The sequence below is a fragment of the Sinohyriopsis cumingii genome, chromosome 2, assembly GCF_028554795.1.
Source record: "Sinohyriopsis cumingii isolate HCF-2022 chromosome 2, ASM2855479v2, whole genome shotgun sequence".
NCBI lineage: Eukaryota > Metazoa > Mollusca > Bivalvia > Unionida > Unionidae > Sinohyriopsis > Sinohyriopsis cumingii.
The window spans coordinates 143504987-143793344 of NC_142962.1; the positions used below are offsets into that span (position 1 = coordinate 143504987).

A 288358-nucleotide genomic window follows, 5' to 3' on the forward strand; every position below is an offset into this window, starting at 1 on the left:
GAAGATACTTGCTATATCTGTCAGAAGAAAGGGCATTGGTCTTCAGAGTGTCCAGACCGTCAAAAAAGAAAAAAAGGGGTTAGAAAAGACAAAAGTCAAGATACCTGTTATTATTGTCAAGAAAAAGGACATTGGTCAAGAGCAGTCAGAAGAAGAGAGGGATTCTTCAGAGGAATAAGAAGAGGAGGAAGAAAGCAGAGAGGTGAAGAAAAAGAAACAGGAGAAGAAAAGAAGAAGGGAAGAAAGTATGGAGGAAGAGGAGGAAAAGACTGTGACGGTGAAGAAATTAAAAAAACAGAGACTAAACAATGAGACAGAAGAAGTCTATGAACTTTTTAAAGTGCTTTGTTGTGAATTTTGAATTGGATTGTAAATATTTATAAAAGAATAAATTAGGTATGAAAAGGTAAGTGTCTTTGGGTTTTGATTTTAAAATAAGAACGTACACTCACATATTCATACACACGTACTATATGGGTAAAATGTTTTTTTTTTTTTTTAAGTTATTGGCAATTGAAAGTCTATCTCTTTTCGAGAGACGTGGGTGGCCCTGAAAAGGGCCTTTTTTGGTTTAGGGGTGAGTTTAAGCAATCAACTTTAACTGTCTTAAGCCTTTTCCACGGCCAAAACCTACTTCTGGACTGCGTACTGTTGATGATGATGATGATGATGATGATGATTTGGTTGAAATCACTAAGGGTGGCACGGTAGGCTTAGTCACAGGGTTGGACTGTTTAGCTCGGGAAGGTCGTATTCTCTTCGGTCGTAATAAAGAAGTCTGATACATTTGTTTCAGACTTCTTAACTCCGCTTAAATGTCTAACAGTACCGTCCGTGACCGTTTGATTTTCACACCCTTGTTTCTTTGCTGCTGCTTCTTCTCCTTCTTGTTTTTTTCTTACCTCTTCTTCTTGCTGTTGTTGCTGTAGGAGAAAAGCTTTTTCCGCTTCCTTTTGCTGTTGTATAAATTTCTCCAATTCTTCTTTCTGTCTCTGTCTAAAATTCTCCACGTGCGGTAATGAAGGTGACGAAGGTTCCGGAACAAATTCTTGCGAGGTAAGAAAATCCACAAAATCCCAATTCACCTCTTCTGAAAGTAAGTCCAGGTTCCCTTGGGTGGTCTCCACTGCTGGTGCACCCCAATTTATCGTTTTCTGAGTTTCCGTCATGTTGAATAACTGTCGCATGAATTGACTGCGCACAGGCGCTAGCGAATCTATATAGACCACGTGACGTCACAGACTGCTCTCTTCGGACTGGATGCGGGCTGACTGAATTTTGTAACGCGTGTTTGGATTGGTCAACAAACTCAATCGTTTCAATCCTTTCTCTCCCTATATATAAGTGCAGTTCACTGCATCCCTTCACTTGTTCTCGGCGCCTCAACATGTGGACCGATGTGCAATCTTCTACGCTTGTGTCAACGATGATGTTCAGGACGGACATACCGATGTATGTCCGATCCGAGTGGACAGTTGTCCATAGGACCGCCACAAGCCTCTGGATACGTAGGATTTACGTGGAGAGGCAAGGATGCCTCAAAAGAGTTTTAGTCTATGGACCTACCATTAGACGAAGCCTAAGACGAAGAAGATGTTGCAGATGCCCTTTATGTTAAGGGCATATTAACATAAACCCAAAGGCCCTTTTCAGGGCAACTCCAATCTCTCGAAAAGAGATAGACTTTCGATTGCCTACCCCATTTTTTTATTTTTTTATTTTTTTTAAAAAAAAATAGAGACCCCTCCCTGTTTCAATTTTTTCCCCTGTTCCATTTCCATAGACCCATCAGGTCGGAACCTTATTAAAATAGGGTACCGACCCCGTTCCATTTCCCCTTGACGCTCAACAGACCCACAATTTATTCCCATGTTAATTTCCCATTGACGCCAAAGTGACCCAGGGGTTTTCGTAATGTTAAATTTCCCTTGACGCCAAAGTGACCCAGGGGTTTTCGTAATGTTAAATTTCCCATTGACGCCAAAGTGACCCAGGGTGTTTTTTAATGCTAATTCCCCTTGACGCTAAGGTGACCCCATTCACTACTTATATATATATATATATATATATATATATATATATATATATATATATATATATATATATATATATATATATATATATATATATATATATATACACACTTTCTCCATATTTTTTTTATACAGACAGTTTGTAATGTACCTATCTCTTTCTCTATTTGCCCCCCTGTAATCACAAACATACCCTCTCTTTCTCTGTCGTAGATATAATATATTGAAACACATGTTCTCATTCTCAATCTTTAGGTCTTTCTCTGTCGTAGATATACTATATTGAAACACATGTTCTCATTTTCAATCTTTAGGTCTTTCTCTGTGTAGATATAATATATTGAAACACATGTTCTCACTCTCAATCTTTAGGTCTTTCTTCAGAGAATACATTTCACTAAGCATATTAAATGTGACGTAACCTAATTTAAGTAATTGTAGGGCTGATATAATTGTATCATTTGCTTCAGAACAAATTTGTAAACGCCGAAACAAATTCTGCCTGATGATGTAGCAAAATAGTATTTGTCTTCAGAAACCAGATAAATGAAAACAAGATATGCCTGACGATACTGACCCAAAGTACACGTGGCTACCATTACAGGGCGCATTTTTTGTGTAAAATTTATGAATTTAAGATAGTCAACGTTCTGATAACCTCCTCTTAAACTTCAGATAAGCTTTATGCAGGATAAATATATCGACATTTCGAATATATGATTTCCGATTGTCGACATAATCCCAGATATAAAACCAGGTTACACAAACCCCTTAGCAACCGGCTTTTGGCTATGCGTGTTTTTTTTTCTTTCTTTCTTTTTGTAAACGGACCCAGTCCGCTACCGAATTCTCTTTCATCCGTCGAACAGATGATCTACTTATGTTAAAAGTCTCGCGGGATTTCATCGACCCTCCGGCGATATAAGTTAGGAATAGTTAACTGATAGAAACACTTTGTGCGTTTTATTGCTCAGATTGATTTATAAACACCGCCTTTTCCTTCGCCACATTGATTAGGTTCATACGTATATAAAGAGGCTAACGGAACCGCAAGAAAATAGTGCCATCGAAATCACGTGATTTTAGTCGGAAGACGAGATTGTAGCTGTACAATCCTTATTGATGTATCAGGTGCGCTAGATGTTGGCAACGTTTTGTATCAAAAGTGTGATTACAGCATTGTGGACAACACGAAAAATTGAATAGAGGGGCTAGGAAAAGTGACCCTTTGTATATTGGGAATGGTCATTGTTAAGGACAGGAGAGAATCTGACGACCTTTGTGACAAAAATCGATGACCCGACATGAAGAAGTTATTTTCAAAAATAGAGACGTCAACTCAGCAGAATGCTTTCATTGGGAAGACATTCACAGTTGGGAAGTTTACAGTTACTGTTGAAGATGTGATTGCAGAAGGTACGCGCTAGGCCATTGTTGGCAGGTAGTTTTCATACTATGACAGGAAGTTCTTGTCTGTTGGAATATACAAGCAATGCAGGGGGCGTGATTCGTAATATGAATCATCGTCCAAATTAATATGACTTTTGCCCAGTTCAGCCACTTGAGTTGTACAAGATTTCAATCAATTAGCCGAAGGAGTTAGATTTAGTTACGTTACACTTGTCTAATACTCGACTTGTTTGGATTCCGTTTTCGTGTAATTCGGCAGTACTCGCATACCAAAGATATTTATAAAGAGCTCTTGATTTCATATTGCCAGTGAAAATATGTATGCCTTCAGTAGCTAATATTGCCAGCAGATGAATAGTTTAATTATGAAAGTAAACTCATCAATTAATCCCATTGATGATGTTTATACCTTCAAACATTTTGTTATAAACAAGTAAAATAGACTATCTCCATAATGATGTCACAGAATGTTAATGGGGTAGCTGATGGAGATGGTTGTTTATTGTTTAGTGTGTTAGCTGCAAAAGAGCTGCTATATTCAGTTGTTTTTTAAATTACTGCTTGATATACATAAATATTTAATATATTCCGTAGATCCTGAAAAGCTCAAAAAGTTGACTGGAAACTGCATAACTGATGGCAGTATTTGCCTCAACAGAGTTGGACACTAATTGGTATTATTGACAGTTCTTGATCATTCATCTTCATAAAACAAAATCAGTAAACCAGTGTTTTGATATGTCTTTGTTTAATTATTAAATGCATAACATATTTGCCTGAAGGAAAGAAAAATTTGATTCAAAGTATTATGGGTGACATGATACGCCTGTGTTTCATATCAGTTTGATTCTTGATACACAACCCCTGATGATACATTATTACTATTAGTGCATGTATCAGCTTGATTGTCTTTCCATCTTTAGAAGGTCTGTCTGTAATAGGTGGTACCCATTTGTGTGTGGTGACATTTGTTTTATTTCCAGTAGACTTAGACTAACAGTACAGCTCACGTGTATTTTCGGAATGCCACACAACACGGTGGTGATGGAGAGAGAATGCAGAGGATTAAGAAAAATAACATCCACCATCACTCCTGGTGGATTTGCTGTGTTGGCTTGCAGAGAATTACTCAGCACACCACACTTCCCCACTGAGTCAAACAAAATGACCACCATGGAGTGGACATGGTTGCTCTCAAATGGGCATGGCTTACTTTATATGATGCCTGCAAGTATGCTCTTGAAAAAGAGAGAGAGAGAAAAAGATGCCAATTTATCTACATCTTTATCAGATGATTATACACTTGCCTAGTTTTAATGAAGACTATAGATTTGATGCAAAATCAAAGTTTAGATAATATTAATGTAGTCATGATGCCTTGAAAACTGTACTAATACTGCTGTACTTTTTTCATTTTCAAAAGGCTGATTAACACCTTTTGCAACAAATTTATGCTTTACTTTAAAGAAATCTTAACAAAACCTATGCCCGGCCTGTATTAGACTTTGTTGATCCTTTCTTGAACAATGTAAAGTTATGCTACTAATTAAAAATGAAAAGTAATTATCAGACGACAGTCGCTTTATTTTTAAACAAAAAAACCAAAAAATATTTAAAAACCCACTGAATATAGAGTTAACTGCAAACCACATGTTAAGTCCTTGAAAAGTAATGACCCAGTCACGAGACTGAATATACATATACACAACTTGAACTTTAGTTCACTTCTGACTGGATTTTACTATATGGGACTGGTTAGTTAATTCATGGCTCTTTATGACTGGGGCATATTTATAATTCTTTCTTGCATCACAAGATAAATTTGTTTAAAACGATATGACCCTTTGGAAACTTAAATGGGCTCTCAAATAAAGGATTAGCTTGAGTGGATGTTCTGCAGATAGTAACCATTGTAAACAATTATGAACTAGCATCAAAAGATGATGTCAATTTCAGTGTGGGAAAGGTACATTTCTAACAAGAAGCCATTTGACTTTGCGCATTGTAGTTTGCAGCTCGAATAATGGGTCAGTCATTAACAGCGGAAGTTAAGTAATTGTTTCTAATTAATCTAACCTCAGCGTATTTTGAAAAGAATAATAATGTCGAAAATTGTAAAATCTCATATGTTCAACAAGTTTAAGGCATTCTACATGTTTTTATCCACGTGTCCAGTTATTTAATCAGTCTTGTAAGGAAAATATAAAAACACCATTTTTGTCATGAAGAAACAAACTAATTAGTAATATGGAAATGAGGCCTCGGTAACCTAATTGTAATATAGATCTAAGACGTTTAATTATTTCAATGCAGTTTCCTGTTTATGATTATTGGCACATTTGGCTATTGAGGTAACAAAAAGAAAAAAATAATAAGATATGCAAACCAGATTGTTTCAATAGTATTTAGCCAATTTCTGTATTTGGTATACTCCTTTGCAGCTGAAATGAATTCAGTGGAAGACATAGGATTGATTCCTAATCTCTCTCTCTCTCTCAAGCAATCAACTGATAAAAGGAGAGGTTTCAAATTTAAATTTTTCTGCCATGGCTTTATGGAAACAAAAGATCTATCAGTAGTACCATGTTTGGTTTCTACATGTATCTCATATTGGTTTAGTGCTTTGTACTGCTTATTACAGAATCTTCTACTTAACAGGAAATGACCACCCAGGAGGCCTGCTGTTTAAAAATGAAAAGTAATTATCAGACAACAGTTGCTTTTGTTTAAACAAAAAAGCAGGGGTCGGCAACCTATGACACACATTCCACAAGGTGGCACGTCAAGATGTTTTGTATGTCACATGAAGGGCAGCCAAAAATCTCGATTTTAACAATGTTACTCTTTGCTTATTCATTTTGTAATTAATCTGGACAAAAGTGGCATGCTATGTAAAATAGGTTGCTGACCCCTGGGTTAGAGCATCTGCCTTGGAAGTGGGAGGTTGCGGGTTCGAACCCCCATTCGAGTCATACCAAAGACTTATGAAAAGTGCCACTCGCAGTTGTCTCTATAGGTACTCATCATTAAGAGGTTTGTGTTAGGACTGCTCGGCCTGGTGTCAGGATAATGTGACTGGGTGGGACATGCTACTTGTCTGCGCCATGATGCACCAGTGCTGGACATCATTGTAAACAGTCATACTGCCAACATTGCAGCAATCTGACTGAAATTATTTTAAGGTTAGTTAAAAACCAAATCATACACACATACTTAACATTAAACAGAAAGTTCAGAAAGTGCTAATGGACCTGTTTAGAGTACATTTGGTGCAATGAATCTTATTTTTAATAAAAAAATCTCTCAATACTATGTTATCAGAATATACAGACATATTTATATCCTTATTTCCTTTGTAGTTCTTGCAATATGTTTTGCTAAGTATCATATGAAATTCAGTATTTTTGCACTCTGCAGTGAAAAGAACAATAAATGTCAGACAACTTAACAACAAAATTGCATTCATATTTGACTGATGTGAAACAATATAGCACAAGTTGCAATAGTTACCCAAATGACGTGTTGGGGAGGGGCAAATGTTAAAAAAGGCTCCGACTTTCCTCAGAATGGCACCAAACCAAATTTCAATCACTAAAACTTCCATATTGACTGGACCATACTTGAACTACATGTATTATGTGCAATGCGTCAAGTCAGTCGTTTGATATACATGTACCTTTTCCAAGCTGAAATTGACATCTTCTGGTGCTAACATTTTATAATGGTGTTTACAGTGGTCACTGTCTTGATATCTGCTGAACATCTGCTGAAGCCAAGTCTTTATTCGGGTGAGACCGTTTAAGTTTTTCTAAAGTGGGGGAGGATAAATGCTTGAAAACTTATGTCTTGTTTTATAAAAAAGAACACTATGCCATTCCTTGCTTTACTTGAAACAAACCTATCTTGTGATGAATGAAATAAAAAACAGTACCATGCCCGGAAATAATAATTTAGCTCCAAACAATTAAATTGCCAGTCCCATCCAGCACACGTGATTTCAGAATTGATCTAGTCGGTAGTTGTGTGTGTGTATATTCAATCTTGTGACAAGGCAATTACTGCTTAAGGACTAAGCATGTGGTTTGCATTTAAGTTTTAAATTCAGCATTTCTTTTTGTTGTTGTTTGTGTTGTGAAACAGAACTGGCTCTTTGCAGTTTAATTATCCATACCTCAGAGGATTTCTTTTCATATTTAAACAGTAGGACAAATTTACGCTGTTCAAGAGATGCTCAGCATGATGGGCCTCTTGTCAAGTCATCGCGCAAGTTTTCTAAATGTACAGGACTTTTCAAAATAATTTCTATTGTCCATATATATGATCAGAATAAAGATGACTGATTGGTGAAATAGCATTTGATTCTTAATCACACATCTGTCTTTCTGTGGGTGGTCTTCATTGATTGGTGAAATAGCATTCGATTTTTAATCACACATCTGTCTTTCTATGGGTGGTCTTCATTGATTGGCTGTTCAAATATCAATCAATCAATGCCAATCAGCTGCTCCATGGTGGACATGCCATCAGTGTGCCAGCCGAGATGTGGTGGTGATTAGTTAGTATTTTATTGCTCCATCGCAGAGTGAAAAGTGGAGGGATTAAGTACCCCACTGCATTGCATGTAATTCTGAAAATAGATTTAAGCTGTACTGTAGCATCTATATATGCCATTCTTACACATTTGCTTACTTTGATCTTATGCAGGATTCATGTTGGTAACTACACCCTTTGTTTTTCTTTGCATGATTGCTTTACACTTATTACCAATTTCATGTCTTCATTTGAACTTGGAAGGCATTAGGATATTATCTTCAAAACAGAAGAAATAGTGTGGTTTCTTTATGCAAGGAGAATCTCATCTAGAACAAATCCAGGTGTGGGAGTTGGGATAAATACCAACAAAATGATCACATTATACTTCCTGCAGATACATAACAACTGCCACCGCATCAGGCATGTGTTTTTTTTTCTTCAGTAAAGAAGGGACACTATTGAAAACACTCCCCTGTCATTCAAAAATAAATTTTGATTGTACAGAAAGCGGCAAACTCATGCAGTTTGAAATCTGCTCTCTCACTGATTCTGCACTAATTTTATTTATCCCATCTTCATGTCCATTCACAGATTAAATATCTCACCTTATAATGAGACATTCCAAACTTGTTCTTCGTGTACAATATAAGTATTTTGCAGATCATTTATTAACCATTTTTGTGTGAAGTTTCTCTGTTGCTTTGCCAACATCTCTTGTGTTAAATGCAGGGATTAAGATACATTAAGTTCTGGTTGGTTATTATTGAATGATGAGTAAAGTACTTCATAATGTGTAGGGAACACATTTGAAATGTCTCCTTTACACATAACATATGGTTGGGACAAGATAATTAGGATGGAATCGGCTATATGGGGTGGGGACAGATTTGAACCACTTTACCTTGAGTTAATTTGTAGAAGGCAGGCATGTGTTTTCAGTAGGTGTGTCTTTTGCTTTTACTGACAAAATTGAGTGCTTGTGGAATTTACAGAATACAAAGGGTAAGTGGTTATTAATTATTGATGACTGCTGAAATAGTCAAGTAACTTGTAGTTAAAGTATTGTTTTGTATTGATTCTCTACCACTTGGATCAGTATGTGTATTGGTATGACAGAAGTATTGATGCATCAATATATTGATGAATTGTTTCATGCCTTTTAAGTATGGGGTTTAAATTTATATGCTTATTGTCTGTTTTAACAAGTTTCTCTCTCCAGAAATACAAAAATATTTTTTAAACTTAATTTATCCCATGCAAACTTATGCTGAAAAGCATAAAAAATAAAACGAAAAATCAGACTCTGTTCAGTTTGCAAAAATCTGTTTCATCCATAATTGACTTGGCTGAATCGCTGTTGTGCATTCACAACCTCCCCTTGAAGCATAGAATGCAGTTCATGTATTGCATTTATAAGCTTTGAACATGAGAATATAGGGCATCAATCATTCATATTTTTATTTGTGAACTCATAAAATGACAACACATAATGGCAAAAATACTAGTTTAAATTGCCCATGTTAATAATTTTGAAACTCCATATTGGCAGCAATTTAATTCACCTGAGTAGGATAGTTCCTCATTGATATTAATAACAAAAGGTTCAGAAAAGATTTAATTTGAAACATTGATGGGTTATTTGTCCTATATATTTTGCAGTATCGTTGATACTATCCCTGTTTACATGTATATCACTGGACTATCATGATCTGCAGAATAGCTAATGACTAGACTTGGGCAAAGTGGCATAAAGTTAGTGTGACTCGGTAACAGTCTTTCTCTACTGTGTCGATTTCAAAGAAACTGATATTCTGTAGAATGTCTGCTTAAGCACCTGTAATTGTCTGGTCAATAAGGGATGCCCTTTCTTGTTTTAATGGTGTTTAAATTGATGACAACATTTATAAACCAAAAGGACAAATGGAAAAGAAGAATTTGACAGACTTTCAAGATGATGAGTCATAGACTTGTCACTCATGGAATGTAGTCCCCAGCTTGACAGTCCCTGGCATTGACTTGTGAGGCCATCACTTTCAAAGAATATAAAGGAAAATGGATTACTATTTCCATCTTGCAAGATCACATTTGAAGCTAATTTTTAGTAATTGTCACCCCCAAATAACCAATTTCATATTGCACTCGACCATCTGCAAAACTAATTTTTAAAATCAGTTAGTTTCTCTACTTCTTAGTTTTCTTTGACTTAATAATGTATGGCATTTGGAATCAACCATGTATTTCACCATGTTTTCTGGAGAAGAAATGTGATGTCAAACCCACTTGAATTTATGTAGGGGTGAACCAATTAATTGATATATTGCTGTATCAGTACTTTTTCCATATTACTATAAACAGTGAAGAATCTATATAAAATTATACTGACTTTTTACAAGTTTTTAAAATCTTCAGCCATGGTGAATAATTGTTGTTTGCCTTTTTATTCTTTAAATTAAGCATTCATATGAGTTCCATTGCAGGCACATGAACAAAAACAAGGCGACTAACTCGCATGGTTTGAAATCTGCCCCCTCCACAATTTCATTTTCAATCCCATGCTGATCATTTTATCCTTCCAGGATGCTTGGCCACAATAACACATATCAATGTAAAGAAGACATTTAAGATTTGTTCCCAGTGTATGGTTGAAGCGCTTTACTGATCATTTAATAACCATATTTGTAACGAGTTCTCTGTTGCTTCACATCTTATTTGCTTTATATAAGACTACATTTCCAATGTTTCATGCAGTGAAAGACGTATTCAATTCTGATTGGTGGTTATTATTTGTTCAGGTCATGAGTAAAACCATAACAGCCTAGCAGAACTAACTGTAGCTAAATAGTCTGCATAACACACCAATATTGGCACCCAAACATGATCCAAATGAATGCAAAGCAACAGAAGAACATTTTGTAAAAGTGGCTAACATACTTAAATTGTAGAAGGGGAACAAGTCTGCAATACCTTCTTTTACACTTTTACACTGATAAATGCAATCAGTGACTGAAGATGCCCACATCATAAAATATAGACTCAGCAGTGGGGCAGATTCCAAACTGCATGAGTTTTAGTAAGCTTGTTGAATTGTTTTGTATCAGCAGGAAAGTACACTGTGAACGATTTGGATGTTTATCATCTCCGCTCCCACATTCAGACTTGTTCTAGATAAGTTTTTCCATGTGCATGGAAAGTACATTATTTCTTTAATTTTGAAGATAACACCATAATGCCTTACAAACTGAACTGAAGACATAAAATTGGTAATATATTTTAAAAGCATTCATGCAGTGCAAAGCATATGGTGTGGTCATTAAGATGAATCAAACATAATCAAATGGAGCATCCTGAAGTGGCCTAAAAGGTTGAAAAAATCACATGTTGTCTGTACGTAGTATTTATTTCATCGTGGATGTTAACAGCATATAAATAAATGTAATCTGTGTGCTAGAAATACATCCGATTTGTCAACAAATGTAAACAGCACCTCCCTATCACTTTAACCTTAACAAGATGAAAGGTCATCAAGTTGAAATGTGTATCAATAATATATCATACTATAGGCTGTGATGAAACCAGCTCAGACACTCAAACTGTTTATGCATTAATATAATGCAAAATAGCCTGTCCATTGAACTAGCTTGCCAATTTATTAATTTTTAAAAACTATTTTCCATCTTTATGGAACAAAAATTCAGTATATAACTGGTTGTTTATTTAGAGGCAACCATGGCAAGAAGGTATGGACATTTTTCTTTTGTGTGTAGATTAAATGAAAATTGTGCTTTATAGGGCATCTAGCTATCGTAAATGAGTAACACAAAGATGTCATAAAGTAAGCACTGCTTGATGTAGAAACTGGCAGCTATTTTTACAGTTGATGCCAGTATTTAGTTAGAGTGTGTTTGATCTGGATTTATAACATAGCTTTAAAACAAATCCAGTCATATCGCTACGATGCCTGCAGTGTGACAGTTTATAGTGATGTCTAGCACTGGGGCATCATGCCGCAGACATGTAGCATGATGTTCCACCCAGTCACATTATCCTGACACCAGGCTGACCAGTCTTAACACTAACCTCATAATGCTGAGTGCCAAGCAAGGCAGCTTCTAGTTCCATTTTTATAAGTCTTTGATATAACTTGGACAGGGTTCAAACCCACATCCGAGGCGGATGCTCTAACCACTAGGCCACTGGATCAGTCTGTTTTATTAGAATTCAAGATGTAACATTTAGGCACCAAACCAGTTTATAAAATTCCAAAAGCTGGGTTGGAAAATATGTTGGTGCTATCTAGCTATGACTTTTATTAGGAATTAGATGAACACATTACTCTCATTGCAGGGTGAAATGTAATCAGAAGCTTGCGGGACTGGCATGAAAATTTTCTTAGTCTGGAATGTAACACATAGGACATAACTGACGTGTCAAAGCATGGTGAAGAATAATGACTGCATTCTTGCTGAACAAGTGGATATTGTGATGGCATTTAATCAAAACTGTTATTGCAGACACAGCAAAGTTTGGGCATATCTTTAGTGTTTGAATTTATTTGACCAATAATCATTTATTGTTGACTGCAAATGATAATTACCAGCATGAAGTTTTGTCAACTGTTTCATTAAATAATGACATTTTTTACAGATGTAACACATTTTATAACAGCAAATTCTGGACCAAATGTCTAAAAGGAATTTGTAGATGCTGCAGTTGCACCCTAATATAAAAATTATGATACATTGATCAGAAAATCAAACTTGTGTATTTTTTCTGCCAGGAAGTTCATTCTCTTATTTTTTACATAGCATATGTTGCATGTTTATGTTGACAGCCACCACAGGCAGTAGTGTACATTCATTGTTGGATTGTTGAAAGACTAGAGTTTTAAGAAACACTGGTAGAAATAAACAATTTAGCATTAATTCAGTGAATTATTAATTTGAAAAGAATTCATACAAAGATGAAAATATGAATTAAAATACTGGTCACTGATAGGAGAAGACTAAAGTTAAATGAGCAAAGACAAGCTATATTCATGTAAGATCTGGAATGGAAAGTGCTCAGCACTGCTCATTACAGGTAAACCCCAAGAAATCAAACATGCCAATAACTTTAATGTGAACAAATTTTGGTGAAACTTTTAAATTGTTAAAGACCTTGTTTGTTCCCTGTGTAATTTTAATATATCAGTGGCATCCCCCATGGTCCTCCTTCCATAACAGGCCATACAGAATCCTTAGTAATGTCATTTTGGTGTCACCCTCTCTGATGGTGTCACCCAGTGCAGTCCACACACCCCGCATCCCCCTAGCGACGCCACTGCTGTGCCTGCTAGTCATGTATTTAACTATGATCGGTTATCCGCTTATGAAATCCGACTAGACCGAGCAGTGTGTGCTCTGTAAAATTTGCAATTTTTCATTTTGGTGTCACCCCTCTGAGATGGTGTCACCCGGTGCGGTCCGCACCCCCCTAGTGATGCCACTGAATATATTACATTTAATTGTACTCAAAAAATTATTTACAAATGTGCAATATTAACTTGGGCTTAAATCAGTAAAGCTGTGCAGATATAGATAATGATACATGGTGAACAGGTTCATTATGGATACACATGTAAGCATGATATTCTTTCCATCTTTAGAAGGCCTGTCAGTGGTTAGTGGTGCCCCTTTATGTATGTTGACCTATTTCCAGTATGCTGATTATGTATAGGCATAGACTTAGCATCGATTTATTTATATGCTATTTTCATCCATGACAATATAACAAAAATGCTTTGAAACAGACTAATTGTTAGTTGTTAGTGATTTTAATTCAGCCTTTTAGGCCATTTCAGACTGATTAATATGATTGGATGTATGACTCATCCAGACCACTGTACCCTTTGTTTTGTTCTGCATGAATTATTTGAAACATTGTATAAAAATTTTAAGTTTTCACTTAAACTTTGAAAACATTATGGTGTTGTCTTCAAAATCAAAGAAATATTGCAGTTTCCAGAAAAATCTCGTCTAGAAAGTCCTGGTTTGGGAGTGGGGATGAATACCAGCAAAATCTATCAGATTGTACTTCCTACAAGTGCATTGTAACTGCTCTGGCCAGTCACTTGTTTTTGTCAATGAAGAAGGAAAATGATTTAAAACACTCATTCTTCATCTATAAAAAAATGTGAAAATTTACACTAGGTGACTAATTCGTAAGGTTTGAAATCTGCCTCCTCACTGATTCTGTGCTAATTTTATTTATCATGTTTAGTTAGTGATTCAGTATCTCAGCATTAAAAGAGACATTTCAGACTTGTTCTTCATAAGTGATTTAAGTACCTCACAGATCATTTAATAACCACTTTTGCATGAAGTTTCTCAGTTGATTTGCCAATACTTCCTGCGTATCATGCACATAGTATATTCCATTAAGCTGTTTGTTGGTTATTGTGTACTCTAGACTGGACAATAACTGCCAATCAGAATTCATTGTAATATATTTCACTGCATGATTTGCCAGAAGTATAGTCTTAAAGTTTGACTGAAGTAAACAACATACTTTTACCACTTTTTGGTCTTAAAATAAGAAATAGAGAAGATTGAGAACCAAGTTTTGTAAAATTCAATAAGATAATTAATTTACCAAGAATAAAAATGAACTTGTGGTATTGCAAAGTAAATTCCAGATAATCTTGAATTTCAAACACAAGTCCCAATGATTAAAGTTCTGAACAAATGTTTTAGTGGTGTTCTAAAATAAATCCATCACTGGAAGTGTTGATGTGCCTGTGATGTCCTGTGTCATAGTGATGTGCCAAACGTCTTTTGTTGAATCACAATAATACAATCCAAGAATATATCCATATTTAAAATTTCACTATAAATCCATGTTTCAATTTCCAAGAATATAATTTTAGATGATGAGCATTTTGTATTAACAGTAAATAAAGAATTTGAATAATCAAATTCCAGCCCTATTAAAATACTGGAGGCAACAATAATACAATTGTTTCTGCTCAGATCTTACAATACGAATGAATACTTTCTAGAACATTATGATTATGCAGTCCTCTTGATCTCAGGTCACAATATTTTCTAAATTAAAAATTAACTTACCTAATGGAAAGTTTCATTCTTGAAGGTTTCAAATGTTTGTTTACAAGATAAAATGTTAGTTATAATTAGAAAGTCTCTTACTAAAATTATAATAAAGAGCATGCTAAACACGATGTCCTTGACTCAAGTAGAGATAATTACCCTAATATAGTTAACCCATACTCACAGAGAAAAAGTTAGCTATGTATTATTTGTTTACAGAATTTTAAAAAAAATCAATGATTCAGGTCAGGTAGAAAATGAACTTGATTTTGGACAAGGTCAAGTCCAAAATGCAATTATCCATATCATATAATAAAAAAAAAAGAAATTTAAATTAAAAAAATCCCATCAAACAATACAAATTAAATATACATAACAATTTGAATCAGTAGACAAACTTTGTATATAAGTGGTTATCAAACGATGAGTGAAGTACTTCAGTATACATGGGGAGCAAATTGTGAATGTCTCTTTGATGCTTAAAAAGCTTATGGGATAAGATATTTATCATGGAATCAGTGAGGGATGAGGACAAGTTTTTATGAACCACATCACCTTGTGTTGATCTGTAGAAAGCAAGTGGGTTTTATCAATATTTTTTCATTTTTGCTGAAAAAGAATGAATTTCTATGCATGTGACATCTGTTTCACAAGAATTCACAATTTAGATAATAAAAAGGCATATGACTAATAATTATTCATGGCTGCTGAAGATTAAAGTAACTTGTATAGAGCAAGTATCATTTTGTACAGCTTCTCCACCTCGTTATTGATATGTATGGCATGGCAAATGTATTGATCCATCAGTATATTGGTGAATTGTTTTACCCCAGATATTAACTGCAGGTCACATTCAGAACACTTACGGCTTATGATTAAAATTGTTATATTATTGAATATTCATAATGAGGTTCAGATTATGTTCAGAGTTCATGTGATATCTCTTCTGTCATGTTGTGAAAAACAGAATATTTAAAAATAACTTTTTAATAATCAGTATTAAGCTACAAAGGTTCAGTGGTTTTTTTGGGGAAAGGCAGGTCAATTCTATTTGTAACTTTGATGGCACACATTTCAATGTTAGCTCTTTGTTTGAATGGTTACATCATCCAAAATTATGGTCTAATTTAATCTGATCCCATTTTACCATTTTTACATACTAAATACATGTAAGAATGCTTATAATGGGCTTGTCTATTTTTACTTGGTGCATGACAATTTATGCTTATACCATTGTAAAATTTCATAGGTGAATAACAATTCATTGTAGTCCTGATTTTAGTATTTTGTGACTCAGTTTTTGGTTTCACTGGTCATAGACAATGGGATGGCATGTCCATCATGTATTTGTTATGGCTACTCTTCCAAACTAGATTGCTATGAAGCTTTACACACACATTCACCCCAATGTCTAGGTGGTCCTGAATGAAAATCATTCTGCTCAGACATCCAATATTGACACCACAGAGTCTATTTTGAAAATCTTGTTACTGCTACTCCACTAAAATGGAAGGTCATATCAACATGATGTCTTCACTAAAAAAAACTTTGATGATATCTAGTTGGTCCTTAATGAAAACTCGGCCAATGTGACAGACACTTTAGCCACTGCAACAGCCATCTTGAAAATCTTGTTATTGCAACTCTTTCTAAAGGGAAAGCTGTATCAGCATGAGGTTTCCACAGAAAGAATTCTGATGGTGTCTAGTTACATGTAGTCTTAAATTTAAATTGGGTCAATCTGATATCAAGTATGGCCATCATAATGACCATACTTAAGATTTTATTGCTACTTCTCCATACATGTATCAGCACTGGGTTTTCACCAGAAGATTTCTTCATGGTACTGAATAATGATGCATGCAGTATGTCCACCATGGCAGCCGTCTGGAAATCTTGTAATTGCTACTCATCCTACTTGAGTGTCTGAGTGCTCACCATTATGGATCACTGCCATTTCACCTTTGTTTGCATGGGTTTCGAGTCTCAGGCTTGGCCAATGTTGGTACATGAGAAAGCTTGCCAATAGTTGGGTTGGTGGTTCTTTCCGGGGTTTTCCCGGGTTCTTCTTCCACCATTTATACTGGCTGCCATGTAATGCCTATCTTGTGCTGAAAAATGAACAATGCAACAACTACAAGTACAACTCATCCTGAGTGGAAGGTTATATCAGAATGGGGCTTTCACTAGAAGACTAATTTTGATATCTAGTTTTTCCTGAATGAAAATGGTAAGAATCTCATCATGGGGTCCTGAGTGACCGAGTGGTCTAAAGTGCTCTTCATTATGGATCACTGCCATCTCACCTCTGTATGCATGGGTTCGAGTGTTGGATTCGACAAGCTTGGATATGTGAGTAAGCTTGCCAGTAGCTTCTCGTGGGTCGGTGGTTATTTCTGGGGTTTTCCCGGGTTCTTCCTCCGCCATTAATATTGGTCACCATGTATAGCCAATCGTGTGCTGAAAAATGGCGTTAAACCCCACAACAACAACAATCTGATCATAAATATGGCTGCCACAATGAACATATTGAAAATCTTGTCACTAATTTTCCAGAATGGAAGGTTATGTCAATATGGAGTTTTCATCAAAAGTCTTATAATGATGTCCAGTTTGTCCTTAGAGAAATTGGTTCTAATCTTGCATCCATTATGGCTGCCACACTGACCTATTTGAAAATCATATTGCACAAAAATATCACAGATGGTTTGAACACTCACCAAACAAAATGAAGAAATGCTTTTATTTAGAATTCCTGGATTTCTTTTCAGACAGTAAAGCATCAGCCTCTTAGAGGGACTTGTATTTTATCTGAGACTTGTTCTAGGTTGCGAGCAATAGACTCCAACTTTTGAAATCTATCAGTGGGATTAAAAGACTATATAGTGGCTGGTAACAACACATACCCTGATTAGATATTAGACAGTGATGGAGTGAAACAGAAGCTATGATTTCTACCCATTTATGCATATATTCCGATTAGCCATATATTAGTGGTGAACTTAGGATTCCAGTTGTGTCTTCCAAATTTTGGGGACACACAATTTCAAAGTAACAAGGGAAAATACAAGATAGAACTTAATGCACTTATAAAAAGATAAAAGAAAAGAGATAATCTGTTTTTGCTTTTTTACAGTTTTACCACCTTAACTTTGTCATATGCAGTGCACTGTCATCTTTTTCTTGAATTCATGTATTATTTCCAATTTATTGTTTTCTTAAGTCACCCAAATAAACACATACAGTGTGACCCCACTATAGCATACTCTGTTATAACGTGAATTCAGATATGACACTGTTGCATCGTGGCTCCCGAAATTTTATATACATGTATTTTTCTCACACACAAAAAAAATCTTTTTGAAAAGTACACAAAAAAAACATAAAAAGTTTATTATCATTTTGGGGAAGAGATTGAACGTGAATAATACAAGACGATCGTGGAGTGGCTCCTGAAATTTTATATGTATATTTCTCGTACACGAAAAATAAAGTTGTTTTCTTCTTAAAAGGACAAAAAATAAAGTGTAAAATGATTATTCTAGGATCATGTAGGGCTTCGCCATGTCACAAACTGATTTTATTTTCCTAAATGGGGATTTTTTTTGTATTGGCGACATTTTTTGCTGTTTAAACTTGTATATGCAACCACTGGCTTGGAGTGGAGAAATTCAGATGCCCCATGAAAGGAAGCCGCAAACCTGATATAAAATGCACTGAAATGTATATATTGTTACATAAACAATTTCCTTATCCATATTGACAAAACAGCTTAACAGTACATCATTATATCATCATCCACTTATGTTGACATCGAGCATGAGTACTGCATGTTGTGAGATACCCGTTTTTATTGTTGTTGACATTTCTGGTAGCAGAGATCAACCGGACGAGGCATTATCTTGTAATCTATCTTTCATCAGTTTTTCAGCCACTCGCTAGTAATTAACATATTTACATAGACATTTGTGTGTGGATGGTATGTAAAAATCCTCTTCGTTCCACTCAGAATTAAATCCTTCAGAACACCCGCATGTTCTGTACTAATCCTTGTCATCAGTCCAGAACACCTGCGTCTCTATCGTCTGTTGACCCTTTGTTAAACTGAGTGGAAGGCAGCAACACTCCGCAACCACAAATGTAAAAAAATAAAATCTTACTTGACGGTTTATTCAGTAGGCAGGGAGGAACTGTAACTACGATCAACCAAACGATGGCCAATTCCTTTTTTACAAATGTACCAAGATAAAATAGTTCAGTGAAATTTCAAAGAAAACGTTACCTTTGAAGCACCGACTGTTGTGAAAACATACTCAGCAAATGGGACAAACAATCAGACTCAATCGTGCAATACAGTTATTTGATGTTGCTGCCACAATAAGAAACGGGCATTTTGTTTGGTTCTCTAAAGCTGGCCTTTAGCGGTGACTTCAATAATGCATGTACATTTCATCAAGGAAAGCCAACTACAATCTTCAGTAAAAACAAAGAACTGTTCTTCAAAGAAGTCAATACCAAACTTAAATAAAAGCAATGGAATCTGATGGATTTTTGCGTTTTCCAACATGACTGGAACACGTTTTACTGTGCCGTGGTAGATTCTTTTTTTTGCAGGGAAAAGTTTGTGCTTACGAATGCTACCAACGGCGGCTTTAGCCGCAAACTAACTTTTACAGACTTGGGACGTACTGAAAAGTAAATGTGTTTCATCATTCGTTACATAATTGTGCTGTTTATCCACTGAATTCAGACCTATATGACCTTTCACAAAATTTATGAATATTTTAAATCTGTGTGGATTTTTTCGATGGAATTACTTGTATTGTGGATTCAGTGTATGTGATGAGAATCGTGGGTGAGTACACAGTGTTGATACTCTATTCATACTTTACATTAGACATGTATATATAAACAGTAGCTTCTCGTGGGTCAGTGGTTATTTCCGGAGTTTTCCATAGTTCTTCCTCCACCATTAATACTGGCCGCCATGTATAGCCTATCGTGCTGAAAAATGGCATTAAACCCTACAGCAACAAAAATAAACATTATACATGTATATGTATATGTACCAATCCATGGTTCTCTAAATAAAGTAAAATATTATATATGCCTTATCTGTTTTCACTACCAGTGTATTTCCCATTTAATATGCATCAATTTAAGATAGTAACTGTGCCAATGAAGCACATATTTTACAGCCTGCATTTATTACTTACCCCCCCTGCAAATTTGTTGGGGTACATGCATCATTTTCTTCAGCAAACTGACCTGGTTGCTTTTAACATAGTCAGGTTCTGTGGCTCCCAACTACCGTGTTATTGTGGGGACACACTGTATAATCTGGTCCACTTGATAAGAGCTGCACTATGGAACTTTCTTGTTCCTGAATTTGGTCTCATTTATTGTTCACTCATTATCAATCAGCACTTATAATAATTCCCATAACAAGTTTTATTTTCAGACTCATAATTCATTAATTACATGTCAAACTCTTTATTTCTGTAGGATTTTCACCCCATAAGTTTAGTTCCTGTTGTCATTAATTAAACCTTGAAAATAAATTGCACTAACAGTCATCAGGGTCTTTGCATTGCAGCTTGGCAAAAATCTGCAAACCTTTAATGTTTTGATTGCCAAAAATGTTTTAAAATGGAAATATTATGCAATCCAAAGTTTTATCACCGTTAGTGACTGATGTTTACAGAAGAAAAATTGGTTGTCAAGATCTGGGGAACATTGGGTATAACAATTGCAAGAAACCTATGATCCCCCACTCCAGGAGCAAACCCTTTCGTGCATCTATTGGTCATCTTACTTTTGACTTAAACTTCATCTACATTGATGGAGAAATGGTGCTTATATTTGTACGGTGCTTCATGAGGACAAATAAAGTATCATAAATTTGATCCTAGATGCAGTTTTGAGAGTGGGTGGGAGTGGGGAATGGAAGAGTGTTAAAGGTAAAAGTAAAAGGTGTTGGTTTATTTATGTGACTCGTACAAATTCTAACAACTTGTGCAGTGTGTTCCTGACAGCTTAGTTTTGGTACAGTGTGATCTTTGTGTGGCCAGCTTTAGCAGACACCAAGCTTCATAAATGTAGATGAACTAATGCCTGTAGTTTCTCAGATGTTACTTCCTTCCAGAGAACAACTTACAGTTAATAAAAAGAGAATGTCCCTGTTAAAAGTTGATTAATCTTAAATCATTAATATGTTTTTATCCTCATATACTGGACATTTACATTAGCTGCTCACACATTTGAATGATATGCATGAATGTCCACATAATAGGACATGATATTAAACAGACATCCAAGTATGTTGCCTGTAGGCAGTAAATGCATAACATTATGTATATAAATGGAGGAAGCTTAAGTATTACAAATATATCATACAAGTTACAAATTAATCATATCATTTGGCGTGTTTTTAATATTTAGATGTATTATGTCCATGAGAAGTGACATGTTGCAGGCTGCTATTCTACGTAACATTTCACATGTACAGTATTAAGCTGTAGTACAAGTTGGAACAGGAATTATGTACAAGTGAGTGTTGTACACATATTTTGGGCAAGTACACTGAAGAACTGTGTTAATGTAGAACTGTAAATGTTGTGCAACTTTGTAAGAATGTTAAAAAGAAGCAAGTTCTTATCACATGTACATATGAATCTTATGAGAAAATTCTTAGCAGAGGATAAGGTGTTTCTTTCCTTCAATGGCATGTTATATTGTTTTAATTTGGAATACATTCTTGTGTTTTCAAATTGCTAATTTTCAGTTGGCACAGAGATGTGCACATTGATAAGGTAGAAATACATGCATATTTTCCAAGTTTAGTCTAGGCTGCATTTTTGTGCCAATGGCACAAAAATACTGTGGATTGCTCGCTTAAATATGGATGATGCGTCCAGCACAGCATAACAATAATCAGCTCAAATTTAAGGTGTATCTGCACCTGTAATGTTCCTGTTTGGTAATTAGACCCTTTTATATGGTGTATTTTATGTTGTTGAGTGTCTAACCAACAGACTGATAGTTTCGCTAGACTGGGTTACACTGCTTAATGCTTATGCCTTTCAATTTACAATGCAATAAACAGTAACCATTGGTAAAGAGAACATACAAATGAGCATCATCATGTTAATGTAATTTTCATGGAGAATGACCTAAATTAATAGAGGTGGTACTGTCCAGTTAATACAGGTGATTCTGTCTAATTAATAAAGGTGATTCTGTCCAATTAATAAAGGTGATACTGTCCAACTTAAATTGACTTAATAGGCTTGTCTCTAATGATCCTGTACACCTAAATTAACTTTTGGAAACAAATGAGAGTGGTAATAAGTCGGCAGTATAGGTATCGTGGCTTTCTTTTAACAGCAGTCAGTTATGAAGCCAATGTCAACTTTGTATCTTTATCTCTGTCAAGGTAATGACAGTGCAATGAAAAGTAGAAATGTTAAAATTATGTTACTGTTGGCAGATTTGTAAATTGATTTTCATTTACATGTCATTGAATGCTGTTTTGTTCAATGGATTCTATTGGCTTTTCAGAACACTTTGTTAGAACAGAACACAGCTTTGAGCAATGACTTTAGCATTAGAGTAAAGTGCCTAGGTAAAATTTGAATCTGCATAAAAGAATCATTTTACTTTCCTACATAAGGCCTAGGTGTTTGCACCGGTAATACATCATAAATAGGAGCCCCAGGTTGCCGAGTGGTCAGAAGTGCTGACCTTTACCAGTCCCTGCAATCTCATCTCTGCCAATGTAGGTTTGGGTCGTGGGCTTGGTCAATGTTGGTATGCAAGTTTGCAGATGCACATTTGGTCATTGTATAGCTTCACTCCATAATAATGTAGCTAGACAAAGTGAAGAATTATTATGAACAGAGCATATACAGTGTACTATACTTATTCAGTAATAAGCCCATGCTTGAAAATAAGCCTACCTCAACTTTTACAAAGTTTTATTTACTTCCGATATCTCTTTGCAATTATTATTAAGTGCCTCGGGATCCCATAAGATTTCAGAGTTTATGCATCCAAGCACAACAATGAAGACAAAATAAAGTATATTTGTGATACTAGATAAAATTATAAAGAACAATATATAAGCATCTGAGATTGAATCAAAATTTGTTATAGCTGGGACTTTCCAAGCGCAGCACTGTTGAAATCAAAGCTATCCGATAAAGGATGATGATAGAACATGAGAAAAGTACAATCATTACTGCATCCTACAGTCTTAATAATAGTATGCAAAGACAGTTTCATTTTAGCTGCAGCAGTGTTTGATGCAGCTCTAGTGATGTGGGCCCCAAAAATGGATGTATCAATCCCTGCCTCCTTCATAACAGTCTTGATCCATCTAGCTATGGTGCTTTTAGCAACAGGTCTAAATGGAGGTTGTGTGGTTCTCAATAATTTTTTTTCATTTCCCCAGAGGGAAGAAGTTCTGCTAATGTATTCTTGTAAGGTTTCAACTATACATAGTCTTTTATCATCATATGAGGAAAAAGTAATTTGTGATAGATGTTGACTAGGTTTACTTTGCTTCAAAAGGTCCCTAATTCTGACAACAACTCTATCAGAAAAATAGTAATATCATCAATATTTATGACATGCAGAGTTTGGCATCTCTGGCCACAAAGTAAGGATCACTAGTTTTTGAATCACTTGTTTCAATGAAAAATTTCCCAAGGGAAACAATTTTTCCAGATGCTGAAGCATAGTTCTCACATCCCAGGTTATGCCATATCTTGGCAAACATGGCCTATGTAGAAAAACTCCTCAAAAAAAAACCTTTTATGAGCACATTTTTACCTAGGTCAACATTACAACTCAATTTACTAAACTAGATATAGCAGATCTGGCAGTGTTGATGGAGCTGTAACCTAAACCAGAGTAAAACAGCTGTCAGGAAAGCCAGGACCAAATTTACAGGTGGATCAAGGGAATCAATATGTCTCCCAACTGAAAAGTGCAACCATTTATAGTATGTGTCTAGTTTTGTTTCCTTGTAGATTCTCTCCATGAGTCAAGTATGACACTGGCAGCTTGCCCTGATATGCCCTTTTGGAACAAGGCTTTCCTGATAAGCGAAACACAGCTAGCCAGGTTTTCTGCAGTTCATATTCCTTGAGTGGATGCTGAGGCAAGGTCAACAGGAAGCAAATCTGTGGAAGAATGTATGATTGCTGAACAGTTTGTTGCAAAAGGCAGGGAAACCAGGGCTGTGTTGTTCGCAATGGTGCTACAAGAACCACTTTTGCACAGGCATCTACTATTTTCTGAACAACACATCATAGAGAAAGCATCAATGGCCCATGTATGTGGGTCAGGTCTATATGACAATCTTTAATAAAATTCATGCAATATTTGTGAATTTGATGATTCAGTCTAGAGCCAAACATATCAGTATCAAACTTTCCAAATATTGCATGAATTTTATTAAAGATTGCTTTGTTTAACATCCACTCTGCATCATCACTGAAATTCCTAGATAGGTGATCTGCTTCTGCGTTATTCTTCCCAGGAAAATGGCAAGCACTCAACCAAATCTGTCGAAAATTTCTATACACCAAAACCAAATATCATGGGCCATTTGATCTAGTAATCTCTTCCTACCTCCCATTTTGTTAATGTAGGCAACAGCTACAGTATTATCCATGAAGATCCTAATGTGTAAGTTCTGTCTGTACCCACAGAAAGAGTTCAATGTCAGGAAGCAGACCTGCAGTTTTAAAACATTGATGTGGCTCATTTTCTCAGTGCTACTCCAGCAACCACCAGTTTTAACATCGTCTGTCTTATTTACCCCTCCTCATCCTATAAGAGAACTGTCACTTTTGATAATAATGTCTGAGTTACCTCTGGAAATAGGCTTAAAACTGATTTAACATTTTGGATCCATTATTTAATTGTATCTTTAGCATTGCTGGAAAGAGAAATTGATGCATCATAATTTCCCTTGTGCATTTTCAGTAATCTGTCTTTCTTCCTTTCCAAAGGTCTGTACTAGAGAGGGGCATATTCTAAGCCTGGCTCACTAGCAACCATTGTGCCTGTTAATTGTGCTAATTCACAAATAGTCAAATGTTTCCGCTTCAACACTGTTTCACAAACTCAATTAATGCCTGTGCCTGTTCCCTCAGTCAATCTAACCATCATATTTACTGAATTAATGAGAAATCCCACAAAGCTGATAGTTTGTGTAGGTTGCAAAATGGATTTAGTTGGGTGTATTGTAAATCCTAAATCGTCCAATAATACAGCAGTATGGTACACATTGTTTTGACACTCTGAGTATGTTGAACCTAGAAGAAGACTATCATCCAAATAGACAACATTGAGATAACCCATCTTACGCAGGGAAGAAAATACAGGATTCATTATTTTGGTGTATACTCGTGGTGCAGATGCCAGTCCATTTGGTAAAAAGGTGTACTGATAAAAATGTCCTTTCCAGTGAAAGCATAAATATTTGCGAAAAGCGGTGGCAACTGGTTGAGAGTAATATGCATCTTTCAGGTCCATAGAAGCAAAATAAGAATCTTTGCAACCCATGGTCAGTGCTGTTTTTAATGTTTCCACTTCAAAATGGTGTTGTACCACATGTGCATTGAGAGCATGCAGGTTAAGAATAACTCGGATGCTCCCATCATACTTCTCTCTAGTGAAAATTTTAGACAAGTACTTTACACAGGCAAAGTTTATTCTCTCCAATACTTCCTTTTTCAGCAGTTTATCAATTTCAGTTGTAATTACAGTGGATTCTTTGTCAGAGAATTTTCTCTGTTTTGGAATACAAGTTTGGACTGGGCTGCTATCAAGTTCGAGTTTATAACCTTTCAGATTAGATAAAATCCATGCATCAGAGGTTATCTTCTGCCATTGTTTAGCACACCGACTAACTTTACCAGCAACAAAATTTTCTGGCATATTATATAAGGCTGGGAAAGAAACTGTGCTGTCATGAATGGGAAAACAGCTACTTAACAGTTTCTGTGGAAGATGCAACACTGCCTCTGTTCACAAATCTTGATGGGGGTAGTAAGGTCTCCTCTGAGGTTCTGTGGTCCTCATTGATATGGTTGTCGTTGATAGGGATGGGCCCTGGCCCCCATTTTGAATAAAAAAGACTTGGGGTCCTGCTTGAGCACCTTTATAATATGAGTATCTTCCAGTGTTTGAAGCTGAAAGCTTTCCAGATACTTTGTTCCCCATCTGCTGAGCATCTGCAATATTTTTAACTTTTGTGGACAGATCATCTCCAAAAAAGAGGTCATTTACCTTATTTTGGGGTGCACAGAGATACTGCTAACTGAAATGGAGATCTGGCTTGATCAGTTCTTTCCTCTTATGAGACATGTCACAAAATACAGAAGAAAGCATCTGCTATACATCACCAGCATCTGCAAGCAGTTTATTTATATTTGCAAGTGTACCATCTTACTTATTATGTAGTAATTCATCCATGAGCCTGAGAAGGGAACACTAGCTTTAGCAACAGTTCCTAGGAACTTTTGGAGCTCGGCATCCATTTGTTTTGTAGCTTTGTTCATTTTTGTGGCCTTAAATGTTTTTCACTTAAGTCCTTAAATTTATCCTGTGCTATTTGGGCCCTGAATCCTGCATTCACAAATTTGGCCAAGCTCTCCTGAATGGGCGGCCCACAACGTTCGTGCACTTCATAAAAGTCGGAGAGTTCTTTAAGGATGTCATTTCCTTTAATATCTGAGGGTAAATTTGATGGTGATATACTAAGTTTTGAAGTTTATGCACAAAGTCATCGACATCTTCCTCACTTCCCGCAGTGGTGTTAGATCACTTACCTCTTTATGCTGAATTGTTTCCATCCATACACGTTTCCATGCAGGTCCATCAATTCCCAGCATCCTTGGGATTTTTGCTAAGACTGTCAACTTGTGACTTCAAAGTTGTTATTGTAGCTAACAAATTTGTCAATAATTCAATTCGGTCCCACATCACTTGATTGTGTGTTGCTTGTCATTCAGTAAGACTGTCATCTGGGTGCCGTCATTGTTGAGCAGATGTCACTTTTTCTATCACCAACTCTCTTGAGATTTCACAGTCAAGTGACAAACTCTTGACGGTAATGGCGTCCCCATATCTGTAGATGCAGGATTTCTTCTTGAAATGATGCCACTACAGGGCTATCATTTTGCATAGTTCTTTTTTGGGATTCATTGTGTTTTTTTTGCAACGATGATAGAGAAATCTTTGGCTTTATCATCTAAATGCTGCTTGGCTCTATTTTGCAAATATTTCTTGCAATAATCCGTGCCCCGTACTGACAGGAGACCTTTGGCTTTGTCCCGATTCTGCCATTGTGCAAAGCTGTGCAAGAGACGACACTCAAAAACGATGAAACAATGAAATATGGTACAGTTATGACTGTATAATGCCTTTAAAATGATAGAGGAAGTTTCTGCCCCATGCTAATTTCAGATTTGCATGAAAGTTCAGCTGTAAATTACTGGAATCATGAAAATTTAAAACGAAGTACTGACTCTTTGATGCTGGACCATTCACTGACTTATCACGTGACCAATTCCATCTCATGGGATCCGGAGGCACTTACAGAGGAAATAAAATGTGTACCAGTTTGTTGGAAAATAATGATGAATTATATGATGAGAATGATTAACAATTTTCTATGACAAATGCTTCAAATACTCTATAAAGTTATATCTTGTGTACCTGTATTTTTGTCCACCAGGAGGATATTTAATTTTTGCTTGTCCAGTTGCTCATTCTACACACAGGTGTATTATTAACTTGTATTTAACACAATCTTCTCATTTTCATTCTTGCCGTACTTTATGTATGTATATTATATATAATTTACTATTACAGGTGGTTTTGCAGTGGTTTTTCTGGTGAGGGCTGTAAATGGGAGCCGCTATGCCCTGAAGCGCATGTTTGTTAACAGTGAGCAGGACCTCAATGTCTGCAAGAAAGAAATCCATATTGCTGTAAGAAGCACACCATTTCTGGAATTATTTCATGTAGCAAGTTAACATGAATGTAACTTTACAATTCAGCTTGAAGTCTGGGTAATTCAGGTGCCTGCTTCCTGAATCCCATTTCTGGCCTTATGTTTCTAATTATTGAAAGTAGAAATCCTTTAAGTGACTTATTCTCAAAAACTGTTCAATAGAATTGGACAGCGGTTGACAAAAGTCAGGATGGCTTCTGTAAAGTGGTTTTTGAAAAGAAGTTGTTTGAAGATTTTTCTGTTTATGGTAATGGTGGCTATGCTTATCTGTCATCATATGTAGCCACTATTACCAAAACCAGAAAAATCTTCAATCATCTTTTCAAAAACCACTTTACAGAATTGTATTACTTGTCATGTATGATACGCTAAAGTGGGTTGTATTATAGAAAGGTAGACAGATGTAGCTCTACAATGATACCAAATAATCTGGAAGTTCTAGTTGCACTACAAAATACAGAGGGGTAAACCCTAAAAAAATTTTACCCATTTTTTTTCCACCCAAAACTTGCCCATGGTTGGAATCCAGTTTTGTGTCCGGAATTTTGACTTTTTGGTCTCAGATCTAAGGCAGACTGGTCTGAACTGCACACAGACAAAAAAAAAAGTTTCTTGTTAGAAATTGATCGAACTTGAAAACCTTGCACATTTATAGAAATTATATCAATCCACCATCTACATTGGAAGCCCTTACTAAAAGTAAAAACGCCCAAGACTTTCTCTTCTTTTTCTCAAAATACTCCTTGACGGAATTTGACCATCTCTGACAGGAAACATCTACACAGTCTCCAAATATTTGAAAAATGATGTTGATGCCATCAGCTGTGGATAAATGCATGAATGGATCCAATTACCTTATTATTCAAGAGTTTATTTTCATCATCTTGTTTGAAACTGGAATGCTATCCAGGGAAAGTACTGGGGTAGTATTTTGAATTCTATCAGTTTCATTATCCCTTTGGAAATGTACATAAATTTATACATATTTTTATGATTAGGGTTCAATTCTGATTTGGGATGGGGAGATGACATATTATTATTTCTAAATCGCTCAGAATAGTTTAAACTCCACAGCTTAAGTAGAGATATCTTTAATCTCACAGTTACTATTTTCTGCATAATGTCAGTTTGTAATACTTCTTTCAGAGAACTCTGAGTGGCCACAAGAACATCATCCACTTTGTTGAATCCAGCATAAGCATTGCACCTAATGGGGTATATGAGGTCCTCATCCTTATGCAATACTGCAAAGGTAACTTGGTATCATATGCATGAACACCTATATTACCTGTTCATATGTTTTACTTGGACATCAGAACAAATTAAGGATATTAAATCTGCATAGAGCTGGGTAGCATAGAAAATTTTGTACCATGGTATGTTGTGGTATTTCTGAATGTAACATATGTACATGGTACACTATTATTTTAGGGACCAACAATTCAATGTTCTGTGGCAGGGGCCCTACACTTTTTTGTTTAATTTCTACGAATGTTGCAAAAAATATTTTGCTCTGATTTATAGCAAAATGACACTGTATTTTATATATTTAGATATTTGAAAAAATATTAATAAACATAAGAGAAAATAAATTATTTCAGCTCAAAAGAATATCCCCCTCCCCTGAAAAGTAAATGGCCAACACTTTACCTTAGAGGAATTTACTATAAGTATGTTAATTGATGTATAAGTTGCAATCAGAAAGCTAAAGTGGGATAAGTAAGCTTACATTATAGCTGATACTATTAAAAACAGTTATGTTATTCTATAGCCTATTGATACAAATCAAATTGTTGATACTGAAGCCAAGAATTTACTAGTTACACTGTTGGTATATTAGTCGGGGAAACTTTGGGTGGGCAACATAGTTATCAGTTAGGGCCAGTAAACATTAAATTGTAAATCAGCAAATGAGAAAGTGTTGTGGACTTGACAGACTACTTCAGGTTCAGACAGAAAACGATTGCACTTATTAAAATCATAGGATTTGCAGCCTTACAGTTGAATGCATATACTTGACACATTCATAAACTAGAGTAAGTAACTAAAACATGACATTTTTTTTAATTCAAAAGTTTTCCAAATACATGTATTGGGTTTGGCCCGAATATGTTTTGCAACATTCTATTTGTCCACCACATTGACAGATGTGACACATGTCAAACGTCATTAGAGGATATATATTGTGCAGTTGTTTCATTGATCTGTTTGCATTACTGAGATGGTGATTTATGATTTAACTTTGCATTTTTCAATATTGTTCTGTAGAATATCGATTTGAACTGCAAAGTGGATTTTTCATTACAATAGTTTTTTGGGCCAGTAAGTGATCCTTTATTCATACACCATACTTACTGAATATACTGCCAGGTAAATTTCAGGCAGATTACATGGAATAACAGTGCATATTGTAGAAGTCACATGGCGTGGGTACATGAGAAAGCTTGCCAGTAGTTTCTCATGGATTGGTGGTTATTATCTGGGTTTTCCAGGGTTCTTCCTCCACCAGTTATACTGGCCACCATGTATAACCTATCTTGTGCTGAAAAGTGGCGTTAAACCATACAACAACAACAACAAAAAGTCACACAGGTCTTGTGGGCATTCAACACCGATTATTTCAGTAATGAGTGTCAATTTTTAGAATTTGATTCTGCATACCTTTAAGTGGCAAGTATTCACTTTTTTAAGATTCATATATATCCATATTCCTTTGGAAGGTCATTATTTAGATGCCCCATTAGGTGTGTACAGTAAAATCAGTATTAAAGTACGTAGACAATTTTGGATGAAATGAACCTAAAAGTGTGATCCAGTACAATCTGGATTGAATGTTGTGTGCTGTGATTTCACAAAGAAAGCTTTGCATATTGATAAACAAATTCATACTACCCTCAATTGTGATGATTCCACTTGATATGCTCTTATTTTGACCAAGTTTAGCACATGGCCACCATTTTAAAAGTCCATAGCGATGATTTTCATCTGAAAGTTTCTTGGTGCAGAGCATTCAATAAGAACAATTTATATTTAATTTAAAATGAGTAAATGCGCATACACAACCCATGTGACTTGTACTATAAATACATTCAATTTTATACAAAAAGCTCGTTAATTTACAATACATTCATTTTATGTTTTCATTGCAAGAAATTATTGATGCTATGAACCTAAAGGTGAAAATTTAAGCATATATTTTAACAAAACAAAGATTCAGTCTCAAACACAAGGGCTAGAGTTTTAAGAATCATTTGGATATTTTTTAGCAAAAGAATTCTAAACAATATTTTCTGTTTTCTTCTTTTTATTTTCCATTTGAAGAGTGGCAAGAATTTAAAATGTAAAGATACAAATTCCAGCATGTATCTCAGTAATGAAAAAATCTCAACAGCAACATTGTAACAGTAAGTGATTCTCACAACTTTGCATCATGTTCAAAATAGCTGCTGCTCTCCTTGATATGTCAACCTTTATGTTGCAAATGTTTGTCAGTTTTAATGTCTTATTTACGAAACAGTTTTAATGTCTTATTTACTGAACAAATGTGATTCGTTAGTAATATTAAGAGACAAATCGAATGTTCCTCCACTTTGCTCCTGCAAATGTTTTGAAACTCTGAAGCTGAAATGGCTTTTTGAGTCATTTTGGTGTCTAAATGATATCCATTGTGGAATATCTCTTCTCTATGTCATCAGTGCTGCAGCTAGGAACAGCATCATTTTTTTTCTTTTTCTTTGTTGATCCTTTTTATTTAAGGTTATTGTGCTCATAATTCAGCACTTTGTGGTAATTGGCAAGCTCATTTGAAGATCAAATGCTGTAGCCATATTTACTGTCCATTAATTATCTGCCAATAGATGTATTTGGTATCTGGCTCGTGGTACAAACCACCCAGTTTCATTAAAAAGTCAACAATTAGGAACGAACTTAAGTGTCTAATTAAACAGGGTGGAGTTTTCTTTGAACATGGCGTGATTTCTAATCACGCCTTGAATCTTGACATGACTAAAATTATTTTTAAACTTACACTAAAAAATTTCATGGATAAAATATTTGGCCTCTCCCTCTCTATCATGTGTGGTGTCCATCCATTAGAAGCAACTGCTTCACATAAAAGCTCATTGTCAAGCATTTTGCCCAAAATATTGTTGTCAACCTCAACTAACTTAATTTCTCTTTGGTAATATTTCAAGTTGTAAAAGTAGTTCCCAGCTCATTATGCAATATGGAAATTTTACTTCTGTGATGCAGAATCAGACAATATCTGTATAGAGTGCCAGATTAGGTGTGTGATATGGAATCACAGACTGAATATCTGTACAGAGTGCCAGATCAGGTGTGTGATATGGAATCACAGACTGAATATCTGTACAGAGTGCCAGATCAGGTATGTGATATGGAATCACAGACTGAATATCTGTACAGAGTGCCAGATCAGGTATGTGATATGGAATCACAGACTGAATATCTGTACAGAGTGCCAGATCAGGTATGTGATATGGAATCACAGACTGAATATCTGTACAGAGTGCCAGATCAGCCATGTAAGATTAAATGGGTATGTAATAAAACTATATTTGTAATATTGACCATTAGTTTGTGACAGATACAACCATTTTTTGAAAAGATGGGTACTTTCACCATTTTCCACATTCAGGTAATACTGTGCACCACTACTAGCAAATGTTATGACTGTTACGTGCTACTCTCTTCATTTTCCACAGTCAGGCATTTATCAGTCGTCTGTCAGTATGCATAATCTATGACTTTAACCAGTTTTACAAATATAGAAGGTTCAAGTGACAGTTGGTGCTTAGTTTGTCTCTTCAGTGTAAAAAAATGACAAATCAACTGACCTAAATTTGAGATTTATGCTATTTGTCAGGGTTTATCTTTTATTTCTTTTATTTCCCATGACACAGTTACTCTTAACCTCTTGTTTGTCACACCCTGGGTAAGTTTGGCATTTGTGCTGGTATGTTTCTTGTTACCATCTATGGAGTTGCCATGTAATGAAAAATTGCATTGGTAAACCTTGTTATGGCCAGGATCCACGAAAAGACATTCTATTACCCTAATCAGAGATAAAGAATTAATAACAGGATGATTGGGGAGAAGACAGATTTTGGTGAGAAAGATTTTGATGAGTTCAACCAGATTGGTACTGTATTTGAAGCACACTTTCTACAATGGCAATTTCAAGAAACAAATTTTACAAACAGCAGATGTCAGATCCGAAGAAAAACCTTTAGCAATCCAAATCAGTACAAGTATTTATGTGTGTATACCATATTGTATGCCTGAATTTAGATATTAAACAAGACACATTAAAACACAGTCATTTTATAAAATATTATTTAATTAAGACATTTGAAATAAATTGTCCCTAGACTCTTCACTCATTTAGTTTCAAGTCATCTGTCCATAGTATGTTTGAGATCCTCATGCAAAAAGCTTTAAATTCAGTATCATAATCCACATCTGGTGATTTTGTACAGTGTCTTCATGTCTTGCTTTCCTGCACCCTCCTTTGCTTTATTGTAAGCCTTTCAGAGAAATGTCTCTTATCATTTCTTGTTCTGTTTTTCACTTACTTACCCTTGTCTGTGTGTGTGTGATTTGGATTTTTGCTATACCTTTTAAAAAAAATCACTATGATGTCTGTAGTGTGGCAGTTTATAGTGATGTCTAGCACTAGGGCAGCATGCCACAGAGATGTAACATGATGTCCCACCTAGTCACATTATCCTGACACCAGGCCGACCAGTCTTAACACTAACCTGTTAATGCTGATTGCCAAGCAAGGCAACTGCTGGTACTTTATATTTTTGTTATGACTTGGCCAGGGTTTGAATCTGCAACCTACCACATCTGAGGTGGATGCTCTAACCACTTAGATCACCTGAGCGATTCTCCTTGTCTGTGTATTCATTGGATATCCTTTCTTTAAAATTAGAGAAACTTGGCAACCAGCAAAAATGTTTAGTTATTTGTTTCCTTCCTTCAGTTACCCTCCAGACTGACTGATATGTCCACTATTCTTTGTCTTTTTTATGATAGCCAAGGACAATTTCTCTCTGCATTGCTTGGTTGAAGGTATGTATTGTCAGGTTAGTCTCCTTGTACTTATTCTTGAGGGTTATATGGAAGTCTGTGTTTGCCAGTCTTGTAACATCAACAATTGATTTTGTCTTTTCTCCCCAAGTTTGACTTTCTTCAGCTTCAATTGAAGCACAGCTTCTACAAGGCTGGGATTTCTCTTCTCATCAGCATCTTTCATGGTTCTCACATTTTGCAAGAAATGTCTCCACTTGCCATTTAGGAGTATGTATCTGGCTGCCTTTCTGTCTTGCCATCTGATTTCCAAGTCAGCTTGTGTATTAGTTTGGCCTGAAAGAGGATTCCAACAAAGAACAATCTCCAATCAGAAGTTCAAACAATTTAATTGCAAAGTCCTTTCTGTACTCCAGCACACAACTCTGTAAGCAAACAAAGCTTATTGCAAGCTTTTACAAGTCACTCTACAGTCATACATTACTGCCTTTTTGCAATAACCTGGTTAGAAAAGAAAAACAATTATACATAGTGACAGAAAGTCATCAAACCACTGCTATGGCCTGCTCTAGCACTCAGTCCTATCTTTAAGGCTATTTGAGAGTTACTGACACTTCCTTGACTATCATACATGGGGGCAGTGTGAAGAGGCTAATGAAAAAAAAGTGATGCCACCTAAAATCAGATGTCAGTGGAATCCACTGATTTGAAGGGAGGAAAGTTTAATTATAGTGATGAAATGATCATAGTTGGGTTCTTATCAAGTGTAAATTTGACTTCATCACTCACACAAATAACATAAAGTCCTTCAGTCTTAATTTACTTTGTGAGTGATTAAGTAAAAATGGACACATAGATAATTACTTGTCTATGATCATTTAATCCTGTAATAACATTGCAACAGCTGACAGATCAGTTTCAAACAAAGAAATCTTTTTTGCCAGCTGGTGAATGAAAAGCTGAACAGTGTGTCAATGTATGAAAAAGATTGAGTCTTTATTGTCTTGCAGGCACTGTGATACAATTAATGAATGATCGGATCAATGTGGGGTTGTCAGAAAGAGAAATCCTCAGAATCTTCTGTGATGTGTGTGAAGCTGTATCCAGGTTACACCATTGCCAGACCCCAATCATCCACAGAGACTTGAAGGTAACTTTACACCACTGGAACATTAAACATTGATTCTCAGCATCCATCAGTTTTACTTGCAAGGTGACTTTCTCATGTACTCATACAAATTCAGACTTTTCAGTGGGACATTCACCATATGATCTTTTTTGTTCCTTTTAGAAAAGGAAATTCTTAGTTCTAGTCAAACCCACATTGGTAGGAAATGAGACATAGCTGTCACTTGAGTGGTGGTGTCTGTATTATCAAGAGTTTAAGGTTTTGGTTTTCATTTGCATACATTTCCTAAACACCTTGATAGATTTAAACCATACATGGCATGAACCATTATAAAACTGATAGAATGCATTTTATGACATTTTTGTTTGCCCTTTTACCATGGGGTCAAGCTTTTAGTCGCAGATGATTTTTATGTTACAATTTCGGTTGAAGCTTTTTTCATTTCGCTTTATTTACTTAACTCCTTGATGGAGTTTCTTCATACTTGTGATGAATAATTACAGAGTTAAGACAAATCTATCTGTGACATGCTAACTAACTCTTTTGATGTTGTGGTCAAGGGTGCTGTCATTGAAAATTGGCATTTAGGTTTTGGTTAAAGTTTTCTCAATGTCCTTAGTTTCTAAATCTTTTTTGTATAGGTAAACAACATTGTTAGAGTATAGATCCATCTTTCAGGGGTGATGGGAATGTAACTGGAAGGGGATGGAGAGTAACTGGTTAAAACAAAATGTTGAAACTTGGTGTTGTAACTGCAGAATCCAGTGTACCCTTTCATTAACAGCTTTACTTATGTTCTGTTTTCACAGTATAATCAGTACTTTTAATCAGGTTTTATGTACACATGAATTTAATATTTTAAAATAACTAAATTGCAGTGTGTTTGTGGATATTCTCAAATTTATTATGTTTAGGGTGTTATTCCCCCAAGTCCCAGTTAGGAAGCCCCAACAGTATACAGTTTTTGGGATCAGGCGGTTAGGAAGCTCAATATAGCATACAGGTTGTGGAATCAGGCAGTTAAGAAGACCCCTATAGAATACAGGTATAACAAGATAACCGGGTGGGATTTCAGATTTACAACAGAACACTTTTGATGGTGATATAAATACAATGTTTGATAACGAACGGCTTGAATGAGCAATTAATTTTGATTGATATGTACGTGTATATGATCGAAATATTGGATCAGTTAACATAAAATGCATGGACTTAATGAAAATACAAATAAATGACCTTACACAGTACATGGACAAGGGGCGAATGATCCACAGTGATTTCACAATGAAAAGATTGATGTGTTTTACTCAAATAGTAAAACAAATGTAGTATTTTTCTCATATAGTAAAATGTGCTCACTCAAATAGTGAAATTATGTAAACAAAAGGGACATATGTACAAATTATCTTTACAGTCCCAAAAACACACTGGGTTTTACAAACCCCAAAAATTAGCCCACTGATAAAAGATTATCTGTATGGAGTTACACACTCCATCACTAGCACATTTGGCTACCAGTCACACTGGCCAATAAAGCTGTTAGTATTCCAGGTTTGTCAATCAGTCAGTCAGCGCCCACCAATCTCGGTCAGCAATACCCGTTCACCTGCTACTTGACCAGCAACACTGTTTATTCAGCTCTACGGCTGCTATGGTCGTACCATGTCCACTCCGATAACTCGGATCGCTCCGGTCACTCGGGTCAGTACGACAACTCTTATCACTTTGGTTGTTTTGTGATTACTCAGGTCAGCTGAAAATACATCTAACACTGTGTACTATGCATGACACAGGCATATACGATAAAATGTAATGACGTCATATATGGTAAGTTATACAGATTACATTATCAGCGCAATAATTACAAAACAACAGATTCAGAAGTAAACCTAACTGTGCCTGACAAGAACCCTACAGGACTGTATATTGCTAAAATAAATCCCTTGCATAGTCACAAACCAGAATGGAAAACATTGGCATTACACTACATAAACCGAAGCTACATAGCAAACAGGGGGCCCCGAGTGGCTGAGTGGTCTAAAGCGCTCACTGTTACGGATCACTGCCATCTCACCTCTGTCTGCGTGAGTTCGAGTCTCAGGCTCGGCTAACGTGGATACGTGAGAAAGCCTGCCAGTAGCTTTTCGTGGGTCGGTGGTTCTTCCCGGGGTTTTCCAGGGTTCTTCCTCCACCAATTATACTGGCCGCCATGTATAGCCTATCTTGTGCTGAAAAATATCGTTAAACCATACAACAACAACAACAACATAGCAAACATACAAAAATAAACGTAGTAGTACAATAGTTATAACTTATACACAAGAAATTAATAATTCACATACCTCTACAGTTGAAGATGTGCACGTCCTTAAAGTAGACTGCACACTGACAAGACATTCTGTAAAGTGAAGATTTATTCTTACGGTGAGGCATTTATACACAGATGAAGTCATCATACATTGTCTGTGTGCTGGAAGCATTCGATTTTTCCCATTGAAAGCACTTTGCATGTGTGGCATAGGATGAACTGAACTCATAATTTTGAAATATTGTACAATATACATAAATCACACTCAGGTATCGCTGTACACAAAAAGTGAAAACCCGAGTACATGTATTTAATAAATAAAAGGATTTATACAATTCCGTGACAACAGGTTGTGGGATCAGACAGTTAGGAAGCCCCCTGAAGCATATAGGTTGTGGGAACAGGCAGCTAAGAGGTCTCTTATAGCATACAGGTTGTGGGAACATACATTTAGGAAGCCCCCATAGCATACAGGTTGTGGGAACATGCAGCATAGAGGTTGTGGGAACAGAGAGTTAGGAGGCTTTTATAGCATACAGGCTATGGTATCAGGCTGTTAGGAAGCCCCCATAGCATACAGGTTGTGGGATCTGGCAGTGAGAGCCTTGTCAGTACATGCATTCCTGAATAGATGTCAATAATTGATTGTTTTTTACAGAGGGGATTACTTGAAAGAATGTGGTTATTTTTTTTCCATTGTGTTCAATCATTTAAACTGAAAGTTAGCAAAGTTAATCAAATTAACTACCTAATGGCATACATATTTTTGCAACCAGAAAGGTAAAGAAGTGATTTGCTTTCATTTGGTCCTAATAAATACAGCTCCATCAATTCCATTGCAAATGTCCACAGAATAAAATACAAACACAATTGAATCGATCAAAACTACAGTGGCAAAACAATTACATATGGGTCATTATTGGTTCTGGTGCCAGTCTTGTAAACAGTAACTTAGGGATATGTATTCTATCATTATCAATCCAATGATTTGTCTTACATGTACTTTTTCTCCATCTGTTCTTGACTCATTCCTGCCACTCTTTTTTTCATCCTTGGGTATTTCAAGGTAACTGTCAATTCAGCCTGTGAAAATTATCCAGTAGTATGTGTTGTATTAACACTAATTTCTCTGCTAGTAAGTCCTTTAAGTCATTTCATCTGGTATACGTAAGAGGCAAATGCACCATTTTGTTGTCATGCATGGCATTCCAGGTAGGTAAAAATTGTATTTGGGTAAAAAATAAGTGCTTTTGAGCTCTTGTTAGATAATCTGGCATACATTTTATACCTGGCCACATTTATTTTGTCTTTATTTATTTAAAACTATTTACAGGTCGAAAATATACTACAAGCTGATGATGGAAGTTTTGTCCTGTGTGACTTTGGCAGCGCTACAGCTCGAGTGCTGGATCCAGAACAGCAAAATATTAAACAGATAGAGGAGGAGATTCAGAAGTAAGAAAGCTTTCTTTAAAATGATCAGCTGTAATGTAAATTTTCAATCTGTTGAATGTCACTCATAGATGGCCTAGAATTTTGGTTCTTGTTGCTGACAGGCACTTAAAAGGTGCTGACAGCTGCAAAATGGTCATGTTAGCTGCAGATTTAAGAATTCTGCTTAATAATTCATATTTACTTGAAAAGAATGTTGATAGATAAGAATGTTGACTGTTTAGGTGATTTTTTTTCAGTCACATTTGTACAGCATTTTTCTTTTTCAAGATGGCAAGGTGATGAATTTATTTTGTGTTGCAGATACACAACCCTGTCCTACAGGGCTCCAGAAATGATAGATCTCTACAGTGGGAAGCCCATCACCACAAAAGCTGATATCTGGGTATGTACAAAAATCATGCATGTGGGATGGATTTATTACTACTTTTGAAAAAGAGACAACACTCCAGACTTAATTCAAAACTTGGAGAGCCCAGTTTTCATATTATTATGTAGGACAATGGGTTGTTAACACTCAAGTATGATTTAGGGAATTCTAAGTGCTAATATAAAAAAAAATAATACCATATTCGACATAATACTTGCACAGGTCTTAATAATGCAAATTACCCATAATTTCTGCCTGTAGATAATATTATTGTTTGTGTCATTGTTGATGATAACCAGTTAGAAGTCTTTTTTTAGAGGATGATTTCTTTTAATATTGGTTTATTAAATTTAAATTTGTGCATTTTACTTGAGGAGAGATGTGTGCGCTAAAAAAGCCATGGCAACATCCCCTGATTTTCTGAGCTAAATTTCAAATAATTTATAAGTATTTAGTTAAAATGTTGAATCGCATATCAGCAATAAGGACTGTTTATACAAAATGTTTTCTTCAAACATATGTGTTTAAATTATGCATTGTGTTACAGGCCATGGGCTCTATGTTGTACAAGCTGTGTTTTTTCACCCTGCCTTTTGGAGAGAGCACCTTGGCCATTCAGAGTGGGAACTTCACAATACCAGATGACTCCAAGTACTCGCAAAATTTGCATCGCTTGATTGGTATGTCATACATGCAGCATTTCAGATACTTGCTTTGAAATCTAATCCAGTAAAAATATGAATTTGAAGACCTAAAATTGGAAACCAACATTTGATTAAACTCTTGATTCAAGCTTCTTTATAACAGTTTGTAATTGTCAACGCAAATGTGGTGGGGTATAAGTGTTACTCATGTCCATTCATTATTCCATTCATCTTGTTATGTTCTGCATGTTCCATGAGCATTTTTCTGGTTTATACCTTGGCAAAGAATTATTTTTTATCATGCAACTATTACAATTTGTTGGAAAGGCATTTGTAATGATTAGTACATCTCATCACCAAAATTAATTAATTTTTAAGTGTAAAATGAAAAAAAATATGTCTAAAATTCTTTTTTTTGGGTGCAGATAATTGTCGTTTAGGACTTCTGAAGCTATAAAGGACCCTTTTATTGAGCCCAAGTTTGTTTGTCTACATGCATCTTAATTTTGACAGAACGTGTTGTAATCTTAGGATAACTGTTTTTGTAAGTTCTGTCTGTTTTCCTGAAACGTGTAAAAATCTGTTTTCCTAAAATGTTGCCATAATTGGTACTTGTTTAAAGAGATGATTACTGATTGTATTTACAGCCTACATGATGGAGGTGGACCCAGATAAGCGACCAGATATTTTCCAAGTTAGTTATGTTGCCTTCAGACTAAGAGGGACAGATTGTCCAGTTCCAAATATGAATGTAAGCTTCGTTCCAAGTTTTCATATACCTGTCTATTTTACAGGACTAACATTAATGCACATTTGTACTTCCCTGACACAATAAAATGAAAATGGCCTTTTCAGACTCCATCCTAAGAGTTGGGGGTGGGGTGGGGGATGCATTAAAAATTGCTGGTTTGATTAACAGAGTTAAACTAAATCATAATTGACTGTAAATGAGCCAGCTGTCCATCTGTTAAGTAATTTGAGTAATTTTTGCTGGATTTTAATCATATTCATCCGTTAGTGTTTTAAAACACCTACAGACATTCATTTGCAACACTCTTTAGTTTGGATGGCATGCTGAACAGCCCAAAAGATCCACTGTAAGACTTTGTCCGGCAAATCCAAGCCCCTAGAGAGTTTCAAGTGACAACAGTTGCAGCAGCGGTCCAGAGGTGTTGTGATGATGAAAAGATCTAGCTGGCATACTTTTGACCCCATCCATTTGCCAGGACTACAAGATATAATCAGGCTGCATGGTTGTAATATCTTCAAAGAATTTGTGTTAGATATGACCAAACTGATGCTCCAGCTGCCAGGCAGTCCTTTCATTAATTCAAAGCCATACTGTCAAAACACAGGTACAAGCCTTGGCAAGAATTGAGAAAGCAAATTATAAAGTGTTGTTCCAGAGTTTTGCACTCTGCAGAAATCTTGACCACAATTTAACTCTGTGCCCTGAAAGAGGATGGTTTCCAGCCAGAATACAGTTCATATACTTCTCATTCGCTCCTTCAGAGTGCATTCTATTGAAAAAAAAAATGTTCATCTAGATCAAAATCAGGTGCCCTGACTTTGGTCAGGAGAAACTTATCAGAGATGCTTGCATGCATTTTAACACATGAAAAGAAAAGAGAAAGTGAACTGCAAGTAAGATGAAGGAGCTTGTGATTGCCAAGTGTCCATTGCTGCATGTATTTATTTTTAACACAACATGCAAACAAATGAGGAAATAAACTGAGCCAAACTACTAGTGTGTTCTGATTAATTTGTCACCTCTTTCTTGGATTATATTCATTTTTGACACTTGTATATGAGTTGAAGCAATTAAGGAAATTACATTTAAACTGTATAGTCTGTTGCTTTCGCTGCCACACAAACGTACACTCGGAACTTATTGTACGACCTTGGAAGTGGGACCCATTCACATATTGTAAGGACCCATTGAAACTCAGATGTGGGTGTTCAGATTGTAGCTAGATTGACAAAAGAAACCAAGAGATCATTAAGATAGACTAATTGATCTTGTGTCCATTACATTGGTACACATGCTGACAAGCATGCAAAAGCACACTTAATCACAGGTACAAATCATGTACACACACACACACACACACACACACACAGAGCAGTCTCCAGCCTATAAATGTCAGGTATGCAAAGTCTCTGTTCAGTGTAACTTTTATACATGTATTTTGCCACAGTAAAATGTGCAAGGGCAGAGAGTGGGTGGGTGGGCTCTCTCTCTCTCTCTCTCTCTCTCTCTCTCTATATATATAAATTTGTAAAAACATCCCACCATTTTAGTTTATACACTGGGTTCCAATTTTGTGGATGGCTTGAAGTTGGGATAGGGAAGAGTACTATTTACTTCTGGCTTGAATTCATAAATTGGTGTAGATTCATTGGCCAACTCCCAGATGAAAAATATACAAGACGTCCAATAAGTGTGACTGAAAGAGGAAAAATGATTTCTCAAGTTCTCCGCCATTCTCAGTTACCAAACTTTGTTGATAGTTTGCACACTGAGTAAGGATGAACCCCCATTAATTTTGGGGTCAGAAAGTCAAAGTTAAGGTCACTGACTATCAGAACAATGGCATCTGCACAATAACTTAACTTCTCCATCATTTATAGTTGCCAAATGGTAGATAGATTGCAGTTGGGGTAAGGAAGAATGCTATTGATTTCAAGGTCAAAAGGTGAATGGTCAATGTCACTGACTGAAGAAATACAAATTAATTCTTCATCATGACATTAGCTCTGCATTACATACCTGGGCCAAGCTTTGCTGATAGCTTGCACTTGCAGTAAGAAAGAAGCCTGTTGATATGGGGGTCAAAAGGTCAGTGGGCATGGTCACAAGTTTTATAAGTTATGCTGATCCACAATTAAATATTGTTGCGATTGATAAGAGTAGAAAGAAAACTTCAACTGTTTTGTCAAAAACAGCTGAACAGACATGGACCAATTTGACAGAATGATTATCATGTGGAGCCTTTCATATTTTTAGATATGATACTGATTTGCCATCATATATGACCACTATTGCACAAATAGAAAACCTTTTTAAGATTTCTACTCAAAGACATTTCAATTGAATTTCATAGCATGAAGGCCTTTCATATTGCAAATGATGCTGATATTCCATCAAATATGGTCCGCATATAGAAAAACCTTTAAACACCGCTCATCATACATAAAATTCTTTCACAAAGTATCCTGGTTTGCATGCCTTTATATTATATACAGATGAACCTGATATTTCAGATATTGCTTAAGATAGAGAAACTTCAGTCTACTTTATCAGTTAAAAAATGTAGACTGAGAGGACTTTAATAAACCAGATTTCTTTACAGGCTTAGTCATGTGTTTGAAGTTTAGGTAGATGTTAGTAAATGGAGTAATTTTTAACCCACTTGGCCCTCTTGTTTGTCAGATGAATTTACTTCCACATGTTTTCCAGCATTAATTCAGTTTCTGACTCCTCTTGTGATTTTTTTCTCTATCCTTTTTTATTACAGGCAGTGTCAGTACCAGATTTAAGCAAAATACAGGCACCCCTGACAGAAAGCGAGTCCAGACAAGTCAGGGCTACTTCTGTCAAGTACGATTCCATATATATATATATATATATTCTGATAGATCTATATATACCATTTATAGTTTCATCTCTTCAACTCCATTTTGGAGTGACATCAGCAGTTAATATTTTAGTTATAGTTTTTCATTTGCTTATGTTTTCAAAATTCCTTGGTGTATTTTCTTCAGACTTGGGATGGATCTCTATGAAGCCAAGGCAAATTCACTAAATTCAGTAAGCTCACTTGCCCCTTCATAGAAATAGATGCATTAAAGTTTTAGTTACATTTGATGTTTATTGATGAACCCCTTGCTGGATTTTCTTCACACTGTAGATGATGAAGCTAAAATAATTTATTCTCTGTCATGTGTACTCAGCCTTTTAACCATTTCACATATACATTTTCAGACAGAGTTTGTTTAAAAAATCCCATGAGATTCAGAAATCTTGCTGTTTTGCTAACCTTACTTTTCTTATCTCAGTCTGATTGTCACAGAAAGGTCGTCAGTCATGTGTCCTTGTGCAATAACAACTGTTGTTTTTTGCTGTGCCTGATGGAATTGTTAAAAAATCAAACAACAAAAAGAGATATATAACAATAAGAAATTTGCTCATAAAGCAGCTTAAAGTCTCTCTAACTTCTATAACACTCAATACAAAACATTTTGAGAGAGACCTACACATGCACAAGAAGTTGAGTTATTTGGTGTTATGCTAGAAAGTACACACAGCATGGCAAATTTTTATGATATCTGTAACTTAGTAAATTTTCAGGTTAGCATCATTAAATGTATCTAAAAGTATCTAATTCTTCAAACTTTGTCAAACACTTACAACCTGCCCTGGTTGAATCAAACATTGTAAACAAATAAAAATTCATGCAGAGTGGTTAACATGCTATTCCACAAGATTTCCATGTAGTGAATCATTTTGCCATTAAGAGCAACACTTCCATATTTCCAAGACAGAAAATATTCAAGAATATCATGCATTTTTAATCTTCTCACATTTATTACACACTTCTTTACACTGAGCTGTGTACTTTATCATACCATTGCCTACCATAGAACTGTTTCTAGATGTGAACTGATGAAAGTTAAAAGTTATCTGCATGAAAGATATTAATTTCTTACTGTTATTTTCACATGACATCCATTGATTATATGTAATAATATAGTAATGATATCAAATGATTTTATGTTTCTATTTTCTCATGCATAGAACTTGAGTACTTAGAGTCGACTGGGTACCCAATTGCCCTCATTAACTTAATCATATTAATTTTTGCTTTTTCATAATAAATGCACATGGCTCTGTTGTTGTGGGGTTTAACGCCATTTTTCAGCACGATAGGCTATACATGGCGGCCAGTATTAATGGTGGAGGAAGAACCCGGAAAAGCCTGGAAAGAACCACCGACCCACGAGAAGCTACTGGCAAGCTTTCTCACATGCCCACATTGGCTGAATCTTAGACTCGAACCGCCGCAGACAGAGGTGAGATGGCAGTGATCCGTAACGAAGAGCGCTTTAGACCACTCGGCCACTCGGGGCCCCCACATGGCTCTAGACACTAATGATACAATACTTGTCGTCCATAACAGTTATAAGTTTTTTTCTTTCTTGATTATTTGTTTCTCTTCTAAGAACAGTATATATAGCTAGATTCTACTTAGATAATTATTTGGATTTTCATAAAAGAGTGCAAAACCTGATGACCATTATCCAGAGTGAGAGGCAATAATAGTACCTGATGAATGCTGTGTTTTGAATCTTGAATCTGTTAACTATATTGCAGAGTGGAGGGTTATTTTAATTTAAATGGAAATAAATTGGGTAAGAAAACTAATTTGTGTCTGTTTTTGTACTGAGACAAAGAAATCCCAGTCATGGGGTTAAATTTTTTTGTCTCCCCTCCCCCTTGGCAGATCCTTGTGGGGTGACAAATAATGTAAACCCTTTACTGGGATTTTCTTGTCTTGTTCAAAACCTCAACATAGATTCTATTATTCTCTTAGACCTAGTTGTGCCTTTCATGTGTTTTATTTCATATAATCCATTTTGGATATAGTTGTGGGCCTTGGTCAATTAGCTTCATATCTTTACATGGGATGTTGCTTAATATTTAGGATAGCTTAAGGTCCTTGCAGCATATTCTGAAGAAATTTGATGTTTCATAAACTTGTTGGTGTTTTGCATCCTTTACTTCATTTTGGACAGATTTATGACTCTTGCCAATCAGCTTCGTATCTTTTACATGGGATGTTGTTCGTATTGATGAGACCTTGAAGAAGTTGCTTTCAAATTATTCCGCAGCATCATTTAGAGGAGTCATGGTCCCAGAATGCCAAAGTTCTTTTAACTTTGACTCCCCATCTTTAAAAACCTAAGATACTCAGTAATTTTGCTCTGATTTGGATTAGACAAGTACACAGCTCCAAGTACTTCTTGTTACATCTAGTCAGTCACATAGAAATTAGTTTTTTTAAAATTATTTTAGAACTGTGACAGCCCCCACAATTGAGAGCACCTCTGTGGCCCCAAGACAGCGCCCAAAGGGTCAGGCATTACCACAGGTCAACACCTTGAGTCTTCCTGTTCAGACCTCTGTAGCTCCACGCAAGCGGCCTTCAACAAGTAACTCTGTCACTCCAGTTGGAGGTAAGGAATTTATGGAATGTGTGATCTTAAAGTTCTTACCTTATTTAACAATTTATTGCATACAAATATTTTGTAGAAAGGTTAGACTAACTGTACAAATGCTGTATACATGTTAGATGAAACTATTTTCTCATTTCATCAATATCTTTAAACTGAGGAGAGAAAGAAGCCATTAGTTTTGATTAAGGATATATAGTTGTAGCTTCATAATTGTCTTGTCTGCAAGATGATACCTAAAACATCTCAACAAAATCTCCAGCTTTAATAGATTCCTCTAGTGTTGGATTCCAGGTATCAGGAGTTTTGGTATCACATGACGCATACAGTTTTTGCAGTCTGATAGTTGAGATAAATGTGTCATAGTATGTGACAAACTTATAAAACAGTATTTCAGAGATTCAGTTTGTAACTTACTTGTGTTAAGACATACTGTAAAACCTTTTCATATAATTGTTAAGCAGTAAAGTTTGTACTAGAATTTAATTTAAAATAGGTTAATGTTATATTCAATATATACGAGGAAGGAATACATTTCTTGCGATGGTAATGTTTTGAAATTATGGTTGTCATGGCCACATGCTGAATACTTTCAATGAATGTCATGGAGGGAAAAAATGGTGAAAATGGTGAATTCAGCTACTTTAAAGCTAAGCTGTTAGTGGATGTTTAGTTGTTATTATCTTTCATTTTAATGGAGATCTTGATTTGTATTGAACATGGAATTACTATATGTTGTATTTATCTCTTTTAGAGCAACCTCAAATTCCAGTTACAGTACAACAGTCAGCCCAATCCCCATTACAGAATATTGAGGTTCAGCAACAGCCTATCCCATCCCAACAGCAACTGCTGTACAATCAGGCACTGTCCCAACAACCTGGGACAGCAGCTAATCAACAACCACTTTTCAACCAAGCTGCCCAAGTTTATTATGGTCAACAGTCCCAACAAGTATATGGCCAGCAGAAGTATTATGCTCATCAGCAAATGCTGCAGCAACAACAGTATTTACAGGCATTGCATCAACAACAAATGCATCAATATCAACAACAGCAGCAGCAACAACAACAGTTGTATAGTTTACAAAGTCAGCAGTTTCATATCCAGCAGCCACAACAACTACAACATTATCAGCAGCAGCAGATGCTTCCTCAACAGCCCACTCCAGCATTGGGCCCTCTCCACAGTTCAAATTCTTTTCATGCTATATCTAGTCAGGGACAGGTTCTTTATGGTAATGGAGCTCGTGATATTGGACAGGATGCTTTCTTGTCTGAGTTTGCACAGCTGGAGAGGAGTGGGCAACAAACCATAGACCTAATAGCATTCAATAACAGTGATATAACCAATGTTAATCAGAGTAACAATGCTGTGATTCAAAATGCTGAAACATTCCAAGACAAAGAACACAGAAAACCACCAGCCCCTCCTCCTAAACCTAAAACCAGACCCAGTAGAAATGTAAGTGATCACTTTTACTACGTCACATTCAATTACATTGCTGTATTTATTTCCATGTCATTCACAGTTTAGCATGTTTGCTTATACTTGCAGTTTTTGGATCTACTTGTCATAGGCCAGAAGAGCTTATACCATGACTGGTTTTAATGTTTTCCATCCATTGGCACATGTTTGTAATTACTGCGTTTAAGAAACTACAAGGAGGATTGCGATGAAACTTTATATGTACATTCATCCTAAAGTCTGGTTGGTCTTGAATGAATATCACGCACCATGGTGACCGTCTTATTACTACTCTTGAATCAATGGTAGTAACAACATAGGGTTTTATTAAAAGACTTTGTATTATGTCTAGTTGATACTAAATGGAAATGGTGCCAATCTGACTTTCCATGATAGCTGACTTGTTGTGTCCTGGGGAAAGCTACTTAGCTATCATTTCTGTGATATACTGGTGACAATAATATGTTGAAAGTGCTGTTAAAAACAAATCAACCAATCAACTGAGCTCTAGCAAGGGTGTCTTGGCAGGCATCTTGAAAATCTTGCTATCATTACTCAAAACAGATTGCCTTTCTATATCATCTAGTTGGACCGAAATGAAACTAATGCCAGTCTGACACCCAGTATGACCTCAATGGTGGCCATCTTGAAAATCATGTTACAGCTACTTCTTCTTACATACACTAATATCAACTTTATCAATTGTAACATTATTTAGAAAAAAAGACTTCATGTTTGTTAAGGGGTTATCATTATGAATTTTTAAACAGAAATGTTACAAATTAATGCAACTTGTTTAAAAAATCAAAAAATATATTTGACTTTCCTCTATTTTCTTATAATTTCTACCCATTTTAGATAAGTAATATTTCGTCAGATGAAGACAAGCAGTGAGAATTAGCACAAAGTTGTAACCATATTTAGCAGTAACTTCTCTGGTTTTGTTTTGTTTAGTTTACCATTGTGAGTTTATGCAGTATTGCATACAACTTGTAAAAAATCATCAGTAATTACAGTTTCTGCATGGAAATTTAAATACATAATAATAAAATGTGGAACCAGTTTTAAAAGAATGAAAATAGTGTTTAGCTAATCACTCACATTTATAGTGACCATCATGGTGTCACCATATGTACATTGATGATTTTAACTATGCTGAAAGAAGTACATCTCTTAGTTTTGTTTCATAGGCATGTTTAATATAGGTTGCATTATGTGGTAGGATCACTTATATCATTGGAAAATGATAAATCCTGAACACATAAAAGAAAGTAAATTAAATTGTGAATGTAGAACATTGAATAAAGAAAAATCTGCATCTGAAATGTTTAGGAATAAACAAGGGTATAAGTGACACTAAGCATGATAAGTACTGAGCAAGTACTGTACACTATAGTACAGGTCTCCCATATTGTATATTGATTTCTCAATATTATAAGTGATGTTTGAAATTATATCTTCAAAACATTTATCTTTGGCAGTTAGCACTTATATTACTTGGAACATTGAGCAGCTCGCATGCAATCGGTTTCAGAGATATTATAGCGTTATTGTAAGGAGTTCATAGTTATAATATTGCATATTGATGATACGTATGTTATCAGTTATAAACGTACAAAATTGATTGACAGGGAGATGTTCAACCGCTGATATCATTGACACCTCCGTCTTCTCCAAAGAACAGTAGCAAAGGCCACAGGAGGAATGTTAGTGATACTTCATCTTACACCATGGGCGGAAAGGACAGTGCATTCAGGTAAACATCTATCCTATTTTAAACAGTTTCATACAGTGTTAATCAGTATTATAATCAAAGATGCAATAATTAGTGGTCTACAAGTATGCTTTGTTTGTTGAGTGTAACTTTTTGCTAGCACATCATCAAAACCATGTGATGAAGCACATGTGGTTTGTGAAAATTAAGACTCCTCTGTTAAAATTTTTAATGGGGTACCAAATTTTGTGGATTTCATTGTTGCCCAAATCAGATTTAAAGGCCTAGTGAACAATTAGCCACAGATGATAAAGAAGCCCCCATCCCATCCCCTCCCCTCCCCTCCTCTGTTTTCTTACTGTTTCATCCCTAGAAATCAACAAAGCTGTTTGATAAATCAACGTCATTTCTGTAATGTGGTATTAATATTGTGGCTTTTGCATGTTAGTTTTATTTTAATCATTTGAACAAAAGAAAAAGACTTATGAAGCATTTTGTTTTTCATTGATATTTATACATTTATCAGGTAGTTGTAATTTCTAATCACTGCAAGACAGTAAGAAATGAGAAAATGCATAAGGTACTCAATCGTTGTTAAAATTAAAGAAAGAATGATAAATTATACTAACTAAGTGAATCTGCTGTCCAAGAATTTAAATCTAATTGAAGCATGTCTCATTTTATCCATGCATGCTTAATCCCAGTGAATAACACATCTGTAAAATAGTTTGAAGTACAGTTACTAATGATGCACTATTTTATGCATTTGTATTATGACAAATTACAGAGTAAGACTTATAAAAAATTAGTTTTGTTAGGCTAGTGTTGTAGGATTTATTTTCTCCTGTTTGAATGTTGTGCTTATTCAATCACAATTTATTGTTCACTTCCCAATGCAACCCCTGTTTATTCTACTTCTGGTGAGTATTCCATAACTTCTTGCTTACTGACGAATCTAATTGTGAATATGATTGGATATGTTAAATATCCTCAAATAGCAATGATAATGATTTTGAAAGTTTTGAAACATATGAAATTATTAGAGCTGGGAAAGTGTTACTGGAAATGCCAGTGAGCGCTTTTGAGCCTGAAAAAGATGTTGAATATGAGTCTGATGTACATTCTGGATGGGCAAAAACTGATGGCATGCTAAGCATCACCCTGTTCAGCAGTATTTCAAAATTAAATGTATCAGTGGAGAATATGAAGCCTAAAGACCATTTAAGGTGATTTTTTTTATTATAATTTTTTTGTATCTGATCATGGATGAAATAAATCCTAATGCAAAGCAGAGAATGAATAATAGCTCAAACTTGATTGATAACAGCTGGATGACAAAATGGAAGCCTGTCACACCTGATGAATTGTAACTCACTTAATTTATTTTTTTGCATTGATTATGGCTGTGGGTTTGGTGCCTAAATCTGATTTTGAGTTTTATTGGAGAGCTGAGTATGTGATGTCAACTCCATACTTCAACCAACAAAAGAAAAATAAATGAGTTGGGATATATTTCTTAATTTTCCAAGCAAGTAACACCAGCACAGGTAATGAATTTGACAGGTGACTTTCTTTGTATGCTTGAAAGTGGACATTAGGTGACAAACATACACAAGAATAAATAACAAGAAAACTGCAAAGCATTGTGAACATTTTTTAAAGACATTAAGGGGTGTAAATGTGCTTGTGGTGTCCTTGACTGGATGCTCATTAACTGTTACCTATTTTTCACCTGTGATTTTCAAAACTTGGATATGAATTTGTAGCAGACTTAAATATACATGGCTGAGCTATGAATGAATAGAGTACTTTTATGGACATGTTAATAAAACTCTAATCTTAAAATAAGGAATAGAAATGAGTGTGAAGCAAAAAGCTTTGTAAAATTCAACCAATTATTTATTTCCCTAGAAAGCAAATTGAAAATGTAAAATAAAGAACTTATGACATCGTGAATTAAATTCCAAATAATCCTAAAGTTTCAGACACAGCTCTGAATAACTTTAATGGAAATCCAAATTAAGTCCAATGCTGGAAGTGTTGATGTGCCTGTGGTGGTCCATGTAGTGGTGATGTGCCAACAGTCTTATTTTTTCTTCACAATAATATAATCCAAGAACATATCCTTATTTGAAATGTTACTTTAAATTCAAGTCTCTGTTTCCACAAATGTTATTTTTGATGAACACTTTAGTCCAAATTAATTTATAGACACAACAATAATACAGTTGATTCTGCTTTTCATTTTTTTCTCAAATACTTCATCACTTAGGGATCTTTGAGTAAACAATTGTGCAGCACTTTTAGGGTTAAATAAAGAAAATCGATACTGCAGCCATGTTTGTTCTTATTGTTATCACTTTGCAGTTTAAAGCTATTCTTGCTTGTTTCTAAACATGTTTTATTGCCATAAATTTTGTCAGGCCACAAGTTTACTCAACGTATTATAAACTCATCTCCTACAAGCATGTCAAAATTTACACGGGTAGCAGCACATACTTAATATGATTTCATACACAATTTATGCCCCCAAAAATTGAAGGTAGGAAGGGAGAGAGAAATGGTATGTTGTTGCATCTTAGCATGGTAACTCATCCATACTAACACTAGGTCACTGACTTATTTTGCATGCTTTGTTTTTTCAGGTTCGCTTGAAAGTGTTAAGTGTATGCATCTTGATGAAAGTAAAAAAACCATACAGAAACTTGGTCATTGTATCCCAGTATTCAAGCACATTCTGTTTGTTAATATCTTGGATCCAATTTCACCAACACATGAAAATGGGTATATGTTTGCATCTTAGAAATCCATTTTGGGCTAATGGATGTAGAATAGGCCATTTGTCTCCATGATGTTTCTATGAGGGACAAATGGAGGCATGCTTTTTGCCTTTGGATATTTCCTGTAATCACATCTATGCTGAAGTCTTGGACATTTTAAAAGATTCAGGGTTATATTAAATATATTTCTAATTTAAGGATTTTACCCAATTTTGCAATCATCATTGTTTTGTGTGCCTTGATTTAGATAGACTTGTCACTACATAGTCAAGGTTGTGCTAATGTGCCTTTAAATACTGTACAATACATGCATCACAAAGGAAGTAATTATAAACCATTCCAAAATTGTTATTAAATTCTCATTCTTCAGCTGTCCTTACATTACATCATCAATATCTCGTAACCTGTTTCATGTATGCTAATGAAATTGACATGTGGATATATCTTAATAAATGTAACTCAGCACTGCCAAAACTACTTTTGATTTGACCCAATTTTCCTCCTTGACTGACTTTGTATTTTGGCATGTGGATGCATCATAATGAGAATAAGTTAACCCTACCAAAACTACATCAATGTTAAGATATGCTTGAATGACTTTTATTTTAGTTATTTGTTCTTTACAGTCTCAATATCTTCAAATCATTCTTACTTACACTTATGAAAATTGTCATGTAGATGCACCAAGTAATTGTAATCTATATTTTACGCTTGACTGACTTTTGTATTATCTGTTTTTTTATACTTTTGATATTTTTGGCCCAATTTTACATAGACTCCTGAAAATTGTGTTGTGGTTGCATCTCAAGGAGAGTAACTCATCATTACCACACATAGGTCACTGTGACCTAATTTTCAGGTCTGAATGTCTCTAATATTTTCTTTTATACCTGTCTGTATATTGTCAGCTACTCCAGATGGGCTTCTGTTGGCAACATATTCGTGTTTACTTGTTAGATTTTGTAATAATATGTTGATGCATAATGAATCGGAAAATTCTTTGAATTAGAAGGGTGTGAAAATGATAGTTCTATTCAGAAAAATATAGAGAGATTTAAGTTACCATTACATGTTTTTCTTTTGTTCAGGTAAATTTATTGTAGAATGTTGTTTTAAAGGCAGATTTTAAACATCAAAAGAAGCTACACATTGCCAATTGGTCTTTGTAGTTTGTAAATAGAACCATTGAGAGAAAAGTTTACAATACAATATATTGTCACCTTTGTATTCTAATTGTAGTAGAATACTTGGATATATTCAGCATGTTTGTGCCATTTCAGGGCATACCATGGGACCAGCAACTTGCTGTCAACAGAAACATTTGACCACAAATCTAAGTCAGCTACAACAAGTCCCATCACCTCTCCCAGGTCAGAACACATGCACAATTCTGAACTCATCTTTGAAAGATTTCTACTCTGAATTTGTTATTTTTTTGTTGAATTGTATTTACTGAGAAAAAACGAAATTGCAAGATTTCCTAATGAAAACAAGATTATTGGTGTAAATTTTCATCTGCACTCCCTGATTCTTGAATGAAAATAGTATAAAGCCTGATGCTAGGAGCATGGCCTAATGGATGTTCTCAACTCTTTGAAAAGATTTGTAGTTGCAATGCCTACTAGGTACATCATCCAAGCTGTAACCCTCAGTGAGACGAAATCAGTTATTTGCTTGAGACTCTTTGTCTTACATAATTTCTGTCAAACTCGTATATCTAGGCAGTTACTTACCCACAGTTAATATAAATCACAACTTCTTTATCCCTATACTTTGGTTGTGGGATATTTTGATACCTTCCATCCTTATATTTGTGTTTTTTTTCTGTCCTTAACTCTTGTCTCCTCTGATATCACCTGGAGGTAAATGAGTACACAGGTTGCCATGTGGTAACCATCAGCAAGAGTGATATATATATATATATATATATATATATATATATATATATATATATATATATATATATATATACTTTTTTTTACCCACCCTTCATGCCCTTTGGAAGAATAGAAGTAAAATATGCAAAAATTGGAATTGCGGTGACATTTTAATTATTGTTGGATCATGTACCTGCAGTCAAAGTAGTAGAACACATATATTGGGAATTTTGGGTTACAACCTACATCATCACACTCTTCGGAGAGAATTTGTGAGGCCAGAGTAAGTGGTGGGAACATTTAATAAAAGCATGGGGATATACCATGCAAGCAACTCTAGTTTTCATCTGGTCATACAAAAGATAAATGGAGCTTTACAGTTGCACAATCTACTGTATCTTCTGACATGGGGATGATATATTTAAACAAGTATACTTGGAAATTTTGTACAAAATATAAAGACAATTTGAGTGAATATTCTTGATATTTGTGTACCACAATTTACCATATATGTTGGGACACTGTATTTGTTGGTACGCCACAAATTAATTGCGTAAGTAATTTTTTTGTGCACTGTATGTTCTGGGAACATCATTTTCTTGAGTCATAAGTTGTTGGACACCTTTTAAATCATTTGAAAATTACATGTCAGAAAATGCATTCCAACTGAAATTTTATTAAAGAAAATATAAAACTTGAGATAAAACTCTTTAATTTACTGGAGCATCATCTCATCAAAACAACCTTTCTCCTGCACACTTATGATCCATTTTTTTGGTTTATGAATATTTGTTTCAGCTTTCTCATACTGTGAAAAATTATTGTTAGAGGCAACATATCACCTAAAAGAGAAACTGCAAGGACTAAAGTCAGATTTTTACAAATCTGTACCAGTCATGCTAATTCTCACACTTTTGATCCCCATCTTATCGTTAGTACATCCAGGAATGAGATGAAAGTACATTAGAATTTCATCTAAAAGTTTGCAAAATCATCTGCTTCTCTTCTGGCCTTCACAAATTCATCAAATGATTTTATTTTCTCCAAATCTTCTTGGCAACGTGGGGTCATCGATGTCCGTGCATGAAACACTATATTATGTCACTTTAAAATTTGTTTCATTGTTTGATTTTATTTTCAAAATTCATGTGAATACCAGTGAAAAGGAATCAAAATTTGCTTTCATATCTCAGTTGTCTTTGTATATTAAAAAAAAATCAAAAGAAAAAAATTGGCACACTTAAAAGAATTCAAAGTTGGCATCTGAGATCAGCTTGCTTTGCATTAAAACAAGCTTTGTATTGATATCCTTATTAAAAAAAAACAGCTTCAAAGCATCCAAAGTTGGCTGTCGAGGTTGGCTTGCTTTGTAATAAAAATAACCTTTGTCTTTGATGTCCTGTTGGTAAGTTCAAATAATGAGTTTACTGCTCACTTGCCAGTTGTGTTTATTCACTACCAATATTTCAAATAATGATTTTTATTTGCGATATACTGTCCTATAGTTGACCCGGATATAATTCAACCTTGGTTATTCTGCACCTAATACTCTGCCTTGCGTGAATGGCAGTTGTCTTCCACATATCTGTTGATTTTGTTGGATCCAGTTTTCATTCGGATAACATATTCAAACCTTTGAGCACAACCAAACATGATTCGTTTCTCTATGGTCATGTCAATGAACAATGTGTTGTGTGTTATCAGACATAAGCAATACACGCTACAGTATGGAAGCCTACACTACATGCTAGTATATGGTGTTTGTGGATATATTTTATTCTTTAATGCTCATGATGAATAAAAAGGAAAGAATAAATGATAATAAGAAGTTAGTTTCATTCTTTTTATTATCAGATAAGCATTTAATCTATTTTATTGGAATGTGTGTGTGGGGGGGGGGGCATAAATTCAATACAGATTTATTTAGTTTCTTAAGTGTTGGGACATATTACCTAGGTGAAAAAAGTTTCAGCATAAGTTCTGGGACAGGAAAAAAATAATTATTTTATCATGTCCCAATATATATGGTAAATATGGTTTAATATCAAAACAAGGAAAGTTTAAAGTTCACCTACCCATAATGCCAAGCAAGCTTATAGTATAGTTGTTCATTTGTTGTGCATGGTCTGTTTATAATTGTTATTTGCAACCTTTTCATAAAATCAGAAAGGCCAATATGCACATGATTTTGCAGGTATCATTCCAGCATCAGTGCCTTCCAGATTTGTTCATTGTATGCTTATCTGTTATCCAGTATGGCAGTCAGTACTAAAAATAGAAAACCTCTAAACAGTTTGGACAATAGATACCTTTCTGTTAAAGGGTTTATGGATCACATTAGCTCCATCATAAGTGATCCACACGACCTCTACCACCATCCATTCAATCTTTGTACACTCCTTTGAGTAAGTGCTTGCTCATCTATAAACTCCATTGTGATAATTGTGAAATAGACTACATTGGGGAGACCACTAAATGCCATGAAACAAGAGCTAAATAACGCTTATACACCAACAGAGAATCCCTGACGGCAGTTGGTGAACATTGCAAAGAATCGGGGCATACTGTCTCCTTGGAACACCAGAGTACTTGGTAGAGAGAATAATACCCTAGGGAGAAAAATAAAGGAATCTGTTGAAATTGAATCATGGACAGGGAGCCAATGTTGAACCATGATTCTGGATTGGAACTTCCGCCTTTGTACGGAAGGATTTTGTCCTTGATGAACATTTAGTTGATTATGTGACTCCAGTCCAGACATCATTCATCTGATGAATGCCTTGTGATATGGTCAAAAGCTAAGGAGTTTTGGTCTAGTTTGCTACAGAAAGGTATCTGTTCTTATTCATTAAGTATAAATCGCTGTAGCAGCTAACAATATTCATTCTAGACTCTAAACAGCTTTTTCTCAAGACCTGATCCACAGAATTTGAATAAATTTGACAAAACCTTGCAAATGATGCCAACCCACCATCAGATATGGGTGTAATTGCTAAATATAGAAAAAATGTAAGGCAACTCTAAAGCCTTTGAATGTTATTTAACTAAATTTGATGGAAAGAATCCTGTTATTGAGAGCTTTTGTTTGATACAGATGATGCCGAACAACATTCAGGTATGGACATTAAAAATAGAACAACTTTAAATGATGTTTCAATAATTGCTAAACAAAATTGGATCAGATTTGACAGGAAGAATCTGTATGAGTTAAATCTTGGAGGAGCTAAGAAGACAGAATACCAAAAACATTTTATTTATTTTTGGTCTGGTTGGACAGTGTTAAACTTGATTTAGGTCATTGTTATTTATGAGACTTAAGCATTATTGATTCATTGTTACATCATGGGAAGAATGTAAGTTAATATGCAGATATTTCTGTAAGTAAATAATTACTTGTGACAAGACAGTATTTTAAATGTTTCAACTGATTCTCGCCATCTTTCACACAATGCATGCCATTGTAATCTATTTGTAAAGCAAATAAAGTTGATACAAGAGCTGATTTTTCTAAATTTACTTGAGGTTTTGACCTAGAAATGTTCTAGTTCTTTTGGCAAATCAACAATCTTCCCATGTGCAGTTGAATGTCAGTGAAGATACAAAACAAACTTTACATTTAACATGGTTGGGGAGGAAAAAAGCATCCTACTCATCCAGATTTCTGCTCTATGCTTGGCTGTTAGGCAGGTGTCAGTTGGGTAATTGATTTCAGGCCAATTTCAACCACTTGCTAAAAATAATGGTTGCTCTTCTAAGAAAATATTGGTCCAATACAGATAATGCAATGTTAAATCTCTAAATCACAACAAAAGAAAACAAGCGTCAAGCTACAGATTACCAAAAATGTAATTTTCCATTTATGGAAGATATGTAGAGCTTTAAAATTTTTATAAAAGTGAGCTTGCCCCAAAATATGACAACATAATGTCACACCTAAAGTTAAAAAAATAAGTGAATGAAAGTATGAGAAGTTTTAAGGAAATCTGGTTTTATCTATTTTGCAAATATTTTCATTGTTATTTTTGTTTGTGCCTTAAAAATCGTATACCAGTAATTAAAGCTATCAAATAAAATATATGCAACTAATACTTGTAAATTGATATTTAGAAGATAATAAATGGATTGGTTAGAATACAGACATAGTTATCTGAGGAAAGATAGATAAAGGGATAAATAAAAAAGAGTTTTTGAAATGGCTTGATTATAAAGAGAGAAGGAGAGGGAGGGAGAGATAGAGAGAGTAAAAGTCTTTGAATTGAAAATTAAAGACTAATAAATTAGATCTTAATCATATATTAATATCTCGCAACATTTTTCTTTATCTACTTATCCACATAAATCTCATGCAGATTTAAATATCCATCCAGTCCATCACTGAAATATTCCAATGAATTTTTTGTTTGCTTTTTTGTCTGGAAATTGTTGTGACAGCTCTCTCCAGCTTCTACTTCCTAGAAATTGGTGACATGCATCGAAACAGTCTTTGACAAGTTGACTTTTATGAATGATTTGAAAACGCTTACTTTCATCCATTTAATCTTTGACGAGATGACTTTTGAGAATGATTAGAGAACACTCAATTTCATCTATTTAATTATTTGCCAAAAAGTAAGTATGCATCAGTCTCCTGTAATTATTGCATAAACATCAGCAAATGATACACATTGATTGTACTATTAACAAAATCTAGGTGTCTGGTCATTAGAGACATTTATTTCCTAACACACCTGTCCAATTTATATTTTTTACAGTTATTATCAAGACACAAAATTGGCAACATGCATCTAATGAATCTTTGACAGTCTGTTGAAAGTTGGCAGACTCGGCTCATTTCAGAACTGTCCGTAGCTAAGTTAGGACTTAAGAATTGGCTAATACTGTATGTGTACAGTTAAATAAAAATATTTATTCCTTATATGTCAAAACTCGCTTGGAATAGTAAAGAGTCACATTATCATGTATCATGACCTTTTGAGAAAATGTGAGACTGACCTTGACATGGACTATAAGATGGAAATGTCAGACTGTTTATATCATCTAAAATAAAGGATCAATAGATGAAAGAAACTGGTGGAAGGTATGTAATAAAGATGTATATGTAAACTCTAAATAAAGGTATTGATATATATACTTTGGTGAGATTGCAGAGTTTAAAATTGTAAGAGCATAAAGTATTACAAACTAATCATGGTCTGTCCCCCACCCCTCAATATTGTATGACTTGCTGGTAGACGAATACCTTGTAAATTTGAGCTTACCAGAGTCAAATTTGAGCTAGTTCATGATGTTGGGCAAGTTGAGTTGTCAAGTCCTGGTATGAATATGTTGGGATTTTTTTTAAAAAATAACTAAAGTGGACTCTTTACAATGAGAATGCATGCTTGATATCTATCTGAAATTACTGTGATTGCAGGCCACTAGAGATGAGTAGGACTCTGTCTGCTGAAGTTAATGAATGGAATCCTTTTGAAGATGACAACTTTGGTGTTGAGTCAGAGGATGCGATATTTGGAAAAGAGTTTGACAAGATAAGAAGAGGCTCAAATAGTAGTAAGTTTTGTCTGCTTTAACATATAGTGAAACATTATCAGTTTTTTGTTATTTTGCCAACCTTAACGCAATGTGAAACATTACTTTTCCATTGTTTTGCCTGCCTTAACATATAGTGAAACATTATCATTGTTCCATTGTTTTGCCTGCCTTAGCAGATAGTGATACATTATCAGTTTTCTGTTCTTTTGCCTGCCATAACAGAGAGTGAAATATTATCAGTTTTCTGTTGTTTTGCCTGCCTTGAAAAGATTGTGAAAAGCTATCAGTCTTTAATCAATTGACAATTGCAGTGTTTATATCATTTTGTCCATATTATATGGTTGGTACAATAAATGAATTGAAAGCCCCAATGAAATATGATCTTTTTATGGATACAATAAGAAGCCTTGTCTAATCCATGATTTTACACATGAAAATCTTGTCATTTGAAGGAAACGAAAATTAAAGATACCCACACTAATAAAATAATTACAGTATGTTGTCATTGTTAAGATTCTTGTCAAAATTTCCTATTAACAGATTTTGTTTTTATAAGTCATGTACAGGACGGGTAAATTACAATGTTGTGTGCAGGCATTACATTGTTCTGTATAGCGTTGTCATTATAATGTGTTTTAATTTAATATTGATAATATACAGACCTGCCGGCCTTTACGATTTTACCATTAGGCTTGATGAAATGACTCTTAAATTATGAACTTAAAAAATATGAAAATATGATCAATGTGGCAAACTATGGATATTGGCTTATACAGGTTTACATTAATGTTTTTGATTCAGTACCATTGGTCAGGGAAGCAGACTGACATTACAGGGGTATCTCAGATGCTTAAATCAATCCATTCTGTTCATGCCTTTTGATTATGGTCTGGAAATGATGTCCAGCAAAAGAAAACATGTTGAAGTTGAAGGTGTTTTTAGAGGTTAAAAGAATTGGCACAGAAGTTGACATAAAATATTCTTTAGATACTTAGCCATGTTTGGATAAAATGCAGGAAAGGAAACATCCATGTATTGGACATCAAGTCAGTTCGAGTATTGTTCATGACAGGAGAGTGTGCCCTCAGTCACTTGAATTTAAAAAAATATTAAGGTTGCATAGAGTTGAGAGATTTATCTAGAAGTCATTGACCTTGAGAGGTTTGGAATTGTACTTTCTGAAATTGGACATGATGTCATAAAGCTGTAGTGGAGGGGAACATTAAAAATGTTTTTGCTGCATGTGACAACACTTTTGAATTTTTCTCAACTGCATGCTTTACATGTCAGCAATAGAGTACATAGTATTTCATTAGTAATTACTGAAATTGGTTTAACGTATGGAAAATATGAACTGCCACACTGAGAAATTCTTTTTATGGTTGTCAGGTCTGATGTAGGAAGCAGCAAGTGCTAGTTTCAATACACACATAAATTGCAACTTTGCTGGTATCATGTACTTTCAAGCTGCAAAACCAAAGATCCTGATCTGCCATAGCATAATGCACCTGAAGATCAGGGTATTGTTTGTTGTACTGATTACTCTTAACAAAACTGCATAGACCCAGACCTGCTGGCTTATTATGCGATGGCAAATCTGGGTCTTTGCAGTTTGCAATTGGACTGGTCTTATAAGAGAGTATATGCGGTCTGTTAGGTGCAATGATTAAAATACACCAATTGATTGGGGTTTGTATTGGAGCAAATACTGACATAGTAGGTTTACACTTGTTAGTACTCAGATATTGCCGGAAACAAGAAAGCAAGATATGTTAAATGAAGAGTGTCGTACAGTCAGAATGACAGGATAGTCATGGATAGCTATTAAAGGCCAGGAGAAGAAAAAGAAAAGGAAGATCTGTGCTTATTAATGAATACCTGCCTCAAGAGTCGGTCAAGAGTTCAGTTTTCATTTGAACAACAGCAGAAGTAGTACCTATAATTTTGATACCTTTTGCTTGATAAAAATTTTCATTGGGGAAAGAGAAGGCAGGTATATTTATATACGTCATTTGCACACAAGTCTTTCACTTTTTTGTTTTGTTTGGAATTCAAGTAATTGCTGCAGTTAGATATTTTGTCATGTCTTGTAGGTATATCTAATGTGAAAAGCAGAGAGGACCTGGTTATGTCTGGGTCTGATTCCTCAGATCCATTTAGCAAAGCACCCTTCAAAAAACCAGGTAAGTTTGACAAAAACTCCACAAATTTACAATTTTATGTCAGTCGTTTATACTTTCTCATGTCTGTGACAGGCAGTGTCATGTTGGTGATCATGGATTAACTTAAATCTTTACACAGATTGATGGAAAAACTTAGATTTAGATGAGATACTGCAAAAAGTTGGCTTCATAGCCGCTAACTTTTATGATTATGTTGAGCTGTTTAGTATTTGTACAGATGTCTTTTTCTGCCACTATTAACTTTACTTTTTATTCATTCATTGCAGATAACTGCTAAATAACTGGCATTGTTTTTGTTCTTTCATTCTGACAGAGTTTCTTGACTTTCACTACATTATTTACAGTGTAGTACAGGTCATCAGGAAACCAGATTGACCTACATGTCAGAGCTAAGTTGTAATTATTTATTGCTGAGAATTCTAATTGTGTATCCACTTTTTGCAGGATGTGGGAGATAAATGCATTTTAATTACCAGCAGTGTTTCAAATAAAAATACTTTTGCAAATCATAGATTCTTGTTGCTATAAAGATATATATTTATAGAAAAGAAAGACTTTACTGTCGAATTGAGATTTTTAAGAAGTTTAGATATAAAATCCATTTTGGGACTTTATTTCAGTTCAGTTGCTCCATGATTTCTGTTGTTTAAATTGAATTTAAGTCTTCATTATTGTTGATTTATTTGAAGCGCCTGATATCTTGAAAAGTATAAATATCTTGTATATTTATCTCTACCCTTCTTTTAGGATTTTGGTCAACACTGGCATCTTGTATTACCATATATAGTCCCTTATAAATGATAACTCCAAATGCAGACTGTACAGACCCAGATCTACAGTCACATAATGCACCAGCAGATCTTTGTTTGCACAGTTTGTAGGGAGTAATCAGAATAAACAACATAGACCCTGATCTGCAGGTGCATTATGCCTTGGCAGATCAGGATCTTTGTTATTTGCAGTTTGACCTGACTTATAAGGGAGTATATATGGTCCTATATTCATTAAAAAAATGCATTCAACAATGAATAGACTAGACCCAGATTTGCCATTTAAGACATATAGCAGTTCAGAGTTGGTTTGGCTTTCATAAAACTTCTTATCTAGAGTATGCACTTGCTAAAAAGAAATTCTCAAACTTCTCTCCTATCCAATAGTGCATGATGGTTGTGTTACACTTTGATCTTCAAAGCCATGATATTGTTAAACTTTAAGATCCTTGCTACACCTGAACCACTTGGCTGTAATGCCTTTATTTTGGCAGTGTTTATCTTTTCTTTGACTGAGCAATTATGGTTTATTTCAGTGCCTATCACAGCACTTTCAGTTAATAAGAAAGCCACTAGAATGTCAAATCCCCCAGCAGCAAACTATCATGTTTTCATATTTACACATGAATGCCATTTGAATGTACACTCTTATCACCAAAAAACTATTGAATTGTCAGCAATTCTCTTTTGAAAATCCAAAATTTATCCATTGGTTAAAACAATGTGAGGATTGTGGAACAAAATTTATGATAGTTTCAGTAAGTTCAGTAATATTCCACACAAAATCCAGTTTCTAATTCATGTTTTATAGTAGTATTGTTGGTAGTGGTGCTCAAAGGATATAGCCAAGTTCTCCAAACATTAGTGCATTGTGAGCAGCCTAACGGAAGAAAGTGAAGGGATCATTATGAACAAGATTTTTCAGTTCTGCTCTATTTGGAACCATTTGGTAGTTATATTCCTACAAATTTGATTTGTTCAGTAGCATTTGGTAAAGAATGCACATTGATGTACATGACTAATTGTATGGGAAATGCCATACTTGCACATGGTTACAATAATAAACACTGAGCATGGTGGTTAAACTTGTGGAAAAGAAATAGGCTTAGATATGTATTCAGAATTTGGTAATTAAGACAGAAGCACAGAGATATTGGAGATAATGTAAAATAAACAGCAGTGCCATCAAAATGTGGCTACAAGTAGAGGTTGTTTTGGGTGTTGGAATGCATAGCAGAAAAATGAATTGGAAGCAGATTTCATGAAACATAAATTTTCTAAATGGCAGTTCCTCAGACTTAGCTTCTGCAGTATCTTCACATGATCATTATTTTCATTATAATTTGATCTAAAAAAATAATGCAAAGCATGACAGGAATTTTCTTAATTTCACTTAGTTGTTATAGACAAACAGTACTCTTTGGGTATAGTAATAATTTACATATTATTAATGGACAATCGAAATAGGCTTCATTAAATTGATGTTTTGAAAACAAAAATGCTAAATCGATTTTGTCAAATTGGTTTTCCCCAGAAATGTTTCAAGATGCAATGGTAGATGCACATGAAAACAATGTTGGTGTAATTTAAAATCTGATGCTAAAATGGTCAGTAACTAATATCAACAAATAATACAATTAAAATATGACGAATTGAAATGCATAATGTTTTACATTAGAAATCCATTTATATGATAAATACAGTGCATACCATATATACATTTCTGAATGGGAATAGTGGCATGAAAGCATAAAAATATTTTTGAATTGACAGTATTTTTGTATATGGCAAACTTCTAGTGTTCCAATATTACCCCAAGATTTATAATGTTTTCTTGTATGTCACACTTACAAGATGACCCCTACAATTCATGAATTGAATTTTCATTAAAAAAGTTGTCTTATAAGCAAGTATATATGGTAGTTTGTACTCTCTCTTATGTAAAACAATTATCTTTTAGTTCATGAATAATGTCAGTATTAAAATTTTGTGCAGAATTTGTTCTCATCATTGAGATATTTTATGATGATCATAAAACTCGGTGCTTGAGTTTGAGATTAAGAGTCTGCTAACATCCAACCAGAGATAACTATTATTTATGATTGGATGAAAGAAAATCTTGAGCTCAAACTTAAGAGAGTTAAGATTTTTTGAAGTTTGTTCTGTTTGTCATTTTAATGGAGCAGCCTTGCCCCTGATCTGCGTACTTGATTCAGTGGCAAATCTGGGTCTTCATTGTTAACAGTTGTCTTATTCATGAGAAATGTGTCTTTTCAATATGGTGATTAATCCAGTAAAAACAAAATTCTGCATGCAGACACTCAGCATGTCTGCTGTCCAGTATAATTTGACTTCTTTTGCATGCAGTGTTAGTAGATAATGTTTCCTTCTACCTCTGCACCATTAGAATTACATAAACCTCTTCCTTGTTAACTTGCACAGTGGAGGCCAAAAGCTTAGACTACAATATAAATGATGGCACTAGTTAGAGAGGGAACTTTGATAAACTAAGAAAGATATTAAGAGTGAGAGGCAAAAGCGGGCAGATGGGTGCACATCTCTGGTTTTATAATCATGTCGAATAAAGTTGTGAATAAATACCTATTTTTATAATGGAGTTAATTTTCTTTATTAATTACTTTTAATTTTAGGATTATTAATAATGTTATACCAGGTTTCTGTACTTCTACATGTGTACCATATGTACACATTGTGTATTATGTCATTGCTTTTTGCATTGAATTAAATACATTCTAGTATTATTGTTCATCTAAAATTAAATTTTGTCTGTTTTTTTCAAACAGATAAACATTATTTAAAAAAACAATGTCAAAACCTCTCTCCTTTGTAACTTTAGAAAACATGACGTTAATGGGTCACTTTAGAAAACACGTTTTTAAAAATTATGACAAAAATTTAGAACAAAAGATTTAATTAGAACACAACATTTGCAACATTTCATACACTTATTGGCATCATTTGGTAACAGAGACCAGCTAACACAATTGTAAACTTGCTGTTCTGCATATCCCTCATGGGTGAGTAGCTCTCAAAGTGGGTAGGGATAATTTTATTGCATGCTGCCTCCTGATTCAACAAACATCTCTCTTGATAATAATTTTGTTTAACTTGTATGGGCATTAGAAATGCCAAGGTCATCACAGTCCTTATCAATATCAGTAGTATGTTTGCCATTTTCTTCATTTGAGATTATAGACCATTACACAGCTGGCACTTAATTAGGTTCTCATAGCAGTGCTTATGCGTATGGATACAGTGGTCAATTGACTCTTTTCATGTTTGAATAGAATACAGTGATTATATAAATGCAGATTGTTGTCCTCAAGGTAATGACACATTCAGGTATGAAGCCATTGACACAAATACTTTTAATGTCAGGCTTGACCTGATTCCTGATTTTCTACTTGATAGTCTTCACTACTATGAACATGAAACTTTATGAACCTAATATTTTTCATGCCAAGTTTGTAACAGTGGTGGAAATATCCAGAAAATTATTGTTGTTGTTGTGGGGTTTAACGCCATTTTTCAGCACAAGATAGGCTATACATGGCGGCCAGTATTAATGGTGGAGGAAGAACCCGGGAAAACCCCGGAAAGAACCACCGACCCTCGAGAAGCTACTGGCAAGCTTTCTCACATACCCACATTGGCTGAATCTTAGACTCGAACTGCCGCAGACAGAGGTGAGATGGCAGTGATCCGTAACGAAGAGCGCTTTAGACCACTCGGCCACTCGGGGCCCCAGAAAATTAAGTAGAAAGTGAAACACATGATGATTAAATACTAAATTTAAAAAAGAAATTTTAAAAATTGGTGGTTCTAAATGTAATGACTTGAATATTTAAAAGACCTTGCATGTTCATTCCTTCATATTAGTTTAAATTTTAAATCTATTAATAGAGATCCCAGTAGTTTACAGAAATTACTTCTTAACACAAAGGTTTCAATGGAGAATACTCCTTTTGATGCATTTGGAGCTAAGGCTACACTAGACAACATCAGAGTATGAATTTCTATCATTTTATGGCAAATTATTTCACAATTTAGTGTTTACCTCAGTGGATATTTAGGAAGTACTTTAATCTTTAAAAACATTTAATCTGAGACTTTCAGTGGATCAAAGCAAAGAAGAAATTTACTTTTTATCAATATATGGATTTAAATGCACAAAAATTTAAAGTTTAGGTGACTTTACTCTAATTTGTCTAATATTTCAAAGCCTTAGTCATATGGGTAACACAATGTGTTTTGAGTGGCAGATATTGCGGTTTACATATAGTATACATAAATGCACAATCCTAACATTGGTTTATGGAAGTACAATGTGTTTACCTGACAGCAGATGATGCATCCATGCAGGAAAGAAATTGTCATTCTTCAAAACATGCACATCCAAATTGTAAATTTCAAGAGCAGCTACACATAACAAGGATTGGATAAATTCATTCAGCAGCTATTGTTTTTGGGGATAAGTTGGCATGTACTTGAGCTTTTTCTTAGATGCATTATCTGGTCATAATATGTGAGAACATTTATTAACTCACAAATCCAGGTCTTCTAAATGAAAAGAGCCATTATGTGGGTTTTTTTGGCTTGTTTTCGGTAATTCTAGTGCTAAAATATAATATACCTTCGGAGCCAGAAGTCACATGAGAGTTGTTTCCTCTTGTAAAGTGGAATTGGTAACAATCTCATCATTCTTCAGTTCAAATTCTGCTCATGTTAGTCATCATTTTGTCTCCAGAGACTTTACCTTACTTTTTTGATTTCCCCAAAGTTTCAGTCATCTTTCCAAGTTTTCTAATCAAAAGGGAAGTATATTTATATTTTCTTACTGAATTTTGTTTAGTCCTCATTTCACAATATCCAGTACCATTCTTGTGAAAGCCATATGGACCAGTACAAGGCTGTTTTGTCAATGGCCCCAGTATCTCACATCATAGTACAGGTTAAGGTGATTTCTCGGATACATCTCAGACTTTCAGTGAAACTCAAAATCAACACTTAAAAATTCCTTTTTTTTTGTCACCATGGACAGACTCTCAGCCTTGTTTATCATCCCCAACTAGCTGATTTCCCTGTCCAGCCATTACTTCCATCACACAAAGCTTCATTGCTCCACAGTTGTGACATTGAAGATGCAAGCCCCTTCTTTACTTGATCTGACAGTATCTATGGCAAACTCAGCCTTTTGCGCATCATTTGAAGAAGTCGTTTAGCTACTGCCACTTGTAAAGTATCCAAATTTGTTGACATTTCATGCAAGTAAGATCACCCTAACCTTCAAATTGTTACCAAAGTCTGATAAAGTAAATGATTTTTGAAAGGCATTTGAAGACCCCAGAATTAACAGGCTATCTCACAACAGCCGGTCTTCTACCAAATCCTGAAACTAGTTTTCTGCATTGGAGTTTCAGCTGTCAAATGAGATGTTGCAAGTCTAGGAATGTCAAAGCCATCTTCCATACATACGAACCAGAAACCTCTCCAAAATATGCAACAACTAGTTTGCAATATTGCCCAAGCATTGGATAGATACCCCGATAGCAGCTGTCAGCACCACCATTACTAATATTAGTAATAAACCCTCCCATTCGTCTGCATAAATATTTGCATCTTTTTTTATGTATCTCTCAGCTTAAATTGGTAAATATCCAGTGGATGGATAGCCACCTAGTCCTGCAGTGTAAGGTCTTGACCCTGATATTTATATTTTGCGGTTGAGGTTTTACTGCTGAAATAATTGTGCTGTGTAGTGTGTTTCGATGTTGACCACCATCATAGTGTGAATTTATTAGATAAAAGACATGAGTAAGTATAAAGTCTGACTAAAACATTATGACTTTAATTTGTAGAAAAGCATTGATATGGACTGCCAAATACTCCTGAAAATTTGACTATTTGTTATTATGTTTATTGACATCAAAACACGCTATATAGGCAGTAAGACCTCCACCCAAAACATAAATATAGGGTCAGTTTCTTACATTGTAGGAATAGGTAGCCACCCAGCTGTGGGGAGGTAATCATCACAGTTTCTTTCCATTGTCTATGTCTTATGTAGACAAGAAAGACAAAATGTTTGTCTTTCCAGGATTCCAAAAATTGAGAGGTATCAGAGTTTAATTTCTAACATTGGGGAAGCATTCTTTGAGAAGCATCATATACTAACAAATTTACCTTCTTGTTTTGCTGTTCATCAGGGACAAATCAAGTTTTATTATTTCATCTCATTGTTTTGCTTTTCATCAGGGACAAGTCAAGTTTTATTATTTTATCTCATTGGTTTGCTTTTCATCAGGGACAAGTCAAGTTTCATTATTTTATCTCATTGTTTTGCTGTTCATCAGGGAGAAATCAGGTTTTATTATTTTATCTCATTGTTTTGTTTTTCATCAGGGACAAGTCAAGTTTTATTTCATCCTAGCTTTTCGCTCACCTTGTCATGCAGTTCATAAGCTTTCTTAATCAAGCTCATCTTCCTTGGAATCGTTTCTTGCTGACTACCCTTGTGATGTCTTCTGTCTTTTTTGAGAGTTGCATATCAGCTAATGAATAGTTTCACCCCTTGGGTCTTCTCAGTGTGGCTTCATACTGAATCTTCCTTCCTTGTGCCACTTGCTTCTGTGACCAAAGCTGATAATCCTCTGCTAACTAGATCAAATGATCAAAGTATTGGATTAGATGAGGCTTCTTCACTGCTCCGGTGGCCCAATGGTTAGAGCGTCTGCCTCGGATGCGAGAGGTCGTGAGTTTGATCCCCAGCCGAGTCATATCGAAGACTTACAAAAATGGTACTAACAGCTGCCTTGCTTGGTGCTCAGCATTAAGAGGTTAGTGTTAGGACTGGTTGGCTTGGTGTCAGGATAATGTGACTGGGTGGGACATTGTGCCACATGTCTTTGGCATGATGCCCCAGTGCTAAACATCACTATAAACTGCCACACTGCAGACGTCCTAGCGATATGACTGATTTTTTTTTTAAAAAGCTACATTAAAAATCCAAATCACACGCAGACATACATGAGGCTTCATCTTGGCAAATCAGGAGATTTCTCATAACAGCGTTCATTTAGCTTCAGCATTAGCCTCTGGAAACTCAGTTTTCGTAGACACCACTCAGCTGGCTGGGGTGCCAATTTTCTGCCCTCTTTCCTGTTATACAGGATTAGATCCTTCCAAAGCAGTCCATGCATATGAACCTTCTAAAGATGAAAGCCATTGTGTCTGCCTTTCATTCATGGCAGCATCAGTTACAATAAAAAGGTAAGGGGGGAAAAGTTGGAATATCTCGGCTTTCTTGGTTGGAATTTTTCCAGGTGATATCATTGACAATTTCAAGTCATTCACGTCATAGACAGGCTCATTGTCCTAGGGTACTTACTGTGCATAATTAGATAATTCAATCAGAATGATCCATTCATCCCCTGGTCTTTAGTCAAATCTGCTGCAGTCTTATTATAAATATCATTCAGATTGCTTCTGTCAAGTGGAAGAAATCATGAATGAATGTTGTACATGCAGGTTTTCTATTCCAAAACCAGAAATGCTGAACTGGCATGCCAGGCTCACATTAAACGAACTCAACAAAATTCTTTTTTCTTCAAATGAGAGGTGGACAGAATTGCTTAGAGAAGATCCACCATTTACAAAGCCAGTGATGGAAAATGGAGAGCCTTCCTCCATTGGTGCAAGCAGAGAAACCTCTCCTTTAAAAGCATCAGAACCATAAGTAGCTACCTAACGTCCATCATGGTAAGGAGAAAAAGTAAGCCTGATCAGTCAGTTGCTTCCACAACTTCCAACACATTTTGCCATCATGGAATGGAGGACATAGGCTAGAACAAAGACCTCTTTGGCCATCTAGACAAGTTTGTCTGAAATGGGGTGTGTGTGTGATGTGGTTGAACAAGTTGCCCTTTGAACCTACATATCAAACCTAGCTGACTCATTCATGTAATACCTGATTTATTGGTTGACCCTAACTATATCCATCATGATTAAGTTTTTCTCATGATGGATTCTGCATTCATTGCTCAGAAGAAGCTCTAGCTCATGGAAAATCTGCCTTTCATGTTCAAACCTTTCTATTCTTTTGGCCCTTCACCTACGAAGCCTATTCAGAACCCTGTTGAGGCATTAAAGTGGTACAGTGGCCTCTCACAATAAGCCCTGAGCCATAACAAATACAAGGGTTCAACTTTGAAAGAAAAGATAAGGAATTCATGGGCGGTGGTGATATTCTTCTCTATGTAGACAGTTCCATTAGTTATAACAGACATGTTGATCTAGGGACTATTGGGGTAGAGAGTAGCTGGATGGAAGTAACCCTTGCCCAATCTAAGCCAATACTCTTACATTCAGTGTACAGGCCACCTAGTTCCACAGCTGATTGGATTGATAGATTTGAGGTGCAAATTCAAAAAGCATTACTAAAGAAAGATTTAGAAACTATCATATTAGGTGATTTTAACATTGACTTAATGAAATACTCCACCATTAACATGGATAAGTAACTTTGAAACTTACAACTGTACTCAATTAACACCCCAACTAGAGTAACAGATAAAAGTGCTACTATCATTGATTATTTCTATACTAACAAACCTGAAAACATAAGTGAAATTAATGTGCCAGTGTATGCACCAAGTGACCACTACCCAGTCTGTATAACTGGATGTTCCAAAATCATCTAAAAATGGTCAACACATTGAAATACAATTCAGGGACTTTAAACAGTTTGATGAGGAAATGTTCTTAAATGATTGCAAACCCTTCCAATCAGTCTGCAATATAGCTGATGTCATCACTGCCTTAGACAAATGGTACCTTAGATAAGCATGGCCCAAATTAATACAAAAGGGTTAAACACCAAATTACACCCAAGTGGATTACCTCTGAGATCAATGAGGCTAGGCACCTAAGAGATAATTTCCACAAGAAAATAGACATGAAAGGTATAGAAAGTGGAGGAATAAAGCACCTGATAGATAAGGCAAAAGAGAACTACTATAAACAGGCTGTTGATGAAAGTAAGAGTACCAAAACATTGTGGAAGCCATCTAAAAGAGCTGAACCCACCCAGGAACAGTTGTCTTCCCCTAGACTTCTGCAGAATGATGATATAGCAACATCTGTACAAGACATTGTGGAAATGTTCAACAGTTTCTTCATAGGCATCTCCATTAACAGTATTCAGAACCAGACTAACATACCAATTGAACTTTATGATCTATTATTTATAAGAGCTAAAATTCCTAATGATAATTATTTTTCAATATCTAATGTTAGTGAAGTTGATGTTTTTGATATGCTAATTAAGGTGAATATTAATAAATCCTCTCAACTGGATGGTATTGGTCCAAGAATTCTTAAAATTGCTGCACCAGTAATAACAAAGTCATTAATATATATCATAAACTTAATTATAATGAGTGGTAATTTTCCAGAAACATTGAAATATGCAAAGGTTATACCTATCTTTAAGAAAGGAGAAAAGGAGGACCCAGGGAATTACAGACCAATATCAATTCTACCTCTATTGTCAAAATTATTTGAAAAGCATGTAGCCATTCAGGTCTATACATTTTTTGAAACATACTCTCTATTTCATAAAGTGCAATCAGGATTTAGAAAGTACCACTCATGCCAAACAGAACTTACCAAATTAATTGATCTTTGGCTGAAGGAAATGGATAATGGACATATGACTGGGATTGTTTTCCTTGACTTCAAGAAAGCCTTTGATCTTGTTGATCTTGAAATTCTGCTGCAAAAGTTGAACTGTTACAGGTTCAACAATCCTTCTTTAAACTGGTTTAGATCATACATAAATCAAAGGTCTCAACAAGTAAGCATTGGCAATATTAGCTCTCAAACTCGCACTATTCATTCAGGGGTCCCTTATGGCTCAGTTTTAGGCCCTCTTCTCTTCCTTATCTATATCAATAATCTACCATTAAATAATGAATCCACAATACAGATTTGTTTGCAGATGATGTAACCTTGTATACATCTAGTTCTGATACTGAAGTTATCCAAATGAGATTAAACTCAGACCTTATTAGAGTCCAAAACTGGGCCCAACAAAAATGGGATGGCAACTAATGAAGGTAAAACAAAAATGTATGATTTTGGGGACATCACAAAAGCTATACAAGTCAGGGAACCCAGAATTGTCTTTGCAATAAACAAGCATACAGTAGAAAATGTAAAACATGAAAAGCTTGTAGGTGTGTCCATAGATAATAATTTATTAATGGATGACCATATTGATAAGCTTTGTAAAACACTGTCAGCCAAAATTTCCCTACTCAGCAGAATCAAGAAATCATGTATTCTTCCAGCAATGGATTATTGTTCAAACGTATGTGAAAACTGCTAAAATCTGAGCTTGACAGGATTTATAAACTTCAGAATGAGTAGCACACATTATTTTAGATTCATCTGTTGATCATCCCTCAAAAGCATTGTTTGCAGAACTCAGATGGTTCACAATATGTGACAGGACAGATTTTCACAAGGCATTTCTTTTATATAAATATCTACATGGAACTGCACTAGAGTATCTTCAGGACTTATTCAGGACTTTTTAACCACAATACCAGTTGAGATCAATATCACATGGAAACCTAGCACCAAAACCAAGAACAGAACAATTTAAAAAGAGGTTCCAGTACTCTGGTACAGTTCTGTGGAACAAGCTTCCACTACATGTAATATCTGCTGAAAATATTAGAGTATTTAAGAAGAGATATGAGGAGCATGTATGTGTTTCTAATAGATAATGGAATTTAGTATTTTAATACTAAATGTGTTGAAATAAACAGTAATTATTGCTATCTTCATATAATGTGTTGTTATACTCTCCTTAAGAGGGTCTCAAGGGATTATAGTCCTTGGGTAATTAGTCACCCACTATAAATAAAGCATTATTATTATTATCACCACAGTTACGTTCCAGAAAGAGCATGCATTTCCATGACATTAGTAAGTGAAGAATAATGGTAATTGCCCCAAGTTTTCTTCTCGGGTAGAACACTTTTGACTCCTATCTTGTTAAGCAGATAATGTTTAAGCACTGCCAAAATTGGGTTGGCATTTTTTTTTTAACTGTGAGGGCTGGAGTTGCAAGGCAAGGGATATTCTCATAATATATTGTGATCATGTATCTCCATACAGTTTTTAAAAAAATATTTCACTTTATATTCTTAGCACTAAATTTTCAGCAGTCACTATATAGCGAGCTCAATGTAGATGTGCCTTTAAATTCAATACAGACATACTGTATAATCAGTATTGATAAGTTCTTTTTATCAGTATTGATGTCTTTCTTATGTTTGATCAAAGTTGATAATGTTCAGCTGTTTCATTCAAGCCATATAATTGTCCTTTGCTGAGACCCAATTCTAACCTTTTGTATGTATGCTACTCTATATTGCATGTCAAGCCTGGATCTCTTTCCCCCTTGTAGGTGGTCACAGTCGCCATAGTAGTGGTTCTGAGGGTGGCAAGCACGGACGTGGAAGTTCAGCAAGTTCACACTCAGGGTTTGGAGGTAAAACTTGATGAATTTGTATTAAGAATCCGAGAAATCCACAGCAGCCTGGTATGGCAATTAATGCATCTCCTTGTGTAGTTCACTTTCTGACAGAATTCCCAAAAGAAATTTAGAATGCATTGAGGCATGCCTCTTGTTTATCTTTACCTCAAGATGGTGTTGAATCACATCTATGGGACCTGCTTCTCTCATTTCATTCTCAGACACTACTTCAGTTATCAGCTTACTGGAGATTTAGTACAAGGTCAAGACAGTTCCATTGAAATTTGTAAGCAAATCTGAATTATTATAGAAGATAAAACATCTGATTCAAACAACAGAGGGATGCAAAGATGCAAACCATCGATTAGTCAGATACTAGTTGTAGAAACTTACAACAAAATACACAAAACAAAAAGATTTTTCTTTGCTGTTTTGGTGGCCATCATGCTTAGATTTTATTTCAAGTTTAAATAACTTGAAGTGAATATGTTCTGAACCTTGTACCAAATACCAGTCAAGTTGTTTTAGTTTTCAGCAACTGATACAAACCTGTTTTAATGTAATTGTTGCAGATGAGAGTGGTGCAGGTTTCGGAATGGCCACTGGTGGGCCAACTTTTCATCAGATGCCAACCATTTGGGAACCATGGTAAACTATTTGCCATCCAGGTTTAACTGCCTTATAAACAGCTTTGACTTGCATCTTCCTTTCTTGCCCCATAATAAAATCATTCAGATTATTGTCAGTGAGAAATGATTTCTTGCTTAGTTTATGAATTACAAAGTTTTATTTGTATTTGTTTGTAGAAGCAATTCTTGTTTACAGAAATGCAAAATGCATCAAGTTATGAGTTGTTACATTTATCACTCAAAATCTTATTTTCTTCTATTTGAATTGTAAATATTATTTTCATCATTTTTGGACAATTCAGTGCTAGGACCATAAATTAATTTTAATGCTGACATGATGTACACAATTTTTGGTCAGGGACTCCAGCATATATTTTTTTTAGGAACTATAAAGAGTTAACATTATTCATTCAGCTGTAAAATGAAGATCATTGGGATGTTTATAACAGTTATGGCCAAATGAAAATGTTTGTGAAAATATGTACTTTACATATTATCTTTTCTGATACCTCATATTCAAAGAAGTGTGACCATAACTGATTGTAAAATATTTTATCAGCTTACTTGTTGCAAATTTAATTGTGTTCTCTGCTGTACATGGTCAGGTCTGTTCCTGTGAATCACATGTATGGGACTTAGGAAGGTTCTTTTAAATGTGATTAGGGTCACACAGATACAGTTTTGACAATTTTTTTTAATGATTTTCAGATGAACACAGTATACCATATCTATTCAGTTATAAATTGACTCAGTTGTAAGTGAAAGCCCCTCCCCAATTTTGTTAAGGCTTGCAGAAAACTAACTTTGAGCATCCTACAAGTCAATGTGTAGAAGTTGACTTGTCAGTGAATCGTAATGGCACTTTTGGAAAAATTAACATGACAAAACTGAATTTATAAAGAGGAAAATAAAGGCAAAACCAGTGTAAAAATTATATCAGTTACTGAGTGGAATCAAAGATTAATTGACAACTTACATTTTGACCATTTTTCCATAATAAATCTATAATGCTTGACATTTTGAAATTCATTTATATGATAAATCCATGAAATATATTATAGGTCACACACTAGTATAAACATAGTCAAGAATGATCCAAAACATGGTATCCATTAATATTTTACTTCCATTTGTCTTACAAATAAATAATGAATGTCGAGTCCACACTTTTGTGATTCACAGTATCCTGTAAATGTCACAGTTTAATGTTATTTGGTACAAAGCCTAAGAATTGATCCTGTTGTCATAAACATATTCCAGTTCTGATTTCTATCCTGTCATCTGTGGGTACTTATATAGAGACTTGAGGTTGGGCTCTAGGTATGACTTTTTGTGCATACATTCTGTTAAATTTATTAAAGAATATACAGCAGATGTGAAATGTGCAGCATGATCACGGGGAGTTCAAATAAGCTCTGTTAACAGAATATACAGTACTTGGCACTGAACAGTTATCATATTTGTGGCAATAAAAGAGTTATTGACTGGGAAAGCAAAGCAAGTACAGCCTTTGCAAGCTAAGGGCTAAGGGCTTTGCACAGGCAGAAAACTAAAGAAATATTACTTGGGAATTAGATCTGACTTATAAAAGAAAACTGTATCAAAAACTGTGTTTATATAGCTAAATACAAAATATAATACAAATATGGGTTGTTCTGACTTGCATTAAAATGGAAACAGTATACTTGCTAATAAACACCCAAGCTTCACTTTGCAATGAGTAAATGAAATCCAAATAAATCTAGATATAAGAATTGTACAAGAAATACTGTAATCAAATAGATAAACATAGTGCATACTATATGCATTTTTGTTTGGGAATAGTGGCACAACAGTGTAAAAGACAAATTTTTACAGTATTTTTACTGCACAGCAAAGTTTCCAATATTACCCCTAGATTTATCCTATATTTCATATATCACAGTTATTTGATGATCCCTATTCTGCATAAACTGAATTTTCAGTTAAAAAACCCCAACAAAAACAACTGTTGACTTACAAGCAAGTATATATAGATTTTAAAAACCTTTTCCCTTGGTACCTGTGTTTGAATGGAACATTCCTCTGCATTCTTAGGAGTCTGTAGAGCAGGGACTATATGTAACAAGTAACTATTATGACTGTACCTTAAAACCATTCTTTAAATGTTATGATTCAACACCTAACATACTTTTATTCCCAGCAATGCAAACACATCTGTTAGATCTCTTGCACAGTGCTACTTCAAACCACCTTTCACTGTGCAATGCTTTCATGCCTCTTTACATGTTACTCAGCCTTTCATTATTCAATGAAAGTTTCATTTCCCTGTTTAACACCAGTACAACTGGATACACTATGGACTTCTGTAGGGATGAGTTTAAAGACATATTGTGTGAATGGATCCTTTTCAATGTTATACAAATCTGGCACTAGCTTAAATTTATGGTAAATCTTAATGCGATGTTATCTTCAAGTAATACCACATAACTTATTCCAGTATACTGTAAAATCAAAAATATTGTTGGATGATTTCGTTTTGTTATTCTTGGTGGGTAACATATAGCAATGAAATTAAATCCATCATGAAAGAGTAATTTTGAACAACAGTGTAACTCCAAAAATCATACTCCCAGATCATGAGATTATATCTCCATGAATAATTATGATTTTACAGTATATCAATTTTGATGGCTTGAAAGAAGTACCATCTGTACTTGCTTATAAGTTGAGTAAAACTGCAAACAACAAAGATCCTGATCTGCTGAGGCATAATGCACCTCCAGATCAGGGTCTTTGTTGTTTATTCTACTTATTACTCCTAATAAACTTCATGGGCCCATAGTTGCTGATGCATTATAAGATGGAAGATCCAGGTCTGTGCAGTTTCCAGTTGGACTAGTCTTATAAACAAGTACATATGATATTATAATTATTTTAATTGCTGCTTCTAATGTGAGTTTAACTGTCCAGATGCTGATATAAAGGTAATGTCACATGCTAAAATCGAAATCTACTTTCATTTTTTACAAATGTGTTCATTATGAGACTATAACAGGTCAGAGTGGCATGATACCACAAAGATTTTGCTTTTAATGAAGTCACTCCGGCTTTATTGGTCTTGCTAATATAACTGAATTGTATGTGTGAAAAGTGATAATCACAGATCGCTTAATGTTGCCACATGGTTTGTTAGTAACTTGGTATGGAATGATACTGGGTTCGTAGAGAGCTTATCAGACGTCAGCTCCAACAACCTTCTGGCTTGGTATCATTACATGAGTCACTAAAAATAATAAAATCATTTTGCCATATAAATACAGTGCATGACATTTGTTCATCTGTAATGTATGTCATACCATCTTGTCAGTGTTGTTGTTGTTTGGTTACAGTGCTTTGAGCACTTTATTTGTCAATATTATGTCAAGGAAATGGGAACAAAGTGTCTTTTTTAAGGATACACCATGGTGGCTTGTGCAGACAAGATGTTTTAGATAAAGTATGAGACACTGTGCAATGTAATAATTTGTCTTGCCTGCAAGGTATTGATGAACAATCGACACATGTATTACCTTTCTGACAGTATTCTTGTTATTGTTGCTGGTGGTGGTAGGATTGGCGTAAACTAAGTTGTTGCATATTTCTGAAACTGTGCATGCATGTTCATTTATTAAAAATGATGGATGCATTAATTTTAGTGGTAATTCTTTCTGTTCAGAAGTGAATCACAGTGACCTAATATTGTAGCTAGGGTTAGGGACTATGCAGCTGAGGCCAGGCATATTGTTGATTTCTTTCATGGTGTTTCAGCTGTTAAAGATTTACTTTTAATTAACAGCTCCATTTTTAGCCACTATTTTGGTAAAGTAATCCTTTATTTAGAAATAGCATGATATATGTATTTTTTTCTTCCTCACAATATAAATATTTTTAAATCATTTTACTTTTTATCCAGTTTTTCCTCTTAAACAGTGACAAGTAAAGTCACTAGTTTAAAGTTATTAAATAAATTTCTTCACACAACTTTGCTGCTTATTTAATTCATCACCTTCATCTCAGAATATATGCCTGTTGGTTGTTTTAAAAGTGATTTTTTTAAACTTTGTCTTATGCTTGTTACATAATTACATTTTTTTAATTTTAGATTTTTCTGCTGACAGTAAGCAGATGTACATGAAAGTCGTTTAAGCTGAAGGCATCAATGTTAGATACATGACTAAACATGATTGCATTTGTGGGTCAGTCAATTGTAAATCCATAATATTAGCTAAACATTAGGATTTCAAGTTTTGAACTCACCTGGCCTTAAGGCCAAGCAAGCTTATGGTCTGGCCATGTGTCAGTTTTGCATTGTCTGTCAATCAGCAATTGCTTGTTGCTGCTCTTTAGTCTATATTTCTGGTCCAATTTAATCAAAGTTTTAATCCCATATTTTATCATCAGGATCTCAGATCAGATTTACAATGAGCAGGATCCACACATTAACATGGTCATCTTGCTTCTGATTGGCTAACCTTTTTACCACCTTAACAGCCATATTCCTGTACAGTTTTTTATTAGACTTGTAACATATACTTAGATCAGTATGGCCTCAGACAAGTTTGGTAATGAGTGATATCCTTAAATACTATTTTGGTGACTTTTTACAACTGGAAACCATATTTCTATTAAGTTTTGATCACACTTGAAATACAGGCTTGTATCATCTAGATCATGGATATGTTCAATTAAGAAGAAGATTTTTGCATAGTAATGAGGTCATTTTGCGTCTAGTCAGCTGACCTTGTTACCGTTTTGGAGTTTTGATTAGATTTTGATCAAACTTATCTTAATATCACCAAGATCTCAAATGAACTTAATTATGAGCAGGATCTACACAGACTAATGAAGCATCCTTGTATGTGATTGTCTGATCATGTTTCCACTAAGAAGGATGTGTTTTAATCTCATTACGATATCCATCATCAGCATGCTACCACTCTGGCAATTTTATTTCTGATATGATTTTGATCAAATTTGGTTTACATTATCTTGATGTGTACAGTTTTAGTAATGAGCGAGGTCAGTGTATATTATTTTGTGTCTAATTGGCTGACCTTGTTTCCCCTCTGGAAACCATATATTTGAACTGATTTTGATCAAACTCAAATATAGACATAATCAAGATCTCACATGCATTTAGTAATGCGTAGGATCCTTGCTTATTAATGATGTGGTCTTGTCTGATTGGCTGAACTTGCTACCACTCTAGAGGTTGTATTTCTGATTAGGTTTCGATCAAACTTGGTAAACAGGCCTAAATCATTAAGGTCTTGTATGAGTACAATTATGAGTAAGAAATATGCATATTAATGAGTTGATTTTGTATCTGATTGGCTGAGTTTTTCTGAACTCATTCTCTTCTGGACCATATTTTTTTTTACCAAACTTGATAAAAAGGCTTTTGTCATCAATGCATACATGTTTTATTAAGAGCAATATCTGTGCATATTTATTACATGATTTTTCATATGGTTGACTGAGTTTCTTACTACTTGAGAGACTGTTTTATTGACCTTCAGATTTGGTACCGTAATTCATGTTGGTTTTTTAGGCACACCAACAAATAAGTTTTTTGTCAGGGTACAAAAATTTATATGTAAAACAAAATAAATAATTTTGGGTTTAAATTATAAAAAAATATAGAAATCAGAATTTAAAAATATATACATGACCAATGATATTTTTCAACCTATGTGTCAACCTGTTAACGTAAAAAAAGATAATCTGATGCAATTGTTGTTGTATTTTGGTCACACATGCTGCAAGTCCTTTTGATAACATGCATTTTTACATACTGAGTAATAAATCATGAATGAGTAACATTAATTAAAAAGCCTGTGTATTGCAGACAAGATACTTTCTCAGTTTGACAGTAGATGGCTAAGATGGCCAAGTTACATGGATCTTAAATTCCTATAACAGAATTAACTTCCTAAATCTAACAATTAAAATAAAAGAACTGAAAAGTCTTGTATTGTTATAAGCAAATGTAGGTGTGTCTGTGTTCAAGAGATGTTGTCATTGAATAAGATCATGTGTATTCATAGTAGTAAATTTTTTTGTTTACTTGTTATTTTAGCAAGAGAGAGAGAGAGGTTACATGGTGATTGTAATCTTATTTATTTACATCACGATTGTGATGGGCACTGACAAGTCATACTTGATTGTCAATTAATGCCTCTGAATATACGGTTGATTTCTGTTTTAATTATGAGACCCATTGTTACAATATGTTCAAAACCACATGCTGATTAATTATGTCTTGTAATTTTGCTGAAATTCAATTTACTATTTAGGTAATTCAGGTCACGGCTGGAATGGGGTGTCGGATGCCTACAGATGAGATTAAATTAGTGAGACTATTAGTAGGGAAATTAAAAAAATAACAACTGAATTTGGAAAGATATGAAGTTTACCATTCATAATAAATATGAATGGCAAATTAAATGCATTAATAAATATGAATGGTAAATAAAACACATTTAACAAGGAATACTTACATTAAAAAGACTATTAATACACATGTATACATTGATATATTACAAACAACATTAATTTTTTTAGCCAGAGCATGGTATTTTACTTTCAAAAGAAAGTACCTTATTTTGGCATGAGTTTGAAACATGTCATTAATTTAGAGATTTCTTTGAAATTCTCTGAAATTCTCTGTCAGTAACTAAAATCCATCTGCATCCAAGAATCAAACAGAATTAAATATATATCTTTAAAGACATAAAACATCATATAATCATTAACAGTGGTATTAGCCAACAATTAAATTCACTCCCTCAGTGACCGCTACATTTATAGTAGACAGTTCCAAGGTTTTATTAATATAGTTGTCCTCAGTATCAGGGGCCTCAGGTCTATGGTACTTGCCTTTACAGATCACTTGTATCTCACATCAGTCCACATATTCTTGTTCAGATTTTTGTTATAGCTATTTTGAGGATTCAGTGAAATATACAAAAATCTCTGGACAAAGAATATGATAAATTGTATTACCTTAGATACTCATTTATAAGTCAAGTCAAACTGCAAACAGTAAAGACCCTGATCTGCCATAGGATGATGCACCTGCAGATTGGGGTCTTATTTGTTCTACTGATGACTCCTAACAAACTGTACAGACCCAGATCTGCAGGCACATAATGCAGTGGAAGATCTGGGTCTGTGCAGGCTGCAGTGGACTCTATGTATAAATGAGTATATATGGTAATTATGATTTGTATGGATAGATGGTATATGAAAAATTAGAAAGTACAAATAAATTAGATGAATTTACATTAAATAGGTTAATATCATCAAACTGTTGGATGATTGTTATTATGAGGAAGACCTATGCATATTTATGAGCTGCTCGTACTTAACATCGGCTTCAATATTTTTTACATCTCATGTATTTTTGCTTAGGCTTTGATCAAACTTATTATGGAGGTCTAAGAGTGCAGTCAAGTATGATTTTGAGTGAAATTTATGCATAATAATTATATGGCATTGCGTGTGATTGGCTGAGTTTCTCAACAGTCTAGGAACTGTATTTCAGACATGATGAAACTTGTTAGTCTTACATTATGAAGTTGTTGCTAAGTTTGTTTATGTGTAAGGTCTATGCATATCAATGAAGTAATATTGGAAATGATAGGTAAAGCCAGTTGACAGATTGGAGACTGAATTCAGATTGGATTTTGCTCCATCTTAAGTTTGTATTATCATTGCCATAGGTTCTTTAATAACAGATTTGCATGTATTAATGAGAAACCTTGCATCTGATTGGTTGAAATTTTTGCCTCTAGAGGTTGTATTTCTCATTAATTTTGTTTTTATATAAAACTTGGTAAATCATATCATCTAATTCTGGCATCACTTTGATTATAAGCAAGAGACTGCACATTAGATGCATATTTATATTTACAAATGGTAAAATCAGCACTATCAAAAGTTTCATAGGTTGTGTTCTTACATTTCTACACAAGTCTAGTGAGCGATATCATGCCCTCTTGGGCTCTGGTTTTTCTTCTACATTTTTGTATTTGAGCTTTCCATGACATTTACTGTTTATACAGTATTAACATATATCCAATGCCTTTCATGAGTTGGTCAAATAATGTGATCTGAGTCAGGTAGCAGAGTTAGAGAGAAGTAAGATGTCAGGCTAGATTCCTTACTACTGTATATATTTGCTTATAAGATGAGTCTGACTGAAAACTGCAAAGACCCAGATCTGCCATTGCATAATGTAATGGCAGATCTGGATCTGTGCAGTTTGTTAGGAGTAATCAGTAGAACAAAACAACATAGACCCTGATCTGGAGTTGCAATATGCTATTGCAGGTCCAGATCTTTGTTGTGTACAGTTTGATTTGGCTTATAAGTGAGTAAATACAGCACTTGATAAATTTAAATCCTGTTGGCTAAAGGAAATACTTCATGATTTGCCAACCCTAGAGCAGTTTACACTATGATTCACATTCATTTGGGGTGAGCTTGAAATAAATCAAAAGCCAATCCAAATCTTGTTATTAATGTAAGATTGTTAAAAACAACTGTACATGGGGTAAATTTTGTGGCGCTAATATTTCTCAGTTCCAATCTTATGACATTTTACTGTTTTTGAAGTTTGTTCAGCTTACTGTATCTTACATTATTCTTAAATACAGTAAATCTCCAATATCTCCAATACTTGGCATCATTTGAGGGATGTTCTTTTGTCATTATGTACCATATTCTCTTGTTTTTTTTATTGGAAGGTTTGAAAATAACGCAAAAAAATTGAACCAAACATTTGGGCCAGCAAAGTTTGTTTTCTGAGTGCTACTTGATTTTTGTTAATTTTTGATATCTTTCATTGAAATGTTTTTAGATATGTTATTTTTAAGAAAGACTGGTTCCAAACATAGGAATAATTAATTCCATAATTAGCAACAATACTTCCACTTCATACAAAGTTAATCTAACAAACATAGCAATAGCATATCCCACTCCTGCAAAGTTAATCTGCAGTGTAGTTGTCCTATATTTCTGTCATTTGTTATGGATTTGTGATTAAGTTTAAAGCCTTATGTTTATAAGAATAAAATTTACAATTAGGCACATGTTCCAAAACAGATTTGAGCAAAAACTCACAGTTTACTGTCCTGTCATTTTATATAATTGCAGTTAAGAATGGCTAAAAATGTGGGTAAGAAAGCGGGTTTAGCTTATGGCACATTGTCTGATATTTTCATTCTCAGGTTGTTAAATATCTTTTTCATTGCTTTGTTTGGATTTGTGAGTTTTCATTGAACAGTCAGCAGTCGTTAAGGATTAAAATACAGTCGTAATATCCTGAATTTTCCTTACAATTTGATCTCAGCTTATCTCAGGAAAAATTAAGGATTTTCTCAGATTTGAGGAATTTCTCATTTTAAAAAAAAAAAAGACTCAATAGAGTACAGATTTAAATATTAAGATTTTTTTTTTCAATTTTTTTTATATTGTATTTTCCTCGCACACCAAAAATCTAATATTCTTAAAAATATAAGCTATATGATCTCAATTTGAGGTACATTTGTAAGAATTGACCAGCTGGTTTTTCTGTGGACTCTAAGGATCACAGAATACAGTAAAACATACTTAAAGCTAAGTACTGCAGGTCCATATTTTTGTTTGAGGTTTTGATTGTTTTGGAAGTTGCCAAAAAATTCTTTTCTCTGCATTTGATGGAGCACATTGTACATATGGTGCCAGGTATTTGAGTGATTGATATACTGACTTATTGAAATTTGTCTATATTATCATACCACACAGTATGTCAGATAACTCCATCATTTATATTACTATTGAAATCCAGTTGAAATGTTCCAATCTGTCAGTCTATTCAGTAGATGTAGTATTTTTGCATAGATGTCTGTATAATTTTCATTCAGCTTAATGAACATGAAAATTGTATGAATTATTATCAGCAGATTAATACTTTCTGTTGAACACTAAATGTTTTATGTGTTATCTTCATATTTTATGGGAGTTAAATGACTGTTTATGACAATCTTCTGCTAAGGATTTCCTGATATATTGTAAGATTTCAAATAATACCTCTGTCCAGTTTTATTAATCTGCACTTTTCAGTACAGTTGTGTCAAGAATTGAACCTGAAAACCACAGGTTTAAAAGATTATAACCCCCCCCCTAAAACTTACAGCTAGGGGCCTGTCTCGATGACGTTCACAGTGTGTTATAGCAATGAGGTCTGTCCATCTATCTAACCATTTCTTGACCATAGTTCTTCAACAGTTTGGTTTCTGCAATACAGCTTTTCTTTAAATTCTTGGATTTAAGCCATATTTTCTGTACACAACATTATACTGATGATACCTCAAAAGTATTCTATTTTCAGCATTTTCTGTCATCATTTAATGAAGCCCCTGGTTCCCCACCCTTCCAACCACAACCATCATTTCCACAGTTTTATTTTCCCATGAATTGTTGAACTTAAACTAAATTAAACAGGTTGCTCTATATTGAGGCCTTGAATGAATTCGATTTCCAGCATTCCGTGATGTTATTCATAGTAGTTATGACTCCTGATGTCCCATATTTGTAACTTTGGTTTCAGCAGAATAAATTTACCCAGGCTTTCCACATTCAGCTGGATTTGGTATGGTACTTTACGTTGATAAAGTGATGAATGAACTTTTTTATCTTCATTTTTCACAGCGTCATTTACAGAACTGGGCTGCATGATCACCTATCCTCATGACTTTGATTTCTGCAGCATAATTTATTCAATATTTTTTTGGCCGGGGGGTGGGGGGGAGATTTATGTATGTATCTTTATATTAATGTGACCTTAAATTAGTTTGATTTCCAGTGTTCCATGATGTCATTTCCAGGAGTTATGTCCCTTTATTGCCCATCTTAGTAACTTTTAAATAAAGGTTGTTGGTATGCTGCTTTATTCTGATAAGTCCTTGTACAGATTCAATTCCCATTATTCTGTGAGATCTTTACAGGGCCAGATTGTCAGTCTTCCTGATGTAGGTTTTCAGCAACATGATTTAATCAAGGTTTGTTGGATTTTGTTGGAATTGGTATTGATCTTTATATTGATAAGACCTTAAACAAGTTTGATTTCCAGCATTCCAATACATTTACAGGATTTATGTCCCCTGATTGTCTTTCCTCTTGACTAAATATATCATGATTAGTTGGATTTTCATCGAATCTGGTATGCAGTTTTATACTGTTGAGACCTTGAACATTTTTCATTTTTGGTGTTCCATATTATTATTTGGAAGAGTTATTGTCCCTGATCGTCCATCTTCCTTTGGTTTCTGCTGTATAACTTGACAGGCCCTGGGTGGCAAAGTGGTGTAAAGAACTTGCCTTTACCAGTAACTGCCCTCTCACTTCTTTTTGCATGAGTTCAAGTCTTTGGCTCAGCCAGTGTGAGTATGTAAGAAAGCTTGCCAGCAGCTTCCAGTTGGTCACTGGTTCTTACCAAGGTTTTCTGGGGGGCTCTTAATCAACCAATTATACTGGCAACCATGTATTGCCTATTGTATGCTGAAAAAGGGCATTAAACCCACAACAACAACTGTATAACTTGACCAATGACCAGATTTGTCACGCAACTTTATACTGATGGGACTTTGTATGAGTTGGATTTCCAGCTTACCTAGTCATCATTGTGTCTCCTGATTATCCATTTTATAAGTTTGGTTTCCCAGCATGTTTTTCTTTTTTAAAGCATTGCCTATCCTATCATAGCTGCAGCGTCCTTTGCAATGCACCCATCACTTTTAGGTTTAGTTCATGTTAAAGTGCTCTTCCTAATCCAACAAATATTCAGTGCATTGAAATACTAACGACAGGTTGCCAAATATTACTGAATTATGAGTTAAATAAAGTTATGTTTTTTTTTATCCCTGAGCATCTTCAAGAAAAGTGAGTATTATGTGATTTTCTCTGTCCAGATGTGTAAATAATATGGTACTCAGGTCCGCTTACATCATCTAAGATAGATTTTGGGATATGGGATATGGGCAGGGATGGTCAGTAAATGTGATCCATCTATCCTCTGAAAACAGCTTTGGGGCAGAGAATCTTTCGTATAAATGAGGAAAACATGCAATTAATGCTGCTTTGCTTCAGACTTTTTCTGCGAAGCTTTGTCAATTAACAATTTGAAGAATTTGTGAAAGAAATTTTTCAACTTTTTTTTTGAAAAACCAGGGTATTTTTATTTTTTCCCTTGGAATAACAGTAAAATATTGTTGAATATGATCATACTCTGTACATGTTCCATATATGTTTACATAATTCAATTTAATATATATATATATATATATATATATATATATATATATATATATATATATATATATATATATATATATATATATATATATATATATATATAAAGAATACAAATCATATGGCGAATTACAATCCTTTCAAGTGCACTGGATCCAGCAAGGGATCACATGTGTCAGGGATTGATTAAGATAAATGCAATAAACTGACAAGGAACAGTGCAAAACTAGTATCTAACTAGCATGAATGCTTTCACCTCTTTAATGAGTCTTTTTCAAAGGCAAATACAAAACATAGACAAGACAAACAAATAAAACAGAAAAACAGTTATGTTTGCAAAACTTTACATGGCTGTTTCTACATGAATTAAACCTTTAACTTTATTATTATTAACATAATAAAGTTTAAGCTTTACAGAATTATGTAAAATTTACATGGCTGTTTCTAGATGAATTAAACCTTTAACTTTATTATTATTAACTTAATAAAGTTTAAGGTTTTATTTTTTTGTCTTGTCTGTGTTTTGTATTTATCTTTGAAAAAGACTCATTAAAGAGTCGAAAGTGCTCAGGCTAGTTAGATACTAGTTTCGCACTGTTCCTTGTCAGTTTATTGCATATATATATATATATATATATATATATATATATATATATATATATATATATATATATATATAATCAAACCTGTCTTGAAGGTCACTTTTATTATGAAATTTCTGTTTTAAACAGTCATTTTCCCAGGATCCTCAAAATTCAAAATATTGTACAAGTGAAATTCAATTCAACAAATACAAGCATTATGAGAACACTTGTTCCAGTTAGCTGTGTAAGACAGGTTTGACTGTCACCACAATCTGCATTTGCTAATACTGTTAACAAATGTCACTAAATAATAATTGTGGTTTTCATGTAAAATGTTGTTAATTTTTTTGCAAAGATGACCTCAGATATTGTCATATTTGATAAAATAATGTAATGATATCAAGAGATATTAAATTATAATGAAATAATGACATATATTGCTTTAAATAAGATACACAGAAGACTGTACCATACAGGTGATGCTCGATTTATACCATTGATGAGTTCTTGAGGTTTTCTTGTACATGTTTGTTATTTTCCCATAGGATACATGTAAATTAAAGAAGTCCTTGGCTACATATACTTCTATGTGTTCAAGTAATAATTATTTATGCATGATTTAAAAAAAAAATAATACATATAATACGCATGCAATCTGCACTTTAGTCACATCACATGGCACCAGCAATGATGTAAAAACGAGCACAGTGGCGCAAATTGAATGTAATTTCTACATTATAAATGTCATTACAATGAAAGTGCATTAATTGAATTGGTGTATAGTGAGCATCATCTGTATGTAAAGTGAAAATTTTGTACAAGTAAAATAGTGTACATGTTCTGTGATACTATTTTGTTCTGTCTGGCTGTTTGTTTTGAAAGACAATTTTTAACGCTAATGCTAAGTCATGACTGATATAGCAAGTGGTATGTGACCAATAAGCATTTTAGGTCACTGTGACCTGTTTGTGAAAAACCTCCATGCGTACTTTTTCTAAATTCAATGTCTGTTCAAAACAATGTATGGAGTTCCCATTTGTTATATATATAGATATACCTTAATTGGAATGACTTCAGCATTTTGTATTACATGCTTGAAAAAGACCCTGGGTGTAAACGGTGGCATCAGTCATTCCAGCAGCCCCCATTTTTTCCTACTTTTCCTGCTTTTTCCTACTTTCTCTCAGACTCCCTACTTTTTCCTGCTTTTCTCCTACTTTCAGACTCCCTACTTTTTCCCAACTTTTTCGAAAATATTCATCCTTTTTTGATCAGATATATGTTGACAATTGATTATGCTCTGCATAAATGGCCATAGCAAAGTAAATTTAGATTTTGTCTTTGTGAAGTGGATCTGGGTTTTTAAGAAGACATTGGTGACCTGGACTATAGGGACAGTATATGTGTAAGAGTGTGCTTTTGTTCAAGTTTATGAAGGCAAGTCAAGTAAAGGTTTTATTGTTTCAGTAATTAAAGTAACTTTCACATTATTTTTCCATAGAAAATACCCCTGTTGAGCTTATTTACTTTTTCCCTATTTCAAAAAGGTAATCCCTGTTTTTTGACAAAGGGTTGCTGGAAAGAGTATCAGGATAGACCATTAAAAATGCAGGTATTTGATTGATGGTTGAAACGTTGTCAGTTTAAAAGGATCTGTTCTCCTAAACGGATGTTCATCCCTAAAAACTTGTGATTTCCTCCAAATCTCAAAATCATTTGAAGTTGTTGTTGTTGTTGTTGTTGTTGTAGGGTTTAACGCCATTTTTCAGCACAAGATAGGCTATACATGGCGGCCAGTATAATTGGTGGAGGAAGAACCCTGGAAAACCCATGGAAGAACCACCGACCCACGAGAAGCTACTGGCAGGCTTTCTCACGTACCAACGTTAGCCGAGGCTGAGACTCGAACTCACGCAGACAGAGGTGAGATGGCAGTGATCCGTAATGGATTTGAAGTTGTTCAGCTAGCATTGGAAAGGAAAGATGATTCTCAGGTTGACATATACATAAGTGTACCACCCAGCCAACTCAGTTCTCTTGTTGTTTAAAGCATGGATAGATTAGAGTCTGTTAGAAGTAGATAAACTGCACAGGCCCTAGCTCGAATGTCACTAAAATTCTCAAAATCTTTTCACAAATTAAGATTTGACATTATCTTGTTTGTGTTATTTTTAGACAATATCAGTAATATATTTTGTCAGAGGTGGAGATTGTGGAAAGGATGCAAAATAATCATTATATGAAAATTTAACTTATGAAACCTGTTTTATTATTTAAGACAGAGTTGAGGAAATCCTCAAAATTTCTTCATAAATATGGCAAGACTCCTTTAAGGAAAATTCTAGTTTTTATGACAGTTTTAATTTCTGGTGTCTTCTGAATGTTGTGTGAAAATATCTTTGTTGCCAATCAAGCAGTAGTAAAGATTTTTAACTTTTACTACTCAGTTTGAGGAAGAAATGTTGGAAATGTTTAGTGAACTGGGACCTGGTCTATCAGTGCATTATGTAATGACAGAACTAGATCAACACAGATCACAATTTGATGCATAATACATGAGAAATTATATTAGAAAAGCGGACATGTCCGGGCAATAAATGTTTCTTTGAAAATGTTTAGAACATTGTCATCATTCAGATGTAAAATGTTTTGATCCAGAATGTAGCTTTTACAAATGTCTTCACCAAATGTCAAGCTTTGTTTCTAGTTTTTGTAGTTTTTGAAGAGGTATATTTTACCAAACAAAAGAATTAAATTTTTCTGATATCTAGTAACATTTATTTTGTATTTTAAAAAAAGTGTAAAAATGAAGGTGTAACAGTTAGCCCAAATGTTTTTTCTTTCTTCAAACCATAACCTTTATTCAAATAATAATCTGTTTATATAATTGAAATTTGATTGTTATACATTCTTTTTATGTGAATACAACTGGTTTTCAGATGTGCCATTTTGATGCCTATCAAACATTTTCATTATGGTAATGTATATTCTGTGACACCTACAGTGATTTTGTCTATTTTCATGGGAATCAATTTGCATGTTGTGCAAAAATTGACATTATCTTCAGACTTCAGTTTGTGGATTGGACAGTGGATCCCATTGCTTCTGCAAAAGAATCATTGCTCATCAAGTCTTTAAATTGTTGCTTGTGATAAGCTCTAAATTCATGAAAATTGGTATCCCACAAATAATGCAGACTTGGCAGAATCCATGAAAATTGATGCTCCACAAATAATGCTGAATTGGCAGAATCCATGAAAATTTGTACCGACAAATAATGCTGAATTGGCAGCAGTGGTCTTTGTCTCATCTGAGTTGTGGAATCAACATGGTCAACTACTGGCTGTATGTAAAAATGACAGCAGATGTTCCAAAAGGATTCTTTGACAAATGTTTTGATGTTTGCTCATCCCATATTGACTGGAGCTCCACATAGTTACCACTTTGGCAACCATGTGTTTATTTATATATTCATCTGTCCCCACAAACGAATAATGTAATTTTTTTTTTCAGATGGAGCTAAGTGTTTGGATTTTTTACATTCTATCTCATTCATTGGTGGGCTGAACAAAAAAGTGAATTTTTTGTTTGATTTGTAGCCTTGTTTCAAAATTTACTGGTATGATATCCCACTAGTTCTTGTGCAGACCGATTTTTTTTTCATTCTGTAAGTCTGAAAATACCTTGTGTCATGAAATACATTCCATACCAAAGAGGAGGGGAACAATGTATTTATTTAATTAAAAGAAGTGCATCACTAAATAGGAAGAAATATGTCAATGTTGAAACCACTGCTGGTGCTGTGCATTTGCTGAGTGTCAATCGACATGTTTTGGCTCCCAAATTAGATCCAGTGTCACATAGGTGTAAAGGGGTGATATAATTATTATGGTATATGTTATTTTTATCACACATTTTTGAGGCATATATGAGAGTTACAACTTGAGTGAGTGTAGGAATGCAGGGTTCTTGTAAGTTTTGGCACATTGCCCCCCCCCCCATCTTTAATCTTAACTCCATTGCCCCCTGGACATGTTTTTTTTGTCAGGGAAAAATAAACAAATCTGCCTGCATTTCTTCTTTACTCCAAATATCTCAGGTCTTTGTAGACTCTAACAGTAGTGAAAGTCACGAAAATAATTCCATTTTTAACAGAGGAATTATTATAATAAACACTGGTAGATAGTGAGTGAAGAGTGTGAAGAATGTGCACAAAAAGGTACCTGATGATCAGAGATTGTGTTAGTTATCACTTGTACATTGGTGAACAGAACAAAGCACTTATTGTTAGTGGCATTTATCAAGCACTTAGGGATATCCTCTTTTGTCATTTAACACTTACTGCACAGTTTGTAAGGATGTGATCATTACATCACCTATTTGTCGAGTCAAACTGCAAAAAACCCAATGATCCTGATCTGCCATAAGATAATGTGCCTGCAGATCAGGGTCTGTGTTTGTTCTACTGATTACTTCTAGCAGACTGAACAAACCCAGATATGATGTTGCATAATGTGCAGACATATCTGGGTCAGTGCAGTTTGCGATGGCAGATCTTGGTCTGTGCAGTTTGTTAAGAGTAATCGTTAGAACAAACAACATAGACTTTAATCTACATGTGCATTATGTTGCAGCAGATCAAGATCTTTGTTCTTGCAGTTTGACTTGACTTATAGGCGAGTATATATGGTACTCTAATTGAAGTAGTGCTTGAAAAACCAGCCTTTTTCAAGTGAATTTCTTTTGTTTGGAGCCTTCAGTTTCTAAAAATGTCCATTTTTCAAAAAGCTAAGAGCACCAATACTTCTGAAATTCACAAATCATTTAGGTTTGTGAATTATGTAAATTTGGTTATCATGTGTTTGTTAGCTTCCCATGAGTTGATGGTTCTTCTCGGATTTTTCCAGGTTCTTATACCGCCAGATATGCTGGCCACCATGTATAGCTAACTGTGTGTTGAAAAATGGCATTGAACCCCAAATAATAACTACTTATCAATATCATTGTCATGCACATTGCCAGTACCAGCAGTGGAATATTACACCAACAAAAGAGAAGTTGGCAGTTTGTTAATAGTAGACCTGATCATGCTCCAAACACTGTCATTGACATATTGTACCATATATACTCGCCTATGAGTCCAACTGCAAATCGCGTAGACCCAGACCTTGTGGCACATAATGTGTTGGCAGATCTGGGTCTGTGCATTTTGTTAGGAGTAAGCAAAAAAATAATCAACATAGACCCTGATATGCAGGCACATTATGTAATGGCAGATTAGGGATCTGTGTTGCTTGCAGTTTGACTCGACTTATAAGTGAGTATATATGGTACTAATCAAATATCAGGAGACTTTCACAAACATTGGTACCATCGTTGCCAAAGTTTCTTAGTACTGTCTTTGGATAGAACTTATTTCCCATGTCTGAAGTATCCATTCTTTCCGCACTTGATGAATCCATTGCAATTACTGGCTTTAAATTTTCCTGTTTTTTTTTTAATGATAATTATTCACATCTTATGCATCTTTAACTAATAAGACTTGGTTAAAATTTATTACTGGAGGAAGCTGACCTCTTTTCATCACCTTTTGACTTGTGTATTTTGCTCAGGACATTGTGTGATGTCAGTAGTTTGAAACAAGGACTCATAAAAAGTGTTTATTAACTTGTTGAGAAGACAAATTGTCTGTGTTTATTACTGATACTTGTGGATTATATTGGTTGAAAGACATTACCTTAATGTTTTGTTTTTGATCAGACAGGTGCAATAATTGTGATATCTAATTATAATAGTTACATCCTAATTATGTTCTCTTGCCAAAAACTGTGACATGATGCCAATGTACTTTACAATTCTGATAATAGTTTGGAATAAATTGCTTTAAACGTTACTGTATTTTTGTTGTTTTTCCATGTTTCTCAACTACTGACATCCAATTATTACTTGGCCATCTTCATAAAGATGAATGTACACTGTATAATGTACTCTTTCTATCCATTCCAAGGGGCCTAATGTTGTGCACAATTAAATACAGTGCTTAAGTCATGTTCAAGAATGAAAAATTTCTTAGGATTCTCGTTATTATTATGACCCACCATGTCAGTGGTAGTAGCATACAAGTTTATCCTTATTCATCCATCACACCTTGGTTAAGGTTTGCATTTAGATTATTTCAGACAATGCGACAGGGTAACTGTTTAATGAAGACATTTTAGATTATCTCAGCCACTGTGGTGATATCATAATTTATGAACACATTTCTGGTTTTATTACTGGATATTGCAGATTTCTAAGTACTGTTCCTGACAGATGCCACTTTACAGCTGTTTTGGAATACTTTATAGTGTAGTAGAATGAACAGTTAACTTACAGAGTGTTTTTCTTAATTCTGGTTAACCAGGTGATTCAATTGATATACAGCAAAACCTGTTAAAATTAGAATCTTACAAAACTTCAAATTCAGAAAATCATCCAGACTGCAATTTAATAGTACTAAATATTCTTGCATTAAAAGTATTTAAATACAAACATTAAGGCGATTGAATTGATGTCAATTTTGGTGATGAATACCATAATCTACTTTATTTGACCTAAAGTAATAAGCTTGTAGGGCACATGAATTTGGGTATAAAAAGCTTGAGGGAAATTAAATTCTTATTCCTGTAGGTATCTCTCCCTTGATACCTTTAAGCAATGTTTATGATAGACCCAGTCTCATCTTGCCATCATACAGCCTACCTTGACTCCAAACCTTACTCAGAGTTATTCTGACCAATCAAAAGACTGCATTTGTCAGTGTCAAGTACTATTCTGAGATTGTATTAATAGGTATTGCTTAAGATGTTGAGTTCCCAGACGAGAGATCTGTGACTTGGAGTGTAGTGGTTATTTACTTGAGATATTGAGTTCCATAATGACAGACCAGAGACTTAGGATGTAACAGATATACTTGAGATGTCAAATTCAATGAAGACGGACCTGAGACTTGGGTAGTAACAGATATACTTGAGATGTCAAATTCAGTGAAGACGGACCTGAGACTTGGGTAGTAACAGATATACTTGAGATGTCAAATTCAATGAAGATGGACCTGAGACTTGGGTAGTAACAGATATACTTGAGATGTCAAATTCAATGAAGACGGACCTGAGACTTGGGTAGTAACAGATATACTTGAGATGTCAAATTCAATGAAGACGGACCTGAGACTTGGGCAGTAACATGTACTTTTCAAGATGTTGAGTTCCATGATAGCAAGTCTGGGTTGGGTAGTAGCATTTATTTACTTGAGACATTTGAGTCCCATGATAGCAGACCTGAATTGTGTAGTAACAGGTATTTACTGTTGAGTTCCATGAGACTTAGGATGTAACATGTATAACTTAAGATGTAGAGTTTCTTGATGAAGGACATGAAAGTTAGGTTATAACAGGTAACTTGAGATGTAGAGTTTCTTGATGAAGGACATGAAAGTTAGGTTATAACAGGTAACTTGAGATGTAGAGTTTCATGATGAAGGACATGAAAGTTAGGTTATAACAGGTAACTTGAGATGTAGAGTTTCATGATGACAGACCTGAGACTTAGGTTGTTACAGGTATTACTTGAAATGTAAAGTTTGATGATGATGGACCTGAGATTTAGGTTGTAACATGTATTAGTTCTATGATGAATTTTTTGCGACTTAGATAAAAAGCAAAAGGAATTAGGTTGCAAATAAAATGGGGATATCTGTTACATCATTTATACTACTATGGCTGGCAGTAATGGCAGAAGACAGCTTGTTAGTCAAGCTACAGTTGTTGAAAACATACAAGTATGCTTGAGTGCATTAAACAAGCAGTATGTCAGTGATTGCATTAAAACCAATAATTATCACATTTAGAAATTACTAATTACTCCTTTTAAGAAAGTTTATTTATTCATTTAGAATTTACTGAGGACAGATAAAAACTTGCCTTGCTTTTCTGTGCTTGGATTTTTAAGAATTTTGACTATCACACTGGTCATTTCAGATATATTGAAAGATTTTCAGATCAAATTATTTATAAAAAGAGCAATTTCTACAAGCTTGAATAAAGAAAACAATGATGATTATTTTTCTACTTGTCACAGAGCAGAAGAGCTTATGGAATGCTTTGTTGTCCATCATCCATCTGTTCATTCACACATATTTGTTATCAATATTACTCCTAAACTTCATGGAGGATTGCCAGGAATATTTACACACACATCTCATGGTCTAGCTTATCTTAAATGAAAATGGAGCTGCATAGACATTCAGTGTGGCCACCATGGAAGTCATCTCGAAAATCTTATCACTACTCTTTCTAAATGATGGTCATATGAACAAGAGGTTGTTTACTAAAGACTTCTTATAATGTCTAGTTTGTCGTGAATAAAAATGGTGCTAAACTGACATACAGTATAGGTGGCGCTCACCAGATAATATGTGCTTTTGAGAGAGTGATGTATGTAAGGTGAAGTAGTTCGCATTTAAAACATGCACAGTGGAGAGAATGTTTGCATACCTCTATGCTACATTAATGTAATGTGGATGATATTTCTTTTGGATATTGTACTTTTGGAAATTTTACATGATTTAAGCACACTGCTAACTAAAATGACTGCTCCCTTGTGTTAAAAAATCAGTCTGAATTAGTCTAAAGTACACTATACATAGCAGCTATTAAAATAGGGAAAATGAATTTTGCCAGACTAGACAATACCAGCTTCTGAAAGTGCAATGAATGAATTACCAAATATGTAAAATGTAAAAAAAGTTATCGGCTCTTTTTTATACAATTGACCTCTGAAGTTCAGGAAGTGAAAATGACCAAGTAGAGCTAGCACTTTTTTGAAAGGTGCACATTTGAAGTAAGGCCAAGCTGTATACTCTATAACCCATGGTACACCCATCAATCATACACCAAAATAAAGGGAATTAAAGGTTCTTTGCATTATACCTAAGATATACAAGGTCTTTTTTAAATAGCCAGTATAACCAGTGAGGAAAGCCGGGGACATTCTTTTTCTTTAAATTCCTAACCCTATGCAAAATGCGAAACTGTATAGCGCCACCTTAAAGAAAATAAAAAAATGTTTGCAATTATTTTTTTTTATTTTCATATAATTATGTATGATGTTCTGAATAAAATGGTACATTCATATTGCATTTAAGCATGAAAATAAGCTAATTATGATCGTTTTTCTCTTGCTTACATAATTTGCCATGAGGTATGTTTGTGTGAGTAGTGACCTTAATTATGGGGAAATTAGAAGACTTAGAATATAGGAATAGAGTCAACTTAAATTTAAAACTGTTGCAATAAGTGACAGAAATATATGGTGAAAATGTTTCTTTTCATTTATTTGCAATGAAATAAAAAAATAAATGATGAGAAAGTGAATTCGCTTCTTCCATATTAAACAATAGGCAAATATTTTACACTTTGACCTTTGACCTTTATGAAGCTGATGAGTTACCTCCCTTTTCTAATTGTAAAATTCATTGTTGATATCTCAGAAATAATTCTGGCTAGTTTCATGTTCCTATCATTCAGCATAACATTGGTTGCTATGTTTACAAAATGTAATGTTCATTCTTAAAATAGCTCACTTTTATCATGGGGGGGGTAGGCTGGACTTGTTAGAGACTCTGACACTCATAAATACTGTTCTGTGGGGAAAAAGGCAGGAGAATTATTCATAAGGATTGTTTTGATGCTTGCGACTTAAATGTTTCAGCCATATAAACATAATTAAATCATAAAAAAATAATACCTACATCTTCTTTATGGTGGCGCTCACCAGATAATATGTGCTTTTGAGAGAGTGACGTATGTAAGGTGAAGTAGTTCGCATTTAAAACATGCACAGTGGAGAGAATGTTTGCATACCTCTATGCTACATTAATGTAATGTGGATGATATTTCTTTTGGATATTGTACTTTTGGAAATTTTACATGATTTAAGCACACTGCTAACTAAAATGACTGCTCCCTTGTGTTAAAAAATCAGTCTGAATTAGTCTAAAGTACACTATACATAGCAGCTATTAAAATAGGGAAAATGAATTTTGCCAGACTAGACAATACCAGCTTCTGAAAGTGCAATGAATGAATTACCAAATATATAAAATGTAAAAAAAGTTATCGGCTCTTTTTTATACAATTGACCTCTGAAGTTCAGGAAGTGAAAATGACCAAGTAGAGCTAGCACTTTTTTGAAAGGTGCACATTTGAAGTAAGGCCAAGCTGTATACTCTATAACCCATGGTACACCCATCAATCATACACCAAAATAAAGGGAATTAAAGGTTCTTTGCATTATACCTAAGATATACAAGGTCTTTTTTAAATAGCCAGTATAACCAGTGAGGAAAGCCGGGGACATTCTTTTTCTTTAAATTCCTAACCCTATGCAAAATGCGAAACTGTATAGCGCCACCATAGCCACCTTGGCAGCCATCTTGAAAATCTGTATATCCATCTTGAAAATTATGTTATTGCTATACCTCAATATTCCTGTTGGGTTTTCAGTAAAACATTTCTTATGTTTACTTGGTCCTAAATGAAAATGGTGCCTTTCTGATGCCCAGAAAGCTGTCATGGCAGCCATCTTGAAAATCTTGTTATTTGTATTACCTCCTATATGGATGGTCATATCAACTTGAGCTTCTCACCAAGTCTTCTTATGATGTCTCTGACATCCAATATGGCAGCAACACTGGCCATCTTGAAACTCTTGTCATATCTGCTCCTATATGGATGGGCACATAAACATGGAATTTTCACAAAAGACTTCCAATGAAATGTAGCTGTCCAAACAAAATTGGTGTGGACCTGACATCCAATATGGCTGCCATGACAGTCATCCTAAATTCTTGTTATCACAACTCTATCTGAACAGAAAGTTTTCACCACACCTGCCAACTTTAAATCTTGTTTTTACTACTGCACCACAGGATGGTCATATCAAAAGAACGTTTTCGCTAAAGGACTACTAAATCTAGTTTGCCTTTAATCAAAATGGTTCCAATCTGACATCCAATATGGCCACCACAGCATCCATCTTGAAAATCTGTTTCTTGCTATTCCTAAATGGAAAGCAATATCTTGAAAATATATTCTTTAACCCTCTCAAATGATGGCTGTATCAGCATGGGGTTTTCACCATTAGACTTCTTGAGATATGTAATTGGTCCTAAATGAAAATAGTATCAGTCTTGCATCCAATATGGCTACAAGATGGCCATCTTAAAAATATTGTTGTCATTGCTCTGCCTCAATGGATGGTCATTATGACATGTTTTTTTTTTTTAAATCTAAAAACTTATAATGATATCTGATTTGTTCTAAACGAAAATGGTACCAAGTTGATACCCAGTATGTGCACCATATCAACTAATTCCAGAAGTTTTTTTTTATTGCTGAAGAATATTTGAGATGGTTTCAACATTCATCAGTTAAAACGAAGGAATAGTCTTATCTTGAATTCCTGGAAATTCTAGAGTTTCAGTCTCGTTGAGGGATTCTTGTTTATTGATAAGAATTTTTGTAGGTCTTAGATCAGAACATTTTGTCTTTTGTTTGTCATTTGTCCATCCATGCCTGTGTGTGCATCATCCATCCATTAGCAATAGTTTGTTAATGCTGCTTCTCCTGAACTGCTGAGAGGATTCATCCCAAAGTCTACTTTATCATAGCTAACGCTGGTACATGATAAAAGACTTCTTATGATGTCTATTTCATCCTATATTAAAATGACGCCAGTCTGACGGCCATTATGGCCACCACTTGAAAATCTTGTAACTACACTTGCTAAATGGAAAGCCATATCAGCATGGAGTTTTCACTGAAAGACTTAGTATTATGTCTTGTTCATTCTAAACAACACTAATTGCATATTGAACATGCATTATGGTCACCTTGGCAGCCATCTTGAACATGTTGTCTCTACTAATCCTGAACAGTTGGTTATATTGACTAAGTTTTCTTTCTGTTTTGTCTACTGGTAGTCGGTCCTTTCCATCATAGCACCTGTCAATGAAATGCAGCTAAGTATATCTGTCGGTTGCTGCATTATGCAGTGTGCCTTGAATAGAACAGCATACCACCAGCTGACAGGATCCTAATACAGATTTATGCACATTAATGAGTATATATTTAAATCTATTAAATTCAGTATTTAATACTTCTCACTGAGGTATAAAATGATGAACATCATCAGTCTTGCATACTTGTACATCTAGTAGTGAATTTCAGGTTAGTGTACTACAAATAGATTGCATTTGGTGTTTGACTTCAAAAATGGTGACCATTGTCAATTCTTTTCAGGCAGTTCTGACTTGTTTTGCTCTTAAAGCAGATTTTCCCGATTGCTGACAGCATCTTAAGGTGAATATTTAATCCTCAGAAATTGATCTTATTTGTGTGGATTACATGATTCCACCTGCAAAGATGGTGGCAAGCATTTTGGGAAAATGTTTTATATACTCTTATTTCTGACTGGTTATTTAAGTTCCTAGTAATACACTAGCATATGTGATGATATAAAAACTTTTGGAAACCTTTTTTACTGGAGGGGATATTCCCCATAAGGTTGCATTTTCACCAGGCAAATGGTCTGGAAGTGTTTGGAGATGTGGAACAGGTGTAGAAATGTGCTTCTGTTGAAATACCTGAAAGCTTCAAAAAACACTTGCACATAAATGAGTTTGGGTCATTAAGATGCACTTCAGGGTTTAATTGAAAATGGTACCTTTAGGACTTGCATTGTGGCTGCCATAATGGCTGTCTTGAAAATCTTGGTACAGCACTCCATCACTTGAGTGCCCATCATTAAAACACTGTTCCTGTTACAAGGCAGTATGTTAATGGAGGCATTTTACAGTATATTGGTAAATTGGTAAATTTATATATACTTCATTTAATGTCAATTTCACTGAAAGGCAGTATATTCGATGGTTCCTGTACTATTAGTCTGAGTTTCCTCTGACCCTTCCCACCCCATTTTTAGATATTTTGACATTTATGTTGGGATGTGGGGTCAGAGCCTGTTGCCTTTTGAAAAGTTGGAATGTGAAGCCACCACACAGTTGTAGCATAGGGTACTTCTTTCTGGTAGGCCTAGCCAAGGTAAGTGACCTTACACTGAGCCATACATATATGAAATTGATAGATGATTTTATTTTCTTAGAAATTGTGGGTATAACATTTGTCATAGACGAGTTGAGACAAAGCCATTGCACTGATGAATTATAACCTGGTATTCACCATTTGCATTGCTAGTCACGTGGCTACTAAAATTTTTGCAACATACATGTCCATGACATCAAGAGTTCAGTACACACATGATGCCAACAAACACACCTTTTCCAATGTTGTACAAATTTTTTATAAAAATAATAAAAATAATGTAAAGTAATGATAGGAGACATAATTCTCAACATATTTATTCTGAGAATGACGACCAGGCACCTGTCACTGTTGCAGCAGCCTGGAGAAAGCCCAATTCAAGGAGAGACAACAGTGTCAATGTGGTAGTCACATGATACCAACATAAATCTCATTGACATATGATCTCTGGCAGAAGAAACTTGGACTACCTATAGCATGACAATGAGGGTTTGCTGTACAGATGGCCATATTGAAATGGGATTTTCACTAAAAGAATTCTTATGTAGTGGGTATCTCTTTGGACATCTAGTATCTTGTTTACACTACTCCTGAACAGGTGGTCATGTATCATTTTTCTCATAATACATAGTTCCTTCTAAATGATAATGTTGCTGACCAGATTGCCAGCATGGTTGCCATGTTGACCATCTTGACAACCATGTTATCACTGTATCTTCTAAGATGGTCATATTGACATGGTATTTAGACTTTAAGTATGGCAGTCATGGTTGCTATCTTGAATATCTTGTGATTATCACTTTTCCAGAACAAATATTCATAAAAAATGGAGATTTCATTAAAGACTCCCTATGGTGTAGCCAGTCATAATGAAAATGGTACCAGTCAAACCTCCAATATGGCCACTATAATAGCCATCTTGAAAATCTTGTTATTGCTGCTCCTCTTGAACAGATGGTCATATAGATTTGATGTTTTTACTCTAAGACTTCTTATGGTACCTGTTTGGTCCTAAACTAAATGGTGCTGATTAATCCTCTAGTGTAATGGCCATGATGGCCATCTTTAAAGTTGTTATCATTTCAAGGCATCATTCATATGAAATGAGTTTTTTCCACTGAAAAGCTTCTCACTACATGCAGTTGGTCCTACTTGAACATGTAGCCAATGTGATCCAGTTTGAGAAAATTCTTACTACACCTACTTCTTCTTGCAATACATAGTTGTTTCTATGTTAAAACTTGCTGATCCAGCTCCCAAAATGGCTGCCTTGATGGCCATCAAGAAAATCTTTATATGGCTACTTCCCCTGAATGGACCATCATACTGACATGGAGTTTTCACAAAACGCTAGCAATATGTAACTGGTTCAGAATTAAAAACATGTTCATCTGTCTTCTAACATGGCACCAAAGTGGCCATCTCAAAATTAATTTTTTGCTACCTGAATGATTGGTGGCTTTTACTTGATGTTTTCACATAAACACATCTTGTCGTAAAACTGGATATGAATTACACTGATGCAGCTCTTACTACCAACATGTCTACACTTTTGCATAGGAGTGTGACAACATGGCTTGACTGAGATTTGGGTTAAGTCAGAAGTCATTGCTTGAATTTTTGCACTTCATTGAGCTTATGACCACGCTGACTTGTATATAAATAAAACCATGACTAGACTTTGTACTTGGTTCCATTCTAATCAACAAGCTGGTAGTCGGCACTATGATATTGTTTTTAAGGTCATTGGTTTTGACTCAAGGTTTTAGCTGGCTTGTTAGCATGAATGGTTTTTATAAAATTTTTTTGTTAATTTTTTAATATGTAGCCAAGCTGTACTTGTCTTGAAATGTCTGGGACAATTAAAGTTCACGGACCTTGTATCCATGATAACAGATTCAAGGTCAAAGACCATGACAGAGAAATTCCTACTGCACTTACAGATATCTTGTGAACATGTTGACTGTGTAAAAAAATATATTTATTTACCCAATGTGCAATATTGGAGTTTCCCAAGAAGATCAGAGTTCATGTCAATACTCAGCAGTTAAAAAATAAAATGATCAGACGATGAAGCTGGCATGAATTCCTATAAAAAAAATTTCAGGCAGTAGAGCATCTATCCTTTCAAGGGACTCTTGTTATAAGTTTTACCATAATCTTTTAATCTTGAACTTATAATTTTAGAAATGTGTACATGAACATGAATACCTCATCACTCCCTTTTTGTATGACTCTGGAGCCTAGTGTGCATGAAATGAAAAGTGACCTAAATGCAATCATAAACAAAGGCACTGAAATGTAAAATAATAGTCATAGTGACTTACTTTGGCAGTGAGGTGTTGTACATGCAAAGTTGATTATCTCTGTAGATAACATTGCTCCAGAAACTAATATAAAGGCAAACTTTAAGCAGAATCACTAGAGCATGAACTGTATGTAGATCACAGTGACTCAAGTTTTTTCATTTTTGAGAGGGGTGGGAATTCTCCAAATACACACTGCATGCCTCTGGTTTTCAGTACTTAAAAATGAAACTCAGCTGATCACAAAACCATAACCAGTCACTAAAGCTTGAAATTTAGACCAGAGAGACCTGTTTGTGATTGTTTAGTTGTGAACCATGATAAATATACAATCAAAGTTGCATGACTGATGCCTGAGAAATGTAAAACTAATATCACTGAAATGTGATTTGGGTCACACTTACCTCTTTTTGGTATTGTGGTGTTGTACTCTGCAAGATACATGTGCATACAAAATTGAATGACTCTCAGCTCAAAATATCTGAGAAACTATTCTAACAGCAAATGTTAACAAAAGTCACTGAGCATAAAATTTAGGCTGCAGTGGCTCACTTTGGGTGGATGGATCTAGTACTCGCCAAGAGGCATCCATGGAAAAAGATGCTTTTCTCTATGGGGTCACATTCAGAAGCTGAAATAATGCAAAGATGTGATTAGCAGATGGATGGATAGTCAAGGGTAACACTGTATGATCATTCCACATTCAAGCTTAGGAAATATCTATTTTGCATCATTATTGGCCTTTCATGGCTACATTTGTCAGAATGAAGTACTTCCATAATGATTTCATGCATCATCAATTGAACTTTGTATGAACTAATCCACAGTATTTTGGTACTTCAAATCAGAGTATGACCAAGCACATATAAATAACATTATACATTGTTGCTCTATCATCATAATCTACACATTTCAACTTTTACCTGTGACTTGCATATTTCATTTTCTCTAATGTGCACATATACAAGAATACAATGCTTCATACACGCATGGTTTAGACATATATATGACTTTTCTGAGAGTTTATTGTGGTTCCAGCTGTGGTTTTAGATATCGGCATAGTTTTTGCATTTAGCTCCATTTCTCTTAACTTGTTGAATATACTGTCTTGATACAGTGGTCCCCCTCTGACCAACGGCCACCCACTCTTTGCAGCCAGAATCCCTTGGCACAGATGAGTTTGTATTCATATGTACCCCTCAAGAAAGGTCACCACTCAGATGCGACCAGCATCCAACATATTAGTACACAAATGTAAAATTTACTCTTCACAAGCGGCCACATTCTATAATTAATATGTGTCCAGAACCAATATTTAAATACAGTAAGGTAAGTGATCTGATTATCTTTCCCGATGTCTGTTTCCGGGTGTCAGGTTTTCATTACTGAAAGAAGTGTTGGCTAAAGTACATGTACTACTACTAAGGTTATTATCATTAATGTTGACGTTTGCAGGAAATGGGGTCAGTAATATTTTGATAGACATTTGGCCTTCATACAGCGGTGTTTTTTTTAGTTATATATAATTATTTAATTGCTGATTACAACTGGACGTAATTGTCAACATCATAACATGGTCAGATAGAAAGATAGAAATGGGGTCAGCAATGTTTTGATGGAGCTTTGGTCTTCACACAGTGATTGTTTCTTTAATTGGCAATTATGAATGGACGTAATTGTCAAGATCATAGCATGGTCAGATAGAAATGGGGTCAGCATTGTTTTAACAGAGCTTTGGGCTTCACACAGTGGATTTTTTAAATTTAAAATTGACAGTTATGACTGACATAGTTGTCAAGATCATAACATGGTCAGAGAGGCAAAAAATAGATTTTGTGAATTAACACACATACACACACACACACACACACACACACACAGACAGAAACAAATTAGCCTTGAACAAAACAGGGTACCAAACAAAGACTGAAAAATCATGTGACAACACATGTCATTGGCATCTGTCCATCTTCGAGAGATGACAGTGGAGCTTCCGGTTTGGGTGTCCCATCTGCACCTTTGTGAGTGGCTGAAGAGTCCGACCCTAGAGTGACAGTCTCTGTTGCACTTGCTGCAGGTGAATGTCATTGCTTGTTGAGACTGTTGTTGTTTTGCCTTCTTCCTGGCAGGCAGAGTGGTTGTCAGCACAGCTCTCCCAGATATTGATGTTGATGTTGGCCATCTTCATGTCCTTCTTGCAGACATCTTTGTAACGCAGATATGGCTGTCCAGTCAGTCATGTGCCTTCTGCTAGCTCGCTGTATAGCAGTTCCTTGTGAATGCAGACTGGGTCCATTCTCCTGACATGGCTGATCTAGCGAATGTGCCTCTTGCTGAGAATGGAGAACATGCTGTTCATGCTGGCATGTTCCATATCCTCTGTGTTGAGTACTTTTTCCTGCCACTGGATGTGCAGAATGCACTGCAGGCATCTCAGGTGGAAGCTGTTGAGTTTCCTTTTGTGGCTTGCGTAGGTGGTGCATGCCTTGCTGCTGTACAGGAGTGTGCTGAGCAAGCATGGCCTGGTAGACGCGCAGTTTGGTCTTCTCAGTGAGGTTATGGTTGTTCTAGACCCTCTGGTTCAGTCTGGCCATAACTGCTGCTGCTTTGGCAATCCTGCCATTCACCTCAGCATCAACGGCGAGTGAACTTCCAGGTTGTACCCTTCAATGGCAATGGTGGTAGGGGAGTCTGCGTCCTGTGCCATTACATTCATCTTCTTCAGACTGATGGTCAGTCCAAACTCCTTGCAGGTGTGGGAGAGGGGACATACCAGCTGCTGAAGTCCGCCTTCCATGTGTGATGTCAAGGCAGCATCATCGGCGAAGAACAATTCACAGATGGGAACCTCTGTAACTCTTAGGTCTTAGCACAGAGATGGGTGATGTTGAACAGCTTGCCATCAGTCCTGGTGTGGATGTACACTCCCTTGCTGCAGTCTTTGAAGGTGTAGTGGAGGAGCATGGAGAAGAAGGCAAAGAGCATAGGCATGAGGACATAGCCTTGCTTCACTCCACTGCTGACTGGGAAGTCCTTTGATGTTGCGCCGTTGAAGCACTTTGTGCTGTGCCTGTTCTCGTAGAACAACGTGATGACAGCGAGCAGTCATGGGGGGGGGGCAGCCAATCTTCTGCAGAAGCCTGAAGAGTCCACTCTGGCTGACCAGGTCAAATGCCTTGATTAGGTCTATGAAGGTGATGTAGAGGGGCATTTGACTGGCTGGCTCAGAAGCCACACTGGCATTCTGGTTAGACACTGCAAGCACACCAGGGCAACATAGGCGAAAGCCTTTCAAACAATGCTGAGGAGGGAGATGCCCCGGTAGTTGTTGCAGTCGTTACTGTCTCCTTTGTTCTTGTACAAAGTGATGATGTTGGCATCTCGCATGTTCTGGGGAATGTGTCCCTATCCCTAGCAGAGGCAGAGGAGTTCATCCAGGGGCTGGAGCAGTGCTGGTTTCCCGATCTTGAGGATTTCAGGTGGGATGTAGCAGTTGATGGCTTTTCTGAGCACTTGCAGGGTAGGTGGAGTGTCTAGTTCCTCAGTGACTGGTAGGTCTGGGATGGCGTCCAGGGCAGTGTCGGTGATGCCGTTTTATGTTGCATACAGCTTGAGATAGTGCTTAACTCAGTGCTGCAGCTGTTTCCCAATGTCTGTGATTTTGCCAGTCTTGGATTTGAGTGGGGCGATCTTGGAGGTGGGGGGCGCCTGTCACCTTCTTGATACCCTCGTACATGCCTCTTGCATTCCCAGTGTTGGCAGCTAAATGTATACTGGTGCAGATTTCAGCCAGTTGGTGTTGGCGCAGTGGCGGTCGGTCTGCTGGGCTTTTGTTCCTGGCAGTCCTGAGGGCTTGTAGTGTACTAGGGCTAGACGCAGCCTTGTAAGCCAGGATGGCTTTCCTCTTCTCCTCAGTCACGGGCTCCATCTTCCATTTGGCCTCATACCAGTAGGTGCTTTTGTGCTCCTTCTTCCCATAGGCAGTAATGGCTGAGTATCTCAGAGGTGGGACCACTTGGAGTTGATGGTGTCATCAGATGTCTCTTTGGTGAGAGCCTCCTGCAGCTTGCTGATGAACTGCTGTGTCTTTGGGTTGCTTGCCCAGCAGGTTTTGATGCATGGGTGACCCTTCTTCTTGATGTGATGCAACTTTTTGGGTATTATTCACACCTTGCTGGCCATGAGGGATTGGTCTGTGTTGCAGATGGCACTGTGGTAGCTGGAGGTAAGGAGGACACTGGCCAGTTCTGCATGCCTAGTGATGATGAGATCTAGCTGGTGCCCATGGCAGGAACGTGGGTGTCTCCATGATACCTGGTGGATCTCCAGCAGTTTCTGACCATTCTCGTTGATCTTGCCACTTTCCGTGAGAGCCGAGACAGGTGGGCCAGGTCTCATAGATAGTCAGCTCCCACTTTAGCATTGAAGTCTCCTAGTTTGTAGAGGCCTTCGGTGCTGGGGATACTGGATATTGCTTGATCCAGAGCCTTGTAGAACTGGTCTTTCTTCTCTGGGGTGGAGCAGAGGTATGGGGTGTACACGCTGAAGATGTTGGCAGGGCCTAAGGATGTTGACAGCCAGAGGGCAAGGATCCTCTCAGAGCCTGATGATGGATGCTCAATGAAGGCAGTGAGCATGCTCTTTACAGTGAAGCCAACACCATGCTGCCTATGTTCGTTGGAGGGCTTCCCGTGACAAAAAAGGTGTAGTTGGCTTCCTTGATGGTGCTACTGTCGGCCAGTCTGGTCTCCTGAAGGCAGGCAATGTCAGTATTCAGTCAAGAGAGTTCCCTGTCAATGATGGCAGTCTTCCATGCATCGTCTATCTGCTGCAGGTCAGCAGTGAGTCCAGGATACATGGTCCTGATGTTCCAGCTTGTGAAACAAAGAGCTGGAGTCTTCTTTCTTCTTTGAATCTTTCCTGGTGCGAAGTTTGTGGCCGCTTGTCGAGATGGTTCTCTAAGCTCCACGCACCCAGTGAAGCAGGCAGGCCATGGCGGGGCTGCACCTTACTGACTGGGGGCTGCCCAGCTTGAGGCAGGCAGTAGCTGTTCAATGAGACATGAAGGTCTCTCCCACCATCGAAAGCAACCCCTGGCGCCAATCTCTATGCCAATCGAGCTGTGTCATAGAACCGGTAGACTGCTGGTTCCCGTGTTATGACATCGCTGGAGTGTCCTCTCCAGTGGAGCTACCAAGCCTGGGCAGGGTGATATGGAGAATCAGCTGTTGCCCATGTAGCAGATCCCCCCCTCTCCACGCAGCTGGTGAACCCAAGGGAACGACAAATGCCAATACAACTTGACACCAGTGGTGTTGCAGGAGTTGCTGGAGTAACATTGAAGTCAATGTCAGACCGCCATGGGGACTTTGTCTCCGGATTTTCTGTCGGGGTTTACTCCCTTAGCTTTTTACCTGAGTGGGTATAGCTGCAAGGCAGTGGAGGTTTGACATCGGAGTTTAGCTTCTCCAAAATGAGCTACCATCCAAGGTTTACGAGCCCCATCTACCCAAAGCGACTGGTTTTAAGGCGCCAGTGGCCTGTCTTCACCCCTTCTCCTGTTAGTGAAAACATGGTCTGCTGCACTTAGAAGCTAAGCCACTTGTGAAGGCCAGGAGCTGGATTTTAGTTGACAAAGGCAATCAGAGATGCAAGCCATATGGGATATTTTTGGAGGAGTGGGGCGTTTTGTCTCCCACTCCAACCCCATCAATGTCAACCTTAGACCACCACCACAGTACATGTACGTGTATCACTTCCTTTATAATAAGGTTTTTCGTTTACAAAAGTTTCATTTACAAAATTAAATTGCAGTACTGTACAATTAGCAACATAGGAATAAATCATTACGAAACTTTAATATGTCATCACGTAAACAAAGAATTAATACTTTAGAAGGAAAAGTAAAAGTTATTCGACTTTATGACAATGGGGAGAATTCACTTGCCAAAAGAATTTGCGTTGGCAAGATTCAAATAAACAAGATCATAAAAGATAAGCAAAATATTCTGTAGCAGTGGGAAAATGGAGTAAATTGAAAGAGAAATATTTTAAATACGAAACAATTTATGTACGAAGATTTAAATAATGTTTTTGACTGGTTTTGTAATGCGCATGCCAACAATATCCAACTCATATGCCTAAGAATAAGAACTATTAATTAATGCTACCTTGAAATAACTCAGTTTTCAAGACAAGAAGAACACTTTAATAATTAATGCTACCTTTAAATGGATATATTAACTGCATTAAGTTATATGGATCTTTCCTGCTATATGCACATATACATACACATTTCACAAATACAGTCCCCCTATGGAAAGGCCACCCGTTTTATAAGGCCACTTTCCCGGTGCAGAAGGGGTGGCCATATAAGAGGGGGACCACTGTGCATACATTAATCCTCAGGAGTAAAACTAGCAATGCTGATCACAGTGACCTAATGAAATCTGCATTCATTTCTGAAAGTTTTTGCATTTAGCTGATTAATTTGACAGTTATTTGAGAATCATGTTTTTATAGTTATTGGCTTTGATATGCTCATTAACATCAACACCTTTAAAATATTACAGTGAACTGTTTTTAATACTGTTTGAGGATTTTAGACAATTTCAGACTGACTGCATTCTGCCTTGTTGTATATTTGTACATTCATATTTTTGTATATACCCGGTAGATTCACTTCAAGATTTGAAACTGTAGGGTTCTTCAAGTTCTGCTGTCACCAAACAATATACACATGTATTTGGATTTTTTTATCAGGAAGTGACGTTTCTTTGATCAGTTTTCGCATGAAGATTAAAGAATTTTGCATTTTCATTCATTCATTCCAAATTTTATAATCCCGTGTCTTTGGTGCTTCCAGTTCCATGCTTGTTTGCTTTGTATTTTGATGGATCTTTTAACTTTTGTGAGATTCATTTGTACAGATCGCATACATTTTCTTTAATAAATTAAGTATTAGCGAGAACAGGGTTTTATAATTGTTTGTGTCAGCAGAATAAATTCATTACATTTATAATCTTATGGAAATCAGGAAAAGTTGTGATTTTTAATTGGTATGCAAGGAAGATGATTAGATTTTGTGTCAACAGCTCCAGCTGAAATGCCATACTGAGTAATAATGCCATCTGATTAAAACAGAAGTCCAGACATACTGGATATATGATGGAAACATATGAGGTCATGTTCTGTTGACCTTTTAATTCAACAACTGAATTGCAGCTTTCACATTTTTGAAAATGATAGACTTCATTTTGGAACATTTTGTTTCTAATATTCACTTTTCCAACTCTTAAATACAGCACTTTCTCTGATAGGTTACTAAATGTAAGTGGACTGGAGTACAAAAATTAGCAGAATGTGTACCCTTATTGGTGTCGACCAGATGTACTTATTATAAGTAGATCTCAATTTTAATCAAATCGAATAATAATCATAATACATATGCAATAAGTAGGTTCATGTTTTAGGAACTAGAGCACATAGTTATAAATAATACATCTTTTACATTGCATGACTGAGATTTCGTGTCTATATGTTGTTCCTTTTTGCTCCATTTAGTTGAGTTATGGCTAATGGTTGTTCAAGATATTTATTTTGTTATTTTATATTTCTTAGATCTGAAAGTGATTGTTAATTTTCTGAGTCTTTATTTGTTAGAGTTGTGACTTTTCATTATCTGTGGCACTGATTTTATTTCATAGCCTATGGCACTATTTTATTTTGGACTGATAACTTAGATTGTTTATTGTTGTTGAAATGCTGCCTAATTTTGTATATAAGCTTTTAGCTCAAAGATTATGGTTTTTAGCAGTTTATATAATCATTTTGCATAGTTATGGCCCCTGATTGCTCAACAGATAAAATGTTTATTCCTAATGGATTTCAATTAAATTTGGTGTTTAACTTTCTATTTGTGATATCTTTTTGATGAGTTCCATTTTCAGCCTTTTACATCTGCAGTTGTTGAAATTTGGGCCCCAGATCAAGTTCTTCACTTTTGTTTCATTTGTTACTCTGTTTATGTATACCTATTTATATGAGTCCAGCAGATCTGGGTCTGCGTAATTTGTCATGAGTAATTAGTATAACAAACAACATGGACCCTGATCTGCAGGCACCTTATGCAGTGACGGATCAGTTTGATTGGACTTGTGAGAATAGACAGTAGATTGCAACCAAATATGGTATTTATGAGATATGGGATGAGATTTATTGTTAGCATCATTTTGTAGAACTATGACCTCCTGATCACTGTTGTAACTTTACTGCATTTTAAATTTTAGTTATATATGTTGCAGTTAAATGAATTTTGTATTGCTGCTTTATATTACCAGGTATGCTCATTCTGAACTGAGGCAAACTGCAAGCAACAAAGACCTTTATCTACCGTAGCATTACATGCCTGCAGATCAGGGTCTCTGTTGTTTGTTTGTTCTACAATCACTCCTAATAAACAGCACAGGCCCAGGTCTGCTTGAGCATTATGTCATGGCAGATCTTGTGCAGTTGTCAGTTGGAGTTATAAGCGAGTATAGATGGTAACAGAACTTGGATAGTTTTGACTGTCAGTAGTCATTCTTTGGTCACTTTATGGCTCCTGCTTTGGCTGAATCATGGAAAGTTCCATGTTTTTTACCCTTTTTTAAAATAACTTTTAAAGAATTTAAAGATCGTTACCTTTTATATTTTATCTTGTACGTCATGTTTAGATTTACATGGAAGTTTTTTTTGTGCAATTCTTTTTTCTTTACATTTGTAGAACTTCACTATTGTATAGCACCATATAGCCGTTACTGTGCTGAAGTGCTGTTAAATGCTAGTACATACAACTTTAATGCATGTAAATTCTGGTTTAAAAGATAATTTGAGCAGGTTTGGGTTTTATAATATGAAGGCTTACGTGTCTTGCTTACAGTATGTGGATCACATACTCTATGTTGTATGACCTCCTAAAAGCAGGGACACTCATTCAAGCCTTGACTTCGTTTGTTTTAAGAAGTATTTGTGGTCCTACTAATTATTTCAGTTTACACGTAGTTGGCTGCAAGATCAAATTTGATAAATTAGGCATCAAAATATACACTCAACTGTTGTTGTTGTTGTTGTTGTGGGGTTTAACGCCATTTTTCAGCACACATTAGGCAATGCCATGCAGATAGTATTAATGGTTGAGGAAGAACCCGGGAAAAATCTGGGAAGAACCACTGACCCATGAGAAGCTACTGGCAAGCTTTCTCATATACCCACATTGGTCAAATCCTAGACTCGAACCCATGCAGACAAAGGTGAGATGGCACTGATCATAATGGAGAGCACTTTAGACCACTCGGCCACTTTGGGCCCCTACACTCAACTGTAAAGTTGATTAAGATCAAAAGTACAAATTAGAAAGCATCAAATATCAAAAGTAAAAATTAGACAGCATCAGAACATACACACAACTGTAAAGGTGACTAATGTTAATACTACAAATTAGAGAAGCATCAAAAATCAAAAGTAAAAATTAGAAAGTATCAGATATCAAAAGTAAAAATTAGAAAGCATCAGATATCAAAAGTAAAAATTAGAAAGTATCAGATATCAAAAGTAAAAATTAGAAAGTATCAGATATCAAAAGTAAAAATTAGAAAGCATCAGATATCAAAAGTAAAAATTAGAAAGCATCAGATATCAAAAGTAAAAATTAGAAAGTATCAGATATCAAAAGTAAAAATTAGCATCAGATATCAAAAGTAAAAATTAGAAAGCATCAGATATCAAAAGTAAAAATTAGAAAGCATCAGATATCAAAAGTAAAAATTAGAAAGCATCAGATATCAAAAGTAAAAATTAGAAAGCATCAGATATCAAAAGTAAAAATTAGAAAGCATCAGATATCAAAAGTAAAAATTAGAAAGCATCAGATATCAAAAGTAAAAATTAGAAAGCATCAGATATCAAAAGTAAAAATTAGAAAGCATCAGATATCAAAAGTAAAAATTAGAAAGCATCAGATATCAAAAGTAAAAATTAGAAAGCATCAGATATCAAAAGTAAAAATTAGAAAGCATCAGAACGTACACACAACTTTCAAGGTGACTAATGTCAATACTACAAATTAGAGAAGCATCACAATATACAGACAACTTAAAAGGTGAATATGACAAAATGTATAAATTAGAGAAACATCAAAATGTACACACAACTCTGTGTGTGTGTTGGATTTTTAACATAGCTTTAACAAAATTTCTTTCATATCACTACAATTTCTGCATTGTGGCAGTTCATAGTGATTTCTAGCACTGTATCATGATGTCACACCCAGTCATATTATCCTGACACTAGGCCGACCAGTCCTAACATGGTATGACTCAGGGTTTGATGCTCTAACCACTAGGTCATTGGAGCGGTCAACTGCAAGAGTGATGAAGGTCAGAAGTACAAAATTAAAGATGCATCAAAGTGTTGAAACAGCTGTGATAAGATCAAAAAGTAAACCAAAATATAACCAAATTGGCACTCATTCTGTATGTTAAGAAAATGAAACATTGGTAACTCAAAAATTTTTCTCACACTTTCATGACAATGTAGTTTTGTAATTGCACTATAATTTTAGTACCTTAAATATTAATCTCTTGACTACTTGGAATGATTGGAATGACTTCCCCAGTCCCAGAAAATAATCTTCTAATATGCAGACACAATAATGTAAGCTAAAAGCGGTCTGAATTTTCAAACTTCTGCTAATTAGAAACTGTCAGATGTATTTGTCATCTTAGCATTTTTTTCCTCTGATCTGCAGTAGTGCTTACTTGCATCATAGTGAAACTTGTTTTCTACAAGCTACAGATGATTTATTTATGTATTTATTTATTTATTTATTTATGTATTTATTTATGTATTTATTTATATGACTGCTTCACTGGCCTATGTTGTTAGAGCATCCACCTCAGATGTGGGTTTGAACCCCAGCCGAGTCACACCAAACACTTATAAAATAGGTACTAACAGCTGCCTCTGTTGGCTTTCAGCATTAAGAGGTTAGTGTTGGGACTGGTTAGTCTGGTGTCAGGATAATGTTATTGGGTGGGACATGATGCTACATGTCTGCAGCACGATGCCTTAGTGCTATAAACTGTCATACTGCAGACATCATAGCGATATGACTGAAACATTGTTAAAGCTACATTAAAAATCCAAAATCAAACACATTTATTTAATTAAATTTATTTATTTATGTATATATTTTCAGAGATCAATGTAATTTTTGGCATTTTTTTCTCTTTGTTGTAGTCGTTTTTACTTAATAATGAATCATTTTCTACAAGCTACAAATAATGGTACATTTTTTCATTTATTTATTTATTTATTTATTTGTAGATGATGTGAATGAGGAAGAGTCTTCTGTCAAAAAGTCTCCTGATAAATGTGAGGCAGGACAGGTTGTACAACAAACCTCCAAGTCACTTGACTTCTTTGGAACAAATCCATTGGTCAGGGCAGCTTGGGGTATGCTGTCCCAGTACCATCATCTGGTTGAGATAGGAGCAGAAGAGGACAGGGAGGAGAAAATAGACTTTTCAGGATCACAAGTGAGCAAGCCTATTCCTCTTCAGCACACAGTCAGGAAAGAAGCTGAGTCTAGCTCCTCTTTTGCAGAGGAGGACAGCCTGGGTCAGTCCTACAAGCAATCTAGTACTGACTTCTACTACAAAGAATTAGATGATGAATATGGTAGTAGACCAGTAAATGTGACTTCAATTGCCAAACGTAAAGACTGTGATGTGATCTCAGTTGTGTCCACTTCTAGTCAGGAATATGATGCTACCAAGACCACAGTTGTTACAGCTAACCAGAATGCCAATAGTACAGATAGCCAGAGGCCTAGTGGTCAATCGTCAGACAGAATTATTGGTCATGAACATGGTGTTCGACCTCTTCTGGATGATGATGAACTGGAAGATGCTGATGAAGGAAGTCAGGTTAGTGTGACTTCTATATCGAAGGAGGAAAGCAATAAGAGCATTGATGGATTTTTGGAGAAAGAAGCCATTCCAGCAGTGTCTTCAGTGAAAGAGAACCAGAAGGAGGAAAAGGACATCTTTTTGGCTGCTCCTTTCAAAAGAAAAGCATCTAGAAAAAAACGACCAGTCAGTGCTGTTGGATTCCTCCCAGTGACAAACTCAGCATCTAAGACAGCAGTGGATCTGGATATCTTTGCGAAAGTTCCTTTGCATTCAAACAAGTTGTCAAAAAGTAAAAAACATCAGCCATCAGATATGAGCTCCTCTTTGATGGAACTTCACTCCAGTGATGACATGGGCAACTGGGACAGTGAGAACAGTTTGTTAGCAAATACTCCCTGTTTCAAGAAATCATCAAGCACAACAGACTTTCAGACTATGCTGACTCCTCCACATTCCCATGCTCAGTCTCCAGACAGGCAGGTAGCCAGCCATCAGAGTACAAGTCATAGTTCCATGTTTTCACATTACAGTAAAATTCGAACATCACAGTCTTACCAGACACTTGATTCATACAGTGAGTCAGCTTATACTACATTACCTCCTGCCACAACTTTTGTAGCTGATTTCAGGTCTCAAAGAGAGAGAGATATGGCCACTTCTCAAATACAACAGCCCAAAAATGTTCAAGACCCGTTTGGGGCCGTGCCTTTTATGGGTAGTGGCCCCTATCAAACTACCCAGCCACAACAGTTGAAACAATCGATTTTCCAACCAGCTGCAAACAGTCGAATATATCCAAGTAAAGTTACTGATCCTATGTCAAGTCAGTCAAATATAGGCCATGCTGTGAGGACTAATACATTCCACGTACCAGATAGTCAAACCATTGCTGGGCCAACAGTCAGGACAGAAAGCATATCATACGGTGTTAGAAGTGATAGAGTTATGTCTACTGGTAGTGATAGTTCAGAACTTATCACCAAGGAAAACAGTGATGAAATTGATGATAGAGAGGAGGCTGCATTTGCTGTAAGTGGAACATCTAAATATACACGAGTGAAACCTAGCAAAAGTCCAAGACCCAAAGATCATGACATATCCAACTCTGCTTTTTCCAACATGAGTTTCCATGATGATGATGATAATGACGATGATGATGATATCGTGTTTGGGCAACAGCAAAGTGTAATGACAGAATTCAACAGTACAGCTCAAGATATGGGGATGAAGATCTCACATGGTCCAGATTCACACAGTTCAAGCATTTGCCACCCAGCCTTTGCCCAGGAAAGGGCACCCCACACTGTATCTAAAGCATCAACAGATGCCATGAAAGCCCACTCAAGTGGTTATGATACCTTCACCTGGCCCAGAAAGCACAGGAATGTTCCACAGATCCCAGCAACTACTGAGCCATTTAGTAACAAGAAGAAAATAAAGTAAATTGTTCTCTCAGATTTGAGATTGCTTTGTCAGCTGATTAGCGTTTTTTCTCTTGCAAAAAAACGTTCTTTGACATAATACATTTAAGTAGATTGTAAACCTTTAATGAAAATTTGAAGTAAATATTTTGGAGTTATTAAGATTTAAAATCATAGATATTACTTAGCTGTAATTGTCCAGGTGGCCCACTTGCTTGGACATACTCTTGTGATAGCTCTCTTGGACAAAGTTTTGCTATAATAGTGACCGAATGTGGTCTGGTAAACATTAAAACTTGACGGGGTGAGTTGATTGATAATGTTTGTTATGTGATAGGTATTGGAAGTTAATTGACACATAATGAGCTTACTTGTGGATAGTCTTAGAATGAGATTTACACAGATATTAGCAGGTTAGACCCCCAGCATGGAATACTGCAACTCATTACTAGAGTTTCAACATCCTAAGTCTTAACGACAAGCATAGGTTTTAAAGTCATTGTTTTGTAACCACACAGAGTACCCTTACTACACAGTTACTTATTCCAAATGGACACAATAGCTAGAAACACATTCATTGTGATGATAGAGTTTTATGAAGGCAAGGAGGTTATGACATATTGATCAATGCACTGTCAGTAAGTTCAGGTATCAAGTACTATGTGTACTAAATACATATCATATATATGTGCTTATAGGTCAAGTGAAACTGCAAACAACAATGATACTGATCTGCCATAGCATAATGTGCCTGCATATCAGGGTCTATGCTGTTTGTTCTACTGATTACTCCCAACAAGCTGCACAGAACCAGATCTGCTAGTGCATTATGAGACGGCATATCCTGGTCTGTGCAGTTTGCAGTTGGACTCGTCTTTTAAATGAGTATATACAGTAGCATATAGCATAAATTTGCCTTTCGTTAAATTTTCTCTCTATGGAGTTGACAGGTGATGATGGTTTCAATACATTTACCATCATGTATGATGCCAGGTTTTGTTATATGCACTTGGCATTGTTAATCTCTTCAGATTGCCAATCATAGCTTAGAACATTTCATAGAATGAGTTAGTCCATCTCTTCTCTAACCTTCCCAGTTCATGGCAGATATCATACCAACATAGGTCTTCTGATCACTGTTATAGCTGAGAATTGAACTTAAAATGAGGGCATCATGGATGCATGCTTCAAAACCACATGCATAGTCATAATTATGCCATTTATATATTTACTGTTATGTAGACAAGATCTGAAATTAAGGCTATTTCACCATCTAACTTTCATAATTAGGATAGCGTATTAATATTAACTTAGCGATAAGAACCAATCATTTTTACATTATATTCTGCTCTTTCATTTTGTTACTGACCAATAAAATAAGGAACAATTTCAATTATACAGTATGCAGATGGTCTGGATTTCACTTTTTCTGGATTAATTGTATAGTATGCAGTCTGGATTTCACTTTTCTGGATTAATAGAATGTCTCCTGGTTTGGCGTTTATTTTATTCTGATTGTTTACCTGGACAATCAGTTATCCAGATGACTGCCATTTTTTTCATGAGTGCACAATTGATGTTTTGCTCTATTTCAAAAAGACAGGCCAGTCATTCTTTGCTAATGTGTAAACATCAAATAGTCTTCAGTTGTCATCATTATTTATATTATTATTATTACTTAAAAATCTACCCAAGTAAGAATGGATATAGAATTGTCTACTTAAAGAAAATAAAGTGTTATGGTTTGTAGTTGTAGGTTTTGTCATGTTTTTTTTCTTCTTCCTTTTGATAAACACAAAATTACCTGTAGCCTCTAAATTAAGTCATTTTATTATATTGTATTGTGTGGATGTAAATAGATTTACTCTGGGCACCGATATTTATTTTGAAAGCAACCCTTTAAAGCAATTGTTTCGTCTTTAAAGCAAGTTTAAAACACTATTTTGCATCATCAGTCTGATGTTTTCAAGTCTACCCAGCTTGAAAACATTGTTTTTAAAATGAGATCTGAAACCATTTTTAGCCATTTTTGCTTTCTTGCTTGATTATGAAACAGATAGACGAGTTTGGAGTTTGTTTGCATTCTAGCATTGCCTTGAGGTTCTTGAAGATTACTTTAGTGGAACCTGAGGTTAACTTTTTTCTTCGTTTGCTTAATGAATTTAAATAGTTTATTGAATGGACGAGTTGGCTTCCCAATTAAGATACATGCTTCTTGGATAAATGGTTTTTAAACTGAGCATACTAATTTATGGAGGAAATAAATAACAGGAAGGAAAAAATGAGCAAACTGATTTAATTTTAGTTTCATTTAATTGCCTTTTTTCTTTACAAAACTACTATTTCCAAAAATGTCATTTAGAGCATGTCAGGAATCTTTCAAACGACATGTCCATTGGACAGTCGCTTTTGAATATACAAGCTGAATTCTATTCCAGAACTTTTGATGCGGTGAAGCATAAATTGAATGATAATCTTATAATTTGTGCATTTTTTCCTCATTCAGTTTAAATTCCTTTAATAAACAAACTTCAGTGGGTTCTTTATATGCTTGCATGTTCATAGCCTGCTTGACTTCCAGTTTTGAATTACATGATTGCAGGTCTCATTTTATTTTGGCAGAGATTAGGACAATATCGATGCATTACAAGCATGTTTTTCATACAAAGAAAGATCTGGTCTATTAATAGGATGCACCTGCTACATGTATAAGGCATGTCATGTTAACTTACAATTTTGTCTGTCTGTCTGTCAACAATTTTGTTTCCACACAATAACTTGAGTTCCTTTTCCAGTTTTCCTTATTGGATAAAAGGAAACTACCAATCGAGGAGTTACAGTGTCAAAGGTAAAGGTCAAAAAGCTCAATGAAAGCAAAGTGAAAACAATTTGTACATGATAACTTTATTCAGTTTCACTTGCCCTCAGCAACCTTTATCGATGCATTCCTATAAAGAAGGATACAAAGAACCCTGCTGATTTTAGTATCTAAAGGTCAGAGGTCAAAATCATTGCGTTTTGTCAAAGAAAGTTATTTTTATGTAGTTAATAAAATTCTGTAAATATAGCCTGCACCAAACATCACAGCCTGGTTGCCCTTGAAGCTAAATGATAACTGATAACTCAAGGTAAAGGTCAAGAACACAATGACCCACTATAAAACAGGTGGTAGGTATGTTATGTGTTGTTTCTAGTACTTTTGTTTCATTGTAATTTAGTTTTGAAAATCTGACTGGACTATGTGTATTTTTGAAGCCTGATGGCCAGTGATTTCAAGAAGTCTTTCAAATGGATACACATCTTGATAGTCAAGTGGTTTGTTATCTTTAGTGAACATTTTGTCTTACAGTTACTGTTGTAAATATTGTAGCATTTAATTGATTAATTGATTGTGTTGATGTTTCTTTTATGAATATTAATAATGTCATAGAGGCATGTGATTGATAGCACATGTGATATACATATTCATTATTTTTTAATTTATTGATTGGGAAATCCCACAGTTCAAGCTTCATATATATGAGTATTGTTACTATTGTATGTATAAATATACAGCATTTTAATTTGTATGAGCCATTTAGGCTTGTTTCTCATGTTTTGAGTTCTGCTCGGTATGTGGTACATGGCATGTTTCATTGAGTTCTGCTCGTATGTGGTACATGGCATGTTTCTGTGAATTTCTGCTAGGGATATATCACATGGCATCTACAGCTACTTAAGAACTCCTTTCCCTCATTTTGTTACTTGGAAAATTGAACTTGGATTTCAAATTCTGCAATCTTCCCGTTATAGAAGTATAATTTTTATTCAATACTTTCATGATACCATTAGGTACAGCATTCAGTCAGTCTGTTAATCCAGTAACAATTTGAACTACAGGTGACAGCTCGAGTTCTTTTGACATAACTTCACCAAACATTGTTGGAGTGTTGTGCTGTACAAGACAAAAAAGCAGATTGGTTTCCCTACAGTAACATTAGTTCTTCTTTACATTCCTCTATTAAAATGTGCAGGTGAGTTGCCTTTTAGAAGAAAACTAAGCCTATGAATTAGGAAGTGGATCAAATGGTTGAAATTCAAGATTACTGTGACCAACCATAGGAAAATGGTTTCCATGCAAGAACAATTGTTTTACTGTCCTTAATCAAAATGTGTAGTTGTTGCCCTTCAGTAGCCTAAGACTAAAGATTGAAAGTTCATGTTAACTCTGATGAACCATAGCAAAATGACTTGCAGTAGCTTGAATTCTGGTGAGAATACTTTCTTCAAATTTGGCATATTTGTCCTGTCAAATGTAAGAAGAAAAAAAAAACTATTTATTTTGGGGTGAGAAGGCCAAATGTCATGGTGACAATGACTGAAAAAGGTGAATTTTTTTGTGCAATAGGTAGAATTCTACTAAACATACCTTTACCAAAATTATACGGATATATTGTTCATAGAAGCCAATTACTATTACACTTATATATAAAATTTTTGTTTACTAAGTTGAGATCTACTTAATGCGTCTATGCCAAACATTTTTGGTTGATTGCCTTTGACAAGATACAGAACCTGGTGATTTAGGGATTAAAAGGTCATGGTCAGGGTCACTGTGACCTATAAACAAAACAGGTGGAGGCTGTCTGTGCTACTTATAATGTAATGTGGTAAGGATATTTTTTTAATCAAACAGACATCGCACCCTTCCAAGTTTCAGAAAGGTAATTCTACTATAAGTGAAAATGGCTTACATTAGATGTTTATTTTCAAATTCAACTGTATCAAGTTTGATTTTCTAACACATCTTAAGATGGGTAGATCACTTTCCATGCATATATAATATCATCATATTATTCCAGTTAGAGATGCTTTTTTATTTGCTGACATGACATTGTGTGATTTGCAATAATTAATAATGTTGCTTTGTCATTAAGTCATCATGGATTTTTTTGACATTATGTTGTTGAAAGGGCATTTGTACTCTACTAAAACAAGTTAAATTTTTAACATTTTGCTTTAAAATCCTGTAGAAAACACTTTTAGACCTTGGTTTTAATGAAGATGAAGATTTATGAACCAGTACACCAGTCATACTGACCTCTGCTTGATGTTACTGAGTTTGACTGGTTAGTAAAACTTGTATTTTCACTTCAACAAAAGTCAATAGTTGAATATTTTATGGTAAATGATACAGCAAATGTTCTTTAATTTCACCTTTAGCTTCTAATTGATAATGCAGAACAACTATTTTCATGTTACTGATACATTTTATTAGAGGTCTTCCGTTTGATAATGTATAAAAATTATGTGTAAAGGGCTTTTCTTGTGTTTTTATTAATGTGATGTGTATATACAGTGTTATAACTAAAAATAAACAGGATTTAACAGCAAGGCTCTTCTTGGTTCATGAACCTTTCAGATTGATACATCTGACATAATAGCTGTAACTTAGTATTTCATGACAGACAACTGACTGAAGAACTTTACCCGAGGCAAAAGTTAATAAGATATAATTTTGTAAAATGACTTTGGGTTTTTAAATTAATTCAGTGTTTTCAGTATTTCATCTGACTTCTGTCTTTTAGCGCCCACACAGCAACCAAAAAAATGGATGGAGCAAGTACAAATACCAAATTATATGACAGGTGCTGAAACTTGTGTTATATATACCAGAGATGTGACATGTGATAAGCTTAGGTTAGAATCACTAGATGTATTCAATTTTCACCTTATGATTGGAAGCTATTTGTGTTTTGTAGAAATTAGTGTGTTAAGCTATGTTACACAGTCATAAATTCTTTATTTCTTATTTTTATATGTTTACGATATTAATATTTATGTCCAGAACATATGCTTAGGATTTTTTACTTAAATTTCATTGTTTTGAAGAAAGTAGCTTATATGCTTATTTATCTTTTAGCCAAGTTTTAGTAGCTAATATTTTATGAACTGGTAGTAAAAATGGAATAAAAATCTTGTGAAAGAATACCATTCTGTATTTTTTCTTGTAAAGATAAAATCTTAAACTGTCTCTTATTATACAGCTGTCTAATTTAGTATCAAATAGCAATCAATAAGATTTTGAGTTGCTGTGAAGAAAATATTCTTTGTACCTGTTTGTTTTAGCTACAGTTCAAACTTGTATGGATGCATTCAATAAATTGCCCTTTGCACAAGTAGGAATAATTTCCTCTACTTATTATGATGCCTTGTAAGACTTTGGCCATGCTTCAACGCATAAGTTAATGTGGAAAATCCACATATGCATTGGTTATTTTCTCAAAGTGCTTTCTTGGATATATCAGTTTAATTTTTTTTCATTTTTTGTCAGTTATTTCTGATACTGATTTATGGTCTGCAATTGACAAGGCTGATTAAATGTCTTATGTTCTGTCAGTGTTATTGTACTTTAATTTATCCATTTAGAAATTTAAGAATTTCTCTATTTGTCATAGATAAATGACATTGATTTGTATTGTTAAGTAAAAAAGAGAAAAAGCTGTCATGATAACATAACCTACCAGCACTGCATTAAGTTGCTTGTGCTTTATTTGTCCATTTTTTAAATATTACCATGAGTTTTTATTTCAGTATAAACAATTGGAAAAACTTGAGTTATCTTCCCCATGTTAATAATGAATGTGCATTTCTTTAGTTGATCGTTAAAAAAAACCAAACAATTGGGCTTGCTTGATTTTTGTAATTTTTAATTCTGATCACGAAATAAAAAGTTTAAAGAATTGGTTTCTTGAAATACAGGAAGTACACAGATGATGAGCTTGTCTAATGTTAAAAATAAGAATTAAAATATTCAGGTAGAAAATGTCTTAGTTAAAATTTTTTACTTTTTAACTTCTGATGAAAACCACTGGATCACTTTTAGTCAAACTTAGCACAGATATTCCTGGCATGAATTGATTTCTGATTTTTGCAAATGATGCAGATGTGCTATCAAATATAACCAATGTTAATAAAAATAGACAAATCTTGAAAAGACATTTTTAAAAACAATCAACAAAATTTGACCAAATTTAACAAATCATTTGGGCAACAAACGCTTTCACTTTCATGCAAATGATTTTGATCTGCCATCAAATGTGGCAACTCTTCCCAAAAATATAAACAAACTTGGACTTCTTCCCAAAAAAAGGGTGAATATAATTATACCAAGTTTGTTAGAAGGCTTCCTGTCATGATGGGATTCAGAGTTTTTCAAATGATGTGGCTGTGCCATTACTATAAAATTTCAACAACTACTTAATCTATAAAAAGTGGCTCAACAAAATTGGACAAATTGTAACTGCAGCCAGGCAAAATGGCCCTCAGTTGTGTACAGATGATGGTTATCTGCCATAAAATATTCCTGCCACTACTAAAAATGAAAAAAAAAATTAAATGACTTCTCTTATACCACTTCACAGAATTTGACAGAAATCTGATAAAGATTTTTTGGTATTGAGCAAATGATGCTGATGTGCCATCAAATAAAGAGGAGGACACAAACTAAAGGGGTACTTTGAAATGGTTGTTTTCATAACATAATCAGCAGCATTGGAAGAAATTTCTACTGGAAGCATCCATTTGACCCAGATTTCATGGTTAACTAATCTTGCATTTGGCTATTTGATTGATTAAGCCAGGTGAATGATGTCAGACCATCTTGGCTATTTGATTGATGTAAGTCAGGTGAGTGATGTCAGACCATCTTGGCTATTTGATTGATGTAAGTCAGGTGAGTGATGTCAGACCATCTTGACTATTTGATTAAGCCAGGTGAGAGATGTCAGACCATCTTGGCTATTTGATTAATGTAAGCCAGGTTTGAGATGTCAGACCATCTTGGCTATTTGATTGATGTAAGCCAGGTGAGTGATGTCAGACCATCTTGGCTATTTGATTAATGTAAGCCAGGTGAGAGATGTCAGACCATCTTGGCTATTTGATTGATGTAAGCCAGGTGAGTGATGTCAGACCATCTTGGCTATTTGATTAATGTAAGCCAGGTGAGAGATGTCAGACCATCTTGGCTATTTGATTGATGTAAGCCAGGTGAGTGAATTCAGACCATTAATTCTTTAATTAATCAATTGTTAAAGTTTAGGATAGTTGTTTTTACTTTAATTTTTAGCATTGGATTAAATTATTGATTAGCCTTAATTTCTTTCATCGATTCTTACTTTAAATCTAGAAAAAAAAGAGTTGCATAGATATATTCCTTACAACTATAAAGTACATGTAGTTTCTTTAATTAGTCCATTTTTCAATTTAGGATAATTTTATTGTCAACCTAGATTTATTACATGAATTTTCAATTTTAATATGTAAAATGTATAAGAAATAACAATTCTGACATACAAGAAGTTGCAATTGAAGAGTTTTGTTGAAAAAAGAGCAAGTTACTCTTTGATAAAATTAACAATCATTTGCTTGTAAAAGTTTGTAGATTAAAATCTAACCAATTAAAGTAAGTTGCATCTTTTTCAACTCCATAATTTGGGCTTATGAATAACCTTGGTAAAAGCAGCATATGGCATGATAGTTGTAGGTCGGTGTTCAAATCATTAAGAAAATGGCAGAATTTTTGTCATTTTAGGACATGAAGGGAATATGTATTGCACAACAAAAGCATGTACACTCTGATGTAATATTATCTACACATACAAATATTGACATAGCATCAGATTCATACAGTCAAATGCCTTATTTATAGTTTCTATTTTTTCCTCCAGGTAACGTTTTTCGTATACCTTACAATTTACATTCCAGATAGGAAAAGATGGCTTGCTTCACTTGAACTTGTAAGACGAGTCCAACTGCAAACTACATAGGCTCGGATCTTGCCATTCAATAATGCGCCAGCAGAGCTGGGTCTCTGGAGCACGTTAGGAGTAATTAGTAGAACAAAATACATAGACACTAATCTGCAGGCATGCTATGCTATGGCAGATCAGGATCATTGTTGTTTGCAGTTTGACTTGTAAGTGAGTACATGTGGTAGATTTTAAGTTCCTTCATGTACTATTTGTTCTGGGTGTGTTGTATTTTTCATAAAGTCATCTTGAGACAAAAATGATTTGCTGGCACATGTTCAGGGATGATATATTTATTAGATTTATTTTAGTAATGTATTCAGTGATCTTCCAGAGGATGCATACTCGCAATTAATGAGTGGAATGGTCTGGCAAATAGTTTTTATTGATAAAGGAGAGAAATAAAAATGATCATGCAAACATGTTTTTGTTTAATGCACTTGTATTTTGTTCTTTAACTGAAACTAACAGACAGCAAGAAATGCCAGTTTAATGAAAACTTAAGTTGGATGGTACAATAAAATCCCAAAATAGTGCAAACTCCTCTAATGATCACCTTCCTTAAACAGCCATCTCTCATATCCAGTAAGGTCCTAGTTTACCCTTTTCATTTTAGCTGTATAGTTTATCTCCCATAAACAATTGCCTCCCATGTACATTCAACATAGTTCCCTCTGCTGGGTAGCTTGTAAAGACAAGTTATACTGTATCTTGATTTTCCATATTATTTTTAGAGCAAAAGGAAAAATTATATCCGAAAATGTGATATATATCTAAATCAAAGTATAATCTATCTCCCTCTCTCATTTTTCAGCATTTGGATCTTCCCATTTTGAATGAAGTTTTATAGATCCGATGACAAATTGTTTTCAGACAGTCTTGTTTTGGTCATCATGAACTAGCGATGAAAACAGTGTACAAGGAAACATTATGGAAACATGAACCACTTTGCCAACAATACTTTTCTTTATAGATTAAAGATGGGCAAGCATACATGTCAATAGAAGTTAAAAGCAGGGTCCATGTCTCTTGTGACTTTGGGTAAGGAATGAGTGTTGGTTATTTTGCATCAACTTTATGGGTTGAAATGTAAATTGGTGCAAAAATAGTTTAGAGTGACCTTTATCTGATACACTGTTTAATGTTTATTTGTATTCTACTTGTAAAGCCAGGGCTTGGGTGGCCAAGTGGTCTAAGGTGTTCACATTTATAGATCACTTGCACGTCTCTGTTCACATGGGGTCAAGTCTTGGCATGACCAACATAGTTATGTGAGAAAGCTTGTCGGTAGCATCCTATGAATCAGTGGTTCTTCTTGGGTTCTCCCTCTACCAAATATACTGGCTGCCAGGTATTGCCTATCATGTGTTGAAAAAATGGCATTAAACCCCACAAAACCATAAAGCAAAATTACTTGTAACGATGAATATGCATATAAAGCTTGATAGATGTACAACTTTTAGTGCTAAAAATATAAGGGTATAATGCCTCAGAGTGACAAAGATAATGACGTATACAAGATAGGTCACAGTTATCTCAGTTTTATTCTAAATATTACTTGACCAGAGATGCAATCTCATTCCATTTTGGATCATTTTAGCTGAAATAGGGTGTTTATTGGAGAGTGTAATAAAAAAATATATAAGAATGACACAGTCACTAAAACTTCAAAGGAGTTGTTACTTTAATAAACAAATATAATTTTCAGGCATTCAAGATGAGAACATGTCTTCCTTTTACCTGCTTAGTGTTAAAATTGTCTCTGATATTCTTCAGTGTTAAAATAATTTTCAAATTGGATGCTGTGGTGCACATATTGCATGTCAGCTTGGCACCATTTTCATTTAGTACAAAGTAGACATCATTATTTGTGTGAAAACCCCATGTGAAAACTCCATCATCCATTCGGGGGGAGTAGTGACAACAAGATTTGTAAGACAGTCATCATTGCAGCCATAATGGCTGTATGACATGACCAACAAGGTATCCAAAGAAAGTGAAAACCCCATAATGTATTGGGTGTAATATTTTCAAGATAGTCACCATGGTGATCATATTGCGGATTAGTCATTTTCTCAAGGACCAATTTGACTCCATTGAAAATTCTTCTGATGAAATGACTTTCCATTTAAGAGGGTTGGCAAAAACAAGATATTTCAAGATGGACACAAATTAGACATCAGAACCATTTTCATTAAGGATCAACAAAACAAGTCTTTCAGCAAAAACCCTTTGCTAATATGACCATTCATTCAGTAGTGATAAGAAGGTTCAAGCTGGCCACTGTGGTAGCCATATTAAACATATCAGTACCATTTTCATTTTGGATTAACTAAACATCATAAATGTCTTCTGGTGAAAAGACACAAGTATCACTTGCCACCTAAAAGGAAATGTAATAGCAAAACTTTATAGATGGATACTGTGGCATCCATATGGCAACTCATATTGGCATTATTTTCATTCAGGATCAACTGGACATCAAAAAAGATTTTGGGTGAAAGCTTGTGTCGGGGGAGTGATCAAAACAATATTTTTAAGATGGCTGCTGTAGGGGCCATATTGAACAACAGATAGGTACCATTTTCATTTAGGACTAACCTAACATCGTAAGAAGTATTTAAGTGAAAACTTCTTTTATTGATCAGACCATCCATTCAGGAGGAGTAGCGATAACAAGATTTTCAAGATGGTCACTGTGTGGCAGCAATATTGGATGTTGGATTGGTTCCATGATAAAAAGATTTTCAAGATGGCCACCGTATGGTAGCTATAATGGATGTTGGATCGGCACCATTTTCATTTAAGACTAGCTGGACATTACAAGAATCTTTTGGTGAAAGCTCTACATCAATATGACTTCTGTTCCAATGAGAGCTGTTGTAACAAGATTTTCAAGATGGCTGCCTTGATGTCAGACTGGTAACATTATCATCTACAGTGCATATATTTTTCAGGTTTAGTGTGTAACTTAATTGTCTAAAAGGTAAACTAAGCCAAAACTGAACTGATTTTTGTCATGGTTTATTCTTGTTCAAATTTAGTCAATAAAATGAAGACATAAATACTGTTCACATGTAATAAGAGAGTTGCCAATTATCAGTACTATTTATGTATTGATCGTTTACATAAATTATAATAAGAAAAAGTGGCACTATTAAAATACAAGAGTTAAAATATTTGTATCTAAAATAACAGTACATTAGTTTTGCATTTCAAATTCACTTGAAAAAGCAGCCACAATTTTAAGGAAACATTAAAATCAGATGTAACAAAATAATGGTAATTGTTTTAACAACTGTACCCTTTGTTCATATATTTATTATGAATGTTGTTTTTTATTATTATTGACATAACAAATATGTAGTGATTTTACCAAGGAAAGAAATCCCAAAAAGCACAGTGAAAAAGTGGTAAACACATTAAAAGCACAAAATATTCAAAACTTAAGACTGAGCTAGGATGTGATCAATACAGGAGGTAGAGTATCTGTACACAAATATGTCACATATAGTCTTGTTCATCCAATAGAATGCCACCACCATACCAATATGCCACAGTTGATGACTGGAACCCACATAATTAAATCTACCTGAAATAATAAAATATGAAAAATAACATACTACATTCACCAATTATACTGACCAGACTGCAGCTATTATTTGTGCCCGCACATGGGGTCAATCATGTTGCATAACGTCTTATGCAGAATGAACATGGTAGACCCTGATCTAGGACATTACAGATCTGAGATTGTACTTGCAAGTACATTATAGAGGATAAATTTAGTAAATGTAAACTCCATTTGTGCTACCATAGTATGGAAAAAAGGTAACAAAAGTATTTTAAATCTTCCATTTTATCAGCTCAATCCATATTGCATGGGCTCTGTCAATGGCTCTTTGATAATTTTAAATTATATCCCAGCTGACTGTATAGATAAAATAAAATGATTGTTTGAATTCTCTACTTCAGACGAACACATAGATAATTGAGGAATTTGTCTTTCATTAGAAATATCAAGTCATAAACTCAGAGTCTTCAGGGGACAAAAAGCACAATTTATGATCAACCTTATGAATTTTAAATGCCTTTATCAAGCAATCTTTGTGATGTTAAAAAGAAGGAAAAGAAAACAAAAAACAACGGAACGTGTTAAAAAGATGTTTTTATTATTTTAGTTATTAAAGGAAAATTGTCAAATGTTTCACCTATTGTATCAAAGTCAGATACTGTTGGACTCGTTTGTTTTACAAAGTCTAAATCCGCTGTAATTTTTTAATTGGTTGTAGCATAATCAATATAGGAATTTGTGTATTATAATGTACTTTGATGATTAAGGTAAGTGTTCAAGTCTTCAAAAAAATGTCAACATCACTGCTGACTGGTAATAGTTTAAAAAGAAAACAAAAACAAGATTTTTACATAACATTCATATTATAAATTATAATCAACAGAGTATATATTCAGTTGTCTATTAAATATATTTAAGATTACCAGTAATAAAATAAATAATTTAAAGCATGAAGGGTGGATAACTGAAGAACTTATAAGCACAGATCTTCACTTTTTAACTAATTACTTGTAAGAGAAGGACAATACAAAAGTATGCATAGGTCTTGAAAATGACAATGCATCTGAACTGAGCAACTGCATACTACTACTTTATAAAGAATCAACTGAAATTCAAACTGACATTTCATGAGGAAAAATTTCCATCTATTTAACATTCACTTCTCATCTAAACTAATTCTCTCCAAAATTTATAATAATATAGACCTATATTCTGAATTAGCAAACCATGTCGGGGAATTATAATATATGACTTAAATTTGATATTAGAAAATTTTGAAATTTATTGTCTGGGACTTGAGAAAAATTAAAAGTTTTCTACATTAAACATCTATACTATACAACAGAATGTCTTTGTTCCCAACACATACCAAGCTACTTCATATAATCATGAAATTTAGTCTGCATGTTTTGGATGAAAGAAGGAGCTTTGTTCAAAAATGTTTAATTTTTTTTTAACATAGTTGAAATTTAGATTCACATATTTATTATCTTTTTCTTTTAAATTGATAAATTACGGTATGATTCATTATGCTTGCTATTTTGTAACCTCTCTGACACATAGAGTCACATGAAACAGAAGTATAAAGTATACATTGCAAAATGACCCAAAATTTAATCAACCACCCTTCTTATGTTAAATACATCTGTCATGTAATAACATGAAACCAACAGTGTGACAACAGTTGATACATATACATCTGTCATGTAATACCATGAAACCAACAGTGTGACAACAGTTGATACATATACAACTGTCATGTAATAACATGAAACCAACAGTGTGACAACAGTTGATACATATACAACTGTCATATAATACCATGAAACCAACAGTGTGACAACGGTTGATACATATACAACTGTCATGCAATAACATGAAACCAACAGTGTGACAACAGTTGATACATATACAACTGAAATCTGTTGTTGATAATAAAGATAATGTAATCTTCTGCATTATTATCAAGAAATGAACTGAAATTCAAATGACTAAATAAAATACATAATACCATTTGGTCAAATGCAGACACACATAAACATCACAGTCCAATGTTGTATCTCAACAAAATGTTTTTGAGATCTAATTATGAAATGTAAAAGAGTAATTATTATAATTTCTGGTTCATTCTACATGATAAACTGAGGCATGCGCACATTTCATATAAAACAATTCAGAATAGGTAAGTGCAACCAATGTCCTCTGAAACAGGTACAAGTAAGTAGCTGTCTTTCAAAAGATACAAAATGAGGCTTAACAAGTATCTCTTATCTTACATGAAGACTATTTATTCCTATAGCAGGTATACTCATTTTCATGCAACATCAGCAAAAGCATGTGTTGTTTTCCCCCTGAGGTTATCAAAAATAATACTAAAACATTATGGAGAAGGTATCTCCATTACTGTAACCACTGTTGGAAAACACTTGCACATATATTATTTTTCATGATGAGAACAAAGTCACCAGTGCAGTGTAAATTAGATCATTATTATTTACATATTCACTGATTGATTTTCAGCATAATGTACCATATGTGGTCATATAAGTCATGTCCAACTGCATACTGCACAGACCCAGATCTGCCACTGCATAATGTGCCAGCAGATCTGGGTTTGTGAAGTTTGTAAGGAGTAATCAGTAGAACAAATAATATAGACCCTGATCTACAGACACATTGTTTGACCACAGATCAGGATCAATGTTATCTGAAGTCTGACTTGACTTATAAGCGAATATATATGGTAAGAAATGTTCTTAAGAAGTACAAGTTTTATCTAGAGTTAAATGATTGCTGGTATACCATACCCAGCAGAGTAACCTCAAAAAGAATACTACTCACCTATGTTAAGACAAATGTAACCAATTCACTTGCTAACTACAGAAAAAGCTAGCAGCTGACACCACATGTTCCAAAAATTAAAAGCTTTTATATCTGTATGTATTCCACCTTTTCTATGTGGAATATAGATATACTACTGAAACAATGAATTCTGAATGAAGCTAATATTTTCATTTTGAAAGGGCACAATAAATCAAATTCTTGTTAAAGTATACATCAACACAGTCATGCACGTGCCTATACTGATCTTAAACCAAATACTGAAGTTTTAAAATTTAATACGAAATGAGTTTTACCCAAGTAGGATAATTCCTGATTGATAAGTGCTCATCAAAAACTCCCAGATGAAATTTATCAATTGCTAAGGACTTTTACAATGGAGGCCTGGCACTAAATTTGGTCAAGAAAAGCAGACGGCAGGTCTAACTATTTTCAGTGAAAGGGATGGTTCGATTTGTTGCCAATAAACCGCTTTCATTGTGACATCATAGCATTTAATATTCAATCCAATTCACATACGATCCCACCTCTTGTTTGACCTAATTTAAAAATGTTAACATAATTTAAAATTGTTTTTTTTGGTTTCATCTCGCAATGTATTTATATAATGATCTTTAACTGAATATTGATGATGGGGATGCCAAATAACTTGAATTACTGGTATCATCATTGAAAGGTACGTATGACCAAATTCTCAAAAATGACAACTGCAGTTGAAATAGTACTAAATGCCTACAACCTGCATGTTTTGTACATTACAAGTTTCCATTCCATTCCACTCCTGGTCCTAAACAGGTTACTTGGTTTGTAATCCATTCCATTCCTGGTCCTAAACAGGTTACTTGGTTTATAATCCTTTCCATTCCTGATCCTAAACAGGTTACTTGGTTTGTAATCCATTCCATTCCTGGGCCTAAATAGGTTACATGGTTTGTAATCCATGCATGTTTTGGTATTATGCATTATGTTATATGTCTGTAATTCCATTTGTGTACTGGTGTTTTGGTTCAATTTTTAATTTTTCAGGATGAAAGTGAAAAAAAGGATTATGATAAATAGGAAAAGGAAAGCAGTATCTTTGTACTCTTTTTAAGTCTAAAGTGGAATCACATTTTCAAGTGTACATTATTTCAATGTATTTTTTGTGTCAGGTAGCTCATATATAATCTGGTTGTGTCTCTCTTTTCAGGAATTATAAAAGTACCTCTACCTTGTAAGATACCCTGATAGCAGTTGGTCACCCCCACAATGACTAACACTCCTACTTATTGATACTGTTAGGGTTCGCCTAACATTTAAGACTGTTCTTGTTAGAGTTAATGTTCTTAGAATAAGTATTTCCTTGATTTTAATGTAGTCACTGAAATGGCACTGTAGCTTTATCATGTGACTTTTAACTGTAAATGTATGTTAAGCTAAATTTCCGTCACTCATTCATCTGAGTTCTCAAAAAGAACTCTTAGTTCTGAAAAAGAGCCATTAGACCTGAATAATGTAAAGTCCTGAATAAGGACTATAGACTGTCTGAAGATGAACCATTAGACCTGACTAATGTAAAGTCCTGAATAAGGACTATAGACTGTCTGAAGATGAACCATTAGACCTGACTAATGTAAAATCCTGAATAAGGACTTTAGACTGTCTGAAGATGAACCATTAGACCTGACTAATGTAAAATCCTGAATAAATCTTAAATATTGCCATAATTCTGACTTTGAATGAACATTCCTCTAGTTGTAGACTGCATTTATGAATACATAGCAGAGCATATTCATCAATGCATATGATCATCAGGTGTACTGTTGGCAGGGACTTAAGATAACAACCTGTGTATTTCTACAATAAACAGTTAGAATTACATTTTCCTCAACTTTCCTTATGCAGAAAGTCAAAATCTTAGTTACAAACTGTCGATCTAAAACCCTGATTTACAAAATGTTACATGAATGTAGTGGATGAACTGTAGATAAAAAAAACTTGATCTACAATGCCTAAAATGTTGGATGCAAACCTATAACAATATCTCACCTACTTTGTCCTACATTCAACTTATGTTAGTATGTATGGTTCCATGTGTGTCTGTTTTTATGTGTGTCTGTTTTTTGGAGGCTACATTTATTATTTTCCCCTCTTTTACCTCCTACATGTCTTTCCATGTGCAGATTCCACATGGTTATTCTTGCATCACAAACATTGGCTTTCCCTGCTATAATATATGGTAACAGTTTTAAGTTCTCTCTTGTAAATTTTTCATCCATTTATTTGCCCAGATTGTTTCTGGAATCTTGTTGATGCAATTAGTGGTGACTGGGTCAGACATTTAGTCTAACTTTTGTATATTTCTTTCCCTATTCCCAAACAAATCACAAAATGACTGAAACTCAGTCTTTAGCTGATTGCAATATATATATATATATATATATATATATATATATATATATATATATATATATATATATATATATATATAAACCATTGCCTAAAAAAATGTAACCATAGGCCTCCTAAAATCACAAGTCTAGCATATACTGTTTATAGTACACTTCAAAACTATTGTGTAAATTTCATCAAAACATAAAATATAGGTGAATAAGTGACCTACAAAAAGATTGATTAAGTCTCACAAATTATATGAAAATAAAAAACATCTTGTATGCTCAGATGAGTAAACATCGCACACAACAACTTGCAGAAAATGAAAAGTATAAATTAGAGATTTTTAAGTACACTCATGTTCTACTCTATATAGTAGAATTTCTCTGCCTGCGTTATGCCACCACATAAAAGCAATAAGAACTAAAATATGCCACATCTGGTGACTGGAGCCAATGTAGTTAAACACACCTGCAATTGGAAAAGGAAAGGAAGGGTAAGTGCACAGCAGACAAAAAGTTGCATTCTCACATACCTATATAATAATTTTTATTCATAACCGAGTGTACCAATGAACAACTTCTTTCGAAATTATTAAATGAAAATGAGTTCTTAGTTAGTCAACAGCAACAAAATTGGGTTTAAAAATGAATTTTTCCTGTTCTGTTGTTGATCTTAAATGAAGCTTGTTAAAATGGATGCAAAAATACAACTTTAGAAAACAAACGAGGGTTTGATTTGACAGAAATATATTACAGTACTAGATTAAGTACGCAAAATGCTTTATTTTTTATTTAGTTTTAATATATAGCTATTGACATTTTGCAAGAATTTAGTTCCAGTCATTTCTTTCACTAGACAAAATTGTTTTTAAACTTGATGACTTGTCATGGATATCCTATGAATAAGACTACACATCCTTTCCATTAATTTTTTTTCATATTCTTGGTCATCATTTAAATGAAATCCTACTTTAATACATGTAATTTTTTTATAACATTTAGAATTTCATAAACAGTTGGGGCATAATAGTCATAATATTTTGTTTGTACTAATAATTTTTGTGCACAGAAGTTGATTTTAATTGTGGATATTTAGTTGTGTTATTTTCATACAAAAGAAGTCTAAAATATAAACATCAGGATGCTTATGAAGTAATATATACACTGACAGTGTGAAAAAATTGCCAAAATAAAGCAGATTTATAATGAAACTCTGTTCCATGCAGCACATGACTTTTGCCTAGATATTTATGACTTCCTCTTTAACTGATTCAGCCCCAATCCTGTCTGTAGGCATGATGAGGCTGTACCCTATTTCCGAGCTCTGCAGCATCAAGGTCATTTAAGATACACCAACGTGGGTGGTATTACAAAAAAGAAGACAGATATAGCTCTAAAATGATACCAAATAATCTGGAAGTTCAAGTTGCACTACAAAATACAGAGGGAAAAACCTCATTTTTTGGACCTGGTTTTTTCTCTCACCTAAAATTCACTCATGGTCGGATTGCGATATTGTGTCTGGATTTTAGACCTTTTGGCCTCATATCTAAGGCAGACCAGTCTGAACTGCACACAGGCAGGTGAACCTTTGCAAAAACTAGGATAAGGTGGGCATCTGGAATAAAGAGCGGTCTCCATACAAAAACGATGGGTTCATTAAGCAAAAAGAAATTATTTTTTTTTACCGTTCTGCTCATGAGCAAGCAAAATAACCAATGGAAAATGATGTTTCTAATACAACTAGGCATTAGTCTCATGGAAAATCCGTTGAAAGCCGATGTATTCAGATATAGCCCCCCAAATGTCTTTCCTATGCACATTTCAGGCGAAAACAACAAAAACCACTGGGGCCGAATGACTTAATGGGAGAATTTTGATGACATCACCAAATCTGAATATTACTTATTTATTTCATCATTTGTGCATCAGTATTGCACATAAGTTACAAAAAGAGCCATTCAAAAACCTCTGGGGCTAAATGAGTTAATATCAGTGTGTCAAAAAAGGTACAAGCTAGTTTCAACAGATTGTACATTAACATTAAATTAGGATAATAATTTTAGCCTTTTTTTACATCTAAATCTAGGGCCCCCAAGTGGATGAGTACTCTAAAGTGCTCACTGCCATGGATCATTGCCATCTCACCTCTGTCTGTGTGGGTTCGAGTCTCAGGTTCGGCCAATGTGGGTATGCGAGAAAGCATGCCAGTAGTTTCTCATGGGTTAGTGGTTCTTTCAGGGGGTTTCCCAGGTTCTTCCTCCAACATTTATACTGGCCGCCATGTACAGCCTATCTTGTGCTGAAAAATAGCGTTAAACCCTGCAACAACAACAACATCTAAATCATGTTAAAAAAATCATACTTCCAAATCATATTTAAGAAATACCAGATCTTTCACAGAGATCTAATTTACAAATATTTATAGAACTTCCTGTCTTCCAGTTTGCAAATCTTTTTATAAATCATAATAAAATACATAATCTCCATTATTATAAGTGAGTCGGTGATTTTGTCACTAACATGATAAATGATAATAAATGATAAGACAAAACAATGAAGGAAACAATCAAGACCAAATGAACTAGCTTTTAATAAAGTACAGCTCATAAAAATTTTCATTACTTCACACATCCAGTTGGAACACTTAATCCCCTCCATACTCAAAGATAAAGCTGTGTAGGAGGGGTAAATACCTTCAAATCATCACTGCAACTCAGCAAGCATGTATTGTGCTTCTCCACCATGGAGGTGGCAGGTCAAAATTTATGATTGACATCTGAATAGCCAATGCATGAACGCCATCCATGGAATGACAGATGTCAGAGTGACTTATTTTCAAATACCATTTGAAGAATCAATTAAATTTGTCTTTATGTCAATTGACGATAAAATCATTAAAAGGGTCTTGTATATTCAATACAAGTGTGTTTAGAAAGGATTACCTGCTTCTATGCATTAGACTTCTGTTTGCTTTACTACTAATGTAAAAACTTTATATGCATTTCCAATTCAGCAATGCAGCACATGAAGTTTACCTCATGATCAGTGGAAAATAGATCAGACACTTCCAGAATTTTATTGTTTTTACTTAGTTCAAAATGAAATGATATTTCTCCAACAATACTTACCCAATCACATGTTAAAAAAACTCCCAGTCACCATGACATGACATTGATATATTGCTCAGCTTAAAAACTAGTGACACCTGGTGCTTACAATTGCCTCCCAAGTATGCTCAATGCCCAATTTTTGGCAATCTTAAAATAGCCAATAAGGCCGAGTCCAACATAAAACATTTGTTAACAACAACCAGCTTCAATGTAGCATGAAACACTTTATAAAAAATGGGGTGGACATATGGACTGCTGGTAAATTTTTATCCAGAGCTGGGAGTTCTGTATGGAAGCATTGGAGTTTACTTTGTACCAGCATGATGAAAATGTTGATGATACCTGGCTTTCTGAAAATATAGTGTTAGTATTCTTCAGACAACAAACTGTTCCAGATAGATGGTCATTTATCTCTCATATTTTTTCAAGACCAGGGAAGATGCCGGAAGGAAAGAGTCTCTTCTTTGATGTTGACATCTACCAAAGCCTTGACCTAACAGTAATGTGTGGTGGTCAGATGTGGAGGATATTTTGAATCTAACAAAACCTGATTAATTTTGTTGTCTCCTTAGCCATTCAATGCATCTGTAATTCAATGGCCATCAAAGATAGTTGTCATTACCAATCCTCATCGTTTGGTCCCCATTTCTGTAGACATAATCATACCTGATGGTTGGATATAATGTAGTTTAGATGAGGGGGACCCTGCAAGATCTCCCACAAGGCTCACAAACAATTTCGTCTTTGGATGAATACTTAAAATGTCTGTGCTGTCCTTGCAAGATTTTCCCCTTTTTTGTTTGTCTTTGCCTGACTTTTGTGAGACAGTTGCCTATGTTTCCTTGGACTATAAAGCGTACTTACTATAAAGTGAGGATGATGTACATTTTGTATATGCCAGACAAATTAATGCATCTTATTAATAAGTCATACCTGTTATGAACTGAATCTGCAAACAATAGGCAGTATGCGATAAAACCTGAATTACAACATGCAGCATCATTAGTGTATTGTACCATCAGTCCTAAACAGACTAAGTTTGACAATGTAACAAATTCACAAAAATGGAAAGTTATTAAAAATATATGTATACCACCTGTAGAGGAATGATAAATATACAATATAAATCCAAATTCCTGAAGGGATACTTGTATTTCACATCAATAATAGCATGGATTTTTGGGAGGTGTCTTCTCTGATGTTGACTGTATGACAATGAAACAAAACCTAGCAACAACTGGTGGAGGCAACAGGAGGTAATCAGGCAAGAGTTACTGTCCTTTGTCTATAGCATATATACAGAAAAAAAAATGAATTTCATCTTTTTAACAGGGCTGGATTCAGGAGGTAGCAGGCTTATATCCCAACATTAACGTAATCAGGAACATATAAGTTGAAATCTGAATAAATGACTTGATGAGAGACAAGCCAACAGGCTTCTTTTAAACATCATAACCTTTTCTTATTTGTTTGAAGGAAAGATAATCCTCTGTGACAGGATAGTTAAATTTTAAAAATGATGACGCTGCTGTTAAAAAAAATAAAAAAGAGAAAACACTAAATTTACAGTCAAATGTAAACCAAGTGCTTAGGTCTTAAGCAGTAATGGCAATACACACTGTCAACAACAGCATAGACTTCCAAGTCTGAATATACACTACTTTAACCCTATGAAATTCTGACAGTCAATTCAGGTACACTTTTCAGTTCTGAAATGAGCAAAAAGTTTCAGGCCAATATCCCTAATTATTTTATATATCTATCCAGTTTTAGAGCAAAATAAATCTGACAATTCAGTAAATGGTATTTTCCTTAGACCTACAGCTGTCTGAAAATGAGTTGTGAGTATATCACTTCCTGAGCTCTCTCACAAATTAATTTTTGATGACCTGATACACTGTATTTTCATTCAACTGATAATATTGTGATATTATTAACAATCTGATCTGAAAAGATAAAAACTAAATAAAAATGTATCCATTAATTTATATGGGCAACAACAAAGATAACTGACACATGATTCTCTCTCTCAAAGAAACTGTTTAGCACATGCTGGATGAGGTCATAAAAAAAAGAAAACCATGCCCTCTTTATTGACACTATGTCCGCTCTGCAGTGGTGGTTGGATGTAACTCTACATAAAGTGTGTTATGCAAAACTATTCCCCACGAAAAGCCACAGCAATTCTGTCAAAATGCATGGGAACAGGTGGCAGAACCTTTTCCTAATGATCTGAACCTCCAATGCAATGCATGGAAAAATAAAAAATCACATAAGATGTACTGTATATGTTCCATTTGAGTGATGGTATCTGAGTATCCATATGTATTGCTTGTGTGGTATATGAGTATCCATATGAATTGCCTGTGTGGTATCTGAGTATCCATATGTATTGCTTGTGTGGTATCTGAGTATCCATATGAATTGCCTGTGTGGTATCTGAGTATCCATATGTATTGCCTGTGTGGTATGTGAGTATCCATATGTATTGCTTGTGTTGTTAGGTATATTTGATTTAATTTAATTGTCTGATTGTAAGTTTTAATGTCAATGTAATGTAATTTTGTTTACTAGGAATTTGATATTTTCCAGAAAATTCAGTTTGACCTGATACTTTTCATAAATACCTAATAATAGAAACACTGTTTCTATTTCTTAGTTCCTGACTTTGATTCAGGAATCACTGAGACAAGTAAACAACTTTTTATTTTAATTTTATTTTTGAGTATAATGATTGGTTTTTATCAAGGTCATACTAGGAGTACATGATTTTTTATATGTAAACAGCCTCTATTTCACAATTCTGGGTTTTCTGAAATTGCGCAGTAGTCAGGTTTTATACTGATGTCTATAGAGAGATTTATCAGCTGGGCTTTTTTCTTTACACTGGAAAGTGTCTGTTGTGGCAGTTTGGAGTTATATGTTAATTTTTATTCAAATTATTTGGATTTTAAAGGATAATTCTTTTTCCTGGAAATATTTGAATGCTCATACAGAATTCTTGGACAAAGACATTTATTTAAATTTTATTCGGAATTCAAACACCGGAATATTGTTTTCTGTAGTTCACAAAGGACTGTACACATCAGCTCTATACCAACTACAGTATACGCAATCGTCTTCCATTTTGGAATTTTCGTCAGGACTCGAACTTGTATTCATTAGAACATTTCATTACTAGGACTTCTAAAATTTTTTAGTGGATTATTCTTGGATTATTTTTGGATTTGAGTCTTAAAACCTTAAGTTCTTATTTTTTCATTTTTACAACATTTTTCAAGGGAAATAAATTATTTGTTAAATTTTTCAAAGCTTGTTGTTTTCTCTCTTTTGTTACTGTTTATTCATACCTAAACACGTAACTGTGAATTCATCATGACAACAGCTCACATCTGCAGTCTCAATACCTTTATTTAATGTACATGTACTAATATTAACATATCTTCTCTATAAAGCCCACATTATATTACACATTTATTTCTAAAGTCCAGCTCTTAAGGCATTAAACACTGTTTACTAATCTTCATATATATTTTTAAATAATACTTTGGAATGTGTTGCTGGTAATATATTTTCACTCTTTATTTTTACAGTGTTTATTGATGTTAATGTTTATGATACAGGTTAATTCCATGCAGGTGATTACTCTTTTAAGGTTCTTAACCAGAGACACCTCTGTTCTCCCCAAAAGAAGTGTTTTAACTTTGAATTCAAACTAGCGTGAGCAAAGATCAAACCAACTGCTGCTTAACACATTAACCCCTGGAGATTTTTGTCATTTTCACCTGAAAATCGAGTAGGAAACACATTTTGAAAGCTATTTCTGAAAACACCAAATGCATGGTGATCTATCAATAACATGCTGCCTAGTTGTGTTAGAAACATCGTTTTTCATTGGCTATTTGACTCGCGCATGAGCAGAAGGGTAAAAGTTGGAGTTCTTTTTTTTTTTTTTTGCTAAACGGAGCCATTATTTTTGATGGAGACCACTCTTTATTCCAAATGCCCATCTTATCCTACTTTTTGCAAAGGCTCATCTGTCTGTTTGCAGTTCATACCGGTTTGCCTTAGATCTGAGACCAAAAAGTCTAAAATCCGGACACAAAATTGGATTTCAACCACGAGCAAATTTTGGGTAGAAAAAAGTTGGGTCCAAAAAATGAGGTAATTTAATCTGTATTTTGTAGTGCAACTAGATATTCCAGATTATTTGGATCATTGTAGAGCTACATCTGTCTACCTTTCTATAATACCACCCACTTTAGTGTATCATGCATGACCATGACGCTACAGAGCTCGGCAGTAGGCTACTACCTCCTGCCACGTTAAGTCGTCGCTAGTGGTTAATGTGTTAAATACATGCACTTACTGATACTGGTAATCTTTGGTGGGAATGAAGGGGACATTTTACAAATAAAGAAAACAACACTGGATGCTAAATGATCATTCTTGAGATTTAAACAGAATGAGCTTATATGTAATAAATATCATAAATATTTAAATATAAATTATAATACTTTGAAACAGTACGGTATGTATTTTGTATAATTTCCATTTACTATTTTATTACTTTTTATCTTTGACAAAAGCTTCAGCTAAACAGGGACAGTTAGATACATTCAGCAAAATTCCAATACTAATGTGTGATGGAATATTTATGACCACATCAGAGTAACTTATTTTAAAATTTATCTGTTCCTATACCCACAAGTTTTAGCAAATTCAAATATTGTATTAGTATATGCAGCTTAATTTATTTGTACCTGTACAAAAAATAAAAAAAATATGGTAAATTTAAAAAGTCTTAAAGAATTCAATAGTAAGTGAAACATTTTCATAAGCTTATTATGAAATAAGTTTAAGTGAATTTACATGCATTACTTTAAAAGATATCATTAGGAAAGAAAAAAAAGCTGTTCTAATGCAGCAAGATATATGTGAAATATGAAATATTGTCCAATGACTCAACGACCTTAATCACAACTGTAATATACTGATGATCCCTACTCAAATATATTTATTTTTGGGGTCATAGTAGTAAAAAGTCAAATATTAAAAATGCTAAATAATTATTGGGATGTTAAAATGAAAAAATGTTTATAATCTTTGCAATCTTTGGAAAATGCAATCTATTACTCTGTCTGTCCAAAGTGTTCAGTTTTTAAATTATTATCTCTCTTATGGCTAAGCACTACCAGCATACATTAAACATCAGTGGTACTTGTTTAGCACCAATTTTAACTCTCTTGTTTTAGCACCAATTTTGTATAACTATCTTGATTTGGCACCAATTTTATATTGGCATATCTCTTGTTTTAGCGCCAATCTTATATTAGCATAACTCATTGCTGTGACTTAATCAATCATGAACCAGGTGATGCATGGTTTAAGGGTTGTGGATAACTAAGCTACCACTCAAATATGGTTTTTCTTGTGAATGAGGTAGGAAGAAAACAAACATTCAAAAAGGAAAGGCTTTATCATAATACAGAAGAAAGGATTCACTTAATTTTGAAAGAGAAAACAACCTTTATATAGCACTGTAACAACATGCTTTTAATTAACATTTCATGTATATACATTGCCTCCAAACAAGACTCCAGCTTAAGCAATAAGGGTTGTCATATCATTTCAACTGTGAAAATGATTTTTGACTACTAAGCTTTACAATCCAATACTATGATACTAAAATGACTCATATCACCAGAAAGCTGTTTTCAACTGCAATCAATGGACACATTCAATTACCATTTCTTACAGTTTTCTAGTCAAGGCCTGAAATTCACCTTGATGATCTATAATTTCTTCCAGTGTTGGAATACCAATTAGATATTTAGGTAAATATATATTATCATATATTCAGTCAAGAATTTTAAAATATGAATGGAATATTGTTGTAGTTTTTATGAACTGACAGGTAATTAAAATAAGCTAACATAATTCTCTGATCTTTACAATATAATTCTATAATCCCATCAAGATAAATGAATAAACATGCAACCTGCAATCTCCTATTAACAGCTAATTTCCACTTGTGGATATATAAGAGATCCGAAAAAATTATCTACTCACCTGGAAAGAATCTCTCTGGAAATTTTGAAATGTAAAATGCAAATGCCAGTGCACCTAATAAATACATTGTGACCACCTTTGGCACAAACATCTGAAAACAAAGAGTATAAGTTATGTAGTAGTTTCCTCTTATCATAAGCAGAATAATTACCTGGAGTATCTGGGGTTTTGAAAACAAACAATTAAAACCAATTTTTATTCACCAAAAATAAGCTCTTACTTAACATGCCATTCTAGAAATATAAAAGCTGATCAAGTTAATGACCTAAATTTGATCATATTAAAGTTTGTTTCCTGAAACTTATTCTTTAAACCTTCAAACACCAACTTTAAATAATTACTAGCTGAGACCAGTCTACTCTCCCTCTGGTAACTGTTGTCAGTAATAAACAGAGAAAAGTACTTGTACAAGCTTGACAAGAACAATGGCAATGGAAATCTTCCAACAGAAAGTAGGGACTTTCGATTAACAATTGGCAATATAGTTGACAGAATGGTCTTTCCAATAAAGAGAAAAATTTGGAATCAGCACTCACATGATTGGACAAATGATGTTAATATTCACTTAACTGTCATGCTCAGTTGGATTTCAACACCAGAGTATTTTCAGTCAACAATTTCATTAATTTTATCTGTAACATTCAACTTTGCCACAGAGGTCAAATATAAATTAAACTGATGTTTTTTAATTATCTTTACAAGTATCAAAAAGAATTTACAAATATTTGTCAGAAAAACATGTTAAAATTCCATATTCAATATTCAAAATCAGTTTTATTTGTCTCACAAATTGGTATTTTAGCAAGTGCATTTTCATACACTAATACATATACAGTGGTACATCACTACAAAGCCCCAACATATAATGCTTGCCCTTTTATAATGTGGGTATATTCCTGCTGATGGATCCCTTTAAATGGTCAAACTATTTTTGATCATTGCTATTTGAATTATTTCACTTAATTTTATGTAATTTCATATCATTAAATACCCTATTTTTGTGTCTGTATGCACTATTATTACAGAGTTGTTAGAACATTACTCAGTAGAAGACTCCCTCACTTAATGGGCCACTTGTATGGCTCCAGTTAACTGCATTAGAAAGAGTAAGCACCGTACATAGCCTGTTATATAGCTAACAGTGTTATAAAGAGTAAGCACTGTACATAGTTTGTTATAGTTAACAGCATTATAAAGAGTAAGCACTGTTCATAGCCTGTTATATAGCTAACAGTGTTATAAAGAGTAAGCGCTTTACATAGTTTGTTATACAGTTAACAGCATTATAAAGAGTAAGCACTGTACATAGTTTGTTATACACTTTTATTCATAACTTTATTACAAAGTACTGTATTTTATGTATGTCTATATGATGGGTATTACTTTCATACTAATAGTTTTAAAAAAGTCATTTAGTGAGTGAAATTTGTAATGCTAAAATCCTAAGATTGTAGTTTGTCTTGTAGGATGAGTCACGTATCAAATAGGTAAATTTATTCATTCATAAGTTCCAAGGTCAAGTCTAATTATAAGTGCAAGTAAACATCACATGATTTGACAAGGACATGAGTTCTGGAAAAGAGCAGCCTACCTAAAAGGTCAAGTCTAACTATAAGTGCAAGTAAACAAGTAAACATCACATGACAAGGACTTGAGTTCTGGAAAGATCAGCCTACCCAAACGGTGATTTGAAAGAATTAAACAACTGAATTGTTTACTGTAAAGTGATTTCAAAATACAAAGAATGATTGAAAGCCTGGTATTGCAATTTTCACTGTTGCAAATTATCATTCTATATTAGTGAGTTATTTTGAAGAATTAGACATTCATAACAGTATTATTGGTCTTTACTGTTAACATATCAGTACAATTCTGACATCATTCAGAATATCATTGGAACTTATTTGGATAACTCTGACCTACTGATAGAAAGTTTAGGATTTTAGGAACTCATACACCAAACTGTAAGTTATTTTTAATTCTTTTACTTTGTATTTTAGGTAAATATAGTTGTAATAGTATGTATATATATAAATAAACACTTTACGGCAACAAAGTTATTTCTGGGTAATTCAATAACAAAGTATCAAAGAAACTATAGAAACCCCCCCAACTATTTTTTGCAACTCATGCAAGGACTAAATAGCAAAGCTGCCAATCAACATAAATTTCATATGCGTAAAATTAAACTTTCCTTACAAACAAATTTTAATGAAATGCTGCCCAGCACTATGTGAAAAAGCAGACAGAAAGACAAAAGTTTTGAAGGAATTTTAAAAAATGATCAAGGTTTCAAATAAAACAGAACAAATGTTTAAGTAGATTTTTAATATATGTAATTTTCTGCAGTGAAAGTAAAATGAGTTAGTACCTACCTGTACAATTTTTTCAGAGAATCCACCACTGAGGTATATCCAGTGGGTTGTAGGAATGACACCATAAGCCACAAGTCCAAAATATATCGCTATTCTCTGTTTGAACCAGTTGTTGGAAAAGTATCGGGGATGAAATTGCACAAATAAAGTAGACAGGGATAATACTGTGATGCATATTAAGTAGATATCCCGCCATATCTTTCAAAGAAAAAAGGAAAACAAAATCTGATTTAGAAGAAACTAAAGTCAGTTCAGAGTTAACAGTAAATTACAGAAAACAACAATTATAAGCCATCATAATCAGAATGTAAAAATATGATGGTAGACACCCTGCCTGAATGTCTGTATTTATAATAATGTTATAAAAAATTTATTAAACCGTGTTAAAAGCTTAAAATCATAGGGTCTAACAAGGTTCAACTACCCCAAAGCTCCAAAACTAATATATATCTAAATATGGTAGAAGTTGGAAAAACTTTCAACACAAAATAAATACAAAAATTATTGTTTAAAAATTAATAGAATCCATTTTATTGTTCTGTTAAATATTTCTTTTTTATAAGTTACATCCCTTGCCTGGGTCAACATACACCACTTTTAAGAATCTGCAGAAAAGCTCTGCATGCTTTTGTAACTTGAGTAGTATTGAATTGTCAGACTACTTACAGACAGAAAATTACAGTGGGAGTACTATGGAGTAGTATTGTATCATCAGGATACTTACAGACAGAAAATTACAGTGGGAGTACTATGCAGTAGTATTGTATCATCAGGATACTTACAGACATAAAGTTACAGTGGGAGTACTATGCAGTAGTACTGTATCATCAGGATACTTACAGACATAAAATTACAGTGGGAATACTATGGAGTAGTATTGTATCATCAGGATACTTAACAGACATAAAATTACTGTGGGAGTACTATGGAGTAGTATTGTATCATCAGGATACTTACAGACAGAAAATTACAGTGGGAGTACTATGGAGTAGTATTGTATCATCAGGATACTTACAGACAGAAAATTACTGTGGGAGTACTATGCAGTAGTATTGTATCATCAGGATACTTACAGACATAAAGTTACAGTGGGAGTACTATGCAGTAGTACTGTATCATCAGGATACTTACAGACATAAAATTACAGTGGGAATACTATGGAGTAGTATTGTATCATCAGGATACTTACAGACATAAAATTACTGTGGGAGTACTATGGAGTAGTATTGTATCATCAGGATACTTACAGACAGAAAATTACAGTGGGAGTACTATGGAGTAGTATTGTATCATCAGGATACTTACAGACAGAAAATTACTGTGGGAGTACTATGCAGTAGTATTGTATCATCAGGATACTTACAGACATAAAGTTACAGTGGGAGTACTATGCAGTAGTACTGTATCATCAGGATACTTACAGACATAAAATTACAGTGGGAATACTATGGAGTAGTATTGTATCATCAGGATACTTACAGACATAAAATTACTGTGGGAGTACTATGGAGTAGTATTGTATCATCAGGATACTTACAGACAGAAAATTACAGTGGGAGTACTATGGAGTAGTATTGTATCATCAGGATACTTACAGACAGAAAATTACAGTGGGAGTACTATGGAGTAGTATTGTATCATCAGGATACTTACAGACAGAAAATTACAGTGGGAGTACTATGGAGTAGTATTATATCATCAGGATACTTACAGACAGACAATAAAAAGCATAATGAACAGCAGGAAGATAGCAGCCTATGACTCCTATCAGAATTCCTGCTAGATCCACAGCAAGCCATCGCTTGCTGGCCCGTTCCGAGTGGCAGCCAAATATATGGAAACCAGTTGAACATAACATACAAAACTGAAGAGGAAAAAAAAAAGAGAAAATTATCAACAAATGTAATACAATTTTCTATTACATTTTCAAGCAATATATCCATTGAACAAATTAAAAAGCACATCTCAGCATGCTTTATCTTTCTGATTAGGACATTAACCCTTAACATCCTTTCCCCATCCCCCTTCTTCAGCCTTTTTCAACACTGATCATGACAAAAAAAACTTTCTTATTGCATACTTAAAATTGAATCTAATAATAATTCAAAAGAAATTAGTGTCAAATGGATTTCAAAGTTAAACAGAAGACCAGAATCAAAATGTCAAAAAATTCCTGATCTGTTTGCTTCATACCTCACAAAACTGGATTTGTGATCAATGACCCAAGTGTCAACATACTGCAGACCTGAATCCCTGGGTGATATCTTGGTTTTTCTTTCCCTACCCCAAGAATATAGCCCCAAGCAAATCACATAGAAACTATTGAGATTCCCACCATATAACCAAATATACACTTACTGGGCATTAGAACACAAATTTATGCATGCAAATGACATTGGCCCTGGGGTTAATTCCTACCCCTAAGGACTTATCCCCTGGTTATATCCTGGAAACTACTGAGATCCCAACCCTGTGACCATATACACTTACTGGGCATCGAAATACAAATGTAAAAATGCAACCAATATTGTTCCCTGACTCAATCCTCAAGCCCCCACCAAGTAATAGCTTGAAAACCACTGAGATCACCACCATACATCTACAAATATATTTACAGGGGCTGAAAGAACAAAAGCACATACCCAACTGATCTATGCCCCTGGACAGTCTTTAACTCATTCGGCCCCAGAGGTTTTTGTCGTTTTTGCCTGAAATGTGCGTATGAACGAGATTTGGGGTGCTATTTCTGAATACATTGTAATACAGCAGTTTTCAACAGATTATCCATGAGAATAATGCCTAGTTGTATTAGAAACATCAATTTCCATTGGTTATTTTGCTTGCGCATGAGCAGAAGGGTAAAAGTTGGAGTTCTTTTTTTTTTTTTTTTTTGCTTAATAGACCCATCATTTTGGTATGGAGACCGCAATTTATTCCAAATGCCCACCTTATCCTAGTTTTTGCAAAGTTTCACCTGTCTGTGTGCAGTTAAGACCGGTATGCCTTAGATCTGAGGCTAAAAGGTCTAAAATCCGGACACAAAATCGCATTCCGATCTCGAGCGAATTTTGGGTGGAAAAAAACGGGGTCCAAAAAATGAGCTTTTTCTAACTGTATTTTGTAGTGCAACTAGAACTTCCAGATTATTTCATATTATTTTAGAGCTATATCTGTCTGCTTTGTTTTAATACCACCCACGTTGGTCTATCTTAAATGGCCTTGATGCTGCAGGGATTTGAAGTAGGGTACAGCCTCACCATGCCTACAGACGGGATCGGGGCCAAATCGGTTAATACCAGTGTCCTACCAAAATGGTTCAAACATTGGAGTGGAAATCAAAATATATAAGCACAGGGATACATATTTTACAAACTCAGAATTTTTCTTCTTGTTCTTGTTTTTATTGTTATTAAGTTGTTGTTAACTGGTGATATATGTAATAAATCTGAAAAAGATGACTAATGATAAATGTGATGCTGACTTACCTGAAAGCAGATGAGTCCTAAGGTGATAATGATATGGTCAGTGTATCCCCCATTATAGTTTGGAATTATGATGATGTTGTCATACAGCATAAGAAACAAGAAGAGAAAAAATCCACCAAAATGGGACCAAATGTTCAAGGTCTCATTGCTCCAGATAAATGCACTGAAATTAAATTTGGACATTCTTAGCACAAAGGACATGATGTGAAGGTTCCCCTAAAACTGAGTATAAAACTTCTATTCTAAATAACTGCCTATGCATTACTGCCTCTTTTATTAAATACTACATGCTAACAATAATTTGGAAATAAAATTTTGAGACAGAATTTTTAAATCTGTTCTATAAGAAAAGATCCTGAAAGAATTTTTAAGGGCTCTTTATGAATACAGACAACTAATCATCTACACTCCATTCAACTTTTAAATAACAAGACCAACCTTTTCATTCTTGTATAAGTGCAAATAAGTAAGCCTGTAAAATTGCAAAAAGCAAAATAACTTCTCATATAAGAAATGCTATTGACAGAAAGTCAATTAACATAAAGCATTTAAGTAACAAAAACTGCTGAACATCTGACTAGTTGAAGCAAGCAGAAGAAAACAAATTACTATAGTATTGAACAAACTGTAAAATATGAATAAAAATTCATATAGTATTGATATATATTAAAATATATGAATAAAACTTCATATAATATTGAAAACAAAAAATATGGATAATAATATATGTGAAAATAAGCATAGGTGGAAAGTAGACACTTATGGTCTCCAGCATATTTATAGCCCAAACAAACTTTATGACCTAAACCTTGTTCTTCTGATGCTATTTGTTTTCCAATTAGGTCATTTGGTATGATTATTTATCTAATGACCTCATTCTGCCTTCTTGCTATCAAATGTTGTTTTAATTAACGATAGTTATATTGTATACTTTTAGGTTGATAAATATATGCAAAATATCAAAACTTGTAAAACAATCATACCAAATCAATTTCAGTGAAAATGAGCTAGCATATAAAATAAGCACATACACTTACATTATACCAATATTACAGTATTTAGTCACATTAATTACTTTTGTTTTCCATGTGAGAGATGTTTTATAACATGAACAGGCAATTCAAGGTGTAAAATATTTAGAAAAGAAAGAACTAAAAATATAAATGACAAGACAGTAACCTCTTCAGACATAAACTGAAAGGCAGTGCCACTCTATAACCATGTGTGACAAAAGGATTTCCTTGAAGGAATTCTGGGATGTCTGTGTACTTGTGGAGAGGAATGTCGACTTCCTTGATATCACAGAGACCACTGCTGCAGGTACTCTCCAAATCATGGTCAATTTCAATATCCAGAATGTGATAGCCACTGTCTTGTCTCTGGCAGGTCAGCTGACGGTTCTTCACATTTTCATGCTGATCATACTGACCCATCTTTTGAAATGAAAAAAAAAATGTTGTAGGCATTACAAACATATTGATGTTAAATACTGAAAGAACTGGCTTAGGATGAGATCCTGAAGACAGGCACATTAAAGCAATTCACTTTCAGAGCTAAATGTATTTTCAGATTTGTGTCAGAAATGAACCAATTCCAGGTCAAGATCTTTCTGTACTTTAAAGAAGGTAATAGTCTTTCACAAGAATAATTTTTTGCATTATTATGAATCATTCACTTATGGTTGAAAAACATGTCCCTGTTGGACAGCATCAGTTAGCAGGTCCCTTTATGGAAATATCAGTTAAAAGGTCCTGTTGGACAGTATCAACTGACAGGTCCCTGCTGGGCAGTATCAACTGACAAGATCCTGTTGTCACAATATCAACTGACAAGTTCCTGTTGGACTGTATCAACTAAATGGATCATGTTGGACTGTATCAACTGACAGGTTCCTGTTGAACATTATCAATCAACAAAATTCTGTTGGACAGTATCAACTAACAGGATCCTATTGCACTGTATCAACTGACAGGTTCCTTTTGTACAGTACCAAAAGACAGGTCCCTGTTGGACTGTATCAATTGACAGGTTCCTGTTGAACAGTATCAATCAACAAAATTCTGTTGGACAGTATCAACTAACAGGATCCTATTGGACTGTATCAACTGACAGGTCCCTGTTGTACAGTACCAAAAGACAGGTCCCTGTTGGACACTATCAACTGACAAGGTTCTGTTGGACAGTATCAACTGACAAGATCCTGTTGGATTGTATCAACTGACAGGTCCCTGTTGGACATTATTAACTGAGAAGATCCTGTTGGATTGTATCAATTGACAGGTCCCTGTTGGACAGTATCAACTGACAGGATCATGTTGGACTGTATCAACTGACAGGTTCCCATTGGACAGTATCAATTAACAGGTCCCTGTTGGACTGTATCAACTGACAGGTCTCTGTTGGACAGTATCAACTGACAGGATCCTGTTGGACAGTATTAGTGGCATGAGCATCTGTGTGAGTAGTAAACATTTTGACAATATATACCATCAGGAAATAATTATTTTATGGACCTGTCCATGGAAATACTTGGAAGCTTCAGACATGGTCTCTTCTGTTACATATTACAAACTGAGATGACAAATCTTAAGCTTGCCCAGGAGCTACATTATTTAGCTGACAAATTCTTTCAATAATATTTACATTATTTAGGTTAATGAATTTAATTGAAAACACTATTTTAAAATGTAAAAAAAATATGAAATATATAGTCAGAACCCACCCTGATGATAAAAAGTCTAACACCTATTCCTCTGAGTCATGCTGAGTTTGCCAGTGTGAAACAAGGTATGATGTTGCATAACAAGTAATGCATGTATGAGACCTGGATGCACTAGGATGCTCTGTCTGTTTGTCTGACCCTCTTATCACAGTGCTCTGAATTTGTCAAGTAATAATGGTGGAGGCTGACTATACTCCAGACCAAGACAACCATGCCCAACAATCTTATTAGGTCTGGCAGACAGCTAAACAATATTCAACTTTTAAAAATTTAACATAAATAATACAACATTTTAACATTTTCTGTTACAATGATGCATTTACTTTGCCTTGCATATTTTTTTTTTATGTTTTCAACCGGCTACTTCAAAAAGATAATTAGCAGGCAGACTGTCCATTCATTATCAGAAAATCTTCCAGAAAATACACTTTTCATTTGAAAATATTACTCTTTTATTACAAAATTTAAAGTGACATTTTCGCACAACAGAATGAAAAGTAGTGATGTCATACACAAATTTGAACTTGCACATAATATGTAATAAAATCTATCATGCTGAGACAGAACTCAATGTGTAACAAATAATTTCATGATTGTGAGATAGTTTGATGTAAGAGTGGTTGGTTGTCAGTCAGTTTTTCAAAAAAGCAACACATGAATGATAGCTATGATTTTGGTAAGAGAAGTTGCTGCATTCATCTATTATTTTAATATTTTTTACAAAAAAAGGTTTAATTATCTTATCTATCAAGTCACACCTTCCAATACATAATTATTTCAATGTTTTTCAATGAAAAGTTTAATTATTTGATCACACTTTGCATTATGTAATTTAAGAAGATAGCATCTCCTTATACACCATCTAAGATTTAAAGAATCCTTTATATGAATCAATAGAGGACAGGAAAATTCAACTCAAGGGGTAAAACTTTATATCAAACATGAGCTTTTGCATGAATTAGGAAATAACAAGATTGCTGTGTGGCTCCCAAAATTTCATATTTTTTTTTCATACATATCAACAACAAAAAATTTGTCACAAAATAATGTGTAAAAAAAATCATTGTCAATTTGGGGAAGATATCATGTATGAATTTAAACACAACATGATCATGATGTGGTTCGCAAAATTTTAGCCGTTCAAACAAATAGATATCATAGTGTTCATTAGTGGTTATTTACAATGGATAATGGTACATAGAGAAGTTTAAAACCATGGCCAAGATAAAGTCCAGTATTAATCACACTCAATTAGCTTGAGATTTAGGTGCTCATGAATCGAACATCTAAGGATGAAAGAGCAACTGAAAATCAAAAAGTTTTTCAAAACACAATAAAGTATTCTGTTAATTTGTATTGACTGTTGACTTTTCTCAATGATTATATGTTATGTATATATTTTCTGTACTTGACATTTGTCCACAATCAAGTTAATGGTGTACCTGACCATTGACATTTATTTTGTAAACAACATAATACATAAATAATATTTCTCTATCAGATTAGATTAACTTTTCAGATCATTATCAAGAAAGTAAACATGTTTACTTCTATCTATTACAACTTTATGGTCTTAAACTAAGTAATAAAATAGAGTGGAAACCAACAAGGTTTGTAAAATTCAACAAATAATTTATTTCTCTAGAATACAAAGTGAAATTTTAAAGCAGCTTACTGCATTGCAAATCAAATCCCAAATAGTCCAAAAAGTTCCATTGCCAGTCCTTATTAATAAAGTTCTAATTAAATTCCAGTGGTGCTTGAAATAAGATGCAGTGCAGAAGGTGTTGATGTTCCAATAGTCTTAAATGTGCTAATATACCAGTGGCCTGAATTGTAATGATGTGCTAAGTCTCTTCCAATTAATTACAATAATATAATCCAAGATGTCCTTTTCTGAATTCACTATAATTCCAAATTAATGTTCCTGTACAAGAATTTTATTGAGCACTTTGTAATTTTATATAATTATAATTTGAATAAATAATTCCACCAAACTCAAAAACTGATCACAACAATATAGTTGATTCTGCTTCTGATGTAATCACAATAATAATAATTTCTCAAGTAAACAAGATTTATAAACCTCTCTACCTCACCTGTATCACAGTTATTATTTTCTGTAAATACTCTGGCATTTAATGGAATTTTCCATTCAAGAATATTTCTAGTTTTTAACAAGATAAAATTTGTTACTAAAATTATATTAAAGAATGTGGTAACATCAGGTAGACCAGGTTATTCGATGGGGGAATTCCAATACCCCAGACTCTACGATTAACATGTTTGCATTAATAATAATCTGTATACTTAATCAACACTAAAAAGAATCTGATAGCCCAACACCCAGGGCCCCTCTAATTTTTTTATCGGGCCCATCCTGTATTCTAAATGAGGTGCCCATTGGGCTTGTTGAAAAAAAGTCTAATTTGCCTGAAGAAACTTTGATCGTGCTATGTGTAAATGTATATTCAATTCATGCTAAAAATATAATTTCGTACTCCCAAAACCCCTGACCAGCCATGTTTCGAGAAAACAGTTTTCAGTAATCTTCAAAACTTGAAGAAAAAAAACACACACACCCGTCCACTTTCAGTATATGCCCATAACATGTAGCATGTATAAACAGTAAACAGTCATGACTGGAACTGTGACATACAACTATCCTTTGGGCAGTTAATAATAGTGGCAACTAAAGGAAAGAGGTCAGGTATAAACCACTATTTTACATATTACTTAGCTGGATTACAATGGCTAGTGAGATGTATTTGAAGGCTTCACTGGGTAAGCCCATTATGCTAATTTGCATAAGTAGGATCCGAAGTGGAACAACCCATTATAGGTAAATCAAAGAGATACTAGAGGCATGTACAAGAACAAAAGTTATTAGGTATTATTGCCTTGAATGAGAATGTTTTAGCCATATGCATCATATTTTTGACAAGTTTGTGACTGTTTCTTTGAAGCTGGATTTTACAGCATTTATAGAATGCAAAGCATGATCATTTCAGCTGTCAGAATAGTGTTCAAGTGTAATTCATTTTTGAAGCCAATTTAGAAAGTAATAAGCCATCAGCAAAGCCTAACAAAATGAATTTCCAAACTCATGGTTGATGGAGTTTTACCTTGTGAAGCAAGTCAGAAAAAAAGATGTTTTTTTTTTATAGCTATTAATTCTTTGCATATACTGCAAACAACACATCAACATACATCAACTTGGTTCTGACCAGGATTCAATCTGAGAATCCAGCAGAGAAGTTTGAACACCAAGACCATCCAGTCCCTAGAGAGTGGAGTTATGAACACTAATGACACTTGCATTACCTTCAAACCCCTTTGAACCCTATTGAATTTATATTTGAACTGTAGCTATTGCAATGACAATATTAAAAAAGGGAAAATTTTGGGCATGTTGAAATTGGAGTCCAGGCAGTCAGGGCTTGTGAGTTTATTTAAGTCACCAGCCCTGGACCCGTTTCTAAAATTCTTTTTCTTTGAGCACTAACTTTATCCACAATCATAGGAAAACAATTTTAGCTATGTATTCTGTTGTTCACAAAACAGATGTTACTGGTCAGGTACAACATGTGACTGATTTTGGACAAGGTCAAGTCCAAAATACAATTACACATAACATAAAATCATGGAGAAAAAAACCAACAAACAATTCAGATTAAACATAAATAAGACTATCTGAATGAATCTGATATTAGTTTTTCATTTGGAAATTTCTAAACTTGTTCACAACTATGAATGTTTTAGGATGGAAATTGACCTACATCCTGGCTGTATTATTCTGTCTTAGCTTTTTAAATAATATTATTGACTTGAAAAATTTGTCATTCTTCCCATAACATTGGAAACAGAATCAGTCTTACTATTGTGTTTAGTTTTGAATTTAGGTGGATTTATTTATTCAAACTGTTTATTAACTGGAATTACAAGGTGCTCAATAATATCCTTGAACTAAAACATTAATTTGGAATTATAGTGAATTCAAACAATGTCATTTTAGATTATATTATTGTGATATGTCAAAGACTGTTGCATATCGCTACAATCCAGGCCACTGACACATTAAAGACTACAGGCATATCAACACATTCAATATAGGAATTTATCTGAAGCACCACTGGAATTCAATTGGAACTTCTTAAATTTGGACTTGTGTTGGAAATTTTAGAACTATTTGGGATTTGACTCATAATACTGCAAATTGTTTTTTGAATTTTCACGTATTCAAGGGAAGTAAATTATTTTTTTAATTTTACGAAACATATTGGTTTTCATTTTTTCCGTTACTTAGTTTAAGACCATATTGTCTTAACAATTCTGATTTGCAGCATAGAAATTCTAGCAGTATGAAATGTATACTGACTATGTTATTGACCTTCAGATGTACATGTGCATATATATAGAGAGAACCACAAAAGTGCTTCATCTTTCCTTCTGTAATTTTGCTATTATTTTTTGTACTGAATTCAGACACATAATGATCTGTGACAAAATTGCTAAATATTATACTTCTATGTGCATATTTTCAATGACATTATTATGGATTCACTCTTAAACATGCCTTGAGATCGGCTGGTGAGTACATGGTGTTGATTTGCTAAGTATTTATGCTATACATTAGACACACACACACACACACACACATATATATATATATATATATATATATATATATATATATATATATATATATGTACCAATGCATGATTCTTTAGAAAAAGAAAAATATTATATTTGCAATCTCTATGTTTTCACTACATGTATATTTCTCATTTATTGTGCGTTGATTTAAGATGGTAACTGTGCTAATAAAGCACATAGTTTTGTGCCCACTTTTATTACCCCTGACCAGTTTCTGGTGCATGCATCATTTTATTAACCATGGGAGTATATCCGGAAATTATTTTTTAAAAATGACACGCTTGGAACAATTTTAGCTAGCAAAGAATTTAAAGCTTATGGAAAGATTTTTCATCTATGAATAAATTAAGCAGATATAGTTGAAGACTTTATAAGGCGAATTTAACAGTTTCACTAATATTATAATATAAGCGTAAGAATTCACATTAAGGGCACGAACCAAGGATACTTATCTGATAAAAGGGGCGACTTTGGGCTGGTTATAAAGATTAAAATGCTTCATTAGAAACAGAACAAACCTTGATTGTTAAGAAGGGCTACCACACTATAACACTTCCCATCCATTAACTACAACTTCTTGCCTCGAACCGATCAGATCAATATTTTGCACAAAGGATGAACGTGATCACTATTTGTTTTAGCAATACCATGCCTACCGGGTTCTTTGATTAGACTTATCACATAAACGCATAGATTTGTATTGTGGTTATATAAGCATCCATATGACTTTCATTGGCACTTACTAATAAAATATAAAACAATGCAGTTGGAAGCAAGGAGCGTGTCTTTGATTTACTATCACCCCAAAGGCAAAAAAAAAACTGCCACATATACCACCATGTCGGTCAATTCTGCGCGTCGGGTAATTCTGCGCAACGGTACGTTTTTTCTGTAAACATTGGATCAGGTGTTGCTTTGGGTCAAAAATCCATTTTTGTATCAAGATATACCAGCAAGTTGTTCTCCACCATTTTTTTATCGCCGCCAGTCAAAAAAAAAAAAAAAAAGTTGGAGAACAACATGCTGGTCTAGTATCAAGAGAGAACGATCGTACTTTAATTAAGAAAAGTGATATTCATAAAAAGTACAAAAATATCCCACATTTCGACTAGAAATGCATATGAAAATGTGATTTCTAAATGTCAACATAAAGACCTACTCCATGACCTGTAACCCAGAAAATCATATTTACTACGTATCTGTTAGAATCATACAAATAAATAAATTATATAAAAGATGGAAACGTATGCCTTAAAAAAATTCTGCATCTCAATCCAAGTTTCCAATTTTGCAAGAAGTTGTCCCACACATACTGCTTGGGTCGACACCTAGTGCAGAAAATACGGACTGAAATCAACTCATTGTTAACATGAGTGTTTCTTGGGCCCATTCCCACTCATGAAAGCCCTTCATTCAGGTCGTTAAAGACATATAGTCCTACGACCTGACGGCTAAATTAGCAGTGCTCCTTGAGCACATAAACGCCTGGATGATGTGGCACTAATTCCTTCCCTTAGCAACATATAGCATCCCGCTGTGCGGGAATAAACCGGTCGCACATGCCCTTCTGGGCGCACGCAAAGTAAATCCAATCAGTCAATCAATCACACGTACATCGTCTGCTACCCAACGTGTCAACTTGCCCCCAGAACGGGATTTTCAATCAAGAAATTCAACGGCGTATAGTCTGTTTCTAAATTCTTTAGTTATTTTTCCCCATAAACAAGACGTTGTAAACACACTACATTCTATTCATCGTTGTTTCTCTTCCACACAATAGCTTATATTTTTATATAAAATGTTGAACTTTACTAATGTTTTCCAAGATCGGTTGAGTTTGCTTAATATCTCTTGCCATTTATTGGCATTGTTACGTTGAATTTTGTAAAACCAGCTATAAACCTGACCTAATTACTTGACCGAAATGCTGACAGAAACAATCCAAAGTAATGTATTTTAATTTCCATAGCCCGATTAACAAACATTACATCTTTTAAAGATGTGAGCGGAACAGGCCGACATATCGCGAGTCACGAAAACACGGGGGTGGTATCCCGTGTGTCCAAAATTAATATTATTTTGAACAGAATATTCTGGTGACAATTGCTTATTTTCAAATGGTAAGCATTGCAGTATTTAATTTTCGTCAATATATAAGTAGTTTTACCATTCCTCTTTTACCAGGACTAGTCATCCATTTCGGTCTTTAAATCTCAGTGCAGATATCGGTGCAGATACACCCTCTTTCCGGATTGTCCTCTTTTTTGAATGTCCAGATATGATACCTCTAGGTATTTAGAATTTGGCGGGAGTATATGGGGAAATTTTGTAACAATTTATTTATAGATCTTCGAAATTTGATAATAAGGCAGACTAATATGATTAATTTAATCAGGATAATTTTATTACATCATTAATAACATCAATAATATAATTGCGACAATTTCTGATAAAGTAAATATAATATTATGAAGGAAAGTAAAATGACAAAACCGCAAACAAAAGCAAATAATAGTATAGCAGGGTTACATTAACACAAAACTGGAAATCGAGCAATTGCAAAACAGTTTTGAATTTTTACAGTGTTATTCACGACTTTCATAGATTACTCCAACATGAAACTGAAGCCTTCCCCACTCCTCTACCTGGAAAAGTAGTTTTGCTTCTTTGCCACTCTCAACAAGATTCCACCAGCCCATCAAAACTGGCATGCATACATAAGTAGTGAATGGGGTCACCCTAGCCTCAATGGGAATTAGCATTACAGAGACCCCTGGGTCACTCTAGCCTCAATGGAAATTTAACATGGAGAAAAATCGTGGGTCACTCTAGGCTCAAGGGGAATTGAACATGGGAAAAAGTTTTGGGTCACTCTAGCCTCAAGGGGAATTGAACATGGAGAAAAAACCCTGGGCCACTCTAGCCTCAAGGGGAATTGAACATGGGATTTTTTTTTTTTAAAATTTTTTAAATTTAAATTTAAATTTAATTTTAAAAAAGGGGTAGGCAATTGAATAAAGTCATTCTCTTTTAGAGAAATATGGCTGACCCTGAAAAGGGCCTTTGGGTTTATGTTAATGTATCCATTAACATAAAGGGCACCGCATTGGTCTTCTTCTTGTCCTTAGGCTGCGTTTCACTGTAGGACCGTAAATCAGGACTCTTTTGAGGCATCCTTGTCTTTCTACGTAGATCCTACGTATCCGCAGACTGGTGTTTGTCCTGTGGACAACGGTCCACTTGGATCGGACATACATGGGTATGTCCGTCCGGAACATCATGGAAGACACAAGCGTAGAAGATTGCACATCGGTCCACATCTTGAAGCGACGAGAACAAGTGAATCAATGCACTGAACTGCGCCTATTTATAGGCAGAGGTAGGATTGAAACGGATTGAGTTCATTCACCAATCCGAACACGCGTTACAAAATTCAGTCAGCTCGCATCCAATCCGAAGAGAGCAGTCTGTGACGTCAGTTGGTCTATATAGATTCGCTAGCGCTTGTGTGCAGTCAATCTATGCGACAGTGATTCAACATGACGGAAACTCAGAAAACGATCCATTGGGGTGCACCAGCAGCGGAGACCGCCCAAGGGAACCCGGACTTACTTTCAGAAGAGGTGAATTGGGATTTTGTGGATTTTCTTACCTCGCAAGAATTTGTTCCGGAACCTTCGTTACCTTCTTCATTACCGCAAGTGGAGAATTTTAGACAGAGACAGAAAGAAGAATTGGAGAAATTTATGCAACGACAAAAGGAAGCGGAACAAGCTTTTCTCCTACAGCAACAGCAACAGCAACAAGAAGAGGTAAGAAAAAAACAACAGCAACAACAGCAAGAAGAAGTAGCAGCAAAGAAACAAGAGGGTGAAAATCAAACAACTACGGTACTGTTGGACATTTTAGCGGAGTTAAGAAGTCTGAAACAAATGTATCAGACTTCTTTATCACGACCGAAGAGAATACGACCTTCCCGAGCTAAACACGCCAACCCTGTGACTAAGCCTATCGTACCACCTTTAGTGATTTCAACCCAATCATCAGAAGTAGGCCTTGGCCGTGGCAAAGGCTTAAGGCAGTTAAAGTTGATTGGTTAAACTCACTCCTACACCATAAAGAAAAAAGGCCCTTTTCAGGGCCACCCACATTTCTCGAAAAGAAATACAATTTCAATTTGCCAATAACTCAAAAATAAACCCCACCCATTTTACCCTTATAGTACGTGTCTGTGTATGAGTGCGTGAGTGTAGCTTCTTATTTTAAAATCAAAACTCAAAGACACTTACCTTATATCATTCATGTATTCTTTTATCCATTTTTTAAAATCCAATTCACAATTCACCACAGAACACTTTAATTAAAAGTTCATTGACTTCTTCTTTCTCCTTGTTTAGTCTCTCTGTTTTTTTAATTTCTTCACCGTTTTTTCCTCATTTTCTTCCCTTCTTCTTTTCTTCTCCTGTTTCTTTGCCTCTTTTAAATAGAATTGTCTTCTTTCTTCCTCTTCTTCCTCTGAAGAATCCCTCTCTTCTTTCGAAGAATCCCTCTCTTCTTCTGAAGAATCCTTCTTTTCTTCTGACTCCTCTTGTTTCTTTTTTGGGCAATCTGGAGACCAATGTCCTTTTTCTTTACAATAATAACAGGTATCTTGACTTTTGTCTTTTTTAGCCCCTGTTTTTTTTCTTTTTTGACGGCCTGGACACTCTGAAGACCAATGCCCTTTCTTCTGACAGATATAGCAAGTATCCTGACTTTTATCTCGAAAGGAAGGAGAGCAGTCCGTAGGCTGGTCTGAAGAGAATTTTCTAATGACCCCTCGCAAAGCTCTGACGAAACGTTCCATCTGGGTAGTCTCTTCCATCGTTGTGCTCGGTTTGAGAGTGAAATGAATAGTGAAAGGACAAGACACACACCCTTTTATATACGCTGATTTGTCATGACTATAAATTAGTCTATGGTGTTTAAACTTGAGTCATTTGACGTTTTGCACTCAAGATGAAACGATCCCATTCATTCGAGAAGAAAGAAGAAGAAGAAAGTAAGAGGCAGAAACGTGATCTATCGCCTCGTACCAGGGCTGAAATCTTGGCACAAATTCATGCCAGTGATTTTGAAGAGGACATGAGTGAACCAGAATCAGAACCCTCTAAACCAAGTTCACCACCCTTAGTCAACCCTGAAAAGTACTATTCCATTCGAGAGACGGAAAAGCGCTCCTCTAGAAAATTTAGAACCACGGCTTACACCTACACAGTGAAGTTTAAAGATTTCAAGGCCGACGTACCCTTGGAGAAAGCAGAAGGGTTTATCACCGAGATGTGGGATTCTTTGCTCACCGCACTCAAGCGACAATGTCAACCCAAAGAAGACGATCGCTTGACACTATCCATAGATCACGACGGTTTGAAATCCCCTGTTTGGATCGAGTTTAGCAGACCCGCAGAACTAACCCCTTCCAAAGTCATGGACAAGATTCAACACGTACAACAATCTAATGACCAGTTTGACATCACCGATGGTAAAGCCACACTGAAAATGGCCCACGTCTCTCCTCCTCAAGGGACTGGACGCAAAAAGATGTTATTGGTGGACGACCTTCGCAACACCAAAACAAGTCTCGTCCGAATTAACAACCCTTAAGACCAGATGTGTTTAGCTCGAGCCATCGTGGTGGGACGAACCTATGCCAACAAGAACGACACGGTAGAATGGAAAAGAGCCTGGAAAACTATTCGACAATCGGACCGAGCCAAACAACGAAACGAAGCAGAACTCCTGTTGCAACAAGCTGGTCTGTCCAAAGACACACCCTGTGGCATTCCTGAGATGCAAAAATTGCAAGATGCCCTAGCTCCACGCTACACCTTGAAAGTGCACCCTCAAGAAGTGCGCGGACCTCTGTTGTTTCGAGGTCAAGAATTTAAGGACGGAAAATACATTCATGTTTATTATCACGATGACCATTTCGATACCATTACCACTATCACCGGATTCCTGGGATATGTTTATTACTGTGAGAAATGTGATTAATGGTTATAATAATCGTGAGCAACACAAACATTGTGGATGGAAATGCCCAGGATGTTTGGCCTCTCCACCCTGTCTGAGCGAAGAACCAGTACCTTGTTCGACTTGTCTGCGCACGTTTGTTAGCCCTACCTGTTACCAACAACATTTGAAAACACAAGGTTCACAGAAGAAATGTGCTTGTCAGCTCCTGAGATTGTGCCCTACGTGTAGACAAGGCATACGTACCAACAGTACCAATGCACACGTATGTCGAGGAAAGAAAAAATGTCACATTTGTCACCACATCGTCGACTTGGAACACCAATGCTACGTGCAAAAATACCAACCCCCACCAGAGAAAGAGGACGGTCACAAGAAGAAAAGCAATTTCATCTTTTTCGATTTCGAATGCATGCAAGAGACCGGCATTCACATTCCTAATTTCTGCGTGGCTCATCGAGCGTGCGAGAAGTGCATTCAAGAACCTATCTTCAGTCATTGCCCTCACTGCAGCAAGATTCCTGGAGGGCGTGAAAAAATCTTTCGAGGACCGAACACGTTAGCCGATTTTGCCGAATGGGTCTTAGATCCCATCGACAAGACGTGGAGCTAAGAGGACATCGAACGTTACGGAGATTGTCATCGTCATGCCACAGTGATGGCTCACAATTTCTCTGGATACGATGGACAGTTTCTTTTCAGATACTATACGGAACAAGGCACCGAGCGTCCTAAAGTCACTTTGAACGGAGCCAAAATCATTTTCATGCAAGTGGGACAAGTGAAGTTTAAAGATTCGATGAGTTACTTGGCCATGCCTTTGAGTCGAATGCCTAAAACGTTTGGAATGACAGAAATGGCTAAAGGGTACTTTCCTCACTTTTTCAATACGGAAGCCAATCAACATGCCGTTCTACCCCATTTACCTGAGGCTCACTATTACGACCCCGACAACATGCGTACCGAACAACGAGAAGCTTTCTACGCTTGGTACCAAGCTCACGCCTCGGACCCTTTCGACTTTCAGGAAGAAATGTTAAAGTATTGTCGTTCCGACGTGGACATTTTACGGCGTTGCTGTGGAAAATTTCGAGAACTGTTCATGGAACACGGAGGGGTCGATCCTTTGAAAGAAGCTTGCACCATTGCCAAAACGTGTTCCTTAGTGTATCGACAACGATTCATGCCTGAAAACACCGTGGCTGTCATCAGTCCTCAAACGACCCACTTTGTCAAACGTCAATACTCTGTCAAAGCCCTACGTTGGTTACATTACTTGTGCGACAAGGAAGACAAGTGGATTCAGCATGCCCGCAACGGAGGGGGCGAAAAGACCATCGGAACGTATTCGGTCGATGGCTGGGACTTAGAAAACCCCAAGATCGTGTACGAGTTTAACGGTTGCTTATTTCACGGATGTCCCGTCTGTTACCCTGACCGTGGCACTAAAAATCAGTTTTTGCAACGAACCATGGAAGACTTGTACCAGGACACTTGTCAGCGGCGCCAAAAGTTAGAACAGGAAGGATACCAAGTGGTGGAAATGTGGGAACACGAGTACGATCACCGTATGAAAACCGATCCCGAGTTTAAACGCCTCGGAAGGTTACCAGTTCATGGACCCGCTGAACCCGAGGGATAGTTTGTACGGAGGAAGGACCAATGCCACCTGTTTGCTGTACCAAGCCGACGAAGAGAAAGGAGAAGAAATCAAATACTTGGACGTGTGTTCGCTGTATCCCTACGTGTGCAAATATTGTCGCTTTCCTGTAGGGCACCCGCAATTGTTAACGGAACACATTGACCTGAAAAACATTCGACAATACGAAGGCTTGATCAAGTGTAAAGTTTTGCCTCCCACGAACCTATACCATCCCGTCTTACCTCACCATTGTCAAGGCAAACTGATGTTTCCCTTGTGCCGTACTTGTGCCGAAACGTGCAACCAAGATCAGCCTTGTCATCACACCCAGGAAGAACGGGCCTTGACGGGAACCTGGGTCAGCATAGAATTGTTCAAAGCTCTGGACATGGGATACCAACTGTTAGAAATGTACGAAATTTGCCACTTTCCCAAGACACAACAGTACCACAAGGGTGACCCTACTCAGAAAGGCATTTTCGCCGACTACGTGGATGCCTTTTTGAAACTGAAACAAGAAGCCAGCGGCTATCCTTCCTGGTGTCACACTCCCGAAGACCAAATAAAATTCAAAGAGAAATACTACGAACAAGAAGGCATCTCTCTAGACCACATCGAAAAAAACGAAGGCAGGCGATCGTTTGCCAAAGTGACGTTAAATTGCTTGTGGGGTAAAATGGCACAACGACCGTGTTTACCCAAGACGGAATATTTGACAGAACCTTCCCGCTACTTCCAGATGATTCACGACAAAACCAAATACATGAAACACGTGGACGTCGTTCGAGAGGATTTGATCTTGGTCAATTACGAAGAAGATCTGGACTTTGTACAAGACGACCCTTTTGGAAATGTCATCATTGCGGCTTACGTGACAGCTCATGCTCGCTTAAAATTGTACGAAGCTTTAGAACTGTTAGAAGAACGCGTCCTGTACTTTGACACGGACAGTTGCATTTACATCCATCACCCGAGTCAACAGCACCCTGACATCGAAGGAGACCGTTTAGGAGCCTGGACAGACGAGCATCCCGACGACAAGATTCTAAGTTTCGTCAGTGGCGGCCCCAAAAATTACGGCTACGAATACCGGGACAAACAAGGAGAAGTGCACACGACGTGCAAAGTGAAAGGACTGACTCTGAATTATCGTACCAGTCGACTGGTCAACTTTGGGGTATTGAAAGAAGCCTTGCAATCGGGAGAGGATGGAAACTTTAAAGTGACCACCTATCAACCGAACAAGATTGTACGTTTACCCACTCACCACATCGTCAGTCGACCCTTGGAAAAAGTCTATCAAATTGTATACCAGAAGCGAGTGCGACTTCCCAATCACTTTACGTTGCCGTACGGTCACGTCGGTATTGGTCTGTATATAAAAAGGAACCCTAGGCAAGATCGATAGTTCATTGTTCATTGAAGTAACTTACCATGTCGTTGACGAAGAAGAAACCAGATTTGTTAGGAGTCAAATGTTGGACATCACCGAGACCAAGGTTTTGAGGCTTGGACACAAGAGGTGGCCCAGTATGCACGAGAGTTATTCAAGGAAAAAAGTTACTTTTCAACCTGTGTTAGTGACGGTGCCAGAAGAACCCGTCACCCAGGACAGGACTGTCGTGGACAGGCCTGAAAGACCCTTTCGGGAGGACACTTGTGTGACCTTACCCCCTACTATAGAACTGGTTAGAACTTTACCCAAAACATGTGCTTGTTGTACAGACACTTGTTTTTATTCCACGTTCATGGTTATCATGTGCCTTTTATTCTTGTACTTAAGCCTTTGGCTTTTATGTATTTTTGTCTTTCGTATTCATGTTTGAAAAAAACAAAACATTCAATAAACGTGTTCTGAAAAAGTATATAAACTCTTGTCTTGTTTGTTTTTCGTGCCACAAGTGACATTTCTCATACAATGGCTACCTCTGCTGTCTCTGCTCCCTCTTCCTCTACTGTCAAAGTCATCGACGAACACTTAGATCGTGCCAGTTGGGAGGCTTTGTATCTTCGCCATCCCTTTAACATGCTCATTGCTGGACCTAGCGGTTCAGGCAAAACCGAATTCGTCAAACGTTTGATCGAACATAAACATCATTTGATCGATCGGCCACCTCAACGGATCGTGTGGTGTTACAAAGAGTGGCAATCGGCGTACAACCTCTTGCGAGAAAGTCAAGGCGATTCCATCGTGTTTGTGGAAGGCATTCCTAAAGAAGACGACGGCATCGTCTCTGACTCCCGTCAAACCCATTTGGTCATTTTCGACGACATGTTAGGAGAAGACGAAGAAGAAATTAAACTGTGGTTCACGCGCAAAGGGCATCACCGTAATGCCAGTGTCGTTTACATCACCCAAAATTTGTTTCAACAAAGTAAAGCCCATCGCACCATCAGTCTCAATGCGCATTACGTGGTCTTGTTTAAAAGCCCTCGAGATAAATCGCAAGTGCAAGTCTTAGCCAAACAGTTAGGAACGCCTTGGCTGACTCATGCGTACGACGATGCCACTTAAACTCCACACGCCTATTTACTCGTCGATTTGAAACCTACGACCCCCGAGTATTTGCGATTTCGTACCCACTTGTTTCACCACTGGTGCCAAGACGGAGGGCCTGTCCTGTACACGTCTCCGTCCTCGACTTCATTTCACTCCCCATAAAAACATCTATAAAAACCTCAGACCCTTTTTCGTCTGTCTCACTCTCAGTGCGAACATGACGTCCCTTCAGTCGCATCTTCCCGTCAAATTGATTCGTGCCTTGTATGGCATCAGTCGAGGAAAAGATCCACAAACACGAGCTCGTGTCTTAGAAGCTAGTCTCAGAGAAGTCTTACGATGGTTCACGGTGACGGCACGTCAATTACTCCAAGGAATCATTCAGATTCCTCATCAAACCAAAGGCTTTTTCGATCGAAACAAAGTCGCTTTGGTCCAACTGGCCGATCCCCGCATCGACACTCAAACCAAAAAACAAATCATTTTGAAACCTGGAGGGAGCGGTACTCTAGGAGGGGTCATCATTCGCTCACTCTTAAGATGGGATCCTAATGCCCCCAAAGTTATACCCAAGACAAAAGTCCAACGAAGCCCCAAGAAGAAAAAGACCAGGTCCCCAAGGAGAACTTCTCCAGTGGCAGGACCCTCCTCTGACCAGACACCACCCCGGAAAAAGAAAAGAAGCCCCCAGAAAAAGAAACAGAGAAAAAGTCCCCAGAAAAAGAAAAGTCCACAGAAAACTAGTAGCAAGAGAGGCACTTCGGCCAGGACGCAACCTTACACTCGCAAACCACGATCTGCCACGGCAGTGACTGCGTCTCCGGCATCCTCACGTTTGTCCACTTCTCCGTTGATGACACCAGGAACTGAAGAGTACTTGGAGACGTTGATTACACCAAGAACTTCTCCGTTGATGACCCCCAAAAGAACTTCCCCAGTGGCAGGACCCTCCAATTTAGTGGCAGTGGCTGCTGCTCACAAAGTACCTTCTCCCAAAATCAAAGTCCAAGAAAGATCGGGCATGTTACAAAGTTTACTGGATTTGTCCAAGCAAGAACTGACTCGATTTAGTCCGTTACGTACCCCTGCACGACGTGTCATGCCTGTCCTCAAACTGATACGACGTAAAGACAATCAGTGGCGGCGCGTTCCAGTATAAAAAAGGCCTGTGACCAAGTAGGGTATCAGTGTTTTTTTGGTGCTCCTAAAGACTCAAAGATGTCACCCTCCAGAAAACCCCAAGGAAAGAAAAGGAAAGGGCTGCCACCACGTTTAGCCAAACATGGGGACATGTTATCTGTCCTGTCCAAAGCTTCTCCACCCCTACGAAAAAAACTCATTCAAACGGCCTCCAAAGAGGTCATCGATACCGTGTGCGAATGTTGTTTGAACGTTTTGAAAGGCACGATCCCTTTGTCCAAACACCAGAAACAATGCTTAAGCAAGCATCGTCACGTTCTTCGCCAAATGGTTCGAAAGAAAATTCCCATTCGTCAAAAAAAGAAGATGTTGGTCCAACGTGGAGGCATTTTGCCTCTCTTGTTAGGTCCCATACTGAAAGGAGTCTTGGGAACCATGTTGGGAGGACTGGTGGGAGCAAGATAAAAAGGCCCTCGGAAGTCCCAAGATCTCAGAATCGACCCCTGACAACCCCATGGAAGGACGAAAACTAGCTTTAGTGCCTTACAAACGATGGATGGAATACCATCGGTGGCATGAACAACGCACCCCGCATTTACCTCCCAATCCCAATTTGAGCGAGATGTCCCAGTTACAACACGAATTGCAGTCCTTGATGGATCGCCAAGATTTGTCCGAAACAGAAAAATCGCAAAAGTACGGTCAACTCTTGCAACGACTGCAACTCTTTCACCAGAAAGCTTTAGACGAAACAGCTCTACCCACTCTGAAAGATTTTAAAACCTTGATGAAAAGTCCAGCACCATCACCAGTACCAGTACCAGTACCAGTACCACCAGTACCAGTGACCAAGACAGAAAAAGGGGGGCCCCGAGTGGCCGAGTGGTCTAAAGCGCTCTTCGTTACGGATCACTGCCATCTCACCTCTGTCTGCGGCGGTTCGAGTCTAAGATTCAGCCAATGTGGGTATGTGAGAAAGCTTGCCAGTAGCTTCTCGTGGGTCGGTGGTTCTTTCCGGGGTTTTCTCTGGTTCTTCCTCCACCATTAATACTGGCCGCCATGTATAGCCTATCATGTGCTGCAAAATGGCGTTAAACTCCACAACAACAACAACAACAACAGAAAAAGGAAAAGTAGAAGAAGAAGAAGGGTTTCAAACTCCACCAGAAAAAGTACGCAAGTTAACAACACCACCTACCTCCAGAATTGGATGGATTAAAAAGATGATGGCCACCCCTTCTTCATCACAAGAGAAAAAGAAAGTGAAGACAGAAGTGAACACAGAAGTGAAACAAGAACCGATATCCCCCGCTCAGACATCCTCCTCCTCTTCAACACCTATTGCCGGTCGCACACGCAAAGCATTGCAATCCAAGAAAATACCCCAAGAGAAAAAGAGTAGCATCCTCCAAGAGTGGGTGTCTTATTAACACACCAACCAACCAACACAAAAAATGGAAAAAGTCTTAGCCAGCATTTACTACGATCCCTCGCATCCTGCAGGTTACGCAGGAGTTCAAAAATTGTATCGTGCTGCCAAAACGCAACTGAAAAGTCTCCGTTTACCTCAAGTGCAACGATGGTTACAAGAACAAGCTACCTACACTTTACACAAACCCATTCGACGCAAGTTTGCCAGAAGTCGCACCCGAGTGGAAGGCATCGATCATCAATGGCAAGCCGATTTAGCCGATGTCTCTCATTTGGCCAGCTACAATCGTGGCTACAAATATTTGTTTTGTGTCATCGACGTCTTTTCCAAATTTGCCTGGGTCGTGCCCTTGACTTCCAAATCGATCAGCGAGTTAGTGCGAGCCCTGCAACGGGTGTTGAAACAAAGCGGTCGTCACCCTCTTCGATGGCAAACGGACAAAGGCACCGAATTTCTGAACCAAGCTTTCCAAAAAGAATTAAAGAAACGTGACATTCATTTTTTTACCACCGAGAATCCCGAAACCAAAGCCAGCATCGTGGAACGTTTTCAACGCACTTTGAAAGAACGCATGTGGAAATATTTTACGCATCACCACACTCTGAAGTACATCGACATCTTACCGCACCTGGTGCAAGCGTACAACCAATCTTACCATCGAAGCATCGGACGTGCCCCGCAAGACGTGACTCCCGACAACGAAGTGCTGCTGTTTGAGCGTCTGTTTGGTACGTCCCCGACGAGGGCTGTCCCCAAGAAAAGTGGAGAGTTGGCCGTAGGAGATTGGGTGCGCATTGGCAAAACCAAACGCACTTTTGACAAAGGTTACTTACCTAACTGGACGACCGAATTGTTTCGCGTCACTGGACGAGTGCATGGCCGTCATCCTGCCGTCTATAAATTGGAAGACATGAACGGAGAAGTGCTCAAAGGAACGTTTTATTTGCCCGAGTTACAACGTGTCACCAAAAAAGAAGACGACGTGTACGACATCGAAAGCATTCTCGAACGCAGAACCCGTAAAGTGGGCAAACGACGTGTCAAAGAAGTCAAAGTACGTTGGAAAGGATATCCGCCCAGTTTTGATTCTTGGATCGACGCTTCGCAAGTCATCGACTATAAAAAGAAGTGACCATCATGCCTTTTCACACAGCAGACGCAGCTACGTCGACCACTCCTCCTTCACCTAGTTCTTCTGTGCAAGATTTACAAAAACAACCCTTGTGGGTGTGGTGTGGAGAACGTGTGCCTAAAACGCAAATCGTCTTTTTCTGCCAAATCTTCGTGGTGTATTGTGTCATCGGGGCAGCCATCGCCAATTTGAGTTTGCAACAAGGAGACAAACAATTGTGGACCATTTTATTGAGCAGTTGCATCGGTTACCTGCTTCCTAATCCCTCCCTGAAATTCACCTCGAACGGGAACCCCGGGAACCTTGTGTCCAGTGCCCGTGCCAGTCACCACTTCAATCACAACCAGAACCCCATTTTAGACGGAGACACGCCTCTGACGTCCAGTAACCCCTCGGACAGCCACAGAACTCTGGAATTATGAGTCACCAAAACCAATTTTACTTAACTTTACCCAGTGACAGTTCCATGGAGGTGTTTCCCAAGAACACGTTGTGCTGTTACACGGCCAAATTACCTCAGGCCATCCAGTTAGATCACGAAGCCCATTGGGAAGTGGCTTTAGTAGAAATGATTCACCCGACCCAAGTCCTCAATGTCCTTCCCAATCAAAATTTTTTTGATGTGGAAGTTCATGACGAGCAAATGCAACAGTGGAGAAACTTTTAGTGTTGGATTATTGTTAAAAAATGTTAGAGTTGTTGTGGTTTAGTGTTAAGTGATTTTTGAATAAAAAATGTTGTGTTTTGAAAAAATTGTTTGATGTTATATTGTTGGATTATTGTTAAAAATGTTAGAGTTGTTGTTTAGTGTTAAGTGATTTTTGAATAAAAAATGTTGTGTTTTGAAAAAGATGCCTTTGTCTTTTGTTTAGCTATAAGAATGTTGGATTGATGCTCTTTCATTTCTTACTATCCCTCTCATGACACTCACTAAACGTTGCGACTCAAAAACCGTGTGGGGGATGTTTTCCTTCACGTCCGCGCTTTGACTTTAAGAACCGGGGTTGTTTCCAGTCTAACCATCCATTGTCGACTCATCCTCCTACGAAGATATGCTCCAAACTAGCTAAGCTCAACGAAGCCTATGTGAATTTTCATAGGGTCAGACACAGTCTGATACCGAAGCCAGAAGAAATAGAGAATGTGAGAATGTTAAAAATCACTGAAGACCTGATAGAAGAGCTCTTCAGAGAAGAAATGAACAGGGAAAAAGAAGAATGGACAGAGAAGTACAGACTTCAGAGACAGCAGCAACAGCAGCAACAACAACAACAGCAGCAGCAACCTGAAGCTGACAGAGGCTTTGTCGATTGTCGTATCGACACCAAAGAGTTCTTCTTCTCTTTTCGAAGAAGCAGACCTATCGCCAGAAAGTCTATCCTCAGAGGACATCGCATTCTTAGAAACTAAAAGATTGCCATAGCAAACAAAAAAACAGCCCTTTTCAGGGCTACCCAATACTCTAGAAAAGAAATAACAATCCATTTGCCAATGTGTGTAGGTAGAGTAGTGTGAAAATAAACACTAACTCTTTTTTAAAAAAATGTGAGGGTATGTGTTTGTGTGTTTGTGTTTGTAAGTGGTTAAGTAAGTTGGTATGGATATTAGATTAAAATGATGTCTTTTTTTGGTGTTTGAGGTGTAAATTTGGGGTTAGATTGTATTGCTTTGCATATGTGGATAGTCTATTGAAGTGATTTATAAAAAATTTTAAAATAGTGATGGGTAGCATAAAAAGTGAGTGAGTGTTTCTTTTAGGTCCGCGCGTTGTTGTTTTTCTATCATGATGTAGGTAAGATCAATTTTATGTTTTTAGGGGATGTTTTCCTTCACGTCCGCGCTTTCACTATAAATTGAAACTCGTTCGGCAGTCCAACTACCCTTGTTGATTGATCAACACCAAAAATGAACACGAGACTGGAGAAACTGTTGGAACTTCATGTGCATCTGGAATATGCCAGGCGCATATTAAATGGACTGGCCGCGGAAGCCATTGTGGAGGAGGGAAGGATAAGAGAGGAGGAGGAAAGAAGAAACAAAGAAGAGGAGGAGAGAAGATATAAAGAAGAAGAGGAAAGAAGATACAAAGAGGAGGAGAGAAGATACAAAGAAGAGGAGGAGGAGGAGGAAAAGGAGAGAAGAAGAAGAAATTTCAGAATCCCAGAAACCGAAAATTGGGATTCTGAAGCCACATATCCTGCCTCTGCTCTCTCCCCCCAAAAGGTAAAAAGTAACTGGGGGATAAGATGTGTATGCGGCGCCAGGCCTGGAAGGTGCCACCATTAACCAGGTGTCCATGAAGTTCCAAAAAAACAGCCCTTTTCAGGGCTACCCAATACTCTAGAAAAGAAATAACCATCAATTTGCCAATGTGTAGGTAGAGTAGTGTGAATATAAACACTAACTCTTTTCTAAGATAGTGTGAGGGTATGTGTTTGTGTGTTGGTGCTTGTAAGAGCTAAGGTATGTTTGTGTGAATAGTAGATTATGGGTTTCTTTATTGTTTCTTAGCGTATGTGAAGAGTATAGTTAGGGTTTTGTAAGCTCTCGCGTACGATTGTGCGGATAGTAGATTATGGATTTTGTTTATTGTTTCTTAGCGTATGTGGAGAGTATAGTTTGGGTTATATTATAAGAAATGAAAAAAGTAGGGGATGTTTCCTTCACGTCCGCGCGTTTCTGTTTCTTTGGTCATGATCTAGGTAAGATCAATTTTATGTTTTTTAGGGGATGTTTTCCTTCACGTCCGCGCTTTCACTATAAGAACCCACAGTATTCGTCGTTCAAACCATTCTACAAAGAAGATGGCTTCTAACCAAATGGACAAAATACAAACATTGCAAGACGTTTTAGACAACTTAGGAATGATGGAACAGATGTTAATAAGACTCGTTGAAGACCATTATTCCTATAGTCCCCATCGTGTAAAGATGGAAATTAATAACTTAAAAAAGGTAAAGGACAAGATTAGTGGTGTCATGAAAGAGATAAAGGAGGAGAAGGAGGATGAAGAGGAAAGAATAAGAATAAGCAAATGGAACGAAAAAATTGAAAAAGAAGAAGAAAATGAGAAGAGGAAGAAAGAAGAGGAGGAAGAGAAGAAGAAAGAAGAGCAGGAGAAAAAAAGAAAGAGAAGAAGAGAAAGAGTGTAGGAGATAAAATAAGAACTTGGTGAAGAAAAAGAAGAAATTAGAAGCAGAAGAAGAAGAAGAAGAAGAAGAAAACCCAAAGGCCCTTTTCAGGGCCAGCCATATTTCTCGAAAAGAGAATGACTTTATTCAATTGCCTACCCCTTTTTTAAATTTAAATTTAAATTTAAATTTAAAATTTTTTTTTTTTTAAAAAAAATCCCATGTTCAATTCCCCTTGAGGCTAGAGTGGCCCAGGGTTTTTTCTCCATGTTCAATTCCCCTTGAGGCTAGAGTGACCCAAAACTTTTTCCCATGTTCAATTCCCCTTGAGCCTAGAGTGACCCACGATTTTTCTCCATGTTAAATTTCCATTGAGGCTAGAGTGACCCAGGGGTCTCTGTAATGCTAATTCCCATTGAGGCTAGGGTGACCCCATTCACTACTTACATACATACATACATACATACATACATACATACATACATACAGACACACACACACATATATATATATATATATATATATATATATATATATATATATATATATATATATATATATATATATATATATATATATATATATATATATATATATATATATATATAAGAAAGGAACATTAACATAACAGCTTGATAAATTTTAATTTGTTCCCTACTAATTTGAACGCGGGTCCGCGGGTTAATGCTACAATCCCTTTGCATACACACACCAACTAAACCCTCTCAACCATGTGCACATCGCCATTAAAGGATAGGACATTTGGGTTTGGCGAGTGCAGGCAAGACGATCAATGCCGTAACCCGGCGACTCATATTCGAATTTAGGTAGGGAATGAATTAAACATTCTCTAACCTGTATGATAACATTCTTTCCCAATATATAAATTTATTCTATAATATCACACATTCTCCTGTGGGATACAGGTATAACACTTTCCGATTGCAAAAGTTAGCAAATGCATGTCCTCCAGCGTGTGTCTGTTCTTTTCTTTTTCTGTATTATTATATACAGTGCTATGTTTGAATATGTGTGTAAGCATTCCAACTCTTTAATCCTTCTTCACTCTGTGTTATAAGTATGCTTGTCTATGTGTGAAGACTTCTACCCGTTGGTTAGTAGACAAGTGGGTGTTGGATTCAAGTTGGGTGTTGGTAGATCTGTGGGTAATGGATAGTATATGACTGAGTATTGATCAGTCAAAGTATATTTTGAACCTGTGAACGTTTAAGTAATTAACTCTTCCCTCATCGCCATATAGATGGATAATGTTGAACCTAAGGCCCAATGTTTAAATACACATTAGACCCGATAACGACCCATTTGAAAATGGCCAATGTGCTCAAAATGGAGGCTTAATATTAAGTTCTCTTTAGACCCCATACGGGCCCATACGGACTAGTTTTATGGGGTCTAATGGGAAAGTAATATTAGATAATGACCTGTAAAATTCCCATTAGATCCCATACAGGCACACATTAGTAAACACATGGACCAAAGGCTTAATGTTAAATTCCCGTCTGACTCCACACAGGCCCATTTGAACATTTCCACAAATGTAATATTAATCCATGATACTTCTCTTTAGTCGCACTATCATTCCAATATACCACATACACAGGAACCACGAAATATAAGTCACCGTCACCTATTTTGGAATTAAATATGCCGTACTTAATGGGGTGGCGATACAAAAAGGGACAGTTAACATGAAATAAATAGGCGATGTAAATTCTATAATTTTATGGAGAAAGGCAAGAAGGTGGGAGCTCAGAGTAGTACGATTTGAAAATATGAAGTAGAACAGAGTCTTTTATCATTATTAGATTGCAACAAATACAAAAGTCAAACGCTAGTCCACTGGACTCATCAGAATGCGTTTAGTTTATCACTGGTTGTGACTCGAATTAAATTATATTATGTGGTAATATTATGTGTTCGACCCGTTTATTGATTTTTTGCAGTTTCTCTTTTCTTATTTTCTTTTTTCTTCAGTTTTCACAGTAGAAGCAAATTTAATGATTATATCGATATAACTAAATAAAAAATAGTCCTGTCACAACTACGTCACAGCAGAAAAGGAATATGATAATTTTCATTTGCAAAGTTGCTCCATGATTTCATCAAATTGGCGTGAAATGTTAGCTATCAACGATAAAAAGTCCCTTATTTAAAATTTTATATCATTAGTATGCATTATCATCTTGGTTCAAGTGAAGTGTGCGGTTTCACAGATATACAACTGTACGCGGTGTCTGAAATGTATTTTTCGATACCAAACATTGGAAATATTCTCCTTCCCAAGGAAAGAGACAACGTGCTAATAAAGCTGTAGCCCTCTGTGAGATATGAGTGGAGATAAAAGCCGCCGCTATATTATTTGCGAAAGGCTATTTGGACGACTGCTATGTATTTTATTTACATAAAACTATTCGTACCGCAGTTGTATATCTGGTCTGACAAAAAATGCTGTTAACATGGCTGCCTTAGCAATCACAGGAATAACTAGCACAGTCCACACAGCAGCCACGTAATAAGTATGATGGATGTTAAGTGTTAAGTAACATACGTTTGGTCTTTTAGCCCATCAAAATATATTCACTATTGATTAATACTCATATCAAATCTGGAAGTAAGCAAATGACCACTTAATTTCATATGAGATGTTTAACAAAATAATGAAAAATTTCAAATAGTTTAATATAATAAACTAATAAGATAATATTCTTGCTCTGATTTATAGAAGAGAAAACCCTCACCCCAAAACAACCTTAAGCAAAAGAAAATATATTCCAACTTCAACGAAAATACCAGGCCCCTCCACAGAAAAATAAATGGTCGGTATCTAATTGTAGCTAGAACTGATACAAAGTTGGACTGAATATTTCACTCACTATAACAACTCAGACTTTTGAAAGAATCTAATTCCAGTCAAAGCCATACTATCTTGTAGACAAATTACCTACAGCAACTTGAAAATTCACGTTTATCGTCGTCTGCTATAAATTATACTTCTGACTGAACCATTTACTTTACAATAGTTTATAAAATATTATCTATATTTAGTAGAATATTGCATATTTACTGAGCTCGTTCTAAAATGACTGCACTGAATAAAGAATCATTGACGATCATCTGGCAACCGTAAACACTATCATAGTTGTAATTAACTGTCAGGAAGACGCCAGGTTTCCTGCCGAAAGTCTTTGTCGTGCAAATAGTTGCAAAACTGAGTACGTTGCCGCTGTACAGAAAGACACTTCTAAAGACGATATTCGACGAGAATGACATTCATTTTCTAAAAAATGTCTTTTGTTTTCGTTTTATATGGATATTTTATGTTGAGTGCCTGTGAAACACTGTGATAAGTATAATCTACATACATACATACATACATACATACATACATACATACGTACGTACGTACGTACGTACGTACATACATACATACATACATACATACATACATATATACATACATACATACATACATACATACATACATACATACATACATACATACATACATACATACATATACATACATACATACACAGGTACGTACTTGCGTCAGTTTTATATAAGTAGTAGTATCAGCGCAGGCGGTTTGCCCTTTTTGTCACCTCTGTGACCCTTCTAAAAGTCCTCGCCACTGCTCTCATAACAATTTAGCCTATATATTGCATGTTGATCTCGTTTCATTTTTCCACGGGGGTTCAAGCACATCAAACACACGTGACGCGAATGAGTCAGACATGGAAGGGGCGGGTGGTGTCAAAAGGTTTTATTAAAAATAAACAAAAAACACCATCCTTTGATACTATTCTGCTGTCATTGTACAAACGAATCTCGCGAAGTCTACTTATTGCGGCAAGCATATGACACCGGTCAATACACACACTGCCAGTCCAGTGCATTGAGTGTACAGTAGGCGGGCCATTTGACTCTCAAAGTATACTAAAGGAATTTATGGAGGTCTCTAATAGCGGCATAACCCTGACACTTGACTGGAATATCACAAATTCTGACACTCATTCTTGAAAAGGAAAGCCTTAAGATTTTACCCAAACCCTAGCCATGGCACGAACAAAACAGACTGCCAGAAAGTCCACAGGATTCTAAACACAGGAACTAAGGACTACAAAATTGCTCTGAAAATCAAGAAACGAGGAATCACTACAAAAAAAGGATACATAAATCATACAGGTATATTAACCACAAAGAGGAAATAATCATTGAACTATACTCACGAGAAAAACGGGACAAAATTGCGGCTGCTCCGAAAAAAAGTGAAAGATCGTTCCTTGAATGTTCATACAGAGAAGGGACACAATAACTAGATATGACAAACGTACCGAGAGAAAATATACCAAGTACATCAACAGTAATGATAGTGTTAAAGGTGCTGAACCCAGAATATATACAACAACTGTACTCCATCAACCCAAACAGATAAAAGGCTACATAGTAAGACCTAGAGGAAAACAACCGATACTACGGCTTGGAGAAATAAACGTAGCAGGAGAGATAGTTACAGCAAAGGATCTCACAACCATATTAAGGAAAATAAAAATAGAAAAAACTGGAGAGTTACGTCTGTCGGATATCCCCCTATTTAGAAGCAACGATTGAAAGTTTGAGAAATTTAACATAAAGGTGATATCATCCAGATTGGCAATTATTTTTAACTACAATATATAATGGAATACGGATATTGGAAGTAGAAAAGCTCAAACGAGAGACATAAAAGGAGCATCCTTTCTACATGGCTTCCTGACGAAATCATGGATGTATTTATGATAGGAAGTGCAACAGATGTTGCGAGACTGGACACACGTCACACAAATGCCCAACAAACCAAGAGACCCAACCAGATAGGAGAGCCAAAAGCGATTAAACAACACCACCACCAAAATCAACAACCGGACCCCAAACAGAAACAAAAAGAACAACAACAACGACTAATTCAAACGCAAAACAACAACAACAACAAAAACAGAAGAATAAAAACCGGCAACGAAGAATGGAAGAAACCAATTAAGAACAGTTAAAAGAGTATGAGAACAAACAACAGGGAAAACCAAATAATCAAGAACAACAACAACAACAACAGAACAAAACAACAAAATCACCTCAAATAGAACCAAAGGCAGCAACAAAGAAGGGAGAAGCAACAAAGATAGAAACTAGCCAGGAACACAAAATAATGCAAGAAAATAAACAACAAGGAAAATAAAATCAACAAGAACAAGTATCCCAAACAGCTACAAGAACAACATGGATGTAAAAACCAGAATCTCCATCTAAACCTTTGACGTTAGAAGAAGAGCAAGGAAAAGGAGGGCCTTCCTAAATGGTATGGAAAGATCAACCAGAAGAGAGTACCCCTCCTAAAAAAAAAGAAAAAAGAATATCACAAATGTGACGGATAAACTGAGATCGCTGAATCTTTTTAACGCATCCTACAGGTTTACTAAGGAAGCCTAGAAGATGTATGCATTCTCCGAAAGAAATTCAGAGCACATTGATAAGTTGACCAAATTGGGAGTGAGCTTAATTTTGAGGCAAATTAAACTTAAACGAATCTGCAGAATATTATGCATGAGAGAGTACACCCTTAAAAAAATTAAATCGCCCACTGCGACTGAAGCGAGTGACGTTTTTGAAGGCCAGTGTTGTAAATGTTCAAGGCTTTCAGCCATAAATATAAGAATGGCATCCGAACTCACCAATCTTCAGTGTATATGCGAAAGGAATTATGAGGACTCAGAAGAGGAGAGACGCAAGCATCGACACAATTTTCAGAAGCTATTGCCAACAGCAACAAAGCAAACGCAGTTGAAATTTATCAGCGGTCAAGGAAATTTGATGTTACTGGGTTCCAACGCACATAGTGTGACCCATTTCGGGTTGGCGCAGTTTTGTTACGATGGGTCATTCGAACTCATTTGTGCTGATGAGGCACTGAAAATTATCTTATTTTCGTTTGCAAACAATTTTGATGATGCCAGTGATAGTAAAGAGCTATTTTATAAGAGAAAGCCTGATTTAAATCTTCAAGTAACTATAAAGTCGCGTCATGGACTCTGCGATTTTTTTTTGTCGGTATAGCCGAAATCAGTATACCACCTGGCACCGAAAAGCAGATAATAAAGCGACGACGGGCACATCTGCGTTACGTGCAAGGTTTACGCAATTACACGTTAGGATGTATGTATAGAAAGCTCCACCGCATTGGAATGCAACAAATGCAAATATGCCTGCCTTGGAAAATATAAACTCTTTGACAGAACTTACTAAAATGATTACTGTAAAACATACGCCAGTTTTACGTGATAGTTTACGGGCAAATTAATGCCTGTAATGTGGCATCGGGATCAAATCACATAATCAACTTTGCCAGCCCTGTGGATCTGTTCGTGAATACTATAAAGCGTGCAAAAATACAAGCACAGGCAGATGCAAAACAAACAAACAAACAAACAAAAAACACAAAACAAAACGAAAAAGAGAAATACATGAAATAATAGCCAGAATGGAAGCGAATGCAGTTTCCAATCCTGATAAAATACAAACTAAACGAAGCAACTGACAGTCATTCTCGATTCGAAAGACGATTCCCCCTCCCCCTAGTAACTAATACGATCTGCATGTAAGCACTGATGTGATGGTGCTCGATGATGTGTTTGAGAAATTTTGTGATACTGCCATGCATGTGTACAAGCAGGATCCTGCACATTACTTCTCTTCACCGGGCATGAGTTGGGGTGCATTGTCTAAAAACGAAAATCGAGCTGGAATTGGTTACTGACATTGACCAGCATCTGTTTATCGAGCGGTCACTTCGTGGCGGAATATCGATGTCAAGTCACAGCTACGCTGGTGCCAACAACCCAAAAGTGGACGGGTATGACCCCGCAGACTTTAACAGTTATAGCATGCATCTAGATACAAATAACGTTTATGGTAGGTAATGATGAGATCACGTCCGGTCAGTGGCTTTCAGTGGATCGATCCTGCGTGCATTGATCTACAAAAACACCTGCATTATCAGAACATCAACAGTGATCATGGGTACTTCTTTAAGATAGATCTGGAATATCACGAGCATTTACACGAAGCACACAACGGTCATCCGCTGACAGCAGAAGTGCTGTCGGTACCTGGTAATGGTATCAGCGCGCGATCGTCGATGAATCTGGACTCAAATACATTGAATTCAACAATCTAAGTATCAAGTCAAAGGACAAATACAATTATGTACTGCACGTCCGAAGTCTGAAGTTATACATGCGACTGGGTATGCGTGTAACCAAAATCCATCGAGTGCTTAGATCTCTTCAGCAAGCATGGATGGCTCCGTACATTTAGATGAATACAAAACTACTTACAAAGGCCATCAGTTAAAAGGACTTTTTCAACCCCACTAACAATGCCGTGTTTGGGAAAACGAATTCGAGCCGATCTTGTCCGTGAGAGTGTGTAAGACAAACTTCAAAGTCTCATCGCTGACCCGGCCTTTGACTCCAGAAAATCTTTGATGGTGATCTTATTTCTGTCCACATTAAAAAATCGAATCTATCTCTCACAAAATTGATCTATGTTGGTCCTCTGTGCTGGACTTGTCAAATCTGTCCATTGATGAATTTTGCTATGACAAGATGAAGCCGTTTTATCAAGACCGGGGCAGGATGTTGTACACCGATACTGACTCGCTACAGATGCATATCACCACAGATGATGTGCATGCGTACATGTCACAACCAAATTTTGTCAAAGAATGAGATAACAGCGAGTATCTGAAAGAAAATACGTTGTTTATTATCACCACCACCCTAAAAAAAGGTGGTTGGCAAGTAAAAAGATGGGTAACCTAATCGGAAATTATGTGGGTCTGCCACCCCAACTAAACTCGATTGTGGGTGAACCACAGAGCTCCAGCACGAACATTAAAGAGGCCACAGTTGTTCAAAAGGTGACTGTAGAAAAAGATCACGAACTGAACCTGTTATGTCTTCGAGACCGACGTCAATTTGCGCACACGGCAAATTTATCCAATCCAAGAAACATCGCATGGGTGCATCCCGATGAAATAAAGTGAGCTTGATACCAACTGATCGAATTGATGAAATTATTACTTATGCGTTTGGTCATCGTGCTGTTGTAAACCATCTTAGGATTGATACTGGTTGGTGCATCAACGTATCAACATGAATCCTGGTGACATTTCCGTATCTGCGGCAATGACTTGTAATTTTTCTCGCACACTTGCTCGGCTGGGATGTTTGGGCCCACCGAGTGATGATGGCCCCAATCGGTAACGTGTTTCTTGTCTTGGAATATCGATCCGTTCCGAAATCGTGAATACATCCACGGCCCACCCCGAGTCAGTTGCACGACGTTGTTTTCCGACTTCCAACTTTCCAGGTGCAAACAAATACCGAACAAACTTTTCCTCCAATGATTTGTAACGGTGCCGGCTGTGAAATAATTTTCTGAATAACAGTAACAGTCTACTGCTGAAACGCATTAGCTGGTTTTAATCCAGTCGCGCGTGTGATTTCATTGTTTAATGCTGTTGTGGCTAATGGAAGTCGTGCTACCCAATCCTCAGACCATTCTGGCCTCATCAACAATTCCTGTGCGTACTGATAACTGAATAACTGTTATACAAGTTTGTGATTAAATCGTTCCACACTAGATTGGTCACGATGCATGTTGACATGAACAACACGTATTCGCACATGCTGCTTCGTTAGTATCACAACAACAGATCCATGAAATTCTTTGCCAGGATCCACTTGTAACAATCGTGGCAATGTGAAATGTCTTCATACATAAATGGGCTTGATTGCATCTGCATCCACGACACTTTCTGAATCTTTTGATGTCAGCGACTCCATTTCTTTACATCTGCTGTTCACATCGACAATGGTTAGCACGGACTTGTATATGCGTTATTTATCTTTTCGACGGGGTGTTTGATTAGCTGGCAGTGAATGGTAACATTGATGATAATTTTGTTCCATTTTTGAATGACTACCTGATTAAAAGTAGCATTAACAAACCCTCGTATGAACTGTGATATAATTTTGTTAACGGTCAAGCAGAAGCTGCTATTTGGATTCACCCTGATGTACCACAAGCAACTCGAGGCCAGCTTGGAATCATCGCAAAGCGAACATTGACTCAAGTGAGAAAAGAAAGGTCTGAACTGTGTAACAAGGACGCACTTATTCTGTTAACAGTTACTGGGAAAAGACGATCGTTAGATGTAAAATAATCTCTGTGTTTTGAATAAGAATGATGCCAACCTACCAGAACACATAATTGCCATATCCGGAGATTTAAGTATTCTCGAGACAGGTGATTCGTGTGATGATGAGATACGAAAGATCGTCAATTAAAATACGCAATTGTATTATTAACAGAAGAACTATGACGGACTATCAGACTTACCAACGTGAAAAAAATATTTGAAGCGGTAAAACAGTTCCGAAATGAAATTAGCAAGAGAACCTCGCTGTTCGTAAAATACAAACGCGTGTGTTTGGTTGTAGTTACTATTTGCCGACTCGCTGCGTCAACAAATGTTTGCTTTGGCTTGACTGGAATCAGGACCACATCAACCATCGTAGATGCACCTATCGGTATTATTGTCGGAAATATATCGATTATTAACAGGAGCAGCAGAGACGGCGAACCCTACAACTTTTAGGAAGCCTCCAAATGCCGAAATAACCCTTTTATGGAGGGCGAACCCTACAACTTTTAGGAAGCCTCCAAATGCCGAAATAAAGCCTTAATCTACAAAGACAACTTTTAGGAAGCTGCCGTTGTAAACTCAATTGTCGCCGTTTTGTTGTCGTCGCCCCCTCTGCTGCTTGCGTGAAAACCCGACCGAGGACATAAATTAAAAACTACTAGAGTGGCTGAACCCTACAACTTTTTAGAAGCCAAAAATCGTATCTAACTCGACTCGATACCGTGTTCGAGGATCATGTAAATTTATTGTTACAAGTCCGTGTGGAGTTGCCTGAGCACGACTAAATAAATTTTTAAACTTATTTATGTCCATATCACCACTGCACCAAGTCTGATGTATATTTCGTAACGTGTGTGTATCAACTCCGTTAAACACAGCAAGAATATTACAGTTATCCCTGATCACTTTAGGAATTTGAGTATATCGTTGGGTTACATAAATCACATATGTGTTTTTGTGCCTGCCTCTGGAAAATATCCTGGCATGATTTGATTGTTTATCCAACATCACATCATCATACACGACTAGATTGTTAATAAATCCATCAATATCTTCTACAGATGGTGCTTCATCGATGTCAGTGATAAATTCAGTAACATCATTACCGAATGATTTTAACAATTTTGCACTTTCATTAAAATCTTTTAACACTTCATAGCATCGTTGATCGTCCACAGATGGAGCTACCAAATACAACTTATCCTACTTCATCCATTTCATTATTAAATTAAGTAACAACTGCGTCTTACCACTCCCAGATGGGCCAATTATAATCATACGAACAGAATTTGGTAGTGCTGCGTGAGCTTAATTGGTTCTCGGTTCCTTGCAGCAGAAAAGTCAGTGATCTCCATTAGATATACTATAATATAAATATGGATTTATATTGTTTAAAATGTAGAGCATGTACTCCAACTGCAGACATAACAACCACTACAACAAAAAATAATCGACAAGCGCTTACAGGCAAGTGTGAACGATGTGGTACAAAGAAATTTAAATTTATCTCCCAAAAAAAGGGAGGTGATATTGGCGCCAAGTTAGGAAAATTACCCGGAACTCCGTGGGCTAAATATCCCGGAGAAAAACATCTCCCAGGATATAATTATTGTGATACTGGAACCCGACTTGATATCAGACTTGATGCCTTAAATCAGCCCAATCCAGGTGAGTATCCAATAAATGCTATCGATAAAGCATGCCATGTCCATTATGTAGCTTACCGAAGTAAGGATCTACAAGATAGGCATCTCGCGGATGTGAAATTAATTCACGCGTTAAATTCCATCACTGATAAATCTTTCAAAGAAAAGTTAGCTAGCTGGTTAATAAAGTCGGCAATTAAATCTAAGCTTGTATTAGGCGCTGGTAATTAATTATAATGGAGTCGATTTATTATTCCCCAAGAGGATACTGGAGAGGTAGCGCAGCAATCGGCAAGCACGCCACTGCAGCAAAAGTCACACGTGATACTTAAGCAGATTGGTTATCTAAACAAGCAATATGGCAAATTTATCTACCGCGTCCTAAAAAAATTAATTTTGCACATTTCAATGTTAGTGTGCCAAATGAAGTTCATGAAGCTGATATATTATTTCTACATGATAACGTTCGTCGCAAAACATACAAGCACGCGTTAACTGTAGTTGATGTTGCAAGTAGATACAAAGAAGCAGAACCGTTAACGACTAAAACAGCGTCTGAGGTTGCTTCTGCGTTTGAACGAATTTATCAACGAGGTGGTCTGCGATGGCCAAATCTATTACAGGTTGATCCTGGCATAGAATTTCAGGGTGCAGTATCATCGCTGATGAAGCAACATTATGTCACCATCAGGCGAGGACATACTGAAATTCACCGTGATCAGGCAATTGTTGAGGGATTTAATCGAACACTTGCTGAGCGGTTATTTGGATATCAGTATGCGAAGGAATTCATTCAGGACAAGAGATCGCGCGAATGGGTTGCAAGATTACCAAGCGTGATAACTGCATTAAATAATGAAATTACTCGAACAACCAACATGAAACCTGCCATCGCGGTCACTAAAAAACATTTACCTGAACAACGGCGTGGTTTTTCAGTGCAACCAATACTGAGTAATGTCACTGTGAGATATTTATACGAACCAGGTGAACTTGAAAAAGGTAAACGAAGAGTAACTGATCCTATCTGGAGTATTACCACACACAAGATATCTAACATAACTAGATCTACTGGTAGACCAGCAATCTACAGGCTGGATTCAACTGCTCCTCAACGTGGATTCACACGTGAGCAATTACAAGTAATTCACGAGGACACAAAATTACCGCCCAAATCACTTAACTAGCACCCCGACGTTGATTACACTCAAGACAGGTCAGCATCACATTATCGCGTGTATGACCGCGACTATTATCTTTTCTATCTACGGTAAATTGTCTTGATTTTTTATCCGAATACTGCCATAACATTATACAATTACAGCTCGCACAGTGATTATTCTGCTGTTGTTTCAGCGCGTTAATAAATTCAACACCAAGGTCAAATTCTCAATTATTGTTTTTTGTCACTCTGTTTGTAACCGGCTAATTTTTTTCTTATTATGTCACTGTTGTTTTCATTATTATCGGCCACTGACTCTTCCAAGACAATTCTTCGCAATTGAGATATTCTTCTGACTCTGGATACAGCCAAGTAAACTAAGTTTGACCACTCGATTCGATCATCAACAATCCAAACAACTGTATCAGAAATTGTCAGTCCTTGAGATGAATGTATCGTCATTGCGTATCCTAGCGTCCACGGGGATTTATTCATTTTTAGTGCATCTTCAACAGCACAGATATCATCTAGCACAATATCATTCAATACTAAATTCTGTTTCTCTGTCAAGTTCCCAGGAATATGAACGTCGATATTCTGGAACCGCATATTAGCTGGTCTATAACACAATGGCACTGGCAACATTGGAAACTTTTCTTGTTGTAATTGAAATAACTGCTGTTGAAGTGTGTCTCTGACTATATTTCTACTTGCCACTATCAAATCGTCTGGTTTCCACGTTTTCCAAAAGTCGCTCATTGAAGCTTCAGGAATCATCTCGCGCATAATTTCACATTGAATTTTATTCGGTTGTAATCTGATTAATGTTTTAAATTCCTTCAGCGTTGCATCAAGTGCTCTATGATCATCAGACACTTCTTCATAATAATCAACAAAATTTTTTAACCACAAATGCGGAGATGGACCAAAAAAGGTGGTGGCTGACCGTGATCGCCGCACATTATTACAGTTGTATTTTTTGTTAGTAGCCAATCCAGGAACAATTTTAATATATCTAACGGTAACGTACATATCTCATCCCAAATAATATTCCCAGGAATATATTTTGTTCCCATTCGATCTGGAGTCCATACACCACCGCTGTGCAAGAATTAACTCATCGTTGTTTCATCGCCCTGGCAAGTCTGTGTGTAGGTGTTAGCACAATCATATCTGATTCGAAAATCTTCGATTTTCCACGAAATAATTCAATCGCTCGAGTTGTCTTACCAGACCCACCCGGTCCATTCAAATAAACGGTTTTGTGTCTGGTGATTGGATCATACACTGATGGTGCATTCGACATTTCTGATAATTCTGATTTGCAATAACTGTCTTTGATAGCAGCATCAGCGGATTCACAATATCCATGTAACATCTCCTTTTTTATTCTCCACGAACTCCATGATTCATCAGTGCTTGTAAAACGAGCCAGTGATTCTGAATATCTTTTATTGATATAAAATGAATCCGTTGAAACTCTAACTGCAGTGTCGGGAAATCGATTTATCATTGATAGCAAATTTATAGAAACATATGCCAGCATCGAAGATCTTAAATGTGTGTATTGAGGTGATTCTCCATTAATATAACTTACAATTGTGCCTAACTTTTTCCCGTCGGACAAGAAAGCGTCCTCCCGATTACAAAATATATTTCTCGAAGCGGCATCAGCAATTATAAAATTTAATTCAGCGTCATCGATAATCAATCATGAGTGATGTAGTTTATGATCATATGTACCACCTTGAGTAAATTTACCGATTATTCTTCTCCCGAGATCCTTTGCTGTTTTTTCACTATTGCTGAGTTTAATCTTAAGAACTTTAGGGGCTTCTTTAATAATGACATCCACAGGAGTATTTGGACTCTCTCGTGCATACTCTTCAATGACTTCATCGAGACTGATACGCTCCGGTGTTGGTAACCAAACCAAAGTCTGTGGTCGATATGATGTGATTGCTTCACTGACTGTCAACGATACCAGTATTCGGCTGTCAAGCATATATCGCAATAACACTATTGGTGCCCAACGCTTTTCACTAAAGTGTCTGCCAAACCAAACATAACAGCACGGATGAAGCTCTTTAGCAAATTCAAACGACGTCACACGAGCAAATCCTGTCAAGGAAAAATCGGGTAAGGGACCGTTTATAGCAACTCGTGTCATCGAGTTCGTGGGATGTCCAAATCTATTAAAGTATTCATTACACTCGCCCATCCCGAGAAAGCTTCCCGGATAACACGCAATCATATCAACTGATATCATCTCGCTGTGGTCATACTTAGTATTCCACAAACCACCGTGTCCATACTCGACACAACTCAATTGTATATCTTGAAGAAACTCACTTCGGGTTGGCCTCCACGAATTTCTCTCTCTGGCGGCGTGAGCGGCAACACTTGGAACTGTAAAACAGTTAGTTAATAACTGCTCAGTGTTTTCTGAATATTTCTCTGCGAGTTTTTTCATTTGTTGTTGCAGAGATTCCGTCCGGTATAATTCACCGTTAGGTCTAACAAATTGATCATACTCGCCATCTTTGCAGCTTTTAAACAACCACATCGACACAGGGTCGTTTTTGCTTATCTATTTAATAAAATCAAATATATTTCCCGAATAATATTTCACAACAAGATCCCGCGGAAATATCGTAACTGCGTTAGTCCAAGCGTGAGCGTTATGATCAGTGATATTTATTGGAGCTCCGTTTTGACTATATTTCGATTTGTATAATACTTCTTCTGTAATCGTTGTTACGGTTATGGGAAATCTTAATGCTTTTTCTAGCTCGGCGACATCGTTTATTGATGCTCCTGTATCGTTGACTTTTTCAGCCCACCCTGCTATCCTGGAACGTCTTAGATCAGTTAGAACATTTCCGCGCATCGCATTTTTAAAATGTACCATTACTCGCTCGGCTACACAATTCAGCCTTGACAATCTCATCGGGGTGAGTTTATTGATTTTTTTTTTTTCGGATAGATTCCATAAATGACCGCGGTCACAGGATACGCTCGAGCGTAATATGGTTTATCAATCCCAGTCAACATTCCTGGTTTGGAATCTTTACTTAACAGAATGGTTTTTCCATTAGCAAGGACAGGGTCATTTTTGTCACGGATAATCCACGTATCGGAATCTGCTTGCACAATAAATTTTATTCTGAAAAAATATTTCTGACTATCAAAGAGATAATCAATAATTGTTTTCGCTCGTGCATCATTCATTGTAGCATCAATGACACCTTCGGTGTCGTGTATAATTTTAAATGTACACCATACGTGAGATGCACTGTCGTTACGAAATTCTTTTTGGCATTCCTGATAATATCAAACAGATCAGTCAGGGCTCGTCTCTGCGAGTCAGGGGTTAGTCTGTCAAGATCGAATCTAGAAGCTTTCCCGGTGCCAATGGCAGATAATCTTTCAAACTCCTCCATATTATATTTAAGACAAACATTTAAATAAGAAATATTATATATAGAATGAACCGGTGCAAGTGGTTCAAGTTAGATCTGTTGTTTGTAATAAATCCTGCAGAAAAGAATTCTGCGGGAAACATTCCCAAAGCGTCCGAAGGGGGAGTTGAGAACCAATACCGTGTCTGCGATGTGGTGTTGGGGTCAGGAATAAAACACAGTTATGTGCAAGTTTCGGGGGAAAGAGATACCGTGAGCTTAATCGATATTATAACAAAAAAATAATGATGTTGCGTTGAAATGTGAGCGCGATTATATAACTAAGTTTTCAGACAAATTATAAATTAGACAAATACATTAAATATATATATATAAATGAGCCAAGAATTTGTCCCACATCCTATCATTAAGAATTACGAAGCGAATCGTGATGGAATAGTCAGACATTGCAGGTTGAAAAAAACCAGTTGGTGTTGTTAGTAGCTCTAGTTATCTTAGATTTACTGCTGGAAAAAAGAAGTATCTCTGTCATCGTTTCGTGTTTGAAGACGATCTTGTAATTGATCACGTTGATGGACAAAAACTTAATAACTCTCTTCAAAATTTACAAGCCATCACACAGAGCAAAAATTCTGCACGAGCAGGTACTGGTAAATTTGTAAAAATTCCCAGAGCTGTCAGATCTTTCAACATAAGTACCAGTGAAGAAAAAATATTCACGCAATGAACTCAGCTGCCAAATATTTCGGCATTAACCCGCGTTCGGTTCAACGTGTGGCAGATAAAATGGACAAATCTGTCCTCTCAAAAACATATAAGCAGAAAATTGTTTTTCATTATTTACTTCACTAAAATCCGAGGATTTTTAATGTAAATGGGAGATAACTCCGTTAAGCATATCTCATGCAATTAGTTTCCTCCACCTTGTCTAGGTGATTGCGCAACACTCCTTGAGATTGTGCAATACCCAGAGCGGTATACAATTATTTCTTTTACAGTTGCATCACAGTCTATAACACTTCCGCGTTTGTGAGTACAGGTATTTTTCATAAGTAATATGAATTTTGTGTTTAGATCCAACTTAAATCCAGTTCAGAATTTAAATTTAGTTCTGTAATGTTTTCGAACATGTTAACTGTCTGTCAGTAGTTACCTATATAATAATTTTTAAACCCTGTATTATCAGATTAGACAGTGGTACAGTAGTAGCGCGTTTGACTCTCCTTCCGACTTGATCAAATACAATGTTCGAATCTCGTCACAGACATACTGTCGACGGTCCCAATTTATAGGGTTTTATAATAAAATGGGGGCTCCAGCAGTGGCCTTGTGTACATATCTCCTCCACGTCGAATCGTAGTGGTGTGTTTTTCACCCCTGGGACTTCGATCTGGGGAGGGTATGTACACAAATAGTTTCACTTTCGCTTTGGAGCCCCAAAAATAAACAGCAACCGTGGATGCAGAAAGCTCTACGTCACATGGGTCAAAAAGAATACGGCCATTGACTCTGTCACGAGGATGCCGAGAAGCTATCAGAAAAGCTCTGTAAGACTTAAAAAATCTCCTTGACAAATCAAGGAAGTAAAAAATCTCATGTCTGAAAGGACCTCGGGAAACACATAGGCCAGACTCATCATTGATAACAGCTCATCATGGTTGCTGTTTATTTTTTTCCTTTTTAATAAATATATATATATATATATATATATATATATATATATATATATATATATATATATATATATATATATATATATATATATATATATATATATATATATATATGAATTACGAAAATATCAGTGATTGTTGCTATTAGAAGATTTAATATATCACTAAATCCTGAATCACTACATGAAGCTAAATGCGCAGGGCGTTATATTCTTCCTGCTCAGTACCGATTTATAAAGATGATCCAGACCAATTTATATAACTCGCTGTTTATTTTTTCTTTTAAATATATAATATTTATATATATATGAATTTCGAAAATATCAATGATGTGATTGTTCTATTAAAAAATTAGAAGAGCGCGGATTTAATGTATCATGAAATCCTGAAACAATTATGTCTGATTTTGAATCACTACATGAAGCTAAATGTGCAGGGCGTTATATTCTTCCTGCTCAGTACCGATTTATAAAGATGATCCAGACCAATTTATATAAATCGCTGGCTACAGTAGAAGAAGCACAAATAAATGAATTTGTTTCATTATCTCGTGCAATTGAAAAGATTAGGTTGGAATTAGCTCAAGAATATGAAACAAGGAAGATAATAAATACTCGTGTAAGGAAATTAAAAAAATTGTTTGTCCCTTGACGAAGTCAAGGATGACGAAATCAAGGCTGACGAGAAAGTAAATACCTCACCTTGATTTACCTAGAAGTCAAGTACATGGAAATGAAATTGAAATTTAAAAAAAAAAACCGGTATATTTTTTTTACTAGTTAGATAATATTTTCCTCCGTCGGCTGGATTTAATGCAAGAGTGCGCATAATTGAGAATTTGATCCCGGTCGCATACAATTGAAATAATATGCTCGCGTCTGAGACTATCTAACTATTGTTGTGTTAGTAAGAAATCTTCGTCTCCGTATTCGTCAATAATGAATTTAACGTTAATTTCTTCTTGTGCAAATGCAGCCCTAACTGCATGCTCGAGCGCTTGTTTGTCATAAACGAAAACATTTATGTGGTGGTACATATAGATTTATGAATCTAAGATCTAAATACGCGTATATATTCTAAAATTTGATGTTTACCGCAATGCGCGATCACAATATGATCTTTTTTTAGTCGCTGTAGTTGCGTATCAGTCAGTATAAAATCGTCATTGCCGTATTCATCAACAATTATTTTCTCCGGGGTAACTTTTCCGGTTTTGACAGCTTCATCAAGAAGTTCTTTGTTATGTATGAAACATTTCACGCGGTGGTACATATTTATAAATCTATAGATTTATGAATCTAAGATCTAAATACGCGTATATATTTTAAAATTTGAGATATACTGCAGCACGCGCTCAAAATATGGTGTTTTTTTTAGTTGCTGTAGTTGGTTATCAGTAAGTATAAAATCATCATCGCAGTGTTCACTATTATTTCCGGGGTAACTTTTCCGGTACTGACAGCTTCATCAAGAAGTTCTTTGTTATGCATGAAATATTTCACGCGGTGATACATTATATAATACTCGATTGATTAATTGTAAAGTCTTCGACTTCCATGATTTTTTCTGCAGATTTCAATATCTTTTTACTTTTTTTTACTGAAAAACGTTGAATTTCTGTGATTTTTACTAGTAAACACCCTATCAAAATTGAAAAATTGGACGATTTCTGTGATTTTTACTAGTAATTACCTATTAAAATTGAGAAATTGGTCGATTTCTGTGATTTTTACTAGTAAACACCCTATCAAAATTAGCAAATCGGACAGTGTGCATAAAATATATAAAATAAAATATTTTTAAGATTAAAAGTCTTAAGACTTTACTAGCAGATTAATTAATATGTAGTGTTTCATTCCGTAAATCAAGAATGTGACCACTCTGGTCTGTTAGTTTAAAATTTATTCTGGTCAGCCACGGATTTAAACACCGTAGATAGACTGGATTGATCGGTTCTTGCACAATCAGAAATCCAGGTGGTACATCTTTCGGAGTAAATGAATAAAGAACATATCCTTGCTGGACTTGATTTGATACTGTCGTGTCTGTGCTGTAACTGCCATCAATGACATCACACACAATATTGACCGCAACCACTTCAGTTATATTTACGATGCCCGGAGATACATGCCGGCCTGCCCTTCGAGGTCATTGTTATGTCTAAGGATAGTTGGCACGGGCAGCGATCTTCTCCATTGTGCAAGAATGTCATCAAAGAACTCATTGATTAGATCGTTGACTGATTTTCTTATCTCGGGAACATTATACCCGGAGAATTTAAAATTCGGCAGTGTAGCTCCTGTTAGCGAGTAATTGGTTAGAAATTTTTGTTTATTTTTATCATTAATTATTATCTGAATTAATCGCTCGTTGATATGCTCCATATCGAATACAAGCTGATTTAATATTTCTACGTGTTTGATGATTTCACTGCGTAGTGATGTATCAAAAAGATGCTCTTGAAAAAGTTGCCGTAGTCGGTGTAATTGTGTTTGATTAATTTCTCTAAAATGCCTAGTAATATTTTCTATTCTCCTAGTATAACTTACACTAATCCCCCTCGCCGTGCTTTCCCATGTGGAGAGAGAGCTCAAATCAAATTCCCATATCATGTCAGATTCATCCCACTTCTCTTTGCCTAATTTAGCAACAATAAAATGTTCATTAAATTTTGCATTTTTTAAGACAAACAAATCTGGTTTGTATAATGGTTCATCTTTGTGGTATGACTTATTGTCTGTGACATAGTCAGACTTTTTAGGTTCTGGTGGTATTGGTTGTGCCAGTGGAGCGACTTCAGGCCATCCTAGCACTGTTCTGATCGAACTATTATATATATCCACGGCGAAGTCTGGGGTGCTTATTTCGATGACAGAAGACAGCGTTGGCTCATGAACAGTTATTGTTATCTTAGATTCATTTGTTGTGATATTTTTTATTCGACGTTGTAATTCCTCATTGATTTCTTCGATTTGATAAGACCCGGTTGGTAACCCAATGACGTTCCAGTCTGGTGTGCCATCGGGTTTATTTTTATATGCAAATACCAATGAATTATTTGCTGGCAATCCACCAAACGATTTTGATCTGATATTGGGCCAACTGTGATATACTCGTAATTGTGCTAACGCGATCTCGTTTACTGGAATCGCATTTGGAAAATAAATACTGAATTCTGGTTTAGTTGAGGTTACTGTTATTAAAGAAGTTCGTTCCAGGCTTGTATTTTCGACTATCTGTTGAAGCAATTCCGTCATTATTTATCTTTTGTCGCTTCAAATGACTGGTGTAGTCTTCATACATCTTTGCCATTGGCGCGAATTCGGAATCTGATATTGTTGTATCGTCCAGACTTGATGATATCAGCGAGGCCAATTTCGAGTAGGTGCTCGTGACCGCATTGTTTAACTTTTCATATTCGTGCAATTTTGTTAGCGCGCATGAGGATATTTTTTTTTCGCGATAATATTAGCAACTCCTGCAATTGTCGTTGATGTTGAAACTGTGATTGTGACCGCGATTGCAGTTGTCACTGGTGTTAGCGCTGATAATAACACCCCCGTAGATGCAACTAACGCGGACACTGAATACACTATTGTGTCTAGGATGATTACACGCCGCTTGTATTTTTTTACTTTTATTGTGCATTCGTTGATGGTATCTTTTAACTCTGACTGCCATTCGCGTATATGATCATATCTGTATTGCTGAGCATCCAGCGTTGTCGTTGATGCTGCCATTGTTGACTTCATTAGCGCCATTTTATTATATTAAGCAGTAAACAATTGAGGTGTCTCAGCGATAAATTCCAAACACCACCAGTAAGATGTTGCGGTTAATTTCTTATCATCTGCCTACAGTATAAATGTTTCTTCGGTTCCCTTGTTTAATATGATAGTTACAATCCCGGAAAACTTGTCGGTGGAGTGTCTCCAGGGATATGTTGTAAAAATTTCAAATTTAGCGGCACTGAACATGGACAGTCTATACACTCCAGTGACTGTTGCTGTATATTTGATAGTATTATTTTGTTTAGACCATGTTGCAAATCCAGATGATATCGTGTATACTATGTTGGCAATATGCCCGGGAGTAACTCCAGTTGGGACTTTAATTAAACTCGTTTTGTTAACGATATCAGGAATCCCCGCTACGATATCCTACTGTGTTTATTTGATCGTGTCAATGTTCGTTTTAATATCAGAAAGTTTCATGTCGATGACGGGAGGAGTTCCAAAGAACTTATCCGTGGCATCATCGGTTTTTTGAAAGTTTCTTCGAAGTCTTGTGAACTCACCCACGTGAACATCATACTCGGCCTGCAACGTGGTTAGTTTACAGTCAATGGCATCAACATATTGTTTGTTTGTGGCATCTTTCGGGGACGTTGGATCCGCTAACACGGTTATTTTATTGTTGCCGCGACTGAGTTCACTTGTCATTGTATCGCCGCTATTTCTTAAACGAGTAACAAGTATGTCTCCGACGGTTGTAAATAACGCGTCAACATATTGTTTGTTTGCGGCATCTTCCGGGGATGATGGATCTCTTAAAACCACGTTTTCGTTACCGTTCATGCTGAGTTCACCTGTCATTGTATCACCGGTCTTTTTTACAAGTTCCCCTGCAGCTTTTTGCGTATCATCTCGAAGCGCCGCGATTGATATCAGCGAATCTCTGATTTTTCCGCCATCAGTGAACACAGGGATGTTACCCGGAGTGGCTCCAATAACCCTGCGAATTATTTCATGCCATTTTATATCACTGGTTTTTAGTTTTCCGCGTCGGTCCTGAAAAATAACAACCTCATCTGGGTCTATCCCGGTCAGACTTAAAAGATTATCGATTTCATCCTTGGTCGCATATTCTGATAAATCCACGTCGGTGCGCTTCACTTTTCTGTTGAGAAGAGATCTTCCGTAAATATGAACCATTATTTGATAGGAAACTGTTTAAATCGACCCGTGGTATACTCGTGCACAACTTTGTGAGATAGTTTGGCTGACGCTAATATCGCATCGAGAACATTTAATACTTCACGGCCACATATGGGAGGATCGGTCAGTGTTTGTGTTGGCAGCGTTGAGTACCAAACTTTTGTTTTTGACAAAGTCAGAGGGGACGTCTTTTGTATATTTGAAAAATTCAACTGGCGGTGCTAACCCATACAAATCAAAATAGATAATTCCACGTGAATCGATCGCGTAAGCAACCCAATGAGTTCCTGGACCATCGCTGTTATCAAGAGTAATAATTCCTGTTTCTGAATTATTCGGTTGTTGTGGTAACTGATCTCGCATAAAGACGCCTCTGATATTTTTTATATTTAATTGTTTAACAGCATTGAACAAATCAAAATTGGACATTGGTGTAAAAACACTTTGTGTTTTCAAAACCGTTTTGGTACCACGATGGCGGAGTTCCTGGAAGTCTTAGCCCGCGTACCTTTTTTTTGTATCCTTTCCCGGTCGCCTTTTTCAGTGCCATTCCAGCAGCGGTTCCAACAGCTCCTAACGCGGCGGCTTTTGCGACTGCGGGAGCAGCAGCGGCAATCAGTGCTGGTATTGCTGCGAGAAGAGGAAATATACCGCCGGTTTTAATCATGTCTTTGACCGCGGATGGAGAAAATCAAGTTGAGTTCCAGTTTTTGCTTGTTTTGCTTTATTGAAATGATTAAGTTGTGCTTTAGTCAACGATAACTTGTTTGGACATCCAGTAATTTGATCATGTTTTAAAGTTATTTTTGCCCCACATGTGCTTGCGTGCTTCGATTGTAATTTCTTAGCCTGATTGGGAGTCAAAGTGACATTAACGTGACTGTATGACATTTTTATAATTAACGTGATTGTTCTAATTGTCCTACATGTTTTCGGAAAATATTACATATTTTCTACTGGTGCATCAACGATTCTCATTCGACCACTAATATCTTCAAGCAACATTGCCTTATCGCTGAGAATGACCGCGATTGCTCTGTAGGGACCGGTAACACCTGCATGAGTAACAGGATTGGGAACTGGTAGGGCGCCGACACGAGCTCGGAAGTGAATATCAACAACAGAATGCTTGGATAAATCAAGATGCTCCAGCGAAAAGTAATAAATCGGATACAAGTTTGTAAAATCAAGCAGTGATATTTGCGTCCCAGTATCTATATTTGTGTTACGTGACAAGAATGTCAGCCAGCGATGATATGCGCGCGCCACATGATTATTTGTAAAACTTAATGATATATCTTCGGATGGTTCTTGCTGGCCGTTTATTTTCAACGAAACCTCAGTAACGTCAAGTTTGTCAAATATCATATGAGACTTTAGTTGATTACCCGTCCGACTAACATCCTGCAGCGCAATAAAGATATGTCGTGGTACAGAAACTCCTTGTTGTGATGCTATATGCCAAGTAAACACATCCCTGACTTGACTTTGGACGGTGTCTGTGGTTACTGTAAGCCACGATAGCAACGATTTACCGCCTTGATTCATAAAAGAGAGCAGTCGTGGTTCTTCTGTGACGGATGGAGTCAGCACCGGCATCCACAATGAGAGTTTCGTTATTCTTACTATACCAGCATCACCAGTACCAGCTCCTCGCCAGATCGTATCATTGTCATCGGCTTTTCTATGAAGCACAACTGTGTGTTTAGCTCCAAAGATGATCCTTCTAACATCCCTGCAAAATCCGAAGATGTGAGAGAGTGGAATCGTGCATGAAAAATTTCTGGTAAGTCCTGACAGCGTTACTCGGCGTGTTGCAAATCCCAAGTTGTAAGTCGCGCTAACATCTTTTATAACTTCAAAATCACCAGCTGGTCTAGCTTCACGGTCGGGGTTGGCAGCTTGTGCCTGATCAGCAACCGACATATCCCTTGGTGTGAGTAATTTAATATACTGACTATGATTGGCGCTGTCGGTAATATCCTTGGCAAACATCATTGATGGACCAGATGATCTTGTAAAGTCGTCAGAATATCTCGCTAGACCAATTGCTGTTGTGGCAATATCGACATCATTCTGAATCGATTCGATATTTTTTCCATCAATCGTGTATGTGGCACTGTTAAACAATGCCATAATCCCGTTGTTGACAAAACCAACTCGGTCATTGGCGCCGTAGTTAGTACCATCTGCCTTTATAAGATTGCCTTCTACTTCAATAAACGCCTCAGATGGCAAAAAATATCTACTTGTATCGTGAACTTGAAGTTCAATACGCCCTCGATGATCTGGTTCTCGTGCATCGTATGAATAAAATTGATAATCACGCACCGATTTGTCTCTGGGAACCGGTGCATCTATATCAAATGCTATAACGGATATCGGTTTAAACATTTTATACTATTACGTGTGGTTTTAAATTGATGACAGTCCACGTCCTGCTATTAAATTTGCTATGATATTTCTTTGCGCGTCAGATTCTAGCGCCGTTAGTTTCTGAATTGCGACTTGATTTATTATTTTACTGACTTCCGCGGGCATGGTTTCGGTACTTGGCAATTTCACTGGTTTGCGTTTCATTAGTGGCGCTAATCTTTCTTTGATTGCTGAGAGTGCTTTACAAGCGGCGCTGACAATTGCACCAGGAGCTTTTTCATCAACAACATTAATGGCTTTCAATGATAATTGTTTTGCAAGAGGACCCAATTTTGGTGCTAACCCCGCAAATAATTTTTGAGTTACGTCACCAAGACCATCTCCGTAAGTTGCACTATAAATTGGTAATCGTGAGTTTACTGCTCTGACCTGCACGGGTGAGTAGTGACTGTTGTACATAACCATATTATGTTATTCGTTGCCATGTATCTAATCGCTTTAGTCACTATCGATAAGTTCATCGACGAGTTCTTGATATATGTGAGTATCCATAACACTGCCTTGAAAGAATCTCCGGCAAATATCAGCGGCTTCATTAATTATTTCCGGTGAGTTGTTTCCGGCACGTCTTCCTCCGATGAGAACTTCTAGCCGGGACACATCATTGAAAATACTATCAGGGCAAGAAATAAAATCACTTCCCAAACCTTTGCCGGATGTTTTTTTTTCATGCTGGTCGGCTGTGTTGTTTTAACGGCGTTGACAGATCTGCAGTCTCAGATGATCCTTCCACCTTAGATTCTTTTGACTGTTCTAGTTGTTTTATTTCTTTAAAAAGTCTTTTTACTTCTCTATCAAAACCTCTGTATTCGAGATCAATATCTCTGGCTTGTTTTTTGTTTTCATATATGCGATATATCCATTTAACAAGATTATCAGCAGTTACTTTTTCAAATTCAGGTTTTAAGTATTTAGATCTATTAGACATAATAACTAATACTTTTCCAGGCAATTCTCTCTTTTTAGTATTTTTAATATCTTCGACTGCACCCTCCTTAAATTTTGCAATCAATTCAATATTTTCCTTTACTAGTTTGGATTTTTCCTTTTCGCCGACTTCAGGTGGCGCTTCTGACGCATCTAGGAAAACTTCTTCGGGTGGTTTTGTTACAACTTCCCTGATAGCAGTGACCGCCCTGGTAGCTGCTTCAGCGGATCGTTCAGCTGCGGCTGCTAGCCGTCTTGTCGCAACATTTTGTTGCTGAGCAGTATGCGATAATGATGTGGTAACAGGCTTAAACAGTAGTTCAGTTGATTCTGTAAAACCTTCCTTAGCTTCTTGCTGTAATTGTGAATTTTATTTGAAATCCTCCTTTACAGGGATATATTTCTTAGGTGCTTCTTCTCGCTCCCTGGACAACCTGGCTGTGTAAGATTCCGAGTGTACCATTATTGGTATAAGTAGTTTTTAAATTATGTCCTCGGTCGGGTTTTCACGCAAGCAGCAGAGGGGGCGACGACAACAAAACGGCGACAATTGAGTTTACAACGGCAGCTTCCTAAAAGTTGTCTTTGTAGATTAAGGCTTTATTTCGGCATTTGGAGGCTTCCTAAAAGTTGTAGGGTTCGCCCTCCATAAAAGGGTTATTTCGGCATTTGGATGCTTCCTAAAAGTTGTAGGGTTCGCCCTCCATAAAAGGGTTATTTCGGCATTTGGAGGCTTCCTAAAAGTTGTAGGGTTTGCCCTCTCTGCTGCTACAAGTGTCTCAGGTGGTGAAAACAAATTAATTTCGATGCGACTGCATACACGAATACACGGCTACTCCGAAATGCATTGCTTGCAGCCACACAAAGCGGTATGAATACCATCAGTAATTTATAATCGGTGGCAATCCAGGATAAAATAATCAGTGCGGCTGAGTTTGAGATTGTCTTTTCTCCAGAACAAAGGAAATACACTGAGTGCTTGGTTCTGTTTCAGCAAAAAAAAGTCTAAGAAAATAACGATATGGAATAGGTTCAGACACATTATATCAGATATGGAACGCTTTCAAATATTGTTATGATAACAATAAAAAGGATTCATATTGTATAGTTAGTAGCCTAAATAGACATAAGGCGGTCGTAGCAGAAACCCTACCGATGTTAAGGCATCATATGTCTGTGACAATGTTACAATCCAATGACATGGGAAAATAGAAAAATGTAGTAAAAAGGATAAATGAACTCCTCAAATTGAAAATATTACAGCGGTATAATCACACATTGTGATACAAATCGTAGAATAGACTTTAAATTATCGACATGGAGAAGAAAAAGGCAAAGAGATAACAAAGGATATGTGTGATAATATCAAAACCGAATTGTCGTTTCAAAAGCATAAGGATTATCCACAGTTTCGGTAGTAAACGGTATTGATTATCACTTACACGCAAAAGCCCGAGCATCGATCGCAAAACATTAGCTGCTACAGTGTGTGTGTGTGTGTGTGTGTGTGTGTGTGATTTGGATTTTTCATTCATTGTACTGGACTCGCACTGCATATTGAACGGCATCATATGCTTGCCTCTAGAAGTAAGCTCGTCAGGATTTGTTTCTACAATCACTGCCGAGTAGTATCAAATGCTGGTGTTTTAACAACAACAACCCCCCCCCCCCGTTTAAAAAACGTTTTGGGGCACAGTTCCATCCATACAAGACTCTACCCTAATGACTGGTTCACTCACATCACGTGTTTGGGTTGCTTACACCCTTGTGGAAAAAATTAAAAGTGATTAACATGCAACGGTCACTTCCGGGCAAAATTGTCCGGGGGCGGGGAGTGTAGAGGAGAGAACGGGTGGAAGTGACACAAAGGTTACAAAACAGGCAAAACATCTACTCTGATACTGCGTAAGTATTTAGATTTTAGAGCACAACAAAAACATATTGACAGCACCACAAACTATTCTACATGTAAATATAACGAGCATTCAAGTGTCGTTCTTTTACTGGCTTCGGTTTAATCACGTGAGTCCGAAATTAAATATTTATATTCCGAAGTTTCAGCAGAAAGTCCACGTGGCAGCAGATAATAAACCGGTAACGGTATCTCAACGTAATATTCAGAAGTGAATCTTTAAAAAGAAGTCACGAAAATAGTATGTCAACATTCAATATGGCGTCAGAAGGTAGAAAGTCCTGACTCATCACAATTTTGCTTCATTTTCGTCCTTTTTAAGTATACAAGCAATACTTAAAGCAATCGGAAATACGATTGTGTGTTCATTTAAGTAACGTCATCGCGGGATATATAGATAACTGCTGAATCGGTGAGCGTGGAGTTCATTGAAACAACATCTGTAGTTGAACCATTTTAAACTACGCCGACACTGCAAAACAAAACAATTTATTACAAAAGAAACTAAGTTATATTTGTATTGTAACTAGTTGGAATGTATGTTTTATGAAAATATTTGCATCATTATTTCAAGTACGAGTGATCATAAGAAACTTTTTATTATGCTGTCGTAGGTGATCTCTTGAATGTCACATATTTTCGAGGTATAAAGTCAAAACATCTTAGGTAAAACTAACCCATAAAGAGTAAGAACAAAAAGGTAAAAACCATTAGGAGATTTGCCCGAGTTTAGTATTTTTAGCAGTGATTCTTGTTTTGTTGATTATGGCTGCAAACGTTGACGCTGCCAAATTACATGCTTCAGGATATACCCAGTTTTCTCTGATCCTTCCCATCCCATTTTTGATATATATTTGGACATTTATGTTGGATTGTAGGATCAGAATAATTTTCCTATCTTATAGTTGGAAATTGCTGACACCATGTGGTGTCATCATAGGGTAGTACTAATATTAGTACCCTTACTCATACCTCGTGGACAGGATACTAACATGAGCATAAACATGTAAATGGAGCAAGCCAGGTGTGATTCACACCCAGTGCTCTTTTAGCCCAATAATAACAATTTGAACATATTCCTTGTATATAATCCAATAAATTTAGTAGTCTTCTTATTTAATACCGGAAATATTGAAAATCATTGTAGAAATAGTTGTAAGATCTTGTTTATCATTTTTATTCGATATTTTCGTTTATATCTCGTCTGCCATAATAGTTCAAATAATGATTACTTCCGTTCTCAGCCTCATTTGTTTGTGTGCCATGTAAGGACGTTGAGGCCTTATTTTGGAAAACGTAAACAAATTGTACAAATTTGGCACAGTTTGAGTCAGAAATTCTGTGCATTAAAAGTAAATACGGTTTATCTGCAAGTTTGAATTCCACCAAGAAGCAATTATTCGCCACTTGATTGATAATAACATAGCGTAGAATATCCAAATATGGTCTGGCAAGCCTTACATAGAAAAGGGGTGACGGTGAGTCTCGAATTATCTGTCATGTTGGACACGGTGAGGTCAGTGTAACCATGCCAATTTATTTTATCGTGTAAGGGCTTAATAAATTAAAAATAAGCCAAACTTCTTTCACAACATGATAATACTTACGTAGTAGATTTGTACACTGTTTGTTTTTCTGACTTTAGTGGTGATAATTTTTGCTCCATTACATGATATGGGATCAGTTCGTAGCCTCAGTCACAACAAATCAAGTTGAGGCTGTGACATCGTAGCTAATCATAGGGTAGCGACTTATTAGCCAGCCTAGAAAACTTTAATGACTTTTTAATGGGATGTACTTGCGTGAAATTGATAGGAATATGATCTATTTTCTCCGAAATTGTGAGTATAACATTTGTGAATCTGGTTTTCAACAAGCTGCTGCAACAGTGAGATTTCTGGTTGTTGCTTATATTTCTGTTGAGATATATTTGGACATTTATGTTGGATTGTAGGATCAGAGTAATTTTCCTATCTTATAGTTGGAATTTGCTGACACCATGTGGTGTCATCACAGGGTGGCGTGTCCTAGAAAACTTTAATGATGTTTTAGTGGGATATACTTGCATGAAATTGATGGGAATATGATTTATTTTCTCGGAAATTACGAGTATAACATTTGTAAATCTGGTTTTCAACAAGCTGCTGCAACAGTGACAGATTTCTGGTTGTTGCTTTCAGAGTAAATATTTTGAAAACTTTTTATTTTCCTTAAAGATACATGATTTTCATATATACTTTAGATTTGTTTTCCTACAACAACTTTGGAAATGGTTTATTGTTCACATGACTATTGAACTTCTGATGTCATTGACTTGTTAGTCTGGTTCTCTGCTTCATATGCTCCATGCATCGCATATGAATTCATATAGAGGAGTGCATAAAAACCAGGGAACCAGACTATTGACATGTAGGTTGCCAGATTTGTGTAGTCCTGTGACTAGCAATGCAAATGGTGAGTTCCAGATCAAATTTCATGAACCCTTTTATTTCATCTCATCTGTCAGCAGATTACAGACATAACGAATATTATACTTAAAATTTCTCAGATAATAAATCATATTCCTATCGATTTCATGCAGGTATATCTCGTTGAAAGGTTGTTCAAGTTTGCCAGGCTGGCTAGTAAGCAGTTATCCTGTGCTGACACAGTGTGGTGTCAGTGAATTCCAAATGTTTGATTGGCAAAAATCTCAACCCTACACCCCAACATTAATGCCCAAATATCAAAAATGGGGTGGGAAGGGTAAGAGGAAACTCAGATTAGATCCAAGACAGGTTTATGAGATTTTATTTGATATCTTTTTGTTAAAAAAGTTCAATTAATTAAAAAAAATGTTCTTTTTCCTAGATGCTTCTTTGTTTTCTAGGTTGATGATGTGTACACATTTGAACATCTAATGTAGTCCTTGATCTTGATGAGTTTAGCAGCAGAGGGGGCGAATCCTACAAAGGTCTAGAGACCACCAAATGATAAAATAAGCCTTAAAAAAAAAGCTAATCCTACAACAAAACGAGACTTCCAAATGCTAAAATAAGCCTTCAGAAAGGGGGGGGGGATTCTACAACAGCAACGAGACAAAAAAACGCGACCCCCCCCCCCCAACTTGTTGTCGCCGCCCGGGGCTGCTCTCTTCGAGTTTCTCACGTTAACCATACAATGTATCAAGTCCGATACGGTATCGTGTCCGCGGGTCGTGTAAATTTATTGTCACAAATCCATGCGGGGTTCTTTGAGCGCGACTAAAGAAATTTTTGAATTTATTTATGTCCATATCACCGCTACACCATGTCTGATGAATGTTTCTCAGCGTGTGAACATCAACTCCATTAAACACCGCAAGAAGATTACAGTTGTCTCTAATTACTTTAGGAATTTGTGTATAACGCTGAGTAACATAAATCACATCAGTGTTTTTATGACGACCCCGGGAAAATATTCTTGCAGGATTTTTTTGCTTGTCCAGCATCACATCATCATACACTACTAGGTTATTTATTTCCCCGTTAAGGTCTTCCACGGACGGAGCTTCTTCAATATCAGTTATAAATTCAACAACATCCTTGCCGTCTTCACTCAGCGCTTTTGCACTCTCATTAAAATCTTTTATAACATCATAACAACGTTGATCATCCACAGACGGAGCTATCAAGTATAGTTTGTCCCATTTCATCCACTTCATTATCATGTTCAGTAGCAGTTGCGTTTTACCTGATCCTGACGGTCCTATGATGATCATTCTGATAGAATTTGGTAGCACGGAATTATGCTTGACTGGTTCTTTCCTTCGCGTCGCAGAAAAATCAGTGATCTCCATTTGTATATAAGGAATATTAATTATGGATTTATATTGTGTAAAGTGTAAGGCACGAACCCCTACAAACGACATAACAACCATTACAACAAAAAATAACAGACAAGCACTTTCTGGTAAGTGTGCGCGATGTGGCACAAAAAAATTTAGATTTCAAAAAAAAAGCCTGACAAAGTCAGCGGAGGTGACATTGCAGCAACCCTCGGACGACTTCCAGGTACCCCTTGGGCTAAGTATCCCGGAGAAAAGCATCTCCCAGGATACAATTACTGCGGTCCAGGGACCCGACTAGATATCAGACTTGATGAACAGTCTAAACCAAAACCGGGAGAGTATCCGATAAACGCTATCGACGCAGCGTGTCACATACATGATGTTGCTTATCGAAGTAAAGATCTACAAGACGGGCATATCGCGGATGTGAAATTAATTCATGCACTAAGCGCCATAAAAAATAAATCATTTAAGGAGTCACTCGCTAATTGGTTAGTAAGATCAGCGATGAAATCTAAATTAGCATTAGGCGCTGGATAATTAATAACAATGGAAGCATTTCCAATGCAAGCGATTTATTATTCCCCAATCGGATACTGGAGAGGTAACTCAGCAATTAATAAACTCGCCAACGCGGCATCAGTAACACGCGAGGTTGCCAAAAATTGGCTATCAAAACAAGCAATATGGCAAATCTACTTACCACCACCTCGACAAATCAATTTTGCACATTTTGATGTTAGTGTGCCCAATGAAGTTCATCAGGCTGACATACTATTCCTGCCTCATGATACTGTCCGTAGAAAAATATACAAATACGCGCTAACAGTAGTTGATGTTGCCAGTAGATACAAAGAAGCAGAACCGTTAGCGACTAAAACAGCGTCCGAAGTCGCCTCTGCGTTTAAACGAATTTATCAACGAGGACCTCTAAACTGGCCACGATTATTACAAGTTGATCCTGGCAAGGAATTTCAGGGCGCGGTGTCATCACTGACAAAGCAGCATAACGTTACCATACGACGAGGACATACTGAAATTCATCGGGATCAGGCAATTGTTGAGCGATTTAATAGAACACTCGCTGAGAGATTATTCGGATACCAGTACGCGAGGGAATTCATTTACGATACGAGATCTCGTGAATGGGTTGCAAGACTGCCAAACGTGATAGCCGCACTGAATAATGAAATTACCAGAACAACAAACATGAGACCTGTAAATTCAATCACAAAAAAATATATACCCCGCGTCAGTGAACGCGGACAACAGCAACAAAATGTTTCAACGCAGCCAGGGACGCTAGCGTCCCCACTGCTGGGTAATGTCACCGTTAGGTATTTATACGAACCAGGCGAACTAGAAGGAGGAAAAAAAAGAGCAACCGATCCCACATGGAGTGTTACTACACATAAGATATCCAGCATAACCAGATCAACTGGGAGAAACGCAATCTACAGATTAGATTCGACTGCTCCTCAACGCGGATTTAAACGCGAGCAACTTCAGGTGATTCCCGAGGATACACAATTACCACCCCGATCACTAAAGTGATCCGCACTGAAGTGATTCAATCATTTAAATAACTGCAGCAACACCTCTGCGTCGGTTACACTCAAGACAGGTCAACATCACATTTTCACGTGTATGACCGCGACTGCTATCTATTCTATCTACGGTGAATTGCCTTGGGTCGTTTTTCGAATACTGCCACAGCAATAAACAATTACAACTCGCACAGTGATTATTCTGCTGTTGTTGTAATTGTATTACAAATTCAACATCCAAACTTTGTTTGGGATCAAACTCTCTACCATTTTTTTTGTCGCTCTGTTTGTAACCGGCTAATTTCTTTCTTATTGTGTCATCAGCGATTGAGCTGTCGTTGACAACATCATCTAATACAATTCTTCGTAACTGACCTATCCTTCTTACTCTTGACACGGCTAAATAAACTAAATTTGACCACTCGATGCGATCATCAACAATCCAAACTGTTGTATCTGAAATAGTTAGTCCCTGCGAACTGTGGATGGTCATAGCGTATCCTAGCGTCCACGGGGATTTGCTCATTTTCAGTGCCTGTTCAACAGCATCAACATCAACTGTGACAATATCATTTAATACTAAATTCTGTTTCTCCGGACCCGACGCAGTCAGGCGCCCTGGAATATCAACATCAATATTCTGCAATCGCGTATCAGCTGGTCTATAACACAACGGCACTGGCAACATGGGAAATTTCTTCTGATGTAACTGAAATAACCGCTGCTGAAGTGTGTCCCTGACTATCTTTCTACTTGCCACTATGAGATCACCTGGTTTCCACGTTTCCCAAAAGTCGCTCAGCTCCGTCTCTGGAATTATTTCACGCATTATCTCACACTGGACTTTATTGGTTTGTAGCCTGATCAACGCCTTAAACTCTTTCAGCGTTTCATCGAGTGCTCTAACATCGTTAGTTATTTCCTCATAATAATCTACAAAAGTTTTCAGCCACTCGTGTGGAGATTCACCTGTAAATGGCGGTGGTTGACCATGATCGCCGCACATCACCACTGCGGTATTTTTCTTTAGCAACCAATCCAGAAACTGTTTTAATATATCTAACGGCACAGTGTCTATCTCATCCCAGATTATTTTCTCGGGAATATATTTCGTTCCCATTCGTTCAGGTGTCCACGTGCCGCCGCTGTATTTGAAAAAACTGTGATACGTGCACGCGTTAACATCCCGTTGTCTCATCTCCCTGGCAAGTCTGTGTGTGGGAGTCAGCACGACCAAGTCAGAACCGCGAAATAATTCAATCGCTCGAGTTGTTTTACCAGAACCACCGGGACCGTTCAGATAAACTGTTTTGTGTCTTGTAACAGGATCGTGCACCGGCGGCAACAACGAAGTTGCCCCCGACGAAACCATCGAAGACATTTCTGCGCTGCGATACTCATCCACGATTTCAACGTCAGCTGATTCACAATATCCGTGTAACATTTCATTCTTTATTCTCCACGAGCCCCACGATGGATCATCCGATATAACATTATTCAACACCGCTAAGTGTTTTTTATTAATATAAAATGAATCCGTTGCAACTCTTACTGCGTCAACGGGGAATCTATTAATCATCGACAACAAATTTATGGATACATAAGCTAGCATCGAAGATCTCAAATGTGTGTACTGAGATGATTCTCCGTCGATATAACTAAAAACAGTCCCTAGTTTTTCTCCGTTTGACAGAAACACATCTTCGCGTTTACAGAACATGTTGTTCGTGGCTGCATCAGCGACAACAAGATCCAATTCAGTCTTGTCCATGATTAATCGACTGTGATGTTGTTTATGATCATACGCTCCACCTTGAGTGAATTTTCCTATTATTTTTCGTCCTAGATCTTTTGCTGTGCTTGCATCATTTTTGATAATATCGTCGATAGAAGCTTCTGGATATTCTCGTGACCAATCTTCGATGACTTCTTGTGACGTAACCGGAGTTGGCAACCAAACTTCGGTTTGACGACAATAACATATAATCGCTTCGCTGACCGTCAGCGACAACAGTATTCGACTGTCAAGCATGTATCGCAATAACACTATCGGTGCCCATCGCTGTTCAACGAAATGTCTGCCAAACCAAACATAACACACAGGATGTAAATCCTTAGCGAATTTAAACGACGACACACAAGCAAATCCGGTCAAGTCAAAATCAGGCAATGGTCCGTTTACAGCAACTCTTGTCATCGAGTTTGTAACGTGGCCAAACCGTTTAAAATATTCGCTGCATTCTCCACGCCCAAGGAAACTTCCTGGATAACACGCCGTCATGTCCACGGATATCATATCGCGGTAATCATACCGAGTATTCCACAAACCGCCGTGTCCGTATTCGACACAGCTCTGTTGGATATCCCCAAGGAAACTTTTCGGAGTTGGTCTCCATGAATTTCGTTCCCGGGCTACATGCGCGGCAACACCCGGGACAGTAAAACAGTGTCGCAGTAACGTATCAGTGTCCGTCGCATGATATTTTTCTGCGAGTTTTTTCATTTCGTGCTGTAACGCCGCCGTTCTGTATATTTCCCCGTCGGGTCTCACAAACTGATTATATTCTCCATCTTCGCTCGAGAATAACCACACCGACACTGGATCGGTTTTACTTATCCGATGAATACAATCAAACATATTTCCCGAGTAATACTTCACAACACGGTCTCGCGGAAATATTCTAACCCGGTCAGTCCAAGCGTGACTGTTATGATCGATAATATTTATTGAAGCTCCATTGCGATTGTATTTACACGCATACAATACCGTACCGGTTAACGATGAAACCGTTATAGGAAATCTCAGCGAGCGTTCCAACGCGGCAACATCATTTATTGACGCTCCTGTATCCGCTACTCGTTTAGCCCATTCTGTTATTTTATTTTTTCTGATCTCGGTTAGACCATTTCCACGTGGTGCATTTTTAAAATGTTCCATTACTCGCTCAGCTACACAATTCATCCTTGACTCTGTCAACGGCGACACCCTCATCGGGGCGAGTTTATCGACACTTGGTTTCTTTATCGGATAAATTCCATAAACGACCGCGGTCACAGGATACGCTCTGGCATAATACGGTTTATCAATCCCAACAAGTACTCCCGGGTTTGAGTCTTTGCTCAACAAAATGGTTTTTCCGCGCGGATCAAGAACAGGGTCTAGTTTGTCTCTGATAATCCACTTTCGGGTTCCCTCGTCGTCGACTCCAACAATAAATTTTATCTGCACGAAATATCTTCTATCGTCGAGATACTCAATTATATTACGCGCGATTGTATCGTTGATGGTACCATCAATGATGAAACTCAAGGAGTTTTCACGGGAAACTCTTCGAGGAGAAATGCTTTGCATTTCCGGGATAATTTTATACGAAGACCACGTGTGTGCGGCACCATCACGACGAAACTCTTCTTTGGCATCCTTGATAACACCAATTACCGTTGCTAACTCTCTTCGTCGACGATCAGTGGTTAACCGGTCAAGATCGAATCGAGAACCTGCGGGTTTTATTCTGGATAGTCTTTCAAAACTCATTATTATAATTAAGACAAGTATTTAAATAGACAAATATATTATATATAATGAACGGAAACTCAAAGAGTTTCTCATGCAAGTGGATCAAACTAAATTCATCAGCGCCGTGTAACAGACGTTGCAGAGGCGAATACTGTGGACAACATGCTCAACAGGTCCGCGGTGGGAGTCTAGGACCGATACCGTGTATCAGATGTGGCATTGGAGTACGAGGAAAAACGCAATTATGTTCAGCGTGTGGTGGAAAACGCTATCGAGAACTAAAACGGTATTATGATAAAAAATATCCAGCCTCGAACACTCTCTCGGAGCGTGATTACATAAATAAGTTTTCAGACAAATTATGAATTAGACAAATGATTTGCTTATAGTATAATGAATCAAGAATTCGTCCCCGAACAAGAATTTGTTCCACATCCAACTATTCCAAATTATGAAGCGTCACACGATGGTACAGTCAGACACTGCCGGCGACGGAAACCAATCGGTGTTGTATCCAATACCGGTTATCTAAAATTCCATGCTGGAGGAAAAGATTATCTCTGTCATCGTTTCGTCTATGAATGTTTCCATGGATTGATCCCTAAGGGTCTTGTCGTTGACCACGTTGACGGGAATCCGACCAATAATGCCATAAACAATCTTCGGATGGTCACGCAACGCAAGAACTGCTTACTGGGTAACACAGGTCATTGTAAAACAGTTGGAAAACGGGCTGTTAAGTCTCGAAATACAGAGACGGGCCAAGAAATGATATTTCAATCAATGGCCGCAGCTGGCAAATATTTCGGTATTTGTCAACCTTCGGTACAACGAGTCGCAAATGGGATCTACAAAACAGCATTTTCAAAAAAGCTCAAACAATATATTTCATTTTCCTACATACAGCTTATCCTCGACGATAACTCGTAAACACTCTCATGCAATTTAAAAATATAAAAAATATAATAATATGAATCACGAAAACATAAATGTCATAATTGTTGAACTCGAAAAATTGCAACAGCGTGGTTTTAATATTTTACTAAACGCTGAAACAATTATGTCAGATTTTGAATCGTTGAATGAGCGCGCCGGCAAGAACAATCTCGCCGCGTGTTATAGGTTCATTAAAAATATACAGAATTACGTTTACGGGTCACTTGCGTCGATAACTGACGATCAGGTATCTGAATTCGTTCCACTGTGCGGCGCAGTTGAGAAGATCAGGCTTGAATTGTCACAACAATATGAGACTCGAAAATTAATCAACACCAGGGTACGACGGCTACAAGGTCACATAAAGAATCTTGGAAACGCTAACACTTCCGAAAACTCTTCGAGTTCTGACACGGAAATGCCTACGGGTACTAGTGTTTGTGACTCCGTCGACGAAGTATGAAAGTGTCTCACGCTTTGTACATTTTCACGGTAAAAAAAAAATAATACATTTTTTTTTGCCCAAGCGTGGAAACTCGAAGAGTTTCTCATGCTAGCATCGCCAGAGAAATGTTTTACATTTTCAGAATTTGCTCGAGCGCGGGCGCATCAATACAACAATGAGAATAGTTCATAATCTGTTCTCGTTGACACCAAGCTGTGATCATATGATTTTGCTGTAACTGCGTCAATTGTGACGACGTCAACAAGAAGTCTTCGTTGCCATACACGTCAACGATTATTTTAACGGGGAAATACTGTTCCGAGAAACTCTTTGAGTTTCCAGAAACGCTAGCGTTTCCAAATGCGGTTTTTATTGCTTCGTGAAGAATTTGCTTATCATGAATATGAACTCGTGCGTGAATGTATTCACACATTATATACAACCGTTTTTTTTTAAATGTGTGAAACTCTTTGAGTTCGAGTGATGCAGAGCATTTCCAAAATGTGCTTTGCGCATTTTCAGGATTTCACCAGTAAGTTCACCGAGATTGTCTCGCCACGCAGGTCCAACAAATTTCCCCGTTGGTCGGTGAGTTTGAAATTTATCGTTGACAACCACGGATTATTACACCGTAGATAGACCACATTGATTGGTTCTTGCACAATCAGAAAACCAGGGGGGTCTTTTGGTGTGAACGTATACAGGATAAACCCCTGTTGGGCCGTAGTGTCAGCGCTAGCGCTGTAGCTACCGTCGATGACGTCACATACAAGATTGACCGCGATAACATCTGTGATATTTACGATCCCGACGGAGATGTGTCTGCCGTCCCCGGTAGTGCTGTTGTCGTGTCTTAAAATAACAGGTTGTGGTTTTGTTCGCGTGTACGCGGCAAGAATATCTTCGAAAGATTTCTCGATGAGATCCTTGACTGATTTTTTTAACTCGGGCACATTATATCCAGGGAGTTTAAACCCCGGAATATCTTCCACACGGATATTATTCAACGTCGCAAATTTTATTCTTCTGTCCGGGGTAGGATCAACCAAAAATCTTTGAATTACTATTTGATTTGTTTTTTCCATCAAGGATGCGAGTTTATTTAGTTTTTCTATGGTAGTGATAATTTTATTACGAGTCGCGATTTTATCACTGGAAGAAATATACTCTTGAAAATACCACCGCAATAGTCTTAGCTCTTCTTGATGATATTGTTTGATCAGATCAAATATATTTTCTACCAGGGTCACGTGTATATTAAGGGAACCAGGGTACCCGGTTCGGTAGAACCTTAACCCCAACCCGTCTTCGAAGGTATCCATGAAATAAACATCATCATATATTGGTGGAGTTTGAGGTCTACCCAATCTGTCGGTTCTTGGTCGTGCGAAAATGTCGTGTAGTTCTTGTTTATCGGTCTCGAAATCCGATTTTTTAGGTTCTGGTGGACCCTGTTCAAACCCCGGTTGTATTTGTGGCCATCCTAATACAGACCTGATTGAGCTGCTATTAATATCCACGGCGTATCCCGGTGTTGAGATTTCAATGACCGCAGACAGCGTTGGTTCATGAGCTGTTATAGATATTTTGGCTTCCTTGCCGGTGATTCGTTTTATTTGGCGTTGTATCTCATTGTTGATTTCTTCGATCTGATAACTCCCAGTGGGTACCGTAATTGTATCCCAGTCGAATTCGTCAGAGTCGGCTTTGGTTTTCCACGAAAACACAAACGAATTATTTGGCTGCTGACCACCAAATGATGCCGACCTGATATTGGGCCAGCTGTGATACACACTGAGCTTTGCTAATGCGATTTCACTCACACGAATTGGAGTTCGAAAATTAATACCGAATTCTGGTGTCGTCGAGGACACTGAGATCATTGTGGTCCTTACCGGTGTTGTGTTTGTGACTATTTGCTGAAGCAGTTCCTGTGGCGTTGCCATCAGTGACATTATTTATTTGTTTAGTTTTCAAATAGTCATTGTACGCATCTGACATTAGTTTGAATTCAGAATCTGATATCAACGCAGCATCGCTACTTTGCACGTCTAACGATGATGATATCAGCGATGATAATTTCTGATATGCGGTCGTGGCTGTATTTAATTTTGTCGTGTAATCGTGTAATTTCGTGTTAGCACACGAGGATATTTTTTTTGCTATGATGCCGAAAACTCCTGCCGTGGTTGTGGTCGCACAAACAGAGATCGTGGCAGCGACTACTGCAGTTACCGGAGTGACCGCTGATAGTATTACTCCCGCGGATGCAACAACGGCAGATACTGAATAAACCATAATGTCTAACACTGTTATGCGTCTGCGGTATTTTTTTACCTTTCGACTGGTTACTTCGATGACAGTTTTTAACTCAGATTGCCACTCACGGACTTGATTATATCGATATTGTTGAGCATCTGGAAATGTTTCGGATTTCAACGTTGACATTTATTTAAAAATCGCTGCCGATTTTCAATTACGCGGTCACCAACTCAGGCGTTGCAGCGACGAATTCCAAACACCACCAGTAAGATGTCGCGGTTAATTTCTTGTCTGCGGCTTCAAGCATAAATGTTTCCTCGGTTCCGCTGTTTAGTATTATAGTTACAACCCCGGAATACTTATCGGTGGAATGTCTCCAGGGAAACGTTGTGAAGATTTCAAATTTAGCGGCTGAAAACACAGACAACCTGTACACGCCAGTGACCGTTGCTGTGTATTTGATAGTGTTATTCTGTCGGGACCATGTTGCGAATCCCGATGATACCGTGATTACGATGTTGGTGATATGCCCGGGAGTAACTCCAGTGGGAACTTTAATCAAACTGGTTTTGTTAACGATCTCAGGAATTCCCGATACGATATCCTGCTGTGTTTGTTTGATCGTGCTGATGTCGGTCTTTACATCAGCGAGTTTCACATCGACGTCTGGGGGAGTTCCAAAGAACTTATCCACGGTCTCATCAGTTTTTGCGAAGTTTCTTTGGAGTCTTTTAAACCCGTTTACGTGAACATCATACTCTGACCGCAGCGTATTTAGTTTACCGTTGATGATGTCCACGTATTGTTTGTTTGACGCATCCTGGTCGGATTCGGGATTCGCTAACGCGGTTATTTTGTTGCCGCTCATGCTGAGTTCGCCGGTCATTACGTCGCCGGATTTTATTACTCTGTCGATGATTAGGCCAGCAACGAGTTGGTACTGCGTGTCGACGTATTGTTTATTTGCGGCATCTTCGAGACCTTCCGGATTTTTTAGAACGGTTATTTTGTTGCCGTTCATGCTGAGTTCGCCGGTCATTACGTCGCCGGCTTTTTTCACGCACTTGTCAACACCTTTATCAATACTGTCTTTGATGCTTGCGATTGATATGTTCGAGTCCTTGATCCGGCCGCCATCACTAAATGCAACGAAGTTATCCTTGGTAGCTCCAAGAACTCTGCGAATTAAATCATTCAACTTGATGTTGCTAGTTTTTAGTTTTCCTTGCCTGTCTTGAAAAATAGCAACTTCATCTGGGTCAACTCCAGCTATATTCAAAAGATTATCGACTTCATCTCGGGTCGCATATTTTGAGAGATCAACATCTGTGCCTGGTTTACCTCTTCGTGTGAAAGGTCTTCCGTAAATATCCACCATTATTCTTATTGCTGTTTTTCAAATGCGAGCATGAAAATGCTAAGCATTTCTCGATGCGGTATATTCATACACTACTCGATGCGGAGGAGTTGCTGGATTTCTTGAGATTGCATCAAGAACATTTAAAACCTCGTTCCCACAAATGGGCGGATCAATTAATGTTTGTGTTGGTAACGTCGACTGCCACACTGGAACATTAGAAAATCTGCTGTTGAGAGTGCGAGGCACTCCACGGACATACTTGAGAAACTCAACTGGCGGTGCTAAACCGTACGAATCGAAATAAATAATTCCGCGTGGATCGATCGCGTAAGCAACCCAGTGAGTTCCAGGACCGTCTTTGTTGTCGAGATTGATAATGCCAGTTTCTGGATTATTCGGTTGTTGCGGTAATTGATCTCGCATAAATACTCCTCTGAAATGTTTTATACGCAATCGCTTAACTGCATCGAGTAAATCAAAATTAGAAGCTGGAAGCTTCAACATCGGGGACACTTTGTGTTTCAGCGTTAGAATTTTTTTGGATACCATGATGCGGGAGTTCCCGGTAGTCTTAGCCCTGATCCGCGAGCGGATCTCCCCTTTTTTTTGTATCCTTTTCCCGTTGCCTTTTTTAGTGCCATTCCAGCTGCAGTTCCAACTGCACCGAGTGCTGCGGCTTTTGCTACGGCTGGTGCTGCCGCGGCAATCAACGCCGGTATTGCTGCGAGAAGAGGAAATATTCCACCGGTTTTAGTCATGTCCTTGATAGCTGCAGCAGAGAAATCAAGTCGGACACCGGTTTTTGCTGTTAGTGCCTTATTAAAATGTTTAAGCTGAGTATTAGTCAACGACAGCTTGTCTGGACCACCAGTAATCTGATCTCGTTTTAGTGTTATTGATGTCCCGCACGTGCTTGCGTTCTTTGATTGCAATTTCTTCGTTTGACCGGAAGTCAAGGTGACATTAACATGACTGTATGACATTATATCCTAAGTTTGATTTTAATTGCGTTACATATTCTCGATTGGAGCGTCGATGACCCTCATTCGTCCGCCAACACCTTCAAGCAGCATTGCTTTATCGGAGAGTATGACAGCGATCGCTCTAAAACCAGCAGGCGGGCCGGCGGGAAACTCACCTACACGAGCTTTGAAGTGTATATCAACGACAGATTGTTTTGTTAGATCCAAATGTTCCAGCGAAAAGTAATAAATCGGATACAGCGTTGTAAAATCCAGTTGTGATATCTGCAACCCGGTATCAATATTTTGATCACGTCCCATAAATGTCATCAAACGATGATACGCCCGTGCAACTTCATTTCGCTCATAATTTATTAATATATCCTCGGACGGTTCCTGATGCCCGTTTATCCGCAGCGAAACCTCAGAGACATTAAGTTTGTCAAATATCATATGACTCTGTAGTTGGGAAGTCAACCTCGCATTTTTCTGGAGTGCAACAAAAATATGTCGCGGCGCTGATATTCCCTGTTGTGATGCTATGTGCCACGTAAACTGCCCGAGACCGGCACCTTGAATGGAATCTGTTGATGTTGTTAACCACGATATCAGTGATTTACCGCCTGTGTCCATGAAAGAGAGTAATCGTTGCTCTTCAGTGATCGATGGGGACATCACTGGCATCCACAAAGCAAGCTTGAATAATATTACTTTACCGCCAGCAACACCGTCTTCTCGCCAGATGGCGTCAACGTCATCACTTTTTCGGTTAAGTACAACTGTATGATTGACTCCAAAAATAACCTTTCTGACATGTCTGCAAAATCCAAAGATGTGAGACAGTGGAATTGCGCATGAAAATCTCCTACGTTCACCTGATAACATTAATTTACGTGTAGCAAAACCTAAATTGTAATCTGGACTAGGCCTTAATATTGGAAATGCAGCACCTGGTCTGGCCGGAAATCCAGCCGGTTGCGGGTCCGTAGCAGTGCCTTGTGCTGTTTGTACTTGAATAGTAGATCTATGTTCAGGATGATCAGAATTATCCTTAGCGAACATCATAGTCGGACCAGCTGATCTAGTGTAATCATCTGAGTATCTCGCTAATCCCAGGATTGTTGTAGCAACGTCGACATTATCCTGAATTATTTCAATTTCTCTTCCGTCAATGCTGTATGAAGCACTTTTGAACAGCGCCATGATACCGTTATTAACAAAACCAACTCGAACATTTTCTCCGTATGCTGTATTAGCGACAACATCTGTTACAAGTTCACCCGTGACTTCAAGAAATGCTTCAGCGGGCAGGAAATATCTACTTGTATCCTGGACTCGTAATTCAATTCGTCCGCGTTGATTAGGTACTGTTGCCTCATAAGAATAATACTGATAATCGCGCACGGACTCATCTTTTAGTGTTGGTGCATCCATGTCGAACGCTGGATCAGATATAGGTTTGAACATTATATAAAATTATTGTCTTCTAAAACGAAATCCGCTTCCTGATATCAGGCTTGTATTTATTTGTTCGGGTGTTTGGGTTACAAGCTCTGCAAGTTTTTGATTGGCAGCCTGATTTATTACTTTACTGACGTCCGCGGGCATAAGTTCAGTACTGGCCAGTTTCACCGGTGGCGGTTTTTTTGATCTACGAGTTAACCGTAACAGTCTATCCTTGATTGACGCGAATGCCTTCCCGGCGAGATCACCAACAGATCCAAGGGCTTTATCCTTGACAACATCAATAGCTTTCATCGACAATTGTTTTGCAATCGGTAACACCTTAGGGGCTATTCTTGAAAACAAACCAGTAACTGTATCACCGAGACCATCTCCGTAGGTTGCTCTGTAGACTGGTAATCGCGAGTTCACTACGCGGACTGGTAACACACTAGCGTGTCTAGGTTGAGAATTGTGCACGATCATTTTATTTAATTATTGTTTCTCTAACTAAATTTATTAGTCGCTGTAGTAACCATCCGCAAGTTCATCAATGAGTCCCCGGTAAACGCCAATATCCATAATACCACGCTGAAATAGTCTCTGACAGATATCTGCGGCTTCATTTATAATTTCCGGAGAGTTGTTTCCGGCACGTCTTCCTCCTATGAGAACTTCCAACCGTGACACATCGTTGATGACACTATCAGGACAGATGTGGTTATTATATCCGCTGCCTGTTTTTTCTTTTTCTTGTTGTTCTAATTCAGTAATTTCTTCCTGCATTTTCTGAATTTCCTCCTTTTTCTTTTGGTATTGTTCAAGTGCGGTTTTGTATGCAGCCCTATTTTTAGAAATTCTTCTATCAAGTTTATTTGTTTCTGTTACATTTTTGAAAAGATCGGATAGCTCCTTCTCCAGGTTATTTTTTTCCTTGTGTAATTCTTCTAATGTTGGTTTGGGCGACGAAATGGGTGACGAAACAGGAGTGGTAAAATCATCATCATCGGAAGCGCTAGCCACCACGGGTTCACGCGATAAAAATTCAGGCACTGGATCGGGCAGTGTCATTTGCAGGATTTGAGCTTGTGTTTTCTTCGCCGGTTTTTTTGCCTCCCTTTTCATTTCCAGTTCCTGCATTTTTGCCTGCTTTGCCTGAATTTTTGCCTGCCTTTCCTCTTCCTTTGCCTTCATTCGTGTGTCTCTTAGTTCCTTATTAACCCCAATTACGCCAGTTTTTATAAAATTATAGGTATCATCAGTGCTAGATATTCGAGGAATGTCTCGGTTTACTTTGTAAACATAATCCCGCCACTCACCCTGGGTCATACCCGAGCCAGCTCCTGGTTTTAGAAAATCCTGCCGGTTAGGATAATTTAAGACAATCCAAGCAGAAAACTCCTTAAGCTCATCTACGTTAGTAAGTGGAATATTTTTTATCTCAGTAATACCATCTTCGGTAAATTTATTAATAAATGTTTCCTTAGCAACTGTCACTACTCCGGCGGCACCTGGATCAGCTACAGCACCTGCATCTGCCTGTTGTTTAAGTTCTTCTATTGCTTGAAGTAACCCTCGTTTTGTTTTGGTAGGGTCAGCAGGATCAGGTTTTCCTATAATTGCAGTTTTAACTTCACCAGTAGCTGCTGTAATAGGCTTAAATAATTCCTCCGCAGATGTTGCAAACTCAACTCGCGATTCTTGTCTTGCTCGTAATTTTTCTTTAACGGAATCATGGACCGGAATAAATTTTTTAATCGCGGCTAGTCGTTGTCGTGCCAATCTAGTTGTGAGTGCTTCTCCGATATTTGCCATTATTTGATAACCTGCGATTTAATTATCGGGCATGGATTTGTGACAATAAATTTACACGACCCGCGGACACGATACCGTATCGGACTTGATACATTGTATGGTTAACGTGAGAAACTCGAAGAGAGCAGCCCCGGGCGGCGACAACAAGTTGGGGGGGGGGGGGTCGCGTTTTTTTGTCTCGTTGCTGTTGTAGAATCCCCCCCCCCTTTCTGAAGGCTTATTTTAGCATTTGGAAGTCTCGTTTTGTTGTAGGATTAGCTTTTTTTTTAAGGCTTATTTTATCATTTGGTGGTCTCTAGACCTTTGTAGGATTCGCCCCCTCTGCTGCTAGTTTTGTGCTACATCTTATGACATTTGTTCACTGCAAAATATCATCCTTTACAGTAAAAACTTATTTTTGAAATAAATTTGTTTTTGCTATAGTACTTGCACATCCTCCCATTTGTTTGTACCCCCTACTGATCTTGAAAAACAGTTTTTGAGGATATAAAATATGTGTTAAACTTAGTCATTTCATTCATTGATTTATATGTTCTAACCCAATGCTCAAAGAAAATAATTTTTAGACAAAGGCCAAGGGCTTGTGACTTAAGAAACCCACAAGCCCTGACTGAAGTACCACAAGCCCGTACTCCAATTTCCACATGCCAAAATGTTTCCCCTTTTTTAATATTATTTGTCACACATCATTGCAATTTCTACAGTTCAAATATAAATTCAGTAGGTGGATGATTTGAAGGTAATGCAAGTGTCATTAGTGTTCATCACTATTCTCACTAGAGTCTTTATGGTCCTGGTGTTCAAGCTAATGCTGGATTCTCTGAGAGAATCTTGGTCAGAACCAAGTTGACATATTTCAGTATGTTGTTTGCAGTATGTATAAAGAATCAGTTGTTTCTCCCAGACCATTTTTGTATTTTGCTGGCGTGCTTAAAAAAATAAAACTCCATCGACTAGATCTGAAATTAATTTTTGTTGGGCTTTGCTGATATTATTGATAGCTAACTGCTTCCTAAATCAGCTTCAGAAATGAATCACACTTGAACACTATTTTGACAATTGAAGTGATCATGCTTTGCGTTTTATACATGCAGTAAAACCCAACTTCAAAGAAATGATGTCACTCTTCACAAGCTTGTCAGAAACCTATAACACATATGGCTTAAACATTTTCATTCACAACAATGATAGGTAATAGCTTTTGTTCTCTTGCACTCATCTAGCATCTGATTACCTACTGTATAGGGGCCCCGAGTGGCAGAGTGGTCTAAAGTGCTCTCCCTTACGTATCACTGCCATCTCACCTCTGTCTGTGTGGGTTCGAGTCTCAGATTCAGCCAATGTGGGTATGTGAGAAAGCTTGCCAGTAGCTTCTCGAGGGTCAGTGGTTCTTTCCGGGTATTTCCCAGGTTCTTCCTCCACCATTAATACTGGCTGCCATGTATAGCTTATCTTGTGCTGAAAAATGGTGTTAAACCCTACAACAACAACAACAACAACCTACTGTATATTGGATTGTACCCTGTTTGGATCGTACTTATGCAAATTACCAAATTAGCATAATGGGCTCTCCCACTTCAGTCTTCAAACACCTCTCACTCTCTGTTGTCAGCCAATTAAGTACTATGTTTAATGGGTGTTTATACCTGACCTTTTAATTACTGCTATTTAAATTGCTCAAAGGATAGTCTTATATCAGCTCCAATCATGACTGTTCACCATTTATATATGCTACATGTAATGGGAATACACTGAAAATGGACATTTTTTTCTTCTGTTTTTGCAGATGACTGAAAATTGTGTTTACTCAAAACACTTGTGTCAAGGGATTTCAGAGCATAAATCTTGTGTTTAGCATGACATGCCATATTACAATTTGATTAAAATCAGATCTCCTCTTCACGCCAGACAGTTGCGATCTGATTTTAATTAGATAGCCCCTTGTTATGGCAGGTATGTCATCCTGAAAATATGTTTTCATATTTCATCAATGCAGTCCAAGATTTCTCTTAAAATTTGATTTGTGTCTTTTTGACAAGCCCGATGGGCACCTTTTTAAGAATCCAGGCAGGGCCCAATTTGAAATTAGAGGGACATTGGGCTGTCTGATTTTTTCGGCACTGTAACTAGATTTTCACTAGGGGGTCTCAAATAATGCCAGCTTCTTGGCATTTCAAATGGCAGTTTCGTTAGTAACTTGGTCGCTATATTTGCTTTGGTGTCTGTATATTTTCAGTTAACAGATTTGATGTAGTTCACTGCATTTGATAGTCTAAAAAATTCCATAAATTTTGGAGCTGCATCTTTTCCAAGACAACTAATAATGTATTGAGGTCATACTTCAAATTGGTTTAGTTTTAATTGGATCTCAGAATTATTGCTGCATAATTTTGGATTTTTGTCAGTTTCATCTTCTAAAACCTGGAAATGTGGGGCCCACACTTTACAAGCATATATTAAAATAGGTAAAACTTAACCTTTCCAGTGGCTATATACCAAGTTTAGATATCCATGGACAAGCCAAATACAACTTGAGACCATAGGAGAAATAAAAAGTGGCAAAAAACAATTTGATGCTTCACAATGATCATAATAGTAGTTCTTTCTCAGGGTCAGTTTTAGGATCTTAATAGTTCTGTCTCAAAGTGTATTTTAGAATCGTAATAATAGTTCTATCTCAGGATCTATTTTAGGATCATAATAATAGTTCTATCTCTGGGTCTATTTGAGGATCATAATAATTGTTTTATCTCAGGGTCTATTTTAGGATCATAATAGTTCTGTCTCAGAGTGTATTTTAGGATCGTAATAATAGTTCTATCTCAGGATCTATTTTAGGATCATAATAGTTCTGTCTCAGAGTGTATTTTAGGATCATAATAATAGTTCTATCTCAGGGTCTGTTTTTGGATTATAATAGTTCTATATATGGGTCTATTTTGGGATCAGAATAATAGTGGTATCTTGGGGTCTATTTTAGGATGATAATAGTTTTAGCTCAATCTATTTTAGGATAATAACAGTTCTATCCTGAGGACTGATTTAGAATCATGAAAATATATCTCAGGGTCCAGAGTGATAACAATGTTTTTATCTCAGGGTCCAGAGTGATAACAATATTTTTATCTCAGGGTCCAGAGTGATAACAATATTTTTATCTCAGGGTCCAGAGTGATAACAATGTTTTTATCTCAGGGTTCAGAGTGATAACAATATTTTTATCTCAGGGCCTATTTAGGATACATGATGGTTGGATTCATGTTGATTTCTAGAACATCATGCTGAAAATTTCACCAAGTGTGCAAAAATTGAGCATAATGTTTCGATGCTTTTTCTTTGTGTAATCCTTCCTATATTTGGAATTTCCCCTCATTTCTTTTTCACTCACTTCTTCAGATTTTCAGTTATATAATTGACATGAGTTTGGTTAAATAATATGGTAAAATGTGATGTATTTTTGAAGAGAAAGCCATCACTAATGCTCGTTATTGTGTTTTTAAAGATGTTAGCTGTTTAAAAAGCTGATAATTGTTAAGCTAATCATCTTTGGACCATCAGCAATAAAATCAATAAGTCTTCTTTAAGCTTGATTTAAATACCTCCTGTGTACAATCAATGCTTAGTCCAGTATAAACAATAGTGAACAGATGTTTTCCCAGTCATCTGTACACCCAAATACCAATTGCTGTGGTAAAAAAGTTACTCATCCAAATTTATTAATCAGTTACTTTACCTCCCTGTTTAAGGAAAACCAATAGACCTGCTAAGCTGACTGTTATACACACCGATTGAAAATAGTATCATGCCCAAATTGTCTGAGTTACGTACCCCATCCCCCCTTCATCCTAATTCGGTTTTGTTTTCTGTTTACTAATGCAGGCAGTGGCTTCAAATACACATTCCACTTGTCACATTGTGATACTAAAGTTACATGTACAGCTGTACTTTTATCATCCGCTGGAACAGTCATTTAAGTTGTAGATGGAGAGGGATGTACTATTATTATCTGACATAATACTCGTGTTTCTACTCTGCAGTAGTGTAAAGACATAGTTATGAAAATATAAAATTTATTTAATTTATTTTTGTTTCAATCATTTGGAGAATGAGTCAGTTGTTTTCATGGTGATCACTTTTTACCAGTGAAAATCAAATAGTTTAGTCACATTCCGACCTGTTAAATTGTTCATCTCAAATGTTTTACTAGGTCAGTATCCATGACCTTCTGTATGAATTTAAGTTAAAGTATTTTTCAAGCCTATCTACAAGTTAGTTTTTTAGAAACTCCCAATATCTGATTCGTGCATTTCATTGTCATAATAAAATTAGACCTTTTGGACATGACCAGCAGTCGTGAACATTTTGGAAAATACAAAATTTCATCAGCTAGTGTGAATGTATTAGCAAAAAATTGAGTATTTGGATTCATATGGAAAATAGCAGAAAAAATTATAATAAATTCTTCTTCTTTGTAAACATTTATAATGGAATAAAGATTATTGAAACATTGTCTGAATTTCTCCATAATAAACATCAAGGTGGTAACTTTTTCATTGAATCTTCCATTTAGAAAAGCATGAATCCATTTATTAGTGTTGTTTCTTTTTTCATGGAAGTAAAGTCTATGAACCGTCTTTTCTTGGTTAACTTTGTCACAGGCTTTACTTAAACCAAGGTATATGAAGTCCTTGCAAGTTCCTCATTCAATGTGGCAAGTTGTATTTCATAAGGTCTTTTTTCTTGCAAAGACCATGTTGGAGTTCATGCATTTTATTTCATTACAATTTTAGTGCTTTACAAAATTCGAAACTGGTATGTTCAGTGCCTTGACAGAGAACACAAGAGAAATGGGATGATAGCTAGATGGGGATTACTGCATACCTGTTTTTTTAATAAGTGGGAGACATTGGCTGTCAACCAGTGTTATAACTGTCAAACATTTCCAAATCATGTTGGCTTAGTAATCATTGGAATGAGACTAAACTGTAAGATTTTAAATAAAAGTATCTTAGGCTGATGCTAATTGACAACATGTTTGATATTTAGTTAATTACTTACCCATGTTATCAATAACCTGTGTGATATTTAGTGAATTATTTACCCATGGAAATTTTGGTAAGTTGAAATCACCTAAGACTAGAACTATACAGTTTTCTTTACTTAAATTTTTTATACTTTTGCTTTCTTTTATGCTTACTTTAAACAAAACTTACATATGAGCATAAAAACTTGTTAATGTGGGCAAAAAAATTCATAATAATTTGTATTATCGCACATATGATATTTGTTTGACTCCTGTGATTATCTTTTGTCTTAGTTACCTTACAGATTGGTTGGAGTTCATTTTGACTTGAATATGTTTTGAATACAAAATATAAGTAGAAGCAAATTCATTGTTATAGTCAGCTTTCATCTGGCCTACATAAGTACACACAGACACACAGTCACAACCTTTGGAACATTACTTGAGATTTATTGGTTTCATTCCTTGGAAGTAGCATGGACAGTGTAATCACGCTTAATCAGTCTTTACATTGGTTCATTGAAATTAAAATTTTTATTGTTTCAGTAATGGAATAATATGTGTTCTCATAGTCCACAAAATTTATCTTTAAATGCTTGAACATGTATTAAAAAAATGATCAATGCTCTGCCATCTTGAAATAAAACTGAGGACATTGTTTGCTTTTGACTGAAATATCTTAAAATGCAACTCATCTCAGTTGAAATTTTGATGAAAATGAAGAATAATGCCAACAAGTACAAATACAGAATAAAAGTTATTTACTGTATATATGAAATTCCTTGCTGAACTGACCATTTACTCTCACTGCAAACTGAAACTTGTCCTGGGCTAGCCTCTTAGCTTGCTAAAATGACAAGAAAAAAGAAAGGAAGAACAAATTAAGAAAAGAAGATGCTGCATATTTTGAGCTTTATGATACAATGTTTTGAGAAGCAATCAGAATATTTGTGCCTTAAGTAATTTTTGGGTCAGCACATCTTAAACATCTTAGACAGTAGTTCCCAACCCTTCAGGTAATGACCTAAATCAGGGTTGCTAGGATGTTCTGGAATGTCATGAAGATTTTTGTTGAATGGTGATGAAAACTGATGAATATGCTGAAATATAATGGTGAATCTCAGAAAAGGTATTTTTTAGGGTCTCGTTCAGTGCAGGGTGCTTTACTTGACACAATATAACCTTACATGTGTTGATGTGCCATTAGAGTCTTGTTATGACATGTCAGTTTAGCCATGAATCTATATGTAGCTTAAATTCAATTTAGTATTATAATGGCTGTCACAAAGTGACTTATAGGAGATTTTTGCTGTTTTTTTTTTGTTTGTAATCTCCAGTGTTCCTGTAAAAGGATGAACGATTTTAAGAGGATTTACATCCAGTTAATAAATGGAACTCTGTTCTTACATTGCGGGTAGCAAAGTTTGGTTTTACTGATTTTCCTTTAGATAGTTTAAGGATCTGCAGCTAGAAGAGGTAACTAATTTTCTCTTTCTTTATGCTGTTTTCTTTTATAATCTAGAAGCAAATGCAATGATGGAGCCTGCAAACAAAAGTGGCAATACTTGTGTGACAAATGAAAAGGTAGAAACTGTGGACACACAAGAGACCAGTGACCCCGGTGGAGATGAAAGCAGCTCACAGCAACAGTCAGACCCTGATCTATACACAAGCAACGACACACACAGTAATCATTTTTTGACAATTATTAACCCTACCCTTAGTCAGATATCCAGTAGATGTATGAAAGCCTTCTGTAGCTAGATGATGTCACAGAACCTGTAATTAATGCAGTTAATTTTAGTTGTGTGAATGTTCTACCGCAGCTTACATTTTCATTTGTTAAGATGGTAAAAATGTAATGTAATTGTTGGTAGTAATTTACATTTTGTTACAGACATGTGATTCCACTATATTGTAAGACTACTATTTACCAGCCAGCCCAGGGTACCTCAATTGTGGCTTTCTATGGAAACTGACTGGTAAAGGGAAAGGATATACCAGACATTGATTGAGTTTGAGAGGATTTGTTAAAGTTCATCATATTAAAGCAGGGTCATCTATCAAACAACTAAAAAATTTGGAGGTAAACTCCTCTCCTCTTCTTTTGAAAAGAAGGAGTTTTTTAAACATGATGTAAAAAAGGCACAACTTACCAACATAATACATGCTTTTCGTGTTTTATTGATGTTTTGGATTTTTTAGAAGTTAGTGTGAATTGTGCATACTTAAATAAAGTAGCACTGTTAATCAATGATGTTTATATCTTAAAACTTGAAACTTACTTTAACTTTTGTCATCTTTGATTGTTGCCTTGAATTGTTAGTATAACTGAATTGCTAGTATAGCAGGATATTTATGTATCACTGTGAATTGTTAGTATAACAGGATGTTTTAATATAACAGTGAATTGTTATTATAACCATAAATTGTTAGTATAACATGATATATTTGGTATAAGAGTGAATTTTTAGATAACTGATTGTTAGTGTAACTTGTAATAGTTCAATAATTAGTTCCACAGATTTACAAAATTTTGGATCAGTTTTGACTCAAGGTGAGAGAATTAGGTTGTATTCAAAATTTCTACGTTATGAAAGGGCAAAATCAGTTAGCTTACTAGGTAGTATTTATGTATTTGTCATACAGGTTATATAGCTGATAATTGTCATAATACATGTATTGATAACTGGTTTATTATATTCACTTATTTTGATTGCATTAAGGATAAATCATTCAGTGATAATTAACTAATACATGCAATTTTTTTGTCTTTGCAGATACATCACAGCCTGATCAAGCAACTGTGGATTTTAAGATCATTTTTAATAAGCAGAAATATGATGTCATATTTCCATTAGACAACACAGTAGCTAAACTTAAAGAGCATGTGCAGGATTTGACAGGTAACAGTTCATGGTCTATGTATAAGTAGTAATCTGGCATAAGTAAATTTGACTAATGATAGTGGAATATGACTGATGTGACTTTAAAATCTTAATTTTTTCACAGATTGTTGATGTAGCAGAGCTGGAAGGTAAAATCTTTACTGTTTTTTTATCACATCTGTCTTTTTGTGAGCTGGGAAGTCCACATTGCAGTCAAAGGTGTCTTAAGCCTCTTGAATAAAAAGTGCATCCATTTGCAGGAAATGGTGTGACGTTTGAAGTCCATTGTGGATGGGTCAAAAGACAAAATGCTCATTTTTGTCTCACTATTATGGGAAATGTTATAACAGAATATTCAAAACTTATTAAATATCCTTCATACATGTCACATATCACTTCATGAACAAAATAGATATTATGAAATAAAACATCACATGTTTAGCAAATTATAAGTAATCTCTCCATGAGTATTTGATAGCATTTACATAAGCATGCAATTGCATCACAGAATGTTTTCACAAAAGTGTTATAATGAGAAAAGTGAAAAAAAGATCAACAAAGTATCAAGGAAAATACATATATTTACATGGTTTTCGTTATTTCCTTATTTATATACTGTTTTCATGTCTAGGCTTATTATAGTCTTTAAGTTTAAGCCATACATATCTTTATTTTCTTCTGTACCCCATATCTCTGTACTGTCACATTAAAGTCAAAGTCCTTAAGGGAAGGTCCCTAGGATTTTTGTCCTGCTTTGGAGTTAAAATTTGGTCCATTCCCAATTATAACTTTTAAAAAAAAATGCCCATTCCCAATTATAATAGTTTAAAAAATGTCCTATTAAACTTATTCCACTCATTTCTTGAGTTGTTTTGAAGAGTTTATTTGTAAGAGATTTACACTACTGTATCTTTTTTTCTAAATATATTAATGCAGGAAAGATAACTGTTAAGAAACTGATAAACCTAAGAAGCTGTATAGGGATTTAAATGAATAAATTTTAATTATGTTTTCCATTTTTTTCTGTATTTTTCCTCTTCCAAAACTGTTTGTATGCCTTCTGCCCCATACTGACTCCAAAAGCTGAACACATTTGTGCAGTTATTGATGTTATTATATTGTATTTTATTACATAAGTTTGTTATTAATCTATTCATTCAAATACAAAAGAAGAATGATCTTAAATTTGACATACATGTGTAATGAAAACATGTTGATCAGTTTTTATAAAATCTGTCATATTAAATCATTAGTACACAAACTTTATAAAAAGGAATACATATGTTTTAAATTTTTTTCTTTATCTGCTAATATTTAAATAATGTCAGAATTATATTAGCCACCTGTCTTATTTGAAAGTTCTCAACATGTTTATAGTTAGAGAATATTAGTCCCAGTTTGAATTCTTGAATAACCTGGAATTAATTGCATTCTTCTAAGTCATTCACAACTGCAAAACATTAAATGGGTAGCTAGTTCATACAGTTTGCGGTAGGTTAGGGTTAACACAGCTTTATAGTGTATAAAATATCTTTGCACTCTAGTCTGGAACAAGCTGAAAATTGTTTTAAGCAAAGAATGTTCTTTTATTTTCAGCACAAAACATCTGTGAAAGATAGGAATAAAATTGATGATGTTTATTCACCTTCATCAGAATCTTTTCTTAAGTCAATTAGGAAAACATCAGTTTTCTCAGGATGACTATTCCATTTAATTAATCATAAAAAAAAGAGGTGTCTATATATATATATATATATATATATATATATATATATATATATATGGTATGTACGCTGTATCAGTGGTATACCACAAGATATATACAGGTTTCATTAAAGGGAAACGAGGTTTGCTGAGTTTCCTTTTAATGAAACATTTATACGAGTAGTATATCATATATCATTGATACAGCATACATACTATACATATATTTTATTTATATATACTGACCATGAAATTGATTCTCTCTCTTCCTCCATTTTTTGGTTGGTTTGACCTTTTACCATCATTCATAGATCCAGAGACATGGTCATTTGACACAGGCGAAAATCCTCTAAACTTGTCTTTTCTTGGATTTTTGCCTGTATCATGCTATGATGGTAGAGAGAAAGAGAGAAAGAGGGAGATGCAGCCTTTGGACATTTATAATTGATGTTCAGAAGATTATAATAGGTTTAAAAAACAGCAGCAACAACAATGAAGCATTAAATACATTACAGTATTTGTGCCTCGTAACTAAGAAATTTACCTTATGGTGTCGACAGGCTATTGCAACTTTGTATCAATGATTATATAAATACTGTTGTTGAATCCCAAGGAAGGTATGTACATACCATCATATTTTTGTAGGTTACTTGGTGTAAGTTCAGTTTCAAGGTTTTCATCCAGCCCGAATTCGTTTTCTCTCTGACTCCAGATTTCTGCGTATTTTGTCATTTTGTCCCTTATGCATAAGAGGGGATGGGGAACAGAAAGCAGATACTTTATACCAACAGTTTAAAAATCATGTTATTTTTATGTTGTTGTTGTAGGGTTTAATGCCATTTTTCAGCACACAATAGGCTATACATGGTGGCCAGTATTAATGATGGAGGAAGAACCCGGAAAGAACCACCGACCCATATTATTTTTAATGTATGTGATATGTATACCACCGACCCATATTATTTTTAATGTATGTGATATATATATATATATATATATATATATATATATATTGATGGTCTTAAATATCAAGTTTAGCCTGTCTGTCGTGGAAAATATTATGGTCTTTATTCATTACAGTATGTGAAATCATCTTCTGTAAACTGCATATGAATCTGCTGTTCAGTTTATGCACTGTTTTTCTTTGTTAATTGCAGGTGTTCCTCCAGCAATGCAGAAAATTATGTATAAAGGTTAGTATACACTCATGTCATTACCAAGTCTTTGCTCTAATCTAACTTTTGTCCATCATGGTAAAGGGCAAGTTAGCTTCCATTGTTTATGACCCTGCATCAGTTTTGTATTCTATGTTCATTTTACAGAAACCAGGCCCATTTAGAACTTAATCCATCTTATGCTGTAAATCAAAAAACTTTCACAAGCATGACATTGTAATGGATATACTGAAAAAAATAAATGTATTTTAAGTTCATAGCAGCATTTGTCATACAATGTCTATCAGAGAAGGAGCAGAGTACAATGTACTCAACTGTGTTGTATGCCAAGGTCCTGAAAATCCAGATACTCATATCCATATTCTTTCTTTCATTGAGTTCTGTGCCTATACTCTTACCCTTACTGTTATCCCTAACAAATTTAAGTGCATATACTGAAACTTATACTTATGATGAGTTATAGTGAATATATTCCTACTCATATTCCCATTTTCAGTGTGTTATGGCCAAAACCCATACTCATATTTTTATGAGTTATGATGTCTGTATTTGTCTTCATACTCATATTTGTCATCAGTTAAGTCACCTGTATTTGTCTTCATACTCATATTTGTCATCAGTTAAGGTACCTGTATTTGTCTTCATACTCATATTTGTCATGAGTTAAGGTGCCTGTATATGTCTTCATACTCATATTTGTCATGAGTTAAGGTGCCTGTATTTATCTTCATACTCATATTTGTAATGAGTTAAGGTGCCTGTATTTGTCTTCATACTCATATTTGTAATGAGTTAAGGTGCCTGTATTTGTCTTCATACTCATATTTGTCATGAGTTAAGGTGCCTGTATTTGTCTTCATACTCATATTTGTCATGAGTTATGGTGCCTGTATTTGTCAACATACTCATATTTGTCATGAGTTAAGGTGCCTGTATTTATCTTCATACTCATATTTGTAATGAGTTAAAGTGCCTGAATTTGTCTTCATACTCATATTTGTCATGAGTTATGGTGCCTGTATTTGTTTTCATACTCATATTTGTCATGAGTTAAGGTGCCTACTCATACACATACCCTCTGTTACGGATCACTGCCATCTCACCTCTATGCACGCCGGTTCGAGTCTCAGATTCAGCCAATGTGGGTATGTGAGAAAGCTTGACAGTAGCTTCTTGTGGGTCGGTGGTTCTTCCCAGGGTTTTCCCGGGTTCTTCCTCCACCATTAATACTGGCCGCCATGTATAGCCTATCGTATGCTGAAAAATGGCGTTAAACCCCACAACAACAACAACAACATACACATACCAGCACTTTGTGATGGAAAAGTAGCCTGTACTTCAAAGTATATTGGAATACATCAGATATTGTGGCTGTTAAAGCTGTAAACCTTTCCTCCCTATCATTTTAAACTTTAAGTTTTTAAGTATACTTAATTAATCTGAGAGAAAGCAAAAATTTGAATGATTATCTTTATTTTGTAGTAGAGCAAAATGGAAAAGGTATGTATTAAACTACAGTAGTAAACAAAAAGAGGCTCTCCTTTTTTACAGAATGCAAAATCAACAATGCACATCTAAATTTCCAAGGTATGTTAAAGAAAGCTGAATGCCTTAGTAACTTATGAGACTAATATGCTGTTCCATGTCAGGGATAGTCCTGGCTTTTGAAAAACTGTCGCCAAAAAAATCGCCAACCTCAATATTTTGTCGCCAATTTTCAAAAAGTGTTGCCAGAACAAGTAGTGTACATTTTTTCAAGTGTTAATTTAGTCTGTTAATGTAACAGGCGATGAAAATTACAAAAGATGAGTTAGTTAATACTCTAATTACAACAAGCATTAACAAAAGGTTACAAAGTGTTGCATGAAGATCCGTCGCGATTTTAGGGCTGCCCTCTTGTTGAATGCAGTTTTAAAGTCTAATTTTTCACATCTGTACATGCTGATTCTCATTAAATTCTCGAGAGATGAGATGCAGAGTTTATTTCTGATGTCAGTTTTTATGAGGTTCATCTTACTGAATCCACGTTCACAGTCTACAGTGCTGACAGGTGACACCAGTAGTCTCTCAGCAGCCCCCCCCCCATGGCTAGCTTCACAAAGCTTGTAGTGAATTGCTTCCTAAATCCCAAGAATGATCACTGAATGCTGTATAAATTTTCTCGACAAGCAAAATAGGATCCCCATTCCCACGAATGAAACTTACACGAGTCAACACCTGGCAATATTGGACCGTATATAAAAGCATAAATTCACACCCAATTTAGGGATTCTTTCACTCCTGTATTTTGAGAAATAAATAATTATTATTAATTAAGCAAAACTGTTTTTTTTTTGCTATTTCTTGTTGCGGAGTTTAAGTCTCTGCAGCTGTAACACAGATTGATGGCAAAAGGAAAAGATCAATGAGTAAAATGCTGCGCTGGCGACATATAATTGTGATTGAGATTTTTTCCATTTGCTTTGTATTTATACGCAGTAGTCGGTACTTCAAAGGTTATAAGTTTTCTATGAAGGTTCAGCAAAACTATTGTATTGGTATATGTCAACAACAACAAAAAAAAAAACCAACAGAAGGATTAGCCATTCAATTAATTGTATCTGTTCTATTCGCGTCTTCAGAAGTCGGTCAGTTGTAGGTATAGTTCGGTAGCATGATTGAATGTATCACAGCACAGTACTCAGCCCAGATGTCAGCATAAGCAGATTATGATGTAACAATGCATGGTAAAGATGGGGTTGTCAATACGAACAAAGGATTGTTTGTGTTACAGATTGATTCCAAAGCATTGCTTAGTCAAGTTTGTGGCTTCCTTTCATTCTCCCTTTTAATTTATCCAGTCCAAATCCATGATTGTATGTACAAATTAAATAACCAAAAAGTATGTCGCCAAAAAAATCGCCAGATGGGATATTTTTGTCGCCAATAAGGGAAAAAAATTGCAATTTGCGACATTGGCGAAGCCCAGGACGATCCCTGCATGTAATCCATGTCACATAGACACGCAAAGCATCAGTAGGTCTTCACTAATAAAAAATATTATCTTTTTTGTGTAATATTTACGTGTATTTGTAAAACAGGTCTAAAACGAATCTTATTCCTAAGATCCACTGGAAAAGACCTTGAATGTTTTTAGTTGCTGATTTCTTTGCCAAACCAAACATGTGTATATGGACTTGGTATAGATTATCTGGTATATAATAATGATTAAACACTACACTTCACTGATATCAGTTACCTGACTTATTCCCTTCCAGTCTTAGCCATTAGTGCTATTTTATGTGACAGAACCTGTAGCATGTGGGCTCCATCATCCAATAGCTCTTTGTTCATTAGCACACATTTTGTTATTGCTGCTGCCATGTTTAAAATCTGATTATTCTACTTGTCCTGAATGGATGGTCATATCAATATGGCATTTCACTGAAAGACTTGTCTAATTGTTTCTCAATGGAAATGGTTCTTTTGGACATCAAGTATGGCCACAATTCTGGCCATCTGGAAAATATTCTGTTTACTCCTCCTGAATGGATGATCATATCAACATGAGGGTTTATGTAAAAGACATTTTGTGATGTCTGCTTGGTGCTTAAATGAAAATGGTGCTGATCTGTTATCCAGTTTGGCAACCACAGCAGGCATCTGGAAAATTTTTTATACCTTACTCTTCCTGAATGGAAAGTCATATTGGCATTGGGGTTTTCACCAGAACTCCAAAATGAAAATGTTCAGCATGACATCCAAAATGGCCACTGTGGAAATTGTACTATTGCTACTCCACCTTAAAGGATATACCCCTGCAGGTCTGGGGACAGAGAAAAAGTCTGACACATCTTTGCTGCATGCCATAATAGGTGACTGAGTTGAGGGAACCTATTGGCCATGGGTTGCAACTTGTGTTAAGGGAGAAAAGAATCCTGTTAAATAGGAGATCCATGAGTGGCTTCCACACTACTATGGCCTCTACTTCTTACTAGATGGGTGGTTGGGATAGGACCAATCTTGACAAATCAACACCCTGTATCTCTCCTGATATCACTGTTGCCCTGACAGTTTCCTCCTTTTTTCCCTTTCTTTTCCCTCTTCAGAAGACTTCCTAGAAAGTGGTGGCTTAACAAGACAATCACAATGTATCTTGACCTGCTCAGTGTACCACTTGTGTATCTCTGGCGCTTTATAAGTGTCCCCTTGTTGGACTCCTTGGTGGGTGGGTGAGCATGGGTAATGAATATATAACAAAATATAATGCAGAATTAGAAAATCTGCTTAAAAGAACAAACCCTTTGTCTGAATCAGTCATACAGCCAACATTACCCAAGGTAGTAAAAGTTGGACCTTTGCAGGTCAAGGCCAAATCCACTTTGATGTGTCAATATGTATGGCCACCATGAGGCCCGATATGTGGCTGACTCTTCCCATTGGAAACCTGAGTGTGAAGCCACCCCACATTGTATAAACTGGGAAAGAGCTTTACCCTTACTCAAAAGACTTCAAAACCTGAAAACAGAAGGAGATTCAAAGGGTTAAATACACCACAACCATAAAGAAGATAGAATTGTGAAACTCCTTACAAAGTCCAATCTTCTTTCCATTTGTGATGTGATGTGATTTGGATTTTTAACATAGTTTTAACACTTTTTCAGTCATATCGCTATGATGTCTGCAATGTGGCATTGTATAGTGATGTCTAGCACTGGGGCATCATGCCACAGACATATAGCATGTCCCACCCAGTCACATTATCCCGACACCAGACCAACCAGTCCTAACACTAACCTCTTAATGCTGAGCACCAAGCAAGGAAGCTGTTAGTACCATTTTTGTAAGTCTTTGGTATGACTCTGCCGGGGATCGAACCACGACCTCCCATATCTGAGGCGGACGCTCTTACCACTAGGCCACCGGAACAGTATTTCCATTTGTAAAGACCAGTCCAAAGATACCAAAGGATGTACCGATCCAAACAAAACTACCTGATGCAGTAAAACCTTAAAATATTCCTCATTATAAGCCTCAGAAAAACACAATCTCCACACAGACAGTTTTGAATAATACCTCAACACCAAAATTACTAAAGCCTAATAGGTGACACAAGGGGTCTGATGACCCTGTAAAGCTGCATAAAAGGTCTGACAACTTTGAGGACATGGAAGAAACTATCAATGTACTCAAGGCAGTGCCAGACCTGTTAAAAAAATATCAAACGACAGTTTCTGATAAATGATTCCATTTTCTGGAAATGTTGACTGGGCCTCTGATGGAGCTTTCATTGTTTTATGGCTGTTAATGATGCTATTCCTATAAACACAAAGTTACAGGCCATTGCTGTAAGCATCAATCTTCATTGGGTGATAACATTTTGTTCTATTTATATACCATCAAACACCAACTTACAACTGAATTAATTAGACAACCTCATTCAACAGTTGCCTGTCTCATTTATTCTACTTGGACATTTAAGTGCCTATAACATTTGATAAGGATCAAATCACATTAATGACAGAGGCAAAAAGATTTCATTTCCAGACATGATTTGTCTGTATAACACCCAATCTCTGGCATATTTACATATTGGAATGGGTACATATATGTGCATAAATCCGACAATTTGTTCTTCTTCTGCTTTTTGATTTTGGTTGGAAGGTGGCTGATGACTTTCACAGCAGTGGCCACTTCCTAATCTCTCTAAAGAACATGTACTTGATGATCAATGAGCTAATTTCACACTGAAAATTAAAGAAGGCTGGCTGGGTCAAGTTCTAAACACTAGACTCAGCAGAGATATCTTTATAAACATTGATGATCTTCAACATTTTGCATCAGTTTTACTTGAGATTGCAGAAGAATCCATTCCCAAGTCCTCATTTAATTTTAAAATAATCAGAAACCATGGTTCATAAAAGACTGTAAAGAAGTCATTAGACAATATTTTCAAAAAGCTCATCATCATCTAATTATTCAGCAGATTTTCAAAGGCTGAAAAGTCAAACAGAAGATACGTTTAAAAACTTAACATCATTTTTTGTGTGAAATAAAGTTGAAATAATTCAGACAGTTATAATGAAGCATTTTTACTTCTGGAACTTATGTATCATTTAAACAAGGTCTGTGATACATCCACCTGGTCTGACAAAATACATTTCCATTTTTTGAAACACCTTCATAAATCGCTCATCTGAAAATTTTCAATGATTGATGGACCACTGGAAATACACCAAAACTTTGGAAAGAGGCTATGTTAATACCTGTTCCCTACCCAGGTAAGAATAGCACAGATAATATCAACTACTATTTCATTGCTTTGATGAACTGTGTCTGTAAAATGATGGAATGACTGATCAATACAAGGCTTGTTTGGTATTAGGAGACTAACACTTTAATATCTCCTTTCCAAAGTGGTTTCTGATATGGCCCTAGTATCAACAAATATTTGGTTAGACTTGAAATGTTCATGTTGCTTTTATAAAAGAAAGAACATTTAGTTGCTGTTTTCTTTAATTTGGAAAAGGCCTGTGATACAACATGGAAGTGTAGAATAATGGATGATCTGCACAGTCTGGGTCTAACAAGCTGTCTGCCCACTTATATATATATAATTTTCCTTCAAATAGGGAATTCAAGGTATGAGTGGGTTACACCCTCTCTGATACATGCAAGTAAGAGATGGATGTGCTCCAGAAGAGTATTTTTTATCTGTTACACTTTTTAGCAAACATAATTAATGACATTACCAAATGTTTGGCGCCTGGTTTGGATTGCTTCCTATATGTCGATGACAGTTGCAACAAAATATAAACAAGATTCAAAATTGAGCCACTGTCAATGGTCTCAGATTCTCAAAATCAAAACTTGTATGCATTCTTTTTTCTCAGCTTCGAAGACAACATTGTGATCCTAACCTCACACTGGATGGAACAAATATACCGGTTGTTGAAAAAAAAGGTTTTAGGTATTGTCTTTGACAGAAACATCACCTTCATTCCACACATTAAGATATTGAAAGCTAATTGCTTGAAAGCCCTCAAAGTAGTGGGGTTCTGATACAAAAGTTGTTCTTAACCAATATAGAACCTTTATTTGATCCAAACTGGACTATGGTTCTGTTGTTTATTATTCAACTAGAAAGTTATATTAAAAAATGCTTGATCCAATTCACCAACAAGCAATATTACTCCCTTTGGGAATGTTTAGGAAATCCCAATGTGAAACTCTTTTGGCTGAAGTGAATGAACCACCTTTGTCACATTGCAGAGAAACATCTGTTCGCTATGCCCTAAAATTAAGATCTGACCCTTAGAGCCCTGTTTTTGCTGGTATTAAAGGTACTGAAAGAGCAAACTGCACTGCTAAAATAGCCCTATCTCTACAACCATCTGTATTAGTATTAAAGGTAATGAAAGAGCAAACTGCACTGCTATAATAGCCCTATCTCTACAACCATCTGATTTTAAAATACTATACATTATTTTAAACCTGGTATAAAAAAATCCTTATCAGGTGGCAGGCATGTGATCAAACCTACCTTAGGCAAATGGCCTCCTTCCTATAGAACTGTCCATAAGAATGAGGTAGTCCATGCATAAATTAGAACTCATCATACTTGTATAACCCACTCCTATATATTAAAGTTGCAAAGATCCACCCAGGTGAATTTCTTGCAATCAACCCTTTACTGTGAAGCACTTTATGATAGATTGTTTTGATCTCCAACCTACATGCGATTGTTACTACAAAGTTCACCACATGAAGGAACTTTCTGATATGGTAAATGTGTGTTTACATTTTTTGAAGGAAGTTAACATTTGTTCAGAATATAGCTTGTGTGCAACCCTGTTTCCTTTGAGTATTTGTAAGGAACTGTTAATCACCCTAATTTATCATCTGTTATTTAATTACCCTTTATGCATGCCATTTATATCCATTTTGATTGATGTTGATTGGGAACCTTCATATATTATTCTCACTATCTCATCATTGTGATTTTGCATGTCTGTTGCTTGTTGGTTATAAACTTTATTGATACATAAATCTTTAACATATAGCCTTTTTTGTGGTGCGATACAGATTCACAGTGCTGGTGCTTTGTAAAATCCACAACCAACCAACCTGAAAGGATGGTCATATCAACATCTGGTTTTCTTATGATGTCTGGTTGGTCCTAAATGAAAATGGTGCCAATCTCTCAATCCAATATGGCCAGCACAGCAGCATCATGAAAATCTTGTTATTGCTGCTGAAAGGAAAGTCATGTCAGTATGGGCTTTTTACTGGAATGGTGTCACATTGGTCTTAAATAAAAATTGTTCCAATCTTATATCTGCTATGACCTGGAAATTCGTTTCAGAGTGTAGACCGTCAGTCAGTTTGACAGACTTGTCACAGAATTGTAACCGAGTGGGTTTTTGGACTAAATGAACAAGCCAAACACAATGTGGGAAAGATGGAAATTTATGAATGAATTAATAATGATAAATATATGATGTAAAAATACAATTGAAAATAAACAAAACAAATATTAAATAAAATGAAGTGCAGATCCAAGAACCCTCATGGACTGCACATACCCCTTAAACAGTATTTTGTTCAACAAGATATTCACAAAATCGCGAACAAAATTATAAAGATTCAAAAATAATCTTACACAAGACAAGATTCAAAATACTCTTGACACCACTAAGGTTCAAAATAATCTTGATACAACTTAAGATTCAAAATAATCTTTGACACAACTTAAGGTTCAAAATAATCTTTGACACAACTTAAGATTCACAATAATCTTATCACGACTAAGATTCACAATAATCTTATCACGACTAAGATTCACAATAATCTTATCATGACTAAGATTCATAATAATCTTATCACAACAGACAGCGTTGTTCTGCAAGCTCCAGATGACTCCAAGAAACTTTAGACGGCTTCGTACAGCATCGGACCGCTCTAGTTATATTCACAATAACATTACATCGACATTCACGGCTACAAACATGGTCAGCTACTATAACAGTCAGCTACAAATGGTCAGCTACGAACACAGTCAGAATCATCTTCAAACACAGTCAGAAACAGCTTCCAACACAGAAACATCTTCCAACACAGACACAGCTGCCAACACAGACACAGCTGCCAACACAGACACAAACAGCTATAATAAAACCAAATAGGACATAATAGTTTCTGTATAATTTCTAGATATATGATAATACTTTAAAAATCTGCGTTGTAATAAACACATTATTACGCGATAACACAGTACATACTGAATAAGCTTCGCCTATCAAATAAAGAGAATGTAAATTTAACACTTACCCCTATGGCTGGAGAATAAAGGAGAGAGTATACTCCTTGACATGATCCAAAAATGACCAGTGTGGTTTTTCGTGATTCGTCTTACTTAAATCCATAGGAGAGTGAGTACAAGTCGGGGTAGAATACCCGTGCATATCATGTTAGTCATGATACCTGACACAAGTAATCTGTGGCTAGGTACGTGTTATACAGTCGCTTACCTGGAAAAACACATTCACCCTGTATAACGTTGTACGCATGTACAACGAGAAATAGTCTAATTGTTTTAAGACAAAACCAAGTTATTTCTTTGCCTAATTCTGTGACAAGACTCTTGTTTATAACTAAAAGTACAATACATTTGACATTAAATAGAGTTTGTCCTCTTCTGATTTACTTAATTCCGTTTTGAAATAAATCTCTGTGTTTAGCTAGGTAAACAGTAATCACATCTTTAGATGTACAATTGCTGATGCGCATCACATTCTTTCATTCCATGCTTCTACTTTTCCAAGTCTCCTCCTTAAGTCAAGTCAAAAATATAAAATTACAACGTCATTAAAGAAAATGGAGGAAAGCATATTTAATTTAATTAGGTCCCACCATCAAAATGCTAGAGCACTATAGGTATTACCTTTTCTATCAAACTTTCCGTCTGTCTGTCTGTTGGTTAGTTTGTATGTTCATTTGTTTCTCTGCTTGCACTCCTTGTAACCAGCATAGCTCTGCTACCCTGTCACATAATTGGATGTCATTTTCTACTTGAATTGCCCATTTCATGTGGATTGAAAAGTTTTGTCTTATTTAGTTCCATTTTTGATGAAGTTATTGATATTTTATCCGTCAGTATTAAATCTCAACTGCAGCAGATCTTTGTAAACAACATATCTTAAGAACCATTCATCCTATTTTGTTTAATTTGGTGTGTACGTTTATACATTTTGTTTGTCAGTGAGACCAAGTATATTTATGATGTGGTCCTTTGTCTTTCAGCAAGTGTCCATTATCACTTGCTTTTTTCAATTTCTTCATAAGAATTAATGGACATATTTCATCCAACCATGGCATAAAGGCCTTTCAAGTGATACAAATGATACCAATCCACTATTAGTTTTGCCCACCATTAATAATAATAGAACAGACTTGAATTGCTTCTTTTCTAAACTGCTGAGCAGAACTGGATTAAATGTGACAGAAAGCACCATGTTATGAAGACCTTTCTGATATATACAAAATGATGCTGAACTGCCTTCATAAGTAAAAGTAGAAAATTCATTGTCATTAATCAGTGATTTGTATTTGAACTTTGTTTCAAATACCACCAGAACAGTTTCAATCATACTTGGCATAAAGTTCATTAAATTTTTTATCCATGATGCCAATCTGCTATTTTATCAACTAAAAATAGGAAAACCTTCAGCAGATGCTCCTCATAAAACGTTTACAGAATTTGATCAAATTTGATGGAAAGCATACTGGCATGAAGACCTTTCAGAGTTGTACAAATGATGTTATTGCACCATCAGATATGGCCACCATTACTAAAGCAACACCTTTTCCAAAATGGCTTATCAGAATTTGACATATAGCACCCTGGCATAGAGGGCTTTCAGGTTTGTACAAATGATGCTAATGCACCATTAAATATGGTCACCTTGACATAAAGCACCCTGGAATAGAGGTGTTTTATTTATTTATTTGAAGAAAAAAATAAGTTTGCAAGAAATGTTCCTTATATGGAATAATAGTAAGTATTAACTTGTGTTTACATTGTTTCATTATGTATCCTTTAAAATTAATGTAATAATGCACATTGAAAAACATGATTTGGAATCATGAAAATTTTGAACTAAATATGCTACTAACCCTGTGCTAAAAAGAAAAACTTTGAATGACTTTTCAAAATTCCCTAATAAGGACTTGACCAACATTTAAGTTGTTAGGATTTATGCCAGTTCACTATTGAATATAGCCATTGTTTTGTGTAACAGAACATAGATAACAAACTTTAAATAATGTTCTTAGAAAAACCTCACAACAGAACTTAGCCCAGTTTGACTGCAAACATTTGTTCATGAAAGACATTCAAATTTTTTCTACTAATTTTATGCTGATCATCAACTATGGCTGCTTTTGCTAGAGAAAAGATAAATCTTTAAATAGCTGCTTTTGGAAAAGCTTAGTCCAGAATTCAACCAAATCTGGCAGAAGCATCAGAGCATGAACTGAAGTACATTCATACAAGTGACCCACTATCAAATATGGCTTCTGTTACTAAAAACAGCAAAACTTTTGAACAACTCAGAGACTGTTTAACAAATTTGACAAAAAGCAACTAGGTGAGCAGTTTGTTTCAAATGACACTGATCTGATTTTCAATATACATGCCACATCTAAAATTTTATAAACAGTTAAATATCAGAAAGTATTATACTAAGCCAGATTTGTTGGTGAAATGCCTTTGCATGTAGCTATCAAGTAGATATCAGTCATATGTGTGGTATCAGGCCACTTAGGCCTTGTGTTGCTACCTGTGTGGCTAGGATTGTGCTGATGTACTATTAAACCCTCTACATAAGTACATAAGTACATACCTACACACACACACATACACACACAAGGGCTGCACAGTTGTGTCATTCAACCCTATGCATAATAATACTAGCAGTGCAGTGTCAAAAAGTAGTCCATTAGTACTCCTGAGAATTTTTTTTATAAATAGGTCCTCATATTCTAACATAGGAAAACAAAGGTACATGTACTCAGTCTTATCCATATTTGGTATTAGTAAGTTGCCCAAAAATTGTTACTTGTAGCAAATGTACTGAATTCAGCATTTTAACATTTATTATGTTTGCACTCCTCAGGACAAGTCTGCAAAAATTCTGTCTTTTAGAAGTAGTAACAAGTTTGTTTCCATGGCAACTGATATAGAAGCTTACATTGCATGGAGAAGATTAATTAAAAACTGTACAAGTATTTTTGATATGGACTAAAAATTAGAATTGACAATCTCACTTCCATGCAATTACAGATTTAAAACTTTTTATTATTTCTGTGGGGATTTAAAGCCAATTTTAGGACATTTTGGTACGAAAGTTCTTTAAAAGTAAAGAATCTGCTTGTTGGTGTGTTCCGATTTTGTTTTTAAAAAACAAGCAACTCAGTATCAATGGCAGTCAGCTGTGGTTGCCCTATAAACCCATTTTTAATATTTTTGTATAGCCATCAGGCATATAAAGTCATTCACCAAGTTATCCATCACATATATATATATATATATGTATATATATAATTAACCTCAAATTTGGTAAGTATGCTTTTTGTATTTATGCTTTTCTATAGTTTTTTAATTGTTTCAGTAGCCAAAACACCATGAGCAGAAAACATTGAAATCTGCATTGTTTATTTTTAGAATAAGTAGATCAGATTTGGTTAAATTAGTCATGGCTGTTCAGTAATGTCAGTTTAATCAAACTTTTGAATGTTGGGTGTATTCCAGCTCCCCAGTCACGTATTTTCTCTGAAATACATTTGCTGTGGTGGGGGTGAGGTTTCAAGGGAAACAAAGTTGGCACATGCAATCAATTTCAGATTGGTAGAAATAAATTTCCATGTCTATAATTAAAGGTTGAATAATATGCCGTCTTAGGGAAATGTGATAAATATTTATGCTTCCTTCAGATAATTAATACTTAAACTTTATACTTAAAATGTGTAATAGAAATATTAATGGATAGCTTTATTTAACCTGAAGCCGTACATATATTAATAGCAGTAAATTACCACATTTTTTCCAGTGTCATCTCAATTTGAAATGGTAACCTTTTCTCCTTATGGTAAACTGATTTCTTTGTATTATAATAGGTTTAGCAAAAGATGAAATTACACTAAGAGATCTTAAAGTTACTAAAGGAGCCAAGGTGATGGTAGTGGGCTCAACCTTGACTGACGTTCTGGCTGTGAGTGCTCCTAGTCCCAAAGAACAGCAAGAGATCACAAAGTCTTCGGAAACATCAAAAGAACCATTATGTCAACAGAAGGTATGTTGATGTGAAAACTGTAACAAGGGCTGACTATAAAGCATAATACATCATTCATTTCTTAGTGGCTGAAAAAGTGTCCTTTTAAGACAAGTGACCTATTAATGCAGGTTCTCGTTTTTGAGGAGTTTTGTGTTAAATTTAAGATTTTGTCTATTTAGGACAAGTGATTGCTTAATAGAGGTGATCAAGTTTAATTGCATTTATTTGATGTTGTATTGACTTTTCATTTTAATGAGCAGAATTTACAATTTTTGTTTTATATGATGAGTGTTATTTACCAATGCATACATAAAACCATCTTTAATATCCAGTTGGTATCCAGACTTGTGCCTAAGTCAAGGACAACATAATTGATTAGTAATCCTTGACTCACAAATATGACCCTGAATTTTCTTTTATTCCACATGATGAAGAAGAGTTATTACAACAGTTTTCAAAAGCTTCTTTAAAAAGCAAACAGTCTGTTAAGTAGTGAAGTGTGTCAGTGTAATTCAGTTATTAGTAAAAGTGTTTGACTTTTGATACTTTAAAACTACTGAAGAAAATGTTGATATGGTTAAATTTGAGATTATATAAGATCCCAAGATGGCAGTTAATCATTAGTTAGACATTCAGCAAGTATAGTCATTATATATATTTACCACAGAACAATGTATTTTTTGTTCTTTCATCCTTGTTTATTCCCTTATTCTCATAGCCATTCTACCCTTGCTTCATTTCATAAAAAAATTGTTTTGAACCTAGCTTTACAAGAGTCAAGAATAATGATGGCCAACACTGTTAAAATTGATGCACAAGCCCATAGCTCTGAAAAAGGCAAGATCAGCATTGCATGGAACCTTTGTTAACTATTTAGATATGCAACATGAAGCTACTTTTTGTTTTGCTATATGCTGACAATATTTGAACTGACCTTCCATTTCTACAATATGTTTTTATAATTTCAGAACCATAAAAAGGTTTTAGACAAATATGGTAAGCCAGATGATTTGATGCCAGGTATTAAAAACAAAAAAGATCCTCTGCCTCCAACCCCTATATCAGGAATGTACAATAAATCAGGCGGAAAAGTTAGATTGACATTTAAATTGGAGCTGGACCAGGTTTGGATAGGCACAAAAGGTAATTAATATATGTTCTTTTATGATAAGGTGGCCTTATATTTCAGACGGTTAGTGATTTTATAAATACTGTTGTTAACAGCAAAGTTGAGAGTTTAAAATTTGGTTTTGAACTGTAGATAGGAATATACAGTTTACTAAGTGCTGCAGCATGCATGTACAGGATAATTGGATTCTCACCCCAGCAAGTTCATATTTTGGGTTGAATTTTACAGATTAAGTTTTCTCAGATCACAGACATGAAAATGTGTTACATGAGGACTGAGTGACTTGGCAAGTTCTTAAAAGTTATGTGGCAGAAATATGTGAATGATCAACATTTGAGTTTTACTGATATTTTTATATAAAAATTCTCATATGCTTTTATTTGGTAGACTCCTCCAAGGGGTCTTTAAATAATTATACTTTCCCATGATACCATTTAATCTGTAACCAACTTAGGTAACAAACGAGTTATATGTCTTAAATCCATTTAGTGTGTTGACTTTCAAACGTCCTTGTTCAGCCAAATGTGATTGCTTGACTATGTTTTTGACAGAGTTATTTCCCTTCGTTAAGATTCACTTTCACAGCCATTTCAGTTTGTTTTAATTTGATTTCCTTCATTTTGTACATGCAGTACCTAATTTGCTATCAGTTGGTAATTTTAGTAATCCGTAGATTTGGCATGTGATGGCTTCCTTCACAGCCTTCTTATTTAGAAACAGTGTTACCTTGGGACTAGTTCATATGTGCTCTCTGTACTATCATCATCATCATGTTTTGTGGAATATAAACTGCTGTCGGAGCCATTTGATTTATAAAACTTAAATGGTTGTGTCATGTAGATCTACTCTGTGATTTTCATCTTTTTTGATGACCTTATTTACATATTTTCTATTATACAGATAGAAAACATTATGTCAAGACAAGTTCCAGAGTGTCCCAAGTTAATTTTAGGCAGGAAGGTCACAGTGACATACATTTCATGTTTTTTCTGGCTTGCTTTACATTTTGCATTTAGTTCATGAACAAATAATTTTCTGCACCTTGTCTTGCTGTATCTGGATTCATCAAATGCTGCATTCTGATGAGTACTGCACAATCTGTACAATAGTCAATCATTGTGACCTGTATTTCTCCCTTCACTGACTTAATGAAATTTTGTGTTGTAAATTTATTTTTCAAGCTCTGTTCATACTAGAATATTCAGACTAGACAATTGTATGTATCTCTGTTAGTTCCATACTTTCATCACCAAATAATGACGCTGTGACCGACATTTTGCACTGTAATTGTGTAGGTTATACCAAGATTCATGAAATTTGGTGAGGGGATAAATCTTTAAGAGTACTTCACCCATGTCACTAAAGTAGATAACTGTGACCCAGATTTCATGCTTCATTGACTTTAAAAAATTGTTTAAATTTATTTTCCAGTCTCTGTTCATCATAAAACTTTCTAATCGTGTGCATCACTATTAGTACTACACTCATTACAAAAGAACATCATTATAACACACATTTCACCATTTACAGGCTTATATAAAGTTTTTATATTATGTCATGACCACATTGGATTTGTACGTGCTGTATAATACTGTTATACCTGGAATCTTGCAACTTGGTAAGAGGTACATTTGGTAACTACTACAGTTAGTAGATTTTAAAAATGTTTTAGAAAGGGGTCAAGATCACTTTAGTCTGAACTTCTTGCATGATGATGTTAACAGTGGCTGCGAGATTAGTGAAAATAGAGGTGAGCTGTGTAATCATCGATTACATTCTGGTTTTGATTTTGAAACACAGTGCTTTTTATAATAGGCTCTCCATTGTAGCAAATTTGTTATCACTAGACAAATTTGCATGAAAATTCCGAATTAAAGCCTCACATTTTTGTTACAAATTGTTATAATTAGAAAGTAAATTCATTACAGTTGGTTCAAAGGTTTTTAATACCGCCAGAGCAAGTTTAATTTATATGTAAAGAAAGAAAGAGGGAGAGAGATAAATTGATATGTATTCTGTACATTTTTTCGCATTTGCTTATATCTTTTTAGAAAGGACAGATAAGATGCCAATGAATTCCGTTAAAGCAATTGTGAGTGAACCAATAGAGGGCAGTGAAGAATACCACATAATGGTATGTCAATACATTATGTTTTCCCATGTGGTAGAACCATTGTGTGCATTTAATGCACTTTTTCATGGTTTTCTCAATTTAAACTTGACTTTTGATGATTTGAATGTACAATAATTTTGTACAATTTATATCCTTATACATTTTTATCAGTTTATGTTATCAGTTTTATATGTAATTAAAGGTAAATGAAATAATATATAATGTTTAGCTAATTATTCATTATATACACCTATATATATATATATATATATATATATATATATATATATATATATATATATATATATATATATATATGTGTGTGTGTGTGTGTGTGTGTGAAATTTCAAGAACTTCAATATAATTATGACTTATGGTGTACCAAGAATTAGAGGTTATAAACAAATTAAAGACAGTACAGAAGGTACTTTGATGGCACACTCATCCACTCCTCAGATTGTTTATTGGTTAGATCTAATTTGCAAGCAAACATGTGAAATGCACTTTGTAAAGCTCTTGAATAATAAGAATGCATGTATGTATCATATTCTTTGTGATCATATAGATGAGATGGCTGTTGCTAAATATGAAGAACATGAGAACACAGTTTCTTGTGGAAAAGCAATTCCATGTCACTAACATTCACTATCAGACCATGGATTTAAAATGGAATCACCCATAGCGATCTGAAAAAGAAAGAGTTTGTGATTTTATCTGAAATATGTAGAATTTGATCATTACATTGTTGCTCAAACACCCTTTACACCAAAGCTAACATCATGTTGTTTTTATATTGTCATCGGTAATTAGTTAATTGAGATGCAATTAGTAGAACATGATCCCAATTTATTCCTTTGTCATTGCCAACATATGGGATGGCTTCCTATTTCTCCTTGGACTTTCATGAGAATACACAGGTTCCAAGCCACTCATCCAAATTTGCCTTGTTTGTCATTTTTAAGAATCTTTTTGACAATTATATATCCTTGCATTATTTGAGCTTTTTTATTTCCTTTTGCTAATTTTCAGGTTTTTTAACCTTGCTCAGCAAGTGTTGCTTCCATTAAGTCTTCCCCTTCTTAGTAAGTATTACTTGCCCTTCTTTGGTTCCCAATTAACTTGTTTTTTTTGTTTATAAGTATTTCTCTTTTTGAGGGTGTGGGTAAGTGCAGACACAAGAAGTCCAGATTAGATACACACACCACCTATTATGCACTGGTTGTGCACACTCAGATGGATATCCTATATTTGTTAGTGGACAGATCAAGTGTGAGACCTTGTAGAAAGTTTCTCCACAAGATGACCTCCATCTCCTTTGCAGGGCAGAAACAAGGAGTGATCTCTATCACTTGGAGATTACCAGGATACCATGATTCCTGATGCTTGTTCCAGTGGGTCATAGTGCCAATAAAAAGAAAGAACCTACCAAGGGAGGGAAAGTGTCCGAGACCAAATCATGTCTTTCCAGCAGTGCCCACCTGAGGCATAGTGCTGGCAATTACTATAAACAAGTTGCACCTTCCTGTTGACAAGAAATATCAGCAATCTCACTCTGATAGATCTAAAACAAGTTCATCAGTTCTTCCTTACAGGACTGGTCCTGCTCTAATCACCTGGCACTAGACACTGGTCACCAGTAACCAGTCTCCAGTCAATGGTAACAGGTCAATTACTCATTATCTTGCTTGGAGTAATGATACACAGGCTTCAACATTAGCTATGGATGACTGGAACATTTGCTTGTCAGAACCATGGAGGTCTAATGAAGATTACCTCTCATACCATCTCTTTCTGGCTGCCTCCTTCAGTCTTTTAAAGGAGGATCCATTGTCTCCAGGAGTGCTTCAGCTCTTGCTAGAGTCTGTGGTGAAAACATCAAGGCATGCTGTCTCTGTGGCAACGGTGTTTTCTGACCAGAGTTCAGACTTACAGCCAATTTGCATCAGATTCAGGATGAGATGCACCCCAGATTTGGTAGTTTCTTCATAGACTTTGGTCTCAGGAAGATGTGGCTCATTATATAAGCAGCCTAGAATGTTGGCAGTGTTTCAAACCCATCCAACCTAATCTGGTATTAATGGTGTTATGGACACTTCATAATGTCAGTAGTAGCATACTGTATGCATCAAGAATGTGCACATACTTCTTTATTTTGTGTGGATATCATGGAGATCATTTTCAGAGTCTGCCATATTCAAGGCACAGAAAATATCCTAACAGACAACTTGTCCAGATGAGGCTGAATGGTCATCATGGGGTGGCCCACCAGCTGGTAGCAGAGGTTCTTTTTAACTATGGGGCAGATCATTCATGGATTTGCTTCTGATGCAACTGAACAACAAGATCCTGTTTTGTCTCTGGAAGATCAGATGACCTGGTGGTGGACACTTCTGGTCTAAAGTTGGATCATCTTTATGCACATGCATATCAATCTTTCAAAATAATTCTGTTTGTTCTCCACCGTTTAACTCATTCTGATATCTTCCTTGTGGCCCCCACTATCCATGGTTGTACAACATACACATACTTGACCTGTTGGCAGATGAGTACAGAAGATTAACACACAAGAGAGACCTGCTGTTGCAACACCAGGGGGTGTGTGTCTTTCTTACAGAACAACCCACAGAATCTCCTCCTTCATCTCAAATGATCAATCTGTCAGGACCATCAAGGTTGCCAACTGCACTGTGCAGGGTAGAAGGCAGTCAACTTTCAAAATTTATGATGAAAAGTGGAGAATCTTCTGTAATTGGTATAGCAGGAAATGCTTTGATCCATGCTGTCTGCCTGTGCAGACTTTCTTCACTTCCTTTTCAAGGAAAGAGAAAATTCTGTTTTTGTTACTAAGGATATAAGGCAGTCCTTTTTAATACTATCAGTCCCTCATCACAAGAGATCTTTCTTTAATGAGAATTAAAGCCCATGAGGTTAGGATCTTAGACATAGTGAATCCCTCTTTTGATGCCATTATAACAGTCACCTTCTGGTGGTCTGTCAATACCTTTTCTTTCTTTTACCTCCAATGTACCAAAACTAAGGCATAAATTTGCTGGATTCAATCATGACAGAACAACATGTGGCCATGCCATCTACCAGCTTACAGTAGCGGACACTCCTACCTTAAGGATAAGTGCATTTATTTTTCTTATACCAGTTTTTGTTTGGGACCATCAGTTTCCTTCCAGATTCAGCAGTGTGATAGTAGCAAATGATGTATTTTGGCTGTTAAAATGTATTTTTGGGGGAGATAAAACTATTTTAATTATATAATACTCACCTGCTACTATTGCAAAGATTCCTTCATTTCCCACTGCTCAAATGAGTAAGATATTTTTTTATGTTGGCTATGACTAAGGAGTCAGACTGGGGTCATATTCTTTTCAATTTTGGACCTCTGATTATTAATTGAATTAGGGAATATTTAACTTTGTCTGGGGACTTAGCATACTGGAATAGGTAAGCATGGAAATAGTAACATATATGTATTACATAATTAAAATTGCTTCTCCCTCAGGCAATTACATAATGTAAGTTAGCAGTTATATTATAATTTGATATTTAAGAACACAAAGTATCATGAATTGCATGTAATATGAATTACATACAGAATCATTTTTCACATCTTGTAAAATCTTATTTTGTGTGAATGTAAATTTTCATGATGTTTTGGTTGCTGAAAATGACATGCTCATAGGGACTTGTTAATGTTTCTGTTAGGGGAGTAGATCCTGCTGTTCTCATGGATGGATTATTGTTTAATCCTTGGTTTTTTAAATTCATGGCACAAACAAATTCTTGAAAATTGGTATTCATGAATAACAGATAATTTACTGTATTGTGTTATTTCTTGTACTATCTATCTTGTAACAGGGTCTTCAGCTTGGACCGACAGAGGCATCAAGGTATTGGATATACTGGGTACCTGCCCAATATGTAGATGCTATTAAGGACACTATTCTTGGAAAATGGCAGTACTTCTGAAGAACCTTTGTGATAAATGAAACATTTATTCAGCTCCACTACATGTTCAACCAAGTTGCTCTCCATTTCATGTTTGATCTTAATGTGTGTATGAGTTTCGGTGGCAGATGTAAGAATGAACATTAAATATTTATGAATGATCATGTGTCTCTTCTTCATTTATGCTTTTAGTCGCTAAAGTAGCATTAATAACATCAGGTTTATATAGATACTTTTAATCAGGTACTTGAAAAATGCACAAATGTTTGTTCTCCCAGAATGCTGAATGAATGGCACTTATAAGTTCTGTAATAATGTAGCCATTATTTTTTGGTGGTAGAGGGAGGTATGTGATGCAAGCAGATGTGCACAGTAGATTTATTTTTAATTTAGTAGGAAAAGCATCAGCATGATGTTTATTGTGGTACACCATGTCCTGATTAACTAAGTGTGGTATAAGACTGCACTTTTTACATGCTGTAAACATTTACAATATTTGTAAACATATAAAGAGCATGTATGTGACTGTTGGTGATACAGGAACTACCCATTTGAATTAAACTGTATATTTACACATCTCTGCTTAAAAGGATTGTTGAGGAAGATTTTTGTATTAATTCTTTTCTTGAAGTATGTATGATTTTCACATTGAAAAATGTGGCATTTGTCAGATCAAAAACAAAATTTGACTAGAATTGATTGAAGTGCACATTATACGACATTACACATCAGGTTGATCTACTGATAATGTTTATCATATTTATTTAACTATATAACCATTATTTAAAATACATGTTTGTTATGAAAACCTTTGATTACTAACTTCTAGGAAACTATCAGGTTTGTAATCCATTGCATAGTTTCTTAGTCATTGTAGTTCCTTCAGAAGCATCCCTTGCCCAAGTTCAGGCGGTAAATGGTTGCATTATCAGTTTGTTTAGTTATGTACATATGTGAAATAATATCACAATGATACTTAGGATGTGTTATTGAAATTGTCATATATAGTCAGCAAAGACAGGTCTTACAAATTGAAACATTTCTTTTCATCTGAATGTAATACTGATTGGTACTATGCAGTGTTATTTGTGATTTGATTTGGAATTTTAATGTAGCTTTTAAAAAATTTCAGTCATATCACTACGATGTTTGCAATGTGGCAGTTTATAGTGCTGTCTAGCACTGGGGCATCATGCCGCAGACATGTTACATGATGTCCCACCCAGTCACATTATTCTGACACAAGGCTGACCAGTCCCAACACTAACCTCTTAATGCTGAACGCCAAGCAAGGCAGCTGTTAGTACCATTTTTGTAAGTCTTTGGTATGACTTGGCCAGGGATCGAACCCACGACCTCCCGCATTCAAGGCGGGCACTCTAACCACTAGGCCACCGGAGCGGTTTGTACTGTGTGGTATAATACTTGCTGAGGATCATCTGAATGTAATACTGCTATGTACTATGTGTTATAACACTTGCATTTGATCATCTGAATACAGTACTGCTTGGTAAGATGTGACATAACACTTGGTACTGATCATCTGAATGTAATACTGCTTCTTAAGATGTGACATAACACTTGGTACTGATCATCTGAATGTAATATTGCTAGTAAGGTGTGACAAAACTGTTGATTAACTGATACCACCAAGTCAGATGTACTATAGTGCATGCTGGCACTTATCAGCATTCACAGATTCCAGGTCAATCCCTTGGAACATACCTTAAATATGTTGCCATTCAGACCACATTGTATATTTACAAAACAATAAGTGACCAAGAAAATGATATGAATGATCAAACTATTTTTTTGTTCATAATTTCTGGGTTAATCCTACTGTCAATAGAAGTAGCTGAGGTGGTCCAAATTGGTTTTTTCTTTTCTTTTCTTGTGGAACAATTCTGGCTAACAAAATGTGTGATTTTTCTGTAATTTGCTGTATTGATAGACCTTTGAGGTATACTTTTGTCTTGCACCTTTGAGGTATATTTTTGTCTTGCACCTTTGAGGTATATTTTTGTCTTGCGTAAGTGATCAACTCTAGTTCCAAATGACTCCGCTGAATGCAGCATAGCAGTCACCATCTTGATTGAATGCAATATAGCTGTTACCATCTTGGTTGAATGCCACAATTTCAAAATTGTATTTATTCAATGTTTGTTCTAGTTATGTTCATAAACTGTCATTCCTTAAGTCACTACTTTTCAAATGTCTTTTGAACTTAAAACTTTATTCCAAACACAGGATAGTCTTAATGCTCTGAATCCATCAAAATCATATAGCCCTATATCCTGAATCCATCTAACTTCATATAGCCCTATGCCCTGAACGCATCAAAATCATATAGCCCTATGCCCCGAATCCATCAAAATCATATAGCCCTATGCCCTGAACCCATCAAAATCATATAGCCCTATGCCCTGAACCCATCAAAATCATATAGCCCCATGCCCTGAACCCATCAAAATCATATAGCCATATGCCCTGAACCCATCAAAATCATATAGCCCTATGCCCCAAATCCATCAAAATCATATAGCCCTATGCCCTGAATCCATCAAAATCATATAGCCCTATGCCCTGAACCCATCAAAATCATATAGCCCTATGACCTGAATCCATCAAAATCATATAGCCCTATGCCCTGAACCCATCAAAATCATATAGCCCTATGCCCTGAATCCATCAAAATCATATAGCCCTATGCCCTGAACCCATCTAACTTCATATAGCCCTATGCCCTGAACCCATCAAAATCATATAGCCCTATGCCCTGAATCCATCAAAATCATATAGCCATATGCCCTGAACCCATCAAAATCATATAGCCCTATGCCCCAAATCCATCAAAATCATATAGCCCTATGCCCTGAACCCATCAAAATCATATAGCCCTATGCCCTGAACCCATCAAAATCATATAGCCCTATGCCCTGAATCCATCAAAATCATATAGCCCTATGCCCTGAATCCATCAAAATCATATAGCCCTATGCCCTGAATCCATCAAAATCATATAGCTCTATGCCCTGAACCCATCTAAATCACATAGCCCTATGCCCTGAACCCATCTAAATCACATAGCCCTATGCCCTGAACCCATCTAAATCACATAGCCCTATGCCCTGAACCCATCTAAATCACATAGTCCTTTGCCCTGAACCCATCTGAGTGATAGATGAGCCTTTCTTCTTTGAGAAGCTACTGGGTTGTAACTGTTTTGATTGAAAACTAGAAGAGCAATGGTAATACAACTATCACTCATCTGTCTTTGGCTTGTCGTCCATTAGCAGTTGTATATTATTGCTTGTTATCTTCCTAAGCTGCTTGAACTAGTTCATTCTCGGTGAAAGTTTTTCATCTCATTCATCCAATATGGCCACCATGTTGGTCATCTTGAAAATCTTATTATTGTTACTTCTTAACAAGCGGTCACATCAACCTGAGTTTCTTTAAAACACTACTTGCAATGAATAGTTGGTATTAAAAGAAAATTATGCTGATCTGACTTCCAGCATGGTCACTACAGTAGACATCTTGAAATCATATAAAGGATAGTCATTTTGAGACTTAATTTTCATTTTTTTAAAACAAACATTTTACAATGTGTAGGTGGTTAATGGAAATTATGCAGATCTGATCTCAGCCATCTTGAAAAACTTTTCATTGCTACTCCTCTTGAACTTGTAATGTTATTAGCATGGGGTTTTCACTTAAACAGACGTTGCAGTATATATTACTGGTCTTAGTGAAAATTATACCAGTCTCATCACCAATATGTCAAGAGGCTGATTGAATCACAAAATGGACATAACAAAATCATTGACATCACCACTCCTCCTGTATGAATGGAGTTATTAACATGTTTTACACTGAAACACTTGTTGCAATATGTAGCTGGTCCTAAATGAAAATTATGCAAATTTTACAAACTATAAAATGGCTACCATGTTGGCCACTGTATTGAAAATTTTGTTGTTGATGCTACTTCTGAACACCTGGTCATGTGATGTTTTCACTTAGAAACTTTTATGAGATATAATTTGTCCTAGGTAAAGTATTACCTATCTGACTGCCATCCAGACTCCTTCTGAACAGATTGTTCTTCTGATATGGGGTTTTTGCTAAAACAGTTCTTGCTATGTGTAGTAGGGCCTGAATGAACAAGGTATCAACCTGACCTTCAACATGGTTGCAGCATTGGCCATTTTAAATGTTTTTGCTGCTACTCCAACTGAAAAGATGATTGCATTGACTTCAGGATGCTGTTGTTGTGTGATTTAACGCCATTTTTCAGCACACGATAGGCTATGCATGGCGGCCAGTATTAATGGTGGAGGAAGAACCCGGGAAAACCCAAAGAAGAACCACCGACCCATGAGAAGCTACTGGCAAGCTTTCTCACATACCCACATTGGCTGAATCCTGGACTCGAACCCACGCAGACAGAGGTGAGATGGCAGTGATCCGTAACGGAGAGCGCTTTAGACCACTCGGCCACTCAGGGCCCCCTTCAGGATGCTACTGAAGCACTTATTGCATTATGTTATTGGTTCTAGATGAAACTTTTGCAGAGCTGATCATGTATATAACTGCATCTGGATCATCTTGTTATTGATACTGCACTATAACTCAATGTTATTTTCGTTACGAATCTCTGCCACCTCACCTCTGTCTGTGTGGGTTCGAATCTCGGATTTGGCCAATGTGGGTATGTGAGAAAGCTTGCCAGTAGCTTCTCGTGGGTCGGTTTTTCTTTCCGAGGTTTTCCTGGGTTCTTCCTCCACAATTAATACTGGCCGCCATGTATAGCCTATCTTGTGCTGAAAAATGGTGTTAAACCCCACAACAACAAAAACAACAACAACATTATTTTGGCATGGAATGTTAATGAAGGATTTTTTAAAAACATGATTATGAAGCTGGTCCTAACTGAAAATGAATATCTGACATTCATTACATAGACTGATGGATTTTGTCCAGACTTTGTATTTAGTTGCATTTTATCAGACAAATTAATGGTAAGCACTCGGAAATAGATGCTACGGTTAAAGGTGACGACCATGGTTTTTCTATAATGGCTTGTGTACATTATAGTATGAAATAATTCAGAATGGATTTTTATGAAACCTGAATTTTGAATTTATCTGATTATGTCTTAAATGACTTAGATCATTGGTCTTAGCTTTGATTTTTTGAACATTAATGACATGGAAATACAACAACTGAATCAAATAGCAATTATTTATTTAAACTGAACTTAGCATATGGGGATAGGACAGTATCAGACACAAATTCATTGATCCATGACACCAGGTTTAAGTTAAAAGGTCGTGATTTGCATGCTGCATTCTCATCTTGTGAATGTATTAACTCAAAGATACAAGAAAATGTATTGTAACACTAATTTGGTATGTTTGGTTTTTTAAGGAACATGTCATCATTTCAGTACTAAGCAGTTTCAGAGTAAAAAGGAGAGAAGAAATATTCTTCTAAAAAAAAATTGTATATAATCTTTTCATGTAGTAAAGCATTAGCCTGTGAGTGGGACTCTTGTTTTAAACTAATCAGTCTCTGTGTGGGACTCTTGTTTTAAACTAATCAGTCTCTGTGTGGGACACTAGTTTTAAACTAATCAGTCTGTGTGGGACTCTTGTTTTAAACTAATCAGTCTCTGTGTGTGACTCTTGTTTTAAACTAATCAGTCTCTGTGTGAGACTCATGTTTTATAGATAAAACTCGTCAGGGTATGCATGGTTTTTACATGGAGTAATTCTTTTCAGGCTAGTTGGCATGGTCACTGATTAAAGAGGGGTTTTCCACATTACTGTACATAAACACATTTTAGAGTATATTTGAGTATATTGATAATAAAATCTTTCATAAAAATGATAATTCAGTTTGAAGTCAATATGTCTGTTATTGTTGATACTCACATATGACTTTAAAAAATTTGCATTAGGTCCACATCATCTGGAGCACCAATGATCCAAACCTATTTTTGGAGGGGGTGGGGGCTTGTGTTCTCAGAGAAGCCATTCATGCTCAATGAAAATATGCAAACATTTTCATGTACAAAGAAAAGAACATATTTAATGTTAAGTATGTAAAATAATTTTGAGTTTGTTGACTTGTTCAATATGAATAAATGTGTGATTGATCTCTTAATCTGACAATTTTGTAAAGTCATGTTAATACCAAATGAGAAGTTTGCCCTAAATAGAAACTGATTGTTTATTGCTACTAATATTTGGTACTTTCAAATATTTAATTATTAGTACTGTTTTCATTTGTAAGAGAGATTATCTCCCTTCATTCAGTCTTTCATATATTTAAATAGGCTCAGCCATCCAGACTGTATCTGCAGAGAGAATTTTCAGATGTCAGTATTGGGAACATACATTAAAACTGCACCTTCATGTTGATTTCTTTCTTAACTTGGATATATTTTTATCTTGTGGATTTTGTACTTAATGTGTTGTTTTTTTTTTACCAAATGGATTTGTTTTTAATTTATTCTTTTTATCTTTTAATAAACATTGACATTTTCTTGATAAATTTTGTAAAATAGGCGCATATTTTTTCGAATCTGGTTGCCAAAATGTTTTTTTTTAAAAAGTTTGGAAATAAAGATTAACTATAAATTTACATGAATCAAAAGGAAAAAAATAAGTTAAGATGCTATAATAAGGCAGATGCCAACATAGGTATTGTGTATATATGATGCTCAGCATAAGGCAGATGCCAAGATAGGTATTGTGTATAAAATGAACATGCTCAGTGTAAGACATATACCAAGATAGGTATTGTGTATAAATGAACATGCTCAGTGTAAGACATATACCAGGATAGGTATTGTGTATAAATAAAGATGCTCAATGTAAGACATATACCAAGATAGGTATTGTGTATAAATGAAGATGCTCAGCATTAGGCATATGCCATGATAAGTATTGTGTATAAATGAACATGCTCAGTGTAAGGCAGATACCAAGATAGGTATTGTGTATAAATGAAGATACTCAGCTTATGGCAGATGCCAAGATAGGTATTGTGTATAAATGAACATGCTCAGTGTAAGACATATACCAAGATAGGTATTGTGTATAAATAAAGATGCTAAGCATAAGGCAGATGTCAAGATTGGTATTGTGTATAGATGAAGATGCTGAGTTTAAGGCAGATACCAAGATAAGTATTGTGTATAAATGAAGATGCTCAGCATAAGATAGATGCCAAGATAGGTATTGTGTATAAACAAAGATACTCAGCATAAGGCAAATTCCATGATAGGTATTGTGTATAAATGAACATGCTTGGTGTAAGACAGATGCCCAGATATTTATTGTGTATAAATGAAGATGCTCAGTGTAAGGCAGATGACAAGATAGGTATCACATACTTTTTTTGATCATTGTTCCCACACCAGTGATAATCAAATTGTAGTACATGACAGCAATTGAGATGAGAGTCTACTCCAGATATACATAGTTGGATTCCTTCATATGCTTATTAAATGTCTGATAAAGGCCAAATGCTACCTTCTACAGAATGAAACAATTGCTTCTTATTTCAGGAGTCTTAGATTTGAGTCAAATTTACAATACCAGTCTTACTTTACTGGGAATTATTCAAGTGAATAATTGTTTCACCATAAGGAATAAGGGATACTCAGCCTTTGTCTTCCAAAATCTTTTGGCTTCATTCAGACTTTTTAATCACAAATGTTAATACATCATAACTTAGTCTTTCTTTATATCTTTAACTTGCTCATTAATTGAAATGTATAGACTTATTGTATGTGTTTCCATCTACACCAGTACCAGTTTAAATAGATAAAGAACAAAATAAATGCACACTGATGGAAAAGATGAAGTCAGAGTCTTCTTAAAACAGCAAAAATGTTCAAAATGTCCTTTGATGGTTCATGAAAAAACTTTCTCTTTTAGTACATTTTCCAAGAACCTGATTTGTTGGGCTCTTAAATTTCTTGATTCACACCCGTATGAAGTAAAACAATTTTTTAATTTTATTTGGCCTTTCCCACTGGTACTACTTTTTGGACTATTAACATAGAATTATGGATAAAATAAATGAAATTTAATGTTTGTGTACGTTCACAATGCCCTTCCTAAGATGGTTTCATGGACTGAATTGGAAAGAATTTTTAATAAATTTAGACTTGGTATAAACTATTTTGAAGCTACACAATGTAACACAAGAACTCATTAATACATTCAGTTTAAACAAGACCTCAAAATATGCAATATCCATTTTTAAATAAATTTACTTTGCTTTTAATAGGATAGGCCAAGGGGTGTAAACGAATATTTAAAAACATTTGTAACAATTTCATGTATAAACTATGTTCAGTGGATTGTGATTTAGAGGAGACATATCTGTTACAACTCTATGGTCTTAAAATAAATAGCAAAAAAGAGCAAAAATCAACAAGTTTGTAATATTGAAAACATAATTTATTTCCCTAAAATACTGAGTGAAAATGTAAAAATAACTTTCAATATGAAAAATGAAATCCTAAACAGTCCTAAATGTTGTATCAATTCCAAAGTATTGAGTAATTCGAACAAGTTCCAAATGTATTCCAAATGATGTTCAGTAATCTACTGATGCACCAACAATACTGAAGACTCACAATTAAGTAATCCCAAAATGTCTTTAAATGAATTCACAGTAATTCCATAACATCTATTAAATATCCAAATAGTCTTAATAAATTTAATGTAATTGATGTGACAGCTATTATTCCAACTAATCTGGATAGTTCAAACACTGTCATTCCAATAAATGATAAAATTAAATAAATGAATCCTCTCAATATAACAGAATAATTTCCAAGACTGGTGTTTATTAATGAGGACACACAATTCTACATAATATTTCTCTTTTGTAGATTACTAAAATATGATAGATGCATCATATTTATATAATCTCAACTGTAAATAGGGTCACATGGTTTACATCAGCCTATCAGAAATTGAGTTATCCTAGCCTTTCAGAAAAACCCACAACCTGCCTTCGCATCACATGATGTTTACATATATATGAACCTTGGAACTTTATGAATGAATTTATGCACTATACAAGAATAACATCTTTGTAAACTTGCAATCATTAAATAAATTAGCACTTAAAATGCCATTATCTTAATAAACATTACAATCTATTTTCATGAAAATAATACAGCACAGCTATAAAAATCAAATAAGTACATTTTCATGTCACACAAGGAGACTAAATTCCCCACACTTAGATGGTTTAAAAACTATAATTTCACATCAAATGTTACCAACTTAGTTTTTTTCTAATAACATTTTTATAATAACATACTTTTTGTTCTTTGTGTGATAATTCCATTGACAATCTTTTGTCTTATTTTTTTGGCTGGTCCAAAAAGAAAATTATTTTTGTATAGTTTTACTAGATTATAAAGATTGATTGCAGTCCTCTCTGTAATTTGTCTACTTCAATGATACAACAGTTTCTTTTTCGCATGGCAAACGGTAGACAAACTGATAATGTGGTCCAATTGTTCATGTTGCATTCAACACTATACACTTACATATGTAACTTGATAATAATGAAATATGGTTTACTTTACGATAGTGATGAAGCTGATCTGTATGCTTGCGGATTATTCTACATGTGTAAGTTTTAAATGAGAGTGATATAATATTAGTATGTAGAAAAAGGCAACATGATAACATTAAATGTGGCTGTTTAAAATATGTTTTCTTCTTCCTTTTCACCTATCCTCGTGACAGTTTTGTCTATAGTTTGGTTATATGGATATGGGGCATTGATTCCATGTACATGCTGTCATCTGGAGATGGATGCCACAATGTATTGGTTGAATCTAGTTTATCATCATCCAGCATCTTTGTCATTCTATCTGTTAAACCCTGTTCCAGTAAAAAACATACAAATGGACTATTAATAAATAAATCATTATTAAAAAGCTAAAATCAAATGGGCTATTTGTTGTAAGAATATTATTACTGTAACAAAACAATGATAACAAATGGACTATTGATAAGAAATTAATTATTGTAAACGTATTAGGTCAAGTAACATCTGAACACCCATTTTTAAGATAATACTTGGTGTTTGCATGTGCTTAAGGCTGTTCCATTTCAGTCTTCATGTATTAGTAGTGTAAATTATTGGGACGTGTTGGCAGACTAGGGGAGCTAAAGAGAAAAATCCCCGTCACCAACCAACATGATCAGTAGTGTGAATTATTGGGACGTGTTGGCAGACGAGGGGAGCTAAAGAGAAAAATCCACGTTACCAACCAACATGATCAGTAGTGTAAATTATTGGGACGTGTTGGCAGACTAGGGCAGCTAAAGAGAAAAATCCCCGTCACCAACCAACATGATCAGTAGTGTAAATTATTGGGACGTGTTGGCAGACTAGGGGAGCTAATCCCACTCACACCCCAACATGATCAATACTTAAAGTACCAGACTCACCGTCATACTTGGGTTGGATCTTGATTGACTGCTTATTCCTAGATTGAAAGAAAAATGAAATAATTCATATTGTTAATGGCAATCTATTTAATATTCTTTCACTCTGCTTTGTAGTATATTTCTTTTTTAATTTTAAAATAGTCGTGTAACAACAAAGTTATATAAAAGAGAACATATGCTCACAGCTATAAGTGGGATGCAGTGCTGGACATGCATTATGATGGCTTTGTCCCTAAGTACTGCAGATACAAAACGTTTTGTTATTTATTATTTTACGCATGTTTTCTCCAATCATGTTTTATCAAAGTTCATGAAGATACCAAGAGATTTTATGCAGCTTATGTCTCTATTTTATGTATTTAGAATTTCACAGTATGACGAAATCACAATTTCTCAAGTCGCAAATCTTTTCTTTTATTATATGTCTATTTAAGGGGTTTTGTATTAGAACAACATTTTCATGGTTTTTATTAACTATAGAAACAAACTAGCATCAGGTACTCATTGTTCTTTAGTAACAATGTTAGCTGTGTATGGTAGAAGTGTACTGTGCTGAGTATAATGAGGATAGGGACGAATAACTGTCCCACTCGCTCGCCCCAGAAGGAGAAAACGTAATATGAACTATATATATATATATATATATATATATATATATATATATATATATATATATATATATATATATATATATATATATATAAGACTTGAGCACTGCCAAATCTAACTCATCATTAAATACTGTATAAATAAACCAATTAAGAAAGAAAACAATGGATAAAAAAAAGAAGTTACCGGATTCTGTACTGCTAGCAGACTTGTCTCGCTTTTTCCCATAGTATACCTGTAGAATGCAGCCAATATATTTTATCAAGAAACTCTAATGTAAATATTACACAGTAAATAAGCTTTGAATTAGTTTTTATAATGTTTGAAGTTTTTATTCATTGCAACAAGCACTATATTGTCTCTGTTACTCCCCGACAATAGTTAAAATGTAAGATGAAATTCCAATCAGTCTTTGGACGAAGAAAAAAAAAACCACAGTCGGTCGTTCCCTTTTGAATATCACGAGAAATAAATGTTGCAAAATTGTATTGAGTACAGGTCGCATATGACGTAAATAGTTTCATGTCTTGTCCAATTTTTTAAAATTCTCATTTCTTTCCAGTTATCGGCAAACAAGCTAACTATGTGACTGTTGCGATTTATATTACCGGTTGTCCAGTCGAAAATTCCAATTCAACTTTCATGGCCTAAAGATAAAACGAATACTGTTGCTTACGAAGGAAAAAAAAACTGAAACTGTTACTCTGCGTGCAAGTACTTTTCGGTTGACTAATTGAAGCGAACGTTTCTTTGGGAATTGGGGGTGGTTTTTTTTCTTAAAAAAAAAGACGTCCATCGCATTTGAAAATGCAATGCCTTGTTAGTCTTAGCGCGAGTTACAAAGAAGATTCATTTTCAAGACAAATGCAGCTGGGAAATCATAGGTACAACCATGGGCTTCCGCACATAGGAGAAGGGAGGGGCACCTCCCCCCCCCCCCCCGAATTTCACATCTAAACATGTTTTGGCCAACATCCGTCATAAATAATAAAATAATATACATGCTTCCCCCCCCCCCATCTCCGGGCGCCACAGGGTGAAACCTATATTCCATAACTTAATTTAAAGCAAAGCATTGACAGATGTCACATTTACTTTACCATGGTCTACAAGCATACGGTTCAGTCAAGAGAGTGAATACTTACGTTGTCATTCCCGCCGCTATTGCTGCTGCTGCGAAAACTGTCCCCGTACGTTTTTTCAGGTCTGGACGTACTTCTGTCTTCTACAAAACAATCATTATCCTCAGTTGTACTATTGCTTACACAAAAGCTGTATTTAAAAGAAGACATCAATAATTTGGCAAGAGCGAATATTGATATGTCCACTTGAAATCGGGAGTTGAAGGTTTTAACGTTTAAAAACGTTCATTATCACCATCATGGTACAATACACTTGTTATTATCACCAATTATCAACTGTTCCCAATTGTATTGTTGCTAGCGAAAAACAATTAAGGGCCATCAGAAAAATTATTTGTTGTAAAAAGAAAGAAAGAAAGAATTTGTACCTTTTGTACGTTGATGAACCGGCGATGCAACCGTCCTGTATATGTCATCTGTTGAAAAAGAAAAGTATGTAAACATCATCAAGCCGTTCTTTTAAAATGGCAATTATCTATGAGATAGAGAAATTTCAGCAGATTAAAACGGAGTTTATTCATAATTTTTTCGTGTATGTCTGCTTTTTGTAGAAGTAAAACTAATTGCATTTTTTGTTTTAAATTTGTGTTTGAGTTAAGGCAATTGCTTCAGTGTTTGGAATGCTAGCTTTTGGAACTCTGGCAACCAATTAGGGATGGCCATCATTCCGTGCTATATTCGCAGAAATCCATCAATCCGAGTACTTATCTATCTACATGGTTAAAAGATGCAGGCCATATAATCTTTTTTTTCCTACTTAATCAAGGATAGATTTAGCGTAAACGTGCCAATTGCAAACAGTGAATAATTTTTCCTGAATATCTTTTCATTCATCACTATATGTATACAACTACGGGATATGAAGTTACAAGGTATATAGATGCGAGTCAATGAGACCAGATGGGAATGGCATGTGCCTTAACGAATGCATCAATTTTTGACAAAGAAATGATTAAGTGCATTCAAACTTGGATGGTTCAAACAAACAAAGAATGTATATAGGATACATGCGAACAATTAATGTTTGGTGAAGAATTACCTGCATTTATTTGCTGTATTTTAAATTCGGTTAGTAGGTGTTTTAAGTTTTCTCTGTCTATCGACTAGGTTAAATGTATGTGTTTAACCGTCTAATGTCTTTTTCGACCATTTATATATACCACCATGTCGCCCAATTCTGTGCGTCGGGTAAATTCTGCGCAACGACACGTCATTTATGTAAACATTGGATCTCGTGCTATTGTTTTGGTCAAAAATCCATTTTGTATCAAGAAGGAACGGTCGTACTTTGTTTAAGAAAAGTGATATTCATAAAGCGTACAAAATATCCCACATTTCGACTAGAAATGCATATAAATGTGATTTCTAAATGTCAACACGAAGACCCGCTCAATGATATTTTTGAATTTGTAACCCAAAAATTCCAATTTACTATGTATCTGTTAGAATTATACAAATAAATACATTATGTAACACATGGAAATGTGTACCTTAAAAAAAATTCTGCATCTTAATCTAAGTTTCCAATTTGGAAGAAGTTGTCCCACGCGTACAAAATCGTCTGCTACCGAACATGTCAGCTTGTCGCTACAACGAGATTCTCACGACATTTCCCGGCGTATAGCCTGTTTCTAACTTATTTTGTAATTTTCCCCCATAAACAAGACGTTCAAAACACATTACATCCTATTCATTGTTGTATCTCTACCACATAATAGCTTATTGTTTTATATAAAATTTTGAACTTGACTAAAAATTATTTACAAGATCGGTTTAGTTTGCTTACTATCTGTTGCCATTTATTGGCATAGTTACGTTGAATTTTGTAAAACTAGATATAAACCTGACCTAATTAATTACTCGACTGAACTGCTGACAGAAACAGTCCAAAGTAATATATTTCATTTCTATTGCCTGATGGATAAATATTACATTTTTTTTCAAAGCTGTATGCAGAATAGGCCGACATACGAGTCATGAAAATACGCGATGGTATCCCGTGTGTCAAAAAAATTAATATTATTTTGAACAGAATATTCTGGTGATAATTGCCTCTTTTCAAATGGTAAGCAGTGTAATATTTTATTTTTGTCAATCGGTCGAATTCGGTATGCGTTTTGCTTCAATATTGGAGAAGGAAACCTTAAGTGCGCAGAAATGCCCGACAACACTATATATATAGAAAGTATATGAAGTTAATAATATAAATATATAAAATCTGTAAAGTCAATAATATTGGCTAATGCTAAGTCGGAACAAAAAATACCAAATTCTTACCATGTTTTTCCTCAAGTTGCTGCAAAGACAAAAAAAAAAAAAAAAAAAATTAGAGTGAGTCATCCTCTCTCAGTCGTATGAGATTCTCATTGTTGCGGACTCTGAGTATTATTAAGAAAGTTCTGATATTTGGGCACGGAAATGATGAAAATCTTATTCAATGTGACAAAGATTATGACAGTTATGTTTGAACTGGATACATTACACATATGGAGTGTTTATTGGGTTAGAATGGTAGGAGTTTACAAAAACACGTTTGTTTCAAAATGATAGTGCTGTCCATGTTTGATATTTTATAGACTTTGCTGTGAATGCCAAATGGCTTCTATATAAAAATAAGTTGCCAAGAAAGCGAGCTTTGACATAGTATATCAGTGTCATCAATTAAGAAGTGTTGCCTTCCATTGATCTTTTGACTCCTATTACTAATAGTGTCATATATTACCGAGGCCAGGGACATAAATCCATTCTGCCTGGCGATTTCATGCGGGAGAAGATTGCTGTTATTTCTAATTTTCATTGCTTGCCGACCACCGGGGAGAGCGAGTAACTGTCGGCAGAAGTCAAGCAAGCCAAATTTGGCGCCAAAGTGGAGTAATGTGGGTAGTTCGCTCTTCGACACAGTTTCTGTCACGAACATGAACAAAATGTATTATAAGAGTTGCGTGGAATTTTCAAAGAAGCGCAGTAGGTAGATGAAAAATTAAAATAATTCTTAATGAAATCAATGTTCTTATAAAACAACTCAAAATATTTCCTGACTTAAAACAAAAGATATCTTAACTTTGATTTAGAAATATTAAAGACTAAACAATGGATGGATGATTGCAGTTGACAGGCACCACAATTAAACTTAATATGAAGTTACAATTGACAAATGAAATTGACTAATATCATGTTTTCCTTAGGTGGTACTTATGCAGTATATCTGTTTATTTTATTTTTTATGCTTAGTTAGAGAAAACAAGACATGAAGTGTAACCTCCAAACGTGTCCCACTCTAATTTGGAGAAGAGACTGTTCAGAGTTGAGCTGGGGCATTTGGACAACATATTCTGTAACTCTCGGTCCAGATCATTCCTGTTCTCACAGCGCAGTGACTGCGACAGCAGCTCAATTGCATTGGTGACGTCATAAAGAAGATGCTCCAACTCTACCATTTTGGATTCTACATGCAATTTGACTCGCCCGTAACTTGACTTATTCACGAAAACCTCAATTGTCTTCATTCCTGCGACCATGTCTAGAGTTAAACGAACGGTTTTGATTACATAGAGCCATCTGTATTCACTATGCGAAAGAAATTTCATGATATTCTTTCATGAGACACATTTGCAAACACACACACAGACACACACACACACACACACACACACAGGATTTAAAAGAAATGGATAAGTGACGCAAACGTAAATTTAATACTAAATGAATCGATTTATGGCAACATTTTGTAGCATTGTTAGCATGACGTTTCTCTCTTCAAATTCATTTTTTTTTCAAACGAAATTAGCGTATTGTATAAGCCACCGAGATAATTTTGTTGTGCTGATTATGGTTTTTACCTCCAACACTGAAGCTAAAGGTCATCGAATTCAATCTTTGTGTAGCCAGTGATAGATTGCCGCCTTCCTGTATGACCATGACCTTTACCGCTTCATCATCGTCAACCAGCCTGGCGAAGAGCAAGATGATGGACTGTTTTGGCTTAAAAAGAGACACGCAATCCTTTGAGCTGAAACTTTGCCATCTTTTGTAAAATTCCGACTTGAAAATATGAGATTGTTATCTAGTTATGCGATATTTACTTCCTCGTACAAAATTCCCATGACTGCTTGGTTGACTCTGACTGGGATTAAAAGGATGAAAATGTGCAATATAAATGACTAATTATCATGGTATATGCTTTTATGAAAACGACTAATTACCAGTGTTTATGCTTTTATGAGAATGACTAATTACCAGGGTATATGCTTTTATGGGAATGACTAATTACAGGGGTATACAGTCTATGTGATAATTTTTAAAAAAAAAACTGTATAGACAAAGAAAGGAAAAGAAAACGATGAATTTTAGTACCTTGCAGTCTTGTCCAGGCCACAGTTCAAAATTTTGAAGTCTGGGTGTCACTGGAACATCTTCTACTCCCTCTGACTTCTCTACAAGTGACAGGATGTTCAGTTTTAGATCCGTAAAGTTATCATGGGAACAAAAGTTGATATATGTCCAACGCAAAAATCCTTTGAGTTTGTCTGATAAGATCTTTGAAACTTGTGATTTATTCTTGTCCATACAATGGCAAATAACTATGGAAAATTTAGGATTTTGGAAAAGTGTGTCCAATTTTGGGTGAGTTCCTGCTTTAATAGCGTCTAAAAGTCGTGGGTTAAGCAGCAAGATGGACACCCCACTCTCAAAAATGTCGGTCTTATTCGTCGATTTCACGTCATGTAGTTTAAACTGGACGCGATAGCATCCACGATCAAAACTGTTTCTGATTCTTTCTGCGAAGTCTCTGCCTTCCTCATCTGTGAAAATCCGGTGAATTTTCTCCTCAGTGGTCATTTTTCTGGATTAAATAAACGAGGATAATATATATATATATATATATATATATATATATATATATATATATATATATATATACACATACATACATATATACATACATACAGGTACCCATATATTTTAAAGAGGATTTAAACGCTGAAGAAATTATCAGCTGTGTTACATGTCGACTTATCTCGGCTACGACTCCCTGCTTACTATTCGAGTATACAATGAAATGCCTGTCCTTTTCTTTCCAGTACTAGTTGCCCCGGGAATGATTAGCTGTAACACTTACTCCCCGTACACGAATCGGTCTGTGTTTATGAAAAGCAATCCGAGTGTAACTGGCAGATACCGGCATTATTCGCGTTGGGCGACTTCAGTTTTACGGCTTTATATTAGCATAATACAAACGCCCATAATCTTGTTAACAAGACAGTCGCCAAAACCCAACCATTCTAAACAAATAACAAACAAAAATATTGCCGTTACTGTAACTATTCCAGTATGATCATTTAAGCAATTATCGTATACTTGGATCATACACTGTTCACTTCACTGATATGGAAATTCTATCGGCGATAATTTTAACATAAGCGAGGTCTACTACCGTAATTACAAATTAATACATACTATGCACGAGAAGACAAACGTAAAAGTATGGGGTTTTCCATATTCCTATTTTTAGTCGGGTTATCTATCTATCTATCTATCTATCTATCTATCTAGTTTTATAATGGTAGGTTTCTAACATTGTTACCCCATGTCCCATTCCACAAAATGGGGTCATCGAAATCTCTGCGTACCTCCACGCAGCGCATTCATATCAGCGATTATGAAATGATGTACGAGTAGTAATTGCAGAAAAAGTTAAATGTATTATCTCGTTGAAAAAATAAATAGAAACAGTAGAATGAAAATGACCACGATAAAGCAGAGAGAAAGCACCATTAAAATGAAAACGATGAGAGAACAAGTTGGATGAAATTACGAGAGAGAGAGAGAGAGAGAGAGAGAGAGAGAGAGAGAGAGAGTGACTGGCTAAGAATTAATGAAACTGTTGATACCACATATTGATGTTTGTAAACGTAAGAAAACTGTAGTTAAATCACAGGCCATTGAAATTCTATCATTGTAGTAAGTTAATGTCAGAAAATCCCCCAACAAGGAAGCATATACGATTGTTTCCTCCTTTTTCCTTGCATATTCTGGCATTTTTATTTACTACAGTGATATAATTTCAATGGCCTGTGCTGAAATAATTGTTCGGTTTTTTGACAACTAATTATTGCAATTAACTCATGGTTTATTTTGTTTATTTAGGAGACACCCGTGATGAAATTCTCAACGAATGCAAAAGAAATATCTGGCAAACAGCTCAGATCGTTACTCGATGTACAGTATGACGCCATATATTTTCTCTGCCGAACTTAGGATCGTTTTCGCAATACATTAATATTCATGAGGATCTCATTAAGAATGGCTATAAGACTGCTAAGTACCCTATATATGGAACTACCAATACCGTAAATACCGTATATATGGAACGACCAAATATCTTATATATTGGACGATTAGGTACCCCATATATAGGACCATACATAGTTTATTATTAACATTTATCTTCTGAAAGGCGATTGCTTTCTACATATGAAGGTACGATGTGTATCTCCTTATATTCAGGTTTGGACACTTGCGATCTGTTGATTTTACCTGCAGTTTTAAACAACGTCAGGATATTGTTCTCATATTTGTTTGTCCCTTCGTCCGAACCTGCGGTGCGGAAAGGCATCACAATTTATACTTATGTTGCCTATATGATAACACAAGAACTGTACAGTTTTGGAGTCTTTGAGCTGATGGCCCTGGGTGAATGTGTCGGGACAATACAAACGCATCAGCTAGGAAAGGGTTTTGGGCTTACTACGTGTGAGTCACGGTCAGAAAATGGGGTCGAGGATGGTCGGTGTGTTTGCGGTGGGAGGTAACGTGGAATATGCAAAATAAGCGCAGGAATTTGTGATCCCATTGAAACAGATTTTCGCGAGTTCTTCGTCTAATGAAGGCTTGGTAAAAATGTGCCTATGACGTCAAAACAATGACCCCCCCCCCCACCAACTGCACGATCGGAGCATCGCACGGTCATTTCCGTCAGGTCGTGTAGTAACAAGGATAAATGAAGCATTTTAACAGACCCTCGTGTAGCGAAGATTTTACGAAACTACGGAAGTCAAGTTGAACGAAATGAGAGAGTTTGTGGTGGCAAGCCACAGCAAAAAGTGACATTAATTTACCAACTTTGACTTAACGTTTGCCCACTAATCGACACGTTATTCTTGCAGCAACACAGAAGCAGCAGTTGCTACATACAATTATCAAACTCGAAGTGCTGACTTTAACGGACTATTTCAGATATAGACAATAGTGCAGATATTTCACTTTAAATGACCTTTCTTCAAGGTTCTTACATAAGATGAAGTTTTAATTTCGTTAAAGCGGATGTCTCGAATGTTTATCACGTGCTTCATATGTTCACTTATTTCATCGCATTAACGTTCGTTTAAAAATATCATTTTAAAAGAAAATTGTTATTATCATATTAGCCTCAAAAGTTTCACATACATTTTTGAAGTGAATACACCATACATTATTAACACTTATTTCAGATGTGTGGGGCGGGGTTAATATCTTACAGTTGTTCGAAAAACGGGAAAGACAAACAAATCCATGAACACCATTAGTGTACTATAATTGCAAATAGAATGATATAACTGAAACAAAAAGGATTGGCTAGATAATTTTATAAGATGAGGAAGTGCAACATTATGTGAAAAACCATTTGCACCAAATCCAATACTGGAATTAGAATTCACGAAATATTTTTGAGAGTTTGTACGTGTTACGCCTTAGCGCAGACGGTTTATTCAAAATGTGTGCGGAATGTAATTGAAATGATTTAAAATTTTGGAAGAATAGACTGTGCCTAAAATCTTAGATTTTTTTTCTTAATGAAAGACTATTACTAGCTGCAATACAGACGATTCCATTTGATCTCAGAGTCCATTTCCCCAAACCAAGGGAACATACTATCTTCATATAGCAGCGACAGTGTGCTCTCTCGTAAAAAATATATTTTAAAAATTCATTGAGATGGCTACCTAACGCAAAAATGGCTCCTGTACTCTCCTTTCCAATATTAAGTTAAATTTGCTCTGTGAGAAAACATGATTCCATGGTGACCACTAGTGACTAAATTAGATACATGTAAAATCTTCAGTCATATTTTTAAATAGGTATTTGTGGGATTCTACATTCAGTGAAACATGATATGCTGAACACGAGGTTTGCTTTGAGTATCAGCTTCTGATGCGTTCAGTTAGAAAACTATATTGCAAGTGTAAGAGTTCAAGGTACTTTAGAATGGAATAGAGACAACTGTCAATGCGATGGAAACACAAGAAGTGAAAGCATTCAAGGGAAGGTCTTTTGTCTTTTTCATATAACATAATTTTAAATTCAACTGATTAAGTCAAATTACTGTTACTAAACCGTCATATTTAAGTGTGGTAGTATTTACTTCGTAAGCGGAATCTTTTTAAACTGTTATAACACACACACACACACACACACACACACACACACACACACATTCCCGATAAAACAAGTACGTATCAAAGGAAAACATGAAAAATAAGGTAAGTCTATGTCGCAACAATCAAGAGTAACCAATCAAAAAAGATCAACAAGGTTACAGCAGAACTAACGTGAACTGCAATGTTTGAGGATGCAAAAATAAATCGAACAGATCGATATGGATACATTTCATTAATCACTACAACATACAATATATGATTGCAGTTTTCCCTCTCTCTCTCTGCGATTTTCGTTCCTTCTCTCCTTCACTTTCCATATTGTGGAATTGATACCAATAATATGATGTAATTTTGCAAAATAAACCATCACGCCATACGTTATCAAAAGCTTTCTCTGCATCAAGGAAAGCAACATACAACTTGCTCTGAATTTCATCAGCCTAACATACTAAATAGGAGGTCGTGTTATAACACAGACCCTTCTGAAACCACTCACCTACCCACCTCCGGAGAATTGATTGAAAACTTAGAAAAGTTAAGATCATTTGTATCCTTTTAAATAAATCTTTCCAGAAACCGTACAAACAACTGGTAGAAACGATAATTATTCGGATCACTTTTTGTTTTATTCACTTAAAGAGTGTTACGCTCAGACCTTCTTTTAGTCGAGCAGGAACAGGTACAAATATCAACATAGAGTTGAAAAGAGTAACCAAGGTGGATGTAAGTGCATTTCCGTATACTTATTACTTAACTTCGGAGGCAAATACAAAGGTTCAATGTATAACGTCCAAAGATCAACAACATCTGCAGGGTCAGGATAGACAATATCTCAGATTTCCGGTTTCTTAAAATCGATAGCTCTCCAAAACTGGGTTTGATATATATCTGTAAACTTATCAACGCCATTATTTTCTTGCTTATAATTTGTCACATTTCCGTCGTGGAGTTTCCGAAAGGTTGTTTTAAGCATTTTTGTGTTGGGCCAAAAATATCTTTTCGATCGTTAAGGTTTTTTATTCCGAACAACTCTTGTTTTTTTAATCATGAATTCATGCAATCCCTTGACACTGGTATTCCAGTAGGTCTGTAAGAAGGGGTTGAATTTTGAAATGGCGATAGTATTTCTCCTCGCAAGAGATATAGCAAAAGTCAACCGTACTCAAAGAAAATTATTTCCAAGTGGGAAATGCAACAGTTTACTTCTCGTGTCCTTTGCTTACCAACACGGATTAGAATTAAAATCACCCACATGGATAACGATGCCGTACGCGGAATACATACTGTAAAGACCATACAATTTTTCAATATCATTAGAATAGATTACAGTAGCATATACATGACACGGTAAGTTGAGTTAAATGTAGAATATAAACGTATTATAAGCTAAACTTAATCTGATACCATCAATGCGATGATAAGCTATCTCTAAAAGATTAATATCATTTTTGCATTTATTATTCCACAAGATGGTCACCCTTTCCACGGTATCTGCATACTGGCCAAATCGTATCGTGGTAAATAGTGTCAGCAGACAAATAGCATCAACCGAATCTAAGAATCTGAGTCTATCCTGAAATAACCAATCTTAGGAAATGCAACATGCATCAGCATGTTGTTATGATAGATAAAAAGTCTTTGACATAATGCTTGTGGCATTCCATTTAAGTATATTTAGAATAAATGCAACCATATATATAGTTGAAAGAGGCAAGCAAACGAGTAGATAACAAGGAAATGGAAGGAGTGCTCATACAAAGGATTATTAACCATCATTGTTCCCTTGCCTATTACTTAACCAACGTCTGCAATAAACCGATTTAGGCCAAAATTACTTTTCCGATAATTTCCTGAGATCCGAAGAGTATTTTATGTTTATTTAGGCAGGTTTTGAGTCTGGTTGTTTACTTGTCACAATTTTTATGTACCTAGGTTCAACACCACGCTTAGCAAAAATATTTTAAATTACGTCTTTATGTACTGAGGGGTCAATGTTACTTACAAAGAATATTTTGTTCGATTCTGAATGTTCCTATGTAACCATTATTATCACAATCAGCAAATTCAAGAATATTACAATCTTTACCACCATATTCAGTCTGCGTATCCTGATGTCTTTGGACCTCGTAACTTGATGAAGTTGTGATTCTGATTGGAATACTTGATTATTGTTGCTACTATAACTATACGTGGCAAACTTGGGCACATTTCTAACCGAATAATTCACAGCATTGTTAGATACTATACTTGAGGACATATATCCCTCAGGATCTATTTCTATAGCATGTTGACTTGCCCCATTGTAGCATTGGTCAGTGACTGATTGTAAGTCTTGAGGATTTATTATTGAAATATTCTATTGTTCACATTCGAATTATGCTTAGACGCATTACTAACTGACTCCATTACCACTGTGATTTTTTTTTTACCTGTGGTAGACTTTGTATCACAGGTAGTGAGCTGGTTTGTATCAGTAACATCTTTGTTCAAGCTATTCGCATGTGAATTATTCATGGGTAGTTGGTTGCTGACCTTGACATATTCGCTCAGGGCCGTAGAGAGTGATCACGGGCCCTGGGGTAAGAAACACCCAGGCCTCTCCTAGTTCTTGTTAAAACAAAATTTTTCTTTTATAAAATTAAAAAGTGTTGTTCGGCCCTGGTCCCCTTACGAGCCCGGGCCCAAGGCATATATCCCTGGTTGCCCCATCTGGAAACCAATCAAAATAGCACTATATAACAGTGATATAATCTGTGTATCAAGATCGTCAGGACTGTTATCGTTTGTCTCATCTGACTATTAAAAAAATGTATCTGAATATTAAAATGTATCTGACTGTTAAAATGTAGTGGATGTAGATCAATAATATCTACATCACTCTGAGTCGGAGGTAGGAAAATATTCCTCAGCAACTCTACCGTCATTCATGACCGCAGGTACTACTTCTGTCCGCAGTATTGATATTTATAACCGATCATTTGCAGTATAGCAAAAAGTACAACCTTACGGCGACAAAGACTGAACCTGCGCTATAGGCATGACTACAACACAATGCACACGGTAGGCCTACAGGTAAGAGAACTACATAATGGATACAAGAAACTAAACATACATGACGATGAATACTTAAAACTAACAACGTTACACGATCATTGTTGTTGTTGTTGTGGGGTTTAACGCCATTTTTCAGCACGATAGGCTATACATGGCGGCCAGTATTAATGGTGGAGGAAGAACCAGAGAAAACCCCGGAAAGAACCACCGACCCACGAGAAGCTACTGGCAAGCTTTCTCACATGCCCACATTGGCTGAATCTTAGACTCGAACCGCCGCAGACAGAGGTGAGATGGCAGTGATCCGTAACGAAGAGCGCTTTAGACCACTCGGCCATTACACGATCATACTAATATCTGAATCACATCTATGCAGTCTCTGCGTTTTCAAGAATGTTGAGTGCACAATCACAATAGCGCTATATAACAGGGATATAATACAACATAGAGTTCACAATCATCACCTTTACCGCTCTTACGAAACACGTCCGTCCATTTCAAGGGAGAACATTGATAAACATTAACCTTATGGCCCGTATCGTACAATACAGGAATATAATTTTGTAAGATCAGGTCATCGTCAAAAGATACTGTTCAACTTTCCCCCACTCCCCAGAGGCGTAGCTGGGGGGGGGGGGCAGGGGGGTACATATGTCCCCGGGCGCCAAGGTACAGGGGCGCCAAAAATGAGGCTTACAACGTTACATTATAATAAGTAAACAAGGGTAATATTCAAAAATGTGATTAAACGGGGAGGGGGCTGGGGCGCCAATTTTATAGTTCGTCCCCGGGCGCAAAATATCATAGCTACGCCTCTGCCACTCCCCCAAATGTTTTAGAGCTTTTACATGTCCGGTCATTAGTTTTTCTCAACAAAATGTATGCCTATGTAGCTAGCTAGACAAATAAGTAAAAACTTACACTGGTCAACAGTGAAATCATTACTGACTTGAAAAGGCCCTAATCTGTAGTATTTTGGTGTGCCGAACACGAATATAACCGTGAAAAATTTGTATTGGCTCTCGTTTTGAAGATATTCATATACCTCATTTTCTATGTTTCACTGTGTAAATTTCTCCAGTAGGACTGCAGCAACATCCGGAATAATGATGTAACATTGCATAATACCATCATGCTCACATCATCCACAGTTGATTGCATCATTTTCTGATGCAATGCAATACTAATGCCATGCGGCTGCTGAAGTAAGTTGACGTCAGCAGTGTACTATACATGTGTAGGCCTATTATACTAATGCCAGGCGGCTGCTGAAGCTGACGTAAGCAGTGTACTATATAAAGCCCAATCAGATAGGTTCAGCATTTAAAATATTTTAGACGTTGTGCGAGACAGTTCAAGCTACTGTTACATAAAACTTATTATTTTATCCATTTACGTACAATAAAGAACAGTAATGCCTCGAAAGTGTGTTAATACCGCGGACAATTTTTGCTATATTTGTGGGGAAGTGACATTTGCCAACCAGAAGAAAAGTATCAATTCTCAAGTGAAGAAGGCATATCATCTTTACTTCGGATGCAAGGTTGGTGACCAAGACAAGCCTTGGGCTCCGCATATATGCTGTGCTACATGTACAACACAGCTTTCACAGTGGTTGAATTGCAAAAGGTCATCAATGCCGTTTGCAGTCCCAATGGTGTGGAGAGAGCCAAGCAACCACCTAAATGACTGTTACTTCTGCTTGGTTCCTCCTCTTTCCGGCGGAATAACAAAGCGAAAGAAGTCGAGAATAGTCTACCCAAACATTCCGTCTGCATTGAGACCAGTTCCACATGGTGAGGGACTTCCTATTCCAGAACCTCCAGCAGAATATTCTCTTGATTCATCTGACGAAGACAAAGGTGAGTCGACCTGTTCTTCTCCTGGTCCATCAGCATGCAGTGATCCAGATTTTCACTGTGGTGCATCATCAACCCCACACAGAATAACACAGGAAGAACTAAATGACCTGATTCGTGATTTGGACTTATCAAAGAACAAGGCAGAATTGCTAGGATCAAGACTCCAACAATGGAATCTTCTAGAAGAAGATGTCACAATTACTGCATATCGAAAGCGCCACCAGCAATTGGAGCCTTTCTTCAGAAAGGAAAGTAATCTGATATTCTGTTCCGATATTGAGGGCCTCATGAATGCTTTAAAAATCACTCATGACCCACAAGAATGGAGACTATTTGTGGACTCTTCGAAACTGAGTCTCAAGGCTGTGCTTTTGCACAATGGAAACATTCTTCCATCTATTCCAGTAGCGTATGCTGTCCACATGAAAGAGACATACGATAACTTAAGGCAGCTACTGAATTCCATTGAGTATAACAAGTACAGCTGGCACCTCTGTGGTGATTTGAAGGTAGTTGCCCTTTTAATGGGACTGCAGCAAGGATATACAAAATACATGTGTTTCTTATGCGAGTGGGATAGCCGAGCAAGGGAAATGCACTACATGAGGAAGGAATGGACTCACAGGCAGAATGTAGCCATTGGAGAGAAGAATATCCAACACCCAGCTCTGGTTGAGGCTCAGAAAATCTTGCTACCACCCCTTCACATCAAACTAGGTTTGATGAAGAACTTCGTGAAAGCCATTGACCGGACTTTGCCAGCATTCCGATACCTGCATGAAAAATTCCCTCGACTCAGCGAAGCAAAGATTAAAGAGGGAGTTTTTGTGGGTCCTCAGATTCGAGAGCTTTTCAAAGATGACCGGTTCAACAACTTGCTGGAAGGTGACGCGAAACAAGCATGGAATGCTTTTCGCCTAGTTTCTACAAACTTCCTCGGAAATGTTAGGGCAGAAAACTATAAGGAACTAGTAGAAGACATGTTGATGAAGTATAAGAAACTTGGCTGCAATATGTCTCTAAAGATTCACTTCCTTCATTCCCATTTGGATTTCTTTCCTAGCAACTGTGGTATTGTTTAGTGATGAACACGGCGAACGTTTTCATCAAGATATCGCAACAATGGAACAAAGATACCAGGGAAAATGGTCCACTACAATGCTGGCTGACTACTGCTGGACACTCCTCAGAGATGCTCCCGAACAGCTGTACAAGAGACAGGCGAAGAAATCTAAGATGTAGTCAATGACTTGATTTTTTATAGGTAGGCTATTACAGTTGACCTTTTACTATTGGAATGCATTTCGTTATGTAAACATTAATTTCTTGCAGATTACAAAAAAACTAGAGCCAATTTTGCAATTTGACTGTCATATTCGTGTTCAGCACATAAAAATTGATAAGAATTGACTAATTTTATTTCAGTAACATGACTTTTGTAAAAATTTGTTGTCCAGTGTTATCAGAGAAGCAAACAAACACCTGTTATATATATATATAAGTAGTAAAGTGGGGCACCCTAGCGACAATGGGAATTAGCATTACAGAGACCCCTGGGTCACTCTAGCGACAATGGAAATTTAACATGGAGAAAAATCGTGGGTCACTCTTACGACAAGGGAAATTTAACATGGGGAATAGACTTTGGGCTTGTCTAGCGACAAGGGAAATTGAACATGGGATTTTTTTTTTTAAAAAGGGGTAGGCAATGGAAAGGCTATCTCTTTTCGAGATATATGGCTGGCCCTGAAAAGGGCCTTTGGGTTTTCTTCTTCTGCTTCTAATTTCTTCTTTTCCTCCACCAACTTCTTATTTTCTCACCTACACTCTTTTTCTTCTTTTTTTTCTCCTCCTCTTCTTTCTTCTCTTCCTCCTCTTCTTTCTTCCTCTTCTCATTTTCTTCTTCTTTTTCAATTTTTTCGTTCCATGTTCTTATTCTTATCTTTTCCTCTTCATCCTCCTTCTCCTCCTTTATTTCCTTCATCACACCACTAATCTTCTCCTTTGCTTTTCTTAAGTTGTTAATTTCCATCTTTACACGATGGGGACTATAGGAATAATGGTCTTCAACGAGTCTTATTAGCATCTGTTCCATTATTCCTAAGTTGTCTAAAACGTCTTGTAAGGTTTGTATTTTGTCCATTTGGTTTGACGCCATCTTCTTTTTATTCTTTGCAGAATGGTTTTAACAACAAACACTGTGGGTTCTTATAGTGAAAGCGCGAACGTGAAGGAAAACATCCCCCTAAAAACATGAAATGGATCTTACCTAGATCATGACCCAACATCGCGCGTACGTGAAGGAAAACATCCCCCTACTTTCTCATTTCATATAATATAACCCTAACTATACTCTCCACATTTGCTAAGAAACAATAAAGAAACCCATAATCTACTATTCACACAAACATACCTTTACCCTTACTAACACAAACACAAACACATACCCTCACATTTTTTAAAAAAAGAGTTAGTGTTTATTTTCACACTACTCTACCTACACACATTGGCAAATTGATCGTTATTTCTTTTCTAGAGTATTGGGTAGCCCTGAAAAGGGCTGTTTTTTGAACTCCTGATGCACCTATCTAATGGTTGCACCTTCCTGGCCTGGCGCCGCACACGCATCTTCTTCCCCAGTCTTCTTTCACCTTTCTTCTGGGGAGCGCAGAGGGAGGATGATTCGCTTCAACACCCCAATCCTCTGTCTCGGGAATATTAAACGACATCCTCTCTTCTCTTTTCTTTTCCTCCTCTTTCCTCTGTCTTCTCTCCTCTTCTTCCTTCTGTATTCTTGCTTCTTCTACGATAGCCTCCGCTGATAGTTCGTTTACTATGCGCCTGGCATATTCCAGGTGCATCTGGAGTTCTAACAGTTTCACTATTCTGCTATTCATTCTTGTGTTGATCAATCAACAAGGGTAGCTAGACTGTCCCAGCGAGTTTCAATTTATACTGAAAGCGCGGACGTGATGGAAAACATCCCCTAAAAACATAAAATTCATCTTACCTAGATCATGACCAAAAAAAACAATAACAACGCGCGGACCTAAAAGAAACACTCACTCACTTTTTTATGCTACCCATCACTATTGTAAAATTTTTTATAAATCACTTTAATTGACTATCCACATACGCAAAGCAATCCAATCTAACCCCAAATATACACCTCAAACAGCCCAAAAAAGCAAACACAATAGACTATCCACATACGCAAAGCAATCCAATCTAACCCCAAATATACACCTCAAACAGCCCAAAAAACAAACATCATTTTAATCTACTATCCACACCAACCTACTTTATCACTTACAAACACAAACACACAAACACATACTCTCACATTTTTTATAAAAGAGTTAGTGTTTATATACACACTACTCTACCTACACACATTGGCAAATCGATGGTTATTTCTTTTCTAGAGTATTGGGTAGCCCTGAAAAGGGCTGTTTTTTTGTTTTGCTATGGCATTCTTTTTTTAGTTTCTAAGAATGCGATGTCCTCTGAGGATAGACTTTCTGGCGATAGGTCTGCTTCTTCGGAAAGAGAAGAAGAACTCTTTGGTGTCGATACGACAATCGACAAAGCCTCTGTCAGGTTCAGGTTGCTGCTGCTGCTGCTGTTGCTGTTGTTGCTGCTGTTGCTGCTGTTTCTGAAGTCTGTACTTCTCTGTCCATTCTTCTTTTTCCCTGTTCATTTCTTCTCTGAAGAGCTCTTCTATCAGGTCTTCAGTGATTTTTAACATTCTCACATTCTCTATTTCTTCTGGCTTCGGTATCAGACTGTGTCTGACCCTATGCAAATTCACGTAGGCTTCGTTGAGCTTAGCTAGTTTGGAGCACATCTTCTTAGGAGGATGAGTCGACAATGGATGGTTAGACTGGAAACAACCCCGGTTCTTAAAGTCAAAGCGCGGACGTGAAGGAAAACATCCCCACGGTTTTTGAGTCGCAACGTTTAGTGAGTGTCATGAGAGGGATAGTAAGAAATGAAAGAGCATCAATCCAACATTCTTATAGCTAAACAAAAGACAAAGGCATTTTTTTCTAAACACAACATTTTTTATTCAAAAATCACTTAACACTAAACAACAACATTTCTAACATTTTTAACAATAATCCAACACTATAACATCAAACAATTTTTTTCAAATCACAAACATTTTTTTCTTCAAATACTAACTACTTTGAACAGGGCTGACAACGTTGTGAATGAAATTGTGATTTCCACTGTTGGAAATCATTAGGCCATTGATGGACACTACGTTTCCTAGCTTGAGACAAAAGATAAGCATAATGGTCACAAAACCATCGGTCTACTTTCACATCATTTCTAGCAGAAGAACGAGGATCGAAATGAGTCACTAAATGTTCTAAGGAATAGCCCAGGCTGCGATGATGCAGAAAATACACACAGTACTGTCCACACACCAAGGAATCTGTGCCTTGTAATTTCACGTTATTGAATCGGGTGGTTTGAGCATTTCTTCTCATAAAGTCGATGATATCGTCTTCCAAAGGGGGCAATCCGTACGAATCGAAATATTCCACACATCCTTCTTGAGGAAAGTAGACGGCTACCCAGTGGGTTCCTGGGAGATGACTGTCGTCCGTGTTGATCTCGTAAGCTTGATGGTCTTTAGGTTTGCGATGAGGGAGTTCATCTTTACCACAGACGACAGGATTCCAAGAAGCCGTATACGAACTGTGGTTCAAAAGGTAATAAAGTTCCCAGGTATCCATTGATTTGTGTTTTTTTCTTCTTCACAGGTAATAATACGTCGTCAATTCGATCCTGACTTTTTGCTTGAAAATGTCTGACGAATAAACGGTTATTCGTTCTGTTTCCTCACTCTGATTCAGGAGAGTTTCGATACGATGGATCTCTTGAGTGGTTAATGGTGGACAAGAATGTTCACGCAAGTCTTTATACCACTGGTGCAACACGTCTTTGTTCGAGATGAGACTCCAAGCTTCGTCCAGATACTCGTCCAATTTTTCTTCTTGACTCAACATCAGGCATTTATCGTGTTGAATTTGACTGGGATGATCGTTTTGACATCCATAGCAATTTTTCTTAATCAATTCTGTTATTTTGTCGACCAAGTGTTTGGCAAAACAGGAGACTAAATGGGCTTCTTGTTCTGGCCATCTCGACTTCATCATGATATCTTCTTCTCCTTCCACGGTCTCCTTACATTCCATCTCCAAAGTTTCTTCACTAGGTAAAGAGGGATAACAGTCTTCCATGGCTTTCTAATAATCTAGAATGACTTCTCTCAAACTGTTGATTTCTGTGGTATTATCGAATTCTGCATACAGGATGACGTTCACTGTCTCTTTCAGTGGTTCTGCAAACTGAAGTTCCACACGAATCTGGCCTGATTTTATAGGGTGGAAATGTCCCTCGTCGCTGCCTTGGTCTGGAGTGAAATCGAAAGCCCACAAAGCATAGCCTCCTGCGTAATCCTCGTACGTAATACCGTGACTGGTGTTGGTTCCTAACTGGCCGGTGGCTTCGTACAGGGACAAGTACGATCTCAAGTAATTCTTCTCTTTAAAGTCAGGTTCGAAAGGTCGGGTACACAAGGTTTTGCCATCGCGACTGACCTTGATTTTCTTCACGTTAAAGTGTTGAAAGTTGAAAGGATTTTGAGCGAAGGCTCCGTTGAAGGCTGAATTCGAGACCATACCAAGGATCAAACGTTTGGGTAGCTGTCCTTGGAACAGATGATCTTCGATCATGGAATGATGTCCAACGGGAATGGTGAACGTTTTCACTTCCACGCGTCGTATGGGATACTTGGCGGTCGTTCTGCTCAACGTTTGACTGATGTCGTTACCTACTTTGGGTAACACTTCCACGCGTCGTACGTAGAGTTTGGCCTCTTCGATTTTGCTTTTAGGAGCCTTAGCATCCTCAGCCAACAAATGGAAAGCGGTACTGCTACGATTCAGTCTCAAGCGGACATTGACTCCGTTCAGCAAATATTTCTCTTGCAACCACATGTCCAAATGCAAACGATCCATCAGTTCTAAACTCTTCTTATCTAAGATTTTGAGTTCTCTTTGCTCAAAGCCGCTATTGGTTCCATCTACAAGGTCGAACTTGCCCGCTTCGTCAGGTTCCCACAGCACACAAGCATTGAGATGGGTATCCTTGGCATCTATTCCGTACGTCAAGAGATTTTCCAGGTAGGCACGGTAAGGGTAAGTATCCATGCTGCTGCTGACCAGTTTGTTATTCAAGTACAAGTCCACTCCACTAAACAAGGAATGCATGAAATTGTTGACGGGAGCTATATTCTCAGTGTCATCTACTGCACCATCATCCTTATCTAGAACTTTGACTTTCAAGTACAAGTAACTGCTATTCAGATCGATGTAATCTTCGGGCTGTCCTTTGATTTCAAACTCGATGGGAGCTGAGGCTGTCAATGAGGAGACGGGATGAAATTCCACCCATTGAGATTCTTGCATCGTCATCATGGTGGGGGGCATGGCAAACAGATCCAGTTCCGTCTTGGAACAAGCGCAAGACTCTCGGTGCATCATTTTTTCTCTGTGTCTCAATAATCGAAAACGTCTAAGTCTCGAACGGTTCTTCTTTTCTTAGCCTTTCTCGCTTGAAGTCTGGTGAAAGGGTGTTTTCTTCGTCGTCTCTTTCTGCCTTGTCCTTGCTGAATGCCTGACTCGGTAGCGTGCAGAACATTTATAGGTGTGTCTCGTCGGCCCAAAATGTCTTTGCCCGTTTGCAGCAAGACATTTTTGCCAGCCCTCATGAAGGCTTCTTTAGGGTTTTGTTTGTCGATGATGACATTTTGGAGAAATTCTTTGCCTTGCGTCAGTGCCGCATCTTTCAAGGCGTGCAATCCGCGTGTCACCATCGGTTTCAAGACTGGGGCCACCGAACGAAAGGCCGATTTTAACATGTCTCCTAAGCCGTGTCCTCGCTGTCGTGCAACCCCTCGGTACACTGGATACATGACTTACTTACGAGTCGTGAGAAAACCGTTTTCGAAAATGGAGTTTCACCGTGACTTTTCCTTTGGTGAATGGAATATTTTGTCCTAAATCTCCTTTTATAGTAATGTTGACCGTGTCCAAATACGACTTGCTGACAGGTAAATAGTGAGGATGGACAAATTCGCGGTGGACGTGGTAAGTGTTTCCACCTTCCTCGTCAGCGTTTGCGGCAGAATCCACTTTGAAAGGAATGACACGCAGTAACGGCACAGAGGTGTGTCCCACCACGTTATACTCCACCACATCGGAGTACACGAACATCAAATTTAGTCCTTGGTTCAGTTCTACCGGGGTACGAAAATACTTGGCAAAAGTATCGTTGTCAGAAATGACTAGTAATTCGCCTTTTTGTTGTTCTACTTTCTTCCTCAGCTCCATGTCACCGCCCAACATGTCAAACAATTCAGGACAAAATAAGAAAGACATGATTTTGGGCCCCTCAGGAAATTTTATCAGGAAGCGACGAGCTGTTTTGTGGTACTCCAGGGTGACACTTTTTTTTGACACTTTCCAAAGCTTTCAGAAACACACCATTAAACCTGGTGGCTATGGTGTTGACCAAATGTTGACCACTAAAATAATAGCCTGGGGGAATGAACAAGTGATAGGTGGTCCACTTTAGATTTGGTGTACGGGTTTTCTTGTCATATTTGCTATGGGTATCCAAATACTGTTGCATTTGTTCGTCATGAACTTCCACATCAAATTTATTTTGAATGGGAAGGACATTGAGGACTTGGGTCGGGTGAATCATTTCCACTAAAGCCACTTCCCAATGGGCTTCGTGATCTAAGGGGATGGCTTGAGGTAATTTGGCCGTGTAACAGCACAACGTGTTGTGGGGAAACACCTCCATGGAACTGTCACTGGGTAAGGTCAAGTAAATTTGGTTTTCGTGACTCATAATTCTAGAGTTCTGTGGCTGTCCGAGGGGATATTACTGGACGTCAGAGGCGTGTCTCCACCCAAAATGGGGTTCTGGTTGTGGTTGTGACTGACACTGGCACTGGACACAAGGTTCCCGGGGTTCCCGTTCGAGGAGAATTTCAGGGAGGGATTGGGAAGCAGGTAACCGATGCAACTGCTCAATAAAATGGTCCACAATTGTTTGTCTCCTTGTTGCAAACTCAGATTGGCGATGGCTGCCCCGATGACACAATACACCACGAAGATTTGGCAGAAAAAGACGATTTGCGTTTTAGGCACACGTTCTCCACACCACACCCACAAGGGTTGTTTTTGTAAATCTTGCACAGAAGAACTAGGGGAAGAAGGAGTGGTCGACGTAGCTGCGTCTGATGTGTGAAAGGGCATGATGGTCACTTCTTCTTTTTATAGTCGATGACTTGCGAAGCGTCGATCCAAGAATCAAAACTGGGTGGATATCCTTTCCAACGTACTTTGACTTCTTTGACACGTCGTTTGCCCACTTTACGGGTTCTGCGTTCGAGAATGCTTTCGATGTCGTACACGTCGTCTTCTTTTTTGGTGACACGTTGTAACTCGGGCAAATAAAACGTTCCTTTGAGCACTTCTCCGTTCATGTCTTCCAATTTATAGACGGCAGGATGACGGCCATGCACTCGTCCAGTGACGCGAAACAATTCGGTCGTCCAGTTAGGTAAGTAACCTTTGTCGAAAGTGCGTTTGGTTTTGCCAATGCGCACCCAATCTCCTACGGTCAACTCTCCACTTTTCTTGGGGACGGCCCTCGTCGGGGACGTACCAAACAGGCGCTCAAACATCAGCACTTCGTTGTCGGGAGTCACGTCTTGCGGGGCACGTCCGATGCTTCGATGGTAAGATTGGTTGTACGCTTTCACCAGGTGCGGTAAGATGTCGATGTACTTCAGAGTGTGGTGATGCGTAAAATATTTCCACATGCGTTCTTTCAAAGTGCGTTGAAAACGTTCCACGATGCTGGCTTTGGTTTCGGGATTCTCGGTTGTAAAAAAATGAATGTCACGTTTCTTTAATTCTTTTTGGAAAGCTTGGTTCAGAAATTCGGTGCCTTTGTCCGTTTGCCATCGAAGAGGGTGACGACCGCTTTGTTTCAACACTCGTTGCAGGGCTCGCACTAACTCGCTGCTGGATTTGGAAGTCAAGGGCACGACCCAGGCAAATTTGGAAAAGACGTCGATGACACAAAACAAATATTTGTAGCCGCGATTGTAGCTGGCCAAATGAGAGACATCGGCTAAATCGGCTTGCCATTGATGATCGATGCCTTCCACTCGGGTGCGACTTCTGGCAAACTTACGTCGAATGGGTTTGTGTAAAGTGTAGGTAGCTTGTTCTTGTAACCATCGTTGCACTTGAGGTAAACGGAGACTTTTCAGTCGCGTTTTGGCAGCACGATACAATTTTTGAACTCCTGCGTAACCTGCAGGATGCGAGGGATCGTAGTAAATGCTGGCTAAGACTTTTTCCATTTTTTTGTGTTTGTGTGTTAATAAGGCACCCACTCTTGGAAGAGGCTACTCTTTTTCTCTTGGGGTATTTTCTTGGATTGCAAGGCTTTGCGTGTGCGACCGGCAATAGGTGTCGAAGAGGAGGATGTCTGAGCAGGGGATATCGGTTCTTGTTTCACTTCTGTCTTCACTTTCTTTTTCTCTTGTGATGAAGAAGGGGTGGCCATCATCTTTTTAATCCATCCAATTCTGGAGGTAGGTGGTGTTGTTAACTTGCGTACTTTTTCTGGTGGAGTTTGAAACCCTTCTTCTTCTTCTTCTTCTTTTCCTTTTTCTTTCTTGACCACTGGTACCGGTATTGGTACTGGTACTGGTGATGGTGCTGGACTTTTCATCAAGGTCTTAAAATCTTTCAAAGTGGGTAGAGCTGTTTCGTCTAAAGCTTTCTGGTGAAAGAGTTGCAGTCGTTGCAAGAGTTGACCGTACTTTTGCGATTTTTCTGTTTCGGACAAATCTTGGCGATCCATCAAGGATTGCAATTCGTGTTGTAACTGGGACATCTCGCTCAAATTGGGATTGGGAGGTAAATGCGGGGTGCGTTGTTCTTGCCACCGATGGTATTCCATCCATCGTTTGTAAGGCACTAAAGCTAGTTTTCGTCCTTCCATGGGGTTGTCAGGGGTGAATTCTGAGATCTTGGGACTTTCGAGGGCCTTTTTATCTTGCTCCCACTAGTCCTCCCAACATGGTTCCCAAGACTCCTTTCAGTATGGGGCCTAACAAGAGGGGCAAAATGCCTCCACGTTGCACTAACATCTTCTTTTTTTGACGAATGGGAATTTTCTTTCGAACCATTTGGCGAAGAACGTGACGATGTTTGCTTAAGCATTGTTTCTGGTGTTTGGACAAAGGGATCGTGCCTTTCAAAACGTTCAAACAACATTCGCACACGGTATCGATGACCTCTTTGGAGGCTGTTTGAATGAATTTTTTTCGTAGGGGTGGAGAAGCTTTGGACAGGACAGATAACATGTCCCCATGTTTGGCTAAACGTGGTGGCAGTCCTTTCCTTTTCTTTCCTTGGGGTTTTCTGGAGGGTGACATCTTTGAGTCTTCAGGAGCACCAAAAAAACACTGATACCCTACTTGGTCACAGGCCTTTTTTATACTGGAACGCGTCGCCACTGATTGTCTTTACGGCGTATCAGTTTGAGGACAGGCATGACACGTCGTGCAGGGGTACGTAACGGACTAAATCGAGCCAGTTCTTGCTTGGACAAATCCAGTAAACTTTGTAACATGCCCGATCTTTCATGGACTTTGATTTTGGGAGAAGGTACTTTGTGAGCAGCAGCCACTGCCGCTAAATTGGAGGGTCCTGCCACTGGGGAAGTTTTTTTGGGGGTCATCAACGGAGAAGTTCTTGGTGTGATCAACGTCTCCAAGTACTCTTCAGTTCTGGGTGTCATTAACGGAGAAGTGGACAAATGTGAGGCTGCCGGAGACGCAGTCACCGCTGTGGCAGGTCGTGGTTTGCGAGTGTAAGGTTGCGTCCTGGCGGAAGTGCCTCTCTTGCGACTAGTTTTCTTCTGTGGACTTTTCTTTTGCTGAGGACTTTTTCTCTGTTTCTTTTTCTGGGGGCTTCTTTTCTTTTTCCGGGGTGGTGTCTGGTAAGAGGAGGGTCCTGCCACTGGAGAAGTTATTTTTCTTGGGGACCTGGTCTTTTTCTTTTTCTTCTTGGGGCTTCGTTGGACTTTTGTCTTGGGGATAACTTTGGGGGCATTAGGATCCCATCTTAAGAGTGAGCGAATGATGACCCCTCCTAGAGTACCGCTCCCTCCAGGTTTCAAAATGATTTGTTTTTTGGCTTGAGTGTCGATGCGGGGATCGGCCAGTTGGACCAAAGCGACTTTGTTTCGATCGAAAAAGCGTTGGGTTTGATGAGGAATCTGAATGATTCCTTGGAGTAATTGACGTGCCGTCACCGTGAACCATCGTAAGACTTCTTTGAGACTAGCTTCTAAGACACGGGCTCGTGTTTGTGGGTCTTTTTCTCGACTGATGCCATACAAGGCACGAATCAATTTGACGGGAAGATGCGACTGAAGGGACGTCATGTTCACACTGTGTGAGACAGACGAAAAAGGGTCTGAGGTTTTTATAGATTTTTTCATGGGGAGTGAAATGAAGTCGAGGACGGAGACGTGTACAGGACAGGCCCTCCGTCTTGGCACCAGTGGTGAAACAAGTGGGTACGAAATCGCAAATCCTCGGGAGTCGTAGGTTTCAAATCGACGAGTAAATAGGCGTGTGGGGTTTGAGTGGCATCGTCGTACGCCTGAGTCAGCCAAGGCGTTCCTAACTGTTTGGCTAAGACTTGCACTTGCGATTTATCTCGAGGGCTTTTAAACAAGACCACGTAATGCGCATTGAGACTGATGGTGCGATGGGCTTTACTTTGTTGAAACAAATTTTGGGTGATGTAAACGACACTGGCATTACGGTGATGCCCTTTGCGCGTAAACCACAATTTAATTTCTTCTTCGTCTTCTCCTAACATGTCGTCGAAAATGACCAAATGGGTTTGACGGGAGTCAGAGACGATGCCGTCATCTTCTTTAGGAATGCCTTCCACAAACACGATGGAATCGCCTTGACTTTCTCGCAAGAGGCTGTACGCCGATTGCCACTCTTTGTAACACCACACGATCCTTTGAGGGGGCCGATCGATCAAATGATGTTTATGTTCGATCAAACGTTTGACGAATTCGGTTTTGCCAGAACCGCTAGGTCCAGCAATGAGCATGTTAATGGGATGGCGAAGATACAAAGCCTCCCAACTGGCACGATCTAAGTGTTCGTCGATGACTTTGACAGTAGAGGAAGAGGGAGCAGAGACAGCAGAGGTAGCCATGGTGTGAGAAATGTCACTTGTGACACGAAAAACAAACAAGACAAGAGTTTATATACTTTTTTCAGAACACGTTTATTGAATGTTTCAAATATGAACACGAAAGACAAAAATACATACAACCCAAATAGT

At 36.3% G+C, this 288358-nt stretch overlaps 4 protein-coding genes across 11 annotated transcripts; 2 read left to right on the top strand and 2 right to left on the bottom strand.

Moving 5' to 3' along the window:
* The first annotated feature begins 2706 nt into the window (after positions 1-2706).
* LOC149805993 (uncharacterized) lies at positions 2707-122897 on the top strand. Its single transcript, XM_089950802.1, has 17 exons — positions 2707-3449; positions 27950-28068; positions 29238-29343; positions 35156-35295; positions 38916-39037; positions 39338-39419; positions 39952-40084; positions 40696-40799; positions 43567-43649; positions 46125-46285; positions 47037-47746; positions 49381-49505; positions 53524-53613; positions 59534-59670; positions 61746-61835; positions 74103-74186; positions 114512-122897. Exons 1-17 carry the CDS (start codon positions 3338-3340, stop codon positions 116539-116541), a joined length of 4428 nt encoding a protein of 1475 aa, XP_089806928.1. The 5' UTR covers positions 2707-3337; the 3' UTR covers positions 116542-122897.
* Positions 122898-128319: 5422 nt separating this feature from the next.
* LOC149805994 (progestin and adipoQ receptor family member 3-like) lies at positions 128320-157242 on the bottom strand. Of its 2 annotated transcripts, none has more exons than XM_089950803.1 (7): positions 157043-157239; positions 150326-150579; positions 149147-149309; positions 147373-147525; positions 145662-145859; positions 143287-143377; positions 128320-128903 (listed from the first exon to the last, which is right to left on the bottom strand). In XM_089950803.1, exons 2-7 carry the CDS (start codon positions 150577-150579, stop codon positions 128758-128760), a joined length of 1005 nt encoding a protein of 334 aa, XP_089806929.1. In that variant the 5' UTR covers positions 157043-157239; the 3' UTR covers positions 128320-128757. The 2 variants fall into 2 exon arrangements, with proteins under 2 accessions (XP_089806929.1, XP_089806930.1); XM_089950804.1 differs by having other exon boundaries at positions 128761-134570; positions 157043-157242.
* Positions 157243-200685: 43443 nt separating this feature from the next.
* Positions 200686-250454, top strand: LOC149805995 (ubiquitin domain-containing protein UBFD1-like). Of its 4 annotated transcripts, none has more exons than XM_089950814.1 (8): positions 200686-200886; positions 225534-225698; positions 226792-226917; positions 229761-229796; positions 242934-243109; positions 244060-244234; positions 246272-246354; positions 250204-250454. In XM_089950814.1, exons 2-8 carry the CDS (start codon positions 225545-225547, stop codon positions 250312-250314), a joined length of 861 nt encoding a protein of 286 aa, XP_089806940.1. In that variant the 5' UTR covers positions 200686-200886; positions 225534-225544; the 3' UTR covers positions 250315-250454. The 4 variants fall into 4 exon arrangements, with proteins under 4 accessions (XP_089806940.1, XP_089806936.1, XP_089806937.1 ...); XM_089950810.1 differs by lacking the exon at positions 200686-200886 and adding an exon at positions 201097-201164; XM_089950811.1 differs by lacking the exon at positions 200686-200886 and adding an exon at positions 201127-201305.
* Positions 250455-258751: 8297 nt separating this feature from the next.
* On the bottom strand, positions 258752-267711 carry LOC149805996 (uncharacterized). 4 transcript variants are annotated; one of them, XM_089950809.1, is made up of 11 exons: positions 267584-267711; positions 266897-267386; positions 266383-266524; positions 265803-266063; positions 265266-265447; positions 264821-264839; positions 262912-262959; positions 262547-262626; positions 261588-261636; positions 260793-260830; positions 258752-260219 (listed from the first exon to the last, which is right to left on the bottom strand). In XM_089950809.1, the coding sequence occupies exons 2-11, from the start codon at positions 267380-267382 to the stop codon at positions 260088-260090; spliced, it is 1437 nt and encodes a 478-aa protein (XP_089806935.1). In that variant the 5' UTR covers positions 267383-267386; positions 267584-267711; the 3' UTR covers positions 258752-260087. The 4 variants fall into 4 exon arrangements, with proteins under 4 accessions (XP_089806935.1, XP_089806932.1, XP_089806934.1 ...); XM_089950806.1 differs by having other exon boundaries at positions 267549-267685; XM_089950808.1 differs by having other exon boundaries at positions 267491-267603.
* Between the last annotated feature and the right edge of the window lie 20647 nt (positions 267712-288358).

Coding starts and splice junctions, on each gene's coding strand:
- LOC149805996 (XM_089950805.1), bottom strand. Junction 266,525..266,896: donor GGCCTGGACAAGACTGCAAG/GTACTAAAATTC, acceptor TCTCTTTTTAAG/CCAAAACAGTCCATCATCTT. Junction 262,627..262,911: donor GGTTCATCAACGTACAAAAG/GTACAAATTCTT, acceptor ATTGTTTTGTAG/AAGACAGAAGTACGTCCAGA.
- LOC149805994 (XM_089950803.1), bottom strand. CDS start 150,579: ATGGGTCAGTATGATCAGCATGAAAATGTGAAGAACCGTCAGCTGACC. Junction 147,526..149,146: donor TAGGACTCATCTGCTTTCAG/GTAAGTCAGCAT, acceptor TTTCCTCTTCAG/TTTTGTATGTTATGTTCAAC. Junction 143,378..145,661: donor TCTCTGAAAAAATTGTACAG/GTAGGTACTAAC, acceptor CTTTGTTTTCAG/ATGTTTGTGCCAAAGGTGGT.
- LOC149805995 (XM_089950810.1), top strand. CDS start 201,137: ATGTCAACATTCAATATGGCGTCAGAAG. Junction 201,165..225,533: donor ATTCAATATGGCGTCAGAAG/GTAGAAAGTCCT, acceptor TTTATAATCTAG/AAGCAAATGCAATGATGGAG. Junction 244,235..246,271: donor GGTTTGGATAGGCACAAAAG/GTAATTAATATA, acceptor ATATCTTTTTAG/AAAGGACAGATAAGATGCCA.
- LOC149805993 (XM_089950802.1), top strand. CDS start 3,338: ATGAAGAAGTTATTTTCAAAAATAGAGACGTCAACTCAGCAGAATGCT. Junction 39,038..39,337: donor ATAGAGGAGGAGATTCAGAA/GTAAGAAAGCTT, acceptor TTTGTGTTGCAG/ATACACAACCCTGTCCTACA. Junction 49,506..53,523: donor GGAAAGGACAGTGCATTCAG/GTAAACATCTAT, acceptor GTGCCATTTCAG/GGCATACCATGGGACCAGCA.